At 38.1% G+C, this 216,607-nt stretch overlaps 11 protein-coding genes across 15 annotated transcripts; 5 read left to right on the forward strand and 6 right to left on the reverse strand.

The window, feature by feature from the left end:
• Positions 1–205: 205 nt before the first annotated feature.
• dctd (dCMP deaminase) lies at positions 206–40,083 on the reverse strand. Its single transcript, XM_079812080.1, has 6 exons — positions 39,529–40,083; positions 35,354–35,465; positions 26,956–27,091; positions 20,081–20,197; positions 7,692–7,788; positions 206–1,079 (listed from the first exon to the last, which is right to left on the reverse strand). The coding sequence occupies exons 1-6, from the start codon at positions 39,567–39,569 to the stop codon at positions 977–979; spliced, it is 606 nt and encodes a 201-aa protein (XP_079668206.1). The 5' UTR covers positions 39,570–40,083; the 3' UTR covers positions 206–976.
• Positions 40,084–40,873: 790 nt separating this feature from the next.
• irf2a (interferon regulatory factor 2a) lies at positions 40,874–49,772 on the forward strand. Of its 2 annotated transcripts, none has more exons than XM_079812238.1 (9): positions 40,874–41,097; positions 42,423–42,516; positions 44,303–44,402; positions 44,618–44,794; positions 44,960–44,994; positions 45,084–45,198; positions 45,463–45,630; positions 45,760–45,803; positions 47,899–48,952. In XM_079812238.1, the coding sequence occupies exons 2-9, from the start codon at positions 42,430–42,432 to the stop codon at positions 48,223–48,225; spliced, it is 1,053 nt and encodes a 350-aa protein (XP_079668364.1). In that variant the 5' UTR covers positions 40,874–41,097; positions 42,423–42,429; the 3' UTR covers positions 48,226–48,952. The 2 variants fall into 2 exon arrangements, with proteins under 2 accessions (XP_079668364.1, XP_079668363.1); XM_079812237.1 differs by lacking the exon at positions 40,874–41,097 and adding an exon at positions 41,488–41,715 and having other exon boundaries at positions 47,899–49,772.
• tmem134 (transmembrane protein 134) lies at positions 48,908–55,793 on the reverse strand. Its single transcript, XM_079812239.1, has 8 exons — positions 55,570–55,793; positions 54,484–54,737; positions 54,331–54,398; positions 52,269–52,355; positions 52,049–52,125; positions 51,762–51,806; positions 51,469–51,522; positions 48,908–49,815 (listed from the first exon to the last, which is right to left on the reverse strand). The coding sequence occupies exons 2-8, from the start codon at positions 54,691–54,693 to the stop codon at positions 49,733–49,735; spliced, it is 624 nt and encodes a 207-aa protein (XP_079668365.1). The 5' UTR covers positions 54,694–54,737; positions 55,570–55,793; the 3' UTR covers positions 48,908–49,732.
• A 1,925-nt stretch (positions 55,794–57,718) lies between these two features.
• stox2a (storkhead box 2a) lies at positions 57,719–125,419 on the reverse strand. The gene is made up of 4 exons (XM_079813090.1): positions 124,389–125,419; positions 69,138–69,290; positions 63,771–66,273; positions 57,719–61,438 (listed from the first exon to the last, which is right to left on the reverse strand). Exons 1-4 carry the CDS (start codon positions 124,708–124,710, stop codon positions 61,237–61,239), a joined length of 3,180 nt encoding a protein of 1,059 aa, XP_079669216.1. The 5' UTR covers positions 124,711–125,419; the 3' UTR covers positions 57,719–61,236.
• Positions 125,420–127,734: 2,315 nt separating this feature from the next.
• On the reverse strand, positions 127,735–132,730 carry ing2 (inhibitor of growth family, member 2). The gene is made up of 2 exons (XM_079811683.1): positions 132,415–132,730; positions 127,735–130,595 (listed from the first exon to the last, which is right to left on the reverse strand). Exons 1-2 carry the CDS (start codon positions 132,551–132,553, stop codon positions 129,898–129,900), a joined length of 837 nt encoding a protein of 278 aa, XP_079667809.1. The 5' UTR covers positions 132,554–132,730; the 3' UTR covers positions 127,735–129,897.
• Positions 132,731–134,103: 1,373 nt separating this feature from the next.
• On the forward strand, positions 134,104–137,362 carry sod3b (superoxide dismutase 3, extracellular b; the record flags this gene model as incomplete). Its single annotated transcript, XM_079813212.1, has 2 exons — positions 134,104–134,199; positions 136,752–137,362. The coding sequence occupies exon 2, from the start codon at positions 136,763–136,765 to the stop codon at positions 137,360–137,362; it is 600 nt and encodes a 199-aa protein (XP_079669338.1). The 5' UTR covers positions 134,104–134,199; positions 136,752–136,762.
• Positions 137,363–138,337: 975 nt separating this feature from the next.
• Positions 138,338–155,735, forward strand: aip (aryl hydrocarbon receptor interacting protein). Its single transcript, XM_079812982.1, has 7 exons — positions 138,338–138,470; positions 139,238–139,420; positions 139,559–139,747; positions 139,979–140,155; positions 154,119–154,260; positions 154,439–154,671; positions 154,770–155,735. The coding sequence occupies exons 1-7, from the start codon at positions 138,372–138,374 to the stop codon at positions 154,773–154,775; spliced, it is 1,029 nt and encodes a 342-aa protein (XP_079669108.1). The 5' UTR covers positions 138,338–138,371; the 3' UTR covers positions 154,776–155,735.
• Positions 155,709–161,212, reverse strand: cdk2ap2 (cyclin dependent kinase 2 associated protein 2). The gene is made up of 5 exons (XM_079812983.1): positions 160,708–161,212; positions 160,279–160,438; positions 159,748–159,839; positions 156,373–156,493; positions 155,709–156,004 (listed from the first exon to the last, which is right to left on the reverse strand). The coding sequence occupies exons 2-5, from the start codon at positions 160,331–160,333 to the stop codon at positions 155,937–155,939; spliced, it is 336 nt and encodes a 111-aa protein (XP_079669109.1). The 5' UTR covers positions 160,334–160,438; positions 160,708–161,212; the 3' UTR covers positions 155,709–155,936.
• lgi2b (leucine-rich repeat LGI family, member 2b) lies at positions 160,733–169,157 on the forward strand. Its single transcript, XM_079812981.1, has 8 exons — positions 160,733–162,767; positions 162,967–163,038; positions 163,207–163,278; positions 163,465–163,536; positions 163,928–163,999; positions 166,861–167,030; positions 167,485–167,649; positions 167,758–169,157. Exons 1-8 carry the CDS (start codon positions 162,571–162,573, stop codon positions 168,573–168,575), a joined length of 1,638 nt encoding a protein of 545 aa, XP_079669107.1. The 5' UTR covers positions 160,733–162,570; the 3' UTR covers positions 168,576–169,157.
• A 4,542-nt stretch (positions 169,158–173,699) lies between these two features.
• Positions 173,700–189,658, forward strand: ccdc149b (coiled-coil domain containing 149b). 4 transcript variants are annotated; one of them, XM_079813641.1, is made up of 13 exons: positions 173,700–173,909; positions 174,902–175,063; positions 178,170–178,208; positions 178,679–178,786; positions 178,935–179,051; positions 179,196–179,368; positions 182,431–182,503; positions 182,626–182,710; positions 182,844–182,991; positions 183,136–183,212; positions 184,215–184,247; positions 184,386–184,472; positions 188,139–189,658. In XM_079813641.1, exons 1-13 carry the CDS (start codon positions 173,859–173,861, stop codon positions 188,702–188,704), a joined length of 1,719 nt encoding a protein of 572 aa, XP_079669767.1. In that variant the 5' UTR covers positions 173,700–173,858; the 3' UTR covers positions 188,705–189,658. The 4 variants fall into 4 exon arrangements, with proteins under 4 accessions (XP_079669767.1, XP_079669769.1, XP_079669766.1 ...); XM_079813640.1 differs by having other exon boundaries at positions 173,726–173,909; positions 188,136–189,652; XM_079813643.1 differs by lacking the exon at positions 184,215–184,247 and having other exon boundaries at positions 173,721–173,909; positions 188,139–189,652.
• A 4,568-nt stretch (positions 189,659–194,226) lies between these two features.
• On the reverse strand, positions 194,227–212,992 carry LOC307124165 (uncharacterized protein; the record flags this gene model as incomplete). Its single annotated transcript, XM_079813213.1, has 9 exons — positions 194,227–196,533; positions 200,791–200,991; positions 201,081–201,904; positions 202,210–203,156; positions 204,133–204,201; positions 204,381–204,567; positions 205,249–205,324; positions 209,904–210,016; positions 212,988–212,992. 9 exons carry the CDS (start codon positions 212,990–212,992, stop codon positions 196,238–196,240), a joined length of 2,718 nt encoding a protein of 905 aa, XP_079669339.1. The 3' UTR covers positions 194,227–196,237.
• Positions 212,993–216,607: the final 3,615 nt, after the last annotated feature.

Consider the following 216,607-nt stretch of genomic DNA (forward strand, 5'->3'; position numbering starts at 1 on the left):
GTGTTTGAATTTAGACCACAATCTTTTAAAAATTAATCTTGCAACTATCTCTGCGTTATCAGCTCCCAGGAGGACTGAATAGTAGTGACCAATTATACTGTTATGAAATATAATTAATTCCAAAGTCTGTTAAATTATATATGTGATTGGAAACCATTCAGTGAAGTATGCATGCCATGGAACAAAAAAAAAAATAACAGCAGCTGTGTGGGCAGTTCCAATTTATTTTGTGTTGTGTAACAAAAAACTATATTCTAAATCTTATAGGATGCCTATGAACCAGAAACAATGAGTCATTTTATTCATTTCGTACATTGAGTGTGAGATCCTGGTATAACAATACCTAACAGTTGTAAACAGCTCCCTCTAAAATGCAAGTCTCTTTTTTTTATTAAAACCTGAAGTTGTGGGCTCTAACCTGCAGACACAACATGCACAAAACAATGGATTGAAATTTGACAAAATATGAGGTTTATCTGCTGCGGTACCAAGCGTTAGCTTATGAATATGAGCCATCATCAGTGATTGCTGGTTGAAGGGAAGGGTCGTTTACAGTTTTTGTATTTGTGAAATGAACATTAAAATCCAATCAGCCTTGTCTTACAGCATACAAAAAGATTAAAAGAAAAAGGTAAATAATACATTTGATTTGGTTAATGGTGGCATCTAGCTTGATTTTAATGCCCTCATTGTCAACCCACTCATCATAAATACTGAAACTCTAAAAAGAATCCGTTTAAAATAGGCACAACAGCCGAGGTCACTAAGATCACCAGCTGCTACTTTGCATAGAAAATGTAAAAGAAACATTTCAAAACATTAACCATTTCAATTTCAGCAAGTTTCAAGATTTAAAAAAATAAAGACTTAAAAAAAAAATTGCACAAGAGTGACAAAGTCCTTCACCACTACATCAGCAAGGTAAAAAATGTGTCTGTTTTATGAATACTTAGTGTCTTGCTCCAAGTTCCTTGGCCTATGATGACTGTACGCCTCCAAAACCATTGGAAGGTTTCAAATCGGGGTGGTTGATTGAATTAAAATCAATGACAATCTTTCCTTGCTTAGGTTTGAATTGCCTGTAGGACAGAAATAAGAACAGAAACATTATATATTACTGAAGCATGTCCAAATAAAACAAGTATTTTGTCACTCGTCAAATCAAAGACCTCCTTTAAAACACCTTCATCAAATTGACAAAGAGAAGTCCACAATGTCCAAGTTGTCACACCTATAATTCACCTCAGCATGCTGGAGTTGAGGAAACCAATTACACACTAGTTCTCGTGAGAGAGAACAAGCAGCAACCCCTCCAAAAGGCAATCCCAAAAGAGACCAAGCACCCCAACATCTCACGGGAAAATACCCTGCCAAGAAGAACCAAACCAGCAGGTGGTAAACTCCTTATTTTCCTACTTTTAGCCTTTTCTTCTGTCTGCTCCACAAATCCTGCTTTTCCTTTCCTTTTATTTCTTCCCGTTCTCAATTCACCTTCTACCCCACTCTTTTTACTCTTCATTTTTTTGATTAACCTCTCCCAGCACGAGATGAGCTGGATGTGGCAAAAAAAAATCCATTCCTCATCATCGAACCTCTATAACGACAGAAGCCAATACATCCAAATAGAATCTCTACTGACAGCAAAATTATTCAAAGACTTTGAGAGACCAAGCTTTGTGGATGTTCGTGGACACTCTCCCATGTTCCTTAATGCAAAGCCAGCTTCAGTTGATGCCTGAGCAAATCAATTCATCATCTCATTCAAAATGCAGAACTCTGGACACAGGTGTAATTGAAACCTCACCATTGCTGTGTTGCATATTGAATTCCTTTTTCCGCAGGTCAAAAATGTGCATGGGGAACATTATATATAGGGCTGGCCCCTAAAGCTCCTGTAGTAATTACAGTCAGATAAGAACTTTTATTTGTGTAAACTCACAATAACACGAAAACGCTGTGCTTCTGTAAAATAAAGAAAACAAGCAGGATGCGCTTTCTGCCGTCTCAGTATCCGTGAACTGGAGAGTGTCACAAAAATGAACCGAAACTCAGGTGTATAGGCTTCTTGCCTCACAGACATGAGAAATACATCTATAGAAAGCTTGAAATGTCTACTTCTAAACAAAAAAAATTACTCGTGGACTTTGTAATATGTATGAAAGGGGAATTTCTTTCTAAAAGATGTGTCCACAACTGCGGAGATCAGCATCTAGTGCTGGGCGGTATGACCAAAAATATACATCACGGTATTTTTCTAAATTATATCGGTTTCACGGTATATGACAGTATTTTTTCCCCCTATGCATGACCGGGTGTTCCGAAAAATTCCACACTAGAGTTAATACAGGTTTGCAAAGCCCCACAAAATGATGCTATGGAGAGAAAACCAATAAAACAGACCTGCAACACATTCATTACACATGAATATTAAAATATGACCACAGAGAGGGCACCGTAAGAATTTAAAAAATCTTATCTTGTTATAAAAATCCTATATAACAACAAACTGCCAAAACGAGGGAGAAACGCGGATATTTGCAATACATTTAAGTGCACTCTCCAAACAAATGACACATCAGTTTAACAAAGAAAGAATAAAAGCGGTTACTTTTTTGTCTTCTTTGAATTGTCAGTTTATTTATTAACTTACATCATTCATTGTCTTTTGTATAGCAGAAAAATCCATTGTGGTCGGGATCAGACGTATGGTTCAGTGTAGTCAAATCATTGCACATTTCATTTGAAGAAGACGTGATGAAATGTGCGCATACACGCTTCGGGTTCACGTTTAAAGCACTATAGTATGAAATATGTCCATAAAAAACTTAAACGCACTCGCTCCGGTCTATATCTGATATATGATGCATGTGGTGAGCGTTGTTAATCTCATCACGGCGTTCCGCGCAGAAACCGCTCTCGCGCGCGCCGCGTGTAGTTTGAATTCTCCACTGTAATAAAGGGCTGAATCCGAAATCGTCCCTTATAACCTCAAATAGGGCATTATTTGGAGGGGACAACGCTTTGTAGTGGTGTCCGAAACCATAGTGAACGTTATTGAGTGCACTCATTCTATCCCACATCACACTGCAATAACGAGTGTACAGCCGATGTCCACACAACGGTTATTCCGACTTCACGCACTCGTTTTCATTCACTCCTTCAAATAAAGTGATATTGTAGGGAATAGTGAATGAGGGTATAGGAGGCGATCTCGGATTCTGTAATGCGATATCAGCATCTCAGCTGTGCTCTGACTGCTCTCACTAGTACAGAGCAACAGTGAAATGCGACCCCTCTCAAACAATGACGCGCTGCGCCGCGTTCCGAACGTTGTTTAAGCGACATACCGGTATTGTGGTATCATCAAAATTCATATCATCATAAAAATAAATTCCGGTATTCGGTATGAACCGGTATACCGCCCAGCACTATCAGCATCGTCAACTTCATCTTTGCAGGCGACACGACTCAGAAAACGCTAGTTTATTAATACACAATTAAAATGTCTCCTTCCTTGCTATTGGTTCAGACACATTCCTAATCATTACTTCTGCCGGTGCTTTGCAGCAAGCTTTATGCGTGCGGTTGAGCGTGGAATAGGCTTCCGCCCCCAGTAAATATTTAAGAATAACAACTTTTTAGGGACAACGCATATATAAATGAAATCAATATGGCACAGTTGAAAATGTAACCGTGTAGTAGGAATGTTAAATGTCCAGATGGACACAAACTATCTGGCCATTGGGTCAAAAAAATTTGAAATGGTGATGGATAGATTTTAATATCTTTTTTAAATAGCCTATGGCTCTGCAATCAAAGGGCTGAAGAAATGGAAATGCAGAGATCTATAGTAATGCTGGAAGTATTGGAGAACAACCTTCAAAAAGCAGCAGCAGGGGAATTAACCTTGCTACCCTCAAAGACAGGCAAGAGGCATGAAAGTATCTTCAAGGATTTCCTGATTTTCATCTTCAGGCGGATCTACTCCTTTTGTCTCCTCAGGCTCATGTCCCCCCAGTCCTATTTGATCTGACTCTGATGAAAGGCTTCAGAGTTTATTTACCGTGCATCTATATATAGTGTGTATGTACAACTGGGAAGATGAGATTTCCGTCCTGTCCGCTCTTGCTGTGGTTCCTGCTGGCTCTCTCTAACATAAAGGACTGTGTTAAGACTGCAAACCCCACAGAGAGTTCAGTTAAGTTGTCAGTTAACCCTGTATCACATTAAAAATAATAAAAAAAAGCGGAGTTCACTCACATTTTGCGTTTAAACTAAAGGTTTTAAATGTTTGCGTTTACATTTTGCTCTTTTAAATCCCAGTGTTTTTGAACTATAAGCTGACACCTTTGGTACTCATTGAGTTGGACTGTCTGGTGGACGGACCACACACACACACACACACACAAAACACACACACACACACACAATGATCAGTTACACTTATTTTTAAGGTGACATTAGCCAAGTTTCCATCCACTTTTTCCACTGTTTTATCAACAAAGTGAAAATGCGTAAATTTGTTGTCTCCAGGCTGTTTCCAATCAAAAAACGCATTGTCGCATAAGTTTTGTTGTGTCACTCAAAAAATCTGCCCAAGTCGTTTTCATACATTGTTTAATCTATTAACATTATATAATTATAAATTATATAATTTCTTTATAATTTTCAAATTATATAATTTCTTTCGCATCCCAAATATAAGTAAAATGCATAGAGTAATTAGAAGATTGAAATGTACTTACTATTTTCAGAATAATAGGCATATTACAAAATAAGGAAATATTAAATCAGAAGATCACAGAAGTGGGCCAGTTTGTTTGACAGGACTGCATGTAACAACATTTATGACGAAGCTCATGGGTTTGGACACAGAGCAGCTCAATTATCCTGTATGCAACATTTTAGTATCCATAAAAAAGATCGGTACAATAAAATGTTCGGTCATAGAGCAACAATCTTTAATGTAAGCCTTGAACATGCAGTCAGGCCAGTCGCGGTTTTACGTGGCCGAGAACGCATGTCAGACACACAAAAAAAAGTTAAACCAAAAAAATAAATAAATAATCATTCGTTCTGGATTCAGCGTTCAATAACATCACATCGATCAAAAACATCAAATCGTGTAACCTATATTTAGCCTAACTTTTTAAAAAACTTAACTGATGCGGTCTTAACAATTCTAAAATTCGTTTAGAGCTTTTTGGATTAAACTGAATTTATTTTATTTGTTTGAGATCAAATTATTTTACATAATAAATAGTATTTATAACATTTTATTAACAAGTGTCATGTTTGTGATTTTCATTTGTCAAGTAGTGAGATCGTGACCATGAAATATGTTGTGTATTTTACCTTTCTTTTTGTCAGTATTGGAAACTCCAACAGCCTTCCTTCATTTGACAGACATCTCGAGTTGCAGAGATTTTCAAGGTGCTATATTTTCCTCATCCATTTTGAAATAAAACTTTATTATCAAAGTCAAGTAAAATTTTATTTTTTATCTCTAATTTTATTTCATTTCAAAGCAACAGAGTTATGCCAAAGTGACTTACGCCATTATATATTATTCAATTGTAGGTCCTATACATAAAATATATTTTATTAACAAGTGTCATGTTTTTTTTTTTTATACTTTGTTATAAACATTGTTTAGATCAATACTTGATCAAGCAATATTCAGAAATGGTTGCAGTTAGCCATTCTTTTTCTGAAAGTTCTCTGATTATTCTGAACTTTTATTAGATTGCAAAAAACACAAAATTACAAAATAAGGATGAATGATGTTTGAGAGGTAACATCTTATTCTTACCAATTTAATACTATGACTACAGAGAAATGGGGCTTTAATGGGAGCAATGCCACGTGCAACGCTGTATAGGCTAATTATGTCATGTGACACCACATTTATATCAGTTAAAGCCCTTTTTCTCTACAAAAAGAGTCCCCAAACTAGTTTTCGCAGAAGTACCGATATAGAATTTATGCACTCAAGTTAAACGGAAAAAGATTGTGTCGACATTTTCAAAAAATTATCGATAATTGGCATTTCCATCACCTTTTTTTCGCAAAAAAATAAATAAAAAAATCCTTGGATGGAAATCTCGCTATTGTTGATGATCTTTGAACTGTCCACTCAAACTTCTTTGTCATGTTTGTCTGACAGTATACTATGCTTGAAACATTGCTTGGTTTGTTTGTTTGTTGATATATACTTAGGTTTTATAAAACACCTTGAGTACTGGGGTGTATTCCAGAAAGCAGGTTATGTGACATACCTGGGTATGTTTAAGAGTAAGTAAGCGGACAACCTCAACTTTCGGTTCCAAAAATGGAGGCTCCGGAGCAGGTTATCTTCCAGGGTTAGTTTGCTTAGAGATGTGTTATATAATTAATATAGTTATATTAATATAACACAATTTTTTATATAGTTACAGTTATATAATATCCAATTTTATATATTAATTCTAAAGCACTATTATAACAAGGTCATGTTTAAATGTTGATTCAATTCAAATATATTTATTATTTTATTTTGTCATCACAAATGGATCTACATTCAATTAGCATCAAACAAACAATATAATCCTTATTCTCAGTGAATAAAGATTACTTGTTAAATTAATAGATTTAAAAAAAATTATTGCACAACCACCAAATAGGTGGCGATGTGCACTAAGTAGGTTATGTAAATCGCCATTAAACAAAAGGAGAAGAATGAAGTAGAATGGCACGCTTTTTCTTAGCGTCTGTTTCCATGGTGAATCATCGATATGTTGCTCTGTTGAGAATGTCTTGTGTGTTCATGGTTAACATACTCTGGGTTGGCTGAACTTACTCCCGGACGTGTTTTTGGAACCAGCTTACCTCGAGTAAGCAAGGTTTGGGTTAATCAACCGAGAGTTCAAGGTATATGTGACAGTAAGTTAACCTTGCTTTCTGCAATATCCCCCTGATTAAAAGTGTCATACAAAAGTTATTATAATTATTATCAGTGGTAGTAGTAACTCCAATGACAGTAGTAAAGTTGCTGCCATTGCTGTCAACATGGCAACACGCATGAAGGGCAACCAGCTCAGATCTAGCTTCAATAAAACAGCTTTTATAGGCCACTGATATGACTGCAGTCTCCATCTCATGTAGATGTATATCATTGTAAAACATATTTAAAAAAATGTATTATTAATTTATTTGTGGGAAATCATCCACCAGGCTAGTCTCTTAGAGTAACAGTACATTAAACAAACCGCAAGATTTGATGTATGATTCATGTCCACTGCACAAACAAATAAATGTTTGTGCAGAGGGTTGTGTATAGCAACAGTTATATATACAAATATATCAATAATAATATATAAAACAATTAATATTGTAATAAATTGTGGCTGTTTATTGCACTTTTGAGGTTATGAAAGTGATACGATTTGGCTTCCTAAGGAGTACGAGACAAATCCAGACTTGTGCACAGTGCTTACTCATTCTTCCCCAAAGCGTCTCTTTTTCGAAGGCTCACAGAAGCTTTTTGATGCTTCAGATCACACATACACCCACACATCTGAGGGTCAGGCTCCGTTACAGCCTTGATTGTACAATTGTTCGGGCCAGTCAGAACCGACAGGAATGCAAATAATCCCTCTTAATTTCCAAGCCACACACCAATCCCTTACTAAAGTCAGACTCGAGAGACTTACTTGTACGTGATGCCAGCCAAGTTAAGCAGACGTCTGGAGGCAGTCATTTCTGGAGTGTCATGGTATTTGTCTGACAAATAGATCACATCCTTTATACCTGTAAGGCAGAGACAGCAGAAGGATAGTGTGGGTCAGACAAAGGCACACTTGCACAAACACAAGCAAACAGAAGGAGAAATTCAAACAAACAGGCCAAAAGAGAACAGGGACCCAAAATAGCCTGTTAGGAAAGAACAAGAGCTTGTGCTGAGGGAGAAGGAAGGTGAGTCGATAACTTGTCGCTGCAGGCTCAAGCTAATATCAACCAATCCCAATAGAGACTAAATCTGCCAATCTGCCCTGTTGGCGTCTAAAAATCATGGTGCATTTGGCAGCACCCCTACACATCCTGCTGACTACTCACAAGCGGCCCACATGAGGAGAGTCTATAAAAGGCCCTGTTAGCCAAGCTTTACAGAGAAACGCGAGGAATCTGATGAAACCACTTAGACTCCCTCTTGCCCTTAACGCTTTCAGAGGTGAAAAAGAGTAGTCCAACATTGCCATTGGTTTTTGGAATCTACCGGAGAGATCTACCCCCCCACCCCCACACACAAAATACACAGCGTTTCCATCATGTACTTTTATCTGCACAGGAGGAGAAAAGTGCTCTGATCGAAGGCAAAATGACTTGCACAGAGTGAATTCCATCTGTCATTAAAGGCTGTCATTACAAGCATGGAGCCACTCCATGGTATTATTTGAACAATTTTTCAGGAGGAAACAGATGAAATTACCATGGAACAGCCTGGCTATGCCATCTTAAAACCATTTTGTTGGTGACATTTCATGGGGGGAGACTTTGTATATCCAAGTCCCATCTGGCTATTTAATATAAAAAAAGCCAGCACTCAATGTCCAAAAAAAGCCCTCAAGCCATTTAAAGTTTTCCAACTAAAATCTGACGCGATACATAAAGGAAAAGGCCGAAGAAATTGCACGAGTGCTTCCATGTAAACACGCCTTTCCATGAAAAGAACATGAGAATAAGTATTGAAGCTGCTCAAAACACTTCCAAGACGACAAGCTGTCCAACAGAAGGGAAGGCTCTGATGGAAGGTGGAGCAGAACTCTGGAGATGCCACGTTTCCAGAATGCTCTCTGGAGATGAGGTGACAGTACAGTCCCTCAGTCCCGCCAAAAACAGTCACAGGAAGTGACAAGATGGCAGCTGCTTGGGAGCTGAACACTTTAATTCCACAGAGAAAGGAAAGGCTCTAAAGCCGTGCTTCAGAAACGCTGTCGCAGGCACCGAGAAGCTAAAGTGCAGGGGGGACATCAACATGGGAGCCAGAGGAAGTGAAAATGATTTGGTGTCATTTCATCCAGTGAGATTGAGAGATGGACACATTTGAACTGCATCAGAAAAGAACAGTGACACATTCTCACTGGAGGAATAGCTACAGAATTAGATACAGAAGGGGGGACGTGTAATATCTAGGGTCTTCACTTTCTTTAAGCCCTCATCTCATTTACCATGAACAAAACTACAGATCAAGAAAAAAGGGGAAGAAAGTACAGTGAAAGATCTCATTTTAGTGCATGTGTTGGTTTTAGTTCCGACAAGGCACACAGTGGGAACAGGATTAAGGCAAATGAAAGCTTTGTCGCTGGCACAAAAATGCGTACCAATTGCACAAGATATGGCAACATTTCCTTTTAATAAATCCCTCTGGTTATAATTAAATTAATGTTATTTTTCACATACCAGCAATATCAAAAGGTTTCCCATGCACAAATAAGATACAGCCTGTATGCCTTTATAAGAGAATCAGGGTGGATTCGCATTCCAAGTCTACTAATATTCCCTTTATCCTCATGTTTTTCCATGCAGAGGCTTTTGTTTCCTCATATCGTGAGGCTTTACAACTTCTAGTAAACAAACATGGCCATAACACCTTGAAAATTAACCAACAGCGACGGCACCCCTGACTCAATTCTTTTAAACTCAGCATTCAAACATTAAACATTCGCTTTGTTCAGCTCCATCTGATTGGCATCATCAGAAGGCATTTTTAATGAGGTCGGACGATCATTTTTAGCCGCGTTTGGTTGCATCCTATAGAGCGTGAGGAGACGAAAGGGAGAGAAAGTGCTGTGTGTGTTCCTTAATGATGCCGGAGCATCGAGAGAAAGCTGAAACCCCACTGAGAGATGGGCCAGGGCAAGGCCAAGCATCCTGAAGATCAGACAGCATCAGAGCGTGTGTCATGCTATCTTCAGCACACAGCTTCAGTAGGCTTTGCCACAAGAGTACATGGAGGGGAATCAGGAAAAGCAAACCAAAGAGAGAGACAGAGAAGATCAGGACAAAAAGACTTAGAGGGGCGGAGAGAGAATGGGGAAGGGGGTGTTAAGAGAGTTCAACAGATAAGAAGAGATTGAAAATAACAACAGAGCAGGGTTTGGAGGAGAAAAATAAGAGGAAGAGAACCTGTCACCATGTAGGCTGCATCTAACCAGCCAAGAAGGCTCACAAAGAAGCTGGCTGCTCAAAGGGACGCCCACTGCAGGTTTCTCAGTATGGCAGGGTGACCATAGACAACCATCATGTCTCTACCATCATTTCATCTGCAGCCACATCAGCACTGTCACATATATCTAAGCGGAAACGTTGAGCTTGATGTGTGTGAAGCACAAAGATGGAACGGATAAACACAAACACTTGCAATGTAATTCAAGAGGGGTGTCGAAATTAATCGTTTCTTCGATGCATCTCGATGCAGACGAGGACGATTCGGTATCGGTTCAGTAATAGACCATAACCGATTATAATGTACTGATTCTTTTCTGACGTCATTTGTCACATACGTGCTGTGTCGCGGTAGCATACAATGGCAGAGGGAGGCGAGATGCGAGTAATAAAAATGCTCCAACTACTTTAAAAGCAGACATCTGGGCACATTTCGGCTTTTATGAACAATCTGGTAAGAACGACCTGGAGAACACAAACGCTGTGTGTAAATCAAAGCTATCTGATTTATCAAAACTATTTCATTTACACTTGGTCACAAATGTATCTCCGCAAAACGGATATAAATCTGATCTCCAATTCCCACACTATATGCAGATTTATTGGAGTTCACGTCACCAAAAACAAAAGATATGAGCCACACTTTATTGATCCTCAGCTAATTTCAATATCAAAGACCACCATAGGAAAGCGCGCGGCAACAGCACTAGTATGATCATTCAGTTTCTTTACTTTTAATGAATATGATTGTATGTTGAGCACCTACAACTTTACTTTCAGTAGTTTGTGCGTTAGCTTGATGAAGAGATACTCAGCTGTGGCGACGCGTGCTACAGTAGCGCTGTCATATCTGGCTATAATGTCATAACACGCTCTCACAGGTTAGCATAGTTGGGAGGAGTAAAATTTACATATGTGGTTTCAACAACCAGATGCATTTAGTCTTTAGTTTTGACTGTAATGCAGCCCAGACCACCACCTGAAGTGGCTTTTAGTATTTTGTGTATTTGTTCTAAATGCTCCTGTTGTCTTATGCCCAGACTTGAGTTTTGTTTGATACATTCAAGAAGCGTGTTTTCTTTGAGCAGGTAAAATTAAAGGTTCAGTTCATATAACTGACTGACAAAATTGTATACATGAGGATGCAGTGCATCGTCAATGCATTGTGATGCATCGTGATATCGAATTGAACCGAATCGATGGCATGATAATCGTAATCGAACCGTGAGACCAGTGTAGGTTCACACCCCTAGTGAAAAGGTTGCCATTTAAAGAAAAAAGGGTTTACAGGGTTTGTACAGCTGTCTTGTGTCTACCTCAGAAAATATTAGGGCTGCAACAACTAATTGATCAAATTTGATCATCAATTAGAAGTGTCTGCGCGCTGTGCTCGGAAACCATATTTTTCTAACAAAAAGCCATCAATTCGCTTCAGAAGGCCTTAATTAACCCCCTGGAGCCTTGTGGAGTACGTTTATGATGGATGGATGCACTTCTTTGAGCTTCAAACTCATGTGTCCCGTTCACTGCCATTATAAAGCCTGGAAGCGTCAGGATATTTATTAATATAACTCAGATTGTGTTCATCAGAAAGAAGAAAGTCATATACACCTAGGATGTCTTGAGGGTGAGTAAATCACGGGATCATTTTCATTTTAAAGTGAACTAATCCTTTAAATACAAATTAAGTGAAATAATCTACTTCATTACTTTTAAAATCCCAAGTCATTACAGAGTACGCCTACAATTTGAATTGATGGCATTTTGGAAGCCAATAAAGATATCTGATCGAAAACGGATGAATAAAAGCCATGATATCTCCCCTGGAAATGTTGTACTTAATTTGTACTTAAAATGTAAGAGTAAAATTACAGATTTTGATTGAAGTTTGGTAATTTATGTACTGAAAGTTTGGAGAAACAAACTACATGGTAGTGTTGTCGAAAATATATATATATTTTGATACATAAATACTGAAATATCTGACACGGTTCCAATACTCATTTTCTGCAGTATCTATACACTGATACCAGCTGCGCTTTCTTATTCTCTCCTCTCTGACAGCGAGTTTGACACTTCCTGTCACTCACTCGCTTCAGTTACAGAGTCGCTGAATGTCAGCACGGGATTGCAGGTATTGCGCATAATTTTAATCATACCCACAGATTTCTATAGTGTATATTAGTGACAAATGTCGAAACCGCATTATTGCAATTGCAGAAAACTGGACGCAAGCTCTATAATATATAAATGAATTGCCTCCTCTCTCGCTCAGATATTGAGTGTGCGCTCTCAGACTGTGTCCCGTGCAATCGTGAATCTCTCCGTGCTCTTGAATTAGAAATTAATTCTCTTTGGTCTTGGAATGGTTGATAACATTGTCAAAAGTTATCAACCAATCAGAAAAGAACGCCACGCCTGACCGACGAAAATGCTACAGGAAATCTTATTGGTTGTAAGTGAAATGCACCAGGAAGTCTGTCAACAATCAAAGGTAGATCTTTAATTTCTTTACAATGTAAATGTATTTTAGAAATTATTCAGAATGGGGCATTTGTATAGGCTATGCATTGACGTCACTTTCCAGTCGGAACAAGCCCCTTCAGCCGGGACTGAGTGGCAAAAGAGCGGTTGCATGACTGGATTTAATAGGGGGAAATGTAAAAACGTGATTAATACAAATGATTATCAGTTTAAACTAAAGGTTGGACTTGATAGTGTTTCTTACAACCATCCAAAGATCCAGTGATCCATGGATATTGACATGCAGCCAGGAATGTCAGTTTCCTGACATTTATGTGCATCTGATTTCAACGCCGGGGTTGTCTGATTTTGCTTTATGTTAAATACATAAAGCAAATTTGCCTGTGAACGCATTATATTAATACAATATAGGTAGGTCTAAATCCGGGTGATCACTTATATCAATGTTATATACACTCACCTAAAGGATTATTAGGAACACCTGTTAAATTTCTCATTAATGCAATTATCTAATCAACCAATCACATTGCAGTTGCTTCAATGCATTTAGGGGTGTGGTCCTGGTCAAGACAATCTCCTGAACTCCAAACTGAGTGTCAGAATGGGAAAGAAAGGTGATTTAAGCAATTTTGAGCGTGGCATGGTTGTTGGTGCCAGACGGGCCGGTCTGAGTATTTCACAATCTGCTCAGTTACTGGGATTTTCACGCACAACCATTTCTAGGGTTTACAAAGAATGGTGTGAAGGGAAAAACATCCAGTATGCGGCAGTCCTGTGGGCGAAAATGCCTTGTTGATGCTAGAGGTCAGAGGAGAATGGGCCGACTGATTCAAGCTGATAGAAGAGCAACTTTGACTGAAATAACCACTCGTTAAAACAACCGAGGTATGCAGCAAAGCATTTGTGAAGCCACAACACGCACAACCTTGATGCGGATGGGCTACAACAGCAGAAGACCCCACCGGGTACCACTCATCTCCACTACAAATAGGAAAAAGAGGCTACAATTTGCACGAGCTCACCAAAATTGGACAGTTGAAGACTGGAAAAATGTTGCCTGGTCTGATGAGTCTCGATTTCTGTTGAGACATTCAGATGGTAGAGTCAGAATTTGGCGTAAACAGAATGAGAACATGGATCCATCATGCCTTGTTACCACTGTGCAGGCTGGTGGTGGTGGTGTAATGGTGTGGGGGATGTTTTCTTGGCACACTTTAGGCCCCTTAGTGCCAATTGGGCATTGTTTAAATGCCACAGCCTACCTAAGCATTGTTTCTGACCATGTCCATCCCTTTATGTCCTCTGATGGCTACTTCCAGCAGGATAATGCACCATGTCACAAAGCTCTAATCATTTCAAATTGGTTTCTTGAACATGACAATGAGTTCACTGTACTAAAATGGCCCCCACAGTCACCAGATCTCAACCCAATAGAGCATCTTTGGGATGTGGTGGAACGGGAGCTTCGTGCCCTAGATGTGCATACCACAAATCTCCATCAACTGCAAGATGCTATCCTATCAATATGGGCCAACATTTCAAAAGAATGCTTTCAGCACCTTGTTGAATCAATGCCACGTAGAATTAAGGCAGTTCTAAAGGCGAAAGGGGGTCAAACACAGTATTAGTATGGTGTTCCTAATAATCCTTTAGGTGAGTTTCATATTGTCCAGCCCTACAGTTTTTGTCTGTGTTTATTTAAAAACATCCAATTATGCAGAAAATAAGATGGTAAACGTTTAACTGAGTTGTCAATACAATATATAACAATACAATATATATGGTATGATTTTACCTTAAAATTCTACATATTGGGCCTCATTTATCAATCTAATGTAGAAATGAGCGCATATCCGGCTGGCAAAATTCTTACTACAAGGTTCACATGTGATTTAGGGAACATTCGTATGTCGCCAATCCCATCGTACGTTGATAAATGTGGCGGCTGAAAACAATCGTCATTTAAATATCACGCCCCTAAAACTTCAGAGTTTAGAAGCCTCACCCCTGGAGTTTACGACATGGAGAAACGTAACCGGCCAAGAAGATGAAGTAATCTAATGAAAGAGAAATTGATCTTACTCCAAAAACACCCGTTTACCTTGTAATTTCAAACAATTATATTCATTTATATGAATATTAAATAACTGTAAATAAAAATAAACATTTACAAAAATTATAAACACTATAGCCTAGGCTATCTTCCCCACACGCCACAACAAATCCTTTAAATTTACGTGATGTGTAAGAATCCTTGTGTTCTGTTTATTCTGTAATATTTGCGCAAATGCAGTTGCAAGAAAAAGTATGTGAACCGCTTGCAGAATCTGTGAAAATGTGAATAACTTAAAAAATAAGAGATCATCCAAAATGCTTTTATTTCTTCTTTTTTTTTACGTTTGAACAGGTTGAAGATGTCAATATTTTTCACATTTTGTTTAAATATCATTTTTTCATTTAGTACAATTTACCTTGATCTTCAAATTCAACTCTTAATGTCCGCGTTTCCTTCTGGAGCATCAGTGAGTGTTTGAACCTTTTTTTAATAGTTGTGTTTGAGTCCCTCAATTGACTGTTCGGAAAGACCCGCCCCCTTTAGTTGCTGTTGCTATGTCCGACATGCAGCGCTCTCAGGATACTGACAACGCACTGACAGACAGGATAGAGCAGGTTACTTTTAATATGAAACAAAGATTCAACTCTAAAATTGTCATTTCTGAAAGAAATGTAAACAATAAATGACGTTTTGTGGCTCTTTAACGTGTGGTGACAGGTCGCTGTAGTGCCACAGTTAAAGCTGCTCGTGAACCGATTATCTCTTCCTTCTAGTTAATTTATAGTATCAAATAAACATGAATGAACTTCAACCGCAGAAAGACGTCAGTACACACCGTTTTTCAAGTTCAAGACCACCGACGTTAGTCTACAAACTCTCTTGACTGCTTTGTCGGTCAAAAATGGCGGTGAATGGCGGATTATGATTGGTCAGATCGTCTGTCAATCAAACTCCCGGCGAAGGGTGAATTGTCCAGTGTGAAAAGATGGATCGAAAAATCATACAGACACTGCTAGAAAGGGTTCAATATTCAAAAGATGATGGAAAACTGAAGAATGTGCAGGACCTGGAGGATTTTTCTGAAGAATATTTGTCAGTTTAACTGCTCAGGACAAACAAGGGACTCATGAACAACCATCACAAAACAAAAACAGCCGTGGACCATCCAGGGAATGATACACAGTATTAAAAATCAATGGTTCATAAACTTTTGAACGGGGTCGTTTTAATAAATTCAGCAATAAATTCAAAATTCAACCATATGTAAAAAAAATTATGGAAAATATCTTATTCAGGACAGCACTAAATAAAAAAATAATGCATTTTGTATGATCTCTCTTATTTTGTTAAAATTATTAATATTTCCACAGATTCTGCAAGCGGTTCACATACTTTTTCTTGCAACTGTAAATTTAAAGCCCTGGAAAAAATGGGTCATAGACAACCATCTAATTAAATTTTAATTTGACATTCTAATCTTTAAGGCTAATGATCGATTGAGCTTCTTTTTTCGGTAAGGAAAATAATCTAAATTAACAAAATGGTCTCGATATAATTCTCCGCCAGATTTGCTAACCATACCCCAACTCAAACTTGCGTACACAAGCTGTGACCTGAAGTGAGATTCGATGGTAGCCACCACTCACGTCCATATTGATAAATGCCAAGTTTTTGCGTGGAAACGGCCGTACGTACGTTTCAGAAATGAGGCCCATTGACACAAAATGATAACTGCAAATCCATGTTTCGCTGACTGGAGTCAGTTGTTTGTGTGAATTGCAGTGATCCGTTTGCTTCTCTTTTCTGTAGCTTTTGGCAGTCTGTAAAAATATACCTCAGGTTTCTTGTCAAATCTATTTGTACTGTCAATCTCAAAGCCCTTAAAGCGGTGTTTTGAACGGCAGTCACGCTGAACCAATGCTGCCACTCAGTCTTTTTGCCACTCAGTGGGCGTAACCGCAGTCACCCCGGCTGTCGGTGACGTCACGTGCATACCCTCTATAAACAACCTAGTCTGTCTAACTGTATCACTGCATTATACAATTACAGGTCAAACCCCTCTAGTGTTCCATTTAACTAAATAAACAACATATTATATGGCTCTTAAGACGCACTGCATATAAAAATTCAGCTTCTCAACTGAATTGGCAACTGTCGACAAACAAACTGTCATTTGTTTTATTTCTTCTTATTTTAATCGCTGACTGTTTACTTTGTCTTTTTTGTAAATTCAATTCAGTTTAAAATAAGTCTGGAATTAAGTTTCCTTGTGCTGCATGTAAGCTATTCCAACAAAGTTGTCCCATTGTAAAGACACAAATACACAGAGTGAGCAAAATTTAGATTATTGTAATGTTAACTGATCAATGTTAACGTAAACAAAAGCCTAAATTAAAATCTGTAATCGTATAAAGCGGACATGTCTCTTCAGAAGACTTGAATTAAACCGCTCTATTTAAAAGGAGTGTGCTTTTTGAAGCTTGAAAATAATTGCCTTGACAAAATGGATGGACAAAAATTGAGATATTAAAATATTTATATGGAAGTATACAGTATGTGGCGGTTTCCCCCATGGTATTGAAAATTATACTAAATATTAATTTTTTTCAATGTGTCGTATTGAAGTTAGAAATTCCAGTATTGTGACCACTAATTCCTGTACTTCGTCAATAAGGTGAATGTCATTGGTTGAAAGTTTTTTATTTCTACATAGATCTATGATTTGATTGAATGTTTATTAGTAATTCATTAAATATTGCCAGATAAAAAGTAACTAGTAATCTGCGTCGTTTTTGAGAAGTTCTTAAAGGATTAGTTCACTTTTTTTTTTTTGTCTGTAATAATTAATAATTTCTTCTTTAAAATAGAAAGCAATCAGTTATTTTTAGGTTTAGAATGTAATGTTTGTATTTAACCCTTTTTTTCTTATAAAAGTACAGTATAGTCTACATACACATTGTTTGGAGGACAGCATTGGGCAGGATGGGGAACAACATTGTTTTTTTTTTTTAAAGTATAATGGTTAGATTTTTAAACCAATTATTAAAAAAAATCAAAAAAGATTAATTGATTACCAAAATAATTGTTAGTTGCAACAATAGAAAAATATAAATATTAAATGTGTTAAGTGGAAAGTGCATAATGCATAATAAAGCGTAAGCATAATTACTAAAGACAAAAAACAAATTTATGACTATAAATTGGACTATACTTGAGGTATATGCGTGATAGACGGCAGTCAGGCTATGTGCACATCGATAGAAACAATTTGAGGCCACATGTATACTCTGTCACACGTCACAATGAGAGACAAAGCTGTTTAAGAGCTCATTGCATTTAGTTAACTTAAAGAAAGAGTTAACTCAATGAAGCCTTTTTGGTGCTAGTATTGAATTTTCTTTTTTTAAACATATTTGGTGCCAAAGTGACAATAGGACAGTTCATATCCGTTCCCTACATATTGCAATTTACAGCATGGTGCATTTTTCAGTGGCATAAGGTTTTAAATATGTAGTAAAAGGGGACTTTTTGAATTGACACCGGCCAGACTGAAAAGAAAAAAAAAAACAACCCAAAAATCCCTGACCTGTGAACTCTTAATTGTGACTAGTAATGGCAAAAGTGCTGGTACATTGGCACCAAGTCAACAGCAAAATGTATACAAAGATGCATTCTCTCTTCAGTACCAGTTATTATATTGTATACTTGTGCATGTCCTGTGTAAAGAGTACATACAGTATGTGGCTGTTCATGGCAGTGTGAGACTTCTTAGCAAAAAATGTATTCTAAGTTCAAACACAATCAGTTATATCTTAAAGAGACTGTAAAAGGAAAGAACAAAACATGTTACAGTAGATCTGTGTTAAGTCCTGCAGTGTATTTAAAAAAAACCTCCTACTGCTCTTGTCTGGATAAGTACAATTACAAAACGGAAAAATACTTGCAATTGTATTATATATACATATATCTAACCATTTGAAGAAATAAACTAATGTGAACAGTTAAGGCTGCAGTCCGTAGGTTTTCCTCTTTGTCGCCATCTCTGTTCGAAATCTGCAATTGCAGTTATTCGCGGAATTATCAACTTTACGTGATTTGTGCCACGGCACGGCACAGCGCGGAGAAATCCAATGTTTTGAGGAGAATGTGCGGCTGTCAGTCACCGCGCCGGTGTGGATACTGTCATTCATAATCACAGATTATACTTTTTGAAAGTATGACCAACATAATCATTTTCACCGGAAAATGTCATCTGAACAAGTAGATAACATCCACTTTTGTTCTGACCAGCTAAGGGGAAAAAAGCATTACAGTAAATCGCGATGATTAGACTAAATCTAACGATAGCTTATCATATCGCGTCAAAACGTGCAAATAAATACTTTGTTTTCAAATTGTTAATGTTAACAACATCAGCATAGCGTGACTACATTTGATGAGTATTAGGGCTACCTGTAGTTTATTTTCCATTTCTGTGCAGTCTAATTTCTAACTGTCATATACCAACAAATGAATGTGGAGTAGTGGTGAATTGCTCAGTCGCATAGCTAGCACAAAATATTTGATATTTACCATAATGCACATAGCAAAACAAGAAAGGCACAACAAAGAAAACTCTGTAACTGTATGAATTAAGCGAACAAGTGTGCTTCTATTACATAATTGAACCATTGAAATGTCTTGTCCAGCAGAAAAAAGCGGTCTCTGCGTCTGTTTTGAACCCCTTTAAAACACGGAGCTGAAGAGTGGGAAGTGCAGCGCCCGGACCATCTGTGGCGTGCACATAACAGAGACGCATGATGGCAGAGCGAGAAATCCGACTGCCACCCTCTGCATTAATAGCTAGAGTATGGAAGCACTTCGGCTTCTATGAAGTTGAAGGGGAAAATTACCTGGACAAGAGCCACACTATATGCAAGTTGTGTCAAACTAAACTAAAGTATTTTCGAAACGCAACAAACATGAGAAACCATATTACACGTTTCCAACGCTTGGTTGTACCGGTAGTTGCTGGCAACCAGAGGACCACAAACTCTATCCCAAGTTTGGTCAAGGATACGTAATGTAATCGAATCTTGAGGTGCCTAGAGATTCCCACCCCTATTAGGTATCAAAATTAGTATTGAGAATCATGAAATGTCACTGGTACTGAACATCATGACAGCACTAATAGCAAAGAAACAGAACATAACCTTGATCAAAGTACTAATGAAATAAATATGACAATTAGCCGTTTACCTGTCACTATAGGTTCAGTGTGCTACTATGATTCCTGATCAGTGGAAATAAGTGTTGATTGAAAAACCTAGACATGCAGTTAGAAACATATGCTCTCACCTGCTTGAATAATGAGTTTAGCGCACTCGTTGCAAGGGAAGAGGGCTACATACATAGTGCAACCCTTGACATCTGCCGAGTTCTTATTCATGATGGCGTTCAGCTCTGCGTGACACACTGCAACAACACATGAAAGACCTGTTAGAAACGTTCAGAGGTCACAAAAGCACATACATGCAGCACAGAATGATACATCATAGCTATGATTAACAATTCTGCTTCACAACAAACATGGATTGAGCTTTCTTGGCTTGTCAACATTGTACCACTCCACCACAAAAAGACTCCAGTCACCAGTTCACTGTTAAAAAGGAAAAAGATTTCAAAGCATGAGTCTGAACAGATGTCAGCTCTCCACAACATCACCCAGAAAAAGCCCTGTCTAATCACTCACTCTGCTCGCCTTAATTACGGAGAATGAATTGGCCCATCAGCGGTGGCACATTACCACTGCACCACGAAACACCAGCCTGACACACGTTTATTTTGGCAGAGCTTCAGCACGAGAGAGAGAGAGAGAGAGAGAGAGAGAGAGAGAGAGAGAGAGAGAGAGAGAGGGCATGTAGTTATGATGGAAGAGAGATCAGTCAGTATTCACACAGATACACACACTCATTGTGTATTTTAACTGGAAACAAGCACACACACAAAGCTAAGAGAGTGTGCATGATAAAACTCATACGATCGAATGTGTGAACGTGGGAGGGACTGAGATATTAAATCTATCAAAATAACATTTGATACATGTTTATTACTATTAATCTGACTGGACGGTCATACATTTTAAGGTAGCATGGAAGATATTGTTATTAATGGACTGTAGCAAAATAAAGCATAGCATCAACTAACATCATTCTCTGTGGTTGCAGCAAATAAACCTTGTCTCCTATTAGAGAACAAGGTGAAAGAAAGTGTCTATGTTCACAGGGGGGAAAAAAATTATGTTAGGCCAATAAGTCTGATATTTGGTATTTCAGCATCCTCTAGTGGCACAACTCATGAAGTAAGAATCATTTTTACTATTGCTCATACTTAAGCTTAAAAGTTTGCTCAAATCAGTAAAATTATTCATTTTGCTTCAGATACGTTAACAATGTTTCACGCTTCATCACAGTCTTGTACTTTCCCCCCCCCAGATTTATGCTCCAAAATAAATGTTATAATGCTGTGATACTTTTGCACTTAACTTGGGCATTGGCTTTTTTTTTTTTTTACTTAACCAGTAAGACTATAAGCAACCACCTAGAAAATCTTAGCAACCACATAACATCCTAAATCAGAAGAAAAAAAATTAACACTCTGAACATCTTACCAACCACTACTACAGCAAAGCCTGAGGACTTTGTCCAAACATCACTCATATTTTTCTCAGACCTTGTAAAAATCTAGCTCTGACCTACAACTAGTCGATAATAATCAATAATGAAAATCGATTAGTTAGGTCTGCCCTCTGTGCACGGAAAGCTTCCACCAGTCGCGCCAAATTACAGCACTGAATAACACTTTATGGACAAAATGCATCTAAAAATAGTGGAGTGGAAACAGAGTGAGCTGCTGCGGGAATGGTACGTGATCCAAGCGCCCAAAACATGAGAATTCTTTATTTTACACTTCAAGCTAATGCATTAGTGTTTAAAGGGATAGTTCAACCAAAAATGAAAATAAGCCCGTAATTTATTCACCCTCAAGTCATCATAGGTGTATATGACAATCTTCATTCAGACGAATAAAATCTAAATTATATTACAAAAGTCCAGGCTAATCCAAGCATTAGAATTGGATTTAGACATTACAATGGACGCGAGACACACTAAACAATTCAATCACACTTCAAATAATTGTTTCCTAAAGATGGTTTCTGTCATTTTAGGCAGTTTTTATTACGATGATTTCATTTCAAGTGTTCGTTTTTTAAATAAGTTTCGTTTTAGTTAGTTATTTGATGCTATAAAAACAGGGGGGAGTGACGTCATAATTGACAGCTGAGATTGACGGCTTCTCTGAGTGAAGTTGTCACTGAGGCACTAAAGGACTTTTTTCGGGATTTTCTGGGGAGGAGGTTGGAGCTTTAGCATTAATTTCTACATTTCTATAACTGTTTATTTCACACCAACATAATGAATTGTTGTGCATCTGTGAGATTGTGGGCGGGCTTTTGATAATCGCGCCTCTACTTCCTGTTCTCTACTGCGCAACTCCGGTCCCGAGATCGCTACTGCGCAGACTCGGTCCCAAGATGTCAGCGCCGTGAGCAGGCCTATGAAAGCTTCAACTCTGGTCAGCGGAAGTCAATGAAGTCGCGTCGTCCATATTTTTTTACGGTCTATGGCTTTGACAGATGAGGGTGTCCTCAACATAAAACGTTTATTTTACAGGTTATATCCTTATCTGGAAGTGCTACTAACTCACACGGGTATTTAAATTTTACATAAAAGCGTGTCCTGACCTCAGGTCAAAATGCATCAAAACTTAATGCCACGCACCTTACCTCTACACTATCACTACTGACAATTCCTGACGGTGTGTTCCCGGCTTTAAAGAATGAACCCGTGCTTGGTATTGAAAACTCTTACCATTATTTGCGGGCAATGGATGGGCTCTCTCCATAGGTTCTCTCGTCAATGCGAGTTTTTAAAAAGTCCTTTTTATAGAATTTTGCATCGCTACAGTTTATCTATCACACAACTGCAAATTATAGGCTAAGTGAATAGGCAAACACACTTCACGAACTCACAGGCGCGACATGCATTAGACAGTCTGACACCTAATTGCCTAACACAGCTGTCAATCAAACTCAATCATTATGCAAAAACGGAAAACATTTTTTTACATTTGTATTTGCGTAATTTTGTAATTACGCTACAATAATTTAAACAACTGTTATTTAACAAATATTATATTTGTATAATAAACTGGGGGGGCCCTACTCATCATAGTGGGCAGGCCTGGCTAGTAACTGTAAAGGGATAACCACGTGTAATTGAATATAAATGTAAGACGTAAAACACAATGCTGTGCCTTCTATATTGGATCCGACAGGAATGGTGAAACACACTTATGTGAGTAAAACATGTTTTTTATATGTGATAGTATTGCATTGTTACAGATCGTGTTGATTATGTGTACATGTCTAACTGAACATACCTTTGCATGCTGTCAGGCTGGAGAATCCTTTATTTGAGGTGTTATTGGTTCATTTGTGATCAGACTCTGACTTGTAACGTTATGGGCCAGTGCTCGCAAAGCCCAACGTCCCAGGGCTGTGTGTTTTTCAGACGGGCAACCAAAACATATCACCGGCCTGCAGACGGGAATAACATTCCTTTCTTGTGCGCGCGTGTGTGTACCGTTCGCGATTATATTCACTGACCGGGCCGGCCAAGTAATAAAAAAAATAACATTCCAATCAATCGCGGGTGGATGAGAGATGAATCATTATGTTTGTTTGATAAAGACATTTTGCGAGTCCTGTGAGCGTTTCCCCAGCAGACGCTTTCAAAACCCACATGTACTGAGGGGAGCTGAAGCTCATTAAATATGCAAATCTTATCCAATCCTAGCCGTGGGTGTTTACTTCCAAGTCTTCAATGCGGCACGCCCATAGAAAATGAGCGTTTCTTCAAAGACCCTCAAAACCAGGGTAGAAAATAGCCTATTACTTATTCATTATGATGTTTTTGAATGTAAAAACCACGCAAACGTCATAAGTTGACCTCCGACAACAGTATACATTTTTTTTAAAAAGCCAGTTCATGATCCCTTTAATATCATTTTAATGTAGGTATTTAAACTGTCCTTTTGCTTAGTAACTTTTTGTTGCACATAATGTATAGCACAAACATACCCTTACGAAAATTAACCATGAATTTATTATAGTAAGACCATTTTTTTGGGCGTATTGAGTACCATTTGTATAACCACACAAATACCATATAGTTAAACTATGGATTTGAAGCAAAACCAATGTTAATTTGTGGTTTCCATTGAATAACTACAATAACCCTGTTATTTATTCACTATTATTATTATTTTTGTTTGTTTTGTTCATTGTAAAACCATGGTTAATTTATGTTATGGTAGATATATTCACTAGCACTCAGCTGACACATGTTTGAAGGACAGCATTGGGCAGGATGTGGAATAGTGTGGGTCGTCAATTTAAAAAAAAGGGCTTTTTATCCAATTAATAAAAATAAATAAATCGGCCAACTAATCGATTATCAAAATAATCGTTAGTTGCAGCCCTAAACGCATCTATAATATGGTTTGTTGAAAATAATGTGTAAAACAGACAGTAAGGCTAAAGTTTCTATCGATGAATATACATTTTGGCTTCCCAGTACATTACAACAGCGACAATCAAAAAAACGTGGACAAAACAATCACTCTTTGTAAACTTCAATGCGAGTGCCATATGCTCAAACATGAACAGTCATTTATGCCGTTATCACCCCAGTGTTTATAATGCGAGTGCAGTTGATACAGACCTGAACAGCACACATTGCTATTGGTGTGTAAATACACTCATTTAAACATTTAAGATCAAGACGACATGAATGAGGGCGCATCTCAGACAGCATGCAAATATTCAGTTCTTTCAAGTCTTAGCTTAAGCTTAAACTGACAAATTCACCCGTCTTTGCGATTAATTATCCTAATAAACAGAGTCGGTTATGTCTTAAGTGAACATAAACAGTCGAGAGAAAGACAACACATTCGTGCATTCTGTCTTAAAGTGACAGCAGCCTAATATTCCTGCCTTATTCAATTACTGTACCTAAAAACAACTGAAAAGCACTGTTTATTTTATTTGTATCTCGGCTGCATTGTATTCATTTGTGCTGTTGCTTGTAGTTCGATTATTTGTTCTTATTTTCTTAATTTTTTTGGCAGTAGCCCTTTTTACCCCTGAACAAAGCACATACCGAACCGTACCCGAAACCGTGATACAAACTGAACCGTGAGTAATTTGAACCGTTACACCCCTAGTGTTATCCTGTAGCCCTTATATTTCAGCCATCACTTCTGCTCTTGTAAACATAGTAATATAATAATCAACTTAATATATTGATTGATTACTCAACAGAGACTAAAGATTTTCGCAGTCGGCTGTTTGTCATTTATTTAATCAATTAGTCAGGGCAGAAATACTAAACCATAATAATAATAATAATGAGCATTTAAAATATAAAATGAAGCACGCGCATAAAGCTTGCCGCAGCGGCACCAGCAAACATCACATGCTATTCTGAGATAAGAACGCAAACAAAACCTATAATATAAATAACAGCCTTATCTTAAAATACCAAATCTTAACAAAAATATTTATTTAATTTAGGACATAAAAAAATAAGTTATAAACAAATAAATATATACAGCGAACTGAAATACTTAACAGGGAACTACACTGCGTCCAAATTGGTCGCAAATGCAATTATTTTTTGATAATGTGCGAGTTAAAATTTCACATGGTGCATAATGTGCAGGTTGTTTTGGTACCTGGCTGGCTGGCTGTTTATAGAGAAAAACCAGTGCAAACATAATCAGCCTGACTGAAAATGGGTAAAGTAACAAGTTCAACAATTTGAACATGGAACTGCTTTGAGATATAGGGCCTTGAAAATTAAGATTTCAAAAGTAAAGTTTATTAAAAGTAAAGTTTATTATTTATAAATGACACACATCCGTCTTCTTTCTCAATTGTTTACAACACATAACTGACGGCGTTTATGAGGATACTCACCGAGACAGGCATTTTGACTTAATTTTGCTTGCACGTGTCCGTTTAAGATCAAAAGAAAGAAACCGTATTCGGCGTTCACGTGCTGTCTGCCCGGCTCTGTGTGTGCGCACAGATAAGTGTGCGAGTTAAAGTCCTTTTGCGATTGATGCCTGGCTCAACTTAAAAACCCATGCAAATGATAAACTTTCACTCCATGATGGTTAAACTATGCAATTAATCCATGAATCACATGCATTCTGAACCAGGGTGCAGCTGGCCCGTACGGATCACGGATCAACTACAATCCCTATACTTGACATCGCACATTCTACGATGTGAGTGACTATCGCAGATGTGCACCGCGCAGGCCTATAGTACAGTACAAACACATCGCCCATGCATCAACAGTATTTTGAGTGCCTTGCAAACACACCAGATATCAGATATCAGTGGGTTCTATCATGGATTAATCTTGACTTTTCTACATAATTTCATATTGAATATTTACCACATGAAAACAATGAAACAAAACTTTCAAAAACCCATGATCTCTGCAGAACCAAGCCAAAAGCAATTTTCTTCTTTAACTTAAACTTTTTCAATTTAACTTTTTTAATTGACTGAGTCCAACTCCGTTGGCTTTGCTAAAACACAGACAAAAAAAATCATAATCATTCCTGTCCACTGACAACAGAAACCAGGGGAAATATGAACAGTTCAAGTGGATCAGTCGAATGTGCCAGACTGATAAATCCTCTCCAAGTTTTCACATTTTCCCTTTGGCAGCACGACCCATTCAAAGTCTCAGGTTGGCATGTGCCGCCTTTAGGAATGCCAGCTCCAACTCATTTCCATTTCTCACACTAATAGCTGCCACAAAGTGACCTTTCCCATTCCCTCACTCAGCAGCTCCACCTTTATCTCTCCCATCAGCCCCATGCAGGTGAAAACTAATCCATGACTGCAGCCATGTGCTCAAAAAGAGCATACACGTCGCCACACAGTGTTAACAGACACCTTGTGCTGCATTGACAAAGCCTAAAACGAAAGAGCCTTTTCGGTGAGTGTTCAATGTGGGTGTGTGTGCTGACCTGACCTGTCTGATTCTTGCAAACCAACAGCCAAGACTCCAGGGGTCAAATGCAGAACTCACCATAGGGGTATTTGGTGTCCAGCTTGTCATCAGCGTTGCGAGACCAGGGAAGCAGGTCATCGTCACAACCGTTGGGCATGCCATTGTAGCCAATACCCACTATCTTGTTCTCTTGATTCACGATACAGGCACCAACCTGAAATTAAATTGAATAAAAGCTTCCAAACATCCATCACCTAGAGTTGGGTACCAAAACGGGCACCGGGACCTATATAACCGGTATGTAACCGGACCGAATCAGAACGCAGTTTTTGGTGCCACTTAAATTCAAACGTGCTTTGGCTGGCTCCGAGCCAGAGACAGACATGTTCAGTACGTCACATAATCACAACTATTCAGTTTTTTCAACTACATGTTTATTTTAGCTTTCAGACATTTAAATGCACATAAGTACTAGCAAAAAATAAATTTATAGTTTGCTAAATACACACTGATGTCTATGGAAGCGGCAATAACAATCCTTTCAGTTATAATTTGACTATGTGTCTTATTTAAATCAGATACACATTATATACTGTAGTTAACTATATAGTTTATTCTCCAAATTCACTTACACGTATTTGAATATCGGAATATCAGATAGTTCATGACATATTAACAAGTTTGTGAATAATTTGAATAAAGAAAAAAAGGAAATAAAACCGATACATCTGTCATTGACACTATTGAGGCTGCAGGTGTGTCACGTGACAACCATGACGCGTGTCATGGAAATAAAGGCGATGCGTTCTAAAATAATTAGCCAGAGAATATGGTCATATTTCTGCAAAAGAATTGCTGAAACTTGAAGAATTTGTTAGCATACCAAGAATACAGACTACTTTGCTGTTATTAGTACTGGAACTGTTATTTACACTGTGTGCAGAATTATTAGGCACGTTGATTTTCTGATCATATTTTTTTTCCAGGCACATTTGACCAATTCCAAACCACAGTAATCCTAATAACTACTATTGATTTAGTATTTAATAATGTATAAGTGATATATCATTGTTCATGAAGGCTGGAAATGAAAAACACCTTATATTCAGGTGTGCAGAATTATTAGGCATGTTTTCTTTTACAGATAAATTGAGCCAAAAAAGAGATTTAACTAAAAAATTATTAAATGCCCATGAGAAGGATGCAATACTAAACATTGCAGTTAAGGCGTGACCATTGGACAGTGAAATGCTCGTGGGTCAGCAGGGTCAGACAAAAACATGTGGCGGAGAAAAGACTGCAAAAGAATTAAGGTGAAGAATTAAGTGTGAAACCATCAGGAACCCTTTAGTCTCCAGCACCAACATTTTCCAGAACTGCAACCTACTCGGAGTCTCCAGAAGTGCAAGGTGTCAGGATCTCTTTTCTTTTTGTACCCCTTTTCCACCAAGGCAGTGCTAGAGCTAGATCGGAGCCAGAGCCTAGTTTCAAATCGGTTCTTTGTGTTTCCACACCCAAAGCCCCAGCTCAGAGCCAGGAAAAGTGGTTCTTAAGTAGCACCAAAACATTGCTGGGCTAGAACAGGGCTAGAAGTAAGAACCGATTACGTCAGGCGCTGGGGACGGGGTCAACAAGACCAACACAAACTTGAGATCCGCCATTGTTGAAATAGCTGCTAATGGAGCTAACAGCTGTTGCTCGTTTGTAATCTCCGTCTATACAAATTACGGCGTACTACATGAATGCGTTGGATTCGCACAAGACCAACACAAACTTAAGTTAACACAACACTTAACTTAAAGGGGTATCCACCAAGCGGCAACCTCCCGCAGTTTCTCTTGAAGCCAATACGGAAGTGCCTCAAACTGCAATTCAGCGACTGTCCGCTAGGGACAGGATCCAGAAGGGAGCAGAATCTCATTGAGCCCCATGTTAAAATGGCCAACTTTAGAGCAGAATAAAACATGTTTAGAGCCTGGTACAAATTGTGCTTTTGGTCTATAAGGCTCATTTTGCCCTTCATGACAACTGTGAGGGGGGTGAATTTTTTTATAACTCATTCGTTTACATTATATAAAGCCTTAAAATTGTGCATAATTAAGGGCGTGGCCACTTCGAGTGACAGGTGGATAGCCATTTATCTGCTGTCTGTTAGTCATCGCGTGACTTACGCGCGATGACACGCTGCCAAGATGGCAACGGCCAGCTCGTCCCTACTTTGCGCTTCAGAACGGCTCATCAGAATCCTATGGGCGACGTCACGGACACTACGTCCATATTTTTTTACAGTCTATGGTATCCACCAAGGCAGTGCTAGAGCTAAATCAGAGCCAGAGCTAGTCCCAGTTCATAGTTGGTTCGACTGAGGAGCCTTCTAAGAACCGTTTGCTTTTCCACATGCTAAGACCCACAACAGAGCCATGTCTTACGTCACTGTATACGTCTCATCTTTCTCAGCAACGCTAGTGAGGCAGAGGCAATGTTGCCAAGTCCGTGGTTTTGCCGCGGGCTGTTTTTTCATGTCCGCGGGTTGAAGCGACCCCAATTATGTGATATTTAGCCCTGGGAATGCGATTTTAGTAGGCAACCATGCCAAAAAAACACATATTTTACCCCCAAATGTGATTTTTACTGTGGAAGCCCCCCTGAAACGCGATTGGGCTTGTTTTGAGTAGCAATTGGGCGGGTTTTGTTGTAAAAACCTGGCAACCCTGGGCAGCGGGAAACACAAACACACCAGGCTTGTTCGAGATGCATCGGCGCTGCGCAGACCGATCCACGTATGATATATAAAAAAACGCATGATGAGTGAATCAAAAGCATAAGGAGTCATAGGCTCTCGCTGGACTCGTTATCATACGGCGATCGGTCTGCAGTGCACAGCACCGCTGCGAACAAGCCTTCCATCAACAATGCAAACGTTGCATTACTATTGCTTCACATGGCTTTACGATCCTACATCTGCATCAAAACACAACGAAAACACGGCGAATCCAACGCATTCATGTAGTACGCCGTAATTTGTATAGACGGAGATTACAAACGAGCAACAGCTGTTAGCTCCATTAGCTGCTATTTCAACAATGGCGGATCTCAAGTTTGTGTTGGTCTTGTTGACCCCGCCCCCAGCGCCTGACGTAATCGGTTCTTACTTCTAGCCCTGTTCTAGCCCAGCAATGTTTTGGTGCTACTTAAGAACCACTTTTCCTGGCTCTGAGCTGGGGCTTTGGGTGTGGAAACACAAAGAACCGATTTGAAACTAGGCTCTGGCTCCGATCTAGCTCTAGCACTGCCTTGGTGGAAAAGGGGTATCAGAGACTTAAATTAGGTAAAGAATCCTAAAAAATGACCCCCACTAAATAAGAATCACAAGCTGAAGTGTTGTAAAATACATGAAGACAGAAAATACAGATAGGTTGTGAGTGACTCTTGAAGAACAAGCACCACATCCTCTTGCACCACTGTTTGAAGAATTCATCTTCCAGAATCTGGCAGTACGTTTTGGGAGTTCATTTTTACTCCATCTCTGCAAAACGGACTTCAGGATGGACTAAAATGAACTCCCAAAACTTACTGCCAGATTCTGGAAGATGAATTTTGGTACAAGAGGATGTGGTGCTGGTCCTTCAAGAGTCAGAGTCACTCTCAACCTATCGGTCTATAAAGCCTATAAAAAAAGGCTTATTTTTTAGGATTCTGGAGACTCCAGGTAGGTTGCAGTTCTGGAAAATGGTGGCGCTGGAGACTAAAGGGTTCCTGATGGTTTCACACTTAATTCTTCACCTTAATTCTTAATTATTTTGCAGTTAACAGGTGTCTTTTCTCCGCCACATGTTTTTGTCTGACCCTACTGACCCAACGAGCATTTCACTGTCCAATGGTCATGCCTTAACTGCAATGTCTAGTATTGCATTAGTATTGCATCCTTCTCGTGGGCATTTAATAATTTTTGACTTTTCAGTCTGAGTTAAAGCTCTTTTTTGGCTCAATTTATCTGTAAAAGAAAACATGCCTAATAATTCTGCACACCTGAATATAAGGTGTTTTTCATTTCCAGCCTTCATGAACAATTATATATCACTTATACAGTATTAAATACTAAATTAATAGTAGTTATTAGGATTACTGTGGTTTGGAATTGGTCAAATGTGCCTGGAAAAAAATATGATCAGAAAATCAACGTGCCTAATAATTCTGCACGCAGGACTCGACATAAGCAATGGCCCGGGACCAGTAAAAGAGTATGACGGGCTAGTTGAATGGCCAATCACTGGCCCGCGTTGGCCATCCGCAAAGGCAAAACAAACGTCATACCCAGTGGCGCAAAGAGTGTCAATGTTACTTAAAAAATTTTTATTACGTATTAAGGCAAAGAACTATGAGGCTAATAAACACTGCTTACCATATCGAGAAGAGTGAGCTCCCCTTTACTGCCTACGAGAGAACGGTCGCTCTTCTCAAGAAAAACGGCGAAGACTTTGGCTCTCAGTACCTCACCGATGTAGCATGTCGAAGGTAAGTTACTCAACTAGCTAGCTAATATATCACCGTAACTTTGCTCATAAATGATAGATCCAAAGTGCGAGTGCTTGACTTGTGTCATGAGTGAATTTGGGTGTCATTCCAAAGGCAGCGCGCGCGCTCCGAAACAGACCGAGACGAGACGAGTAAATTATACTTTCGGTTTCATGTGCACGTCAGGGACGGCTGACGTAAAACTGTAGTTCCGAAGCTTTGCGCGATCCGAAGCGCAGATGTTTCGAGTTAAACGATCCGAAGCGTGATTCAAAACACCTATGTCATGTGACTACGGCTAAATGAAGCCAAAAATATCTTGTATAATGTGTATCTTTGTTAATTGTTTATCTTTTGTTTTATATATATATATATATATATATATAATATATGCATCCCTAATGTATATATATATATATATATGTGTGTGTGTGTGTATGTGTATGTGTATGTGTATGTGTATGTGTATGTGTATGTGTATGTGTATGTGTATGTGTATGTGTATGTGTATGTGTATGTATATGTATATGTATATGTATATGTATATGTATATGTATATATATATATATATATATATATATATATATATATATATATATATATATATATATATATATATATATATATATATACATATACATATATACATATATATATACACATTAGGGATGCACCGAAATGAAAATTCTTGGCCGAAACCGAAAACGAGGAAACCAAGGCCGAAAACCGAAAACCCAAACACCGAAATAAATGATGCCAATTATTAGTACCATTGCATTTATGGTTTTGACTGTTTACTAACTTTACTAAAATCAAGGCATTGTAATTGCATAAATTAATATTAAAGTTTCAAAGAATAAATCAATTACAAATTATGCCAATATTTATTTAGCACATTGCAACAATGCACAGTATAAAATAAAATTCAAACTAAAATGTTTAACTTGACCCCACTCATTTGTGCATTAAATAATAATGTACAGGCCTACCGAAAGGTTTTTAAATTAAATGTTCTCTCATAAAAACAAAGTACATTTAGGTCTAGTGCATTTTAAATTTTTCTCTGTAGGACTACTACAAGAAAGTGCATTCAGAACAAGTGCAACTGCTTAAAGATAAAACTATTTTCTCTGTAGGCCTTCAACATAATAGTGTATCAAAGCAAAGACTGCCATAGCCCATGTGTTAACTGTAGAATAGGGGTGTAACGGTACACAAAACTGACGGTTCGGTACAGCAGTTTTACAAAATGACTTTTTATTTATTTTTATTGGTTTACTGGGAAAAAAAAGTATCTGTTCTTAAATGAATTAAATTATAACTAAAAGTGTATTGAAGATATTGCTGTAAACTATATAGGGAGCCCTTACTTGCACATTAATATTAAAGGTTAACAACAGAGCCCAAACTATTAGCCTAAATTCAGTTGCTATTTATTTTTAGGTCTAATAATCAACACTCAAATAACATAGTACGCAAACATGCAAACTTCACATAAGGCAGTTTTTGCAATAACTAATAATCTAATAATAAAATTATTTTTTCTCCAATTCGTTGTTGAAATATAATCATTTATACACAGTGTCTGTCATTTTCATGACAGGTTTATTTAAACATACAGGAAATAATCAAGATATCATTAACAGGTTAAGTAGAATATAATGAATATAACGGCTAATATAGGTCATATATTTAGTGAAAGAGTTGATTTACTCTAGTGAATACAATTCTGTGGACACTGAATGACTGCCTGAGGTAAATGTGATGCTAAAGTTACATGACATTGTTTAGGCTAGTTTACAAGCAGTTATGTTGACGTCTTTTCGCTGTTGAAACACTGATTGAGCGATTACACCACATATGATACGTGACAGTAAGTGTTAATGTATCCTCAACATACCTTAAGATATTCATTCATGTTTATTCTTAAGGAAGAGATGATCGATCGTGCTCACAGATGATCGCGTTCACGCGCGCGCGCGCCGCGGCTTGAACTGTGATATGATCAGTGATGCCACATTAAAGAGCGTCAAAACGGCATTTATCGTTTGAATTTCGTGATACATGTTGATCGATGTTTGTGTGGGAACTCACAGTGAAGTCTGTTCCTCTTCTCATCGAGAACATGAGCTCTGGCTGTCAGTGCTTGTACATTGAGCTGACGTGGGTGTTTCTCAAATATACTGCTTCAGACAAGCACGTGCAGGTCGCGGTTTCTGTTTGCGTCATCACAACATTTCGGCCGTGTTGTTTCGGTGATAAAAGTATTTCGGCCGAAAACCGAAAATGCACTTTTGGGCCATTTTCGGCCGAAAATTTTCGGTGGCCGAATATTCGGTGCATCCCTAATATACATTTTTTTTTTTTTTTTTTTTGCTACAGTTTTTAAATAGTTTATATACATTTTAATATTTATTTTTCTGATGCTTTTCTTTGTCATATATAACAATAACTTGCATATAATTGGCTACGACTGTTGGTTGCACAAAATATATATATATATATATATATATATATACACTGCAATAAAAAATTCATAGTTACAATGACAAATTGGTTATTTTTGCATGTCTCCAGGGGCTCTCTAGCTCTTAATTCATGTACTCCATTTGCTGTATTGATTAATCCTAATGTATACAATACATACAGCTTAAAGAACCATTTTAAAAGTATTGATTTGGCACCGGTATCGTAAAACAACCCAACGATACCCAACCCTTATCACCACACAGACTAGCGATGTGCAAATAAAAAAAAAAACATTTTCAAAATGCTCTAGTGAGTGAACTAATCATTGAAGGAGCGGTCACACTAAACTGTTCATTCATACGCATGTGAATGAAGGAGACAGGAAACGCAAGTTCATGCAAATTTCGCTTTGTTTACCTGCAAATTCGTATCACATGAAGACATGTGACCAATAGAAGAAGATAGTCACGTCACGTCGTGAGCTGAATTAAAAGAACGCAAACTTTAAGTCTGCACGATTGCAGTATTGCAGTGAAGTGGAGATGTGATTCATTGTATACTGAAATGTTTTTTTTTTTTAAAAGAAGCCACAGAGTGTGATGTCATTACGACCATTGCAGTGTCTGTTGAAATTGTTCAGGATCAAAGTATAGTGACTGTGGCATTAAAGGTTAATTTCAAAATAAAGCTAACTTTGGGTCTACCTGACCCCATTTGGACACGTTTTTTAAGGGACATTTAAAAAACAATTAAGATTTATACATTTTAACTGCATATAAAATTTCCATCCATTTAGATTTCAGTTCTTTTTACAAACTTATACATTTAACACGATGCATTTTGGTCAGTCATACATAAATAAAACAAAAATGAGATGCAATATTACAAGTAAACCAAATGCATTTAACACACAATAACCAATAACCACAATAACTTGTTTTTAAACGGTGTTCAATTTATGCTGATTCCAAGCAATTTTAGATAATATTTAAGATAATATTTAAATAAATCAAATAAATGCAAATACTTCAACTATGCCATGATACTTTTTTTTAGTTTTGGACTATTACAACTTTTATAAACTTTTATGAAAGTTGGACTATTTTGTAACAAGATGGTTTTAATGGGGAAAAAAACAAGATATTGCAAAAAAAAAGTCTAATTTTAGGGTTGCTATATATCATCTAAGCATCAACATTGCGACGTGTGCATTCGCAATAGTCACATCACACAGGATATGCCATGTCAAGCAAGTAGAGATTCTAGTTGATCCATGATCATGCGGACCAAATCATTCTAGAATGATTCATTCTTACCAAATAGAGCCATTCAAGTCATTAATTTTTATATCGCCGAAAAACTAAATATTGCAAAGTCAGTTTTTCTAATTTCATATTGAATATCATTTTATAACATTTCAGATTAATATATGGTGACCAAATCAACCCACACTTCAAACTACTAGGACTGCAGGCAATCAATCTCTGGGTACCTGAGAACTGGGATCTTTGCTCCTCTGTGCTGATAAGAAGGCAACAGCCATGAAATACTCAGGCCACTCCAGGTAGTCCTGCCTCTTCTTTGTTAGATCTTCCCTGCGTGTTCTGGTGGATTGAAAGAATTAATGAAGTTAAGGCAAAAAAAATAATAATTTAAATCTGTTCCCATTAGAGCACAAATATACAGACAAATCATTACTGATACAACATTTAGGGAAAGATGACAATGATAATATGTAGGGGTGGGCGATATACCAGAAGACACGATTAACCGGTAGAAATTTGTCCCCAGCGCTCTCTGTGCAAGCAGGTTGTCACGTTGGTTATGTTGATGGAAGTTAGCCTATTTTCAGGCTCTGTGTAATATCATTGCGCCGCTGCACCCATGGTACGGCAGCAAAGTTCCTTGATCATTACGCAGGAATGAGAGAATAGTTCCTAGCCATATCGGTCTTGAAAATCATAACTTTTCATTTTCCGTCTGTCTTAATACACGATGTAACTATACACATCACAACATGTAAATAGGAAAATGTTGGTGTTATTTTGTCACTTATTGAGCAGTAGGCTAGCTGGAGCCATTTACCTCCAGTCTTTGTGCTAAGCTAGGCTAGCGGTGTGTGCGCCAGACAGAGTTATGGCACGCACGGAGATGAGAATGGTATGTATGGATTTATCTAACTCTGGGGGATACGGTGAAGCAGCTAAAGTCCCAAAAAGTCAGCGTGTTCCTTTAAGTGAACGTTACAGCTGAGAGAGAAAATACATGAGTATAATGCAGTGTTTCCCACACATAGACTAATTCGTGGCGGTGCGCCACAGAATCAACACCGGCCGCCACATATTGCGCGTCGTTATTCTTTTTTTTTATTTTTTATTACGCTATTTAAAACAAGCGTATTCCTTCAGCTGCATTTCCTTTCCCTGCTCTCTCTCTCTCTCTCTCTCTCTCTCTCTGTCACTCACACAGGTCTCTCGCTCTCAAATGGCCAAACCTGCTTTTGATATGAAACAAAGTCTAAGCTTTTAAAATGTTTAAAGTTTTAGTACGAAATTCAAACAATAAATTGCGTTTTGGCGCTAATGAAGCAGTTAAAGCCAGAGGCGTTGAAAAACAGAGGTGCGACATGCTCTCATCTCCCGGCGGCGCGCACGGTCACGTGGTTCACGTAGCGCTCAATAGTTCCAAACAAACCCGCGCTGTCAATACATTTGAATGGATAGACGATAGTTTCACTATACAGGTATTTGCATTTTTTGGTAAACAGTACAGCATAGTGTGCATTGATTATTACGTCAACTATTTACAGTATCATTTTATTATGGAGAGTGATGGAGATGCAACATTGTTAACATTAATGTTAATATTTTTCTTGTATTTAGCCCTTGGGTATTCCTTACTAATTGCTCACACTTGTACTCATTGGTGGTCAAATGTGACCATACACCTTAACTATTTTTCAATTAAATAAATGTTCTATATTTTTAATAATATTTATTGAATATTTTGAGGAAATCTTTTGGTACTAAATAGGCCTACTATTTGTGCAATAATTATGGTCCATTAATGACCATTTAATGAATTAAAATATTTTTCTTCTAATATTTTTCTTATTTATATTACAATTAGTGTAATTAAGGTTAAAATAGAGAATTCCAATGCAAAGAGGCAAATTAGAGTCATTTTGTGCTGGAAAAATAATACATTTCATTTGAAATGCCACACTAGAGGTGCCTGTATGGCTCTTTAATAAATATACATGCATCTAGTTGCTCAAAAAAGTATTGCAGATCATAACTGCTTACTTATTTTTAGGTGTTGCATTTGAATACATATTTAGTCACGATCAAACACTAGATTTCTTTAAATGTGAAATTTTAAAACGTTAACTTACATCCTAATATTTTTTAATGATACTTATATAAGCACACACACAAGAGAATATTAATGAATGCATGCGAGCAAATATAATTTAACCCAAGATAAAGTTTAAAATAGTGCTAAAAAGAAAAAGGCAAAAACTTATTTTTCCTTATATGTACAGTAGGCTATATACACATGAATTGATACTGAATCAAGATCGAAATCGATATTTATGCCAATCACCAATCACCAACCCCCAACACCCCCCCCCCCCCCAGTCGGTCTTAAAGTGCTAACATCCAAATTTACCTGCTGTCATTCTTAATGCTAATCAAACAACAAAATAGAGAGAAAAATCACTCACTGCTCTTGAATGAGTCACTTTTGCAACTTGAATAAGAATAAATGTATGTTTAATTTGCACAGTGAAGACTATGCATTGTTTTTTTATACATACAATGGATTACTTTATACATTTTATGTAGTATTTCTAGTGTGTGATCTTTTTTCAGGTCTATTTCACTGTCTTTGTTCTATTGTAGTTTGTTTTCTTTGCTCTTGTCTTCAGTAAGCTTCAGTGTTTTCTTAGGCTAGTATTAGTTTTTTTAGATGATATTGAAAATTGTAAGAAGAATTACAATATTTCAATGGTAATAAAAATGGATATAAATATATTACTATTAATACTATTAGCCTAAATATTAGCCACATTTTATAATTATTCAAATTGCCATGAATATTTAAGTGTCAGGCACAGTGACAGACAGATATATTGGCAAAGCCAATAAATCTGCTAATATCTGGCCATTTTGAGCATTGGCCAATATTCGTGCCCACATGTCAGTTCAAAAATCAACTAAGATACTACTTGAAATGGTTGGTGTAATATCTCGGTTTTCAAAAATGTATACATTTTCAGCATATGTGCGCGTGTGTGTGTGTGTGTGTGTGTGTGTGTGTGCGCGCATCTCAATTGCTACACTTATCTTCTATTTGCATTACGGTTCAAAAGTTTGTTTTTGTGGAAACCATAATCATTTCTTTGATGAATATACATTTCAAAACAACACTATTTATTTTAAAGATTTTATTTTTAACATTATAAATATTGTACTGTCATTTTTAAATGTAATGTATCCTTGCCAAATAAAGTATTAATTTCTTTGAACTTTTGAATGGCAGTAAATATCTGCATCCCCATTAGTATGGAAGATTCCTATATCGTCTCAGCAGAATTACATCTTTACTTGATCTTAACACTGACACCCCTGACGCCCACCAATGACTGTCTCCATGTGTGATAAGCACTGACAGACATTATCATCAGATGGTTTCCTCCAGGGCTTTCCATTTTAGCTTAAAGTGATATTACACCTTTTGCGACACATCTCAGTGACTGTCTTTGAAAGGCAAGGGGATTTATGTGTGAAGATTTAATGGACCCATCTGAATTCACTCACTCTTTTTCCTGATGTCTCTGGTGATTCTCTCTTTTTTGAGCAGCTGTCAGAGCAGGCGTGTGTGTGTGTGTGTGTGTGTGTGTGTGTGTGTGTGTGTGTGTGTGTGTGTGTGTGTGTGTGTGTGTGTGTGTGTGTGTGTGTGTGTGTGTGTGTGTGTGTGTGTGTGTGTGTGTGTGTGTGTGTGTGTGTGTGTGTGAGTGTGAGTGACTAAAGGTGGAATATTGAGGGTTGATAATCTGAAGCTAATGGGCAGTGCAGTGAGACAATGCTGGGGTAGTAATTAAACAGTTTTAAAATGTGCAGCTACCTGAAAACCATGCACACGATATAGATGAAAATACCATGGGTTTTAGATTTTCCTTTTAAATGTAATGAGATTATATGATTATAAAAACCTGTCACTGACTAGACATTTTCAACACCTTTTGTTGACCCTGGACGTTCATTTTCGAAAACAGTTCTAACACAAGGGTGTGTTCACAGTTTTGCAGAAAATATAGGCCTATGCATTTGTTTCTGGCACATTAGCACAAAAAAGGAAAGACTTGTTGTTGACAGATACGTTAGACCTACTGAAAAATAGATGTGCATGACATGGATATCATGATTACTGCCCTTTTGTGGCCATGTTTGGCATCTTCAGCCCTGGAAGCTGACTGTAGTGAGGGTTAACGTGATTTCAACAATCAGGTTTGAGGGACAAGTTTATATTTTATGAAACGTATGCACTTCTCAGTCCTCTAACAAATTTCTCAGGAACACAAATCTAAAATCATGTCATAATTCTACCTTAACATGTGCTGATAATGAATCTAACAGTAAAGCAATAGATAAAACACGTTACCCGTTGAGCTCTGATGGGCCGTTCTGTGCCTTGCCGTCCATGTCTGAATCAGAAAATGTTATGAATAGCCTGCTCTTAACAATATTTACTGATGTGATTCGCACTGAATGTCCAGCTTCAGAGCAGAGCAGAAGAACTTCCCGCGAAAAATAAGTCCAGCCCTCTGTTCCGGGTTTAGAGGAGGAGCAAAGAGTTGAATAGCGCCATCTCTACGCGACTCTGCACATTGCAGAGACTCTCTCTATTTAAATTACAGCCACTCTATTACAGTTTTATATTCTAAAATACGTAGTGCTGTTGCAGTTTCCTCAGCCGCTCAGAGAAGCGTAAAAACGCGCGTTCTTTCATAAGATACAGTCATTATGATTACGTATTCTTATGTACGTTAGGCCTACTTTGTTTTTTTGTTAGAATAAAACATAGAATTTAGGCCTACAACAAAAAAAGTCTCTAAAATGACTCAAAAGTAATTTTCTTTTAAATTGAATGTCGTTTTAGAAGTAGCTAATGTAAGGCACGTTAGGTTTAAAAGTTTAAAATTAAATCGTTGAACGCATATGGAATCATTACATGAATAACACTAAATAAAATAAAGGTGATTATAACGAATGAAACCGCAAATATTACATAATGTAATATATTAATAATAATATAAATCACTTTTATAGAGGCTGTTTTCTATTTTCTACATGTGTTTACCATTTTTTTTATATTACAAATTCAATAGTTTATTATTATTTATTTATTTTAGAAACCATATGGTAATGATGAGCATGTTTTTACCTGTGACTATACCATGCTCTTACAGTTAAACTCAGTTAAAATGTCATTAGTGTAATTAAAGGATAATTCAGCAAAACAGCTTTAAAGCCTGGATCCCATGAATTAAAGACAAAGCTTTTTTCTCTTTAAATGTTATATGAACTTTTTAATAGATCTAATGAAATTTAACAAAATGTTATTTCAATGAGAGCCTCATGAAAGATGGATATATATCAGTGTCTTATATAAATTAGGTGTTATTATTGTTTTTAAAGGGGTACAGAATTTAATAGTAGTAAATTTACTCTAATGCATCCTAGCTCAAAATCAGTGCTTTATTGTCAAGTGCATTTATGTCTGACAAAAGTACAATATTAAGTTTGTTATCTGCATTTGCAGTAAATTCAATAATATCCATCATTATGTGTCCCTGTTTGATTTATTTACTCCATTTTAAGGCCCTAACCCCAGGAAAAACATTCAAAGGAAACTCATGGGCCGGATGGGCTGGGTTTGCCAGGGCCGAATTTTAGCCCCAGCCCAGCCCAGCCCAGCCCAGCCCCGCTCCGACCACACCCAAATTGCGCAATTCGGAACCGACTTAAATCAGTCAGTGCAAAACAAGCTGGGTCACAGACGGCAGAAACCGCTGAGAAGTTTCCACGAGAAGTTTCACAATACAACTACAGCGAAACTCAAACTCACCCAAAGGCTATAAATAAGTGTGCCCTTCTAGGATTATGGGGTCAGAACCAGCACGATAGAAAATAAGAGTAGACACAACACCTACAATTTGCTCCAAATCAAGTAAGTTCTATGAATTACATTGTATTTTTTAATTCTCTTAATCCTCTTAACTCTTAATTCTTAACCAATTTAGTTTATATTCCGGGAACATTCAAATGCGTTCAACAAATCAAAATGACAAAAGCCATCAATTGTTGTATGGTCTGTTTTTAAAGTTCTTATATTAAACGATTTCAACATTTCATCAAGTTCCATATTCACAGAACCCTGTGTATTTTTGACCCTTTTTTAATGCAACTGTACGTCCCCAACCTGCAAAAATGCGATTTACTGGTAGTAAGGTCCAGCTCCAGCAGGCGGTGTTGAATAGGAAGCGGAAGTGAAAGTGAAAGAACCCGTTGTTTCAAAAGTAACGTCGACCAATGAAACGCTTCGTTGTTTCACTTCCGTGGCCTGGTCCTTGGTGACGTTTTTGCGTCATTCTATCAAACGCGAAAGGCACGGTTTCTGCGAGAATTCACATGTCGATTAAAAAGAAAGACACTACGTCGCTCTTCGTAAGACGATGAAAGAAAATCTTAAACGAAACGTGGCGATGTTTTCTGCGCAGTTCTAGGGCAGGATTGTGTAACACATCTCATCGAGGGATCTTAGTATTATCGACTGCCTCTCGTCCAGGTAAATACATGGCTTCAAAGCAGACCTAACGTTATGCATTTATTAGTCTATTTATACATGGATGGATTCTATATGATTCACTGTTTGGGCTGGGCTGAAACATGTTTACATTAGTAAACGTCCAAATGTGTCACATTATGACATTAAACGCATGGTTTTAATTGACTCATTGTCATTATATTTGATCGTTTATTCTTTTTTCTTTTATGAAAGGCATATTCGGAATAATACATTCGTGGTCTTGTATAGAATTGTGTGTGAAAGGTACGCCATATGAAGGTGGAGCACGTTGTGGATTATGGCAGAATGAATCATCGTTATAATAGCGTAGATTTGATTTGAACATTGGGAGGGTTGTGACGCGTTTTAGTATCGTGGCATTCCCTCTTGTGCGGTTTATTTTATTTATTTGTTTAAAGTTAATTACTATAATTTATGAATCATGAATAACAGAATTCCCTGTTTTCGTAGAATACATGGATATTAAGTATTTTTTGTATTTCAAAGTGTCATGGGAATTCTAATTTCACATTTTTCTATTGACAATGCTCATGTCATACTCTTAACATATATGGTTTTCATTTAATCTTAATGCTTGTTTGTTTTCCATACATAATGATTTATATATATATATATATATATATGAATATGAGGCAGGATGTCCAGTACATTTAAATCTCCATTCTATTCAATTCTGTACTATTTAGAGTCAAGATGCCAGTGGACAGAATGAGAATGCGCCCCTGGTTGGAGCAACAGATTACCAGCGGGGAAATTCAAGGTCTTCTCTGGGTCGATGAGGTGAGAATGGAAATCTGACATCAAATTCTATTAAATTCAGTTTAAGTAGACAATGTGTCTCATGTGGCACTGTGCTTTTGCGAATACATTGTCAAATTACAATACATTGTAATTTTGAGCATGCTTGACATGTTAGTTAACTAAGTTGTACATGGATTGGGTAAAGCCTTGTTCAGACTAGTCTCAGACATCACGCCCATGGACTGTTGGCTGAACATGCATATGGCACACAAAATTGGAAACCCTTCAAGAAAGTCGTCTGATTGGTTGAATTCTGCAGGATTTCCAGGAGACGTGTTGCGTTCTTTAACAGTCTGCCTCGAAAAACAAAGATGCTGTGAGCCAAATGTGAAATGAATATGGAAGAAGCAATCCGTCTAGTTTACAACTGTGACAATGGCCACTTATCAGGTTCAACTAAACGCTGGATTAGTGAAGTATGTAAAGTTAGCGGCATAGACTCAGTTAGCGGTTTTACACACCAGTCTGTTATTGTAGGGACATCGATGTTACATTTTCACATGACGCAGAACAAAACAAACTTAGATTGGTTGCTTTACATGTCAGTCAGATCTGACGGCCTCTGGGTTGTCCTTGGCCAATGAAGAGCCCAGACTAGGGGTGGGAATCACAGGGTACCTCACAATACACGATACATGGCTCACGATACCGATATCACAGCAATTATGCGATTAATCAATATATTGCTAGACAATCCTATGTGATGCATCACAATATCTGTCTAACTATGAAAACAAAATGCCTGTGAAAAGGTTAAGTGTAGGTTTTCCAGACTTTGACGTGGCTGGGGCATCTATTATTTTACTCACACTGCTGTACGCCATCCTATTAAAAACCTCTTTTTCTTAGGCTAGTTAACAAATGTTCACGTTTTCCTCATTCACGTGTTGAGCGCCACCTCGAGGAGCCATGAAGTAGCGATGCTGGGAGCAGGGAAATCTATTTTGAGCGCCTTATTTTATTAATTAAAATATCTATAATTGGCGCCACACAGAGAAGGACAATGATATATTGCCCTATTGATATTTTGTCCCACCCCTAGTCCAGACATTCTGCAGTCAGTCTGAAGGTCTGGCTACGCGAGACTATGTTCAGACTGTCAGTCCAAATGCATTTTTTCTTTCAGATTTGATCCGATTGGAATCTGATCGCGAGCATGTTTATCAAGTGTGAAGGGCAAAAAAAATCACATGAAAACCGTTTCACGCCATATTTATATGTGGTTTGAAATCCTATTCAAATCTCATGTCTGGAAATCCGTTTCAGTCTGATCTCTCTGATCAGATTTATCATAGGCTTTTCTCCCTCACTTTCTCACCTCGTCAAAAAGTCAGACGTTGTTGCGGAACAAGGTTGCGTTGTTGTCAATGTGAAGATCACAGAAAATTGATGAGGTGTCTTCACTTCATTCACTGTGTGGCAGAGACGTCGCTCATGCCAGCCTCTGATTCGTTGTCGTTGATAAATTTGTAGATCAGCGCTGCAGCTACACATTGTCGTAAAGACAACATGGCAAACCCTTACTTGTTGTTTTTGGCATAGTCCTACCAACCCAACGTCAATGCCATGGAAACCAATGCAGATATTCCAGAAAACGAAAGCGAGCCATGAGACACACACAAATCAGATCTGAACAGTTGCGATACACAAACACAGTGTGGACAGTCAGTCATTTATATCAGATTCCAATCGAATACACAAATTATTTGGACTGACAGTGTGAACATAGTCTAATAGTAAACTATTAAAATGTTTCCATTAACAGGAGAAAAGGATATTTCAGATACCATGGATGCATGCAGCCAGACATGGATGGGATTTGGATAAGGATGCACCTTTATTTAAGAACTGGGCCATTCACACAGGTAACTGTTGACACAGCTGTTGTCAATTGTCTCGTAAGAATGATTCTGGGAAATTTGTCATTTCTGCAATAGGTTCACAATGCATTTGAGTTGATTCTGCATTTGCATACATCTTTTAATGCATTTCTGCCGGGGGGGATCATAGTGCTGGATCTACTGGCCTGTGACTCCATTTTGTTGTAGATTCAGTTATTACCCAATTATGTCTCATACAGGAAAGTATCGTCCAGGTATTGACAAACCAGATCCTAAGACATGGAAGGCAAATTTTCGCTGTGCAATGAATTCTCTGCCAGATATTGAGGAGGTGAAAGATAAAAGCATGAAGAAAGGAAGCAATGCCTTCAGAATGTACAGGATGCTTTCCTCATCCGAAAAAGCAGTTAAGAAAGGTAAGTTTGGTCATTAACTTAACATGATACGATTTAGTAAATTCCACCATGTACTTTATGCTCATACACTTACCATTAATGTAGAATTTCATCATTTTATTTTGATAAACAAATTCTTCTGATGATGTTTAAGATCCTCTAAATGCATATTGTCATCTTTTACAGGGAAGAAAAAGATGGACCTGGAGCAAAGAGTAAAGGTAGAAACACATTACTGTACATTTAAATAACAGTGCACACTACTAACCAAGTATTGCAAATGATCTCACACCTATCCTCAATTCTTTAGAAGGGTTTTCAGAAACGGAAAGCTGGCACTCCCAGAAAAATTAAAACGCTAAATGGACAGAGTGAGGCAGAGACTACGATAGAAACTACACCGGACAGCACTGTGCTATTTACGGGTAAATAACCACTTGTTATTTATTCTACCCTCAGATATCACAGCAATATTTATCTACAGTGTTTCCAGAACATATTTGGATATTTAAGCCTTACTTAAAATGTATGCATTTTATTGCAGTGATGCTAGAGCTCAGGACTAATTTTATTGACTTTTTAAAATATATATATAAATCAACTGGTCTCAATGTGATTTCTGACCACCAAAACTGGTCTCTGCCTTCAACAGTAGATCCATTGTTTTATACTTGCTTATTCATCAACAGAGCAGGAGAGCTCCCCTGAGCCCATGTCATCTGAGAGGGAGACGGCTGTAGCTGAACTACCTGATGTGTGTGCAGTTGTTGAGGTGGCAACAGAGAATGCAGAACCTGCGGTTTGCCCCACTGAAGTGTCTCTGCCTCTCCAGGACTCCCATGTGTCATCCTACAGTGGTAAGGTTCTTTCTTGCTATCTCTACTGTCTACTGTGTATTCTCCATAGGAGTCATAAATTACTTATTACATGTTATTGTTGGCCACAAACACAACTGCACATCATGGATTTTATTCTGTACTATACAGAGAGTGACACAGAGAGCACATACAGCGACGAAGACTTGGTACAGGTATGTATATTTTTAAATACAATTTAGACACTTCTTTTTTTTGTAACAGCCAGTTAAGCAAATACACTACCATTCAAAAGTTTGGGGTCGGTACCACTTTTTTTTTCTTATTCAGCAAAGGACACAGTAACTTGACCAAGCGACATTTCTATTAATAAAATAACCCAGATTTTTTTTCACGAATTCTACAAAAATATTTAGCAGCACAACTGTTTTCGTCATTGATAATAAGAAATGTTTTAAATCAGCATATTAAAATGATTTCTGAAGGATCAAGTGGCTGGAGCAATGGCTGCTGAAAACAGTTTTTTCTCAAATTCCATGTTTCCCATTTAAATCTTTCAGAATTTTAATCAAAAAGATGTCTAATCAATTGGATTCAAAAACTTAATTTTTTAAAAATGTTATCAATAATAGGGTCCAATGATTTTCTTTTTCAGATTTTCTGTTTTAATGTTTCTGTACTCAGTGTTTTTTAACTTAATAAACTAAAAATGTATTATCAAATAAATGTGGTAAAATGAATACACAAAACTTTAACAATTTAGTTAATCTTTTAAAATATCAAATGATATTTAAACAATTCCATTAATTTTTGTGACATTTTGACAGTGCTGCACAAGAGATTCAGATTAGTTTTAAATTAAAACATGGATGAAAAATTGTTATATTGTGTGATATTCCTTAAAAGATAATGCAGACACAAGCAGTCTTCATTTTAAAGTAGTCGTCTTTTTGCAAGTTAATATTCACAGATACTATGTCCACATCACATATTTGATTAGGTGTACAGCCCTACTTTTTCAAATGACACTATATTGCCAAAAGTATTGGGACACCCTTCCAAATCATTGAATTCAGATGTTCCAATCACATCCATGGACAAAGGTGTATAAAATCAAGCACTTAGGCATGCAGATGCTTCTACAAACATTTGTGAAAGAATGGGTCACTCTCAATTGGGAACAACAGCAACTCGGCCATATAAATCACAGAGCGGGGTCAGCGCATGCTGAGGCGCACAGTTCTCAGAAGTTGCCAACTGTCTGCAGAGTCAATAGCTACAGACCTCCAAACTTTGTGTGGTCTTCAGATTAGCTCATGGACAGTGCGTAGAGAGCATCATGGAATGGGTTACCATGGCCGAGCAGCTGCATCCAAGCCTTACATCAAGTACGATGCAAAGCGTCGGATGCAGTGGTGTAAAGCACGCCGCCACTGGACTGTAGAGCAGTGGAGACATGTTCTCTGGGGTGACGAATCACGAATGGCCCCTTCCTGATCCAACATGACTGCGCATCAGTGCACAAAGCAAGGTCCATAAAGACATGGATGAGCGAGTTTGGTGTGGAGGAACTTGACTGGCCTACACAGAGTGCTGATGAATGAGAGCGGAGACTGTGAGCCAGGCCTTCTCGTACAGCATCAATGCCTGACCTCACAAATGCGCTTCTAGAAGAATGGTCAAACATTCCCATAACACATTCCACATAAACCTTGTGGAAAGCCTTCCCAGAAGAGTTGAAGCTGTTATAGCTGCAAAGGGTGGGCCAACTCCATATTAAACCCTACAGATTAAGAATGGGATGTCACTAAAGTTCATGTGCATGTATGTAAAGGCAGGCGTCCCAAAACTTTTGGCAATATAGTGTACGTGACATTCCACATTATACAGTAAATTCTATTTTTATGACTGGATTCCGCGATTCTGTCTGCTTTTTCTGAATTGTTTAAGGCAATGAAAAGTTATTTAGATTAACTTCAAACTGGTGAGAGTTACATTCCATATTTGTTTCTTGCTTTCTAATCAAAGCAGCTTTTCAAAACAATGACTCTTAGTTATTGTTAATGTTATTAAAGTTATTTTATATTGTAATAATATTTTCATTGTGTTTTCACTTTTGATTAAATAAATGCAGCTTTGGTGAGCATAAGAGGCTTTTTTCAAAAACATAAAATAAAAATGCATACCCCAAACTTTTCAACTGAAGTGTACAGACATACAACAATAGAAACATTAATGTTCTCATCAAGCCACAGCCTATTTGTTTTGGGGTTTTTTTGTGCTAAGAGCGTTATTAACTTTCCCTTTCAGCTTCCTCAGGACCTGTCCATAAAAGCTTCACAAAGATCACCGTGTAGTTCTGTGTTAAGGACACCATCAGCAGATTTCTCACCAAACACATTTTTCACATCAGCGAAAACAAATTTCAGAGTGACCAGCTGCAGAGAGGACTCGCCCCTAATCGCTTATAACACTCCGCCATGGTTTCCCTGCCTGTTTAATTTCCAAAATGTCACAGACGTGCGACCCTCAAGCCCTGCCCACAAATCAGATCTCACCAACAGCCCAACTTCTCAGACAAGTGTGATGGCTAAAGCTGTGGACCTCTCTGTTGGAAAACACAAAACACTACAATGAAGACACTTGAAATGTACAACTTGCTGCTGTTCAGCCGATTAATTTACAGCCCAGAATTCAATATTAATCAAGTGCTATCAGGCATTTAAAACCTAATCAGTTATACTCGATCAACGCACTACCTCATTCTCACAATTGTATTAAATATGTAACTTGTAGCACTACCTCACAGATGCAGCTCTTGATCACAGAAGTCGTACGTGTAAGCTAGTAATAATGCAGCATTGGGAGCAGAACTAAGTGTAGAACGTAGAATATGCCTAGTATTAATTTCACATTTGAGCAACATGTCATACTTGTTGACCGCAGATGTAACAAAACAATCAAAAATGAAATGGAACAGGTACTGGAGATTAGCATTTATGTTTTTCTACAGTGTAGTACACTATTGAGATCAGTTTTCGAACTAAATTATTTTTTTTATGAATTTGGCATGTTTGTAAATTCAATAACAGAATTATTGAACTGCCTGGAGGCATCTCTCACATGTCAGTGGGACTACAAATACTTGAATAGAGTCACACAACTAATTACGAGTTGTGTATTAACTTGTCAAACCGTTTTCCTTTGTGTTTGGACAGTATCTTGTTTCAATGTAATGGAGATTTTGCTAATGTTTCTTGTATAAATTATTTTTTATACAACAGTCAATGTGCACAATGAAGAAATACAGCACAGATTTAAAAGCAAATATAAAAACAGGTTTTATTGTAGTGTCTTAATGATTAAAAAAATACACAATACAAAATCTTTTCAACATTCATTTGTTGTATGATGGACACTAAAACAGTGGTTTAAAAGTGTTAGTAGTGGTACTAGTTAAAAAGATGAATGTGCAGTAGAAAACAAATCCCTTTGGTTGCAGTATTTTGAGTTTACAATAGACGGAAGATAAGTGAAAATGCTTTATAACTCAGTGTGTGTGTGTGTGTGTGTGTGTGTGTGTGCGCGTGCAAGTTCATGCAGTGGCCTAATTTATAAATTGCATTGCTTTCATACTTCATGTCATTTGTTTTGTCTATGATTTCTTTTTTATACTGTACAAGGCTAGTGGTGTACAATTTAATGTTATAAATGGTGCTCTATTTATAACACAACTTTGTATATCTATAACAAGCTTATTATAATGCTCCTTGCTGAAGTCCAAGTATGTTTCACTGAATTAAGGACATATGACAACAATATAAAACATCTCAATTGAATGCAACTTCTATGAACACAATACAAGTCTGTGCCTTCTGATGATCTAAGATTGTATATTGTAAATCACAGTTAAAGCTCTGCTGTTACTTTTTTAATGTAGAGGTTATACTTAAGACCTGTGTACAGACTGGCTTTTAGACATTTACAAAAATGAAGAAATAGTTTAGAAAACTAACTGTAAAAAAGTAAAAAAAGTAACTGAGGTTGTAAAAAATAGGTTGTCCCCTTTTTTTTTTGTGAGGGGGTGGGATATTGAAATGATGGGCAATCCAGATGATGTCTGGATGATGTGAAGAGAAACGGTTTACTTCTCAAAGTATGGCAAATAAAAGAACTTGAATCCTCTTCGTCCCCTAACTGCACAGCTTATATAGATCACATGATACACTGAAACAAAAAAGGAAAGAGCAAGAGTTGTTGTTTTTTCTCTAGCATTTTTCTTTAAGCAATGCTGTTTATGTTAAAGAGGACCTATTATGCTTTTTTCCATTTTCAACTTGTGTAATGTTGCTGTTTGAGTATAAAAAAGGTCTGCAAAGTTACAAAGTCCAGTCCAAAGGAGTTATTCTCTATATCATTAAGCACTGAAACGCCTTGATTAATAGTCTTGAGTATTCTTTCGGGAACGTACAAATCACAATATTCCTCAGTTAAATAATTCCCATCCAACTGAGGGGACACTAAATTTTCAACTAAATATCCAAATAAATCTGATTAGTAAACTAAATTAACCACAAAATAAAGGGATGAGGCCTGGTTGAGTTACGCGAGTAGTGTTGAAACCATAGACTGTAAAAAAGATGTACGACGCACTCTCTTCCATCGTAGAAAATTGAAGCCAGTCAGCGCAGTAGTGAGCGTGAGGTGGAGTCGCGGTATCAAGGTCCCGCCCACACTCCAACAGAATCAAAACGCTACTGATTGTAGTACAACTGAAGTCTTGTTAAAATAAGGTAAATAAAACTACTAACCACATAGTTATATCCCGGGAAAAAAGCGTGTTTGGTGCCTCCGTTACTACTTCACTCGGAGAAGCTGTCATGACGTCACACCCATTTTATAGCATCAAATAACTAACTAAAACCAAACTTATTTAAAAAACTAAATCACACTCGAACTTACATCAGCGTTATAAAACATGCCTAAAATGACAGAAACCATCTTTGGAAAAAAAATCATTTTAAGTGTAATTTGATTGTGTAGTTTGGCTCACGTCCCATTTGTTTACATGGAGAGGGTGGGTTTTATGACCTATACTGCATCCAGCCACCTGGGGGCAATTAAAATGCTTTGGCTTCACTTTTCAGGGTGTGTGCAGCACACCCGAGTGGCAACCTTCTAGTCTCTCTCTTGAAGGCAACACGGAAGTGACTTAAACTGCAATTCCTCAACTGGCCTCTAGAGACTGGCTCCAAAAGGGAATCAGTTCCATATATCCCCCATGTTAAAATGCTCAACTTTACAGCATCAAAAAATATGTTTACAGCCTGGTACAACTTGGTCTAAATAGCTAATTTTGGCCTTCATGACAACTGTGAGGGGTGTGAATCATCCGTTTAAATTATATTAAGCCTTATGTTCTGCATAATTAAGTGCTTGACCACTTGAGTGACAGATGGATTGCCGCTTGTTGACCAATCACAACACACTGCTCCAGCCACCTAATCAGAGCACCTTGTGCTTTTCAGAAGGAGGGGCTTCTTAGAGACCAGAACTAAACAGTGTTACTGACAGACTTGGAAGAGAGGTACTGCAACAATGTAAAATACATGAAAAAACTTGTTTTTACATTCAAGAATGAAAACATTCTAGCAGACCCCAAAAAACAAAATCTAGACATTGTAAAAGGGCATAATAGGTCCTCTTTAAAGTCGGTTTCTTCCTCTGTATACACATTTTTTGGGTGCATTATTTCACAATTTATAAATCTATAATATATTATCTGAGGTCCAAAATTCATTACTGATATTCACACAGGCAAAGCTGACAAAGCGTATTTACAATATAAAAGCTTGTATTAAGAATACATTTAGATCTTACCACCAGGAATGAAGAGAAGAAATCCAGGAACGAAGAAAATTGCACTTGAAACACCTGAAAAGAGGCATCAATGCATGCGTTACATAATTTACTGGCCAAAACTGGCATGAAACCAACTGATGAGTTAGATGTCTGAAGGTGGTGTTGTCTTTGTTTTTAAGGCATAAAGAACACTGATTTTTTTTTTAACTGATATGCTCCACTTATAACTAGCTGAACAACTTTATGTGCTAAAGCAAACCTGCTCATGTCTCATCTGTATTTGCAACCAATGGCAACATGACAGGTCTTACCTGCGTGAGGGTTTAACTGTATGACAATTCCTGTAAAGATCAAAGCTGATAGGTAGGAGGCACAGGGAGGGGGACGATAGGGAGGAAGAAGAGATAATACATTTACTAAGCAGCTGACAATCACATCTGAATTTACCATCTGTGCTTAAGATCACAGTTGACAACAAGATAAACACTAACAGCACTTTACAAGTCAGACAGAAACAGCAGTTCCCAAACACCTTCCCCTTGAGATCTGTAGTACTTATTATGATCAAAGGACTTCGCAAAAGGTATGAAAGTCTCACCAACTCCAGTGATTAAGAGGAGGAATGAGGCAAGAACGACTCGTCTGTTCTTCTTCACTAGCGGATGAGATGTCCACCTGGGAACAAAGGTTGAGGAAAGGAAATGAATATCACAAACATTTAAATGAACAAGACCAGAGTCATTTTAGTTAATATCAGTTTAAAGTCTCATACATAAATACATAAAAAGAGGTTTTACAGTAATGTGTGTGTGTGTTACCCGCAGCAGTGAGCAGACAGCTGTGTGACTGAGCTGAGTGTGCTGAATGACCACTGAGAGCTGCAGTAGGACAGAGTAGCAGGATCACTGGAACACAGACAGACACTCGGCATGACATTTGGCTTTTTCAAGTACTTGTACATCAAAAAAAAAAAAAAAAAGTCATTTAGTTGGTCATTTAATGTCTGTTTGTAAATTGGTCACTTCTTGTTCTCTGATGAATATTGAGATGCTGAGCTAAACATTTAGCATTAGCCTAGGGCTAAAAAAAACAAACAAAAGTTGTGTGGTGATGACATCACAGCGTATGTATAGTTGCCTTTTTCTAAATCTGCCATTTCTAACGCAAACTACGGTCAGGGACAATTTCAATGCATCTTTGCAGATAAGCAAGCTTGCATATTTACCAATTATTAACTGGGATTAACATACCTTTTACATTTCTAAAATTGGGGGGAAATGTGTAAAATAGGTGATGTTTTCAGTAGTAATAGTAATATTTAAGTTTATTGCCATATCAGCTTCACAAGCTATTTCAAGGCACATACTGTTTCAGTATTCAATAAATACACATAATAAAATTCAACTTAGAGGGAAAAAAATATGAAACAATTTTGTTTATACATAAAGACTCTTAAAAAGATTCTTTAAACATATTCTGGGTCCATCTTATTCACCTTATTCCTGACGAGCCTACTGCGTTTTGAAATATAGGTGGCACTTACGGTTTGGGGAACTTCTATAGTTAAAAAGACTGAAATGAATCATCTCAAATCATACGGTTGTGCAACAAATAAAGCTTATCCGTCAATTTTCCTTCATATTTTATTTTCAGACATCATGAGAATAACGTAACGCTTGGTATTTTAACATGATGGTATAAAAAGAATATATATGGCAAGAGCTCTTTTCAGTCACAAATATATGTTGTCCTTTTTCATACTGTTACAGCGGAATACAAACAAAGGGGGAAAAATAAAATAATAACTATTTAATTTTTCCCCCTTTGTTTGTATTCCGCTGTAACAGTATGAAAAAGGACAACATATACCACACATTTGTGGTCTGTTCTCCTGATTTAATTTAGTATATATCCCATTAATAACTGAAATGTACAAAGAATCTCTATTTTTTTCTCTCTTTCCAATTGTAAATACAATTTATTATCTGTCAAAAGGACAGAAATCACTTAAACTTAAAGAAATCATGCAATGCTGAAGTTAATGAACATTTTTGATTTAGGCAACGTACGTTACATTATACAGATATATAAATATTACTACAGTGATATTTAACTGTGGAAAGAATCACGCTTTTTGGGTTATTCATGATCTTTTGAAAGTACCTTGTTGATGCTTTTATACTTTTAAATGTCCCATTAATGATCGATATTTGAAGGGTGAGTAGAATAATGTCATCACATTGTACCCAGTATAAAAAAAGGTATTACTGCGTTCATAAGAGCGAGCCTTTCACTGATTGTTTACAGCTTAACGGAAGTTACACCCATAATTCGTGCAAAGCATCATGGGTCATAGGAATAAGGTGGATAAAGTAGTAATATTTACGTTTTCCATCTTATAAAACAAATCGATCAACGTTTTGTCCTGATAAAAACTGTTGTTGTGTCATGATATTTGGGCAGACCAGAAATATATCCAGTACAAATTCAACAAGGAATCTGTAACATAATAAGATTTTTGGACTTTTCTTTATGCTCCTTTAATTAATACAATAAATATTTGTCATTGTTTGTGAGATGAATACTCCCTGCTTCAACGTTTTCTTACTCTGCAGTCTGTCCAAAATATTGGACATATACTTTAACAATCTAGCATTTAATAACGACAGTAGATGTAAATTACACACTGGTGAATATATCATCACTGGCAACTGCTGTTAATTGCGTCTGAGGGTTTTAATTAACGATTTATTATCAATGCATAATAATAAAATAAAACCTAAATCAACAAATTCTGGATTTACTTTTAATATTATTGCTTAATAACAATGTTCAAAAAAAAAAAAAAAAAAATCAACACTCTGGTGTGAACTGACAAACCTGATTTTGAAGAAGTTGTTGAAAGAAGAGTTCACAGTGCCACCTAAAGCATCTTCATTTTCCAGATTCTGTGGGAGAACACAAAATAAAGTCAGTCAGATTTGCCCGTAAAAGACTCTCAAAGAGAAAGGGACATACATGCAAACACCTGACCTGATATTTCAGATTACTGTGTTCAGGAGTGCCAGCTGATCCAGAAGGATGACTTTGTGTTTTGGCAAAAGAAAGAGGTCCAAATGTCATCTCTCCGCCACCGTCTTTCTCTCTCCCCTTCCATTCCCCCACATCCTCTCCAGGCACAACACCTTCCTCCTCCTCCCCCTCCAGGACGAATGCGTCATCAATTGTGAACTGTGTCCCCATAGCTACAGGCCCTCAGACATTGACTGGATGTTAACCGGCAAGCACTGTGAAGTTGATAAACACCATAGTTGAGTTACTGATCATCTACGCTCTGCCCTTTACATTTCTCATATTTCAGTGCATTGACTGCCCTATAAAACTCCTTTACAATGCACAATAATGAATTGTACATCTTTCTCTGTGAATCACTTCACAGCATGCCAACTTCCTAATTTCTATAAACAGCAAACACTATGAAGAGCAAACAACATTATCTTCTTTAGATTAAAGCTGCTCACTGTGACTAATGTACAGACCCATTTCAGTGATTGGTCTACAAAATTGTATAACTTTAGTAAGCACAGCAAAGAAAAGTGTTTTTCCTCTATTACGAGAAAGTATACAACGACCTTTTTGGATTTTTTCTATGATAACAACACTTTGTTTTTATTATGTATTTCACTTTTTTTTCCTTTTATTCCAGCACAAGACGTTATTTGATTGAATCAGTCGTATTTACAGATGTTAAATCTGCATTTGATAAGGCAAATATAGATTTAGATGTGGAATAAAATCCCGAGTACGACATATTATTTGCCCTTAGGAAGCATGTGACTGACACACTCTTCCGCTTGTTCTTAACAACAGAATGTTTGTATCCACCCAAAATAATCTAATGATACAGATTTCGTCTTAAAGAAAAGCTCGTTACATGTATCACGCGTATAATTACATGTCTCAATAATAATGTAAGTTTAAAATCATTTGAGAATATCAATTGCAGAATTGCCAATGCTAATCTAATGAGAAGGTTTGCTTGAATATTTAAACAACCCAACATCCCGTTATAAAGAGCAACAATAGCGCTAAATTAAAAGGGAAGAATCCTCTACTCACTGTCCATTACTGTTGATCCTCGTCAGTTACACATAGTTCTGTCTGTCATGGTCCTTAGATCACTTCAGAGGAATACAAGGTTAGTAAATCAGTTTAAATTGATTGTTTACTAGCCGGCGGAAAACTTTAACCTAAACTTTGTTAGTAACAGCTGCTTCTTTTTTGTGGGTCGACGCTAAACAGACAAAAGTATCAGTGGTCTCTCTAGCGACACCTGGAGGACTGGAGGGTGCAACAAATATCATGGTCGTTGTCCATAAGAACATGAGGATTTTTTTCTCTTTTACAGAGCAATGAGGAATTTATGTTTTTAGATATTTTTGTTATCATTAGTAATCATTATAAATAATATAAATTAAATTGTAAATATATGTTTAATAATCAAATATTGTAAGAAATAAAATTTATTTGAAGAAATTCATTGAAATCAAACAAATCTTGATGGGTGACTGTTGAAAAGCAGTTATATATTACAGTCCCAATATATTTCTGTGTATCTAAACTGATGAGTGAACTTATCAAATCCTTCATAAATCATTCATAATGCATTCTGGTGTAATTCGTCCCTATTTAATGCAACACTTTATGTAATAAAAGATTTGTGTAGCCTACACAGAAATTTGCTCTGTTTAAGGCTCAAGTATAAGGCCCAGTGTCTTTTTTTTCCGTTCTATACATGTGTAAATTAGGACATCACATTTTTTCTTTTGTTATGGTTCTAGTGGTCAGGAAGCAACTGTGTGGGCACATGTTTATCTCTATGATAATAGAGACAGTTGGGTGATGAAGTTAATAATGAACTTTTCAGACACGTTGCAGATAGGCTTATCTGTGAAGAGTATGTTGTCTATACATTATGCAATGCCACTGAAAAGAATACCACAGTCTTTGAAATATTTGTTTACCATAGGCCTATTTTAAGTTATAAATGCTGTGACTTTAAACGTCTCAAATGTGTCACTGCATTAAAATAAATAAATAATAATAATAATAATCTGTCTATCAGATTCTGCTCATTGATGTGTCACATAGCCTATCTAGCGGTTTATGTGTATGATTCAAATCAGCACATTTGACAAAATGTTGTTGTACCTTTTTAAATTAAATAACAAATCTTGAATCTTTGCGCCATCGAACCGTAATCTACAGTCTGTTCTATAAATTGTTTTACGCTAGTTTGCCACTAGATGGTGGCAAAATACAACATACAGAAACTCGACCACTTGAATTTGCTTTCCTGTCTCATCCAGTAAAAGCAGATAGATTTATTAATGATTCCGTTTTACAGGGATCCATGAAGTTCATCCACGAAGCCCTGAAATTTCATTAATCATATTCAATTAAGATTCAATGATTTGTTATGTTTAACTTGTAAAACAACAATTGGAAATGGAATGTATCAGTAAACCAATTATTAGGTTACATTAAACCTGTTACAGTAGGTTACAAAAATACATGAAAGAGCATGAGCTCTGCTTACAATCGTAGAGGAAAAGGTTCAATATTATGACCTTAAAAGTTTAAAAGCCAGGTTCATATATACAGCTCTTTTATGGGTTCCCATAATGGGGTCATTTTATGGATTAAGTTTTAATTAATTCATTTGTTTTCATTGATTTTTCAATTTAATTAAAATGTATGAACTAAACAGCTCATAAACACTTTATCATAAGAAAAAATTTAAATAACCTGTTAAACTAATATGTAGGCTAACACTTAACAATACGGTCACACTTCACAATAAGGTTTCATTAGATAACTTAATTAACATTAACTAAGAATGAACAATACTTGTTAGTTTAATGTTAGTTTACTAGTACATTATTAAAATCAAATGTTACATTTGTTAACATTAGTTAATGCACAGTGAACTAACATTAACAATGAACAGCTGGATTTTTATTGACTAACATTAACAAAGATTAATAAATACTGTTTTGTATTGTATTGCTCGTTGTTTGTTCATGTTAATTCATCAAATGAGACCTAAAAGTGTTACCATTATTTCTTCTAAAAAATTGTATAAAATATTACAGAAATGTGCTGCTTAGTTAATATTAACCAACATTTAGAATAAAATACTTACAGCTAATGTTATAAATATTAGACATTCCACAGGTTTCAAGACACAAGAAATTTTAAAACATATAACCAAACATGTTATTTTATTGTCTGAAAAAGTAACACAATCTCCCAACTGGGTTTATCACATACACTACCACAACGATGAAACACCATTACTACACAAATAGGGACTTCTTTTCAAATATTATAGACATTACAAAAAGATCCCTCATATCTTTCAGTTTTCTTTTGAAGTTATACTAAGCATGGCAGATTGATTTCATTTACAGTATGATACTGTACACTGTCACCATTTAGAAACAATGTTGTCTGACGTGGTTCTAAAATCCATAATGTTAAGGGAAGACATTTCATGGTCATTTTTATTTCATATGAAATATTTTACAATATAAACAAAGCATCCGTCTTGGATGGACTTAACAGCAACCAGAGGCCAGGCATTTCAGTGCAAACATGTTTTTTACAAGGCAGTCTTGGCTGCATTACTCCCTTTTGTCTATCAAAAACTAACGCGATTTAAAAATAAAAATAAAGTGTGTGGTTGGGTTCGGGGGAGATTACCAGATGACGGAGGGGTTTGAAATTAAAACTAAATTTCACAAAATGTGACACATACCCAAACTGCATCCTGTGACAAAGGATGTGTTTGTATTAATGTCCATCAGAAACCATTCAAAAGTGATTCAAGTTATGCAGAGGTGTATTTGTCACCAAACTGAAATCTACTTCTGGACTTAAATCATTGTTTTAAGTAAAGTTCTGTTAAACATTTTTCGAGAAATAATCTATTTATAGAGCTGACGTTATGAGGTGCTCGCTCTGTCTAATGTGGCTCTCTGATGTACATCTGTGATGTCTAGCAATGATATAAAATTACCATTTAATATATGAGGCTCTTGTCTTTCCACAATCTTCATCCCACCTCCAACTACAGGGTCTAAGAGGCTGTTTGGACCCTAACCAGTCCTCTCAAATATTAGGTGGGAAACTGAAAACAATACTATTGTAATCAGTAATGCCAATTTCCAGAAAGTAGAAGGCATATGAACAATTTTGATTTGGGCTAAACGTTTAGGATTTGGAGGATGCCTGACATGATTCATTTGAATATATTCTAGGCCCTATATCGGTTGAGGTGCTTGTTTACAAAACAGAATGTAGTCCCTTGATTTCTGTCCAGATGCATTTTCAACAAACTAGAGTTGAATGGTTACTCACTGGGCTTGAAATCGTGAAGCAAATATTCATGTAAAAGGGGCAGCAGAGAACTGAAACCAGAGGGAAACATAACATTGGGAATGTTTTGTAGAGGTGGTGCTAGACAGATTTATACACAACTTGCAAATAAGCAAAAGACACTTCTGTCAAAAACTGAGAAAAATTGAGTTGAAATTACAGCACTTAATACTGATTACTTTAGAATAAGTCCTCTTAGTTACAATGTCCGCCGCTCCTTGTCAACATTCACAGAGAAGAGGCTGATAGCGCTGTGTTCCACAGGCAAAGAATCCAAATCTGTACACGTCCCTACCTTGTTGTTACACAGGTGGTGGAGGTAGCTAGTTATGTGCATGTATGTGGGGTTTAGGGTAGTTTGCATGGCTGATTGCAGGTGTGTCTGTGTGGATAATAGTCGGGTGGGAGGGAGCGAGCTGAAAGTGGTTAACAAGAAGTCCCACAGGAGGATATCCACCTGAACACTTAAAGCAATGAAACTGTGGAGGGTATGGGAAAAGAAGCAAATAAAAGATAAAAAGGGAGGATCACCACATAATAGCACCAATGGATGTGACATGAGCTCTGATCCTTTCCCCAAATCTCACCGAGTCACTGCCGGAAGGGACCGTTAGTTCTGGTGCATTGAGATGGCACGCCAAACAGTTAAAGCCATAGTCCAAATGTTCAAAGAAAGTATTTTAATGTTTAATTCAATCTTGAAAAAGGGGCCTTTGCTCGTGGATCTGAGCCTTACTGTATATAACACAGGCAGGTCCAAATCTAATGTATGAATCTATGTTCATCTCTGACATTTGATAGGAGTGGAGCAAATTATTTGTACATACTTTCACTGAATCAGTTGTTCCAACCTAAAAAGAAGCATTTATTGAAATAAGGTTGAGAATATTGTGAATATACATAGCCTATAATGTGTTGGCTGGGGCAAAATTTGTAACCATGTCATCTGTTGACCATATTTTGCATTTAGGTCAGGGACATGGCTCGAGTAATGATCAAAACCAGCTCAATTCCCAAGGAAAACAAAGTTAAAAAAAGTAAAACACCATAGTGGTCTGGATTCAACTCAAGTAAGAACATTTTTCAAAATAAAGGTTTTATCAGAGCAGCAAAAGGGCCAAGTCTCTGAATCCCACTGGCCCAAAAGGAAGAGAACTGTATGACCTTTCCTCGGAGTGTTTTGGATGTACTGGACACAACACACCCGCCATTGTGATTCCCAACATCCTCCTCCTTTCGTGACAACAAATAGAGCCATCAAGCTACACAGAAGACGAGCATGTTTCCAAACCAACAATGACATCCACAAGTGTCCAGGTTCATGAGACTTGGTATCGGATTCACACTGGCATAAAACACACACCTGTTTTTATTTCAAAAGGGAATTAACAGAATAAAAATAATCTACATCTGAATTAAACTTAGACAAAAATGAAATTAAAATCATTTATATTTTTGTCTACCGAGAATGTGTTTTATTCCCTTGAAAAACAAAGACTGGTGAAACGATCCACAGAAACATGATTACAGACTAACTGATGCTTAACCTCTTCTTAGGAGAGTTAACTGTTCATGACCTGAGATTAAATATTAACTTTAATGAAACTAGTGTAACGTTGCATACAAAGTAATTGTATGCGCAATAAGTTTGGGTAAAACGAACAAACAAAAAAAACATAGTCCTTTTTTCTAAAAAAACAATTCTTTAATTTCAGAACGAGAATTTCCACTAATTCAGTCTATGTACTTTTTTTAATAAGCATATGAATATGATTCTTATTGTTTCACCAATGCAGCTAACAGTGTTATGAGAAATGAGTTTATTTTTAGGAATATTATACAACTTCATGATTTAAATGTTGCTCAGATGAGAGCTTTTATGCCTCATTTTTTAAACTTGTACTGCATACCAATATCACAAATCTTTAATACCTTTGACCAGCACATCAGCATCTATTTCTTAATGCGTGCAAACGTAATCCATTGGCTGGATGATCTAGTCTGTGACTGACAAAATATACTCTTGAAAACAAAACATTGTTAAATTACCAGTTACTTCAAGCCTATTTTGAAAACAACGGTTGATTCCGACTGCAGAATTTCCTGATTAATTGCTTGTGAAGGTAAATCCTATGATGAGACATTTCCTTTTCCGTTTTTGCCCTTTTCTCTTCTTTTGCAGTGACCTTTGATGCTGTGGGAACAGTCTCTGGAAGCCATGCCTGTGGGTTTAACAGTCCCCATGTAGTCGAGGTGCTTGATGGAGGGAGTCACCCAACCTCCTGCACTTAGGCACCCCAACATTGCAGATCACCCTGACCCTACGTCAACCCAGATGGACCCATGTCAGACGCTGGTGATGGAGGCAAGGCAGTTGGGGGATTTCTGCAGTTTCTCAGGTTGCGTGGTAGGGGGCTCTGGGATTGCACGGAAGCTGAATGGGGGGCCGATGCTGGTGGTACCCATGTGGCCTGGACTCAGGGCCGGATTCTGTCGCCGGTTACTCTCCACGATGCTTGAGGTGTTGGACGCCAGACTCTCCCGTGTGCTGAGAAAATGGTAGATGTGGGAAAATGGCCAGAGAAGAAGAAATGGAAAGAAAAAAAGAGTGGGGTTTAAGACAAGATAACTGATTATTTAAGTCCTCAAAAAGAGAAAATGCACGACCTCACCCTATATGGTTTTACTCTGGTTTGCGGGATTGTTTATCTGCACAAAAATGTTCTAGATCTTTAGATGGTATGACAAGAATAACGTGTTCATGCTAAACCCAACTAAACAAGAAGCACTGAGCGCCAACCATAAGAAAGCAATATATAATATATAAGAATAAATATTTTTACATGTTTTCACAGAAAACAAAAGGAGAAAGTTTTCTCTGCTCTTACAATAGGCAGATATTGATGCTTACACAATTCAAAAAGCACACAAAGCACCAAAGTATTATAAAAGAGGTCCATATGATAGTGTTGTGGGAAACGGACTGTAATTTAAATCTTTATTCACTGAAAATCTACACAATCACTCTCCAAGGTGAAGCATGAGAGAAGTCTTATTCATAACTGAATATTTATTTTGAGTCAGGTCTAATTTAGCAATGCTTTTATATGCTTTTGTGTCTTGTTTTCTGAGGCATGAAACTCCAGTCCCCATTCACTGTAATTATATGAAAAATAGCAATGAAACAGCTAATTTTGAGTGAGCCAAACAAGTATGGTGACACATTTTGGGGGAGAAACTATTCCTTTAAATACACAGGTTAAACTCAGATAGGATGTATTTAACATCAGTACTGCATAGGAAAAAAGTGCATAGTTGTAGTTTTTTTGCATGTCCCACTCCATGTAATTGCATTACTACCACACATAAAATCCCAAACTAAATTGTGTCTATGCACAAGAGCTATGCTGGTGTTTTTCCAGGAGCTGTGGAATGACATCATCACTAATGTGATGAGTCATCCAGAAAATAGTGAATGATTTTCTGTGTGTGTGTGTGTGTGTGTGTGTGTGTATGTGTGTGTGTGTGTGTGTGTGTGTGTGTGTGTGTGTGTGTGTGTGTGTGTGTGTGTGTGTGTGTGTGTGTGTGTGTGTGTGTGTGTGAAGGGGCTGCTGGGGGTCTTAAAATGAGAGACTTGTAGAATTTTGTCTCGTAAGCTTTTTGGGACTATTAATTCAGGCATACAGACTAAGCTTATGGAGTGGACAGAGCACAGTCACATTGCAACTCTCAGATAAAAGGTATTTTTGTGTGTGTGTGTGTGTGTGTGTGTGTGGGAGTGCCGAAATAGCTCCATCGCTATGTATATTTAAGGCCCTTTACTTTTATCATCAATATGGAACTGATCATATAAAGGTGTATTGCATTACACACATTTTCAAAACATTACAAATTGAATGCAAAGTTTAGTTTAGAGAGGCTTTCTATGAGATTTTCAGTATAGAGCATACTTTCAAGAATTGACATATCAGTCAAAGAATGAGGTCAGAATGTCATTATTAGGTCAAAAGAGAGTGCATCTAAAACACAAACTTGCACTATACTGTGAGAAAAACAATATTTTGGCAGATAATTATCAGTACCTGTACCAGTTTACAGTCATTTCCTTCAACCATAAAACACAATGCAATGTGGAATTCAAAATATTGGCAAAACACCTGTGAAAAACCAATTCAGAAATGTCCTTCATTTTAACATGGTACATTGCCCTTTATTTTATGTGCATTTCTTAGAGTGTATTGTAGGCAGCACATGTGGAGAACATGTAGGCTCTCTCAGTTATTCTACTCCTGCCATATCCCTCTGAATGAGTCATACAGACACAAGGGGTCTATTTTTAGCAGCTGAAAAAAGTCCTCACCCTCTCACTCATAAAAGGCTTGCTAACACATACAAAGCCCTGGGAAACCCACTTAAAGGCTGTCTGTGCTGGTTTGTGGCCTTGACAAAGGAAAGGGGATAAACCATGCTATACACCTCAGTATAAGATGGGATACTAAATTATATGGGCCCTATGGCAGCTATGTGCATCAAATTAAACATTTCATAGGTGCCGCCTAGTGAAAAATAACATATAACAAAACATATATAAAATGTCATATGAAAAACACCAGACATTAGACATAAACACCAGACTATGTCAGAAAAGAAAAGGTGTTTCTGACACATTAGCAATTTATATTATATTTATATTATTAATTAGTTTAATCTTATGACTTTGGTAGAAAGATTCCTTTGGCATTGGGGGGGGGGGGTGGTCAGGTTTGGAAGCAGAACAGAAGAATGGCTTGATCCACTAAACACTTGTTCACGATCAATAATGTTCATTCAAATATGGGTTTTCAATTGTGGAATCTTCTGACTATGGAGTGAGTACTTACCGAGGGGAGTTAAACCCACTGTCTACAGTCACACTACTGCTGTCCATGCTGTCCAGCCTTGCCGAGTGAGCAGTCTTCTGGCTGTTATTGTTCTCGCTCTCCTTAGGGCTAAGCAGAGTCAAGTTGTTCTCAAACTTCCGCTGTAAATCCCGCTCTTTCTCCCGTTCTAGCAACCACTGCATGGTCCCACCACCTCCGCCACCATCTCCGGCCCCTGCCCGCCCCTTTGTTTCTGTCGGGGCAGCCTCTTTATGGGAGGCCTCCTCTACCTCCTCCTCATCGTCATCATCTGACACGTTGTAATAGTCAAAAGCAGCTTCAGATGTGGAGGGAGCACCCTGTTCTGTGCCTGTAGGTGCCGGGGCAGAAGCAGACAAAGGGGTGGAGTTAGGTGGCTGTTGGGTCTCCAGAGTGTCAAGGACCTCGGATGATTTCATATGCGGAGTCTTACGCAAAGTGCCTGACTTTGAGTAGCCACTGTCCACATAGCTCACAGTCAAAACATTGTGTGGCGGTTTGAACAAAGTGTCCTTACTGAAAATCTCTTTCCTCTTGTCCACCCCGCCACCAGTGCTACCGCTACCTCCCCCGCCCCCTGGGTCAGTGTTGTGTTGGTGCTGTATCAAACGTCCATTGGGCATAGGCTCAGGTGTCTGGCTTGGTGTGGGTTTGCCAGAACCGTTGTGCCCCTTGGTGGAGGAGTCCTCTTTATACTCCAAGGGGTGAGGAGAGGTGAGGTGCGGTGTCTGCCGGTCAGCTGGAGAGCCCTTGTGGATTCCGTCAGATGGGGTTAAAGTGTCATGGTCAGATTTGCCCAGAGGCAGCGGGGCAGTAAGGATTGTTTCATTCGATGTATTGCACTGAAAGTAGTCATCAGCCAAAGGCTTTGGCGACAGGGCCTTCAGGTCACTGTAGGCTGGGAGGCTGTCCCTGCTCTTGTTCCGTTCTAGAGGGCTACAGAGCCTCGATTCATCCAAACTCATTTTGCCTATATCAAGTACAGACATTTCAGAGCTAAACTTGACAGCAGAAAACATGATGCATGAGTAGTGCGGGGCCTTTTGAGAGGAGGCCCTTAGCGTCCCATCGTCAGTATAGTATCGGCTTCTGTCATCGGGACTGCGGTCGTAATCCTCAGCTGTGCCAAGCGTGGAGCTCCCACCTCCCAACGGGCCCTTGGAGTTGTCCATAGAACGTGATCGCTCTTTAGCCTTATCGGGCCGCTCATTGCGTGACTTGCGGTCCTGAGTGTGGCTGTGGCTCCGGTGCACTCTAGAATGTGACGTCCCACGCGAAGGCTCAGGGAAAGGCATCTCTGTCCGCCTCTTTGCAAGTTCCCCCGAAACATCCCACTCCGGGGTGACAGGAAAGTGTGACTCAGCAATGTTGGGGTTGCTGTGGACAAGATAGGCACCACCGCTTCTGCGTTCCACCGTGTACATTCCCTCTCTTGGCGAGCGTACCAGAGAATGGCTGAAAAAACGGTAGTCCCTCTCCAGGCTGACTGCGGGCAGGTCCAGATTGGAGCCCTCTGAGGGGTCTCCCCGAGAAGCTCGCGTCTTGCTGTGCGAACGCGACTTCCCGTGTGGCATGCGCCGGTGACCTCGGCTGCGCCGACTGCGGGCACTGTGCTGTGCGGAAGAGCTGGCCTTGCAGCGCTGAGCTCGTTCCTCTTCCAGCCGCTTCATGACAGCTGTGTGACGGGCCACGTTCTCCACTGTCAGGTCTGGGTTGATACGGCGGATGATCTCAATCTCCACCTCACGAGGGATCGCTGCGGCTGACGGTGTGTCCTCGTCCCTCAAGGGCCATTCCTCTGGAGGGAACTGTGCTGAAAAGGTGGCCAGCTGTTTGGTCTTGTCCTTTTTGAAGCTTAAGCGGAACAGCTTCAGCCCAAACTTCTTAGACTGCCTCTCACTGCTGCCCCCACCACTGCCCTCCTTCTTCTTGGTTAGTGTGTCTGTCTTGTAAGAGAAGGTGGCGGTCATGCTCTTGCTCTTGTCGTTGGGGTCAGGTGGGTGCTGAATGGCAGGTGGAGGGGGTGGGGGTTGTGGGTATGAAGGGGGATCTCCTTTGGGTTCTTTTGGGGATTTCCTTTGAATTGTGGAGGTATGAATGCTGGGCACCTCATCGCGGTAGGCATTATAAGAGTCGCAGTGGTTCTTAGGGTTAGGCCTTTCTCGTACACAGCCAGAGGTGGAGGGAGTAATGGTTCCAGATTGTGGTGATGTGCATTGCTGTTGAGGTGGCGGCTGTTGCTGCTGCTGTTGTTGCTGTTGAAGCTGCTGCTGCTGCTGTTGTTGTTGCTGCTGCTGCTGCTGTCGCTCTGGATGCCGCTCGTCCAGGTGGTACCACTTGCTGTTGGTGCGTATGAGGGACGGGGTGATGAAGTAGGTCTGTGGAGTAACAATGAAGTAACCTTCTGGCGTGGGGTAGATCTTCCTCTCCCGTACCAACATGTTCAGTGTGTGCCGCAGGATCTCTGGACTCGGAGTGGGTACACCTGAAGAAAATACAACCATATGTAAATTTCATCATAATTTTCATAGTGCAAACTAAATGTAAGTGCTGAAACAATGTTTTCTATTTGGCTAACATTTGTGATATGATAATAATAAATCTTCAATCAATACCAATTAATTTTTCAAAGGAATAGCTCAACAGGCAAACACTAAAATGCGGAGTGGGGAAAAAAAGTTTGGGGGGTGGGGGGGTGCAGATTAGTGGGTTCATGTAGATGTCAGCATTATCCAAAACAGCTCTGACGTGCCATTAACCCGGAGCAGGTGTGATCACACAAATAACTACAGAAGCCCAATCAAAAGAAGAGCATTGGTTGCTGATTTATGTCACCACCAATCCTAACACATCAGCCATTACCTCATCTTTCATCATCACGTCTGTAAGACCCTCAATGTAATAACAAGACAAAAACTGCCATTGTGTGACTTACCAAAGGGGTCCTCCGTCATATGATTAACTCATACGATGATAGTTTAAAAAATACAAAATAATAATAATAATATTAAATAAAAATAATAAAATCTTAATCTGTGAGAAACTACCAAAACAATTACCAACAGTTTTAAGTAGTGTAGATATTTTCCTTTTTATATTTTATATTTCACATCAGTGGTCCAAAGACCATATTTTGAGAACCACTGTTATGTACTTTGTCTTTTGCTTTTTAATTTTTTAAAATCCTATTTATAAAAATATATTTATATACAATTAAAATGGATCAAAAGCACTCAAAGACAGATTTGTGACATGACTCAGTAATGTGGACATTTCTTTGAGTTAACGTGTATAAACCAAGTAAACATCGTCTGTATCTCACAGACAAGGAGCACCAACATGGGTGGACTGCACTACAGGGTACACGGTGTCCTCGCTGCACTCAAGTCTTCACTTCACCCAAATCAGCTTTTCAACACTCTCAATCACAGAAACACACACACACAACGGATAAAGGAGCAGATAAGCTGTAACTAGTCAGGGTTAAATGTTGCCTGCCATTACATCATACAGTGGTAGTTGCCATACCAACATGACGCAACCCAGAGCCTCTGTTCCTTTTTTCTTTTTTTCCCCACTCATTCTTTAATGGAAAGCAGACAGACTATTCAGGTGAAGTTTGCACACTTTGCACTTTGATTGACTGATTTCTCTGAACATAGCTGGGAAACATAAGGTGTACAACAGAGTCATTCTACAGACATTATTAAAAATAATGTTTGATAAAAAAACAGAAAATATCTCTGGACATTCAACTGTTTATGAAAAAGGGATAGTTCCAAAAATGAAAATGTTGTCATCACCCTCAAGTTGTTCCAAACCTGTATAAGTTAATTTCTTCTGTTGAACACAAAAGAAGATTTTTTAAAAAGAATGTAGTTAGCCAAAGACATAGTGGGAAAAAAATACTAACATTCTTCAAAATATCTTCTTTTGTGCTCATCAATAGGAGGAAACTCATACAGGTTTGGAACAACTTGAGGGTGAATAAATAATGACAGAATTTTCATTTTTTGGTGAACTATCCCTTTAACTCTTTCCCTTTTTATTTGTGAGAAAATGCTTCCCTGCAAAAACATAATTTTCCGTTATTTGTGAGAAAACACCTCCCCTAAGATGCGCCATTACGCATCTTCTGAAAGAGTACCGAATCTGCTAAACAAAAAACATGCAATGAAGTTGCAGAAACAAGTGATCTAATATGTAATCATATGCATATTGTGTAAAATAATGCAATCACCAACATTAAACAGCATATAAATCAAAACGGCCTAATGTTATTGAAGGAAATTTCGACCCTTGTTCTTTCTTTTGATATATTGCATGTTAAGATATTCATACAACAAAACATTCTGTGGGCCATTACATTTTTGTAAAAAATTATCTTTAAAAAAACGCTGGCGGTGGCTGGCAACTTAAAAAATAAGTTAAGTGAGGAAGGAAATCAGTTTGTATTCAGTGTGTTCCAAAAACATTATTATAAAATGTATATTAAAATGTACATTTTTATAAAATACATTTTTTATTGTGATGGGGTGTGAATATTTTCCATTTCATTCTATAAATTAAAACTAGTCTTACTTTAAATGTAAATAACTTGCCCGAAAAATACTGATTATGGATTTGACCAAGTGCTATAATCTCAGCATATATAATGAAGCCAAAAATTTGTGGCTGGTCCAAATTGGGAATTTTTCGGGCACTATATTTTTTATGACAATGACAAGGATTATCCTAATAAAACTTCTTTTTTAGTCTTTTTATGATGTTATATATGTAATTCCTTATTTGTCTGTCGAGTGTGTGCATGTGTGTGTGTGTGTGTGTGTGTGTGTGTGTGTGTGTGTGTGTGTGTGTGTGTGTGTGTTTGTGTACATAATAGTTTGGGACGAATGACGATACACCCATCTCCAGATTTGATACTAGCACGATACTTGGGTGGAGATAAGTATTGTGAGTTTTAAGAATTGTGATTCGATATTGCTATGTATTGCGATTTTTGTTTGCTTTTTTAACTCTAGATCATGGGGAAAAGTTGAATGATACACTTATACATGATGGTGCAGGTCTTATATCCGTAGATGTCTCTCCGTCCACCCTTTTTCACATTCTCGTGTTCACTAGTAAGAGATTTTAGGGCATTTATTACTCACCAATACAACAGATATCGCTCTCTGCTGAAATAAAATAATCAAGGACTATGGACTCGTCTATAAGCAAGGACTAAAATAAAGCTATTTAATATTAATTCATATCGATTCTGGAATAAAAAAAAAAAAAAAAATCATGATAGTTAGGTGGATCGATTCCACCCCCAGCCCTAGTACATAAGTGTGTTTGGAGGGCTACCCGGGAAGCAGGTGGCAAGGTGCTCCGTCAGCGCATCTTGTGTGACAGGCTTGCGGGCAGAGTTCATGGCTGAGATGGCCAGACACAGAATCTCTCCCAGTGGGATGAACTGAGACTGACTGATGGGTGACATACTGATTGGAGATACATCGCCTAGAGAGAAAGAGAGAGAGAGACAAAAAAAAATTTCAGTCCTACTTTACTAGAACATGTTTGTGTTGCATTAAAAAAGGTGACATTTAAGGACCAATCAGTTGCTAAACAAGCAAGCAACAAAATACCCCCGCCCCCTGTTAAGATGGAGAGAAACGAGAAACGAGAAAAGAGAAGTTTTCAAGAGCTTTCAAGATGCTATACGGTCACAACAGTAGCATGAGGGTCATCCAGGGTATGTGATCACATGTTGCCAAATGTGACCTTATACTGATGACTCAGCGATAAGCCCCTCTGCCTGCGTAGGCAGAAAGACCCCAGGCCATGCGTCAATATTGATCCCAAAAAAGCACCCATGCATATTCGATTTACTACATCTAACACAGCTCAGAGCAAACAAACATGTTATATCACATAATGCATCTGAGAGAGTATACTTTTTCATGAAAAATAAAAACGTATGTAATATAATAAAGAAATAAAAATTAAATACAATATTAGAATATTTGATGTAATTTATGTATTACCCACTATTGTCCAGCTCATTATTAAAATACACATATCCACTACATTATTTGCAGATTATTTAGATTAATGTCAAATGCTTTCATATGGTTATTAAGCTGCAAATTAAATACCACAGCACATACATGTTATATGCAGAATGTCTGTGACACACCTGTATTCCTAAGTTACAAACACTATGAGGTTTAATAGTGAGAACTGAGTCAGCATTATCCAAACCATGGCTGGCTAGGCTAAATTAATATTATGGATCATGAGTTTTTCACATCATTTCAATTTGTTCAAAGGAGAGGATGAGATGAGAGTTACAATGCATAATTCTATAGCCTAAAGACTTTAGCAATCTTTATTTCTTGCAGATAATGTCCAAACCGATACGCAGCAAAAGAAACACTGATCAAGTGTCTGTTCACATGCTTTGAAAGAAGCCACAAAAAAAATCATATCTTTTACACATAGGTTAAACACTAAGATTGAACAGCTCCTTTAACCTTTAAAGATTATGTTATGCCTCACTACTTAGCTCACCATGCTAAAAGAAAGCATAAAACTGGTCCGAGTCTAGCATGAAGGGCAACAAAGGGTCTGATGCTGCGCTGCTAACACTGCAGGATGCAGATAGGATGACATCATCCACACGGAGCTGCTGCTCTCCTGTGTGTGTGTGTGTGTGTGTGTGTGTGTGTGTACGGCAGGCAAAGGACCATCACTCAAATTCCAGCCTGCGTGTCTTACTGTTCAAGCAGAGTATGTACAGACAGCAACGTGCTGCTCCTAACCCTCTAAATGACTTACGAAGCATTAGTGACTGTAGGGGAGGCTGGTAGCCAAGTGTTGTTTTTGTGAGGTATCAGCATGGTAGAGCTAAATTCACTTGCTCTCCATTATGAATTTTATTGTTTTTACTTTAGTAGGGGAGGAGAGTGGGTGTGAGGATGTGTGTGTGTGAGAGTGAGAGAGAGAGAGAGAGAGAGAGAGAGAGAGAGAGAGAGAGAGCAGGATGGAGGGAGGCGCAGAGAGACCCCTCCCTCAGCTCCTGTGCTGCAGCCATCAGAAAAGGCGGCTCTGACGATGGACACTTTCCCAACATGCTCCACTCCACACAAAGACAGGAGAGGTGTGACCAATCACAAGCAAGCTTCATGCACACCTTTTTTTTATACTCTCCTCCAGCACTGCTCAATGGCATGAGCGCGCGCACACACACACACACACACACACACACACACATATCTGCTTGCTCTACCCTCTTTTCCGTCTCTCACACACACAGACACACACACACAAGCTAGTAGGTGGCCTGCTGAATTCGTTGTTATGGCAACGCATCCCAGTTGCTCTCTCTTGTTCCTCAGATGTGTGCTACTCCAGGATTTCTCTCTCTCTCTCTCTCTCTAGCACCCACCCTCCTGTCTTCATTCCTGCTCTTGTGCTTCACACTCAATCTTGTTAATGAAAAATTGAGGAGAGTACATTGGCTGCAAGACCAAGCAAAACCTGCTCAACCACAAAGGCCATTTAGGTAAAAAAAATTAAATAAAATTATATACACACACACACACACACACACACACATCATCATCATCTCTTACTCTTGGAGTGGTATATTAATATGGAGTAGAATATATAGATTTTATATGGAGTTTATATAAACACGTTCAAGATTTGTTTTATAGTCCCCCTGTAGGCAATAATTGTATCCCTTAAAACTCATCTTTGATCACCAAAATGACATAAACTTTGTTTTTTATTCTGTGAAAATTAAACTATTCATGCCTTAAAATAGCTTGAATGTAGCTCTACACCCTTGCTCATTTATTATATGTGGATTCATAAGGGCCCGTCCACACGGAGACGCGTATCACTGTATACGTATACATTTTTTATCGTATTGGCGTTTCGTCCACACGGATCCGGCGTTTTGGGAGACTGAAACCGCTATTTTTTGAAACCGGGTCCTAAAGTGGATAAATCTGAAAACGGCACCCTTGCGGTTTCGTGCGTACAGCCAATCCGTATATTTTGTGAAACGGTGATGTCATCACACCACGTCCTGCGCGGGGAAGACTTGAAGGGATACAACTACGGCCACTGGGCATACGCACATCAATACTGCGTTGTTTAATTACTGTATTTGCATTATTGTAAGGGTATGTTTAGGGTTGGGGTAGGTGTATGCGTCAATAAAACACATCTGGTAAGTAGCAAATTTATTTATTGTTATTTTATTGTGAGATTTTACCTCACCTCCGACTGTTGCCGTACCCCTTCTAGCCACAACTCTTCTTCTCCGTTTTTAGTGCATTTCTGTGGCAGAATTACAGTGCCACATACTGGCCTGGCATGTATACTACATCGTTTTGAGCCGTTTTCATGCTCGTGTGTACGCAGATATTTCTTGAAACGAGATCGGATAGGGAAAGTTCTGGCTTTGTGTGGACGAGGCCTAAATATATGTAAATAAGCCCCGCCTCCACTCCCTCACACCAGCTCAGAGACCCACTCGCTCAGCCTTATTGTAGTAAACGCTACACAATAGCAAGTAGAATAATTCAGCCACATATGTTTGAACCAGAAACTGATACAAGTGGAAGAGTGAATTACACAGGCCTGTCTACAAGTAGATGTAGCAGAATGGTGCCATTTTATGTATCGCTTACAACGTCGGACACATAACGATAATTAATATGACTAGCCTTTTGCTTGACTACGTTATCAAACAGCTACTAATGTGTTTCTAATGTTACACAAGCCATGTTCCCGTTCACCATCTCAGTCTGCCTTCTAAAAATCAGCATCCTTAGAAAAGCTTTGAACTTACAACGTCAGAGGAGAACAAAGTTCATCATTGTAATATACATCATATACATAATTCACCCACTATATTGCTAAATGTAACTGACTTTTCATATCAACGGAAAATTATACTGGGATAACCTGGCTTCTCTGGAGACTCCCCTGCTTCAAAGGATAGTTAATGATAAGCTAACGCCTGCCCGGTAGTTTGTGAGGTAAGAAACACTGGTGATTTCAAACCGTGTTTTTGAGATTTAGTTTTTCACTGCGGTTTTGAAAATCCCACATAGACATTTAAACAACATTAAAAACTTGACTTTCACCACAGGGGGTCTTTAAAATCCCTTAACTGTTACCGTCCCACCAGCGGGATGCTTGGCGCTCTTTTTTTAAAATCGCCTTTTTTGTATCACATATTTTAGTAATCATCATAAATTAGGTATCATTCGAAAGCGTCCTAACTCAAAATTCATCCTGTGACAACCATTTTGAAATTGGACGTTGTGTTACTATGGAAACGGTACTCTAAATTCTTCTAGTGGGCTCCTCCCCTTGTGGGCCGTGTCAGGTTTCATATTACAAAATTTATTTGAACTACTTTATAATCAAAACCTTTTCTAATTTTGACAAAACACATATCGTCGGAAAGTCTCAAGGTTCCATATTTGGTGACTATTTTTGTGATTACTGTGTAGTGTGTATAGTGGATAGTGCATTTTCATCTATTACTAAAAAGGGGGGTGACGGTTAATGGGTTAAAAAATAAATGTATACTTTATTCAGCAAGGATGCATTCAATTGATCAAAGGTAACACTTAATACATTTATAAATGTAACAAAAATATATTTCAAATCAATACTTAAAGGTCCCATGGCATGGCATTTTTCTATTATTTTATAATGTTTCCTGAGCTGTACTTATATTGTTAGTATGACTTTTACATCATAAAATGTCATAATTTAGAAATAAAAGGCATTTTTTCTCTACTGCTGTTTGCCCTGTGGCTTGAATGCCCTGCTTCAAGAGGCGTGTCTGCTGTGAGACTTCAGTAAAAACACCCACTGTTGTGATTGGCTGACATCTTTGCATTTTATATGAGCGGAGGGGGCGTGGTTTAACGAGGCACGAGCAGGCACGAGTCTGCCAGGGAGACGGATGGACCTGAGTTCACTTCACATCAGTTCTCAGCATGTCTGAACTGTTTTAGTTACAGCATATACTTTAGGTTATTAGTCTATTTCTAGTCGGAGGGACTGTCACTCATGTCAGAAAGTTAGTAACTTTAGTAAATTATGGATCAGCGCTGACTGGAGACGCGAACCGTTTAGAACGATTCAGTCCGATTTGGTGAACTGATTCGGTTCACTAAAAAGAACTGGTTCAAAAGAAAGATCGTTCGCTAACCGGACATCACTAATGTATCAGAGACTGAGCTCAGCGATTGCTAACAAAGTTATTTATAGTAACTACTGAGTTATGAGAGCGCTGTCAGTCAGCGCGAGTTTATTGTGTTTGTATCTGAGAGTTCTGAATAAACAGTCACACCGAGTCCGTCTCTTCATCATTATTCTACCAACTTTGTAACACATGCAAAGTACCATTACAGCTGTCGAGATGAACGAGTTAAAAGTAAGTGTTGATAATAGCATTATTTTTAAAATAAAATAAAAGCGTCAGTGACGCGCGTTGAGTACACAGCGCAAACAAAGACACAACAGCAGTAATCGAATGTAATCCAGTTTATTGTGGGGCTAGGCTGGCTAGCCCGGATATGCTCACCCTTACCCCCCTTCTGCTTAATCTCACGCCGCGTTTGGTGCCTCCGCTGTGGGCCAGATGCAGTACTGTGGGTCGGGGATGTTGAAGGCCGAGCTTCGGCGTGTGTGAGGTTTATCTCTGCTGATGTTGAGCAGAAACTCATGACTGTATGCACATTTTAGAACCGATAGACGCGACGAGGACGTACAAAAACACTGACTCACAAGATATAAAACACGAAAACACCGTTCTGTCGGGAGAGAGAGAAGCCGCTGAGTGTGCACGACTAATAAATAATTAGCTACACATCAGAAATCACTGATCACAGATCAGAAGGAACTGAAAAAAGACTTCTGTTTTCATTTGTACATCCAAACACTGAGAAACTGCCAGCGTTCACTCGTTCACAAGCAATGATGCAATGATCTCTCGAGCGTTTGCATGGGCGTGCCTGATTCTCTGGGCGGAGGAAAGGGAGGAAACCGTTCCTGCTTGGACGTCAAACCAGGCGACTTCAGGATTGGCTGGTCTGGCCTGTCATTTTCTCAAAGGCAGAGAAAGACAGCCAGAACTCGGGTTTACACCGATCAACATTTCTATCCACTTGGGGACAATATTCAGGCTAGGGGAACTCATATTAATGTTGAAAAACCTCATAAAATGAAAATTTCATGCCATGGGACCTTTAAAATAAATATAATAATCCCATAAGGGACAAAAATCATGGTTTCCACAAAATTACTGTTTTTAACAATAATAATTATAAGATGTTTCTTGAGCACCAAATCATCATATTTGAATGATTTCTGAAGGATCATGTGACACTGAAGACTGGAGTAATGATGCTGAAAATTCAGCTTTGCATCACAGGAATAAATTAAATTTGTCAAAATAAAATAAAACAGCTGTTTTAAATTGTAATAATATTTCATAATACTGTTTTACAGTGTTTTTGATCAAATGCTGCACTGGTGAGCATCAGAGACTTCTTTCAAAAAGATTTGGAATCTTACCGACACCATCTATAAGTGTAATACTAACACATTTTACCATGTTTAAATCCATTTAGTAGATTTTCTCTTTAAATTGAAGAGCAGAAAAGTCAGCTGGTTCCATCTGTGCCTGCCTGGTCATCATCAATAGTCATGGGAAACAGACAGCTATGACATCAATGATCACAAACAGAACTATGAATAGAACAAAGACACAGCTCGTCCTGCAAAGAAACTTGCGCTTTATACAAAAACAGCATCAATCCTCATGTTCTGTTTGGGGTCTGAGAGGCTCCAAGATGGTTTACATAGCTAAAAAAAAAACATACTTAACATCAGGATGCTACTTTTTGACTTGATGTTGATCTTATGAAAACTGATTTTAAACCATTTAAAATTGATTCAACCAGATAGGGAGAGAAAAGCACTATTATGAATTAAGCATTGTTATTGATGTATGTACACTATTAATAGTTTTGCATGGGCCTACAGCGGTGGGGTCTCTGGGACCCCAAACAAATAAAACAAAGTTAACCTTTGGGTTTAATATTCTCTCTCTTTCTGGAAAAAGGTGGAAAGGGCTTAAATAGTGTCACATTATTCACTGTGCAAGCCGGCATGTGTGGCTGCAAGCACATCTGAGGTGACGTCATCCCACTGGGCATAAGCACTTGACAGGAAGGAGGGAAGAAAGAGAAAGAGCGAGCGAGAGAGTAAAGAAGAGGTCAAGAGATGAAAGATAGTTTACCCTGTTATATAACTTACAATCAACGTATCACAGCTTCTAAAATTGTTTAAGAATGTAGCACAAGGCTACTTGCTGCAAACATTTAACAATATTCAATGAACATAGCAAACAAACAGTACAGAGATACAGGCTTCACTGTCTGAAATGTGTTGTGGGTCCTGAATAACCCACTTAAGCAAAACTAGTAAGCAAAGTAATTTATGATAATTTAACGTTGACTGATGTGGCAGGGGAAAAGACCTAGCATATTTTATATTATACTACGGGGCTGTTGAATGCTTGAATCTGATTGGTTCACGAACGTTCTAAGGTGTGCAATTATTTTCAGGTAAACGCACAGCTAACGTAGATCCAGGAAGGTCTTGACCGCATTACAGTTCAATATCACTTCACCAAATGATTTCAGTTATTTCAAAAGGTCCTTACAGCTTACAACAGCAAAATAACCGAAACCCACCACAACGACACTGACCAAGCAAATAAATATAGTAAACATTAGGATAAAACAACAAAATGATGTTTTATTATGTACAGAAAGCACATACCCTCTTTATCCTGCTCTCTCACAGAACGGACACAAACAGAAACTTCTTGTCAGCGTTGCTCTGATGATTTTTATCAGTAAAATAGTTGAACAGCTTAAAAGCTGTGACATTTCTCCCTAGCGAGGTAATAATGGCGCTGTTCTTAGAGCAAAGGAGGCTTGGGATTAGATGCGCAAGATCCCGAGGTGTAACCACCAAAGGTGTGCATTATTTTTCTAATAATTCAATGGCCCGTCGTCAATTATTCCAGGGTGGATTAATTTTTCATGCTTTGTCACTCAGTGTTTTAAGGATATGCATGAGCCCGTCATTATAAGTTGCCTTCCAATTCACAGGGACCCTACGCAGTGTTCACTAAACAACTGTATATAATAAATCAATATCTAGAAAATATGTTAAATATTTAAACTAAGATCATTTGCCCTATGTAAAACCTCTAAATTTAATAAGAGACTGTAGTGAAACTACACTTGAGGTAAATCACTCTGACTGAAAGTGCTAGAGCCGCAACTCCACTTCCTGTGAAATTATTTAATTATTATGTGCATGTATTCACAAAGCCATTTGCAGTGACCTTCAGATACTCTTCCAACAATCTGGAACCTCACTTAAAATGTATGAATATCCTGTGTAGTCCACTTAGCAGGAATACTACTAACAATATAAACTATAAAAACACTTTAGTCACCCATTCTGTTCCTCGCAATGGGCCGGCCTTTTAAATGGTAAAGTAAAAGCAGGAAAAAATAAAATAAAATAAACAAAATAAAAACTACTAATATATAATCTGATATTAATTATGATGAAAGGCCAGTGTGCTTTACAACAATGGGGAAAAAGAAGCTTATATTTACCTTCTGTATATCAGATTGTGAGAGATGTCACCAGCATAACCTTATAAAACTCAGGTAGGCTAGAAGTTTGACTGAGGCAACACTAGGTGGAGGCAGGAATCCAAAATGTCCAAAACCAAATGGAGGGAGAAAAAAATATATATTTTTTTTCTAACCTAAATGTATTTTTCAACTCATAACTCTCATTCTTCTTAGGCTGTGTCTTGAATATTCAACACGTTTTGAATATCAAACAAATGTTATCCAAACAATAGTATTCCATCTGCAGCCTGATCTTCCTGAATTATTAGATCCAACGTGAGATAATAAGGCTAATTTTCTAGCCTAATTGGCATCTGAACACGCTCAATCATATCAGGGGTGCTACCACACCACTGAGAGAAGATGGAGGATTGGTCACCTGACTAATCTCCTTGGTGATCTATGATGTAAACATATCACTTTGAGTGGGAGCGAGTGAATGAGGTTCACTGGGGCACGGATTTGTTACCTATTTGATATGTAAAACACATGCTTGTGGTCTTGTATATTTCAAGGCTTGATTCTTTTATGATAACGTCTTACACGTTTGATTCATAAATGCTCATTTAAAAGTACGGATCCTCTTTTTCCTAAATAGTTCAACAGTCCAGAAACTTGTAAAGAAACCTCAAGATTCCACAGAAGATGTATCCATGCAAGAGTGCGTCTACAAACTTTCAACGACTGACAATGACTGATGATTTTCAAATTGAAAATATAATGGATTCTGTTTATCTAAACAATGCAATAATACATCACAATTCCACGATTGTAAGATTTTCGCTCATCCCAGGTACATCTTGTACTTTGTTAGCGCTACATCTTAAAGTACAAAGAAACAGAGAAAGAGAGAGAGAGCCTTTACCTAAATCCTCACAGCTGCCCACTGAACGAGAGGTGACCTCATTTTTTGTGGGAGAGGACACAAAAGATCTGTCTCCATGACAACAAACCAGAAAAAAAGTGTTTTGCTTGTACACACCAAATGTGGCCAGCACTACCCTTGGAGCCCTATTGTATAGGCCATGCTTTCCACTTGTGCTGGTGCTGTTCACTCTGGGAAGGCCTGCAACAGCTGAGGCATAGATCAAGAGCCAAGTGCAAATCAAAATCTTTCAGCAAATGGCTGAAACTGCAAATCACTATTTTTTTTTTCTCAATCCATTGGTGAAGGTGTGTTTTTCTCAGTACAAACTTTCCATTAACCTGCCGGGAAACCACATATTAAAATGGCTTTACATACTACAAATCTAAAAGTACACTGACCACATATCTCTATACATCAATCAGTATAACCCTCTCCCACACATTCAGCACGCCCACAAATTACATCACGTAAGTAAGTAAGTACATTTATATAGCACATTTAAACATAGCAGACCTATCACGTCCCATATGGCAGACCAGCAGCTTTAAACTAGTTCAACTCCACCCATAAGACACACATCCTCACACACACTCTCTCTTACTGATAGGTAGGTAATGGATTAGGGTCACCAGACTGACTGGAAAGACTAAAACAGGTTGTTGGACAGACTTAAGCCTTGTTTATGTTTAGCCACGTTAGAGTGCACCACAAATGCATGTAAAAAAAAAACACGCCTCAGTGACGACGAAAACATCTTGGTTACATCAACAGTATTTAAATAGATATATAAACAATCACTTTAAATTCATATTTAGGACAAATGAGTGGATTGGGCCATGTGACATACAGCTAGCAGTCAAAAGCAAAGCAGGAAACATGTCAGAGGTTGCTAGAACAATGTCATTTTAGTGGGCAAAAAAGCAAAATAACATTCAACCTTGTTTTTAAAATTATCAGTTTAGCTTTTGAATTTTAGACCCAGCTTTAATAGGGTCCTAGGCCAAGTTAAGTTTCAAATAGATGAGGTCTCAATCAGTAACTGAATCAGTTTTGTGAAGCTCCAGACTTGTAAACTGTGGGAAAATGTATGCTCAAAATGTACCATTAAATACATGGTGACAATGTGGGATGGATATTGGTGTCTGTACATTTTATACCTTACAACCATATATTATATCAAGTGATATAATTTTAATATACCTATACTTGAACTAGCGAAATAGATTTTAGTACTGGTAATAATAAAGATAATGAATCAGAGTTCAAGTGTGCTGTCCAGGAAACATGGCCAATACTCATGTGTAGACAGTGCGTAGAGTCATACACACAAAGACAAAATGCCATCAGAGTAACATACAACACTAAGATGATGCAATAAGCATGAACTAAATAACAGAAAATATAACACAAAACATCCTAATGTACATTACTAATAACAAAAATGATAAGAAACAAAATTATAAAATATAATCCTATGTGATTTGTCAGACAGGGAATTCTAGGAATGTCCTTTTATGTTTTTCCACTGAAAATGTATACAGTATTTTCATTGTTTACTTGCAAGTCAACAGTGTTTTACAGTAGATTTACATAAAATGCAATGTTTACACTTTTTCACAATATAAGGTAACTAAAATTAACGAATTAAAGGGTTTTAATTGTAGCATTATTAGAGTTTTTTCTGTAAAAACAAAACATTTACAGTGTACTAAGCAGAATGTCAGACCCACTCTGTGAAATCATGCTACATTTGTAGGAAATTCAGTATGTAGCATATATGCAAATAATGTTTTTGTTCTGTAAACGTGGATTTTCAACATACAACAGTGCAATCAATTTCCTTTTCAGCTTTAAAGAAAATGCTGGGCAAGGGCATCCACTAATAGTAGTTCACAGTATGTTGTTAGTACAGTAGCAATATTTCAAACACAACAAAAGAGTTTCTCTGAGCAACCCTTCTACATTCTGTTTCTCATTTACACTTTCTAAACCACTGAGGGTCTAGGCATTACATGTGTGCTAGGATGAATACTTTTTATTCATCCTTACACCAATAGATAAAGTCTGATGATGCGAAGCAGAGATATTGTGAGTGCTAGGCCAGCAGGGTTAATGTGCTGCTGCAGCTAGCCTAGCCTAGCCAAGCACTGCCTCAGATGAGAGTATACAGACTGTAGGCCACTACACTCCCCTGCATTGGCACACTTTCATTCTGCAAATCTGCGTAATGCGTCAAGCACTGTATGAAATTTATATAAGAAGCATTTTATCTTTGAATCATTGAATTTAAATGTCAGCTTCAATAAAACATGCTAGTGAACATGGATGTGAAATCTTAGACCAAAATATCAAGTTTTTTCTATTCATTTATTTGTTTATGAGCAACCAAGGTCACCATGAGCTAAAATCAATGGCAGTCTATGTTATGCTATTGACTGGTCTGGCTAGCTTGTGCCAAAACATAGTTCCGCCCTCTGAACAACCCACATTTATGCTCTCAGATGATCTGATATCGAGAAAGAACTCTACTACGGTGGCCCAGTAGTGCACAACACAATGAAATTTAAAAAGCAAACAAATTCACAACACAACAAAATCAAGCCACAACAGAACGAAATTAAGCCACAACAGAACGAAATCAAGCCACAACACAACGAAATCAAGCCACAACAAAATGAAAATGCCACAACACAACGAAATCAAGCCACAACACAACGAAAAAGCCACCACATAACAAAATCACGCCACAACACAGAGAAATAAAGCCACAACACAACAGAAAAGCCACAACACAACGAAATCAAGCCACAACACAACGAAAAAAACACCACATAACAAAATCAAGCCACAGCACAGAGAAATCAAGCCACAACACAACAGAAAAGCCACCACATAACAAAATCAAGCCACAACACAGAGAAATAAAGCCACAACACAACAGAAAAGCCACAACACAACGAAATCAAGCCACAACGCAACAGAAAAGCCACAACACAAAGGAAAAGCCACAACACAACGAATTTATATATTTATGCATTATAGCTGCATATTTATACCCGAGAATGCTTTGACCCGCTACCACGGCGCATGATGCCTAAGCCACATTCCACCATGTGGTTGAAACGTATAATTTGTATCACATTGTATTCATTAGTAATTATTATTACCAATACAATCAAGCTTTGGAATTTAAATTGGAGTATCAATATGCAGTTATAATGCATGTAGGTGGTTTTGAATTAATATTTAATGTCGATATACAATGGTTACATACTGTTAAAATTGGTATTGATATCTTTGTAAGATTGCCGAATCTAGAATAGTGGACTAACTTTACTGCGCTCCAAGACACCCCTAGTGGTAAGGAGCATTTTCCGTTGTGTTGTGGCTAAATTTCGTTGTGTTGTGGCTTGATTTCGTTGTGTTGTGGCTTAATTTCATTGTGTCGTGGCTTTTTCATTGTGTTGTGGCTTAATTTCGCTGTGTTGTGGCTTGATTTCGTTGTGTTGTGGCTTAATTTCATTGTGTCGAGGCTTGATTCCGTTGTGTTGTGGCTTGATTTCATTGTGTTGTGGCTTTTTCATTGTGTTGTGGCTTAATTTCGCTGTGTTGTGGCTTGATTTCGTTATGTTTGTGAACTTATGTTTGCTTTTTAAATTTCGTTGTGTTGTGTACTACTGTGCCACCATACTATACAGTATATGTAGCAGACCATTTAAACATCATTTTGGATATCTGTAAATGTTTAAGTTTAAAGTAACTGTTGAACATTAATAAGAAAACTTTACATTGAATATTTAAAGTGCCCCTAATATGCTTTTTCGAATATTACATTTCATGCAGTGTGTAATATAGCTGTTTGTGAATGTAAAAGGTCTGCAAAGTTTTTAAAGATTAAAGTGCACAACAAATTAAGTGACAGTCTCCTAAAATAACTCTGAACTTCCAAAACAAGTCGTCAGCAATTCTAGTCTCACTTTTAGTTAAATACCTACATAACAGTGTAACAAATTTGCATAGTGCCAGCCTAAGGTTTTCATTGGCTGCCTGCAAACAACGTCTACTTTGACCCGCCTTCAAACACTGTAGTTGTAGCTGAGGCCTGGAAGAGTTTGGTTCGAGTTGTCGACATGTTGAGAAGACGCTGTTTTCTTTGCTGCGAATCCACTCTGCATGCACTTTAAAAGGATGAGGACTCGCGCTGGAATTGATATGGGGAAAAAAAACAATGCCATCATTACTGTTCGTATTATTGTGCATACAAGTGCTGAGGAAGCCTCCGGAGTAGAGCTTCACGATTCTGGTTAAATTGAGAATCACAATTTTTTTGTTTCAAACAGAGATCACTATTCTCCCATGATTCTGAACAGACAACTAAACAAGATAACATGTCATTTACTAGAGGTACTGACAATGTTGTTAATTGCTGCAGTCTGTTTAAAACACTTAACTTGTTTCATTACTGGATGAATCAGCATTTTTTTTAAATCTCTTAAATGAATGATTCAATGACAAATACACTTTTAACTGTCACTTGTCATGGCCTACTGGTGCAACAATATAATCAATACAACCGTTATTTGAAGTAACTTTCAAAAGGTGATTTCTGATTCGTGATTTTGACTGCTTCCATTGACATCAGTGTTTATATCCGATTCCAAACTATAAACTTTTATCCCAGTTCTTCTGTGATAATATGAATGGTTGTAACACATAAAACACTGTTTGGGAATCTGTTTCATACCGATACATGACTCACTCTTGGTCAGCGGCAGCGCAAAAGCAGATTTGAATGTTCTGGTGTGATTTTGTGAAAGGTTTAATAGACACAGGCGAATCATTGGCAATTAGAAATGAGATTGTGCAAGTTAATCGCGCAGCTCTACTCCGGAGCTGAAATTCTGACACCCGCTGTAAGCAGTAGACCAATCACAACAGACTGGGCCGAATCAGAGCAGTAAGCTTGCGAAAAAGGAGGGGTTTAGAGAGACTGAATCTTCGAACTAACCGTTTTCAGACTCTTTGATAAATGAGGTGAAGTACAATGTACATTATGAGAAAACTACACAGTTTTTTTTACCTTTGATGCATGTAAATCTATTACAGGAGACAATAAAATTAGAACCTTTAAAATAACATAATAAGGGCCCTTTAATAAAGATGCTTAAAAGTCACCTACCTTCACTTTTACAACAAAATAAATACATAAATAAAACATCATTAATTCTAGAAACATTACTGCGAAAAAGTCTCTATAGAAAATCCCCCATCATACAGCCACATCTAAAAAAAAGGCATATAAAAACCTCTGATCCTGATATTTTGAGATATCGGTCTCTGAGGCAGATGCTGTGGCACTGGATTCCAAATTTAGACAGGGCAAGAGTAGCCCTTGCCAAAAGCAGGCCATACTCTGAAGAGAGTCTGGGGATGGAGTAGCAGAAATCGTAAAGAATCTGAAAGACCAAGTGTAAATGCCCTCCAAGATCCAATATATGAGGCCACATATGTAAACTTCACTCTACCAAAACATACCTACACATGAGCGAGCAGTCATGGACAACACGCATGTATGGTGCAACTGCAAAATTCAAAGACTCATTGTCATATGGCGAAGGAACGATTGAACAGAAAATGTTGGTGCTTAACATTAGCAGCGTTATAGAATCATGTAATGTTTGCATATAGCACAGGAAGAGCAGATTGGATTTATATTGCAGAGACATTTATGTGGGCAAGTATACATGTACATACCCAATTGGCAATCAGATTGATCACAAAACACAAAGTGACTAAATATACAGTAAATGCCTTGTGCAGTTATAAATAACTCAAGTAATTCAATGTCTTTCACAAATAATCTTGATCAGTAAATGAAATATTTTTCTAGAAACTGTTCTAAAAGAGTGAAAAAGAGAGAAAAGATCAGAAACAAAAATATCAATTAATGAACAGGTGGTTTTTAACAGAAAAAATAGGAGCATTTCCTGGAATAAAACATGGCTGCAAACATGGTTACAAGTTTTGGACAGCAATTAAGTAATAATAATTTGTCTTATCTAAAGAGGGTCCACTGTAGTGGAATACCACAAGTCAAAATGCTTCTATTTTTTTCTCATTTAAGGCTGGCATGAAACAGAAGTTGTCATCGTCTTCCCCATTATGACATATATCCAAGTGAAACAGCTTCTTGAACAAGAAAAAAATGTAGGGTGGGACTTGAGACTAAGAGTCATTGAAAGTCTTTGGGGTGTGCTGGAGTAGACTTTACAGAGTGCTTGATTCTTGCATTGTCAATACAAGATCTTGACCAAAAATTGATAAACCTCTTTATGGAAATAAATGTTGTGATGTTATTTCCATCAATAGGTGCATTCATTTTTGGTCTATATCTTGTATTGACAATGTAAGAGTCAAGCACTCTGTAAAATCTACTCCAGCACATCCCAAAGACTTTCAATGAATTTAAGGTCTGGAATCTGGACGCAGAGGAGCCAATTCATGTGTGAAAATTATTCTTCACGCTCATTCCCAACCACTCTTTCACAATTTGCGCCTGATGAATCTCTTGACATTGTCATCCTGGAATATGGCAATGATGTGTCTTCCTACATGGTTGTTTAAGAAATAAAAAGCTACACACTCCACCAATTAGGGTTAGAAGAACGGTTGCCAAACATACAACATGCTAGAAACATAATAATCACTGCAATAATGATCCAATCATAGCCTCATAGCATTTGCCGATTTAAATCCAAACAGCAAAAACATTTTGGCCAGGCAGTGTATATTTACATTTAACAATGTCTTATTATTTTGTCCGTCTTTCGCTTTAATGACTCCAGAAATCTTGATCATCCACATCATCCCAATATCCCAAGCAAAATATTTTATGCAAGGAAATATGACCTTCTGTACAAAGGAGTTAACATGGTCAGTCACAAATTTGCTTGCATTTGATTAGTCATAAAGAAAAAGTGCAAAATATAGTAAGTTAAATATGGTATATAGAATGGATCTCATTGTATTGAGGGTAGTTGGTAGCCTGACAAGCCAGACCCACATCAAGAAGTTGGGTCTGGGAACTAACCATTGGCAGGGCTCAATCCGAGGGGCGGGATAAACGGTTGTCTATCAAATTTCCTCTGCATTCAATAGGATAGCGCTACAACCAACCAGAGCAATGAAGAAGGTGAAGCAGAGCTAGTTGATAAAAGCCGATTCGAAAGACCGCTGTTTGCCAGCTTCTTTGTTTACAAGTAGCATGCGGAACCGCAGCAACTCTGCCGTCATTATGTTAAGCCCGCCCACCGACTCTATACACGATGTGATTGGCCTGACCAGAGTTTGGTTTTTCCAGCTCACAAACCAGCGGAGAGTTGCTAGACTACCCTGGCTGTAAATTAGATTTGCTGCCGCTTGGGTGCGTCTAGATTTCTAGGCTAGGTAGTTGGATTAACGCGGATAAACCTAAGAGTGCTCCAAGTTCCATTTTCTCATTCTCTTTTCTGAAGACCAAAAAGTTGGTTTACGACCCAGTCAATCTATCTACAGCAATGGAAACACACAGCTCTGTTCAACAACCTTTGTTTCATTCTGATAAAAGAATCTTTTCATTTCTTAAGTCAACTTGGCCCTGATTCTCAGCAATGTATAGTGGTCCAGTGTAACCAAAAAGTAAGGAAGGGGATAGAGATGATTGCTCAGGGTGGTCCCATCAGACTAGGCCCAGACTCTCTGCTGACCCACTTTCATCTTAAGAAAATAAGCACTCTGTACTGCGTAGCCAACACTATACAAGCACATTAACTGAATAAGGAGGTGATGAAGATACAGTCATACTATATGCACATTCACAACCCTCCATGTTACTGTAAGGATTTGTTAGTAACCTTCAGGCTTAACACAAAATGGAGACCGGCGGTCTTTACTACATGACGGAAAGGTCAAATATCGCAATATAGGACAGTCTATAAACGAACGCTGCTTTAAATGGGGGTCAATGCAGAATCTTCACTGCATGCAGTGTTAGTTTGCAGTCCTATTTCCGTGGCCTGATCGCACGCAATCCCAGCCTCTCTCATGCTCTCATTCTCTTTTCAATCATCCCATAAAAATCCTGCATACAGTCCCACTAGTGATGTCAGCATCTGGGATGTCCAGAACTGGGGTGGATATTTTTAGCCTGGTGCAACGAGTGATAGTATGTGTAGAAGAGAGAGAGAGAAAAAAAATAGAACGACAGAGCAAATCTGTGTTGTGAGGAAATAATGAGATGGTCTATATTAAAATAGGTGTGTGTGTGTGTGTGGGCATGTTTTCGTGAAATATCAGGACACAAATGCGTATAATGACATGGGTATGACATAGGTATTACAAAAAGAGGGTGAAATATGAGGACGTTCCCCATGTCCTCACTTTTCAAAATGCTTATAAATCACACAGAAATAGGTTTTTTTCACAGAAAGTGAACTGCACAGTCTCCTGTGAGGGCTAGGTTTAGGGACAGGGGCAGTGTAAGGGGATAGAACATACGGTTTGTACGGTATAAAAACCATTACGCCTATGGAATGTCCTCACATTTCACAAAAACAAACATGTGTGTGTGTGTGTGTGTGTGTGTGTGTGTGTGTGTGTGTGTGTGTGTGTGTGTGTGTGTGTGTGTGTGTGTGTGTGTGTGTGTGTGTGTGTGTGTGTGTCAGAACAGGGAAGGCAAGAAGAACTATATGAGGACTCATGCACGACACGCATATCTTTCACACATGCATGTCTGTGTGTCATTATTAATGCAAAAGATCCCAAAGGCTTAACTGAGTTCCTCATAGTGGCTGGATGATTTCTACAAATCTATCAGCTGACTGGAGGCGGAGACCAGCGATTTAGACAAGCACAGCCTCTTCTATCTCTCTCTCTCTCACACAATACTACAGAGGCCAGGCTATTACTGCACCAGCATGGCCTCGTTCTTCTCCCACGCCTAAATCAGGGACTCTGTCACAGTTGGGCTGGTGCGTATGTGCGAGCGTGTGTAGTTACTTCGTGCCACGAAGTACGGTTCAGTGTAAAACAGGCAAGCAAGACAAAACCCTTAGTCAACATCAAATCAGAACTGATAGTGCTTTCTTAATGCACATTCCTGGTCTTATTGATTTACAGGTGCAAGTTATGCAAAATAGAAAGAATGTAATTGGCTTTGTCATATTTAGCTGGAACGACGCGTCAACGTAATCGATTACGCTGATTATGTAAATTAGTCGATTTGTGTGGAATACGTTGATTCGTTCCACTGTTTATGAAAATCAGCCATTATTACAAAAATAGAGCCCGATCTAAACGTTGGAAAAAAAATGTTACAAAAAACTTTTAACCGAATAAAATGGTGCTCTGCACACTCTGTAAAACTGAAATGGCATAGGCCATTCAGCATCGCAAGTATTTGGACCATTACAATGCATTTTTACACAGCACTAGAATGCGGTTCTCATTCCCATATAATAGGGACTTTAAGCAACAGCTGCTGATTAAACTGCAACGTGACTGGAAGTAAACTGTTGTAGCCAAAGAATGCAAAAATCACTAAGCAACAATAAAGAGGATGGCGTAACGGATCGTTTAAAGGTATAGATGAAATGCTAATTTTAGCCTTCTAGCATTGAAAACATAAGATCCCAGTCATCCCACCCTCCCTACAAATCAGCGGTACATAGAACTGTACTGTCAAACCTGAAATGTTGATACTTGCCACTTGTCCGTTCAGAAGGAAAGTTAGGTTGTTGCTGTTTGTCTGCCATTCTCGCTCTGTCTGCACTCTGCACAGTGTACGTGAAACACGCTGATGATGTATGATGTCTGTGTGAACAGGCTGCTCAGTGGAATGCAAACACACGTTGTAGGGCTGTGCAATTAATCGAATTTCGATTTCGATTTCGATTTTGCCTCCCAACGATCACCAAAATAGTACAATCGAGAAAAAACGATTATTTTGCCATGTTTAGTTTTGCAAGAACACTCTTATTTTGTCTTGCGTTCTGAATGAAACGCGCACGCGCTCATCCGCCCCTCTCGAAGCCACAAATCTCTCTCAGGTCGTGAGTCTCGTGTGCATATCATCCGCTGGGATTTAAAAACTCGGCGCGAGTAAAGATGGCAGAAGGAGGGCAGTTACAGCAGCGTTTGGTGAGCAAAAAAGGCAAAACCAACTCCGTTGTCTGGGAACAGTTTGGCTTCGAGGAATCAGACGACGAGCAGAAACATGCTACGTGCAAGATTTGCTACATGGTAGTGGCTGCAACGCAAGGGAACACCACGAATTTGTTTAACCACTTGAAAATTAAACAGAGTTACCTATGACAATCTAATAAAGAAACAAAAACTGACGAGAGCAGGGGTGCCGTGTAAACGTCCTTTTTTCCCCTCATATTTTTCAAATAATTCTCTCTTTGTAAACTTTGTTCAATGCATGCGAGTGCTGCCATATTTTCGAATATGACCAGTCGTTTTGCCCGTCATCACCCGGGTTTAGTGCCTGAAAACGCGAATGAGAAGCCGGCAAGCCGCGCGCGCTGTGAGAAAATGTGTCTCTGTGCACTCATCCGAGAGCGCGCACACGTCTCACAGCGCGCAGATATTGAGTTCTCTTTCAAGTCTTGCTCTTGAACGGACAAACTCACACAAAACGTATGTCAACATGTCCATCTTGATGAGTATTCTAGCAGACATAGTCTGTATATGCCTTAAGTGAACTTTATACAGTCGATAAAGACGACGCATATCCGATCATTAGGTCTTAAAGAGGCAGTAGCCTTTACTGCTTTCTGTTTAATGTCAAACAACAAAAGACAAGGACATCACTCACCGCTCTTGATTGAATAGCTTTTGTAAGTTTATTAGGATTAATCTTTAATTTATGCACTCAAATATGCAATGTTATTTTACATTTGATACATTTCTGTACCTGAAAACTAATGTTAGACGTACCTGAAAAGCATATCTAGCCGAACCATATTGTTGATCTTATTTATTTGTGGTTATCATTTTTACGTGAATACTTTTATACTTTGATTTGAATATATGTTATATTATTTATTTTAATAGTTCAAAAAGTACAACAAATGTTACAATTTCAATTGAATTGTTGAAAGGTGTATTTTTAATAAATACAACACATTCCCAAAGTCATGTGAAATAATCGTGTTACATAATCGTGATTTCAATATTGACCAAAATAATCGTGATTATGATTTTTTCCATAATCGAGCAGCCCTAACACGTTGACTGACAGGGAACACATCAGACCGAATGCAATGATTGAACGAAAATGTTATGGTCCTATGCCTTCCACAGACAATTATTTATAAAAATACATTTAACCACATAACTATAAAATATAACATTAACTTATCTAATCTGTCACATATTAATGACTATGGTAAATCAGCTGCTCTCCCGTAGTAGACGGTTGCTGTAGAACGGCACAAAGTAGCAGTTAAAGTCACGCACGCACAATAGAACGCCAGAACGCTGTTGCTGTTACATCAGCAGCTGTTGTTTAAAGTCCCTATTTTGTGCTTAATATGGCTGGTCATACAGCATCCTGCTTTTTATGAGCTGCCATGGGAGATAAATAGATTAGTTATGGTAATTATTTATTGGTAAATTATTGGTTATTATTTATTGGTTAATTAACCAAAGGATTAATCAACTATTCACAAAATAATAGATCGATTAACTGGGAAACAATATGTTAGTTTATTCAATTAATCGAAAAAATAATTGTTAGTTCCAGCCCTAATTTCTCTAAATAGACTTTCCTTTTCTGCTTATGTCACCATCAGGAAGAGTTTTTGGATAATGTTACCCGGCATTGTTTTAGCAAACTCTTTCATAGCAATTCATTTTGGTATGTAACACCCACTCTTCACCATCCAATAAATGTTTACACCACAAGCTTGAGCTTCACGTCAGCGAAACTACATCGTCACTGCAGCTATAGACGGGCGAGAGTATTCACACTGGAAGCATTTGTTCAGCGTCACAGCAGCAGCTCCAAAGCTACATATAGTGAGCATTTTTTTACAAAGACAACTATATTTGTTTTTAGAAGTTGGTCATTTATTAACTTGATAGTCTTGAAAGTTCGTTAAAGTGGGGTGCGAACAACATTCGCATGTAAATGGTAAACAACAAGCACATCCAAGAAAACAGCTCCGATCATGTTGTTTCAGTCATACATGTGTTTACTAGACAACTCTATGGATAAAAAAACCCTGAAAACTCGGGTTATAACGCAAGCCTATATAGGCTACCTGTCTGTGTAGCCTATAACATAAACTAAAAGAAAGTTTATATCTCATAATTTCTGGTTATAGTTTACTGTAACTTTTTTTATAATACACCATATTTTCTTTTCTGACATACTCCAGTTCTTGTTAAAGGTCCCATGGCATGAAATTTTCATTTTATGAGGTTTTTCAACATTAATATGAGTTCCCCTAGCCTGAATATTGTCCCCAAGTGGATAGAAATGTTGATCGGTGTAAACCCGAGTTCTGGCTGTCTCTCTCTGCCTTTGAGAAAATGACAGGCCAGACGAGCCAATCCTGAAGTCTCCTGGTTTGACGTCCAAGCAGGAACGGTTACCTCCCTTTCCTCCACCCAGAGAATCTGGCACGCCCATGCAAACGCTCGAGAGATCATGGGTTGTGAACGAGTGAACGCTGGCAGTTTCTCAGTGTTTGGATGTACAAATGAAAACAGAAGTCTTTTTTCAGTTCCTTCTGATCTGTGATCAGTGATTTCTTATGTGTAGCTAATTATTTATTATTCGTGCACACACTGCGGCTTCTCTCTCGACAGACAGAACGGTGTTTTCGTGTTTTCTATCTTGTGGTCAGTGTTTTTGTACGTCCTCGTCGCGTCTATCGGTTCTAAAATGTGCATACAGTCGTTTCTGCTCAACATAGAGAGCCACATCTTTAGAGATAAACCTCACACACGCCGAGGCTCGGTCTGCACTGGCCGGTCGGCCTTCAACATCCCGACCCCCAGTACTGCATCTGGCCCACAGCGGAGGCGCCTTACGCGGCGCGAGATAAAGCAGACGGGGGGTAAGCGTGAGGGTCTCCGGCTAGGCTAGCCAGCTATTCCCACAATAAACTGGATTACATTCAATTACTGCTGTTGTGTCTTTGTTTGCGCTGTGTAAGTTACTCAATGCGCGTCACTGACGCTTTTCATATGATAGGAACATGTCTAAAAATAATGCTATTATCAACACTTACTCGTAACTCGTTCGTCTCGACAGCTGTAATGGTACTTTGCATGTGTTACAAAGTTGGTAATAATGATGAAGACGGACTCGGTGTGACTGGAACTCGTGTTTATTCAGAACTCTGAGATACAAACACAATAAACTCGCGCTGACTGACAGCGCTCTCACAACTCAGTAGTTACAATAAATAACTTTGTTAGCGATCGCTGAGCTCCGTCTCCATGATGTCCGGTTCGCAAACGAATCATTCTTTTGAACCGGTTCTTTTTAGTGAACCGAATCAGTTCACCAAATCGGACTGAATCGTTCTAAACGGTTTGCGTCTCCAGTCAGCGCTGATCCATAATTTACTAAAGTTACTAACTTTCTGACATGAGTGACAGTCCCTCCGACTAGAAATGAACTAATAACCTGAAGTATATGCTGTAACTACAACAGCAGTGAACTGAGACTGACAGAACTGATGTGAAGTGAACTCAGGTCCATCCGTCTCTCTGGCAGCAGCTCGTGCCTCGTAGACCTCGTTAAACCACGCCCCCTCCGCTCATTTAAAATGCAAAGATGTCAGCCAATCACAACAGTGGGCGTTTTTACTGAAGTCTCACAGCAGACACGCCTCTTGAAACAGGGCATTCAGCCAGAGGACAAACATCAGTATTGAAAAAATGCCTTTTATTTCTAAATTATGACATTTTATGATGTAAAAATCATACCAACGATATAAGTACACCTCAGGAAACATTATAAAATAATAGAAAAATGCCATGCCATGGGACCTTTAAAACACACTAGACATGCTTATACTGTGCATTTTGAGCACTTTTTGTGGGGAATCATATTTGTTTTGTCCATCAAATCTGTGCTTTCACTTTAATTGAGCGTGAGCAGCGCAGCAAAAATAGAGTCAGTGCCGAAACCCCCGCTTCACTGCTGCTCACGTGACGCTCCTGTTCCCGGTGTGAAGGCACTCATTGCTTAACATGCACGGTGGGAAAAAAAAATACACACACCGCTCGCGCTTGCGGTTTGAAACGACCGTAATGCATAAAACTAAAACCAATCCATTGGAAATAGACATGTGCTGGTAAACGGTAATACGATATACCGCAATAATGAACATGCACAATATTGTTATCGTGGGCACTTCAAAATACCGTGAATAAATATTTATTACGAATTATTCAGATTTTTAGAATGAATTTTAAGAATACTTTACCCATCAACCGTTTAAAATGAAAAACACGTCAAAGAGGAAAGCACTGATGTAAATAGACCGTGCATGAGCCGAGCACATGGCGGAATGAGGAGACACGCTGAAGTGCACATTCATTCTTCGACAGCAGAGGGCGCTGACGGAACAGCAGAAATGCAGCCGTTTCCCCAGTAATCACACAACCTAATACATAATACTTAAAGATTTAAGGCTATTCATTTTCAAACTTGCATTTTATATTTTAATCTGGACTAAATTACATGCCCTAGATATTGTTTGAATATGTTCTGACTGTTGTTCAATCACACACTCTACAAGGCAACTGACAATGAAAAATACTTCTAAAGCATGTATTAATCTTAGGTAAATGTACATTTCAGCATACCTGTTGTTCTTTATAATTCTTTTGCACTTTAATCTGTTTTAAATATTTGTTTACTTTATACATTTTTGAGTATTGCTTTATTGTATTTAAATGTTTGGTTCTTTTGTTATAAGAAAGTGATTTAACCTGTTATAGTATGACAACACTTTTTTTGCAACTTATTTCAATATCGTGATAATACCGTATACCGTGATAAAAGCTTCAGCAATTAATCGCAACATGAAAATTTGATACCGGCACATGCCTAATTGGAAATATGTCACATTACAGAAGTAAAAGTGGGTTGCAAATTGAAATTCACACTAATATTAAAGACAACATTTCGCACTGGGAGAATTTTAATATTTTGTAGGAACACATTTGATAATATATTCGTTTTGCTTGTAGTGTAGGATTCAGCATACACTGTAAAAAAACATTTTTGGGAAAAATTGTGACAATAGATCATTACCTATTGGCCCAATAAATGACTTCCAAATAATTATCCCCATGAAAAAAGATGCATTGTACTAATCATAGCTTAAGGTCTTAACTCAAAATTAAAATTGTATATTCACCGAACATATTTAATTGTGCTCAGTCAATCTATGAAGTCGAAGTGAAAAATCCGTGTTGGCTGAACAAGTCCTACGTCCGTAAAACGGTATACGCATGCGCAAAATGCGCTTGAAGAGAACCGTTCGTGTGGAGCCGAACCAGCAGGTGCAGAAGACCGAAACAGACATTCCCGAGAGAATAGAGATATTCATCTCACAAGACGTTGGTGAGTATTTAGCACTGAAATTATTCTACAGAGTTTTGCTTTATGACCCGGTATGAAGTTTAAAAGACATTTTGTAGAATCACGAGTTCATGCATTCATTGGTTTCATGCGTGTGTTCTCGTTTACTCTAAGGGTAGCCAATAGTTTTATTTTCCTCATGTCTAAAATTATAGGTAATAAGTAAATTAAGTCATTTGTGTGATATATGCGGCATTCGACCGTTGAACACGGTGCCGGAGATTGCATTTGGAGTCGGCCTCTTTCAGGGCTTAAGTTATTGCCTTTTAATATCAAACACGTCAAGCTCGATTTTCTTATTCATCCATTCATTCGTCTCATCCTCATTATATAATGAAGTAACTTCTGTTCTGTCATTTGCCAGATGTGATGCAGGGAAACTTTGCCATTAATGTTAGTTTTTATTTTTATTTGCAGGTTTTTAGCTTGCAGTGCCGTGTTTTCTTCACCACTTTAAGACATCCTGTTATGCAGAAGACTTCTTGAATATTCAGAGTTTTCCTTATTGAAAATAAGGTATTTTCACCAAATATCCTGTGTTGGAATTTACTTGTTAATAAAGTAATGTGATTAAATGTCAACCCTGTTGTCTGTGTTCTGTATTTTGCTTAATATATTTATGTTTTTAGTCATTTTTGTCTTTTGGGACAGTGAGAAAAAAACAATTGTTACTACAATTTAAAATATTTAATTGGACCAACCTCACAGTTTCACTGTAAAACATTTCTCCAATTCAAAATTTTCTAGTGAGCGATCACATCTAAATTTTTTAGTTGGCCAAATTGAAAAATGTAGATGTGATCGATCACTAGAAAATTTTAAATTGGAGAGGCCTGACATTTTTTTACAGTGTTGGTAAATTACATTTTTCCATTGGCTCAACATATTATTTCTAATTGAGCCCATGTTAACAGGTTGTTGCCACAATTGATAAAATTCAATTCACAAAAATTCAATTTGGCCAATTGAAAAATTTAGATGTGACCAGTCACTAGAAAATTTTGAGTTGGGAAGATTATACATTTTTTACAGTGTAGGTTTCCACAGACACGTGAAAAAAATATGAGATTCAAAGTTTGGGGTCAATCAAAAGTGACCAAATTGACTTCTGAAAGGAAATGTAACATGGTTTCCACAAAAATATTTTTAATCTTTGAAATACTATCACAAAAGAAGATATTTTAAAGAATGTTGGCAACTAGACAGTTGACAGTAGCCATTGACTTTCATACTAATTTTTTTCCTACTATGAAAGTCAATGCTCCCATCAACTGTTTGATTGCCAACATCCTTTAAAATATCTTCCTTTTTGTGTTCAACAGAAGAAGGAAGCTCATACAGGTTTGGAACAACTTGAGGGTAAGTAAATGATGACAAAATGTTCAATTATTTATTTAATTTATTAACAGGGACCATACACAACACAAATGTTGTGCCAGAGTTAGCTAAATAGCTAATTTGCATCTGTGGCACATCTTTGTGTCAACTATTCATTTAAGGAAATCTTGACACCTAATGTAGGTGGGCACACTGTAAAGCTGGTTGGTAAAATGATGCCCTCCTGAAAAGGACACAAGAAGGCAACAAAGGAGTTTTTGCTGCACTGATCCATGCATGTTGCAATTATCTGTGATTTTATTACAAAGTCTGTTTTTTCACACAAATTATTATTACAGGAGCAGATTATCGATTAATAAAGAGGTATTTTTGCATGGTTTCTTGTCATGACTTCAAAACACTTTTATAGTGCATGATTTGTAAACTAAAAGTTTGAAGTTTGCATCACATAACCAGCTCCATATGTATGGCTTTTCTGAAGTAGCTCGCCTGGTACAACACTGCACTTGCAATGCGGAGTACAAGTCCTTTGAAACACGAGTCACGTTAAAAGAACATGGCATGCATTTTTATCTCGTGTTTGCTTGGGTTTAGTGTAGGTGGTAAGTTATTTTCAGATGTAATAGAGCATTAACCTTTTAGCACCACTCACAGCACATTAACTCTTTCCCCCGACAGAGTTTAAATAAAAAGTTGTCAGCCACCGCGATTGTTTTTAATCATTTTCACAAAAATGTCATGGCCCCCAGAATATTTAGTTCTATGAATATCTCAACATATATCAAAAGAAAAAAACAGAGCCTCTGCTTTAAGATCATTTTATTCTAGCTTCATGCATTTTTTAACAACACTTGAATGTGCGTAAGTAAAAAAAAAATCTAATTTTTGTCAAAGACTACAGCTTCCATGAGCAATGCTTTTATCACTTGTATCTGCTTCTTTTTTGCCTGTGTTTTGATCTGGAGATCTACTCTTTCAGAAGATGCATAATAGGCCGCAATTGGCGGAATTTTACGGCTTCCCTCCTTTTCAGTATTGTATGGTAGAGGGTGCTATTACGCATCTTCTGAAAGAGTAGATCTCCAGCGTTTTCTCATAAATAACGGAAAATTCTGTCAATGAAGGGGAAAGAGTTCATTTCCGAACTAACGCAATATGTTTAACAACTAACATAATAAAACAGATTCCAGATTCATGGTCATCCGTTTTAGATAAAACTGAACATGCTTTTAGCACCCCTCACTGGACATTTCTTTCATTCATTTTAAAAGTGTTGCAAAATGTGAAAGCAACATGTTCATTCATTTCATTTTGCAAAAAATGTTGCCCAGGCACGTATTTGCATTAAGTCTAGGTTGTAAATATCTGTTTATCACGCAAAACTATCATATGTCACTTGACAGCCATAGTGATGGAAAAGTGCAGCTCAACCATTCTCTTAAATAACATCTTTTGTGATCTATGGTGGAAAAAACAAAGGTTTGGAATACCATGTAAATTGACAATTTATTTTTTAGGTGAACTTTCACTTTAAAGAACAAAGGGACAGATGGCAAAATGTCAGCCTCTAAATCACTTAGCTGTAAAGGAATTGCAACGTTAAAAAAGTGAAACCTGAAAAAAAGTGATAATCTAGGTGTAGACACTGGTATCTGCTTTGGAGTACAGCCAATTTAAATCTCATCTGGTGAACACTTGTCTGCTTGTGGCACTTTCCATGGGGTACAAAATAGGGTCTGATGAAGTGAAGAATACTTTTTCAGAAAATGGTCAGAGAAAAGAGAAATTTAACCTACATAAAATGATAATAGTCAGTCTCAGATGGTCAAACTATAATATGTATAAAATTGTGTTGTACATGAGATTTCTACATTTTTAACCCTTCTAGCAATAAACATTAAATAAACCTCAAAATTAAATTAATTATACATAAAATGTATCGAATCACTACAGCAGAATGGGTAAAAATGGTGCGTATTTTGCCTAAATTAAGCTTACACTCAGCAAGGATTAGATGTTGCTGAATACCTAAAGAAATAATATTTATTTGATCGTTATTCTCAAAATAATTTTAGTAACAGGTTTGAATTCTTAAATTTGATGGATTCTGTGACTAAAATTTGTGGTAAATGACTTGTCTTCATGACATGCCATGGTGTAGAAAGTGGTGATTAAAATTTGTTAAATAAAAAAAAAAAACATTTAGTTAAACTGAACTTCAATTCAACAGATTATGGAAATGTATGACAGTTGTATACAGTTGTTGTTGTTAGGGATGGGCAACAGTGGTCGAATAATCGAGTACTCGAACGTGACAGCGATCATCGATCATGAGAACGATGATCGCCCTGAAAAAAAAAATATTTGTCTCTTTTTTTATTGGTTATTGCGTCGTTTTGCGCGGTACCGGAGGTCTGATTGGTTGGCGTTATACAGCACGCCTCATGACCGCGGCGAAATAAAGTGAAGAGGCGTGCACTGCAGTGATGTCTGGAATCACTGATTATTAAATGGTTAGTGCAAGATGTGCAGCGCCAATCTGTCATAGCATTATAATGAGAACACCGTGGGAAATGCTGCTAAATGATCTGTGCTTAGTTCCCCGTTTATCAGCTTATCCTCAGAGAAACTTACGGAGCCCGGCACGTCACCTATAGGAGAAAAAAAAACAATCCGTGCCGGCGGTTTTGCAATCCGTTCCCTCAGTTTGTAAACCGTGATCACGAATTCTTAAACTGTTCCCTCGGTTTAACAAATCGTGGCCACGGATTAATAAACCGTACCCACGAATTTCCAATCCGTGCGCTCAGATTTTGCAAACCGTACCCTCGGTTTTTAAATCCGTTCCCACAAATTCATAATCCGTGCGCACGCTTTAACAATCCGTGCGCACGGGTTTGTAAAAACTTTACTCACAGATTCATTTTAGAAGAAGAACAGCAAACTCCCAGGTAGCCTACGTGTTAACGAATCTTATTGTTTAATTGTGTATTATTCATCAAATTATATTAACTGCAGTGATTCTCTATAAACGGGTGGCGGAATACAACGATTTAATAAGAATTATGTGCGTCAAAATCTTGTTTAACTGTAATAACCTTAGCACTTATTATTATTGCCTAATAAACCTTGCATTGTGTATGACTGACTTTTAATTTATTTGTTCCTGTTTTCTTCTTCTAAATGCATGTAGCCTAAATGCAAAAATATGCACCACACACCCTCTTCCTGATTAAAAAATATATATCCGGGATAAATATATAAAAATGTTTCTCTTCAAACTATGCAGAACAATAATAATTAATAATTTATTCGACATATAAAAAATATAAACATAAGAATCACTGCCGCCCCATGAACGTCGCTGTGCCTTGCAGAGCCGTGACTTATGGCGGACCCTGGTGCAGCCACAAATATCATAACTAGCCTAGGCCTACTGTAATTAAGACATATATTCAAAGAATGTATCAAAAACAGAAAGACGGGCTTAGACTACTCAAAGGCCGCATAAACAGGGCTGCGTTTCCCAAAAGCATCGTAAGCCTAAGTTGATCGTAAAAACGATCGTACGAGTGATCTTAATATTAAGGTCTGTTTCCCAAAAGCATCGTAACTTAAGTAGCACTTGAAAATGATCGTAGATCTACGAGTGCTCTGGAGTAATCGTAAAGCTCTAAGTGTATCGTAAGAGGACAGAGTTATGAGGTCACCTACAGGACAACAGGCAGATTACACCTTTAACTTTATTCAAGTGCATTGTGATAATACTATAAGGTTTTGATTGTACTTTATTGTACACTTTTTTATTATTATTTTTATTTTAATATTCTCATTATTATCAATGTTGATAAAAAAACAGTTCTGCTGCTTAATATTTTTGTGGAAACGGACTTTATGATCACTGGATTTTATTATTTATTTTTTTATGAGGGCAGGTAACAAACTAAAAAATTATAAATACACATCTGAATTAAATGAGGATATTTATTTCGTCTTTTTGAAATGTATCTTTTCGTGTTTTTTTGTTTTTTGTTCAGCCATTTTGTCAGTGCCTCAGCCTGTAGGTAGTTGCTTTATATAGCCTAGACGTGTTTTGATTGCTAATCCACATCAGATGACAATTATTAGGTGAAACGTTCCGAGGAAACGATTCCATATAAGGTTATATTTCAGCACTTCGCAAATGGACAGCGACTCTTAAGTAGCACTTAGAGCGCGTTCTCGCGCGTTCATGTTAAGTACATTTTTGGGAAACACACGTGGAATTGCTGCGAGTGATCGTAACTTCGCTCGTATAACACGCTCTTTAGAGCTAAGATACATCGTTATTGGGAAACCCGGCCCAGGCCAGTGGGTTCGTACGTACGTCAATACATTCCCAACGATCTTGGTTTGCTTCTTATTTATTAAATATACAGCCATTTAGTGGATGAAACCTTGATCAAAATTAAAATACAATTTATAGAAAACGAAATTCACTTTAAAGAAATTATTTCTGCAAAACAACACTCAATAAAAATCATGCCTGACCCCACTCCATGTCTCCGGACATATTGCGAGTCTTATAGCCTTTACTCATGCAGCTCACTTTTCATCATCAACATATGAAATTAAAACAATAATATAATAGGCTAATATTTAAACATATAGCCTAACTATGAATCTAAATAGGCTACGTTTTGCATGTAGCCTACTCCACTCCAAACGCTTCAAAAATGTATTTTGTTTATTAAACGCAAAGTTTTTAATTTCAAATTTAATTTCTAAATTCAGTTCATATTTCCAACAAACGAAATTCCGAGCCAAAATAACGAAGTGGTACAAAAAACTGCAAAAATGATAAATATTAAAGAATTCGCGGGCGCTTTCGTCAACATGATAGGCTATAAGACACGCAATATGTCTGGAGACATGAGTGGGGTCAGACATGATTTTTATTGAGTGTTGTTTTGCAGAAATAATTTCTTTAAAGTGAATTTCGTTTTCTATAAATTTGTATTTTAATTGGTATTAAAATGTATTTTGATCAAGGTTTCATAAACTAATTGCCTGTAGCCTATATTCAATAAATAAGAAGCTAAATAAGAACACCGGGAATTCGGATTAACGTGCATAATGAACCCACTGGCCTGTTTCCGTGGCCTTTGAGTAAGACTGAAAGCATCTTTCTTTTTAATACATTTCTAGAATATATGTATTACAGTATAACATTCAATATATTACATAAACATTTCTAAAACTGTCAAAATATTTTTTTTAAATAAAGCATTCATTAATTATTTTATTATAAACTTTTTAATTTTAATTGCACTCATTTATAATATTCATTAAAAATAAGTGATAAATAAATACATTTTAAAAAATCAATACAATAAATAATAATAATTTTGTTTGTTATTATTATTATTATAATTATTATTTGCCTATTGTTGCATTTAGGCTACATGCATTTAGAAGAAGAAAAGAGGAACAACGAAATTAAAAGTCAGTCATACACAATGTATTAGGCAATAATAATAAAGTGCTAAGATTAGTACAGTTAAACAAGATTTTGACGCACATAATTCTTATTAAATCGTTGTATTCCGCCACCCGTTTATAGAGAATCACTGCAGTTAATATAATTTGATGAATAATACACAATTAAACAATAAGATTCGTTAACACGTAGGCTACCTGGGAGTTTGCTGTTCTTCTTCTAAAATGAATCTGTGAGTAAAGTTTTTACAAACCCGTGCGCACGGATTGTTAAAGCGTGCGCACGGATTATGAATTTGTGGGAACGGATTTAAAAACCGAGGGTACGGTTTGCAAAATCTGAGCGCACGGATTGGAAATTCGTGGGTACGGTTTATTAATCCGTGGCCACGATTTGTTAAACCGAGGGAACAGTTTAAGAATTCGTGATCACGGTTTACAAACTGAGGGAACGGATTGCAAAACCGCCGGCACGGATTGTTTTTTTTTCTCCTATAGGTGACGTGCCGGGCTCCGTACATTCGCGTCCTTTTCTGCAGATGCAGAAGATTACCTTTATGTTGTTTATCTGATTAATCTAATATAAAACGCGTTTGGTTGAGCTTAATAAGATAGAAAAGCGCTGCCGTTATACCGGCTGTTCATTCTCTTCAGTTTCAGCTCAAATTCATTATTGCTCGAGCTCGACATGGTTTAGAGACAGATATTCTTTTCAGATAGGCTATTTCTTTCTCAGAATCATTGACATTAGTAATGCAGCAGTGCTATACTGTTCTCGTATTTTTTTAACAGTAGACCTAGTTTATTTAAAGTTGTTTTTCGTTATGAGTTTGAAAACGCGCAGTGATGTCTGTAAACGCTTCGATCATGAATAATACAATTAAGTGCATGAGGTGCAGAGTCAATCTGTCAAAGCATTATAATGAGAACACGATTTTAATAAAATGTTGTTTCTGTGTGCTTTCGTTGTCCGTGTATCAGCATTGTTAAGGGAAGAGCGCATTCAAAATGTTCCGTTTCAAACCCTTCGCCTGTAAAATCTAGCACGCTGAAGTTCACGTGCGCATTCACGTCCTTTTGTGTTGATATATGTCGTAAGGTTCATAATAATCTTCATATTAACATTGATATAGGGTACGTTTGGTTGAGTTTATTAACCAGCTAGCAAGCTCTGCAGGGTGGTGTTATTTCACAGTTTCAGCTCAAAGGTAATGCTCGATATTACTGACTTGGTTATTTGAGTCCTTTTATAAAGATGTTTCTTTTTCAAAGACATTTATGCATCATAATCAAGCAGTTATTTTTTGTTTTATATGTTCATGTTTTCATATACCTGTTTTCATGTCACGTTTGTATTTGTCAACAACCATTTTCAAAACAGTTTTCAGTATCTCAATAACGGACATGCCCCGCCCCCTGCACATGCCCCGCCCCCAATTACTCGAGTACTCGTTTTTGAGACCTATCGATGATCGAAATGAGAAATTGACAAAAATGCCCATCCCTAGTTGTTGTACAGTCAAGAAGGTCAAGACCTCTGGGTGGGACAGGCTTAGTTAATCTAACGTTACATAATATTTGATCAAAGGTATCTAATAATTTCCTCAACAAAACTTGGATTTTGTGCCTTAAATGGTGTACAAAAACATAATGGAACATCAAAATCAGGGCCGTGCAGAGAGTTCGTCAGGGGCAGGGGCTCAAATGTAAAAAAGGGGCAATATGTAAATATATATATATATGTAAATATATATATATATAAATATGTAAATATTTATATATATATATAATATATAATAATATTTATACATAACACACATATATATGATATATATATATATATATATATATATATATATATATATATATATATATATATATATATATATATATATATATATATATATATATATATATATATATGTTTATATATCCTTATGCTCATCAAGCCTACATTTATTTAATCAAAAATACAGAAAAAAACAGTAGCCTAATATTGTGAAATATTATTACATTGTGTTCTTTTTAACTATTTATTAATCAAAGAATCTTGAAAAGAGTATCACAGTTTCCACCATTGACATTAAATCCTCATATTAGAATGATTTCTGAATGATCATGTGACACTGAAGAGTGGAGTAATGATGCTGAAAATCCCGCTGTGATCACAGGAATAAATTATATTTTAAATTATTTTAAAATAGAAAACCATTATTTTGATATATTTCGCAATATTGCAGTTTTTTATCAAATAAATGCAGGCTTGATGAACATAAGAGACTTATTTCATAATGCTGCATAATCACTATAATAATACTATCAAAAATAGTATAATAAAGTCCTTTCACGTAACCATTTCGCCAGTCTACACTTCACATAGCCTAATAGGCCTGTAGGTGCCGGTGGCACTTGGGTTTTGTTAACTTTGATAGTTTCATGAAATAGTAAATTATGTATCAATATAGGCTACATAAATACAAGTGAAATTAACACTAACGTTACTTACCATTAATGCGACTTTTGATGCTGTGGTTTTGTGCAGGAATTTATTTGTTGTCTGTTAAAATCCATTTTGTCAGTGATGCAATTTATAAAATGAGCCAAACCGCAGGAAATTGTTCCACAAACGTTAGTTTGTCTGTCCATGTAATTTTCAACCGATTTATGAATAAGAACAGAAAATTACCGCTTCACATCGCCCAATGGAATTTGAACTTGCTTTGCCAGATCACGATTGGTTGGTGTAAAGCCTATACATGACAAACGGGCATTGGTGAATTGTGTAATACTTTCAAATATATAGCTAATATATAGCTTTGTAATTAAATCAACACATTAGCTCTGATTATGGATGAAAAAAAAATATTGGTTTACTTTTTTCCCGTGAGGCCACACACTCTCTGAAAGGACCATATTTGGCTCGAGAGCCGTTTCCGAACAGTGGAAAATCAGCTGTCAATCAAAACGCACACGACCCATAGCAACGCGTTATGGCAACGCCTCAACAGAAATTATCCGACTTTTGAGCCGTCCGTTACTATTGTATGCATTTTCATGTTATAATAATCACATTTATTTAGTTTTATTGACCACGATATTATCATTGATATTTGTCTGAGAGGGGCACTTTTGATTCATTTTGAAAAAGGGCAGGGGCTCGAGCACCCAAAGCCCCCCCCTCTGCACGTGCCTGATCAAAATGTATCATATGTATCAGCCTCTGTCCTAACTCACATCTCATGAACAGCCACATTACTAGACAAACATATCTGTATTAGCACCACATTTACTGGCAACTTTCTTTACCTCAAACATAGATCAACTGGTTAATCATAGAGATGTGTCATCTTCCCATTTCACTTTTGAGCTCCTTTACAGGCCTGACCAGCTCTCCAGCTGGACATTCTGAACAATAACAGAAGACTCACAACCAAAATGGAGAAAAGCAGCCATGAATCCTGAGGCCATCTCACAATCTCTCTCATTACACTCGTACAACAAGGAAACCAGCTGCCAGAATTGTTATTCATGATGCTACAAACTTAATGCTGTAAAACCCTTGCTAGGACCAAAATGGTGGATACATGATACTTGATTCATCCTTTTCTTTCCTCATGTTGTTGTGATTGCTTCACATGGTAGTCTGCTTCTAAATCTCCTGTCAATCAGCACGTCAAATACAGAAGCCTTACATGCCCAGCTAAACAAGAGACATTGATAATGGAGAACGGCAGGTTACTAATGCACTAGGCGAACAGACATTTACGACAGGGTTTCTCAAATCCAGCACTGGCGTGCCACTGCCCCGCTGAGTTTAGATCCAATCCTACTCAAAACACCTGAGCAAGCTAGTCAAGGTCTTCAGACTTACTAGAAATGTACATGTAGATGAGTTTGATCAGGGTTTGAGGTAAACTCTGCAGAACAGTGGCCCATCAGGACCGGATTTGAGGAGCCCTGATTTGCGACCTCTGGTCCAAGGTGAATCAGAGGTCCTGGGGGACCCACCTGGTGTCATGTAGCCCCGCGGAGAAGGGGAGATGTGGGTCGGAGGAGGGGGCGGTGGAAAGTGCTTATGGTGGTGGTAGTCCTTCTCACTGCGAGTGCGGATGCGCTCTAAGGCCCGCTCCGATATATCCGAGCTGGGCCAAGCCCGCCTGAGGTTGCCGCTGCGGGTCTTCTTCATGTCGGCAGGTTACCCGGGGAGGGGAGAAGGGGGGGAGAGAGGGAAGAGGGTGAGGGGAGGGAGGGGGTGGGGAGTAACCTGAGGTTCAGTCCCTCCCCCACATTGGCAGGGGACACCCCAGTCCAGGTATCAGGCCAGAGTCATGGTAAGGGCGCTCTCGCACATGCACACGTGCGTACGCATATACACACATACGCGCACGTACGCACGCGAACCGGGGGTGACACGTGGCGGCGCAGGCGGCCGTGCTCAGTGGTTGGAGGTGGGCGTGGGAGCGTTGGGATGGGCTGTCCTCTGAGGCATCACCCTTGGCTGGAACAAATCCCGCCGACCCCCTGCCAAACATCCGGATTTGTGTGCCACGAAGGGCACATTACATCGCCAGGCACTGCGGGGATGGGAGAAGAGGGGGACGGCGGGGTGGGACGAGAAGGAAAACGAGAAGCAGTGCAAAGACGATTTCGGACAGTGCGTGTGTACCGACAAACACACATATGAGTTTAAGCAAGGTGCATCACGATGAAAAGATGGAGTGATGAAGGAAGATAGAGGAGGGAGGGAGGATAGGGTATAGTGAAGGGAGGGAGAGAGAGAGAGAGAGGGAGAGAGGCCTGCCTGTCCAACAATAGCCCAATTCAGCGCGGCGACGGCAGCCCCTCGGACAAGTCTGCTGAAAAACAAAAGGCCTGCCTGGGAAAGAGAAAACGCAAAGGGGGAGGGAAAAAAAGAAGAAAGGCGAGAACGGCCTCTGAGGTGACCTCGAAGCTTTGGTGATCTCAGTCCGCAGACAAGCCCTTGTCAGCCTCCCTCCTCTCTAGCTCTGCCACTAGCCTCCGTCGAAAACGACGCCACGCACGAGGGGAAGGCAGAAAAACCGCGACGAGGGGGAAGGTGGAAAAAAATGGAAACTGCAGATGCGGAAGAATGGTCCTCCTCTTTTGTTCCGTAATTCCACAGTGAAGGAGGACGGCGGCTGCGAGGATACATGCTCATTCACGCGACTACATCTTGTCTCCGAGGCTCCCTCCTCTTTCAATGCTGCTGCCGTCGCTGCTGCTGCTGCTAACACTGCTGCTGCCAGCACCTTATGAAAGGGGTGTGTGTGAGAGAGTGTGTGTGTGAGTGAGGGGGGAGGCAGGAGAGCAGCAGAGCAAGCGATCGAGTGTGTGAGCGCGCGGCAGAGGCTCTACGTGAGCGTGCGTGTTTCGGAGTGCGATTGAGAGCGAGTTAGCGTGGATGGAAAAGAAAGATAGGGAGAAAAAGAAATAATAGCAGGATCCATAAAGGAAATTAAAGAGGGAATGGAAAATACATGCTCACTATAGCAGGTGTCCTAGAATAACATGTAATACAAAAATGTTTAAAACAAGTGCGTATCCTCTCCATCTTCCCCACGACCTGCTTTAGTTCTATGCTAATTGAACAAGAGTATTTGTTCAACAATTGTTTTATCTTTTAGTGGCCAAATAACATTAAATAACAGAAAACTCTTTGTGAGTCCATTTATTGCAAATGGATGAGTCCCTCAAAGCTGACGCTAAATGAACAATGATAATCCATACGACCACAGTTGATGAGTCAATGTCTTCTGAAGCATAATGACAGGTGTGTGTCTTTGAAAAAAAATACTAGAAATATTGTTAAATTTAATATTATAAACCAAAACCATCACTTCCTGCCAACTGTCATGCATGTGTGGTCTTGATGCAAACATTGTGAAGCGTGATGCAGGCACGTTGTGAAAACCACGCAAGTGCTGACAGTTGGCCAGAAGGTTAACTTAATAGTGTAAAAAAAAATCGTATTCGTCTTTCACACACTTATCACAACTGAGGCCGTATATATTACCGCCATGTTCGTCGTTTTTAAAGTCAACCCATTCACTTACATTATATGGACTCAAAGAGATGGATTATTTTTCTTAAAATCTCTACTTGTGTTTTACAGAAGAATGAAAGTCATATTTATCTGGGACAGCATGAGGGTAAGTAAATAATGAGAGAATTTTAATTTGGGGGTGGATATCCCTTTCAATGGAGAATAGCTGGAGAGAGCCGAATGACCAAATGCCTTTGAAGAACTTAATTTGTGAATCATGATGCTCTCAAATGTATCATACTTAATATACAAATATGCTTGAAATCATGAAGACTCACATAAGATGAAGATGACTCAGTAGTCTAATAAAAAAAGTACCATTTTATTTTACAGTATCCTTGTTGCATGCTACATGGACTCACTATAGTAATAACAGTAAATTATACATAATTACAAGTAGGGTTGCAAAGTGGCTGAAATTTTCAGTAAATTTCCAAAAAATTTCCAAACAAATCCTGGAAAGTTTCTGGAAACTTTGCAACCCTAATTACGAGCAACTAACCCAAAATCAAACCCTATAGTAAGTATAGTAACTAACCTTAAAATAAAGTGTAACCCCAAACTAATTATTTTACATGTAGTGGGTCATCTCAGAGATCACATGATCAGAATGCAACTCCCTTTATCTTGGTAACCCTCTATTATTGGTCACTTTCACTCATTATATAAATTAATCATGGCTGACAGTGAATATTGCATTTCTACAATTGCATAACCACAAACTAAGCATACCTATTAAGATGCACTTGCCGTTTTTGACAAATTTAAATAAACTTGAATGCAGGGGACTCGTGATAGGGGGCCATGTATGGGAGATGTAGTTTTGTGTTGATTTAAATCAAGAGGAGGGGGGGTTAGAGGCCAACTAAGCATGACAAAACACCAATGCCTTCCCTTCAAGCTGCTCCCACCCCCTCTGCAATTAAAATGAGAGAGAATGTGACCAGAGCACAAACTTCCTGCAAGAAGGCGTTACTGAGGCTAAAGGCTAACAACAAGCAAGAGGGGGTGTGACACAACATGCTGTGAACATGACCTCTGTGAGTCAGCATTAAAAGTTGGAGGGACTCGCTTTCCGAAAAGTACAGTAGACAGTCACCCTCTCTCTCCTGTGCCTCCCGAATTTCAGAACTAATGTTACCTCTGCATATGGTTTAGTTCTAGTCATGTATTCATACCTACTTACCCAGATGTAAATGTCACAAACACAACATATGTGCTTTCATGCAAGACCATAACTGCAGAATATCACAATAAAATCCATAATAGCTAATTGAAAGATGAAAAGATGTTAAAACAGAGAGCGTTTTTGAACTTATGTTTGGCAACCTACAAACAATATATAGGCTACATTCACATATTTAAGTATGGATAATGGCTAATGATTCTAATCACAGATATTTAGCAATGAGTATAATCCTAACATACCATCTAGTGGTGCAACCGTGATACTATGAATCTCAGTTCAATACATGGAACAGGAAAATTGTTAATCTTCTAGCATTCACACACAATATCAGTAGTCAAACTGGCTTTGTATTTTGTGTACCTATACACTAATGTTCAAAAGTTTGGGGACAGTAAGATTTTTATTTATGTTTTGAAAGAATTCTCTAATGTTCACCAAGGCTGCATTTATTTGAAACAGTTTAATATATTTTAAAATGTAATTTATTTCTGTGATGGTAAAGCTGAATTTTCAGCATCATTACTCCAGTCTTCAGTGTCACGTGATCCTTCAGATATCATTCTAATATGCTGATTTATTGCTCAGAAACATTTCCTATTATTATCAATGTTAAAAAAAGTTGTTCTGCTTAATATTTTAGTGTAAATTATTTCAACTAGTTTTTCCTTTCTTTAAAGGGAGGTCTAATGCTATTTCATGCATTCTGACTTATTTACACTGTCAAAGAGTTGGATTCTCATGCTAAACTTGTATGGGCACTCCTCCCGGATGAGCGTGTGGGCACATCAACCAGAGCGAGAGCAAGAGCACACCCATCAACGTGCTTTGTTTGGGTTACAGAAGCCGTCGGCAGCGCTGTCATTTTGTTTTTAGACCACAAAATCAACAATGTCACTAAAGAAGTGTGTTTTTGGTTGTGAGGGAAAGATAACCTTGTTAAGTTTCCCAAATAACCCAGCGTTAAGGAAACAGTGGATGCAGTTTGTGTTTCCGGTGCCGCAACGGAGTTGCTGCATCAAATGTCTGCGTTTTGTTGGCAATCGGCGCATAAGTGCATATAATGTAAACAACACGAACGTATAGTGAATCAAAAGTCATCCAGGGTTAATGCCATGGTGTGTGTGATGGGTGCTCATGTCTCTTTAGCTCCACCCATTACACGCCTCCACGAGTTTTTGGAAAGAATCGGTACAACGTATCTGCCTTTTAAGACTCTTCGGAGATATGAAGGATGCAATACTACTCTATGGGTACTCAAGATTAACATGAGATTGGCAGAAAGTGTGTGTGTTATGTACCCTTTAATGTCACTATTGATTAATTTAATGCATCATTGCTGGAAGAAAAAAAAAACGATACAGTGTTCTAGTAATACCGTCTGATTAGGTCAGTAGCCATACATGCAATTTTTAAAAGTTGTATTAAATAATAAAATACTAGCATTAGTATTAACATTATTTAGTGCTAGTGTGAGTATGTGTGGGCAAGGCAATTCAACAGCCATATGTCAACATAACAATCTACTAAACAGTAAATCCTCCTCTAGCCTTATTGACCGAGTCCATTCAGCAGGTTCAGCTAAGGTACATTTGACAATGGAGGCCTTGTGCTAACCTCTTCCTCACATCGTCCTATGCCCGTCTGCCTGCTCAACAGCTGAAATCACTAACTATCCTGCTTGGCTGCGGATTGGAGGAAGGGAGATTGGATTAGAGAGACAGTGTGAAGCAAAAAAAGAGTGAAGAGCAAAGCTGCTCTGGTTCATTCATACAAAAAGGAACGGGGGGAAAAAACACCAGCCATCTTATTTCTGAGCCGCAACAGCAGCCGTAACCATGGCGACGTTGCTTGATGAGCTCATAGGCTCTGCAGTAGGACATCTCTAAAAGGTGAATGGTGGAGAGTAGACTCCGCTGAAAATATGGAGAGGGGCTCAGGAGGATTTGAGAGCCTATATATATATACACACAACAAATCATAACATTTAAAATAACTCAAATATAATTCAAATCAACTAGTTATTAGTTATTGTGTTCTCTCATTATTCCTCAGTTTTCATTTGTTTAATTGTTCTGTCTCAACTTGATCTATTATGTGTCTGAGCTATAGATTTTATGTTTTATTTATATAAAAGCTTTGTGATGAATCAAAGCTATAATAATGTGTTACAGTAGTTACAATGTAATCATTAATAATTCACTAAAATGTTCCTTTTACCATTTGATTTTTTACAATTAAAATTAGACTTAATATATTTACATATTTATGATGTCACTCAAGACAAACCTCCATGATTTACAGTAAAGCGCTATACTAGAAGGTTGGATGCAGTTGAAAATTATACTCCATGCCTCTAGATGGCAGCAATGCATCAATCCATGTCATGAGTTTATTTCTGTCAGCCAGGCAAGAGGAGCATAAGGCTTAATCAATAAATAACTTTTGACAAAATCACCAGTCATAATATTATACTATGAAGTAATATGAGAACAGGTTGCATTGTGATGTGATTTTCATGTAAATTAATATTTAATAAATGACAATAAAACTTACAAATAAATCAATCAAAATAGGATTGAGCATGATATGAAATGTGCATTTCACTACTCCCATAGTGTATGATTGCAGAAAAAAATATATATGTTTGTACTGAACATTTTGTAGCAACAGATTTTGTGTGAAAAACGAATGGCCTACACGTAATATTCTAAAACACCATAAACAATACCACTTTACTGTTATGAGTGACACTATAATACAGTGCACACAGACAGTTTCACAAAAACCTCTCTAATCCGAGTTGAAATTCTTTTAATGAAGTGTGACCTCGACAGTTGAGTTTTAAAAAGGCCTGAAAGGAAAAACTGCACAAATGCTCCATTTTAATAGGGAATGAGATGACAAGACTGAGACAACTAGTTAAATAGTGTGGGGGGGAAAGGAATTCAGAAACTGTAAAAAAGAGGGACACTGGAATGATATCAAGCTTTTTTCAAGCACCAAAACATTCAACAGGGTGGAAAATGGAGGCTTACTGAAGGACTATTTAGGGGTCTTCAGTTAATGCTTTTTCTTGAATAGATCTACTGAGCCCTAATACGAGAAGACAGTGTAGTTCGGTTCTCTTGGTTCTTTTAGTCCGGACCAAAAGATACCTTTAGTCCTGGTTCGCTTAGTATTCACACTAAACCTAAAGATACAAAACAAAAACAGTGTTTATTACATTCAAACACAGTTAAAAATATCACATTTGAGATCATTTAAATTGTATCTGATTACTTTGAATGTCTGAATGTTAAATATTTGCAATACAAATATTAAACATTCAGATGTTAAATGTACATAATCAGAGTTATTTGAAAGTTACTCAGGACATTGTGGTGGGAATAAAGACAAGGCCGTTTACCCACGTCACAAATCCTGACAAATATAAGAGCCTGAAGGACCCTAATCCATTTTACAGTTAGGAAAATTTAATCGACCACTATCCCTGACATCACAAATGATAAACACTTCAATATTTGCACACAACACTTTGATAATATTAGTTTAAGATGATCAGTTAGCAAAAAGCGTCTTTAATACAAAATATGATTAAACACACACTACATCAGTTTGACATTTTCAACCTCTGAAGATACGCCATCACAACTATTTGCTTGCATCTAAATGTCATCCACTGTGACTCAGGCTCACGGTTTCTTATACACTGAGCACATATACATTCCAGATGAAGCATCAATAAACAGTCCATTAATAAACTACAACCAGTACTTATCATCTGAAGAATTGTTTTATGGGTCAATGAAGAATGTGAGTGTACACGACAAAGGAAAGAAAAAATCTTTTAAAAAAATCTAGTTTGAAAAAAAAAAAACACATGCCAAGTTCTTTGAAATGTGCTCTTTGTATTCATGCAGGTTTTACATGGTTTTTGAAGGGGAAAAAAAACATTAAGAAAAGTTTCATTTAAAAGACTTTCAATAAAAGGTTTTCAATTGAATAAAATGCCATGTGGTGTAAAACCTTCAAGCAAAAAATAATAGACATTTTTCTCACAATCTAAATATGTGCGAGTGCACATATCTTAATTGTTTTCAAAAAGGTTTTAAATGTATTTTTCAAGGTAAGAACTTTGTGGACAAAACATTAGTAAGTTCTCTGTTAAATAATAATAAAAGATTATGCTAAACTACATAAGGTTATCTTTTAAAGAATTTCATTCTTTTATCTTCATTATGATTTCAGAACGTTGTATCACCCTGAATTAAATGAATAGAAATGACAAAGGGTGTCATGTCAATGACAATTATATAGAGAACATATCCAATCTGAAGAACAGTGTGATCCACTCTGCTAAATAAGTGTCAAAAATATTCCTATTGTCTTTGAAGCAATAGTATGACACAAAAAATATATTTTTGTACACCACTCCATTAATCAGAGGAACAAACTGAAAGAAGAGTTGCTGACTATTGTCTTTATCACAGTAATTATCCCCTTTCAAAGCACTCTATAAATGTCAGAATAACATTTCAAGTGGGAACTTGCCAGGTTGTAGAATCTCCACAGGCTGTCCTTCATTTAAGAGTACAGGTTTGTCTGAATGACATGGCAGTAAAATAGCTTTTTACACATAAACACACATTTATTTAAGAAAGCAAGGAGTTTAAAGCATGAATGGGCTAAAAAAAAATACTATCAAAGCACTAGCACATTTATTGTGTTGGCTGGAACTTAAGAGAATGACTGCGCCCCTAAAGCTAGACAGAGCAAACAACTGTGAGATGGATTTGTGCAGAAACTTCTCAGAGTTCTCAGGGTCTCTTGTGAGTGACTCTACACACACAGAAGATTGATAAGAGTTAATGGGACGACACTCAACAAAGTTCTACCAAGGTGACACATGAGTGAAGCGGTGAGCGGGAGAAGGTGAAGAGTGTAGGTTAGGCTCCAGGCTAAAGGAGAGGGCTGCTCCGCAACAGATCACAGAGATCACTCTCAGATCTCCTTACAGGCCAAAGATCAAAGCCACAGCTGGGCTTTCAACTGGAAAATTCATCAAGTCTATTTGCCCAAAGTGGAAGCTCAGCTATGGACTGACAGGCTAAAATGCATAGTTAATGAATGAAAGCCAAATTTGAAATTATAAAACGTAATATCGTTTTAGGACCACTAACATTTATTTGCCAAATTTATGTTGCTATAGTGTCATCGACATCAAACTGTCAATCCAGTTCGGATTAAAGAAGTAATGAGCTAATTCACTTCATTTCACTGTAATTGTAATTTATAGTGTGACCTGTGTAATTTATCTTAAGTAAATTATAAATATGAACATGATAATGTAACCGCAAAATTTCTCAACATGATGTGAGATTTGTGTATATGGCCAAAAACTAAAGCCAAATACATTTTATGCCACAAAGGTACTGAAATTTCAGGCATGTCACCCTATTTATGGTCTAATGTGGATATTTGTACAAAAAAAAAAAAAAAACTGTTCAGCGTTAATGATATATCAGGGTTTTTCCTCTGTCAAAAATGGTCTTCGGTGGTGGTTGGCAGACATGGTCATCCACACACACAGTTAAAAGTACTCTACCCATGTGATCTGCGGGCCCAGTACTGACAAGTTTTAAATAAATGGAAGTTTGTGATTTTTGCTTATCTTATTTTGATATCTCATATTATGTATGATCTCGTCCCTTGATGTTTGTTTCTTTTGTTCCTCATTGTTTACGGATAATTTTTTTGGTATAATCATATCAATATTAAAAAGTAGTATTAAAAAGTTTATTAACAAATTGCCTAATTTTCTAGCATATACAAATGAATAAAATTAGCAGCTAGCTAACAACAACTTTCTTTGTTCTGGTTTCACCTCACTCCAGTCTAAACTAAATTATTTCGTTCTAATTCTAATTATTCTAATTCTTACTAACCACACTTGCATTCTGGTGGAGGTATTCTGAGTAAATGATTATACAATGTTTGGTAGTTCAGTGTTGGACAGATCAGTTGTTTTAACCAGTTATTAAAATGAATCGGTTCAAATTAGTCACTAGGTCGGACATTAGCGTCCGTGACGAATCCCGGCTGTTAGGACATCGCAAAAGATTTGTGTGAACACTTCATCACTGAATGGGATTTTTTTTTCAGTAAAGTCTGGTTTATGTCAGCTGCACGTGTGGAATGCATGTAATTTTTGAGCGCAATTTACACCTAGCGGTAATTCAGAAAAATTGTCCAAATGCGCCACATGGAACATAAATTCGGTTCTGACTTCCGATCTTTTACCATGATGACAGTTGATTTAGATTAATATGTGCGAGGAAGAGAGATAGCAAAGACAGTGCTTAGTTTGAAGACAAAGAGAGTGCACAGGGTTCTCTCCTCGTTCTCTCTCTCTCAGCGGACATGCGCCCCATCACAAGCAAAGTCATCTACAATCACTCATAAATCTCAATAACTGATCAAATAAGGCTTTGGCAGGACAAAAATTTGGTTTGGCTTTCATTTCATCTTTCAGTAATTACACGTCTTCATGCCGTTCCAAACCCGTAAGACTTTTGTTCATCTTCAGAACACAATTGAAAATCTTTTTGATGAAATCTGAGTTTTCTGTCCCTCCATTGACAGTCGACGCAACTACAAGTTTGATGCTTCAAAAAGTTGTTATAAAGAGATTGTAAAACTAATCCATAAATTGACCACATTTTCTGAAGAGCCTAGATCACTTTATAGGATGAACAGATCGAATTTAGGCTTTTATTCACATTTAAACATTGATCAGCGAACATAAACAAAGGCTCAACCGAACCTGCTTGACTAGAGAGAACAAATCTCATTGGTTCTTGTAGAAGCTCAAACGTGCTGCGTAACACACAAGAATGAACCTCATTGGTTCTCACCCGTCAAGCTAACATGCTTGAGCTTCCGTTTACCACAACTGATGTGTGAGTTGATGAATGTTTATGTGTGAAAAAGAGCCTAAATTCAATCTGTTCATCATATTAAGCGATCGGGTCTCAATATGATTAGATTTACGATCTCTTTATGAACTTTTTGAAGCATCAAATTGGTAGTTGCGTAGGATATTAACAGAGGGACAGAAAGCTCTCAGATTTCATCAAAAAGATCTTCATTTGGGTTCCAAAGATGAACGAAAGTCATACGGGGTTGGAACGACATGACGTGAGTAATTAATAACAGAATTGTCATCTGCTTTATAGTTGAAATGAACTAATTTAATAATTGATGATCTTTACAGCAGAACTGAACCTACACTGAATTTACTTCACTCCTGAAGGCAGGAGTGGTAGATTTAAAATGAGGTGTTGAAAGTGAACCTGCACAGGCATCACTGTCCCAAACACCACATCAGCCAAATATGCAGTAAAACACCACAGAGACAGCACAACTCAATATGACTTACTGCTGACCTCTCCCACTCAGACATGCACAAAATGATTTACTCTCTTTGAATGATCAGGTGTTATCAACACACCTGATGACACATCGAACAAACTTTTACCCCTCGGGAACTGGGGAACAAGGAGCAAGTGGAGGCACATAGAAGTTCAATGACACACAATTTAATTCTTATTTATCTTTTTTCCCCCTGGTATATTATTACATTAACATGATCATATTTTAGTTTCTTTTATTGTTAACACTTTACAATAAGGTTCATTAGTTAACATTAGTTAACTACATTAGTTAACATGAACTAAAAATTAACTGCACTTATTAAGCATTTATTTATCTTTGTTAATGTTAATTTCAACATTTACTAATGCATTATTAAAATCTTGCTAACAGTAACATTAGTTAATGCACTGTGAACTAACATGAACAAACCATGAACAGCTAGATTTTTATTAACTAATAAACACAGGAAGTTATGGCGGTCTGGAGAGCTGATGACATTCGTCTGATATGAGGTGAAATAATAGCATAAATACCGTTCGGTTTCTCGCAGAAATCGATCGTTTCGTGTCTTAAGACATCAATGTGTCGTCACGAGCCGCAGGGTTTAATTTGAAGTTGTCTGTGCATGTTTTTTTTACTCTAATAGAATTGGACCCCATTCACATGCATTATACGACTGGCCCACAGCAACGGTTGGAGTTAAAAATCTTCATTTGTGTTCTACTGAAGAAACAAAGACACCTACATCTTGGATGCCCTGGGGGTAAGCCCTTTAATATTATCATGTAAACGCAACTTAAAGCTGCAATATGTAACATTTTGCAGTAAAACATCTAGGCCAGTGTTATATATTTTGTTCAGTTGAGTACTTACAATATCCCAAATATTTCCAACTATTTGTAAATCATGAGAAAATTGCTATTTTAACCAAGGAACCTGGACGTGTGAGGGAGTCGCCTGTCAATTGCGTCATATCTGCGTTACCCTCAGTTTCCGTTTTATTTTGCAGAAACGCTTTACTCTTACTGTGCAGTGTGCAACAAACAAGTGTCATAGCAGCCGCCGAGCGAACACACAGAGTAACGACATAACATAATTTTCAACACACTCAAATGTATCTAATATGATAAACAGAGTTGCGTTACCTCATACCGAAAAATAGCGGAAATGGCGCCAGCGACTGTGGCATAATAAAAGCCAATATGAATATTTTTCTTACACAAACCCATCGCTTCGCTTCAGAAGGCCTTTATTAACCCCCCGGAGCCATATAGATTACTTTTATAATAGATGGATGCACTTTTTGGGGCTGCCATTATAGTGCTTGAAAGAGCAAGGACATTTATTCATATAACTCTGATTGTATTCGTCTGAAAGAAGAATGTCATATACAGCTAGGATGTCTTGAGGGTGAGTAAATGTTTCATGTTCTTATTTTGTTATGTTCAATGCCGAGGAAAGTCAACTCTCGCCGGCTAAACAAGCGCTGACCGCCGCTGACTCACTGGAGCTCACAACTCCGATAACACCAGATAAAATGTTTAAATAGGCACTCTTCTTATAAATAAACCACAGATTTGAGCTTTAAACAACTACATTATCGACTGAAAAAGTCTTAAAACTAAGTTGTCACACATTAACAGTAGATTTTAACACAAAAAGACGTGTAAACACAGCCCATGTCAGCCATTTCTCAACGAGACAAACATGTGAAGAGAGTAAACTCCAAATGTTCAAGCATCCAACTTTGCGCGAATAGTGCGATTTATTCATGCCACATAAGTTCTTCATAAGGCTGAAACGCGGGCTAGTGAGAGATTGCCTGTTTGTCACGATGACGTCTAAAGTCCCCGCCAAAGGATGTAGTCCCTTTTAGCAACTTGTTAGCAACCACCGTTTTTAAGATACAATAAAGTCTTAAAAAATCACAAGCAGGTTATAACTAGTGTGTTTTATGTCATAGATTAAAACGTGAAAATATATAGAGGCTTTGTTAACCACAGACCTTATTTCAGGCGATTTAGCAAAAACCCATTCAAAAAACCCATAGACTTTAGGGCGAGGGAACCCATAGGGCTAAAATGCTTACTCACTTCCGCGTTTTGGCCTACAAAGTGACGTCATTACTTCGGCACTCTATTGAAGCTGCGCTAAATGCACCAGCTTGGCTGCTTCAAGTCAGCCGCCGATCGGTCTGCCCATCGCTGTATGAAGTCGAACAAGCCTGTTGTCATTGGTTGATTTAGTCATGTGGGTTCTCAGTTCAGTTCTGTCATTGGTTCTTTGTCTTGATTTTTCACAGGTGTGTCTTGTTTAGTTATTAATTCTTGTGTATTTAAGCCCTCATATTTGGTCGATTCAGGTCGGGTACAGATATTAGGACCCGAGAAGACCTCTACTATACACCGCCAGGAACATTTAACTGCGTTTAACTCCTATTGCTGTTTATCCCGCTTACACCTACAGATTGGTCTCCCTGTTGAGACAGGTAATTGTAGGTAACAAGACTTTTTTTGTACATTTGCTTAGATGCTGAAACGTACAATATGTAAATGTAAGCAGCAGTATTTAGATCAATTTAAAATATTTACTAATCCTTTATATCATAAATATATTAAGAAAATATAAAGAATTGTAACGGACAGACAAATGTAATCAAAAAGTCTTTTTGAAAAAACTAATGTAAACCTTTGTCATAACGCTTCTTGAGGTGGTTTTTTAATGGGTATGGAATTGAACAGTTGCAGTTGCTACTGAGGATGGAAATGAAGATTAAATAAATATCTTGAAATGGATCTGTTCCAGCATTATAATATGGATTCTAAAGATTTATAATTACATTGATCATAAATACAATAGAATCAACCGATAAATTCCATGAATTCAATATTCATAGATTAAATAAGGATTTGTAAACATTTCTAAGGTTATTTGGTTTTTTATACGTATATTACTTCTGTTTTAGATGCTGTGTCAACACATCAATATTGTAAGTTTTTAGTGTCTATGCAAACGTAAGTAAATAAGTATGCAAAGCACATTTAGTTTTCATTGCAATTAACTTCTTTAACTCAAAAAATAAAGTAAAATGTTATTCTTCATGATATATGAAACGGGTCCAACAAAAAATGCAACCATGACGTTCTTGGACTAACTGCCTAAAGAAAAAGAAGAGAAACTTTTGTCTGAAAAGTTGAAAAGCCAGGCTGTCCACACATCCCTACATTATGCCGATTTGCTGATCCATTGGCTATTTCCCTTCATTCTCTTCTGCACTCCTCCCTTTCCTCCTATTGAAGACAAGGCTTCTAGGGCTTGCCACAGAGTTCCCTTTCCTGTCCCCCAGCCTTCCTTCCCATCTGCACCCAAAGCAGACCTGCCACCACAATCCATGTGTATGCACGACCTTCAGGGACACTGTATCGCGGTCCTTGTATGTTCCGCCCTGTGGAAATGGACAGTCTATGGACAGTCATCCACATTCCATTAACAGAGTACTGTCCAGATGCTAAAATCTTTAAAGATGTATTCTCACTTTTCAACAAATGATTGCTATTCTGCAGACGCCTTGAGGAATCTCCTTAAGAGTGTGGTTAGCAAAAAGGCTCTAAGGGGTTAGTGTCTTGTGAAATCTAAAACGTCACGGTCTTTGGGCGACCTCCAAGTAATACAAAGACATCAGAGGTAGCCATCCTAATTTACCCAGAGTATAAATCTTCAACCCAATTCATCCTGACATCCAGAAGAAAATATGGGGCTTTGAGTTACACATCTCAAATTCCTAATCAATTAGAAGAAATAATTGCAGGTTATGTTTTTCACACTTTGTAGAAACTGTTCTAATGTTGGAAGAATGGATGTCTCCACAGCTACATTCTCAAGTTAAAATACTCTTCACTCACTCTCAAGATAAAATAGATTTGTCTGTTTATTGCTATTTTTAAGACAAAGAAGAATAACACCATTAAAAAACAGTATTATCGCTTCTGCTATTAACCTTTCCTTTACTATATCGCTTGTATCTTTCTCTTATGCAGCATTTTGACAAAATACATATAAATAAGTTCCATCTTTGAAGGTAAAAACACCCGGGCGAAAGCTTTGATGTAAGCTTGAGTCAAACTTCATGTCTGCAACCAAGTTTTACAAGACAGCGTTCAAATATTTGAAACAAGATTCCTTAAGTTGAGTTAATATCAGATGCATCACTGAGCACAAACAACCTCCCCACCACTCAAGCAAACAAGTATGAACTCTACATGACACTACTTGTTTGTCATGCTTATGATAATCACACACCTGAGGGGACCTGTGCTATGTTAAGACATTTTTAGCACTAATGGAAACTTTTATAACTGTCTAGATGGAAGTGTTTGTTGGCAGGGGTGATGTCTGGGTTATACATAAAAAAATACATTCTAACTTTTGAGTCTTTACTTTTTTGGGTCTGTTTCACTGCATATAGGAGGAAGAAAATCAACTCAATAAGAGAATATCTAGAACCCTGTCAACAATTAATTTACTGAGGTGCAGAATCTTAATGTTTTTATGCCAGCAAGGACGACAGTATATAGGGGTTGTAAAGGGGGTTGGTTTGTATAAAGCTGCGGTGTAAAAAAAAAAATTCTTAATCTAAGAACTTACTGGTCCAGAACCATAATTGAGCAAATACAAACGTGTTAATGTGTACATAATATACAATCTTATAATATGGGTACATAAGACCTCATGTTTATGTGCATTTTTGCATGCCTGACTGTCATAACTAATTATTAAGGAACATTAATTAAAGAATGCTAAATAAACTTGAGAAACAAAATGTTTGCAAGTTACTTTTGTAACTACAAGTAAATTTTGCATATGGAATTCAGTAAACTCTACTTAAATAAGTTAAGTAAAACTAACAAAGAAATAAACAATTTTATCTTGGCCAGTAAAATGTTGAATTATTGTACATAGTTGAAGTTTCCTTTGCAATACTTTTTCCTCATACAGTATAACACTGAATTAACCCACACTTTTAACGTGTCTGCTTTACTTAGAAACTAGAAATCTAACTAAACAATACAGCAGATATTGTGTAGACAGCTTATCAGCATAATAGTGAACTCACCCGAACACAATAGGCTACCAATACACAGTGACGGTAACCTTCGATTGATCGTTTTTGACTATGAATGTGTCATTTTGAGTAGAAGATTAACTCCAAATGTCATAAAATGGCAAGTTACTAACCTAACAACAAAAGCAATGATAAAACTGGAAAAGCTGGAAAACAGTGACCTTATTAATTACAGCAAAAAATCAACCTTATTAATTATTCAAGCCCCAGTGTATGATGGGAACACCAGTATCAGAAAAGTTAACTTTTAGAAATTAAAGCGTAAACCTTATAACTTATATAAAATTATATATATATATATATATAATTTAATAACTCATTTTATATAAGTTATAATGTTTACCTTTTAATTTCTACAAGCTTGAATTGAGTAATATAGAATTTACTTTTTTAATTCTTGCCTGAACTAACTATTTCATGTAGAAATTACATTTGTTTTTTCTGTAGTACACTCTAAAAAAAAAAAGGTTCTATATTGCACCAAAAATGGTTCTTGGCTCGTAATCATAGGGGAACCTTTTTTAATGCTATATAGCACCAATTTTGGTGCTTCAGTGGTTCTTCAGCGGTTCTTCAGAGGTTCTTCAGCGGTTCTTCAGAGGTTCTTCACCGGTTCTTTGACTAAGGTGCTATATAGCACCTCTGAAGAACCGCTGAAGAACCACTGAAGCACAAAATTGGTGCTATATAGCATTAAAAAAGGTTCCCCTATGATTACGAGCCTTTTTTTTTAGAGTGTATTTACTTACCACAGAATCATTTTAATCATTTGTATTTGGCTGTCAATCATGAATATTAATATAAGGGCCTTTCACGTGACTACACTCTAAAAAAAAAAAGGTTCTATATGGCACCAAAAATGGTTCTTGGCTCGTAATCATAGGGGAACCTTTTTTAGTGCTATATAGCACCAATTTTGGTGCTTCAGTGGTTCTTCAGCGGTTCTTCAGAGGTTCTTCAGCGGTTCTTCAGAGGTTCTTCACCGGTTCTTTGACTAAGGTGCTATATAGCACCTCTGAAGAACCGCTGAAGAACCACTGAAGCACCAAAATTGGTGCTATATAGCACTAAAAAAGGTTCCCCTATGATTACGAGCCTTTTTTTTTAGAGTGTATAACTTGCTTACAATTGTTGCAAAAGATGCAAAAGACGATATCTTCACAAAAGCAACCAATCTGTGATCAAATTATTAGCTACATTCTTAAAAATAAAGGTTCTAGGAGGAGTTATCATCTAGACTATGTTTGGTTCTTCAAAGAACCTTCAAGTGAAGAGTTCTTAAAAGAACAATTTGTTTTTAATAATCTGAAGACCCTTTTTTCCGCAGTAAATAAACTTTAAAGGGTTCAATGAATGAAAGGTTCTTCTTGCCAATAAAGAACCTTTCATTTTAAAAGTGTAATAACAGCACAATAATTTTTTATCTGAATCAAAGCCGATTCAAAAGACCGCTGTTTGTCAGCTTCTATGTTTACGAGTAGCATGCAGAACCTCTGCAACTCCATGACGTGCCGTCATTATGTTAAGCCCGCCCACCGACTCTACACACGCTGTGATTGGCCTGACCAGAGTTTGGTTTTTCCAGCTCTCATGTCTACCGAGAGTTGCTAGACTACACTTGCGGCAAAATAAATGTTCTGCCGCTAGGGTGCTACCTTTTTTCCACAGTAAATAAACTTTAAAGGGTTCAATGAATAAAAGGTTATTCTTGCCAATAAATAACCTTTCATTTTAAAAGTGTAATAACAGCACAATAATGTTTTATCTGGATTTTTAAAAATCTAATAAATAAATGGATGAATTAAAGGACTTTTCAGTTAATAAAATCAGACAACAAAATAAGTGAATGCTTCTTTTGCACTAAATACACAGTCCAGATCGTTATAAACATTCACAATGATGAATCAATCATTTTATCAGTTGGAATGTAGATCAGCCCATTCAAAGCAAAAAGCCTAAACTCAAATCTGCAAATACGAAACATATCACCACATTCCAAAACAAATCATTCAGTGCCAGGTGGTGGAATGAGAAGAATTCCCCTTTGAGCCGAGTGCAGTAATATGGTGGTTTTATGTTTGCATTATGTGTGACTGGAGCTCCTTTCTTCACAGTCTCACCCTTGAAAATTTATTTAGTTTACACAGCCTGGGAGACGTACAAAGAGTCAAGAAAACTACAGGTGGAATAGACGTTCACTCCATGTTATAATTGTAATGATTCTGAACTGAAAAAGCCTTCACGTGCTTGTAGAACTTGTAATTACAATTTGTAAACTCATAATTTTCTGAGAGCTACGACTTGTGCCACGTGGCTAGGCTACTGTACCACCTGACCACTGCCGATTTAAGGTGTGTTCGACTTGAAGCGCCGCTGTGCAGACCGAACGGTGACATCGAAGTACTGCGAGAGCAATTCAAAAGTAGACTGAGCTTAATTCACTGTAATTACGACATGGCGTGAACGCATGCAAACATGATATTTGATGATAAAAATATATTTATCATCATAAAACCTAAGTTACAGTTGAGTAAATTAATTTGTTTTGCCAAGAAATTTAGGGCACTTGTTGGAGGATGAGAACATTCCACAGAGATAAAGCAAAACTTTTCATATTTCATCTCTGAATGATGGACAATAACCTGTTTCTCCTTTAAGATGTCACGATTTATGAGAGTGAATGGGTAAACCCTTCAGAATGAGTGGTTTAAAAGTAGCAACAGTGGCCTTGTTCATGTTGTTTATGCAACAAAAAAATCCTCATTAATTGTCTTTTTGGATGATACTGGGGAAGCATTATTATATTTAATGCATATTAGGTTATTGGCTTCATTCAAAGCAGATTTAAAGACTTTATAAAGACTAGTTTTACAATAAATCTCTCTGTAAATTCAAAATCAGTTGTCAAATTCATTTGTCCAAAGTTGCCATATTTAAAAAAGGAGTGTTTTTTTTTTCAGACATGACAATGATTAAAGGGTATAAATCTGTGTATGCAACTGGCAGCTGTCAATTTTTCCCACACAAAACATACTGCTACATATTTCAAGTTGAGGCCTCATTAACAACTGTAGACAATAATACACAAAGCAGGCCCCTAAAATAATATATGAACATAACTAAATAACAAAATGCAACATAAAACCCTCTAATGTACATTTAATAAAGAATTTAAAAAATGTGATGGTTCGCTCAAGGATTTCTGCCCTTCAACAATAAAGTATTTATTACTTTTTTCTTATTAAAACATTTATCTCAACATAAAAGTATAAATGAGTAAATATAAATATAAAATAAGCCTTATTGAATATAAATTCTCTTCAAAAATGATATGGTGTGTCATACTTTTTTTAAACTTCTAAAACACTTTTACAGTCAAATGCACTTGACTGTCTTTTAAAACTTAACTTTTACCGTATAGCATTTTTACATACCTCTTAAAATTGCATGTTTACAAAGTAAATGATTTATTCAAGCAGATAAATAACCCTCACAAGTTTTGCATAGTGGGGAGTCTCTATACCCATTGCGATTTGAATCTGCAAGTGCACCTTTTACTGGCATGTTAAATATGGAGAAGGTTTGCATATTTCTCAGACCTCTGCATCCACACATAAGAACACTGGTAGGCTACTACGTTCGCCCAGATTATTCCTCAAAAAACAACTTGGCTGTTCAGCAAGGGTCCCCGTGTGGTCCCATTTGGTCAGGCTTACCTATGCACTTGATCTCGAAGCCCCGCGGTGGTTTCAGGGCCCTCCGTGTCCATCCTTCCCTCAGGACCTCCAAATGATCCTCCTTGCCTTGAATGAGCAGAACATGTTCATCTATCCAACCCAAGAAGAAGGTCTCCGATATGGCGTCCGTGACTTTCTTATTCCAGAAGTGCTGCATGTTCTCCGCTTTGAAGTCGGCGAATATCTCATAGCCGGTGTGATGGTGCTGAAGCTTCTCCGTGGCCGCGGCTGCTTCTTCCGTGCTGACCCGTGACAGCACTATGGCCAGGGAATGGGGCGCTATCTGCAGGAACTTCTCCATTCTCCGGCGCGTTTCACACACAGGCCACGGCGTGGATTGCGACCCTGTCCGAAGCTCCGCGGCACTCACACGGTGTTTTATTGCGCACCTTATTGAATTTCCAAAACGAACACATTGCACCGTATTTCAGTTTATTTCCAGGAGCCGAAGCACTGCGCGTGGCGGCGGAGGGTCCACCAGCATGATACGCGAAAGAGACGCCAATGTCATTTATTCATCAAACAAACGCGTTCCGTGCGGTGCGCCCATAGCCCGATGCCAGCGGTCTGTTGGGCAATATTAACCAGGCACTGCACTGATGGGCAAAGCAGCTGAGCTGAATGATCAATGGGACTCGGCTGTACTAATAGATCTCAACCTGCCTCTTCCCACACCTCTCCCGCGACATTCTGCGCATACTGCCGCCGAGAGCAAACGAGACCGATTCCTCCACCATCGAGGCCTCTTGAGCGGTGAGTTGATCGATCACTGCATTCATCGGTGATGTTTGCTGGCCAAAAAGCGCAGGAGATGGCTTCATCCCTTCGTATTCATGTCTTCATTTGGTGAACTCCGAGGTTGCCTCCCAGTCGGTCTACACACTATGTGGGGCGTTCTTATAGACCGTAGGCTTTCTGGTGTCTCACTCCCAGCCGTTAACTCGTCTCGGAGGCGTCGGGCTCTTGTCCCTGACGCCTTGCGCTTGGTGTCCGGTGCGGCGGATTAGATTGGACGTGTCGACAGAGAGCGCGCGGATCACCAGATGTTTTCCTGACTCCACCTACAGGCGGCCTTCAAAACATCGCGAGTATAGTGCACGAGCCTCGCAACAGGTGAACATGGGGAAAAGCTGAGCGAGAGCTGGCGGTCACGGATTAGCTCAATGAACTTTAACACTTTACAAGAAAGAAAAATGATGGTGTGGAATTGGAAGAGTCCCATGAGAGGATAGGCTGTGTTTGTTTTCCTTTTCTTTCTTCATTTAATCGGCTCGTTTCTTGTATTCGGTTCCTTTCTGAATTGTCCAAGGCATGTTACATTTCAACTGATTATATTTATATTGGCTGATTAAAAAGGCCAATCTTTTTTTTTTTTTACTATATATTACACAATACTCTGGGTCCAAAACAAAAAAATATAAAAAAAAATGTAATATTGGACTATGGTGTTTTTGTTTTTTCCTCTTAGGCTGCACCCCATTATGTTATTAATCATACAGCACTACACTTGTAATAGCAAACAGACAAGTCATGAGAAATATGCACTTCTTTTTCAAATGTTTTTCCAGAAATGTTTATCAAATAATATTAAAAAGTGTTCATAAGTTCATATTAGGCTAAATGGGCCTATTTGTCCAGACATTTTGTTAGTTACTTAGCCAAGTATTGTAAAAACTCTCTGTATAGGATTTAGGTCATTGAGCTTGACATCTATGACTTTGAAAGGTTTGATATGAAAACTTTAATTTGTCTATGTTTATGATTAAAAATAAAGGCATGTTTAATTTTTTCCCCCCAAAAATGAGGTGATGATACCTCACTTTTTCGGATATTAGCTAACCCTGTCTTTCTAATTAATTCCTTTTTATAGCTGGAATGTAATTGCATTTTTAACTTTATTGATAATTGAAAAACTAAAAAACTTTGGAAGTGTTGTATTTCTTCTACATCAATTTTCCAAATTGATTGTCATAGTTTTATTTTTATTCAATCTTATTTATTACATTATTTTATTCATTTGTATTTATTTATTGGTAGGCAGTGTGAGTTTGTGGACTGTTATCTCAAAAGAATTTGGCCTTGTTTAAATTTGTGTGAGTTTCTTTTCTCTAAGGCCTTGATCAAATATCTTGTACAGAGAGCAAGGGCACCCAAGCATTGGTGTCAGCTTTCGGTTCCCAAGTTCCCAGGGTGTTTCTTCTTGTTTAGTTATTTGAGTATCACTAGAAAGAACGAGACTGAATCTTTTACAAATCCTGACCCAGGGTTGCAATTGTTTGGATAAAAAGGCATTTCTTTACACACTCCCAGGCCCAGGTAACTTCAGTATTGAAACAAATGATGTGTTGCATTTCACATTAGAAGGTTAGATACTTTAGTAATCAGGATTACTTATTAACTGACAGCTGAATTCATAGATAATTTGAAAAGCTAACTTCACAAAATCCTGGGTTACAGAGTAATCCTGATTACTGTGTAACCCAGAACAAATATACTTTCACAACTAATGATCACCATTTGTAATGCTTGAATGAGCTGGTGACCAAACAGCACAATGCTTTGTTGAATTATAAATACAGGTTGCACTTTAAAACCACAATTTGAATATCTTCTAACAAAATGTAAAAAAAAAAAAAAAAAAAAAAAATTAAAAGCATGTTTGTTGTATTAAACTTAAAAAACGGGTTCTGAAACAAAACCAGTCGAGAACCAATGATGCCTTTATGGTGACATCTGCTGGCAGGACTTTTATTTATACTCTACAAAATTACATGATTTGATGTTGTCTAGGATTTGCTACAATGTATTTTGGGGGGAGTTTCATAATACAAGAATGTGAAATGCTTCTATTAAAATTCTGAATGGTTTTTATGTCTGTCTGCTGCTTCTATTCTATTTTGTTTAGCCAATTTTCTTAACAATGTTCAGACTAAATCAGGTCCCAATCATTAAAATGGATACATTTCTACCAACATCATAAACCTCCAAAAAAAGAACTTACCTCATCAGCACAGCAAAAACGTAGTAGTTGCAAGGACTTTTCATTAATATTTTCTTTACCAACAGCACCTTTTTTTATTATTATTTAATTGGACTTTCACATCTAAATTGAAAGATAAAGAACACAAGAAATGAGAACCAAATTAGCATAAGCATAATATTGTCTCTTATGCAGTGTCGGGTAAGTAACTCTAAAAAAGTAATTCATTACTAGCTAATCACATCTTCAACAGAGTAATTAGATTACTGTACTAAAAGTATTGCATTACTTAATACTAATTTTCTAAATCAACCTCAACAGGTTGAACAGTAGCCTACAAGGATAGACATCGAAAAACTGCTCTTTTAATTTTCAAATAAATAATATAAAATTGCATAAATTATTCTTCATCTGACCAAAGTATTTAAATGGAGATGGTTACATTAAAAACATACATTTTAACATTAGACATTAAATGTTGATGTTAAATCCACTATTGACCCTTTTCACATTTCCGGGTTTCAATTGAATGAGGGAATACATGAAATGTATATATTTTTCTTCCCATTTGCTCAAATAGCAAAATAAAAACTCCACAATAGTTTTCCCGACTTTCAAAAAGAGGAAAAGTATAGGCTATAAAATATACTAAACAATTGCAATTATGCAATTAAGTAACTAATTAAATTACAGAAAAATTAAAGGGTTAGTTCAACCAAAAATGAAAATTCTGTCATTAATTACTTACCCTCATGTTGTTCGAGACCCGTAAGACCTCCGTTCATCTTCGGGACACAAATGAAGATATTTTAGTTGAAATCCAATGGCTCAGAAAGGCCTCCATTAGCACAATGCACGTTACACTGCCAAGACCCTTAAAAGGTACTAAAGACGTCGTTACAAAGTCCATCTCACTATAGTGGTTCTACCATTACTTTATAAAGTAACGAGAATAGTTTTTGTGCGCAAATTACATAGTGATGACCGAATTCAAAACAATGCATCATGAAGCTTCGAAGCGTTATGAATCAGCAAACCGAATCATGATTCGGATCGCGTGTCACACCGCTGAAATCACGTGACTTTATCGATTCAAACCGCTGAATCGACTCACTGATTCATAACGCTTCGAAGCTTCATGATGCATTGTTTTGAAATCGGTCATCACTAAGTCGTTATTTAGGTTTTTTTGCGCACAAAAACTATTCTCGTCGCTTTATAAAGTTATTGTAGAACCACTGTAGTGAGATGGACTTTGTAACGACGTCTTTAGTACCTTTTATGGGTCTTGAGAGTGCATTGTGCCAATGGAGGCCTTTCTGAGCCACCGGATTTCCACTAAAATATCTTCATTTGTGTTCCGAAGATGAACGGAGGTCTTACAGGTGTCGAACGACATGAGGGGAAGTAATTAATGACAGAATTTTCATTTTTGGGTGAACTAACCCAAAACAATTAGTATACTCCCTTACTTTACTTTTTCAAGGGAAAAGTAGTTAAATTACAGTAATAAATTACTTGGTAATAAGTTACACCCAACACTGCTCTTATATACCAGTCAAAAACTTTGACACGCCTACTCACTCTTTATTCATACTATTTTCCACATTTTAGAATAATAGTAAAACAAAATAATGAAATAACACAAATGAAATGCTAAATTATTCTTTAAATTAGTCACTCTGTCTGGATTCCAGCTGCTGTGATGATAGTGAAGTTATAAAAATGTTGGTTTCGTAATAGAAATTCATACATATGCATGATTTATTTTTTTAAGAAATAGCCTTTATATCAAAAGATTTCTAAAGGAGAAACAAATTTCCAAAGAGTGCCCAAGCTTCTGCCTGATAGTGTGGTTTCTCTCTCGAGCGAATTCTTGATATGCAGGCAATATTGTCTATATCTGAATTCTGTGCCAAAAACAAGCAGATTAGAGACATAACAAGCACTGATTTATTTAAATAGATGAAACTTTTTTTTAAAAAAGAAGAGATTTTTTAACAAAAACATCACTCCAAAAACAGTAACAAAGAAAATGAATTTGTTCTCTCACTGGAAGACATTTCAGAGGTGTGTTTTCATATATATTTTCTAAAATGTGGAACAAAAGAACAAGAAATGCAAAAGAAAGGTGTTGACAATGTCCATCAAACCCTGTGCATTGATCACACTCCTCTTTTTAAACAACAAGTATTACCCTGGACCGGGTGAGCTCCAACATATATAAACTCTTGAGGCTTTCTGAAATAAACAATTAAGAGGAAAAAAGGCTTAGAAAAGAACTCTTCATTGTCTTAGGGACATTAGTGGCAGTATCTTAAACATCAGTGTTTCCATGGTTAATTACATCTGTTGGTCATTTTCCAACCTAATGTAAAAGCAACAGCAGCACCTGCTTGGAAACTTTTCAGCTAAGTGCATGAGGAGAACCTTTTAACATAAGTTAAACACAAAAATCGCCAATCCCCACACAGGCATATTTTCACTTAGACAATCTTCTGTAAGGCACTACCTGGACCGCCTATCCTTCTTGGCCCTATCTGCACTTTTTTCCATAGTCTTTTCACTGTCACCCCTGCATTTGGGGCAATACCATTTACCCTTGGGCTTGTAGGTGAGTCCAACACAGGAAAAATGGAACCACTCAATAGGACATTGCTCATTGTCGCAGCCAATCATCTCCCCATAGGACACCTGTTCACAGAGGCAGTAGGTGGGCTCGTTGGGATCGATGGTGAACTCCACCGGCGATGCTTCTCGTTCTTGCTTGGCCTTGGAGCGCTTCTTCTTCTTGGCCGACTTGGACTTTTTCTCACGGGGCTGCTGCGGAGGCTCTTCTCCTAGGTCCTCAAGGGCACCATTGGCACAAGTGTCACGGCTCTCACTGTTGCGCTGACGTCTGGGTCGCCGCGTCGAAGAGCGCTCGGGCATAACATTTGCCGAGGTGCTTGCAGGGTCGTGCCTCACCTTCTCCGCTGGTCGCTCTGTTTCTCCCGGCTCCAAGAAGCAGGGCGAGTGGGCCTCGATCTGACGCGAGCGGTTTTCCACCACCTCCATCATCTGTGTGACCACGTGGATTTTCTCATCTCCCAACTCCTGACTGCTGATGAGCGCCCGCTGTAACTGAATCTGCAGCCGCTTGCGCTGCCCGCTGTCAGTCTCCTTTTTGTACTTTTCATAGATCTCATCCACCTCCTTGAGGACCTCTGAGTGGCACAGGAAAAAGAAGAGAAAGATTAAGCAAGGTGGCTTATGCACACCGCATACATTTTACAAAGCCATACTTTATCATACTACTATTGCTAAGCCCATTTCCATCACATAAGCAAAAAATTCATGTTTTGGCAAATATGACATAAAACTATTTTTTAACTAATTGGTCGTAAGTCGCAAGACCATTTCTAAGTGGCTCACAGAGTGTGCAGTCAAAGAAACATCAACAAACGCAATTCAAATGTTTTTATGATGCAAGACTTTTATTTTGAAAGGCATGCATGAAAGCTATTAATACTTCTGTCAGATGCAGTTCAAGTAAAGAGTGCCTGAGAAAAACGCACTGTCCTGATGTTGTCATGCTATATTTCAGTTTCAATATATTCTGGCATTATTTTCATAACTTATGAAATTAAAAGTATCTCACTTTCCTGTATATCACTTCATTATAAATACAACTCAAAAGAAAGTATGTGCATGCAACATAGTTAGGTTGTCAATTAGTAAGTCATAAAATTACCAAAAAGTACCAATAAATGACATAGCTTGTACTTTATCTAGAAAGGATTTGCATGCAGGTATGATCATTCATTCTATTCATCAGCAGCAGTTTCCATATGTTTCATGAACAGGTCATGTTAGTATTGTGTATTTTTTAATGACTGTGGTGGCTCAACTTACTAACTTTATTGAATTAACAAACAACTAGTTTGGACTGCTATTTAATAGCCTGTTTATTCATCAGTATTAGTCAAATTCTTACAATGTATGTGTTTGTTAAGTAAAGTGGGACAGTACTTTGTGTGTCACATGAGTTAGGTCAAATTCGATCCCATGTTCAAACCAGTTGAGAACCACTGACATAAAACATCGAAAGGAAGACATTAAGTCAATGACATACTAAGTATAATTATGAGATTAAAAAGTCAGAATTATGACAAAATAATTAAATAAAAAATATTATTTTGAAAAACGAAATAATTATGACATACTATTAAAAATATCGAATTTATGACCAAGACAGTTTGTCATCACTTAAGACTTGTATGACTTCTTAAGTCAAAGTATGTCGAAAATGTCGAATATTTTTGTCATAATTATGATTAACAAAAGCCTGATTGTTCTAAAATTATGTGGCAGAAATTGGCTTTAACATTATACAGACGATTGTTTGGCATTCGCAATGCATGCCAGGATTGCTCTAGTCTAGTGCTTCATCTGCCGCTGTGGAACAAAACATACAACCAGCCAGCCTACCTGCCCGAGCATACATGCACCACGGTATTATCACAATATGAGGAACTAAACGGTGCTTTGCAACTTGAATGAATCGTTTCCCGTTGCATATACCTAATTTTTCTCGGTATAACCATCATCTGCAGACAGTAAAGTAAAAACTCGAAGGCTTTACAAGGCGTCGGCATCGAGCTGTAGATGTTTCGGCTACATGCGAACAAAACACACGCCGCTGAAAGCACCATTACGTCGATACTATGGCAACTAAAGCGATGCGTTAAGAAGGAGCAGCCAAACAACAGTACAGAGTATGCACTAGTCAAAATGGCTGATCACTGGTGGCAGGATAGTGTTGCTGGAACAAACATAGTTGAATATGATACAGACAAAATACAACTAAACACACCGGGCACGGACAGCAGTGGAAGCGCCGATTAAATGTTTAATAAAATCTGTTTTATGCTGCTGTGAAGAAATTAAACGAAGCCGGTCTACACAGGGTGAAGTGCACACGATGTAAATGAGCGTAAACATGCATCATATCGTGCTGGCACCTTTCACAAACGTCTCGCTTACCTTGATACTTGGTGTCGATCTCTCGTAACAATGAAACATTCCTCTGTATATCCAAAGGCAGCGATTCGACACATTCCAAATAATCCTCCACGTAGTTGACAAGCTGCGATTTTTCCACGTTTGGATAATGCCCTAACATGATGATAGTAATGCATCAAGCAGCTATGCGCCTTTTCGAGAAGAACCGCGGCTTAAAAATAGGTGCTTTTCACACATAGGTTCCTTTAAAAATGTATCACTTGGCAACCTTGTAGAGAGCTACTCTTTCCGGACAAATTCTGTCCAGTCTTCTCTGGCTACGAGAACTCCTTCAAACAAAACTATCAGATGTGCGCATGCGTAGGATCAACCCATAAAATGCCGCGGTTTGCATTTTCAGACGGTTTGGCCAATGAGAGGCGGCGTTGCTGAGATGTGGGCGGATCGCAGGATCAGCTGGGCGCGTCCAGACTAGAGTTCAGGAGGTTCGATTCATTAAAGCGAGATGGATTCATACGAGCACAGCGTTGAGCTACGGCAACCCCGGGGTAGTATTATTATCAATAGTATTGTTGATAATGAGATGATATAATGACAGAAAACCATCGGTTGTAGTAGAGTCATACATTCATTTGGGCTAGGGGCGGAAAATGCCATTGGTAGAGAAAAAAATTCCCCGAAATTCAAATTGCGGAGACTAGTAGTTGGACTTAAGATTTGTTTTTGGTAAACCCTGAGTTCTGACACACATAACATTATAAAAACACAATATAAACACAGGCATAGCTTAACTATTCCCCAGAAAATCAGCTGTAGTGGACACATATATCATTTAATATAATTGAAACCAATGTCCGTCAATATATAAACAACTCAGTTCATCCGTCATATTAATCCCCCACATTTCAAGATTTTGATATTGTAAAACAATGCGCGTGCTGAGAATGAGCCCCGTTCTGTAGATGTACGAATGTACTACACTTGCGTTACTATATCATTGACAAACGAGGATTGCTAGCTCAATGCTCTGTCACTCAAGACTTCTTAGCTTTGATTGGCTGCGCAACCCGCCGCTCTGCGCTGTATGCAGGACATCTCTGCCCAGTGTCCGGGGACTTTCCCCTAAGCAGAGAAGGCGAAACCAGGTTCCCCGTACGTAGCTTAGGATACAAGTTTTCAGGCATGCGTATTACAAGCTGCTCTAGCACATCGAATATATAGAGCGGGAACCAGCAATGCGTTTGTATGACGGTAACACTGTGGTTTTATTGTTTTACGGATTATTTTGCCGAAGACTGTGATATATCACTACAAACACGTACAATATATTCTGAAGCACGTATATTGCGATATATTGAATTAACTGATCCTGAAGTGAGGACTGAAGACGTTATGTAAATGACCACACACGTCACGACGAAACGTCATGTGAGCTTCTCTTTTTTTTAATATCTTAAATGCTAAACATATATAATACTTTCATTTTAACAAGTCACGTTTACCATATTTTTTAAGCTACATCTTCACTACTAAAACATTGATGGAGGACAAACAACATACCATAGGCCTATCTCATATTATTTGTGGTCTTCTAAATGTTTCATACAATTTCTGTGCCGCACTGTGGGCAGACATGAAATTTGATCCGTACCGACTGCAAGCATTAACCTATAATTTACTAAATATGAGATGTTTACGCCCCTGAGTTATGCAAGTGTAAAGCAACAACCTTACATTATTTCACGCGAAGGAACACCAACCGAGTAACATTTGTTATTTAAAAAGTGCGTTATCATCACACGAGAGGTAAGTAGGTTAGAATCTAACCAAATGCGAAGTGACTGCAGTGGCTACATCAGCCTAAAATGTAACCTAAATATATATTTTGTTTTAGGCGATTAGCAACGACGAGACGTATTGTTTCGGATATTTTAACATTGTATTAATTAAGAGCAGTAAGGCGAGGCACTATTCAGGCAAAACCTTGTTTTCAATGCATCGTTCAATGTTGAAATTTGGGGTTATTTGGCTTTTCATAAAGTGTTGTTTCAAACTAGTGGAAATAATTTTTAATTTTTTTTAAAAAACAACCCAATTACAATGCATGTCTTTAAGGGTTTTCTCAAAATGAATTTTTCTCCTGAGTCAGAATCTCCAGCAGAATTTACTTAGCCTACACCAAACTTTACAATATTCTGAAGGTTTATACAGAGGGGTTTGTCCTGATTATATATATATAAAACAGGGTTGCCAACTTTTATGATCAGGTTGGAGTGAGATTTTCTTTTCTTTTCTTTCTGACGGTATACGACGGTATATCGATTTCAGTATCAATTCATAGCCTACTGTACATATAAGGAAATAAGGATATGTACGTTATTAACATTTTAAAATTTCACATTTAAAGAAATCTAGTGTTTGATCATATCTAAATATTTATTAAAATGCAAAACTGCAATACTTTTATATTGTATACTTTTACTATGTATATTGATTGGCATTACAAATGCAAATTATAATTTTTCGAGCCAAAAAATGACTCTAATTTGCCTCTTTGAATAAGAAATCTCTAATTTAACCTTAATTACTATACTAATTGTAATATAAATAAGAAAAATATTTGAAGAAAAATATTTTAAGTGGTCATTAATGGACCATAATTATTGCACAAATAGTATTTAGTACCAAAATATCTAAAAATATTCAATAAATATTATTGAACTAAAATATAGAACATTTATTCAATTGCAAAATAATTAAGGTATGGTCACATTTGACCATCAATGAGTGTGAGCAATTAGTAAGGAATACCAGAGGGCTAAATACAATAAAAAACATTAACATTAATGTTAACAATGTTGCATCTCCATCACTCTCCATCATAAAACGATCCTGTATGGTTGACGTAATAATCAATGCACACTATGCTGTACTGTTTACCAGAACTTGCTGCAAACACCTGTACAGTGGAGCTGTTGTGTATCAAATCAAGCCATTCAAATGTATTGACACAGCGCTGGAAGTATTGAGAGCTCCGTGAAGCATGTGACCGCGCGCGCGCCATCGGGAGATGAGAGAGCATGTCGTTTCAACACTCTGGCTTTAACTGTTATGCCATATTAGCGCCAAAGCACTATTTATTGTTTGAATTTCGCATTAAAACTTAAAAAAAAATGTTAAAGCTTAGACTTTGTTTAAAGGGTTAGTTCACCCAAAAATGAAAATTCTGTCATTAATTACTTACCCTCATGTCGTTCGACACCCGTAAGACCTCCGTTCATCTTCGGAACACAAATGAAGATATTTTAGTTGAAATCTGATGGCTCTTAAAGGCCTCCATTGGCACAATGCACGGTTCACTCTCAAGACCCTTAAAAGGTACTAAAGACGTCGTTACAAAGTCCATCTCACTACAGTGGTTCATTGAATCATTGATTCGAATCAGCAGTTTGGATCGCCAAATTTCAGCAGTTTGGCGGTTTGACACGCGATCCGAATCATGATTCGACTCACTGATTCATAACGCTTCGAAGCTTCATGAGGCCGTGTTTTGAAATCGCCGATTCATAAAGTTATTTTAGAAGCACTGTAGTGAGATGGACTTTGTAACGACGTCTTTAGTACCTTTTAAGGGTCTTGAGAGTGAACCGTGCATTGTGCCAATGGAGGCCTTTCAGAGCCATCAGATTTCAACTAAAATATCTTAATTTGTGTTCCGAAGATCAACGGAGGTCTTACGGGTGTCGAACGACATGAGGGTAAGTAATTAATGACAGAATTTTCATTTTTGGGTGAACTAACCCTTTAATATCAAAAGCAGGTTTGGCAATTTGGCGTGAGATTAAGTTGGGCAGCGTGAGACAGAGCCTGAAAGCGTGAGTATCACGCCAAATGCGTGAGAGTTGGCAACCCTGTTTAAAATCCTGGCTGTTGACAGTATTTTCAGATTTATTGTAAAAAGAGAAATCCAAAATGTAACAAAAACTTTGACCCTCGCTTAATCTAGTGTTCAGATTTCTGTTCTGGAAATGTATGCAAATGAGCGTGTATTTAAATAGATACTGCCTAATTTGCCTATTTAAATATAACATTTCAGAAAACTTGTAATACAATTTTTGTGCAATTCTTGATGTAAGCAATCAACTGGGGAAGTATGGTGATATCTGTTAGTGTTTTTTGTTTTGTTTTTTGCCTTAAAGTTAAAAGATTGTGACTATAATTATGGTTATGATAAGCACATAGTCCATGTTCAACATTGCAAAGAGTGTAATGTGGTGTTGATGTTAAATGCATTGACTTATGGTACCATTTGACTTGGCTTTATGATTTTCTAAGTAAGGTGTTTTGCTTTGCCACAGGGAAAAGAAAAATGAAAACTTTCTACATTTTACCACTTCTAGCATTCTTGCTCAGTTGCCATGTGCACGTTTGTGGGTCACTCTCAGGTTTGGCATATGCTTCAAATCCAGCTCCCCCAGCAGTGTACAGTGATTCCCATCAGGCCAAATGTAGAATGCTCCCTAACACTGGACTAGCACCTGGCATGCCTCGTGTGTATGGTCACATTCTTTTCAAACAGTCTGGCCCAAAGGAAAAGCTGAGCGTGACTTTCAGGCTGTATGGTCTCCCTGTCTACAGTCAGCAGCCCAGAGCCATGCACATTCATGAGTACGGAGACTTAAGCAAGGGCTGCGGATCTACAGGTGGGCATTACAATCCCCTCAGCGTGAACCATCCACAACATCCAGGGGACTTTGGGAACTTTGTGCCGGTTAATGGGAAGATTCGTCAATCCCAGGACTCAAATTCAACACTCTTTGGGAGACTCTCAATACTTGGCCGGTCTGTTGTCATTCATGAGGGAGAGGATGATTTGGGCAAAGGTGGCAACATGGCAAGCTTGCTGAATGGCAACGCTGGAGGGCGACTGGCATGCTGTGTTATTGGACTGGGCAACCCTCAAATTTAATAAACAATTCATTTTTTAAGTATTAATCAATAGAATATCTAATACATTTTGAAAATTTGAATTGTAGAATTGCATTAACTGGTCAAAATGTGTGCAACACTAAATAACCATTAAACTGAAAGAATTGGCTTTTCATAAATGTCTTCATTCTTTAAACGAATCTATGTTAAGTATATTTTTTATGTTTTATTTAGTGACATCATACAACAAAATAATAATAAAAAGAAGAAGAATATTAATAATAATTAATAATACATAAAAAAAACCACAGAATTAAACTGAACTGAAGGGGTATTGATGAGAAATACCCTCAGCATTCAAATTACAAAACACGCATGTCAAATCACTATCTTATTTTTTTTAATAACCTGCTTTAAGCCATTATTTTTTTCAATTGGTTTTAAAGAATTACAACTACAGTACATTGAATAAACCAAAATAAGACAAAACAACAGTGACAAACTTAAAAGTTAAATAAAATATGAAAATGTTTACAAATGGAAACACATTTTACAGCTTTCTTATTGTTTAAACATAACATTGTATTTAGGTTTTGTTGGACTTCTGATTTTAACATTAAAACCAGGCTTATTTCCTCCAAATTTAAATTTATGAATACAAAATTAAGCTAAAAGAAGTATACTATAGCAGATTAATTAAGTAATATTGCTTATGATAAGATTTGTCATAGGAGGAAAAAAAACAAAACAATAAAACAAATTTAAAGCACAGTTGAAAGCTGGGCATGATGTGAGCCTAAATAAAAGAACAGAAATCTGTCCAAAATAAATTGAATGAGGACAAAAATAAATTATAAAATGTTTCAACATGTAAACCACAAAATGTACACACTTTATCAATATCACAATGAAATCTGTTTACAAGATAATAAAAGATTAAAAGAAGAAGGTGTGTAGCTGTTTAATGGAGTAATGTGAACCCTGTAATTTCGCTGCTGCAGCGCCACCTAGTTTCAACGGAGCGACGCTATTCTACATCTTCAAGAAGAATGGAGGAACTTGCTATTAAGCTCGGAACGGATGGCATTCAGAAAAAAGTAATCTCTCCCGGGAAAGGAGAGCTATCAACGTTTCCTAATGGAACAAAGGTAATGTACCGTTCAGGGCACATTTTACAGTAATGAAATGTCGAGACGGAGAACAAATGTATTATTCTTTAACATGTCGAACTGTACAGATAGCGAGCTAGCTAACGTTAGATTCGCCAGCTTTGACGTGTAATATGGGCTTGGATACCCCCGAAAATAGCCCAAAAGTCGTGCAGTGGGGTATGTTCGCGAAAGTAATGTGAGAATTTTAACTGGTTTATAAGCTGTGTTTACAAGGAGACTCAATGTATTCAGATTTAGCCGTTAGCTAAACATCGGGATGGATAACGTTACCTGATGAAGGAGGTCTCACAGACATTCAGACAAGATGTGTGTCTTTCTGTTTGCCTTTTTGGCACTGAGAGGGGAGACATTTTTTCCCCTCCATTCTGAGTGACATCTGAAAGCTACGTACCCCTTATCAGCAACATTTTAACTGCAACATCATGTAACTGTTAGCCACTTGGCGACACTATAGGAAATAACAATAGTATTAAACCTGTAAAGCCTGAAATATGAAAAATTAGTCAGACAAATTAAGTGGAACGAATTATTGAACCGTTTTACTAAATACAGAAGAAGAAACAATTGCATATGTGGGCAATAGTAAGTGAAAAATAAAATGTAAACACCACAGATGTCTGTTTTTGCACCGAGAGCTTGTTTGGGCTCAAATATTTATTCAAACAAAATGTAATAATGCAACAAATATCAGATGAATAAATGACATGCTTTATAACACATGAATATTGTTTCTCTCTCAAAAGGTCCAGTTTCATTACCGTACTAGCCTTTGTGATGGCACAGTGTTGGATGACTCCAGGAACATGGGAGGTCACAGTAAACCTATGGAGCTCATACTGGGGAAGAAGTTTAAGCTTCCTGTGTGGGAGCAAGTGGTTATCTCTATGAGAGAGGGTGAAATTGCTGAATTCACCTGTGACGTGAAGGTTAGTGACCTGTCTGTCAGTTAATTATTTTCTACCTTATAGTAATATGTAGATAATTACATGTTTTATTCTTATTCTCATTTATTTTTTGAGATTCTTCAGCTCAGTACTGATTTGTTTTTGTTTCTACTGTAATAGCACACAGCTCTCTACCCCATGGTTTCTATGTCACTGCGCAACATCAGCCAAGGAAAAGACCCACTGGAAGGACAGAGACACTGCTGTGGAGTAGCTCAGGTTCACGCGCATCATTCTAAAGGTCACCCCGATCTGGAAAAGTTGCAGGCCAATCCTCAACCTCTAGTTTTTACTCTGGAGATGCTACAGGTGAGAACCAGTAGTATGATATCATTTTTGGAGGTGCAGTTGTACAGAAGAGAGAGAGGGGGGGGGGGGGTATTCTCTTACAACCACATTAACAGCCTTGTAACTAAAATTCTTGTACTTTCCATGTTCATGTTAAGGTTTAAACTGAGCTACAATCAGTTGTACTAATTTAACAACAAAAAATACTTGAATTAGGCGTTTCATGATTCTCTGTGGATTCATCTTCCCAAGGTGTTGCCCCCTGGCTCCTTCCAGTTGGAAATATGGGCAATGACAGATGAGGAGAAACTGGAGGCCATACCACAGATCCACGAAGAGGGAAATGCGCTATTCAAGAGTGGAGATATTGCAGCAGCTGCTGAGAAGTACTACAATGCTATAGCCTGCCTGAAGAGCTTACAGATGAAGGTTAGACTAAATAGTTTCTAAGCATTAAAGTGTCATGAAACCCCCCTGTTTTATCACTGGTCGTTCACACCTGAGATTTGAAAAAGATTAAGGGAATGGCCATGTAAAACTGTGTAAAAGTGGGAGTGTAGAGGGTGGGAACAGGGGAGAAAACAACCAATAAAACATACCTACAAGTTACAACACACTCTGGGCCGTACCCACAATTGAGGTCCGGACCTCTGTAATTTTTCGAACTACATATAATGAAAGTTGTTAAATAATGGCCTAATATTAACTCTACTTTGGTGCTGCAATGATATCGCATATCGCCACGATAACCAACCTCATCTGAGCTGCTTTATTTCACATTTCACGTTCACATTTCGTGTATTTTTCTCGCTCAAGTTCGTCCCTAAAGAAGGCTTTAGGGCATTATGTTCACAGAAGCTGCGAGCCAAGCACAAATTCCAGTGTGATGCTTCACAACACGCTTTCAGTTAACGGGCCTAAAGTGCGAATCTGGCCTGCGAGATACAAGTAGCTAAACCGAACAGCTGTTTTACGATAGAAACAATCAGTTTTCAAAGACTGTATCAGTCAAAAAAGCTCAGCTTTGGGAAGGGAAGAGATACAGGTCAAGATAAGGAGACTGAGAGAAGAAAAAAAAGAGAGGAGATGATGGAGATGAAAGAGGAAGAGCAGGTATTTCACTGTGCCCAGGATGAGATTAACATTATTACAATGTGTTCCTATTTAACACAGATATGTTCTTTGCTAATTACAAGCTCAATTTAACATTATACCATAATAATAGTGTTGTATGAATATATATAGGAGGGCATTAATACTGCCAAAAAAAGCTGCCATAAAAGTTCCCAAAACAGCCCTGACCCATCGAGGCATGGACTCCACTAGACCCCTGAAGGTTTGCTGTGGTTTAAGTCCTGTAAGTGGCGAGGTGGGGCCTCCATGGATTGGACTTGTTGGTTCAGCACATCCCACAGATGCTCGATTGGATTGAGATCTGGGGAATTTGGAGGCCAAGTCAACACCTCAAACTCGTTGTTGTGCTCCTCAAACCATTCCTGGATAATTTTTGCTTTGTGGCAGGGCACATTATCCTGCTGAAAGAGGCCACAGCCACCAGGGAATACCTTTTCCATGAAAGGGTGTACATGGTCTGCAACAATGCTTAGGTAGGTGGTAAGTGTCAAAGTAACAACCACATGGATGGCAGGACCCAAGGTTTCCCAGCAGAACATTGCCCAAAGCATCACACTCACTGCCTCCACCGGCTTGCCTTCTTCCCATAGTGCATCCTGGTGCCATGTGTTCCCCAGGTAAGCCACGCACACGTACCCGGCCATCCACGTGATTCATCAGACCAAGCCACCTTCTTCCATTGCTCCGTGGTCCAGTTCTGAAGCTCACATGCCATGCCCACTGTTGGTGCTTTCAGCGGTGGACAGGGGTCTGCATGGGCACCCTGACTGGACTACGGCTATGTAGCCCCATACACAACAAACTGTGATGCACTGCGTATTCTGACACCTTTTTATCAGAACCAGCATTAACTTCTTGAGCAATTTGAGCTACAGTATTGAGCTCGTCTGTTTGATTGGACCACACGGGCCAGCCTTTGCTCCCCACGTCCATCAATGAGCCTTGGCCGCCCATGACCCTGTCGCCAGTCCACCACTGTTTCTTCCGTGGACCACTTTTGATAGATACTGACCACTGCAGACCGGGAACACCCCACAAGAACTGCATTTTTGGAGACGCTCTGACCCAGTTGTCTAGCCATCCCAATTTGGCCTGTGTCAAACTCGCTCAAATCCCTACGCTTGCCCATTTTTCCTGCTTCTAACACATTAACTATGAGGACAAAATGTTCACTTGCTGCCTAATATATCCCACCCACTAACAGGTGCCATGATGAAGAGATAATCAGTGTTATTCTCCTCACCTGTCATAATGTTATGCCTGATCGGTGTATAATTAGTATATTAGTCTACAGCAGATGTTTCTATAAATTATAATTTTACATTTCTATAAGTTTCAATATTAACTACTAGGGATGAATCACGATTTTTGAATGTTCCGATTAGTTTATTTAGTATAGATAGGGCTGTCAATCGATTAAAATATTTTATGGCATCATTGTCATGAGTTAACTCGCGATTAATCGCACATTTTTATCAGTTCTAAATGTACCTTAAATTAATACATTTCAAGTTTTTAATACTCTCATCATCATGGGTATGGACAAATATGCATGCTTTATACAAATGTATGTTTATTATTAGTGAAACCATACTCCGACAGAGCATGAAGACTAGACATGTATCAAAGGTCATAGATGTTTTTTCAAAGAACTTGTTCATGTCTCTTAAGCTTAGCTTTAAAATTCAGAATAAGCAGTGATTTTTCTCATTTTAAAAATAGAAATAAAGGGCTTTTACACTGGCAGTTTACTTCAGAACGGGGCACAGTTTGTATGAAAAATTGGTAATGTGAAAGCTGTCATGCGGACCTGGGAGCGTACCACACCATACCTGGAGGAGGTTGTAACGAGTAGGAATATAGTGTGGCCCCTTTAAGAGCTGCGCTCTCCCTGTTGTACTGCCTACATTTTGTGTGTGCGCACTGCGCCTCGAGCACTCCCATGTGTGCAGATTATGTTCAGTTGTTCACATTTAGTTATTTTGTTTTATTTAGTAACGCTGTGGACAGAATGGAGTTTGTGACGCACTCTTGTGAGAGTTTCGCGGGGAATAAAGTGCGAGCTGTTTAATGTCAATCGCCCCCGTGTTTGCATTAACTCCAGTTAAGTGAGCTTTCCCTATTATTTTCATCTGGACTCAACGCGTTAGAAGGTGCTCTGAGTTCGGTTGCAACTCGAACTGTGCCGCGATTAACGTGAACAGTGTGAGGAACACGGACTCGGAAGCGCTCTTGTTCAGAAAAGTAACCTGCGCATTCGTTTTAGCCGATTGTAATGTATTTAGTTCAATAAAACACATGTACTGTAAGTGGTGATGATGTTAATGATTTACCTCGGATATGAGCGAGAGTGACTTTGCAGTGTATTCGTACATCGCGCTCGGACTTGGACAGCAGCAAAAATGCCCTTTTCTTTTTTTTCGACCTGTCCTGGGGCCTCATTTATAAACATTGCGTACGCACAAAAGAAGGCGTACGCCGCTCTCTACGCAATAATTGGTATTTATAAAAAGCAAACTGTGGTCCTTCACGCAAGCTCTGACCCAGGCGTACGCACAAAAACGGGTGAAATGAGAAATGGCGACACTGTCGGCAGATGGAAGAAACACGTGAAAGTGTGTGAAACTGTAGACCGTTGTGTAAAAGAAATGGCAATACTGCCTCTCATAAATAACATGAAGACTTCACAAAGCAAGTCTTACTATTAACAAAAATTACAAAAATTACAACAGAAATGCAAATTAACACATATTTGCAAGAAGAAAAGTGAAATATATTCTGCAATAATATTGGCATGTAATGCAATTCATCCTCATAAATAATATGGTAAACAGAACGAAATAATGTGCAAAACTGATATTCTCGTCAATGTGTCCGTCTGGCGGAGCAGATATAGATGCAATTAGATTGACTGATAGATAATTAGGGAGATATAAAGATAGATAGATGTATTAATTGTCCACTGGGGGAAATTGTTTTCATAGTAAAATTTCTTCATCAGCTACGGAATCATGGTATTCATGCATATGCCTTTAGTTTTATTTTTGATCAAATAATGTATGACGTATGTCTCAACCATTCAGAAAGCTGCAAGACATTACATTTGCACTGAATTATTTCCCATTTCCACGTAGATTATAACCGACATCTGTAGCTTGTCAGATGCAATTAAATGGATGGAAATAAAATGCCCCATCACAATGTGTAATGATGCACAATGGCTGATCTTGCGCTCTAGAAGATGTGGCAAATGGAAGGAGTCGGAGTGAACGCATCTTCAGACAGCAAGAAGACTTGCTGATAAACAAGGACACACTCTGGCGATGGAGCGCTAGACGCTTTTTTGCCTCGACTTTGATGTCCGACCATTTCTTTTTTATTTTGGCCACGGTCCGAGGTTGTGAGGCTACAGCATTTACAGCGTCTGCAACCTTTTGCCACTCAAGTGCTTTTTTGGCATTAGTAGCCTAATGCACACACTGTGCCATCCAAAACAAAATTTTTCTCCTCTTTTCCACCTCGCCAACGATAACTTCTACTTTAAATTGAGTGAAGTTATGTTTTTTTAATTTCCTCTCTGTGTTTGCCATGATTTCGCAATCGATGAATATTAACTTGTGGGCGTTTCACAGACTATTTATGGGCAACTATGGGCGTGACATGAAGCCGCAAAAGCTGCGCTACATTTAGAATTGATTGTGATTTATTAAGGGAAAACTGTGTAGGATGTGCATGCGCACGGTTTTATAAATCCGAATATTTCTGTGCGTACGCACGTCCTATGTTTCATCCGTGCGCCACTTCTGAAGCAAATCCTACGCAAAGTTTTATAAATGAGGCCCCTGGAGTGTAATAAAAGTTAAACAGAAAAAATAGTAGCTTATGTAGGCTATATAACGTCACCTGTTTCAGAATAGTAATGTTAATGTTTACCCTTTTCTTTCCCCATTTCTGTTTGCTGCTGCATCCTTTACGTCTATGGCTACTCTCAATTTGTCCAACTACGGGCTAGGCCACGGATCAAACAGAAAATGCGCGCTGCATTAATCGCGTGTTAATAAAATAGTGCCGTTAAAATGAATTTGCGTTAATGCGTTATTAACGTGTTAATTTTGACAGCCCTAATTATAGAATATCAAATAGGTTGTGCGATTATCGTCTAAAAAATCCCCATGTTTTCGGTGCTGATGTGGTGGTGACGCGTTCATGTAACCAGAGGGTGGCACTGCCAATAACGCACCTAAAAGATGTCAGTCAGCTCTCAGGGTGTTTTATACTGGGCACGTTTGCGGCAGGTTGAGTGTGATTCTTCTTTGCGCCTCCGCAGTGTTGGTCTGGTTTCATACTCAACTTGAACCCTAGTGCATTTGCGTTCATCCCACGTCATCACAAACGTGCACGGGCATGATAGAAAACAGAACGCAGGTCAATATATAGTTTTAAAAAAATGTATTTGGTGCTATTATGTGCAGCTGAGTAAACAACACTTGGGTTTACCGTATGTGTGTCGCTTGAAGGTGGCTTTTGCTGCTTGCAAACTGTAGGGATGCACCGAAATGAAAATTCTTGGACGAAAACCGAAAAAGAGGAAACCAAGGCCGAAAACCAATACACCGAAAGAAATTATGCCAATTATTAGTACCATTGCATTTATGGCTATGACTGTGTACTAACTTTACTAAAATCAAGGCATTGCAATTGCATAAATTAATATTAAAGTTTCAAAGAATAAATCCATTACAAATTATGGCAATATTTGTTTAGCACATTGCAACAATGCACAGTATAAAATTAAATTCAAACTAAAGTGTTTAACTTGACCCCACTCATTTGTACATTAAATAATAATGTACAGGCCTACAGAAAGGTTTTATAAAAACAAAGTGCATTTAGGTCAAGTGCATTTTAAATTTTTCTATGTAGACTACTACAAGAAAGTGCATTCAGAACAAGTGCAACTGCTTAAAGATACAACTATTTTCTCTGTAGGCCTTCAACATAATAGTGTATCAAAACAAAGACTGCCATAGCCCATATGTTAACTGTAGAATAGGGGTGTAGCGGTACACAAAACTGACGGTACAGCAGATATCGCAACTTTTCTTTTTCTGTTGGTCTTAGTACACGATGTAACTACAGAAGAGTCAAGTTTAAATACAAAAATATTGAAAGTCTTTGGTCATTTTTGAGCGTGATGCTAATGGTCTAATCAGATTCAATGATGTATGCTAAGCTATGCTAAAAGTGCTAAAGCCAGATACAAAGATCGGCTGAATGGATTAAAAAGCGGTAAAACTCAACTGTTTAACTCTAGGGGAGTTGGAAAATGAGCCCATTTTTTAAAAAAAGTGGAGTGTTCCTTTTAATATAGCCTATTCCCTAATGAATTAAACAGTTTGTTATCATACAGATTAAGAGGGTTAATGGTCTCTCTCCATCCCTCTGTTTATATGTGTGTAGCCTATACATGAGTGCATGTTGCGATTTTTCGAATAATAATCTTGCTTGAAATGCCCATCCCAGCCATCATGTGTATGTCCACCCTACCGAGTCTTAAGTGGTCGACAGGGTGGACATTGTGGGACAACAACCGGGTGGACATTTTGAGCTTTGATTAGCATATTAGCTTACAACAAACTGTGAATAGCTAAATAGCTAGTCTGGTTGTTGAAAAGAATTTGGTATATTTAAACTTGCATATTTTGAAAATATATTTCATACCGACAGGGTGGACATACAGTTGCAAGAAAATGTAAGTGATATGCTTGCAGAATCTGTGAAAATGTGAATAATTTTAACAAAATAAAATATTTTGATGTATTATTTAATATTTCAAAAATATTTTGTACTGTCCTGAATAAGATATTTTACATAAAAGATGTTTACATGTAGTCCACAAGACAAAAAATAGCTGATTTATTCAAATGACCCTGTTCAAAAGTTTATGAACCATTGATTCTCAATATTGTGTGTCGTTCCCTGGATGATCCACGGCTGTTTTTTTGTTTTGTGATGGTTGTTCATGAGTCTCTTGTTTGTCCTGAGCAGTTAAACTGACAAATATTCTTCAGAAAAATCCTCCAGGTCCTGCACAGTCTTCAGTTTTCCAGCATCTTTTGCATAATTGAACCCTTTCCAGCAGTGACTATATGGTTTTGAGATCCAGCTTTTCACACTGAGGACAATTGAGGGACTCAAACACTGCAATTTAAAAAGGTTCAAACAGTCACTGATGTTTCAGAAGGAAACAAGAGGCATTAAGAGCCGGGGGGCGAAAACTTTTGAACAGGATGAAGATAAACATTAAAAAAATTATTTAGTACTGCCCTTGAGAAGGACCAGAAGATACTTACATGTTTCCCAGAAGACAAATTAAGTACAATTTACCTTGATCTTCAAATTCAATAAGTTATCATCCAGGGAACGACACACATTATTGAGAATCAATGGTTAATAAACTTTTGAACAGGGTCATTTGAATAAATTCAGCTTTTTTTTTTTTGTCTTGTGGACTAAATGTAAACATCTTTTATGTAAAATACCTTATTCAGGACAGTACAAAATAAAAAACAACATGCATTTTGTATGAGCTCTCTTATTTTGTTAAAATTATTCACATTTTCATAGATTCTGCAAGCAGTTCACTTACTTTTTCTTGCAACTGTATTAAGCTTTGGCAAAACAAGTAAGCAAACTCATACGAAGAAAATTTGTCAATTGGAAAGTCACCAACTTACTCATCTCAGCCGTTGAGATTCCCGCCACTTAAGAGACAAAAAAATCTGTTGTCCTAATGTCATTAAAGGGGAGGATTCCCCAATATGACAGGGTGGACAACCATTCAAGGGACAAATTCTTCTTTTTTTTATTAAATAAAAATATATTTTTTTATTACAAAATGATCATTACACTCAAATTGAGTAATCTCTTATTTTAAAAATTATTAATAGCAAAACAAATTTGTAAAATTTTATGATCTGACTTTTACATTTACATTTAGTAATTTAGCAGACGCTTTTATCCTATGTAGTATTAATACTATATAGTATTTTATACTATATTTTACTACCATTCAAATGTAATGAGCAGTGCATGGGACATAGCAAAATAACACGCATCCTCTTATACAAAACTAAGAAAAATCAAGAAAATGTATCTAAAGAGCCAAGTAATGCTTTTGTTATGAATATAACACACCATTTCATAGTAATTTTTATGTTATCATGGCAAATGAGTTATGTACACAGGACACCAAAAGGTACCCTACAGTGATATTGACCCATCTCATCATCACGGAACCTGTTAGTGGGTGGGATATATTAGTCCGATCCATGGAGGCAACTTGCAGGACTTAAAGGATCTGCTGCTAACATCTTGGTGCCAGATACCACAGCACACCTTCAGGGGTATAGTGGAGTCCATGCCTCGACGGGTCAGGGCTATTTTGGCAGCAAAAGGGGGATCAACACAATATTAGGAAGGTGGTCATAATGTTATATTGGTACAGCTATAAGGTCCTTGAATGTTATATTTCACCAGTATCAGCACTGGGACTTTTCACTATTTGTATCACTCCGCTTGCCTGTGTTTGCGCAACTTGCATCATACAGAAGGTGGCGACAAGGGACTGTCTTTATGAGTGAGCAATTGAACTATTAATTGAACCGATTAGTCCAAAAACATTGATCAATTAAGGAAAAAACAAGTTGCTGAAACCAATTTTTGACGCTCATATAAATTGCTCATTTGCCTCCGGACACAGAAGGATTGCATTGGCATTTAATTGAAATGTAACATCTATGCAAAATAATCCTTGAAACATTTCTTATTTAAGGCCATTTCTGTTTCGAATATGTGATTGTGTATTGTCAACAGTAAGCATTCTCATGTTCAAGAATCTGTGCTTGACAAATAATATGCTACTGTCCACTGGCATGCTTTTAAAGCTAATGTTTCCATATCCATAGGGCCCCCCAACCCCTTAGCAACATCACTTTAATTATAAAACCCTGCGTACGGCCCTGAACACACTCCATATACAGACAAATTAATATTAAAATATGAGCCGAGTAAAAAAAAAAACCCAACAGAGTTGGGAGAACCTTGATGTGTTTTAAAAATATAAACTTATGACAACAAACTCATTAACGACTACTAACAACTATCATGAACAAATCAAATGCGTCACCTCAAATCACTACACTATCACATAATTTTAATACAGAAAGAATAAAGGTATAGTTCTTTTTTTTTTTTTTGTCCATTCTTCTTTGAATTTTCAGCTTCCAGTGTCCTCGGTGTATAAGTACTGCTGTATCAGCTTTATTTGTAATGCACATATACACTATATTTCATTTAAAGATAACATTATGAAATGTATGCATACATTTTTTGTATTATTACTGAATATTTGCACTTGCACAACCTCTGTGCTACAATAGTCTTTTTGTTGTTTTAATAGTAAAACATTAATATAATTTTGAATTATATAATTAACGTTGGGAATTTCACTGTTTTAGCTTTAGTTTTGAGAGAAGCTTCTTAACATTTTAACAGTTTTTATAATGATGAAAGAGTGTTAATTTATATGATAAATATAATAAATCAGGAACAAATGGGGTAAAGGAAACCCTGTGTAGTTGTTCTCTTGATTTGTGCTTGCTAAAGAAATTTCTCAAGCGAGATTTAATAATCATGATTATCATCAGTTTGACAATTATCATGCAGTGCTAGGAAACATTGTATTATATTCCTTGAAGGGTTAGTTCATCCAAAAATGAAAATTCTGTCTTTAATTACTCATCCTCATGTCGTTCCAAACCTGTAATATAAATATATTACCACAAATGAATATATTTTTGATGAAATCTGAGAGCTTTCTGTCCCTCTGTTGACAGTCCACGCAACTACCACTTTGACAGGGTTGGGGAGTAACTTAATTACGTATTTAAAATTTGACTAACTGTATTTCATTACAGTTACATTTTAAATAGGTGGTAATAAAATTATAGTTACATCCGAAAGTATTTTAGATTACCAAAGTGATTATTTTGAATGTCATTTATTTAATTTAAACATTAATGCAAACTGTAACAGGCGATTTAATGTAAACAGCAATTTGTGATTCTCAGTCTGTGACACTGCAAAAGCATCCCAAGATGCATTTCTGCTCACAAGTTTCATACCTTTTGCAAAATATGCAAAATTTTAACAAAACAAGAGGAATCATAAAAATTGCATGTTAATTTTATTTAATACTGTCCTGAATAAACTATATACTCCACAAGACAAAATGACTGCATTTATACAAATTGCCACATTCAATAATGTACATAAACTTGAATCTGAAATGTCTGTCAGTACCTGGATGATCCACGACTGTTTTCATGTTCAGTCATTTGTTTAGGTAATTGCGACTTTTTATCTCACAATTCTGACTTTTTTCTGAGAATTGTGAGATATACAGTACACTCGCAATTTAAAAAAGAAAAAAGGTAATTGCAACTTTTTATCTCGCAAATCTGACTTTATAACTTTCAAGTTATAATGGTTAAAGTTGCGAGTTACAATCTTGCAATTGTGAGAAACAAAGGCAGAATTGTGAGATGATGAGTCGCAACTACCTTGTTTGTATATTTTGTGACGGAAAAAGGTTTCCATGAAAGCGATGCATTAAGAAGAGCAGGGGGTGAAAACTTTTGAACAGGATGTGTATATTTTTCTTATTTTGTTTAAAGATCATATTTTTTCATTTAATATTGCCCTTTTCCCAGAAGACAAAATAAGTACAATTTACCCTGTTCATCCAATTTGAAAAGTTTACACCCCCCAGATCTTAATGCATTGTGTTGCCTTTTTTTCTTTGTTCTAAGATTGTCTGCATTTTTTGCTTCAATAAATATTGTGGGAAACTGATATGCACAGGAAAACCAAGTCCTATGTTTAGTGGTCCCTTTGTGTTACATACCTTATTAGTATTCGAAAGTATTTTAAGTTACTGTAGTGAAATACATTTTAAAAGTAACCCTGCACTTTGATGCTTCAAAAAGTTCATAAAGAGATCGGAAAACTAATCCATATGTATTGAGCGGTTTAGTCCAAAGAGATTTGATTGCTTATATATGATCAACAGATTGAAAGTAGGCTTTTATTCATATATAAGCATTGATCAACTCACACATCAGTTTTGATAAAAAGAAACTCAAGCATGTTCGCTTGACTTGCGAGAACCAATGAGGTTCATTCTCGTGTGTTACGCAGTACTTTTGTTCTCACTCGTTGAGCTTCTGTCTATGTTCATGTGTAAATAAAATTAGGTCTGAACGGTTTTGGAAAAAAATCTAATTGCGATTTTTTTTTTTAACCAATATTGCGATTGCGATTTAATATGCGATTATTTTTTAAACTCTTTATCTTCTGTATTATTCAACAATACATTATTGTATAGTAATGGTGGAAATCTTTAATTGGTACCTCACAATCCGATTCCGATTCTGGGAGTCACGATCCGATTCCAAAACAATTCTTGAACTTTTTCCTTTTTAAGTTTTTAATAAATTAATAAGATTAATATTAATAATTATTATGTTTTTTATTATGATATATGTAATTATAAGCTTTTTAAAATAACTACACATTATAACATTTTAATTAAAACAATTGCATGTTAATAATTTTAAATATATAAACTAATATAGCTGCAAAACATAAAGTAGTAAATCATAAAGAGAAACAAAAAAAAACATATTACAAGCAATGAACAAAGAGTGCTTTCAGTATTTAAGAGTGTCTGAACTGTGAGTGATTTTTCTCTTTCTCAGCTTTACTGTTGTTTGATTATTAATGATGACATCATAGACAGCGGGAGACCTGCATTCACACTAATGCACAGATCTCTTTTGAAATATAAGATGTTTTTGCCCTGTCTGTTTAATTCATTAAGACATTACTGATGGTGTTAACATTAATTTTGCGTCATAAAAGCATTTTCAGACGCGTGCTCGCAAGCACTCTTCACAATGCGCCGCGTGAGCATTTGAAATGGAAAGCCTTCTGTCAGTGAGTTTCTAACGACATGAATGAAGCCTTCGTTGAGCATTTGTAAGGAAAATACCGGCGGGCGAGAACACACACTGTAAGCGTGACATCAGTTTCTCACAGCGCTTATCCTGTGCAAAGAAGCCTGCGTATGTCATTGCAATTCGCGCCGTCAACCTTTCCGAACGTTATGAAATATTATTTTATGGTTTGTGCGTGATTGTGTGTTAGGGCTGTGCAATTAATCGAATTTCGATTTCGATTTTGCCTCCCAACGATCACCAAAATAGTACAATCGAGAAAAAACGATTATTTTGCCTTGCGTTCTGAATGAAACGCGCACGCGCACATCCGCCCCTCCCGAACCCACAAATCTCTCTCAGGTCGTGAGTCTCGTGTGCATATCATCCGCTGGAATTTAAAAACTCGGCGCGAGTAAAGATGGCAGAAGGAGGGCAGTTACAGCAGCGTTTGGTGAGCAAAAAAGGCAAAACCAACTCCGTTGTCTGGGAACAGTTTGGCTTCGAGGAATCAGACGACGAGCAGAAACATGCTAAGATTTGCTACATGGTAGTGGCTGCAACGCAAGGGAACACCGCGAATTTGTTTAACCACTTGAAAATTAAACAGAGTGACCTATGACAATCTAATAAAGAAACACAAACTGACGAGAGCAGGGGAGCCGTGTAAACGTCATTTTTTTCCTTCATATTTTTCAAATAATTCTCTCTTTGTAAACTTTGTTCAATGCATGCGAGATTGCGAGTGCTGCCATATTTTCGAATATGACCAGTCGTTTTCCCCGTCATCACCCGGGTTTAGTGCTTTAGGGTTTAGGTTTAGAATGAGAAGCCGCGCGCGCTGTGAGAAAATGTGTCATCCGAGAGCGCGCACATGTCTCTCAGCGCGCAAATATTGAGTTCTCTTTCAAGTCTTGCTCTTAAACGGACAAACTCACACAAAACGTATGTCAACATGTCCATCTTGATGAGTATCTTAGCAGACATAGTCTGTATATGCCTTAAGTGAACTTTATACAGTCGATAAAGAAGACGCGAGGTCTTAAAGGGGCAGTAGCCTTTACTGCTGTCTGTTTAATGTCAAACAACAAAAGACAAGGACATCACTCACCGCTCTTGATTGAATAGCTTTTGTAAGTTTAATAGGATTAATCTTTAATTTATGCACTCAAATATGCAATGTTATTTTACATTTGATACATTTCTGTACCTGAAAACTAATGTTAGACGTACATGAAAAGCATAGCCGAACCATATTGTTGATCTTATTTATTTGTGGTTATCATTTTTACGTGAATACTTTTATACTTTGATTCGAATATATGTTATATTATTTATTTTAATAGTTCAAAAAGTACAACAAATGTTACAATTTCAATTGAATTGTTGAAAGGTGTATTTTTAATAAATACAACACATTCCCAAAGTCATGTGAAATAATCGTGTTACATAATCGTGATTTCAATATTGACCAAAATAATCGTGATTATGATTTTTTCCATAATCGAGCAGCCCTATTGTGTGTGTGTGTGTGTGTGTGTGTGAGAGAGAGAGATATAATGGAAGCAATCAGAATACGGGTGTTTCTAAAATACGGGTGTTTCCACCGCGCACCTGCAGTTAAAATCTAAGCTCAGAATCGTTCCAGAATCATTGGAGAGATGATAGTAGCCTATAGTATGAACAACACCATATTAGATAGATCAAACACAAATAGTTTTTTTTTCTTTTTCGGCCAGGCATATATGTGTAATGTGCCAAGTTGATGCTTCTTCTGCAGACTTAAACGTGCCAAGTTGATGCTTCTTCTGCAGACTTTACTCTCGCGTGTCACGTGACCAGACTGTAATCGCAGCCTTTGCGGTTAGGAAATCGCGTTATAGCATATCGCGATATTATCGCAAATGCAATTAATCGTTCAGCCCTAAATAAAATCCTAAATGCAATCTGTTCATATAAAGCGATTGTGTCTCTTCAGAAAATGTGGACTAAACCGCTCAATTCATATGGATTAGTAATACGATCTCTTTATGAACTTTTTGAAGTGTCCAAGTGGTAGTTGTGTAGCTGTCAATGGAGGGACAGAAAACTCAGATTTCACGAAAGTCTTATGGGTTTGGGACTACACAAGGATGAGTAATTAATGACAGAATTTTCATTTTTTGGTGAACTTTTACTTAACATATATTCCCTGTTCAAAGGAGCGTCCGGGAGATGAGCAATGGATCAAACTAGATCACATGATCACTCCTCTTCTCCTCAACTTCTGCCAGTGCAAGCATCTGCTCGGCCAATATTATGAGGTTTTGGACCACTGCTCTTCTATCATCAACAAATACGAGGGTAAATATCAAAACAAGTACAAAAATCACATGCAATTCTAGTGTAATTACTTGGTCCTAAATCTTTGAGGGAATTAAAAGCTGCAGTAATATTATCTTCTTTACACTTTATATTCAGAACTCTTTATAATGTTTTATTGCATTTCAGATGCCCATACTCAGTCTTGTCTTTCTCACAGATAATGTGAAGGCATATTTCAAACGAGGGAAAGCTCATGCAGTGGTATGGAATGAAGCAGAGGCCAGAGCTGACTTTGCCAAAGTGATTGCGTTGGACCCATCACTCGAAACTTCTGTTGCAAAGGAGTTAAGAGCAATGGAGGAACGCATGCGGGAAAAACAGAAAGAGGAGAAAGGACGCTACAAAAACCTGTTCGGCTACAATGACAAAGCCTCTGCTACAGCTACCACGGTTAGTTTCATCTTAAAAGTGGCCTAAATTAGGGTGAATAATATTGTTAAACAACAACAAAAAGTGCTCCGCTAAGTGCTATTTTCCTCTCTTTTCAGGGCTGAAACAAAGATGAATGACCAACTTTCCATCTGTAAGGAGATATGCACTGTTAAATTTGAGCACATGCACTCTGATAAATGTATCCCTCACAGGTTTATTTAACCCATCATCCCCGAAGCATCACCACCTTATTGTTCATCGTGTTTTATTGGTAAATTGATATACAAATGAGGAGTGCATCCAGTGCATAGCTTTGAATCGCCTGGCCATCCATTTATCTCTGAGGGTTACCCATCATTTGTTGAAGGATGCTCATTTTCATTGAGTTACCAATGGGATCTGCAACTCCTGTGAACCAGGAACGGGTAAATACCAGCCTTGTGTAATCACTTTTTGGATATAGCTGATGGAAATTCTCAACAGAACTTCACAACCATGTGCATTATGGTCAGTGCTCTTTAACAAGGGCAGTCCAAATGAAAAAGCTGAAAGACAATCGAAGATGATGATAAAATGGGATTGCTAATACTACCCCACCCCCATTTTTGTGTTATTCTTTTGTATTTATCATGTTTATTAATTTTATTGCCATTACCCTCATTGTCTTTGTATGTATACTATATTTCTTGAAAGATAGAGGAATTAAATATGAAACATCAGGCATTAGAAGGCCTATGAAATATATAAGTGAAAGACACATTATGTTAACACTGTGATAGTACATGTAAAAGAATATACTTCCATCAGTGAAACAAAACGTATACTCGTTCACATTTGTGTAGTTAATAGAATTGTCACAGTTAAACCTAGATGTCACTACAAATAAAATATATTTTCAAAATGCCTTTTAAATACATGTTGCTGCAGCTAGTCTGCATTAATGTCGTGACTGAAGCCAAATAAAAATCTTCACCCTCATTTTTACACAAGCACTTCTTGCATGCAGTGGAATTAAGATTCTGACAAATTGGTTGATTTGTTTTTGTTTTTTATTTAAATACAGAATTGCAAAAATTGGGTTTAAAAAATTTCTATGCTAATCGCAGCAACACTACATGAGGTGTACATCTGGGAGATTGCTATGCATGAAGGACAAAGGTCGATAAAGATAGAAAGAGATGATGTTGTAAATAGCTTGGAAAAGAGAAGGAGCATGTCTGTGAGAAAGAGAACAATGAGGAGACAAGTACCAGAGGGAGCGGGAGGGTGTGTGTGTGTGTGTGTTATGTGCGGGCACTTCGCTCTGTCTCCGCTAGACACTCCCTGACAAGAGCACGTGCGTGGATGATACCTAAGGAAAGATAGAAACACATATCAGTCATTTCAAAGTTAAATGTTTTGATATGCATGCATACTTTTTTTTAATCCTTGAAAGGAAAAATATTTAAAATGAAATGTACAAATGTATACCTTTTATATGTAATGCAACTTTAATAATTAATCTGAAATATATCTACAGTACAAATAAGTGGCCTATTTACATTAATTAAGCTCTTTGCTGAAAAAAGAAACGTTGCAAGTCAGATCCCATGTAAAGAACTGAAAAACAGAGTGAACTCTATCATGACTGCCCTTAGGCTTACATTCCTCCAGGGGGCTAAACGTCATTGACTGTTACAAATGTGCTGCATGCACTTTATTCAGAAGGCTGTGGAGTACCTCTCTTCAATCTCTCCATGGCACTTTTGCTGCCAGCGTAGGTAGGGCGAATTTCACGACTCATCTCCTCAATGACGGAGAGCAGCTCACTATACGTAGATCCCTGGGACACTTTGACTGGCTACAGAAAACAATACAGGGCTCAACATTAACGCTTGTCTGCGACAAGTGGACAAATGAAAGTTCAGCAACATCACACTACCAAGAGTGCGGTTTTCCTGAATAACATCCCACTTGAAAAGGTGACTGATTTCATACAACGGTTCCATAAACAAGTCGGTTACATTTTAGGTGCAATATTGACTTTTTGTTCTATTTCAGCAGTGATAATAGTTCGAAACAAAGATCAAAGCAGAACCATAGCGCATCTTGCAGCAACACAATCGTGTTTTCATTACTAAATGATTCAGCTTTTTGAACTAATCATTTGAGTCAAAGATTCAAAGACCCATTCATAAACAATTGCCTCATTCTTGTATGAATAAGCCGTTTGAACGAATCGTTTGAATGAATGACTCAATAACTCACTCATTAAAGGGATAGTTCACCCAAAAATGAAAATTTTATGTTTATCTGCTTACCCCCAGGGCATCCAAGATATAGGTGACTGTCCAACAGCCTTGAGCGCGCGATCACTTCCAATGCGTGAGGTCTGTACATGATCTGATCACAAAACTACGGCAGATTGTGTATAGACCTCACGCACCAGAAGTGATCACGCGCTCAAGGCTGTTGGACATAGTGGTGTATTAGAGGCAAAACAATGTGTCGTCATGAGCCGCGGGGTTTAATTTGGATTTGTCTGTGCACGTTTTTTTTTACTCTCATAGATTTAGTTGCCATTCACATGCATTATACAACTGACAGACTGGAACGGTTGGAGTTAAAAATCTTCATTTGTGTTCTACTGAAGAAACAAAGTCACCTATATCTTGGATGCCCTGGGGGTAAGCAGATAAACATCACATTTTCATTTTTGGGTGAACTACCCCTTTAAGACAGTCACTTGACGAAACCTACTGGCGGTTTTTGTTCATGTCAAAATATTTTAAACAATCTCAACATTATGTAATCCAGTTGTATTTTTTTCAGTGTCAATTATTTAATTTGATATTTGATTTGGTAACAGCCCTATAGCGTCTTATTATTCTAATTGAATTTATTGATCACATTTAAGCATTAAAAATTAAAAATGAAGCATACATTTAATAAGAGAAAAAAAATGCCCTCAGGATAAATATCACATATGCGAATTTAAATATGTAAAAACAGATAAAACAATGATGCGAATATTGCTTTGGAATAAAGTATATTTACAACAAAAAAATAAAAATAAATTCCAGACAAACAACATTTTTACTCTGACAAGTGAATGACCGGATTTACTTGTCCGAAGAACAAGCACATGACAAGGCTTAACGTTGAGCCCTGCAAGATAGCTGTACCAAGATGTGTACTACTTTACTAAAAGGTACATATACACGAAAAGTTTGGAATTAACACTTTTTACTGTTTTTGAAAGTAGTATCCTATGCTCACCGTTTGTTTTATTATCAATATTGATAGTTTTTGCTGCTTAATGTTTTAGTGGAAACCATGATACACTACCAAAGTTAGGGGTAAGATAAAAAAAAATAAAAAAAGGAATTAATACTTTTATACAACAAGGATGCACCGATATGATTTCTTGGGGCCGATACAGATTTTAACAAGCAATTATTGGCCGATACCGATATTTGTCACTTGCCCTCTTATTTGAAATTGTTATTTAAAATAGCGTTTTTAAAGTAAAAAAAAAAAACATTATTAACTTATAACCTACTAGCTAGTTTATTGCTGCATTATCAAATAATTTCTAATGAACACACACTGGATCCTTTTAACATTCACCAGGCCAACATACACACACACACACACATACATATATATATATATATATAAAATATATATGTATATCTATATACACATACACCAGAAAATATGAAATAAACAGTGCTTTTTAAGTAGGTTTAATGCTAAATAACACTGCATATTGTTCACTGTATAAATTAAATTCATATATTATTATTACATTGAGACGTAGCTCTTCTGTACAATATTAATCCTGTCACAATTACTTTGTTAAACTGAACTTTTATTTTGACGGGTTGCCGTGTGCTTCGAGTTCCTGTGTGTGTTTTGATATGACGATAGATTTTGTCGAATAAAACGGTAAAATGCTCATGAAGTGACTGGAGATGCATTCGGGTCTCATATTGAGGTGGCAGAGGCTGAAAAACACCGCGAGTTTCAGTGTGAGTGAGAGAAAGAGGTAATGTTAGGTTAAATGAAACCGCGCGTCTCTCCATTCATTCACAGAGACAGAGAAACATGCAGGATTCATGTTTAAACAGTCTTTTTGGGGCTTGATATTCACAGACACTAGTATATATATTGCGATTTAATTAAGTGACTGACCAACGTTTTATTTATTCATCAAAACATTCCGCATTATGCAGTAAATTCTGCAAAAAAAGTTATTATGACTGGATTCTGTCTGCGTTCCCCGCATCGCGGAAATTAATGTTTATGAAAGTTAAGTCAAGAGTAGTGAGCGATTTATTTTTTGGTTTGTTGGTCTTTTGTTGTTTGATAAACATTAAAACACAGACAGCAGCGCAGCAGGAGTATTACATATAATCTTGGATTATGCAGCAGATATTACACAGCTCAGTGCCTTCACACAGTTCATTAATAAACCATGTTACATGTAACCATGTAATTTGTTATATCAGCCTCTCATGATATAGCCGATATGCCGATGGTTGTAAATTGATCAAAAATCGGCCGATAAATATCGGTGGCTGATACATCGGTGCATCCCTAACAAGGATGCATTCAATTGATCGAGTGACAATAAAAAACATGTTACATCAGATTTTTTTTTTAATTAAAGCTGTTCTCTTAAACCAATTCACCAAAGAATCCTGAACAAAGTTATCACCAAACTTTTGTTTTCCACAAAAATATTAAGCAGCAAACTGTTTAACATTGATAAGAACCATTATTAATAATTAAGCACCTATAATAATGTGTGATGATTTGGTGCTCAATTATCATTATGTGATCACATGATACTGAAGACTGATGTAATGGCGGTTTAAAATTCAGGAATAAATCATATTTAAATATATTAAAATTGAAATTATCTATGCATCTCCATTTCATTTATCAAATAAATGCAGTTTAAAGATCTGTTTCGATAACATTTAAAAGATCTTAATTATTCCCAACTTTTGACTGGTAGTGTATATATTATTTATATATATATCCATTGGGAATAATTTAAAGATTGTAAATAAGTAAAAGCCAGATGTTATCAGAAACTTAACTTACTTGTACAAAGCCCATTGATGGTGGACCAAAGTCACTAAATGCTGGTCTAAAGTTAGAAGAGGATGCCAGAGATGGAGATGAGCCACATGATCCTAAAACCAGAGAGCAATAGGAAGACCAATCACAAATCAAGGAAATGTCAAAAGGCCAAATTCAGCCAATGATATCTCGCCACCCAATGTGTGTATGGAAGGAAGTGAGGAAAAATACAGCTAAGATTGAATGCACTGATGTGATGGTATGGCACACTCACATATGGGTAAGAAAACAGTTAGCTTTACAGCATATATGCGGTAGGGTGTAGTTAGCAGCACATTATTGCACGTTAATTTAATGAGCAAGACAGATGGCTATGGCTGCTTTAACTCCTCCCCCTTTATCATGCCTCTGACCTCGTTTACAGTAGGTTCACTGACCCCTTTCCCCAGGATTAAAAACAGTGCGTTTGAAAAATGTGAAGGACCATAATCTCAGGTGCGGAAATAATGCATGTAAAAAACATGAATGAAGAGAGAGTACAATGAAACTCACCTGGTGGAGTGTGGTTGGAGCCGGTGGGTGCGGGGGCGATCGGCTTGTAACTCATATTTACACCGCCGTCGACTGTAGCCTCGCTTGGTGAAAAGTTTCGGCTTATCTTCTGAATGTAATCTCGATGGGCTTTGGTATCTGAAGCAGGAACGATACTGACCTAATGTAAAAACAAAGAGTAGATATACATATACGCATAAGAGGAGAGGGACATGATAAAGGCTAACGGACAGAAAAGACGGTCCCCTCTTAACTTACCCGGCTTCAAATCCTGACTCTATTTAAATCGCTTGCAATTTATAGACTTTTCCACTATTTTCTGCTCAGCTAGAACAACGACACCTTTCATATAAATGCGAGCATTTCTGTGTAATACAGAGTGGAGGATGTCTGTAGTGGTATATGTATGGTAAATGTAACTATACCCACCTCTTCCGCGAACTCGCTCGACAGCGACACGCGCTAAGTATCCAACAAGCCGACAAATGAAACAAACAACAACAGCCGTAAACACTTCGCGATATTTTGTACAGTTAAATATGGTTTCTGGTCGCCGGTTTACACTTGTTCGAGGGGGTAAATGGGGAATATAACGCACGGGGATAGTTTCGCTTCGCGGAGGTGTCGGTTCTTCTCCTCTCTTCCTGCGCGTGCTAGCCTGCTATGTTATTTTCCCATGATACTCGGCAAAAAGAGTGACTGCGTCATCAGGCACGCGCCTTTGCCCTCTCTTTCTTCCACAATGAAGATCCCATTCTGGAATTTTCTTGTTGAGGTGTTTGGAGAGAGTGTGCCATAAAGAGATAAGGAAGCGTCTGGAAAATTAATTATCTAAAGTTGTATTACTTTTGTTATTTTAGAATAAAAGAGTGGCATATAGTGTTGAGGCCGCTAACTAACCTGACTGCATAATACTAACTCCTCCCACACACCTAATCCTAAACCTACCCACACTGGGGATTTAGGGGGTAATAATCTGACGGGGGTCAGAATTCGGCACAACACCTTTATGCAAGTATGCAGTACAATACAACACGCAGTACAATCTACATTACAAAAGTTTAATTGTGTGTATATTCTATGGAATGTTATAATATTTATTTTAAGGAGGTTTGTTGAGCACTCAGCTGTTTGAAAAAAAAAATTGATGGATGTTTTAGCTGTTAAAGATCTCCAGTTTCTGTCTGAGCAGAGCTTCTGCTATTTGCTGAGTTAGATGGATCCATGTTAATCTTTTTATGTGCATTGATGTTCTATATATGTGCTGGGGAGGATCTGATTCTGCACCCGTGATCTTTGGAGCGTTAGTGACAATTGCTAAAGTCTTTTCTTTGCAGTACTAATAGACAATGCCTGAAAGATCGCCACAGTGGCAGTTTAAAAACAGACTGAGGTGCTGACTGCTTTCTAAACTTCCTTAGTCTGACGAAGTGGAGTTTTTGATGAGGTGGTCTGCATTGATTTGTCTGCAATAGGAATGTGCAGTCTGCTAAGGTAATTTGTTGGACATTGATGCATTGGGATAGGTCTGCAGGTAAAGCAGCTGAGAACCACTAATGCATACTTCATATAAGTGCCAGATTGCAGCAGTCTCACTGTCATCCATTTAAGCACCTCCCCTAGTCACATATAGACAGAAAGCACTTAGATGCTGAAATCAGATCTGCTTCTAAATGATTAATGGTATACATACTGTATAGAGTCCATTATTTGCTGTCATGTTGAAGTTTATTACTGGTTGCCAGAGAAATTGTTGTAACTTATGTTATGCATCTTCTAGTTTAATCTGTAGGGAAATAGAGGACACAAATACATCTTGAGCTCATAAAGTGATGGCCGATATCAGTGTAGCTTGTGTCTAACACAAGACACAGAAGCCATTCATTCAAAGAATTGCTGCGTCATTACCTCATATTCCACTTTACCCCCATATTTCATTTCCGAGATCATCTGTGCATTTGCAGATTTGCAGATGAAGCAGAATTTTGCTGATCCAAATGTAATAGCCTGTAGCAAATAGGAAGAGGTGTGATAAAAACAAATATTCATCTTAAAATCATCTTAAGGCAAGGACAAACACAAACAAACAGTAGTGGTATGAATTGTTACTGACGGTTACATTCTAGATTCTACCTTTAGTTGTTTTATTGGACTCGTGAGGCCTCCTCCAATGGGACAGTCGAAAGCACTGACTGCATCAGAGCTGCTGATTCTGAAGACAGTCCTTCGTGCTGCAGTTCAGTGCGCCGTGCGGGACAGGGGAGCGTTTGGATTTCGACTACGCTCACAGCCATGGATCTTACAAACGATACATTTTCTTCCACCCGAAAGTGTCTTTTGCTAACTTTACTATTCATTTGTTCATTTCAACTGTCCCAATCAAAGCGAGTATTCAAATGTCCTTCAGGATGCACTTGCACGACAGATTCAGTCATTTGTGTTGGTTCGTCTCTCATCCCGCGGACTATACCGAGTGACATCAACTCTCTGTAAGTGCAATATTATGTTCTCGTAATACATTTTTGAGCGAAAATCCTTTGGCTATAATTGTACAGTATCCAACATAAAGATAGTGCGACATCCAAGCTAATGAAATATTTGTGTTTTCAAATCTGAACGCATCGCAGTGTACAAAACAATACACGAAAAAGTGCGATATTTATCAATTGAATAATATTATTTTTCTAGGAGTATTGTTAATTGCAGTTTGCCGGAAATCAAGGAGGCTATGTTCTCGCTCATGCCCTCACTGCAGTTAATGTAAGTGTCTGCTGCATCACTTTATTAAATTTACCAGTTCTGCATTAGAAAACACTATGGCATGCTTTGCTATATTGGAAAATGTAGGTCATTTCTGTACTAGGGGTATTAATTGTGATAATTTATGCATCATGGTATTTTCTGGTAACTTTTTTTCCCTCTTCTTAGTCTCCTTAGTTCTAATTCATTGTCTGAAATAAAGGAGGATGCATTTTCAGGGCTTCCTCATCTTGAGTATTTGTAAGTATTTTGACAGCTTTTCTGTAATTACATTTATGATAAAAAATGATCACTTCTTTATATTACTGGCTAACTAACATCCATATTTTTGTTGGATGTCTGGATACTTTAATCAATATTCCTGCAGAGTGATTGACTGAAATTATTGGCGATGTGTATTTTGTCTCATTTTATTTCTCCAACCAGATTTATTGAGGGCAACAAAATTGAAGAGATAAACAAATATGCCTTCCGAGGACTTCGGGATGTTACACATCTGTGAGTATAACATACAGCAAGGAAAGGCTAAGTCACTGCAGAATGCATGTTTAGATTACATAGTTTTATGATAGGCATCATATAAAATATTTAGTATATATATTTTTTGCTTAATATTTTATTTTCACGACATAATGTGATACATAATGCACTTTTTATTGTTTGTTCCTCTTTTGTAAGTCACTTATAATAAAAGTGTCTGCTAAATGGATAAATGTAGGCTAAATAAATGATACACTGTTGACTGCTGTTGTCTTGAGTATTATTATAAGGTACATTGGTGCTTAACATTTTTGATTGATCTTGCATAAATAAGTATAAACAATAAATAAAGTATTTTGCCCATGTGTATTGATTCATTTCTTCTCTGTTTTTTTTTTTTTTTTTTCAGATCATTAGCAAACAACAATATACAAACATTTCCCAGAGGTATTTTTTCTGATCTGCGCTCTTTGATTGAACTGTGAGTTCTTCAGTCACTATCTGCTAATGTGCACATGTACCGGTATTCATATTGCAAGGCAACCACTTGTACCAACCAACCATATATATATATATATATATATATATATATATATATATATATATATATATATATATATATATATATATATATATATATATATATATATGGTATATTATTTATATACACCGTTCAGGCATAATATGACCACTGACAGGTGAAGTGAATAACGCTGATTATCTCTTCTTCACGGCACATGTTAGTGGGTGGGATATATTAGGCAGCAAGTGAACATTTTGTCCTCAAAGTTGATGTGTTCAAAGCAGGAAACATGGGCAAGCATAAGGATTTGAGTGAGTTTGACAAGGGCCAAATTGTAATGGCTAGAAGACTGGATCAGAGCATCTCCAAAAGTGCAGCTCTTGTGGGGAGTTCCCGGTCTGCAGTGGTCAGTATCTATCAAAAGTGGTCCCAGGAAGGAACAGTGGTGAACCACAACAGGGTCATGGGCGGCCAAGGCCCATTGATGCACGTGGGTAGTGAAGACGAGCTACTGTAGCTCAAATTGCTTAAGAAGTTAATGCTGGTTCTGATAGAAAGGTGTCAGAATACACAGTGGATTGCAGTTTGTTGCGTATGGGGCTGCAGAGCTGCAGACTAGTCAGGTTGCCCAGGCTGACCCCTGTCTACCGGCGAAAGCACCAACAGTGCTTGTGAGCATCATAACTGGACCACGGAGCAACGGAAGGTGGCCTGGTCTAATGAATCATGTTTTCTTTTACATCACGTGGATGGCCGAGTGCATGTGCGTTGCTTACCTGGGGAACACATGGCCCCAGGAGGCACTATGGGAAGAAGGCAAGCTGGCAGAGACAGTGAGTGTGATGCTTTGGGCAATGTTCTGCTGGGAAACCTTGGGTCCTGCTATCCATGTGGATGTTACTTTGACACGTACCTCCTACCTAAGCATTGTTGCAGACCATGTACACCCTTTCATGGAAACGGTATTCCCTGGTGGCTGTGGCCTCTTTCAGCAGGATAATGTGTCTGTCTGCTGCTAACATCTTGGTGCCAGATACCACAACACACCTTCAGGGGTCTAGTGGAGTCCTTGCCTCGACGGGTCAGGGCTGTTTTGGCAGCAAAAGGGGGACAAACACAATATTTATACAACACAATATACAGTGCATCACAGCGCTTCACTTTTTCCAAAAAAATGTATGTTACAGCCTTATTCCAAAATGGATTATATTAATTATTTTTTTCCTCAATTCTACAAACAATACCCCATAATGACAACGTGAAAGAAGTTTATTTGAAATCTTTGCAAATTCATCAAAAATAAAAAACGAAAATAACACATGTACATAACTATTCACAGCCTTTGCTCAATACTTTGAAGCACCTTTGGCACCAATTACAGCCTCAAGTCTTTTTGAGTAAGATGCTACAAGCTTGGCACACCTATTTTTGGACAGTTTCTCCCATTCTTCTTTGCAGGACCTCTCAAGCTCCATCAGGTTGAATGGGGAGCGTCAGTGCACAGCCATTTTCAGATCTCTCCAGAGATGTTCAATCATGTTCAAGTCTGGGCTCTGGCTGGGCCACTCAAGGACATTGACAGAGTTGTCCCATAGCCACTCCTTTGTTATCTTGGCTGTGTGCTTAGGGTTGTTTTCCTGTTGGAAGATGAATCTTCGCCCCAGTCTGAGGTCCAGAGCGCTCTGGAGCAGGTTTTCATCAAGGATGTCTCTGTACATTGCTGCATTCATCTTTCCCTCGATCCTGACTAGTTTCCCAGTTCCTGCTGCTGAAAAACATCCCCACAGCATGATGCTGCCACCACCATGCTTCACTGTAGGGATGGTATTGGCCAGGGGATGAGCGGTGCCTGGTTGCCATGATGCTTGCCATTCAGGCCAAAGAGCTCAATCTTTGTTTCATCAGACCAGAGAATTTTGTTTCTCGTTCAGGTGCCTTTTGGTAAACTCCAGATGGGCTGTCGTGTGCTGTCTGGCCACTCTACCATACAGGCCTGATTGGTGAAATGCTGCAGAGATGGCTGTTCTGGAAGGTTCTCCTCTCTCCACAGAGAAACGCTGGAGCTCTATCGGAGTGACCATCAGGTTCTTGGTCACCTCCCTGATTAAGACCTTTCTTCCCCGATCGCTCAGTTTCAGTTACAGCTCTAGAGTCCTGGTGGTTCCAAACTTCTTCCATTTACGGATGATGGAGGCCACTGTGCTCATTGGGACCTTCAATGCTGCAGAAAATGTTCTGCACCCTTCCCCAGATCTGTCCCCCAGATACCATCCTGTCACGGAGGTCTGCAGACAATTCCTTGGACATCATGGCCTGGTTTGTTCTCTGACATGCACTGTTAACTGTGGGACCTTATATAGACAGGTGTGTGCCTTTCCAAATCACGTCCAATCAACTGAATTTACCACAGGTGGACTCCAATCAAGTTGTAGAAATATCTCAAAGATGATCAGTGGAAACAGGATGCACGTGAGCTCAATTTTGAGTGTCATGGCAAGCTGTGAATACTTATGTACATGTGATTTTTCGTTTTTTAATTTTTATACATTTGCAAAGATTTCAAATCAGATTCTTTCACGTTGTCATTATGGGGTATTGTTTGTAGAATTGAGGAAAAAAAGAATGAAATGAATCCATTTTGGAATAAGGCGGTAACATAACAAAATGTGGAAAAAGTGGAAGCGCTGTGAATTTTCCGGATACACTGTATATACTATGCTAAATAGTTGGGAAACATTGATATTGAACTCGCATCATGTAAATGGTTTTGTTAATTTTCCAAGCAAATAACTTTTAATTATTGAATCTCTAAAAAACAGAGACCTGCGAGGGAACATGTTCCAGTGCGACTGTGAGTCCATGTGGCTGATGCTGTGGTTGAAGCGATCCAATGCCACAATCTCAGATGTTTACTGTGCCAGTCCATCTGGTATGAAGGGTGTCCTGTTAAAGGATGTCCCAGAAAAACACAGCAAGTGTGTCTCCACAGGTAACATAATTTCTGTTGCTCAGATATCTTTCAGATGAATTTTGGCAACGAGCATCTTGATAAATGCTGTGAAAAGGAAGTTGCGATAGTCTTTTCTTCCTTATTATGAAATGGCTTCTCGAACAAGACAAAAATGTAGGGCAGGACTTTGTCCATTGGAATTGATTTGTTGTTAGACTATTTTGGTTTGCTATTGCTGTGATCTCATGTGGGTGACAGCTTGTCCTGCCCTCGCGCCAGAGAAGAGATGTCGCTGCAAGAGGAAGGGAAAGATATTTTGATTAAAGATTATGAAGGCATATGAATTTCTTTAAAAAATGATGGTGTACAATAGATAAATTATTTATAATAAAAGCTGCAAGAATTGTCCATTTTGACTTAAAAGAAAACGTGGTTTGTTTATACTTGTTTAATGACAATGAATGAATGTGCTGTCTGTTTCTTTTCCCTTCAGAATTTGTTCAGCATCAAATATTGAACACTCAATCCATGTCAGCAGACATCTTCTCTCACAAAGATGATATATATGTCGCAGTGGCAGTTCCAAATTCAGACAGCTGCATGATCATGGAATGGGATCACATTGAGACAAAATTCCGGCCTTTTGATGACATCACAGGTTTGAGACAATTAGCTCTATAATTATTTGTTATATGTCATAATTATGAAAGAGTATAGAAGTTTATTTAAAAAAAAAATATATATATATATATATATTATATTTCAGGACGGTCTGTTGTTGGGTGCAGATCTGTTCTGATCAACGAGCAGGCACTTGTCATTGTCTCCCAGCTCTTTGATGGCTCCCTTGTCTACAAATATGACCAGGCACAGAATAAGTTCACCAAGTTTCAGGCAGTAGAAATGCTCAATGTGTCCAAGCCAAATGACATTGAAGTCTTCCAGATTGGAGATGACTGGTTCTTCCTTATTGTCGACAGTTCCAAAGCTGGAATGACAACTCTGTTTAAATGGAACGAAACTGGTTTCTACCCATATCAGTACCTCCATGAGTGGTTTCGTGACACTGATGCAGAGTTCTTTTATTTAGATGGCAAATCTGTTCTTGTACTAGTGAGCCGCTCCCAGGTTCCTGTTATCTACCAATGGAACAAGAGCACCCAGAAGTTTGTTCTCCATGACGAGATAGCAAATATGGACGAAATTGTAAGCGTGAAAGCCTTTAGGATTAAAGACGTTCTCTACCTTGCCCTCGCCTGCTACATCGGTGACTCAAAAGTCATGAAGTGGACCGGCAAACACTTTGAAGAAGTACAGGGCTTCCCTTCACGTGGTGCCACGGTATTACAGCCCATCAAGTTCAAAGACCAGCACTATTTGATTCTGAGCAGTGATTATTCTTTCTCCCAGATCTTCAGATGGGATGAGGAGAACCAGAGTTTTATCAAGTTCAGGGATGTGTATGTTCAATGGCCACGCTCATTCACAGCACTGTCCACAGACCAGCGTGATTTTGTGCTGGCCACCAGTTTCAAAGGCAAAACCAAGGTTTTTGAACATATTTCAGTGGATTATAGCAAATGAGGCATATGCTGTTATTTGTTCCATCTGAGCAAATGCTAAAACAAAACTCTATTCTTCAATATATGCATACATTTAACCGTGATATTTATGAATGTAATGTTTTGTCCACAAAAAGGCCGAAACCCAGTGCACATCTCTATTCTCTAGTCTTGCAAAAGCTATTTATGCAACATTTTTGTATTAAAGTTTGAATAAATAATGCACTGCAGCTTAATTTATTCAGATGTTGAAAAGACTGTTTGATTATATCAGGGCCCTTTTAAATAGTTTCTTTGTGAAATATCAGGTTCACCAAAGGTAGGGACTCAGACTTCAATCCAAAAGACTGGACTTAAGCTTGTCAGCTCTAAGCTAATTTATATCCTAATGCGCTGGTTTGACTTTATGCAAGCATGTTATGTGCTATTATTCAATAGAGACCCTCAATGTTATTGCCTTTGATGAATGAAAGCCTTAGATTTTTTTTTTACAGAGCAGGATCTTTTTGTCAGTTTTATTACTGTAGCTGGCCGAACAATATACTGAATGTAAAATTGAAAATATATAAATGATAATAAATAAAACAGCATCTTCTATTGATCTGCTCATTCATTCTTGTTGGATCTCATTGGCATGTATGCCTTTTACATTTCTTATAAAGAAGCCAGCTGCATAAATGGTTTTGCAGCTCGTCTTGAATGCATCACTGTTCCATAAACACAGAACATAATAAGAAATAAGCACATTCAAATGGACATTCCAGATGACACTTTACTCCTTGACAGTGAGAAACTGCTTATGTTCACAAGGATCACTTTACCAGCCAGTCAGCATCATTCTTTGTGACAGAGCACTTAGTGTGATAAATAAGACCAAAGGCGGTGTACTGCATCAGCAGAATGTCACAGGTAGAAATTATGTAATATCTATATGATATTGTCTGCTCTGTATTATATGCAGTTTAGTATTATTTACATGATTACATGCTTTGTTATGTGGAATTATGGTGTATGTACAGTATATACCACTGACATGTGTAATGAGTAACACTTATTATCTCTTCATCACGGCACCTGTTAGTGGGTGGGATATATTAGGCAGCAAGTGAACATTTTGTCCTCAAAGTTGATGTGTTAGAAGCAGGAAAAATGGGCAAGCATAAGGATTTGAGCGAGTATGACGAGGGCCAAATTGTGATGGCTAGACGAATGGGTCAGAGCATCTCCAAAACTGCAGCTCTTGTGGGGTGTTCCCGGTCTGCAGTGGTCAGAATCTATCAAAAGTGGTCTAAAGAAGGAACAGTGGTGAACCAGCCACAGGGTCATCGGTGGCCAAGGCTCATTGATGCACGTGGGTAGTGAAGGCTGGCCCGTGTGGTCTGTTCAACAGCAAAAGCTAGGCATGGACTCCACTAAACCCCTGAAGGGCTTGCCTTCTTGCTATTTTGGCAGCAAAAGGGGGACCAACATAATATCAGGATAATTATAATGTCATGCCTGATCAGTGTATGTATAGTAACACTTAGTCTAGGGTCCAATTTTCACTACTATTTAGTTGCTTATATTTGGCTGTTTATTCGTATTTGTAAAGCACATATCAAAGCTACACTATGTAACTTTTCCGTCCACTAGAGGTCGCCTGTTCTAAACAAAGGCGTAGTTTGATGACGGCACGTTTGAGCGCAGAATCTCGGGACATGTGGTCTTCACCTCACAGCCGGTGGGAAAGAGTCAGGATAGGACTCGGGCAGAAATCATGTTCATGGATGCGATTATTAACATTACTGTAGTATGAAGCAGAGCAGGACCGAGTGTTGTGGAGCTGAGCAAGGCCGCAGGAGCGATTGAAGAGCGGGACTGTTATTATGGCATAGTCCCTGGCGGGACTTTTATTATGACACGGTTGCCGGCGCCACTTCCTCTTTTCCAGTCATGAGTATGAGGTAACGCAACTCTGTTTATCGTATTAGATATATCTGAGTGTGTTGAAAAGGAAGTTATGACGTTCGCTCGGCGGCTGCTATGACACTTGTTCACACTGCAGTGAGAGTAAAGTGTTTCACTGAATAAAACCGGAGACCGAGGGTGACGCAGATTTGACGCAATCGACAGGCGACTCCCTCACATGCAGAGATCACACGTCCCGGTTCCTTGGTTAAAATAGCAATTTTCTCACGATTTACAAATAGTTGAAAACATTTGGGATATTCTAAGTACTCAACTGAACAAAATATATAACACTGGCCTAGTGGTTTCTGGATATTTTACTGCAAAAATCCTACATAGTTCACCTTTAATGCCTTATTTGAATGACCATATTCTATATCCTTTAATCCTACCCAATACCTAAATGTAACACCTATTGTAACATACTGCTCTGAGACACAAAGGCTGAGAATCCAAACGCAGCTTTATTAAAGGATAATCTACAATCGTAGACGCTTGGGGGACATGCATAGAAGCTGCAACCAGGTAGCTAGCCTCAAGAGGCCTCCTGTGGGCGGCCCCAATTTATGTGTTGGTGTGATATGCTTCCCAACGATGTTGGTTTTGTGTAGCAGAAGGCTTGTTATCAGCTAGTAGGCTCTACCAGGCCTCCCTGAGGACGAGTCCCCAGCAGTGTGGGTATTTATTTGTCAGCCAGTGGTCTTACTGTCAGTCAGTTGGCCATATCAAAGGCCATCCTGAGACTGAGCTCTAGAAAGTCTGGGTTCATAGCAAACAGTTGTAACTTGCTATCAGGTAGTAGGCCTCACCAGGCCGCCCTGAAGGCGAGTTCCAGAGTTTGGATACTCTGGTAGCTAGCATGACTTGCTATCAGGTAGTAGGCCTTACCAGGCCTCTCTGGAGGTGAGTTCCGGGTCTCAGTCACTTTGACAGTTAGCATGTATTGCTAGCAGGTAGTAGGCCTCACTAGGCCTCCCTGAAGGCGAGTTCCCAAGTCTGGATGCTCGAGCAGATAGCATGACTAGCATGCCTTGCTATCAGGTGGTAGGCTTTACCAGGCCTCCCTGAAGGGGAGTTCCAGAGTTTGGATACTGTGGTAGCTAGCATGACTTGCTATCAGGTAGTAGCTAGGCCTCACCAGGCCTCCTTGAAGGCGAGTTCCCGAGATTGGGCACTTTCTGCTACTGGTTCCCTGCAGAAGGGAACCTATTGTATTTAGCCTACAGCTTGGTTTACCTACCAGGTCAGGCTTGGTGCTCCCTTCACTGAGGGTTGTTTGTGAGCACGCAGCCGCCTGAGTCTGATCAGACGGTCACAGGCCTTAGGCCTCCCAGTTAGATCAGTCCGTAGGCCTGTCCGGCCTCCTCAGCGCTTTTAACATAAGTGCATTGTAGATCCTTGGATCGAGCAGTTAGACTCCCTTCCCTAGCAAGGGTTGTAAAGCTCTACGCTGAGTATTGCTCTCCAGGATACCCGTCTCTGAGATCCAGTCTGAGGGGTACTGCCAGTTTTCAGTCCCTCCGTCTGGATGCCTCACAGAGACAAGTTGTTGCTGAACAGACAGGGTTGGCCAAAACGAAGTGTCCAATATAAGTGGCACCAGTTCAGGCCTCCCTGGTGGCATTCGGGTGAATATGTTCCCCAAGTAGTGATTTGGCTGGGGCTCCCTCTGGGGCTCCCTCCTTCTGTTAAAGTGGTTGGTCCCAGGCCTTTGAGCAGCCTGGGTAGGACCTCATGTAAAGTGCATAAAGGTTCCTCTTGAGGCTTATAGCTTGGGCTATAACCATAGGGAATGCTGTCACTGACAGCCCAGTGTGAACTGAGCGAGAGTGTTTGGGCATTTAATTTGTATTTGCTTGTTCTGACAGTCATGCACGACGGTATATCGTTCCCCAAAGCGTCTTAGGACACAGTGCGAGTTCCCTTCGAAAGGGAACATTCTCAGGTTATGTGTGTAACCTATGTTCCCTGAGAACAGGGAACGAGACACTGCATCTCTTTGCCATGGCTCGGGGCCTGCCTGCCTAATAGTCCCTTCAGACGATGAGGTGAATGTCATGTTGCAAGGCGCCCTTATATACTTCCTGGTCGCACATTGATGACATCATGGGCTGTCCCCGGTCAATAGGATTGCCGTGATTCAATAGTAGTTTCAGACACCTGTCATGCTGAGGCGTTTACCCAAAGTGTCTTAGGACGCAGTGTCTCATTCCCTGTTCTCAGTGAACATAGGTTACAAACGTAACCTGAGAACGCTCTATCTGCTTTGCTACAAACATTCTTCAAAATATCTTATTTTTCAGCAGAACAAAGAAACTCATACAGGTTTGGAACAACTTGAGGGTGAGTAAATTATGACAGAATTTTCATTTTTGAGTCAACTATCCCTTTAAGTTGGCTGTCCACCTTAGAGATAATCACCATATTTATAATGAAACCATCATATTTTAAAATGTGCTATTAATCATATCATATAATAAAATATAATTGTATTATGGGATATCCTTCAATGCTTTCAGAATCTTTACTTTTTAAAATGATTTTGTTTCTATAATTTTCAGATATATTTCTACATTAACATATTTTAATGACATATTTATTGATCAAAAATGAATTATTTTATTCATCAAAATAAACAGAAAATAGTCCAAAGTTTGCTAAAGTGATTGTTTTGAACAAGTATTAGCTTAGACATTATTAAAAACATATTATTTTAGCGAAAGTATTTGTATCAATACTGTGTGCCTTTTACCCCATGTGTGAGGTAAAAATCCCCCCTCGACACCCAATACATTTTAAAGATTTTTAAATAAAATAAACCACTTTTATGATTTATTTTCACTCAAAATCTGTTGCTCCATAAATGTTAAATACAAACATATTTTTCTGTATATTATACACAAGTAGTGAAAAGCACGTTTTTCTTAAGGTGTGCCTTTAGCCCCGTTGTACCCTATATCTTGTTTAGATAATTACAACATTATGTTAAACAAACTTTCCAGCGGTGCTTTAATAGCCGCAATGTGTCAAGCAACATTGCAGCAAAACAAGTGCATTCCCAACGATAATTTATAGCTTATTTTTTTAAACCATAAGCATTATGATCACATAATTTAACATACAAAGCTACATTTTACAGATGGTATCTTTGGCTTTTGCAGCACTGTCTCTTCACGCGAATCGCGTCCCTGTTTAAAGGGACACGCTGCTGTTGGGCATCATCCCAGCCGGAAATGATGTCCGTGATGTTGATGAAACCTGAAACATGTAGTCGTGCCATCCTCGTCGGAATAGATGCTTACGACTTGACAGATTTTGTTATTGACAGGTTTTTTAGAAGAATATTCTCTGACCCAAAATGAATCCTTCCAGAAGAAGCGAAAGTGATTGGCAGGGACTAGTGAATGAGGTAAGAAAACGCAGACATATTGATGCCTCCCGCTCCTCTGCACTCTATGAATCATAGCCTACTATCAGCATTGCACTACAGAGGATGCTTAAATTAACCATGTAATGTGGTTTTCAATGAATTTACCGACTTGTGTGGCATGTTTTTTGAAATACGATCTATCTATTTGCTTATGTGCAGAGACATAAAAGCCCCGTTACTGTTACTCGTGTTTTCATATTTTCTCGTGACCGCTTGTTCCTCGTATCGAATAGAGTATTATCGTTCTCATTACATCTTTTAATGTCTTGCATAATAATAAATAAAATACGCAAGGTCTGACACGACATGACCAGTGGAGGGATTAACTTTAATCTTCATCCTCTTCTCGTCAAGATCCATGAACGGTGCTGAATTCTGGGTAGACCTGGCAGATGAAGTAAAATAATGGTAGCTATGATGATAAGGTGATATAAAATCTTCTTAGGCTATATAAATTATCATGCATGCGCCCAATTTAGGAGAGGTTGCTTTTTAATAATGTGAACGTAAATATCAATGCAGCCTAATTTCAAAGGATTGGTTGAACACTTCAAAGGTTATTTTAATTTAAAGGTTGGACTTGATTAGTCCTTTATAATAGTGAATCTAAACAGGGGACCGGGGCCATTAAATGGCCTTTAACAAAACTTCCAAGGGGGCCTGTGTGACTTAATCAATTAGTAATTTTAATAATATCAAAGAACCTTCTTTAAAATGCTAAAACCACTAAAATCAAGATGTAGAACATGGAAGTTGAAATTTCTTATTTTAATGTGGCCCTTCAACAACTGCTGTTTTATTAAAGAACAAACAGTTCTAGAGACCTCTGCAATCAAGGCTCATGTGATTTTGTTGAAAAACACACTCGAAACAATGCAAAAACCCACTTTGATCATTGCCTTTTCTGGCAATGGTGACTAATGCATTGAATTGGAGCATTAAATGCCCTATTGTTTTCTTTCTGTGCCTAGTTCCTGGTATGCAAGAGAAAACTGGAAAGTAAGAAGGAGGCACTGCTGATCTTATCAAAAGAACTGGACACCTGCCAGCAGGAAAGGGATCAGTTCAAACTGATGGCAAACCAGCTCCGTGAGCGCCACCAAGGGCTGAAGAAAAAGTACAGAGAGCTCATAGTATGTATTCTATTCTATTCTATTCTATTCTATTCTATTCTATTCTATTCTATTCTATTCTATTCTATTCTATTCTGTTGATTAAAGGGCATATTGCAGGTTAGAGACTCCAGTGAGTCAATGTATAGAAAAATAATGTAGGAACTAGATTTTCTTTCAAATATACTTATAAATACGCTATTAAGGCTTTTGGAGTCGTTTTTGTGAGAAAATGTTACTTTCGCATCTAAAAATGTCAAAACCGGACGTGACGTAACGAGAGGGAGTGCGGTGAATTTCAGCGATAGGAAAACAATGGATCACAATGACAGTTCGGACGCTGAGGACATTATAAATGTGTATTAATACTCATATGGCAGACCACAGCCATACAATTATGACACACAATTAGGGACATGCCAGGATTAGACAGAACAACGATCAGAGGAGACACATTGATTTGTTGTGTGAGGAGAAACAGTGGAGAACAGCGGCAGGTGTCTAGGTGAGAGAACAGTGTTTGCTTATAACATTAGATATATAAATTTGCTAGCTAACGATATGAACACTGTGCTCAGATTACAATACTGTACTGATTATTATCATGTATCAGGCAATAGCTGTCATCTAGTATTGATACTTACCAATAACAGAAACTAATAAGCTTTGACCATCAGGTAAAGTCACACTCGTTAATATCCATCCACACTAAACGCTATGCGATATAACGTTAGCGGTTTCTCATCACGACTGATTTGGTAATTAGCAAATGTTTAAAAAACAAGACTCACGGTCCACAGTTCACGTTTTCTCCGAGCTGCATCTCTGGCGGATCCGCGGCTGAACCACAGACACTATAGTGTTATTGTGTTTATCCTTTATTCATTTATTCTGTATTATGGGTTTATTTCGTGTCGATTCACCCATAGTGTGAGGATGTATATGACGTTATGAATATGTATTTGAGTGAACTTGAATGTACATACATGGCATGAATAAAATATTTACATTACCAGCACATAATTCCAAACTTTTTTTCGAAAAAGTGTGAGACTGTATTCATTTGTGTTAATGTACATACTTTGTATTCATCAATGTAAACACGACGGCAAAGAAGCATCGCGTGTGGATGTTTATTCATTTAATATCATCCTTTAGGCAAGGTACACACTCTTTTACTGTCTATGGGTACACACTGGCTGCGACAGCGCATTCTAGAAATAGAACCGATATTTTTTACGACATGCAAGTGTGTTGGAAGCGTTTCCAGGCAAAATAGAATAGAAAAAGCGTTGTCATTTTGAAACGAATACATATTAATAAATTACATTTTGATGTTTGAAAGTCTCTAGGTTTTGACATAAATGCAGATATAATTGTAATTAAGAAAAAAAAAAATTCTCGATTTTCAAATATTGCACCTGTCAATACAGAACGAAATATTCTGTAGCCTATTTTGTCGTCAATACAGAACAAAATATTCTGTAGCCTATTTTGCCGTCAATACAGAACAAAATATTCTGTAGCCTATTTTGCCGTCTGCCGGCATATTTTGCCGACTGCCGGCATTGGGTGCGTCTCAATCAGCTCCCTAGTTCAGTAGACACTGCTGTTGAAGTATGAATTGGAAGTAGAAAACATTCAGGAAGACATAAATTTTTTTTGCAATTATTTATTTATATTGTCATTATAATGAAGTGTATTTCTGTCATGATAACTCTTGGAGTGTTTGGTATGGTAATGGATAATATGACAATCAGTGTTGGGGAAAGTTACTTTTGAAAGTAATTCATTACAATATTGCGTTACTCCCTTAAAAAGTAAGTAATTGTATTAGTTAAGTTTTACGAAAAGTAATGTGTTAGGTTACTTTTGCATTACTTGTTCTTACCTGGGCTGGGCTTGTTTGTTTGTTTGTTTTTTAATAACAAAAAAGTTATATTTTTTGGCAAATGTAAAGGCCCTTTCACACCAAAATTGAAATAATAAGGCTAAAGGAAATGCAAATTCACACGTTTATTGTAGCGGGCGCAGCTCAAACAAGCCTTTCAGCTGTTTTAACTAAATCATCGAAGGTCAGCAGCAAGTACATTGGTCAATAAAGAGAGATTGAAATATTATACAAATATTTGTTTGATTTAATAAATGTAATTATTGGAGGCTTGCGTAGTGTTCCGATTTTGCATTTCATTGATTTTATTCATTTTGAGGAATACTTAATCTTTTTTTGTCAAAATACAGGCTCACATTTAGTCTAGAACTACAATAACGCACACAACGCCTTTGCATTTACTCCCGATTTCTCATAACATGGGGATGGGAGAGCTGAAATCATAGGGAAATAAGTGCTCGTTCACGCGAGTGACAATCATGCGGTCTGAATTATCAAAGACGCAATCTGAGAGAATCACAGATGAGTCACAGACGCGGGAGTGAGATATTTGGCATGCTAAATATCTGGACCTGTCTGCCATTCAGAATCCTGCTGTGTGAAATGTGTTTTGACTTAAAATTACATCAGAGATGACCTACAACCAATGAGAGAGCAAGATACAGGGCACCGGGAAGTTCAGGGAGGAGACCAGAATATCAGTATTTTAATAGATATTTTTACAATTATATCGAACAGAAACAAACACAAACATTTACTTGACCAGCCGCAGCAGCAGCACATTGCAAAATGATTTATTAACCTCCAACTCTCTTTGCAGAACACAATCCTTGATCCCCGCGTCTCCCTAACCATTTCCTCCTCCATAATCTTTTTTTTCTTTTTCTCCTTTTTGCTGCAAATCAGCACACAGACAATTTGGAATGCAAGCATTCTGCAGTCTATCATTTCCAATAACAATTCCAGTCTTGCGCGAGAACTCCGGTCTGAGTAAAATCGATACAGGTGGAGCTGGGGAAGGTGGAAGGTTTCTGGAAGCATGGTAAATGCAGACCAAGTATTTAAAGGTTGAGCAGCAAGCTCATTGGCTACTGATACGGCTGGAACCAATCAGCGGTGCCCTATAGAGAATAATGTGATTGCAAGCAGATTGAGTTAAGGCCGTCTAGAGTTTCATGACAGAACTTTGTATTTATATGAACTTTTTTTAAAGACGTTTTTTTTTTTCATTAATAGGATGGTGACCCCTCTCTGCCTCCTGAAAAAAGAAACCAAGTATGTTTGTGATTATCATCTATTTAAATATCCTCTGCTAGATGATTGTTTGCCAAATTTACACTGCAAAGGTGACACAGACTGTGCACTGCACAAGTGTCTTTACACAGACATTTTAATGCTGCTCAGAAGTGCATAAATGCGTTTATACAGAACTGTATGCTTTGATGCTTGGGGCTGAAGTAGATCAGAGCAGGCATAATTAAGTCTGGCTTTTATGCAGCATTGCATCTTTACACTGAATTTTGAGCAGGCACAGAGCAGCCTTAACTTGTCTGTGTGAAGATGCCTTATTTATGTATAAAACTACAGATCTGAGATCTGAATACATGTTATAACAAAAAATTTACTTAGGGAAGTAGCCAACCCAGTATTCATGAATTTTATGTGATGTTATTGAAATAATTAAATACAAATTAATGAAATGTTGCTTGTATTACATGTTGAAAAGTCAAATGTGTTGACCACAGGTCAACCTGGCGCAGTTACTGAGAGACTCACGAGAACAGAACAAACAGCTGGGTGATGAGGTCAAAGAACTAAACCAACGTTTAGCGGAAGTGCAGGGTGATAACAAGGTATGGGTTTTGCACACGCAGGCCAGGTAATTTCTTTGCATGACTCAATCATAAGCAGATATGTTGCAAGGTCAAATGAGTAGTCGCATACTTATGTCTCCATAAGTCCATATATAGCATAGATATCTGCAGTCTTTTCATCACACAGCTGCTGAGGATGACCATTGCAAAGCAGCGTCTAGGGGACGAAGAGGTGGGAACTCGTCACTTTCCAGCCCACGAGAGAGAAGATCTTGTTCAGCAGTTAGAGAAAGCTCGAGAACAGGTGCATTTGCTCTCGGCATTCTACACATTTTGGGTTCAAATCAAACTTAAGTTCTCAAGACTATCACAATGTGTCATGTCTCACAGTTTTAGAGAAATGATACACACTAATATAATTCTGTGTCCTTACCCTGTGATGCTGTAGAATGAAGCACTGGAACAAAGCTTAAAAGCAGCCACAGATGAACTTCAGGATGTGAGAGCAGAGCGTAATGTCTACCAGGAGAAAGCTCACAGACTAAATCTGGAAATTAACCACATCTTGGGTAGCCATGAGAACCGCATCCTGGATATAGATGCTCTGTGTATGGAGAACAGGTCAGTGTTGACATGTTCAGCACACACACATTTAGCTTTAGTAGTAGGAGATAAACCCCCCTTTAAGAATTACCACACATATATAGGACTGTAGTATTTAATTATGCATAAATCACATTTTAATTCCAAAATAATCCATAAACCAGTCCAAATTGGTTTGACAGTCAGTTTATTTAACTGAAGTGTAGAAAACCTCAGTAACTTAATAACGACTCAGTAATGACTTAGTAATGCACAATTTTGTAGGGTATTGGCTTGTTGCATATGGCCGCCATGTTGGATTTCCAATCTAGCGAGTGTGTGCATAAACACTTCCGGTTTCGCCTGATGCCAGTGCAGAGAGCTGAAAATTATCTTTTATAGGTGTTCATAGAATCTGTTATATCACTTAAAATACTACTAAGATCTATATTATGATTACACGAGCCAATGACATTTGAAACGCAGTCAGGTGATTGACTGAAATACAGTACACTTTACTGTCCATGAAGAGAAAATTGACTTGGACTCATGGTGCATACACATACATGTCTTATTCCCTGACCAATTATGCCTACTTTAAAAATACAAATATGTAAATATAACTAAATTTAAATATAAACATAGCTAAACATTTTGTGTAAAAACAATTATACAGACCCACATCCACACCCATCAAGAAATATTACACAAACATATTTGTATTATATGCTAAATTTGAACTGAAATAGGAATAAAGATGTCTTAAACCGATTATACCTATACCTATGAGGTAGCGGAAGCGCCATCCTAAATCAGAAAAATTATTTGTGTGCTTCCCTGAGAACAGACTACTCAAATGAAAGCTTACAACTATTATAAAAAGCATGATTAGAGAGTTGATTGCATAAAATATCCCGTAAACATTCACACGTTTGCCCTGGGACATACAGGCTACAATCTCCACAAATACTATTTTCTCAATTATTCTGCTGATATTTTTGCTTCCCTAGATCAAGTTGCTCCATCAATATTGTCACCAGTTGTAAATAGTTGCGATTCATTTTTGTAGTTAACAGTTTTTCAATATAGCTAAGTAAAAATGAGAGTTGTGTGTATATTCTACTTGTAAAATATATTGTATGTGCTGCTTATAGATGACATATAATAATTTATGCAAGAGGTTCTCTTTACTCATCTCACTTGCACAAAAATATACGCAGTAATTAATAGAAACACAGGGGAAATACAAACTCTGAACACTACATGCAAACCTATAATAATTAAATTACATATTAAGTAATACAGACAGTTAGCAATAATAATGATACCAAATAAAGTTACTAAACCATACACTGAGTCCACATCGTATTATCATGCGTACGTCATATATCTCAGATGAGGGTTGATACTTCGGTTGACAATAGCAAACATTAGATCTTGATAAGGGTAGTGTTGTTCCATGCAGAAAGAGAAGGCAGTTTTTACCCATTTAGTCGCCCAGCAGTTCAAGCCATATATATATATATATATATATATATATATATATTATACACTTGAGGTTTTGTATGAATGAAGAGATCCCTGTGGATTTTTACTAACCCCTGAGCCTGGACCGCAGAATCTTGCTGAATTACCACACAGAGGTACACAATAATATAAGAATGATGTTTCCTTTCATCTCTGATAGACCACCATCTCCTCTTTAATTTTAAAAACATTAATTATATCTAGCCAAGTTTCAAGATCAAGTTTCTCCTTACAGCAAATGTGAACTTCGTAAAAAAGTTAAAATGCACACACTTGCATCGGCGAAGCTCACAGGCGCCATTTTGTGCACCTAGTGATTATCTTAATTAACCAAGTGTGACTATAGAGCACTGCAGTGATGACATATTTTTGTAGGCCTACACGGAAGTTAGCATCACCCTGGTTCCCTTGACAAAAGCCCAATAGGATTTTTTTCCATGGACTATTGCAGAAAATAAACGAATTGTTCAACAAAGGTTTATGATTCTTACACGTTTTGTTCATCATGATAATCTTCACAAATGAATACAACTTGAATTTTGAAGCCTGATTACAATTGGCAGAAGCAAAAAGCTAAACGTAGGCTATAAATAAACTACACCATGGTCACATGACTTCAACTTCCCAATCATTAAGCGTACGACAACTCTGTGAAAACAGACTAGTGTCCCTGACAACCTCTGTAGTCTCATTTAGCTAGCAACTACCCTTTTCAAGACAGTAAAAAAGCTTTAAAAAAAAAAAAAAGCTTTTGTTAACCACAGACTTTATTTCAGCCATTTAAACAAAAAACCATTGGTTTCCCAGGTTTTGGCCAACAAAAATGTTGATGTGTCCCAATTCTTGTAGTATGTATCGTGTGTACACACCTAAAAATTGCTCTCCAAATACCTGGATGATGGACTTCTTTACCTCAAAAAAATGATGTGTGGAATGTTGGACACTTAATGCACTCAACTGTCACAGCTTTTCTTACGTTTCCGGAGGGGGAGGGGCTATCAGATACTAGATGACAAAATTACCTCATAAAATCATACTCTATAAGCTAGAGTACATAGTGTATAATATGTGCATACTGCATACCACGTCATTATGGGACGCAATTTATGTCATCCCTGCTGCACTCATGATCAGAATTGTGGTGAGACTGACCTCTAGTGGTCTGGTGGGGGTGTTACAGGCATTGATGTGACAGTTTGAACATGTCCAGTTGGCTTTTTCAGTGTTTAAATATTATAAATAGTGCTATTTTAGCTAGTCTTGTTCTTGTTCATTTACATTTACATTTAATCATCCAAAGCGACTTACAAATGAGGAGAGCAATAGAAGCAGTTGAACCAACAACAGAGCAACAATATGCAAATGGCATGACCAGTCCCAGTTAGCCCGGCGCAGTACACGTAGCAAGGATTGTTTTAATAATAGATATAGAATAGTAAGTGTTAGCATTACTATTAATCAAGTGTTGATGAAAAATATGCAGTTTCTTGAAAATGGCTAAAGAATCAGCAGCTCGGCTTGATGATAATTTGACTGTAAAGTCTTCAAAATATCTTTTTTTTTTTTTTTTTTAGATATCTGCATGAACGGCTTATGCAGCTTCAGGAGGAGGTCAGCCTCCTCAAAGCAAATGTCATGAAGTACAAGGTATTTATTACACGTACACCCAAATTTATATGTTCACAAAAGGTTCACTTACTTTAATTGTAATATGTATGAATTAATTCTGTATTCTGATGTTGAGCATATATTAATGTGTTTTATTTCAGAGTGCTTTGGAAAGCAAGAAGAACTGCAAAGTCTATGGAAAGTCCAACAGCAGCGCTCTGACAGGTGTCCTCTCTGCTAAACAAGGTACCACACAAGACTTCAATAGAATCCAGTAACAATTGGGTTTTTCACAATCACAAGTATTCTTCTTTCATTTATTTACAATTCTTTGAAGGAATGATAATTAGAAGCTAAGCTACAGCAAATATGTTTTCAGTACAAGAGCTGTTGCTGTCTGAGGAGAACGGCTGCAGTCTCCCAGTCACTCCACAGTCCATTAGTGACCTGAAGTCCCTGGCCACTGCTCTGCTGGAGACCATCCATGAGAAGAACATGGTCATTCAGCATCAACGACAAACCAACAAGTATGTTACGACACAACGTGACAACCGTCATCTCATTTTCTGTGTGGAAAATCACAGAATATGTAGTTTATCAGTTAAGTCATAGTTGCTAAGGATACTGCTAAAGTGTGAAATTGAACTATTAGTTTGTGTATATTTGACCAGGATCCTGGGGAACCGGGTTGCAGAACTGGAAAGAAAGTTGAAAACATTAGAGGTGTCTGGGTTGTGGAGTCTACCAGGTAAACATCATGTCCAATATAATGCAGTTTATTTTATGATCTTTTAAAGGGTTAGTTCACTCAAAAATGAAAATTCTGTCATCAATTACTTACCCTCATGTCGTTCGACACCCGTCAGACCTCCGTTCATCTTCGGAACAGAAATTAAGATATTTTAGTTGAAATCTGATTGCTCTGAAAGTCCTCCATTGGCACAATGGCACTCTACACTCTCAAGACGCTTAAAAGGTACTAAAGACGTTGTTACAAAGTCCATCTCACTACAGTGGTTCTAAAATAACTTTATGAATCGGCGACAATAGTTTTTGTGCGCAAAAAACCCCTAAATAACATCTTACATAGTGATGACGATTTCAAAACAAAGCATCATGAAGCTTCGAAGCGTTATGAATCACTGAGCGAATGATGATTCGGATCGCGTGTCAAACCGACAAACTGCTGAAATTTGGCGATTCAAACCGCTGAATCGACTCAGTGATTCATAACGCTTCGAAGCTTCATGATGCTTTGTTTTGAAATCGTCATCACTATGTAAGTCGTTATTTAGGGTTTTTTTGCGCACAAAAACTATTGTCGCCGATTCATAAAGTTATTTTAGAACCACTGTAGTGAGATGGACTTTGTAACAACGTCTTTAGTACCTTTTAAGGGTCTTGAGAGTGTAGAGTGCCATTGTGCCAATGGAGGACTTTCAGAGCCATCAGATTTCAACTAAAATATCTTAATTTCTGTTCCGAAGATGAACGGAGGTCTGACGGGTGTCGAACGACATGAGGGTAAGTAATTAATGACAGAATTTTCATTTTTGGGTGAACTAACCCTTTAAGTTTAGTTTAGAACTTTAATGTTTGCTCTAATACACATTACATTTGTGTAACAGGTACTTCTATGTAACATAATATAGTTTATCTTGCTTATTTCACATTTTGAAATAACTTTCAATTGCTCTCCCATTTCTGCTTTCCACTCTTTCTTCCCAACTTTCTTCTCAACTCTCTGGAGGCATCACCTACAATGTGTCTCTTGGACTAGGGAGTACGTTTATTAATCAATATAATTTTTGCCTTTTATACCTTTCTGCAATTTTCTTCAAACTAATTCTATCTCTGTTACCTTTGTTCTTAACCTGACAATAGAGCTATAAATAGATGTTGACTCCAACATTGTTTACAGGAAGGAAAGCTGTTATTGTCCTGAGTGACTCTCAGCATGTCCAGTCCACCACAGAACAGTCTGTACATCTAACACCTGAGTCAATGGGTGAGTTATTAGTTATTATTACCTGCCCGTATTAAAATGATTTGTTTAATTGATCTAAATAATTTAAAAGGCTAACACAGAGACACACACACTGGGCCCTATTTTAATGATCTGAGCACATGGGGGCAGTCGTGGCCTAATGGTTAGAGAGTTGGACTTGTAACCGGAAGGTTGCGGGTTCGAGTCTCAGGTCCGGCAGGAATTGTCGGTGGGGGAAGTGAATTACCACAACTGAGACCCTTGAGCAAGGCACAGAACCCCCAACTGCTCCCCGGGCGCCGCAGCAATATGGCTGCCCACTGCTCCGGGTGTGTGTTCACTACTGTGTGTGTGCGCACTTGGATGGGTTAAATGCAGAGCACAAATTCCAAGTATGGGTCACCATACTTGGCCACACGTCACTTCACTTCTGAAGCGCATGGCGCAGGTGTACTTAGGGTGTGTCCACTTTTGCTAGTTTAACGATGGAAAAAAAGGGTTGTACCTAATCTCTTAATGAGTCATGGGTGTGTTTTGGGCGTAACGTGCAATAAACCAGGGGTGCCGTCTGACGAGAGCAGGGGTGCCGTGTAAAAGTCCTTCAAATATATATATATTTTTCCACATTTTTCAAATAATTCTCTCTTTGTAAACTTTGTTCAATGCATGCGAGTGCTGCCGTATGTTCGAATATGACCAGTAATTTTCGCCGTTATCACCCGGGTGTAGTGCCAGAACACGCGAATGAGAAGTCGCGCGCGCTGTGAGAAACTTTGTCTCTGTGCACTCATCCGAAAGCGCGCACATGTCTCACAGCGCGCAAATATTGAGTTCTCTTTAAAGTCTTGCTCTTGAACGGAAAAACTCACACAAAAAGTACTTTTTACTGCTTTCTGTTTAATGTCAAACAACAAAAGACAAGGACATCACTCACTGCTCTTGATTGAATAGCTTTTGTAAGTTTAATAGGATTAATCTTTAATTTATACAGTCAAATATGCAATGTTATTTTACATTTGATCAATTTCTGTACCTGAAAACTAATGTTAGACGTACCTGAAAAACCTGAAAAGCATAGTTTATTTTATTAGTAGGCCTATCTTTGCTCAATAGTATTTATTTGTGCTGCTGCTTGAATTTAAATGATTTGTTCTTATTATTTTCTTTATTTTTATTTGACAGTAGTCCTTTTTTCCCTGAACATAGCAAATACAGGACCGTGAACCTAAAACCGTGAACCTGAAACCGTGAACCTAAAACCGTGATACAAACCGAACCGTGACGTTAGTATGCAAGGGGGTGCCACAAAATGGAGAAAAATTTCAAAGGGTGCCATGACTGAAAAAAGGTTGGGAAACACTGCAATACAGAGTCTCATCTCACATTCCCTTTAAAAGCCAGATACTCTTGCACCATGGCGACATTTGCAATTGGAAAGACTGAACGCTTCTCCAGAGAATTTTATTTTTAATATTTCAAACTGTTTGTGTGCTGCTGCGTGTGTAATAGGCAGAGTGTTGTTCACCCGCCTATAGACGCACATTACTAACGCGTCCTTTAAATAACACAAAAAATACTGCTATTATTGATTTTAGACCAGGTTTTTGTTGGTCAATGGCGCAGTCGTTTTCAGTTGCCTCAAAATAGCAACGCGCCAACAATTCGCCTGAACGCGTCTTCAGACCAGCACACCCATGGGCGAACCGATAGGTGTGAGTGCATTTGCTATTTAAACAACGTGGCGCTGGACTTGAAAATGATAACTGCGTTGAGTTTTTTCAAGAAAATAAAATACAACATTTATATACTTTTTAACCTTAATTGTTCATCTTGCGCTGCTCTGTGACACACCACGGATTGCGTAATCACGTTGGAAAGGTCACGCTAGACGTAGGCGGAAGTACCGAATAGTTACCGTATGAAATGTTAACCCATGGTGTTGATGGACTCAATCTACTCCATCTATGTTTTAATCATCGTTCTGAACCCGATCTGTTCTTTCTTTTGATATTTTGCATGTTTGATATTCATACAGATATTCATACAAAGTTTTGTGAAAATGATCAAAAATGGTGGCTGGCAACTTTTTTAAAAACGCTGGCGGGGAAAGAGTTAATGGTCTATTTAATTTTTGTATTATTATAATATTGTAATAAAATTAAAGTGGCCTATTGGGCCCTTTTACAATATCTTGATTTTATTTTTGGGGTCTACTAAAATAGGTTTTTATGCTTGAATGCTCAAAAAACATTTTTCACATATTTAACATTGTTGCAGCACCTCTTTTCCCAGTCTGTCAGTAACGATCAGGGCTGCATTTCCCAAAAGCATCATAAGCCTAAGTAAAGCGTAGAACCATTGCATCATGTAGCTCTTTCGGGAAACGCAGCCCTGTTTAGTTCCTGTCTTTTTGAAGCCCCCTCTTCCAAAAGGCGCTCTGTAATGTGCTCTGATTGGTCGGCTGGATTAGTGTGTTGTGATTGGTCAACTGCTTTGAGTGTGTTTCGGGAAAAGTCACGGCACTTACCATATACCGCGAGTTTCAACAACTACTAACTATCAACTACTAATGTGTACTTGGGATGAATATATGAATTAAATTAGGAATATTGTGACATGTACGTTCGACTACAATCGAGTTCTGAGGCAGTGCTTACTGATATAGAGAATAACTTCCTTTGTAGTGGACTTTGTGCTTTTTAACTTTGCTCAAACAGCAAAAAAAGTTAAAAGTGTAAAAAGAATAATAGGACCCCTTTAAAATAAATTGTTTAGAACATTTTAGAATCACACAAATCAATGTTTTAGACTGTAAATGTTGGAACATGGTCCAAAAATTTAAAACCTCATGTGAGTAAAATCAATTCTGAAGGTAATCACCTCTTTTTCACTGGAAAAAAGGGGGAAATGACTTTTGGATTAGTTCTTTACAATGAAAATTAGGCCATGATTTACTCACCCTCAAGACATCCTAGGTGTACAAGACTGTCTTCTTTCTGATGAACACAATCAGAGTTATATTAATAAATATCCTGAAGCTTCCAAGCTTTATAAGTGAACAGGACTCACGAGTTTGAAGCTCAAAAAAGTGCATCCATCCATCATAAACGTACTCCACACGGCTCCAGGGGGTTAATAAAGGCCTTCTGAAGCGAATCAATGGGGTTTTGTACGAAAAATATCCATATTTAATACTTTATAAAGTAAAATATTTAGCTTCTGCCAGACCGCCTTCCGTATTCAACTTACGAAAAAAGTATAACTGGCGCGACGATGAGGTCGGACGTAGCATAAGCGTTTTGAACTGCGAGAGGCATTACACTTTCTTTGTGAGTTGAATACGGAAGGCGGTCTGGTGGAAACTACACATTTTACTTCATAACTGTCACATGTTTGTCTGGTCTTTCAGTTGTGTTTGGATCTTCTGATTCTTCAGCCTGTTCCTGGTTCACCAACCGTTACAACAATGTGTTAAATATGGATATTTTTCTCACAAAAACTCGATCAATTTGCTTCAGAAGCCCTTTATTAACCCCCCGGAGCCATGGGGAGTGCGTTTATGATGGGTGGATGCACTTTTTTTTTTTTTTATCCTTTAACGTCTGTTTAAAACATAATAACAAAAAGTGTAATTGCTGGGTTTTTTTTTTTAAGTCATAACTTTGATGATCAATCTCTCCCCAGCAGGAGATGAAGAGATTGTTACTGGAGAAGAGGTCACAGAGGACACTGGACTCAGTACAGACTTCAGCCAAGATGACTGTCAAGCCGTGGCGGTCGAGCTGAATCAAAAGGGTGATTATTTTACCTGCCCATATTCAGTCTCACAAACTCCACAATTCAGTAAACCAGCAGAAAGTGCCCAGCCTGTGGGGAGCACACAGTGTAAAACCCTTGCTTGTTTTGACACTGAGAAGCCTGTGTGTCCTGCTGAGAGCGAATCAGAACAACATATTGAAGATCTCACAAGCCATGGACGTCCATCTATGAACACAGAAGTGTCTTTGAAAGGTTCAGAAGAAGAGGCTGTGAAGAATGATGCTCCGGTTGTTCTTTCTGAGGAGGACTTTGATATTCAAGCTGTATTAGAGGACAGTCTGCCTGTGGCATCAGAGACCTTTGACAGTTTGGACTGCATTTCTGGATCTGAGCCTTGTACACCGGAACAGCAAACAGAGCGATCGGTGGAAGAAGAAACAGTGCATGCTTCCCTAACAAGTTCTCCTGTTAAAACGTCATCACACCAGGAATGAGTGGTATTCTTCGTGATATTAAGAACTATGAGAGAAATGCATAAAAACAACCTCCAAATAAGTGTTCTGATTCAGAACTGTACACAATGAAAAAGACTGTCAAAAGAATAAAAAGAAGAAACTTTGAATATCTAAATTAAACATATTCATTGTTCCAATTATGCTAAAAGCAATATCAAAAAATGAGGATGAGACTGAATATTAAAATCAACAATGTGATAAGCCCTTTCTGGAGGTTTTCAATCATCTGAGATCATCAAGAATCTCAAATGAAATCTTAGATCTGATGCCGCTATGATGACACTACCAGCAAGTTCATTTTCTTTTTATTGTGAAATCATTGTCACTTCTTCATGTATTTTGACTCATCTTTGTAATTACTTTAGTTTTTTTGTGACAGTTTTAGTTTTATTTAAATTTTTAATATTCAGTTTAACCTTCTTGTGATTTCTCATTATGAGTAAAACACAGCACATAAGGTAAAGGCACTTTTTACCCCCTCAATACACTAGATGTCATTTCACCATATGCTTTATTCTTTACAGAGTCAGTATATTTATTTATTTATTTACATATTTGTCTTATTTATTATAATTGATTGATTGTAATAGTGTTTGATCTGTGAAGGTTGGTGCAAAATCATTCTCTGTAGATCACCTGATATTACACTGTAATATAGTGTAAAATTAAAATGGGAACAATCATCAGCTTGAAAGCTTAAGTTATATTTAATTATGCACAAAAGCACAGCATTTTGTCAACGCTAGCGATTGTTTGCTGCTATATAATAGGCCTATTACTAGGCTACATCCGTTTACGGGGTTTGTGTTGATTTGACCTGTTGGGTGCACCAGAAAATATTTGTAATGACGGAAGGATTATCTCGTTGTATCTGTTTACTCGATGTCCTCACGTCCTCAAGTGTTTTATTGAAATAAAATCAATGTAACATGCGCTCTTACGTCGTTTTCAGGGCATGTCCCTGTTTTCAAAGTTGGCGAGAGCTGCCAGTTAATTAGTCACTGACACCAGGTCATTTTTAAATTTAGGCTACTGGTCCCTCCATTGCATTAAGAGAAGGTAAGCAGTAATACTCTGAAAACAGTTTTGGCACTTAGCCTATTTTTGCCATTCAATTAGTGGATAATCACAGCGCCAGCCAGGCCCTGTTTACACCTGGTATTAAGATGCATTTTGGTCGATCGGATCACAAGTAGATGAGGGAGAAGCATATCAATTTACATATGGTATTTTAATCCGTCTCTTTTGTCCACTTGTCCACAACCGCTTCAGTCCAGTTTCTTTGAGGGGAGGGACTAATCTAATGGACGATCTATTGGAAAAATAAAGCTTGCGCAATTTACTTATGAACACGACCACAGACAATGGAAAAACATTCATTTCGGCTCTGATAGCCGCAAGACCACACCGAACGTTGTGAAGGCTTGTTAGAAATCATGAATTGTAAGAGAACATTGGTACGCTTGGTACGTTTTTTGTCTTCAAACCAAACTTGGGTCTCCAGCCAACAAAGTTTAAACCCTGTCTAGTTAGCACGCTTCCCAAAATGTTTACGCTTTAGGTCAGTAGGTGGAGAGTAGGCGGTGTTGTGGCTGTTCGAACACATTCCGGTCAAATGTGTTTTCGACTACTTCTGGAAGTGGTTGAAAGTGGACAAGCTCAAAAAGTTTTAGACCCCGTTTTTACCTGCATTTAGCGTTGATCCGATCCTTGTGATCCGAACGACCAAAACGCTTAATACCAGGTGTAAACAGGGCCTCGGATAAGTCGAAACGAATACCAATTAAGTCACGTTCAGTGATGTGAGCTGAGGGAATATAAGACACTGTCGCTAAGCGCTATACCCCTTTTTTCGCTTTCTCGCCTTTGGATTAGGTCACAGCATTATCAATTCTCATCGTCAAGTGCAGTGAATTATCGTCCTCCCAAGCTGTGACAATATGTTTTTGCATTGGATTGAATCCTGACTGGATTTTCCTCATTACAATTCTTGGTGAGTTCTTACACGGTTTAACTTGCCTCACGGTTCTATTTGGGGGGGTTGTTGCCCATGCTTGTTTAGATATTTTGGCATCTGAGTATTATTCCAGAGTTGCTTGTTTTGTACATCCCGGCTACACGCTGTCGAGTTACCAGCCGATCGGTGACCCATTGTGTTTTTATCAAGTGGCAACCTCCCACATTTTCTCTTGAAGCCAATACGGAAGTGACTCAAACTGCAATTCATCGACTGGCCGCTAGGGACAGGCTCCAGAAGGGAGCAGAATCTCATTGAGCCCCATGTTAAAATGCCCAACTTTACAGCAGAAAAAAAAAACATGTTTACAGCCTGGTACAAATTATGGTTTTGGTCTATACGGCTAATTTTCTTCTGACATGGTGGAGATGAAACGTCTCTTGCAAGACCCAGTTCCTACTTCTGCTGCAGCTTCCACTGAGGATGCTCACTCACATTCATCCAGTAAAGGGCCTATCTTTTCATCATACTCCTCATAGCCCCCACCTTGACACCATGTCTACATGTACTTCCAGGATCATCTTCCCACTTAAGTTTCTGAGCTGCAGGACAAGCCAGTGGGATCTACGGTGGCAGGTGGTTCTGTTGAGGGTTCACTTCATTCTTCAGGGACTGCTCCACCCTGGTGGATGACACATTGGAAGTGCTTTGGATGGCAGTGGCCCATTTTGTCCTTGATGAATGCCTTGCACATCCTATTCAGTCTAGTGTATTTTTCTGCAAACCTTCACCTATGGATTCCTGGATTGCTATGCCTGCATGCAAGGACTTCATAGATGAATTTTCAAGTGCCCTCAAAGGACCAGGTATGGCCAAAAGGTATTCCACAGAGTCCATTGAAGTGCGGAGTGTACCTGAAGTCAAACAACCGGTTGCTGCATTGGTGGCATCACTAGTCTAAGCACTACGGGGGAACGTCTGATGCCCTAGTGAACAGTGTGGCCGCACGGATTCCTTTCTGAAGAAATCGTACGAGTCAGTCACCCATCACTCGGGATGAGAACAGCAACTAATTTTGGCTATTTCTAACTCTTTGAAGTCTGCTTTACTGGCTCTAGGGCACGTGACACGAGAACTAGGCTCTCTCACTGCAACGCACTTGCCTGTTCACCGGCAGGTATAGCTTGCTCAGGTCAGATTGCCAGAGGATTGTAAAAAGGACTACCCATCGTTCCTGGAAATCTTTTTGGTCCCGATGTATCTGAGTTGTTGGAAAGACGCATGAAGTTATCTGCGACCGCACAGCAGCTAACACTGGTGCAGTGTACCCCAAATGTTTTAATGCCAAGAGCACCTGCTCATCACTGTTACACGCCTGTGCCACCACGTTTCCGCCATGTGCCCTCTAAGAAACCTCAGAGACAACAGAGATTTCTGGGTTCTGACGATGCCCAGATGTGTCACCCCCATGGTAGTCCAGCCCCTCACGGTTCTTCAAGGGGTCCACATCAGCTACAAGGCCTGAGCTCGGCCGGTGGTCGGATGTTTTACGACACATCATCTGAGCTACTCGGAGAGCACAATGTCAGACCCTTGGTGAACACGGTAAAGAGTTCTCTGTCTCTTGCACAGTCAATCAAGTTCATCGGGATGACAATCAATCTGATCAAAATGTGTGACTCTCTGTCTCCGTCTCGGATGACGGATATCCTAAACCTTCTTGCCCAGTTTCATCTGGGAGCATCTCTAAAGTATGGGGTGTTACTGAGGCTGATCAGGATGCTGACGGCAGTCTCTTCCGTAATTCCCTTGGGTTTACTACGCCTGTAGCCCCCTGCAAGTATGGAACAATCTCCTCGGGTTAGATTCATCCCATCATTGGTCTGAGAGCTTGTTGCGGCTCACTCAAAATATCCTCTCCTGGTCACTTCCACAGTTTGCATCACAGAGGACTGTTTATCTGCCAGGGTAGTTAATCCGGCTGCAGATGCTCTGTCCAGGATTGGATACAGCTGGGCAAGTGGAGGCTCCACCTGGATGTAGTTCAGGACATTTGGTAGAAGTGCGGTATGGCGAAAGTGGATTTATTTGCTTCACAAAACTCACTGCACGTTGTGTTTTGCCCAGATCAGAAGCATCCAGTCCATTGGTGCAGGACACTCTGGGTGCTTCTCAATATCCCTCCTCGTTTCCTCGCTCCTCCATCCTATGACCCGGTCATGAGCGAGGAAGTGTTTTATTGACTAAACGTGACGCACAATACTCCTCCCCCTTCACATCTTGCCACAGTTTATTGACACAAATGTATGTCAAATAACAACAACTGACAGTTGCAGAATTATATCAAAGCACAAGAAAATGAAAGAAACAAACTCTAATACTATAAACAACAAATAAAAAGCAGTTAATAATTGGGAATAAATAGTTGTTATTAATAACTGGTAATATTAAATAAAATATGGACAAATGTGGTATTTTGTAGGGGTTGAAACTATTACAATATTTAATTATCTCTAATGTTCAAGAACCCCGATGTGCAAACTAAATCCATTGGTGTAGAGTCATCTTTATTTGACGACGCTTTGAAGTGACGCTAAAGGGAGCGAGGATATCATTTCACTTGATTCAATTCCTCCGTCCTCGGCTCGCGTCTTTTCCTTGTGGCCTTCCCTCGCATCCTGAAGGGGTGGAGATAAGACACGAGGAAAGGAAGCTTGGAAAGGAAACGAGGATGCACAAATAAGAATTGAGAAGCACCCACTGTCACATGGTTGGCCGGATTGTCTTCTCTATGCTTTTCCTCCAATTCCTCTGTTGTGGGAAAAACTTCACAGGATTGCTCAGGGCAGACACAGGATACTTCTGATAGCACCACGGTGATTGTCCAAACCATCGTTTCCCTTGCTCCTAACATTGTTGGTGGGCAAACTGAAGCAGCTTCCTTTTGGTATATGTTTTTCTGGCTGGCGTTGCGATTATCCACTAATTTAAGACGTTCATCCGGTATTCACAAAACCTATTTTTTTCAATGGCCAACTCTCTTTAATCACTTTACATATGTTTTATGGATGTATAAAAGCATAGTAATGGTTTTAAAAAGTTAAAAAGAGACTTCAAAATGGAAACTATTATGACTGTTCAGCTGATGATTTAGCGCCCTCTAATGGATGCATTTAAAATCATATGGTTATTCATAGAAAAACTATATACTATCATACCTGAAATTACATAGCATATTGCACCAGTGGTTACAGAGTAAAATAAATGGGAAAGTGTTCAGATTAACTGGGAATACATTTTGTAATTAAACTCATTATGAGCCAAATGTCATGTTTATGGTTTTACAGAAGAACTCTTTTTACAAATAGCATGCTAAGATTAAAATTGTTCACAAGGACAGTCCTGAAATGCTTTATATTAGAGAGCAGTTACAGGAGAATACATGTAGTCCCAGTGGCAAAATAGCCATTATTATTTAGCTGTTTGTGCAGACCTTTCAGTGCAACGTATATTAATAATCCACAAGAAAACAAATACATTTTTTATGTTCTTACTGTTTTTAATCATTTAACTGACTGATAAACAAATTGACCTTCCGAGCGCTGAAAGTGAAAATGAAATTGGTAAGCTAATAATAAATCCACTCTTTTTTCTTTTTTTTTAAAGATCAACAAGAGACAGCAGGGACTTGATTTACAACAGAATTTAATGCAAACAAACATTTTTTGACTGAAGCACAAAATAACTAATAACAAATAACTGTGCCACTCACTATCCAAGTAAACCTTTTAGTGCAGAGTGCAACGACAAGGAAAAATTACTTGCGCTTACAAAAGCAATTGAAAAAATGTAATGTAATAAACAATACCAAATTATATTAGATTGTTTAGAATCAACGTAGCACAAATCACTACACTGAAATCTGTCTTTGGACTGAATTGTGAGGATTTTTCTGCCTCTTAAAACAAGTGACATAAACAAGACCAAGTCTAATATTACCAACAAAACATTTTTTTTGTTTTTATTTCAGACAACTTAGAAAAACACAGACAAAACAAAAACAAGCTCATCTTGCCTACAATGTATTTACATTGTGCTCTTTTTTCCTGCAAATATTTACATTCAGTATGTACATGAAGTGGAAATGAAAAACACTTGCCACAGTAAGATTTAATAGTAATAACAATACCACTATTAATAGCAATGACAATATATATGTGGGTACATATATACATTGAAAAGTCTGAAAGAACAGATAACAAAACAGCAAGATATAGATATAAAAAGTATAAACTGAGGTGTTACGTGTGGTTATCATGTGTTTCCAATACACAGTTTAAGTTAAGTTTTGATATGGATTTGATGGATGAATATAAAGCAAACAGTAAATAAACAATAAATACTTTACAGTAAAGTAAACTCATCCGCTCATCCATCTATGTCCATTTCTAGAATTATAAATGACAGATAGATGCTCATCTTTCACTGCGGAACAAGCTAATGAATATCTGCAGTGAAATATATGGAAAAAGATCTCATGGAATATCCTGAACTATCCATAGGAAAATATCAGATCTTGAAATTATTGAAACACAGATTGAAATGAATGCAAACGGATTTAAATGAATGGATTTCACCCAAAAATGAACCCTCACCCTCATGTTGTTCCCAACCAGTATGACTTTCTTTTGTGGAACACAAAAAGAGAAATTCCAAAGAATGTGCTGATCATTTTTGTTCATGCAGTTACGATTAATTATGCACAAGCAACAAAAGCTGTCATAAAAGTGATCCATTTTAATTTTACTTGCATAGTAAAAAAAAAAAAAAGGCCAATACATTAAAAAATCTTCAAAATGTCTCCGTTTGTGTTTTACTGAGGAAGGAATGTCATACTGGTTTGACAACATGAGCAAATGAGGACAGAACTAAAATCTGTCTCAAATGTATCGAACATCAAATAAGAATTAAAATATTAAGAAAATAAAAATGTGAAGGTCAATTATGGAAAAGGATTTATTTATTAACGGTTTAAATGAAATGAAATTCAAGTTGGTTTCAATGGGACCTTTGTAATTTTAATGAACAAAGATGGTAGACAAAAATGGACTTGGATCTGAATCTTTTTCTCCTCCATTTCTTATGCATATTCCTTCATTTCATGAGAAAAATATGGTATCTGCATGTAGCAGAAAAGTGGTCACTACAAATGTGAATACAGTTGATGTTTGACTCCCATAAAGGCACAGGTTGCTCAGTCTGCCTCTTTCTCTGTCATTGGCGAGATGTAGGCATGGCCAAAGGGAGACTTTCAGCTGCTCAAAAATGTTTGTCTACTTTCAAGCCAGCAACAGAAACTGGTAATGTGCAGACAAAAAAAAAAGAAGTGTTCTAGTCATATTTTGAAAAAGTACACAAGACAAGTGTGTATTTCCGTCTGCTCATTTCAGACACAAATCACACATAACATCACATTAATTAAAGCATCTGTACTGGGTTTACTGTGACTGTACTATATAAATATTTTCACTCAGCACCTCCACACATTCCCTCCCTTAAGCTTCTGCTGTTATTGGATGACCATTCCCAGCATCGTGCTGATTCACAGCCTCAGCAGACAGACAGGGCAGACTGTGCTGGGTTTTCTTGAGCAGCTGAATACGGTTGTGGCAGTAGAATTTAACAGCCCTCCAGTCCCGGTGGTTAGTGACCAGCAGGGGGCAGAGCTCCAGGCAGCGCTCACAGTCTGCTTTGGCGGGCACACGCAGCTCCATAATGTTTTGCACCAGGTGGGACTCGACAGCTGCCCGCTCTGCCTCAGACCAAGGCCGCTTTAGCACACCACGTTTACCTGAGACAGAAAAGAGAATGCATGTTAATCATTGTTCCCGTGCAAACACTTCACTGAAGCTCTACACACAAGTCATTGAGCTAGCACTGTGCTGAAGGTCTCAGACTCAGGCAGAAAAATATCTAAATATTGCAATATTAGTTCAAATCTATTTGTGATTTTTATGTCTTGCAATGAACACCAACCATCCCAAATGGCTTGCTTACGAACACCATGCGTGTTCGTTAGCCAGAGGAGAACTGAGCCTGGTTTCTCCCAAGGTTTTTTTTTTACCTCTGGCCTCTGTCGCCTCTGGCTTGCTTAGCTGGGGACACTTAATATTCAACATTATTGATCTGACTGTACTGACGCTGTTGTATGAGAACTGAACTGTGCTGGACGATGACATCATTTTTTTGCAGAACTGATTTATAGATTAAATTAACCAATTCCATAATTGATGATCTTTACAACGGAACTGAAGCAACAGAGAATTTATGCATCAAACATCACAATGCATCATTTTCCTGTTATTACTGTAAAGCTGCTTTGAAACAATCTGTATTATTTAAAGCGCTGTATAAATAAAAGGTGACAACGACCTTTTACCAAAGTATTGCTAATTGTTTAGTAATACTTTTGTGATATAAACATCTACATATATGAATTACTTATGGGAAACTGTAGGTCCAATAATGTCCTTAACATCAGTGGTTCTCAACCTTGAAGGCCCCCGTTATATAGGGACGGTATAGGCTGTCGAATAGGATACATACATGTAAAATGAGAACATTATAATTGTGTGCTTGGTTCATAGCTTTTAAAGGTGAGAGTTTAGTTTTTGTAATCAGGTTTTCTAAAATTATATAACAATTTGGATTTAGATTTAACGGCCAATATATTATTTATTGGCTTTCAAATATAAATTATCAGCCAAATTTTTCTAATCGGTGCATCCCAACTATAATATTTTTTCCTATATTATCTTAATGCACAAGTTTTTGTAATACACAAACCAATCATAAAATTGTCAATAAGTCATTATGGATTTTATTCAATGTAATATATATACACAGGTACTGGTCATATAATTAGAATATCATCAAAAAGTTTATTTATCTCACTAATTCCATTCAAAAAGTGAAACTTGTATAATTATATTCATTCATTACACACAGACTGATATATTTCAAATGTTTATTTCTTTTCATTTTGATGATAATAACTGACAACTAAGGAAAATCCAAAATTCAGTATCTCAGAAAATTAGAATATTACTTAAGACCAATACAAAGAAAGGATTTTTAGAAATCTTGGCCAACTGAAAAGTATGAACATGAAAAGAATGAGCATGTACAGCACTCAATACTTAGTTGGGGCTCCTTTTGCCTGAATTACTGCAGCAATGCGGCGTGGCATGGAGTCGATCATCTGTGGCACTGCTCAGGTGTTATGAGAGCCCAGGTTTGTCTGATAGTGGCCTTCAGCTCTTCTGCATTGTTGGGTCTGGCATATCGCATCTTCCTCTTCACAACACCCCATAGATTTTCTATGGGGTTAAGGTCAGGCGAGTTTGCTGGCCAATTAAGAACAGGGATACCATGGTCCTTAAACCAGGTACTGGTTGCTTTGGCACTGTGTGCAGGTGCCAAGTCCTGTTGTAAAATGAAATCTGCATCTCCATAAAGTTGGTCTGCAGCAGGAAGCATGAAGTGTTCTAAAACTTCCTGGTATACGGCTGCGTTGACCTTCGACCCCAGAAAACACAGTGGACCAACACCAGCAGATGACATGGCACCCCAAACCATCACTGACTGTGGAAACTTTACACTGGACCTCAAGCAATGTGGATTGTGGGCCTCTCCTCTCTTCATCCAGAATCTGGGACCCTGATTTCCAAAGGAAATGCAAAATTTACTTTCATCAGAGAACATAACTTTGGACCACTCAGCAGCAGTCCAGTCCTTTTTGTCTTCAGCCCAGACGAGACGCTTCTGACGTTGTCTGTTGTTCAAGAGTGGCTCGACACAAGGAAAGCGACAGCTGAAACCCATGTCTTGCATATGTCTGTGCGTAGTGGTTCTTGAAGCACTGACTCCAGCTGCAGTCCACTCTTTGTGAATCTCCCCCATATTTTTGAATGGGTTTTGTTTCACAATCCTCTCCAGGGGGCGGTTATCCCTATTGCTTGTACACTTTTTTTCTACCACATCTTTTCATTCCCTTCGCCTCTCTATTAATGTGCTTGGACACAGAGCTCTGTGAAGAGCCAGCCTCTTTTGCAATGACCTTTTGTGTCTTGCCCTCCTTGTGCAAGGTGTCAATTGTCGTCTTTTGGACAACTGTCAAGTCAGCAGTCTTCCCCATGATTGTGTAGCCTACAGAACTAGACTGAGAGACCATTTAAAGGCCTTTGCAGGTGTTTTGAGTTAATTGCCTGATTAGAGTGTGGCACCAGGTGTCTTCAATATTGAACCTTTTCACAATATTCTAATTTTCTGAGATACTGAATTTGGGATTTCCCTTAGTTATCAGTTATAATCAATAAATAAAAGAAATAAACATTTGAAATATATCAGTCTGTGTGTAATGAATTAATATAATATACAAGTTTCACTTTTTGAATGGAATTTGTGAAATAAATCAACTTTTTGATGATATTCTAATTATATGACCAGCACCTGTATTTACACCAATCAGATATATCATTATGTCCACCTTTCTTATATTTAGTCGGTCCCCGTTTTGCTACCAAACCAGCCCTGACAAGTCGAGGCAAGGACTCCACTGGCACCAAGATGTTAGAAGCAGATAATTTAATGGATCAGACTTGTTTGTTCAGCACATCCCACAGATGCTCGATTGGATTGAGATCTGGGGAATTTGGAGGCCAAGTCAACACCTCAAACTCGTTGTGCTCCTCAAATCATTCCTGAACCATTTTTGCTTTGTGGCAGGGCGCATTATCCTGCTGAAAGAGGACACAGCCAACAGGGAATACCATTTCCATGAAAGGGTGTACATGGTCTGCAACAATGCTTAGGTAGGTGGTACATGTGAAAGTAACAACCACATGGATGGCAGGACCCAAGGTTTTCCAGCAGAACATTGCCCAAAGCATCACTGCCTCTGCCGGGCTTGCCTTTTTTTCACATGGTGCATCCTGGTGCTAAATGTTCCCCAGGTAAGCGATGCACACGCACCCAGCCATCCACATGATGTAAAAGAAAACGCGATCAGACCAGGTCACCTTCTTCCATTGCTCTGTGGTCCAGTTCTGATGCGCATGTGTGATGCACTGTGTATTTTGACACCTTTCAATAAGAACCAGCATTAACTTCTTGAGCAATATGAGCTACAGTAGCTTGTTTGTTTGATCAGACCACATGAGCCAGCCTTCGCTCCCCACGTGCATCAATGAGCCTTGGACGCCCATGACCCTGTCGCCGGTTCACTACTGTTCCTTCCTTGGAGCACTTTTGATAGATACTGACCACTGCACACTGGGAACACCCCACAAGAACTGCAGTTTTGGAGCTTGACCATCTGTGTATTAACTTGCATGCATTAATTGTTCACCATAAGACCTGTAATGTGTGCTAACAAAGTAAATATGATCGATTTTGTTTACATGGGGACTTTAATAATAATAATAATTGTTAAACTAAATGTGTAATGGACCCTTTGCACTTTGATAATCTTTTCTGAATGAAGGCTTAATAACAATATACCTTAATTGAAAATTATGTGCATGTAAATGTTGTCAATGAAAATAAATGTCTTTAAGACTGTCAAATACCTATTTGCTACCATATTAGCAGGAAAAGTGCATTTGCAGTTAAACTAACTGATGAGCCCCTTTAGAAAGCCACTTTTAAAAGTATGTCCTACTCTAAAATATTGGTCACCATGGCTACAGAGAACAGCACGGTTTACTATAGTTCTCATTACAGATATGTTTCTCATTATAAAAGGGAAGATGCATTTTATGGCAAAGACACAAGAAAACAACATCATGAACCAATAAATGTAACTGATCAATTTAAATGATCAGTTTCTTTCCTATATTCTTAGTTAGTTTAGCTACACCGTTTCAACAACGGTTGCAAAATCTTTTTTTATTATTTTTAATTCAATAACCGTGGGTTAACTGACACATACATTGCACATGTAAACATGGATTACTGTCACAGTCATCAATGTTATCTTCAGGCCCTGGAACTGAGGTGTACAAAGAAATAGTCACAACGTATGATACAAACATAGGGTCCAACTCACCAGGCTTGGGCTGTCCGGACCTTTTGCGTCCTGTTGAGATGAGGGAGCTGCTTTTCATCTTCTTAGACCGAGGAGATTTGTTGTTGCTTTTGGTTTTCTTCATCATAATGCTGGTTGCAGGAGATGGTGCTTCTGGATTCTCTTTACCCTGCTCAACATCTGACTCCTCTGACAGAGAGTCGGCAGAGTTTCCTGACAACACTGAAAGAGGCGGGAAAGTAAGTAAGACTGATGTGTCCAATACTCTTTATTTACACCTGCCATGTGCTCGACACAACAAACTCACTCACCATCTAATTCCAGACAAATGTGATGTAAACTCATTCCTCGGAACAAGACGCCATCTCTCTCTCCACATAGTACCACCCGACCAATCAGACCCATCAGCCCCGGGTCTTGGCCGATGGTTGCACAGCCTTGTGTTACATGATACTCTTTCTGCAAAAAGCGCTCTAATCGCTGTGTGGCAGCCCCGCGGTGCCCTTCCTCCTCGCCCTCACTTAACAACAGGAGCTGCGTTAGTATAGCCACCTGTCGGCGAACGCGCGTCTGTGTCAGTGCCCGTGGGTGCTGTGTACCACTGGATCGAGCCAAGCTGCGTAGTAAGTCTGTCCCTCGCAGGGGAGTGGCAGGCGAATGATACGGCCGTGCAAACACGTAGGGGTTCTGTGGATCAATTCCCACACCAGTACGAGTCTGCAAAAGCATCTCCAGACAGGCTTCAGAATGCGGCGGGAGGATGAGTGGCTGCACGCGGCCACGTTTCCCTTGGACCCCGACGCGAGGGAGATGGGGGAGGACCATCCGCTCGAATGGTGAGAGCGAGGCCTCGAGTGGGGTTAGAGCCGGTGGGGCACCAGGTGACATGGGGATGGGGCACTGGGGTGTGACGCGGGCCTGGTACTCGGAGATGGTGAGTTTGGAGACTTCGCATTCACGGCGACGGTTGTAAAGGATGAGAAGGGCCAGGCTGGAATGGCAGAGGAGACGCCAGGCCTCAGCTGACTGTGGCGAGCGGGAGAGAGAGATGAAGGCAGAGTGCTGCAGCCGCCGCAGGTACAACACCAGGGAAGAGAGGGAGGAAAGAAGTGGGAGCATGTGGGGTCGACGTGAACTGAGAAAAGAGAAAAAGAACAAAAGTGATTACATGAGTTTAGAGAGACTGAATGATAAATCCTAACAGTAAATAATTTGTCTACACTGGACGCGACAGCAACTGCTGCAAATCCATATTTTCTTTGTGTGGAGTGGAAGCGGAGTGGAGTATGTCAAATAAAACAGGGCATCTGTTTACTGTAAGGCAACACATCCGGTGTCGACAGCATCACTGATTATAATGGGTTCTATTGTCTATTGCGTCATTTCGCACCACTTACGTCCAGTGTAGACACGGTGTAAGATCAAATGAAAATGACTGACCTTGATAGGTCGTTCTTATCCTCCGCTCCACTTTCTTCTTCTCTTCCTCCATTGTCCTCTCTCTCTTCTTTCACAGATTCTGACTCCTTCACATGCTCCATAAACACTGAAGTGGGCACTACCTCTTTCGTCTTCTCAAAAATCTCTACCTCTTCTTTCTCCTTTTTCATTTTTCGTCCTCCTTTTCTAGGAGTAGAAGGAGTAGGTGGGCTCCTCTTTAACACTGACACTGGAACACCTCCTCCTCTGGGAGGAGTTGTCAGGGCTGGAGCAGGACTTCTGCGATTAGGGCTAGAGAGGGTAGGGCTTCTTCTGACTGGAGACAACGAAGAAGAAGGAGGTGACCGTGGCGTTACCACCACTACACCTGGCACAGGAGCCATTTGGGGGCATTGGGAATGTTTGCTCGATGATGGGAGAGATGAGTGTACACAATGAGGGTTACCAGAGTGCGCTTGCTGCAGGGCAGAGCGTACATCAGGCTGGTGGGCGTGGTGTTTGTTCAGATGGCGTGGGAGAGATCGGAAATGACGACCACAGTAAACACAGCGCTGTTTCTGTGCCATGGTGCTCTGCCCACGACCCACCGACACACTGACACTATTAGAAGGAACTCCTGCAGGCGGTGGGCACTTAAACACAGGTCTGGAAGGAGCAATGGGCTGCAGAGGGGAGGTTGGGAGGGAAAGTGGAAACGAGGGACGATGGCTGGGGGGTCGTTGAGGTGCCTTTCTCTTGGCATGTGCAGCAGGAGAGGAGAGGGCTTTGTGCCTCTTGCGGCGTTGAGGTGGTCGCATGCGCATCTCTCTATTGGCATCATCCGAGTCGAGGTCTGAATCACTGGGCTCAGAGTGAGAGAGAGGCGAGGAGGAAGGAGAGAGAGACCAGGACGGTGTAAGGTAATCCGACACAGAAAGAGAAACTGGAATTGGGCAGGACTCTTCCTCCTAAGAGACAAAAAGCACATACTTTTGTAAGAGCTGTAAAATTGAAATTAGGCGTTTATACCCATTTAACTTTTGAAACATATATAAATGACAGTCTAATGACTGAAAGCGAAAACTGTAGGGGAGAACTTAATTTTATCCACCAGGAAATGACTGAACACCACCTGCACTCACTTTGAAGAAGAATGGCAGTTTATTACAGAATGGCAGTTTATCAGTTTTCCCGTCCGTTTGGCCTAAAACACTGTGTTCATGGTCATCTAGTTTGAAATGTTGACTACAAACAAAGAGCTTATTTAGAATGACGTTGCTGTGTTCTCTCCGTATTTGCGATTCTTTGCAGCTTTTAGCCACTGCCTACAATGTGCTGGATCCTTCACTGGGAACCGAAAGTAACTCACTCCCGCTAAATGTTACTATTTGAATTCTTACACAATACAATTCTAATACAAGTCAACACCATTATGACTAAATGTTTGCTAAGAAGTATTTCCTAATAAAGCAAGGTGGTATTTGACTCTGGTAAGAGTATTCATAGCAGACTGGAGGGAGTGGCCTTGGACAGCAACTTTATTGGGCATTAAACAAGCATTATGGGTGTTTAAGTTTTCCTACCTATCTGGCAAAAGAAACAGACAACGGCTTTTTTTCTCTATTTTCCCTAGTCAGGTAGCACTGATGATAGATTAAAAAAAAAAAAAAAAACTGTATAGGCAGCCAAGTTTTATTGAAAGCCCATTTTACCAGCGGTGAAGTACCACTTTAAGTTTAATTAAAGTAGTACATCTAAGATTACTGGATGACACTAGGAAAATGCTGTAAATGTTACTATGCAGTGGTGCTTGCTTATGGTGCATTTACACTGATGGCCAGGGGCCCAACCATCATTTCAGGAGCATGAGGCCTGAAAATGACGGTTGCCCTTTTAACTGGGTGTCTGTGAGTGTGTATTTATAAAACCTGAACTTATATTTACCTTTTTAATGTTGCTCTCATGGTCCGAACTGCATTCAAAGCTACTAGGAGGCATAGTACCATTAAAACCCTAAGAGAGAGGGAGGAACATCATTACAAAAGAGGTCTACCCATATCATGCATATAAATACTTGTCACAAACATATCTAAATTAAAAACTGTCAACAATTTGCATACTATTAGTACCACTAAGTGCAAAAGGCGCTTTGAGCATTGAGATGTGCTGGCCATTGTCATGGTTACACTTACCACAGTGTTTTCTCCCCACTCCGTCAAACTGTAATCCACAGTGATCTCCTCCCCCTTAGTGATGTCGCGGATCGCTATGACAATCAATCGCACTTGATTTCCACAGTGCACTTCACGAATGCGGCAGTTTGGTGGTGGGGGGTAAGAGACAGCCCCTCTCACTCCGCTAGAGCCCTCCTCACTCACACTGCATGGGAGAAAACTACATCAGACAGCGTACAGCAAAACAAACTGATATAACCACATCACAGCTGGGAAATCTTGCAGACCATGTTTTCTAAATGGAGAGGCAGACTAATGCATGCCCTGTGCTATAGTCTTCATTATTAACATTAATAATAATAATAATAATAATGTAATCTTTTCAAATGACGAATCAGAATATCCCATTTGGTGTGAGCTCACATCATTACCAAGAACACAGGTTTTAAATGAATAAGATTTGAATCACAAACAAGTTGTTTACAGCCAGTTGCTGCTACTTAAATATTTATCTGAAGACTTACCATTAGCTCAGGATGAACGTCATACATACATATTAATTCACAATTTCAGAACGCACTTTTGACATGCAACACGTCATCATCATCATTTTTAATTTATTTTATTTTATTATTTTTCTTCTGATGCAATATGACTAAACAGCAAAAAAAGAGATACAAACACACACATACCATGAGCCCAGCTACACACATATTCCCTCACTGGCCCAAAGATAATAAACACGTTGCAATAAACACACACAGAGCTTGCATTCCAGTAATCCCCCACCTCCATATACACACACAACAGTATCTTTCAACCACACAACAAACACAATTACTTGCTATCTCCTCCTAGCACACACACACAACACACACACACTCACCAGAGCTGAGCAGATTGAGTTTCATAGTATGGTTCATCAGCAGCAGGGACTCCGTGTTTGTCCTCATGACCATCACCTGAAACACAAATATAATAGGGTCTGACATAGATATTTACACACTTATACTATCCCTGAAACATACACAAATATAATGTTACGCCATATGAGTTATTGTACATTCAAACTTACAGTCATTAATTAATTGGAGGATGACAAACTGACATTGGATACTTGACTAGAGCAGTGGTTCTCAACCTTTTTTCAGTGATGTACCCCCTGTGAAATATTTTTTCAGCCAAGTACCCCCTAACAAGCGCAAAGCATTTTTGGTTGGAAAAAAAAGACTTAAAACAGAGCACTGTGCCATCAGTGTCTGATTTATTAAACTTTGGAACAGATAAACACATACACAATTCAAACATTTGAAAAAAATAAACTATTTCAAACATTTTAAATGGTAATAATCCATGACTAAATTTATAGCAAATATTTCTCATCACTAAAATGCAGTGATTCAAACTAATGTAGTGAAAACAGTGACCATATTTCTGAAATGGAAACCGGGGACATTTCCTATTTGAGTGGTCAAAATATCACTAACATCTCATTTGTTATTATATTTTAATTAAAAAAAACAGGGACAATACAATTTTTAATGTTTTTGTTGTTGTTGTGGAGTCCTATTATATAAGTATATTATTATTAACATTAATAAGTATTATGATTTAGTTTGATTATTAGGATTTTTGGTCTGGATTTAATACAATAAAAAAAAATTAAAAAAACACAAAAAACAAACAATGAAAACAGTTAATGGTAAGCTAACCATTGTAAATAAGCAGTTCAAAACAATATTGTAACATGACTTAACAAAAACACATTACAAAAATAAAACAAATATAATAAATAAAACTATTCAACAAACACATTTTATAATTGTATTTAAGTTTATACTATATAAATAACTTTTTTTACTTCAAAAGTTTTGTTATGTTTATGCTTGAAAATAATTCTTAATATCCTTAATTGGTCTTGTTATTTAGCATTTTAGGATTATTTTAAGCAGAAAGTATATGTATTCTGTACATGTATAATTGGTTTCAAGTGTAATTGTTTGGGGTTAGGGTTTTTATATTTAAGTTATAGTTCAGATGTGTGGTAATCACTGCGTTGTGACTGCGGAACTTTTGGGGACAAAGCAATCCCGCACCTTGTTGAGGCTCTGTTATAAAGCACATACAATATTACTTAAAATTAAAAACGAATAGTTATTATGTTACTACCTTGAAAGCGACAACAAGGTTTCTTTTGATATTTGACAATAATGGCGCTCTGTCTGCTCTCGCCTCGGTACGCTCTTCATGAAGGAGTAGCGGCGTGCGCGCGACCAAGTAGAGTCAGCGTAGCAGTTGTATGTTGGTTGGGGGCTTTTTTCCAATAAATCTGCGGGTTGTTTGGAAAGCGCTGTAAAACGGGGACAACTCCAGTCGGGGACAGAACATTAAAAACCGGGACTGTCCCCGGGAAACGGGGAAGTCTGGTCACCCTATCGTTGATCCAAGTGATTGACAGGTGATGCCAGGCGGCATATGAGTGGTTGTGTCAAACCATCCTGGTATGGGGGAGACTCTGGGTTTTTAGGATAATGAAATTGAATAGCCTACTGATTATAAAATTCATTTTATGAACTTATACTTATATTTTCCTAAAATATTTATTAAATAATTATTTTTAAAGGATTTTTGCATGGATGCTACTTTTTAAATGTATTAGATTAGATTAGATTAGATTCAACTTTATTGTCATTACACAAGTACAAGGCAACGAAATGCAGTTTAGGTCTAACCAGAAGTGCAATAGCAGCAAGTGCAGGATATACAATGGATGCGTAAGTGCAGGACATGGATATGTACTGAATATGTATAAATATGTATAAATAGAGAGACGTTATTACTATAAACAGAACTGAATTTACAGGTGAATATGTACAGTGAATAAATATACAGATGGCTATTACTATAAAAAGAATTTACAGGTGAATATGTACTATGAATACAATATACAGATGGCTATTACTATAATCAGAATTTTACAGATAGAGGTATACAATAATATGTTAGGCTAATATGAGGAATAGCAGTGGATTAGGGTAGTGCAATAAATTATGGACAGAGCTATCCGGAAAAAAAAAAAAGTGTAAAGTGCAGTGGAAAGTGGTTGCATATTACATTTAGAAGTACAGTGCAAAAATGCAAATGTAAACATTGGTACTATAAATACAGTCAGCAGTGCAAATGAGCATAATCCAGTTAAGATATGGCAGTGTAAGATGCATATGTAAACAGTTGTTACTGTGATAAACAGTCGGTAGTGCAAATAACAAAGTGAAGGTGGATGTGAGGTAGGAGAGTTATCAGTATATGAGGGAAGTGGATCAGCGGGGGTTGGAGTTCAGTAAGGAGACAGCTCTGGGGAAAAAACTGTTCTTTAGTCTGCTGGTCCTGGTCCGGTGGATCCTGAAACGCCTGCCGGAGGGCAGGAGAGAAAACAGTCTGTGGGCTGGGTGCGAGGAGTCCTTGAGGATGCTGCGAGCTCGATGCAGACAGCGTTTCCTCTGGATGTGCTCGATGGCAGGCAGTGGAGTCCCTGTGATGCGCTGGGCAGTTTTCACCACCCGCTGCAGTGCCTTGCGCTCCGCAACAGAGCAGCTCCCATACCACACTGCAACACAGTTGGTCAGGATGCTTTCTATTGCGCAGCGGTAGAAGTTCACCAGGATAGCCGAGGAGAGCTGATTCTTCCTCAGTGTCCTCAGGAAGAAGAGGCGCTGGTGAGCCTTCTTGACCAGGCTGGAGGTGTTGGTCGTCCACGACATGTCCGCCGAGATGTGGATCCCCAGGAACTTGAAACTGGAGACACGTTCAACAGCCATTCCATTGATGTGGATGGTGTCGTGTGTGCCTCTTGACTCCTTCCTGAAGTCCACGATGAGCTCCTTCGTTTTGGTGGTGTTGAGGAGCAGGTTATTATCAGCGCACCATGTGGCCAGGTGCTGGATCTCTTCCCTGTAGGCAGTCTCATCGTTGTTGCTGATGAGACCGATCACCGTTGTGTCGTCCGCAAACTTGACGATAGAATTAGATCCATACACAGGCTTGCAGTCGGCGGTGAAGAGGGAGTAGAGAAACGGGCTTAGCACACAGCCCTGTGGTACACCAGTGTTGAGTGTGATGGATGTGGAGCAGGTGAATCCTGAACGAACATTCTGGGGTCTGTCAGTTAGGAAGTCCAAAATCCAGTTACACATTGAAGTGTTGATGCCCAGGTCTCCAAGTTTAGCTATTAACTTGGATGGGATGACAGTGTTGAATGCTGAGCTGAAGTCAACAAACAGCATGCGTGCATACGTGTTCTTATGGTCCAGATGGGTGAGCACAGAGTGCAGTGCCATGGAAACGGCATCCTCTGTGCTCCTATTGCTGCGGTAGGCAAACTGGTGTGAGTCCAATGTGGATGGTATAGAGTCTTTTAGGTGTTCCAGGACCAGCCGCTCAAAGCACTTCATAACGATGGGTGTGAGTGCTACAGGGCGGTAGTCATTAGGGCACCTCGGGTTAGAGTGTTTCGGCACTGGCACAATGGAAGTGCGTTTAAAGCATGTCGGTACAGCTGCTTGGGCAAGAGACAGGTTGAAAATGTCTGTAAAAACCCCAGCGAGCTGCTCCGCACATGCCCTGAGAACACGTCCAGGGATGTTGTCTGGTCCAGCAGCCTTGTGTGCGCTGATCCGGCTCAGTGCCTTGCAGACATCTGTGGAGGAGAGTGTGATTGGTGGGTGGTCAGCTGAGGGTTTGAGCTTGGTGGCAGTTTCTCTGTTGTCTCTTTCAAAACGAGCATAAAAGTAATTTAGCTCGTTCAGGAAGTTGACATCAGTGGCTGCGGGGGTGGAGTGGGGGGGTTTGTAGTCACTGATGGCCTGGATGCCCTGCCACATGCGTCGAGGGTCAGAGTTGGAAAAGTGACCCTCTATCTTTAGCTTGTAGCAGTGCTTGGCCTTTTTGATGCCCCTCTTCAGGTTTGCCCTGGACGTACTGTAGGCTTGTGCATCACCTGATTTGAAGGCAGTATTGCGTGACTTCAGCAGGAGTCGCACTTCCCTGTTCATCCATGGCTTCTGATTAGGGTATGTGGTGATCTGTTTCTGGGTTGTAACACTGTCGATGGTGGTATTGATATGATCCAATACAGAGGAAGTGAATGAGTCAATGTCCGTGTGAGCGCCACTGGTGGCTTGAGAAGCAAACATACTCCAGTCTGTGTTTAGAAACCTTTCCTTCCTTTCCTATGTAGGCTATATTTTAAAATCTCACCTACCCCCAGGGGTACGCATACCCCCATTTGAGAACCACTGGACTAGAGTATCCAAGAAGACTGATAATGTGACTTCCAACTAAATTAGAGCATTCTGGGAAATAAAGTGTTATTTTACCTTGTCCCATAAAATTATATGTCTGTCTGTCTGTCTGTCTGTCTGTCTATCCATCTATCCATCCACCCATCCATCTATATGTCTATCTGTCTCTCTCTCTATCTTTATCTATCTTTGAAACTCTATCAAAGTAACAAAAATGACACACACCCACACACACAATTACCTTTCTCTGGTCCATAGCTGTTCTCTGACATGCTCTCTTCCTCATCCTCTGTGGCGAAGACTCTGTCGCACACCTTCACTGGTGTCCCTTTCCTTTTCCTTCCACAGCCACGTCTACGAAACACACACACGGACACATCACATCAAATGGACAGCCTGACCAACTTAATCAGCAACTAAAAATAAATCACACAGACGAATCAATAACCTAGACACATCAGTGGATCAATGGAAATCACTGCACAAATCGTATTCAGTCTTACTTCTCTAAACCAAAAATGTGGAAGGAAATTAATGTTTAATTAAGAGTCATTTAATGCATCTGTGTTTGTTTCTAAAAATAGCACTGCCTATACAATGAATCTTTTTTTACCTTAACTAAAGGAAGCCTGTCAACTTATCTGAATCATTATGTGTCAAGCACATCAGACATAAAATATAATGCTCATCTTAGCAAGCACCACTAATTAATCCACTGCGCATTCACTCTTCTTCAAGAAGAATCAGTTTGGTGGAATCTGTTTATGTACATAACAGAACTCTTATCTTGAGAAGTTTTTCCTCGCAAATCTATAATCCATAAAATCTTCAACAGAGAGTAACTGCCCACATAAGTGTGATCTGCTGTTAATAGAGCAGTGTATGAAAGCCAAAGATTCGTTTTCCACAGATGCAGCTGCGAATGCTTAATTAGACAAGTGAAGAGATGTGCAGTCTCTTGGTTACAGATGTGTTCAGTGTGTGTGTCGTGCCTGACGTATTCATTGAGCTGTGATAAGACTCAGTCTTGCCGACTGGATATTGATCTGGCCGACCCTCCATCTGGACCCGAGAGCATATGTTTGTGTGTGTGCTTGTGTGCATGCATGCAAGCAGGCGGATTCATATGTTCATCCCTATATTCACAATTTCAGGTCAGCTTTATAAAGAACTGTGATAGAGATGATTACAAAGACAAAAACAAGTCTACAAAACATAATAAGAGTAGATGGCAGTATTAAACTGATGTGAATGATAGAAGTGGTTCCATGACAAATAAAGCTTCAAAAAAGTTTTTTTTTTTTTATCTTTTCAAAATTGATGTAATGCATATTTTTGAGTCAGGAACAATGCGTTTAAACCACTGATCTATATAAATGTTATATAGATCAGTGGTTTAAACAAGTTTAGATTGTTAAAAAAACATTTCAAACATTAGCAAACCTACAGTGTCTAACACATTATTATTGTTATTATTATTATTATTATTATTATTTAGCGGTTGTGTATTTTATTAATATTAATGTATAATTATTGCATTCTAGTGGCCAGGTATTTTGTATCTTTAGCATCCAATTTTACTTTTAAAGACCGAAAAATATTCATACAAGCATACTAGTAAATACATTCAATTCAATTATCACAACCTAGTTTTTAGGCATTTCTTTACTTTGACCAATTATGTAAGAATTTACATGGTTGTACCACCTGATGAATATCAGTTGTGCCACCTGAAAACATTAATAATGACAGGAAATATGCTGATACTGGATTTTACTTTTCATTTCCATTACATATAAAAATAAAACATTTTAGTCAACAATCTCTATTTAAGTACAAGTAGTAAATTGATAAAACAGAATAAATCTGCAAGATTGGTTAGATATACTGCAATCGATTGTGATTGAAAAAGAAAGTCATGTTTTATATTGATACTGACTTAATCAGCCAGTCAGTTGAGAATTTTTAATTAAAATAAACATTAAAATGCATAGCAACACTAGAAAAACTACTAAAGATTCATCATCTCCATTTTCTTTGTGCAAGATATGTTTCTCTTGCAGCGGATACATGTTACATGTACATGATAAATGTTACACATTTACACTGAAAACTACGACTGCATCGAATAATGTAATGAGATTTTTCTTATATATTTTTAATATACCAATAAGAAATGTTGGAAAGAATGATGCTATTAAACATGACACTAAACCGCCAGTAGGGGGCGGCAGGTGACAGTCTTAATGAGTCATTGAGTCATTCATTCAAGCGGCTGATTCATTCAAGAATGAGGCAGTTGTTTATGAATGAGTCATTGAATCTTTGACTCAACCGATTCGTTCAAAACGCTGAATCATTCAGTGATGGAAGAGTGTTGTCGTGAGACGCGTTGTGGTTCTGCTGTGAACTTTGTTTGGAACAATTTTCGCCACTGAAACAGAACAAAAACGGTCAATATTGCGTCTGAAGTGTAAGTGACTTGATTTTAACCGTTTATTAATTAAATCAATGTCACATTTTTAACTTTTCTGTGTGCTGCTGCTGCACTGATTTGTTTTGATTTCTCCTCGACAGGCAGCGCGAGCCTCAACAGCGCAACCTAGAATAGAGTTCTAACTCTGTAATAATATTTAAAATATCTTAAGCTACTCTACTGTCAGCTCAAGCTTTTATCAAATCTGTCATGTTTCCAATAAAAAAAACATGTATATAATAAAATTATATATACATATATATATTGGTGTGTCCACAACATCGATAGTCCATTCATGTTGCAGAAAGACATTTTTTGTGTAAGGACTCAAGCATACTACGTCAAGTGGGTAAAGTAATAAAAAGTAACATTCCAAAAATTGCGGGTGGGTGAGAGATAAATCTAGGGCTGCAGGTATCGATTCTTTTTGTAATCGATTAATCTAGCACTTAATCGATCGATTAATCGGATACAATTTTGTTTTGTGTTTTTAAACAACCAAAACAAATAATGCATAACGAAAATTATGTGGCTGTAAAATGATCAAGCATTTTGGCTTTTATTTAAAAAAAGAGGTATTGATTCCAACTCCAACATTTGGCTCCAAAACTAAGCCTATTTATTGCAATTTTTACCCATTTAGTGTTTATAAGTGCCAGTGCCAACAATTAACAATACAGTTACAATACAGGTCTGACTGACGCGTAAGAGAGACGAGGGTGTATGCGTGTTTGTGTGTGTGTGTGTGTGAGAAGGGGTTCTTTTCTTTAGGCTATACTCTCAATTGCAATTGAACGTGAATGTTTACTACTTAAAAGCATCAAAGCTAAACATCATATCTAGTCAAACCGCATCACGACATCGCTACAAATACAGTATGGGATTAAAATCAGGGAACATTAATGTATAGGCTTAGGCTACATTACCTTGTTTTAGTGTTGTCACAATACTGGAATTTCTAACTTCAATACGATACCTAAAAAAAGTATCGATATTCAATACCATGGGGGAAAAAAGCTGCATATACTGTCAATAGATATTTTATAGTCCGTCTATTGAAAGTCTAGGCAATTAAAAATTTCTTCTGAAGAGATCACTTTATATGATCAGCTTTTAAGCTTTTTCTCATATATAAACGTCGATCAATTACCATTACAATTATCTCACAAATATTTGCTAACAATTGTGTTGCAATAGCTTACATACAGCACAAGGAAGCTTGATTTCAAATCCATTGTAAAAAATGAAATACAGATTAATCCATTAAAGCTACACAAGTTAATCAGTCAAGAGCAGTAAGTGATCGTTTGTCTTTTTGTAGTTTGAATAATAAATAACCGCTGTCCCTTTAAGACCCGACGCACACATGTTTCCCAAACACTGTTCCTGTTACACATTCTTCCTGAACTGGTTACGACTGTGTTTACGTCAGTACTCACCAAGATGGGCATTGAGAAATTTTTTTAGTGTATTTGACCACTAATAAGCTGGAAAAAGAAGCAAATTTTTGCCCTTGTATGTCAGATGAGGCTTTATTACGGTATGTGTGTGTGCACTTCAGATGTGAGCGCGAGATCTGCGGGAATGAGTAGAATTAACGCTATGTGCAATCCCGCGTGAAATTCAGACCGGTCACACCAACAATAACACGCTGTCATGAGGAAAAATCCAGCAGAACACACGTTCGCCATGTTCAGAGGGTTAACCGGTCTGAATGAGAGGAGGCGGGTGCGTGGAAACTCGCTGTCGGTCGGAGAGGAGAGCACGCAGCTGGTATCGATAAGGCCTTTGCACACGGAGTCCGAAATTCGCATGCCAAATTTTCGCACGTCAAAAAATACATTTGACCTCACGTTATATCAATCACGCTTGTACACTGCTTCCGAAACTTTCGCCCGTCAAAAAAAAAATTCGGAACAGGTTTCGATTTTCTGCATTTTTCACTAGGGCTGGTCCGAATACCATTTTTTGAGCTTCGAAGCTTTGGTAGTGATCAACATCGAATATTCGAAGCTTCGGAGGGAAGGAGCTGAACATATCCTTCTCTCTAATAAAGGCTGGAATCTGGAGAAGCGGCGCGCCTCACGCGGGCAGGGCTTTTATGCTCCGCGAACGGGCAATGAACTGATACAAAACACACAGATCTGTTACGTCCCAGTTTTGATATATTATAGTAGCTAGTAAAAATAATTCTGTTTAGTTATAGAACAGACTAAGAGCCCCTATTTCTGCCCCTGGGGCCGGGCTTCGGGACAATTTTCACGTCATACCTCAAACGCAGGCTTTTTCCTTCATTTTATATTTTAGACATTCATTAATTAAAAGAAACAATGAGGTGTGCAGCGCTGGTGGAAACAACATGAGACTATGACAACACGACTGTCAAGATGGCTCACAGTGTTTAGAGTATCGCCGCAAATGAGTAAAGCAAGCCAACACGCAAACTGCCGAACCTGTTAGATCAAAAACACAATCATCTTCATTAATGAGACTCAATGCTCTTACAGTGCTTAGGTCACTCGTTCTGATATTACAGTCTTTGATCTTGAAATGAGCTGATGAATAGCCTATAATGCAGCTCATATCTGTTGCTTTCGTTGACATGAACTCCGTTAAATGTGCATATAGCGCAAGAATTGAAGATCGGATTTATATTAATTTTGCGGAGAGGTGTAAGTTAAGACAACCTGCCTAATTTTTATTTCTTTCTTTTTGAACACGTTTCCTCAAAAAAAAAAAAAAAACCGTATTATAAGCAAGACAAGTTAAGTGTTGATTTAAGAGGATAAATGGATCAAACGTGTTAACTCACTCAGTCCGCTTGGTCGTTACTTAAAAAAAAGAAAACTTTAATTTAACAATCAAAAAAATGCTTTACACATTTTTCTAAATTAACTTAATAAAGAAACAAAACGAAATATAACTACTTTGACATTAAAAACAAAATTTTAATGGCTGCAACAATGTGTAATAGGGAGGAATGTTTACTCAAAAAAAAAGGTTCTATATGGCACTAAAATAAAAAAACAAATTAAATAAAAAATGTATTAATTAATAAAACGTCACATCACTTCATTTTATTTTTTCATTTGCGCCGTTGCGAGCAGCATCAGCCTCAGCTTGTCAAAAATGCCTTTTTACTGTGGTGGTGGTGGTGATAGTAGGCTAAATGTTTAAACCAACATTGTGATGCTTGAAGTGTTTTATATCTATGGATTTCATTACAAGTAAGACAAGTCCAGTGTTGATTTGACAGGCTAAATTGATCCAACATGCGGTTAACTCACTGTCAGCTGCTGTCGCTTGGTCATTACTTTAAAACAACTAAAACTTTAATTTAACAAACAAAAAAATGCTTTAAACATTTTTCTAAATTAACTTAATAAAGAAACGAAACAAAATATAACTACTTTGACATTAAAAACAAAACTGAACTATTTTAATGGCTGCAACGATGTGTAGGCCTAATAGGGAGGATAAAAAAATAAAATAAAAAATAAAAACATCACGGGACTCGGGCCGATAGTTTTGGTAAGCTGTAGGACACGGCCAGGCTAGAGTCTAAGACTAACTACAATTAAAAAACTGAACGTGCCACTCGAGCCAAACTAACGGGCGTCTCAGCACATCAGCAGCAGCAGTCAGATACTATTCTACACGAGAGCGAGGAGCTAAATTACAAGATGATCGCGGAATATTTGGTTTTAAAGCGATGTAAAAGCGCCTACTTAAGGGAGTTTGTCATTGTACTGTTTTGTTGCTATGTTTTTCATTATAGAATAATAGCTAATGAACCCACAATTCAAGCAACCCGCCCCTGAATTGGCAAACCGAAAGTAAACGCGGCGCACGGCTGCATGCGTTCAGCCGCTCAGTGCACAAGCACAGCAATGAGGGAAACACTGAGGGAATATTTTTTCACCGTCACATCCCTAACGTATAAAAAGGATAATACATTTTGATTATATTATTCTATTTTCCACAATGTCAAACGAACGCAGTTTAACCCAAAATGCAAGCTCAGACATGGCTTCTGCCACATAAGCTTGTGCAGTTGTGCGCTCTGGTGCACTGAACACTAAGAAGAAGCAAATATATTTATTAAGTATAGCGAGGCTATTAAAATGGCTTGGCTATAAGATAATTGAAAAAAAGTATTGTATTTTATAGTGATTTTATAATGTAAACATATGCAAGCGCGAACGAGAGCCGTTTTGAGCGGGATGCCAGGTGTTCACGAAAAAAACAACAACAACGAATATTCGAATCACAAATTTGAAAATCGAATACCAACCCATCGAACGAATATTCGAATATTCAAATATTCTGGTCCAGCCCTATTTTTCACATCCGTTTTTTCCCATCTACAGTGCTGATGCCCAACCTAAAGCTGCTGGCAATGGTGGTGAATGAATCGCAAGTGCTCAGAAACCTACAATTATACATACAAATATTATTGTATCAAAAAT

Source organism: Gobio gobio, assembly GCF_949357685.1.
Source record: "Gobio gobio genome assembly, chromosome: 3".
NCBI lineage: Eukaryota > Metazoa > Chordata > Actinopteri > Cypriniformes > Gobionidae > Gobio > Gobio gobio.

Bases quoted from the DNA above. Each gene is read 5' to 3' on its own strand.
- lgi2b (XM_079812981.1), top strand. From the start codon at position 162,571: ATGGATCTTACAAACGATACATTTTCTTCCACCCGAAAGTGTCTTTTG. The intron at 163,279-163,464 runs GTAAGTATTTTG...TTCTCCAACCAG, and splicing joins CTTCCTCATCTTGAGTATTT to ATTTATTGAGGGCAACAAAA. The intron at 167,650-167,757 runs GTTTGAGACAAT...ATTATATTTCAG, and splicing joins GCCTTTTGATGACATCACAG to GACGGTCTGTTGTTGGGTGC.
- aip (XM_079812982.1), top strand. From the start codon at position 138,372: ATGGAGGAACTTGCTATTAAGCTCGGAACGGATGGCATTCAGAAAAAA. The intron at 139,748-139,978 runs GTGAGAACCAGT...CATCTTCCCAAG, and splicing joins TTACTCTGGAGATGCTACAG to GTGTTGCCCCCTGGCTCCTT. The intron at 140,156-154,118 runs GTTAGACTAAAT...CCCTGTTCAAAG, and splicing joins TGAAGAGCTTACAGATGAAG to GAGCGTCCGGGAGATGAGCA.
- stox2a (XM_079813090.1), bottom strand. From the start codon at position 124,710: ATGGAGAAGTTCCTGCAGATAGCGCCCCATTCCCTGGCCATAGTGCTG. The intron at 69,291-124,388 runs GTAAGCCTGACC...CTTTCTCTCTAG, and splicing joins CTTCGAGATCAAGTGCATAG to GCGATGTATCTCCAATCAGT. The intron at 61,439-63,770 runs GTAAGTACTCAC...CCATTTTCTCAG, and splicing joins AGTGGGTTTAACTCCCCTCG to CACACGGGAGAGTCTGGCGT.
- ing2 (XM_079811683.1), bottom strand. From the start codon at position 132,553: ATGTTAGGGCATTATCCAAACGTGGAAAAATCGCAGCTTGTCAACTAC. The intron at 130,596-132,414 runs GTAAGCGAGACG...TGTGCCACTCAG, and splicing joins GATCGACACCAAGTATCAAG to AGGTCCTCAAGGAGGTGGAT.
- cdk2ap2 (XM_079812983.1), bottom strand. From the start codon at position 160,333: ATGAGTTACAAGCCGATCGCCCCCGCACCCACCGGCTCCAACCACACT. The intron at 159,840-160,278 runs GTGAGTTTCATT...CTCTGGTTTTAG, and splicing joins CTCCAACCACACTCCACCAG to GATCATGTGGCTCATCTCCA. The intron at 156,494-159,747 runs GTAAGTTAAGTT...TGTTTTCTGTAG, and splicing joins CATCAATGGGCTTTGTACAA to CCAGTCAAAGTGTCCCAGGG.
- irf2a (XM_079812238.1), top strand. From the start codon at position 42,430: ATGCCAGTGGACAGAATGAGAATGCGCCCCTGGTTGGAGCAACAGATT. The intron at 44,403-44,617 runs GTAACTGTTGAC...TGTCTCATACAG, and splicing joins GAACTGGGCCATTCACACAG to GAAAGTATCGTCCAGGTATT. The intron at 45,199-45,462 runs GTAAATAACCAC...ATTCATCAACAG, and splicing joins CAGCACTGTGCTATTTACGG to AGCAGGAGAGCTCCCCTGAG.
- dctd (XM_079812080.1), bottom strand. From the start codon at position 39,569: ATGGACGGCAAGGCACAGAACGGCCCATCAGAGCTCAACGG. The intron at 35,466-39,528 runs GTAACGTGTTTT...TCAATCCACCAG, and splicing joins GGCCCATCAGAGCTCAACGG to AACACGCAGGGAAGATCTAA. The intron at 20,198-26,955 runs GTGAGTTCTGCA...GTGTTGTTGCAG, and splicing joins GGACACCAAATACCCCTATG to TGTGTCACGCAGAGCTGAAC.
- ccdc149b (XM_079813640.1), top strand. From the start codon at position 173,859: ATGAATCCTTCCAGAAGAAGCGAAAGTGATTGGCAGGGACTAGTGAAT. The intron at 182,504-182,625 runs GTATTTATTACA...GTTTTATTTCAG, and splicing joins CAAATGTCATGAAGTACAAG to AGTGCTTTGGAAAGCAAGAA. The intron at 182,711-182,843 runs GTACCACACAAG...ATATGTTTTCAG, and splicing joins TGTCCTCTCTGCTAAACAAG to TACAAGAGCTGTTGCTGTCT.
- tmem134 (XM_079812239.1), bottom strand. From the start codon at position 54,693: ATGGGGACACAGTTCACAATTGATGACGCATTCGTCCTGGAGGGGGAG. The intron at 51,807-52,048 runs GTGAGACTTTCA...CCTACCTATCAG, and splicing joins CCTCTTAATCACTGGAGTTG to CTTTGATCTTTACAGGAATT. The intron at 49,816-51,468 runs GTAAGATCTAAA...TTTTTGTTTCAG, and splicing joins TCTTCTCTTCATTCCTGGTG to TGTATCATGTGATCTATATA.